The sequence below is a fragment of the Aythya ferina genome (genome assembly GCF_964211825.1).
Source record: "Aythya ferina genome assembly, chromosome: 26".
Taxonomy (NCBI): Eukaryota; Metazoa; Chordata; class Aves; order Anseriformes; family Anatidae; genus Aythya; species Aythya ferina.
Genome location: NC_140324.1, coordinates 758219 through 966592, shown reverse-complemented (window position 1 = coordinate 966592; position 208374 = coordinate 758219). Strand labels below are relative to the sequence as shown.

The following is a 208374-nucleotide window of genomic DNA, read 5'->3' as shown; positions in this document are numbered from 1 at the left end:
ATTGTTAATAAAGGGAATATGCTGTAAGGTTAACCAGGGCAGTCTTTGTTCCTCAGGACGTATGATTCCCCATAATGCGCAACTGCTTACCAGCGAGGGGCAGTTGTGTGCGCGGCTCCGCTTCTCTCAGCTTGAGCTTCTCTCCAGCTCCGGTGCGCCCATTTCCAGTGACTTTCTGTACGAGCTTCTTTGGGTGGTTTGCTGAGTTTGGCCGAACCTATCTTCGTGAGGAGATCAATGTGCCTGTTCCCGTCCTGGTCTCCGTTCTGCTAGCCGGTCCCTATTCATTCTTTTTTCCTGCTTCTTTATTGATGACATGACTTCATTACATCGTGTTGCCTTTTTCATCTTGAGGGCAGGCTCCCCTCTTATACCCTTCTCCCCACAGCAGTCCTTTTCAAAAACAGCTCTTCATTGGTCAAACAACTTTGCATATAACAGCAACAGGAAACACCCAGAAACTTCCATGCCTTAATGGCTGGAGAACAGCAACTGGAGACTGCATGGCGTCTCCTGAATCACCCTTCTTTGTTCCCTCTAAACTCTTTACAGTCCTGATGGCCTCATCGTTAAGAGTCTGATGTTATCACCAACCATGGTGCTTGCCGACCCCTGTGGCCACGGTCCCACATCTCCCCCTACTTTATTAATATCAACCATCTTCTTGACAAAAATTATTACTCCATACATCACAGATAGAAGGAAGAAATTCTTCCCTCTGAGGGCAGTGAGGCCCTGGCCGAGTCTGCCCCGAGTTGCTATGGGTGCCCCATCCCTGGCAGTGCCCAAGGCCAGGCAGGCCTTGGGGGCAGCCTGGGCTGCTGGGGAGGTCGTGCCCATGGCAGGGGTGGGAAAGGGTGGGCTTTGAGGTCCCTTCCAACCCAAACCATTCCATGTTTCTATGCCCACCAGGCAGCCCTAAGGTTTTTGGAGCACAACATCCAAGCCCAAAGCATTTAGATGCCTCCCTCCAGCCTTACTCCAGGCACTGGGCTGAAGTGCCTGAAACAGTTGTTGTCTGGGGGCTCCCAAAGCTAGAAGGGAGAAGAGGGCACATCCAGAGTAAGATTCAGCCTGAGCTGGCTGTGACCTGAACACTGTGCCTCCAAAAGCAGGTAGGATTCATCCCCAGGCAGAGATAGAGGCGTGGGGCTGGCACTCCAGCCTATGCATAGTATTTCCCTGGTGTGAGATAAAGTCACAATTCTCTCATATTTGTAGCATTACTCTTTTATTGGTGATTCTCTTAATGGAGCTCCAGGGACATCAGCCTGTCTGCCCTAAGCTTTTTGCACAGCACGGGCCTTGAAAGCTTTGCAGTTCGTGCCTTGTCTGCCAATCCCTGAGTGTAAAAGAAAATCCAACCATTCTCTGTGGAAATTATTTGTCCTGCCCCGCAACTCCCAACAGAGGCTGTATCATTTGAAACACGCAGGTGGCAGTCACCTGCTGGTTCCTTCGGACTCTCTCCATACACTATTTTTTTATCACAGTCTGAGGGTTGCTCAGCCCAGGATGGTTTATTCTCTCTACTCTGCACTAATTAGCTTTGCCTTGCAGTAATTAGCTGTGGATACTGGCATCGTTATGCCAGTGTAACCATATAATATCACCCAGCTCCTATCTCAAAGCAGATCTGGAGGCACCTTGCCAACCACTGTTCAAACTTTCTGATAGGGAAGCTGAGCCCCATAGTGGGGAAGCTGTTTGTCCTCCACCACCCTGCAGGGATCCAGTGCCTTTCGGGCCAGCTTCTCCCAGCAGCTATGCTCAGCATCATTACCACCCCATCAGCGCCTGGAAACAGCTCAGCATCATTACCACCCCATCAGCGCCTGGAAACAGGTGGGAACGTGTTCCACTACAGCTGCAGGGAGAATGGGGAGAGGCAGCAGGGAAGTGCCTGGGGTGGGATTTGGGGAGATGGGGCTTTCTGCAGACCAGCTGCAGCACCCACCTCACCCTACACGTGCAGTTATCACCTCCATGCTGCCCTGGCGCTCCCGGGCTGTTTGCAATACTTGGCTTAAAAAAAAAGGTAACAGATAATTACTGTTTTTGCCAGCTCTGTAATGTCTCCCAGCTCAGCCTGACCAAACAGTAACAGCACTAGGAACTATCATTATAGCTATTACTGCTGTGTGCACCATAGGATTTTAGATCCCCTGTGAGGAGTCAACATCCAGGGAGACCACAGAGAAAACCTGTCCCAAGGAGCTTACAGAAAGCACGCAACACAGACAGGAAATAAACTTCAGGTGCCTCAGGCACTGAGATGCACCACTAATGCTGGGATTAAGTGTGACTGGGTCTGCTGGCACGGACACCTCAAGGACTGCCCTGTGAAACACCCCTTGTCCCCCAGGAGCTATGTTGGACACTTCAGCCCAGAAGACTTAGGACACATGCAAACAAACAGACACAAAGTCCACATATAGGATTCTCAAATGTCTCTGATCATTTCTTTGTATCTAAAAAATACAGTTGAAACAATACCCTTTGAAATATTACTAACACCCACTGCATCCCTGCCCCTGCACCATTTTCCTACTACCTGGGCTGTGCTTTGACTGCATTCAGACTCTGCCAGCTCGTGCCATTTCTGTGCAGTGTGGCCACTGATGTGTGAACCCTGGGGTCTTTCCAGCAGAAATCCCCTTCCCTGGGTCAGGCTTTACAGCCCTCACTATGCCTCGTCTCTGACACCACAAAAAGTCCTGCTTTCAGGCTTAAAAGCATCCTGCCCCTCCACCTATTTGGCTTGTCTGAATTTCAGGCCTCTACAGACAGTTAGGAAAAATCAGAACTTCTCCACTATCACAGCACAGCTCAGCCAAAGCTGCCTGTGCCCCAGATTTGCAGTTTGTGCTAATGTTCTTTTTATTCTCAGGAGCAACACCACAACAAGAGCATCTCCAGATGTGCTGGAGCTTGTCCTCATCACCTCCGCAAAGCCCCAAGCGTGATGGGGGCTGCTGTGTTCTGCACGTTGGCTGCCATGAGTTTTCAAGACATGCAAAGAGGATTTGGGAAACTCTGCTCATTGGGTAATAGTCCCACAGGTGCCACGGGGAGAGGTGGGATGGCTCCATCTCCCTGTTCTCATCGCAATGCCAAATCTCAGTGGGGCTGCGCTGCGGAGATAGGCAAGGACCTAGCCTGGGGGCTGGGTTCCCAGAGCAGCCTCCTCCGCTGTCACCTGGCATTGTGCAACCCTCACCCTCCCTGCAGAGGGTGTGTGCAGAAACCTGCTCATGTGGGTGCTGCTTGGGGTACAGCTGAGCTTAGGAAGCAGCCATGCACCAGTACCAGAGCTGCAGGACCCTGTGGGCTCCCTCCTTCACACCACTCTCTCCTTTGTGCCCCCCAGGTGCGGCTGCACGATGGGATGGTGTCAGATCCTCGTGCATGGATTTGGAGCCACCTCCAGTTATGCATCCATCTCGGTATTAAGGCCACCAAGAAGAAGGGCTACAAGAGACTGGAGTGGTCCTGATGTGAATGTGTTTTATTGTGCAGGCAGTTGCACTCAAACCACTGCCTGCACATGGGAACACAGGCAAAGGCTGTTATATAACTCACAGGAAGACACAGGCATTGCTTGTTATCCGTCAAGACTGAGTTGGAACCGCAAAGGATTCTCTCTGCTATGAGAGTAACTCATCTGCTTTAGGAAAGAAGAGGGCAGTTTGTGCCAGGCAGTGGTTGCAAGAAGATGGAGATGGTCTCCCTCATGGTCTCAGAGGCCAGGCAACAAACTGGGAATTACAAGAGCTGGACATAGCCCCTCCAGTACTCCCAGCAGATCTGCTCTGTGGGCACTGGTGGCACTTCCATGCCCTTCTCAAGCTTTGCTATTTAAGGTGACAAACTCTTCCAAGAGGTTTTTCCAGAAGTGCTGCCTTCTTCCTTATAGTCCTTTAAGAAGATGGATCCTGCCACCAACAGGGTCAGAGGCAAGCCTTTGATCTGCCTTCTTAGGGGCTTGTGGATTTTTAACAAAGGCACAAATTCTCCAGGCTTTACCTTGTCATTCTTCAGGTGCAGTGCGTGGGGAGGGGGTCCCTGGGAATTCTTTCTGCCTGAAATAGAGACAGCAGCTCCCACTTTCTGCCCAGTAGACAGTAAAGGGGCCGGGGGTCTCCCCTTGAGCCCTCAGAGATGGCCCTGGATGAGGAAGCCCCTGGTTCCCAAGGCCTGTTGCCAACTCTGCTATTCAGTCTCACAGGACCTGCACAGATCATCACTGTCTGCTCTTGCCAAAGCTTTGCACCATTCTGAGAAAGTATTGCAGCGTTGGATAAACACAACTACCTGGGTGCAAAGCCCTGCCAAGCTTCTGCCAGCTGTGATGTAAAGCTACAGGCTCAGCCTGAGCAAAAAGGAGTTTTCTCTTCATCTCTTTCCATTTTCAGGTCTCTTTAGAGTCGGGATTCCTCCAAGCAAGAAAGGATGAGAGGTTGTAGAACGCAGGGGCTTGATTTGGTGAGAGGCGCTGCCCTGCTCAGATTCTGCTAAATTTGAAACTTTCCAGGACTTGAGCAGCCCTTGCTGCTCTCATGTCCTGCAGCTGAGTGGGGAGAGCCCTGCTGGAGCTGTTAGTGTTGCTGAGAATAAGAGGATTTTCTCTCTCCTGATGTAGATAGACTGTACTTTCATCTACAAGAAGGGAAGAAAGAGAAAAGCCCCAGCTTAGCACCCACACACCCCACACCTCCCGCTGAGTTACGCAAGCTGAAGTCTGCAGCACATACATGGCTGCCCCGAGAGGTGCATGTGACAGATGACAGCACTGGGAGAACTTCCTTTAATTATTACTATTATTGCTGTTACTATTAGCAATTAAACCATTTGTTCTAAACCTGCCTGGATTTCAAAACAAGCACAGGGTGGTCAGCTTGTCAAAGACTATTGGGTTGACTGGTATGGCATCCTGCCTGGAGTGAAGATAATAGAGTGCCTTGGAGATTGCCCAATGATGATGGATTGGTGGGGAATTGCTCTTGGACCCTGAGAACAACCCTCTAGGGCCTGACAAGGCTTGTGCCCTGCTCCTCCAGAGACTGGCTTGCACAAGGACAGGACCACGATGTTGTAAAGAGCAGGTGTTGCAGACATTTGAGACTTGGAAGCCACACCTCACGTGGGGTGCGATTCATCTTTGCTGTCACTACTGATGCTTTTTGGTTGCCTGGAGCCCCTGCCCTGTGTGGTGAAGAAACACAGATATTTACAGCTCTGCAGATGTGAATAAGAGTGGGTACATTGCTCCCGCTAGGCTGTGCAGCAGCAATGGAGACAAATGCTTTCATTTGGCTGTGCAAACCTCATCCAGCTTTAGCATGTCTCCTGCTGCTGTTATTTCTTCCAGACCATGATTTGCTAAACAGCTTCCAAAACAAGCAGAAGCTGCAATTCCTGCCCCGTGGAGCTGTGGATGACAGGGATTATCTAATTGTTCAGCATTAGCAAGGCTCCCAGGTCACCTCCCTGTGTTTTTTGTACCCGACAGCAAGAAATTGCAGCCCTGGAGCTAAAGACATGTACTCAGAGCAAAGCAGCCGGCAGCAGGACGGAGCCTGTCTGGGCTGCTTCAGGCCCTTCCTGGACACAGGCAGAGTGATGGAGCAGGGTGCCAGGGAGCCAAAGTGCCTGGGTTCCCTTCCCGACTCACATGCTGCCTTGCTGTGAGAATTGGGCTAAGTTATTTTGTCTCCTTCCCCCCCAGGGCTCTGACTCACGCGTGCTGAGCAAACAGCAGCTGGGACAAGGGACGCCAGCACTCCCACCTCACCCTGCCGGCCCCTCTGCTGGCAGTCCCAGCCCCACACTGACCAGGGCAATGAAGGCAGGCATATGTCTGTGAGCCACAGGTTCTCCAGATGGGCTTTTTAAAGCCAAATTCCCCACCACCAGTAGTCCAGGTGGAAACCTTCACACAAGGGGCCATGGGACAAGGCAGGGGAGGGCCAGGCTCAATGAGCAGCCAGACACTGAGGTTGCAGGCTCAGATCCCACAGAAGTCCCAGCCACTTCCACTGCCAGCTCCCAGATGTCCTGGGGCTTCCCACATCACAGCAAGTCCTGCCCCACAAAGCCTGGGATGCTGCTGGGATGTGGGGTCCTGCACAATGGCATCAGTCCTGCGTAGCAGGGAGGGAACAGCTGAGGGGAGAGGGTGAGGAGCAAACCTCCCCTGTGAAGTTTCCCTGTGGATCTGGGGGCAGAAGCGGTGCATCTGAGCAGGACCACCCCCCTCCAGCTCACCTCCCAACCCCAGGCCCTGCTGGTCACAGGCGGGAAGCTGTAGCTATTAGGTGGAGTCAGACAGAAGACTCACCAGGAAATCAGTCTCTCTCCCTGTGACCTGAACGCTGCTTACTGATGAATCAGGGAAGATGCAGATTCCTGACATCCTCCCCGGTTACTTACTCGCTGTGTAGCACAGGACACATCAGTGATGCTCATGTGCGTTGGTCATGCCAAGGATGCCAGAGGTTTTGGGATGGGAAAACTCATTGTTTTCAAAGACATTTGCATGAGCCAGGCATCATGTATCTGGTGGTGTCCTGCCTCATTTCCAAATGCTCTCCTTGGTGGATACTGGCCCTTGGCTGCCTCCCCCCATGGTGTGAGGGATGAGCCAGCACTTGCTTCTTGCTGTGATCCCCTGGGAAACCGGGTGCCTTCCTTCAGCATGCACACCCATCCATCTCATACTCCCATGGTTCATTCAGGAGCTGGAATTGAATGAGAAGCAAATTTCCCCCTGAGCTCCTCCAGCACCGTGGTGCAGGCATCCAGGGCAGGGAGCAGCTTGCTGCTCTGAGCACCTGCATTGAGACGTGGCATCTGTCCTAGACAGACAGACAGCCTTGACTTAGTCGCATGTAATGGCGACTCAACCGTGTTGTAAAATAAGCTGTTTCAGAGGTTAATTACCCTCTCATTTCAAAATCTATGTGGATTTGTGAGGCTGTTGTAAGCCCTGACATCTCCCAGGTGAGTTCCTTTTATAGAAGTATAAAAATAAATGGCTAAGCTTCACAAAGAGCCAGGCCTCAGGGCAAATCCAGCCCAGGATGCCTGGAAATGTCACAGCAAAGGCAGCTGTGACCCTCAGTAAGCACACAGACAGGGATGGGGATGCCTTGGGTCTTGGTTGGACCCTGCCTGGTGATGCTGAGCCCGGTGTCTCCCCTGCTCCAACAGGAGGAACTGGCCAAATAATAAGCTTTTATATTTAAGAAAGCAACATGTTTCTTCTTCTCCCAACCCTATGTAGAAGAAAAAGATTTTGTTTTTTGGGATCGCTGCCAATTTTCATGATATCCTGAATGCGATTCCAGAGGAAAAGGTTTGCAAAGCAGTAACCCAAAGGTGTCCCATTCACCCAATTCTTTAACTAAATAACAAAATATACTAGCTAGAGGAAGTGTGATTTATTTTTGGGAACATACTGTATAGCAGCAGTTGGGGAAAAGTTGAAAAGCTGCTCAAATTTAATCCTTGGAAATAAGGCAGCATCAGCTCCTGAGTGTTTATTTCTGGGTGAAATTTGTTTTATTGTTTTTTAACCAGATCTTGGAGGAAGGCTGTACAGCTCGGTCCCTCCCTTGGGAGAAACAGGGTTAGGGTTGGGGTGTGTGCGCGTGCGCAGGTAACCTGCCTAGGGGCACGCTGATGATTTCAGACTGCATTTCTACCCGCTCTTCCAACCCTTCCAGCTCACGCTTCTCTGCCCTCCCTCTCTGCCCCTGCCCATTTGGGAGCACAGATATAAACCCTCCAGCCAATATGTTTCCTCTGGGGGACTGGAAGCTTTGCCTGGAGGGTGCTCATGGCTCTCGTCACATCCCAAAGCTGTCCCTAGAGTCAGAGAAAGGCTATTTCCTGGCGGCTGCTCCTGGTGAGCTCAAACCGTGGGTGCTCCTGCAGAGCTAGAGTGGCTGGGCAGGTTGTGGTTTCAGCTCTGCTGGAAACCTTGGAGCTCCTGACACTTCACCTCTCCGCGTGCTCCGTCCCAAGGGAACACAGGTAAGCTGGGCTGGGGTGAGAGGTGAGCAGTGAGCGAGCGGCCGCTGGGTGCTCTGGGCACTGCTTTTCCCTTCCCTTTTGCTGCCTCTGCCTCATGTCTACCCTGTCTCCTCACCACCTCTTGACTGAGGTCAGCTCAGCTGGGAGATGAGCTTTACTCTCTTGGGTCTGATTCCGTTCTTACCTGGTGCAACCACTTGCATTGCTGTAAGTACGTAACACAGAACACCAGGGATCAGGAGAGGGTCACTGTGGTGCAGATGAGCACACAGAAACATGGATCACAAAGAGTCAGACCTCAGCCCAATCTGCCTGCCATCTACTTCATGCTGCTTGGGGCTCAGCTGCTCTGGGGAACCCTCCAGCCTGGATCACTGAGGGGGCATTGCTAACTGGTAATTGGAAAAGAGCAATGGATGTTTATCCACAAGTCAGTTTATTTGGTAGAAGCAGGAGGCTGTAGATGAGCTTGTTTGTGTTAGTGCTACTCCTGGCTTTATCCCTTTGAAATTCTTCTTGCGAAGAGAGGCAGAGGAAGCTGCAGTTGCCTCACACCACTGCACACCTCCTGCCCCTGCTCAGCTCTGTGGTGTTACTCAGCCGGCACCGCTGCAAACAGGGACTTGTCTGTTTCTCTGTAAGAACACCACTAGCTGATGAGTGATTTTAAGATAAACTTCCCTTCCCTGTGCTAGATTCAATGCTGAAAGGGTTTCCAAAGAGCAGAAAGCTCTGCTTTCCAACCTGTGCCTTGGGAGCTCCAGGATGCTGTCAGCATTGTCGGTGTCACGCTGCTGCCTGCTCCCTCTGCGGAGCCTGCACTGTGCCCAGGGCTCCACCTGCTTCAGGGAATTCCTGTGGCTCTTGCATACTAAATACCCAGCCACTGGGGTTTGGACAGTGTTCCCAAACACTGCTAAGCTTGGCACCCATCTCTTTAGCTGTCCGTCAGCCTCTCCAACAGCTCTAAAGCCTCAAGAATTTGTAACAAAATGTGGCAAATGAGAAACTTGATGAAAATTTTACTTTTCCAGAGGAATTAAAGAGGGATGAGAAATGATGCGCACATTGAGAATGGGGAAGTCTTTAGCATGGGGAAGAAAAATTGAAAAAAAAAAGTCAGATTTTTTTCTAGAATCCTGCCTTTAAATGTAGCTTCTGCCTCTGCCAGAGGTCCTGGAGCTCCTGCAGTGTGGAGCCACCCAGAGCACAAAGCTCTGATGCCTTTCACCAAGCTGCAAGGATGGGGCTTGCACAGGAGGCACACGCAAAGGGAAATCACTGCTGGCAACGAGACATCCCTGGGCCTTTGCTCTGTGCCCCAGGACTCTGGAAACACCCAGGGACGGTACTGGCGCTCGCACCATGCAGGACGAGCTCCAGCCCTGGGGAGGATGCTAAGAAACAACTAACAAGGACAGAGCCAATGAGCAATAAACCCTGTGGAGCTCCACTCCCAAAAGGTAGCGCACAGCCCATGAGGTGTGGGGAAGTCCTCTTGGCAGCGAGATCTGAGTCATAAAGAAAGTGAAGTGGAGGGAGAAGGCAGGGTGACAAGTGCAGGGCTGAAATGGGGAAGCATGATGTGGCAGAGATGACCCCCGCCGAGGGATGTTAATGCCGTGGATGGGGCTGCAGCAACTGTTCCCAGGCTCAGAGTTCAAGACCATTTCCTAGGGTAATTTGTTACTCCTGATCGTGAGGAGAGAGCAGGAAATATCTGCAGTGTGATACGTGCTGGGAAGAGGATGAGTCTTTTGTAGCAGGGTAAGGATGCTGTGCAACATGAGCACACGTGTGTGCAAGGGGCAGGCAGGCAGAGCACATCTCCCCTTTCCCTTTGGGTGTGCAGTGCGCTCCTTCCCCAGCTGCATGACTAACCCGCTCCTCTTCCTTCTGCAAAGGCAGCCCAACGATGCCGAGCATATTCTCCTACCAGAGCGCCGAAGTCGACTGGTGTGAAGGCAACTTTGAGCACTCGACGGTCATTGCAGAGTACTACAACACCGTGAGTGCAGGCGTGTCCAAGGGGCAGGCGGGGGCGTGAAGGGGAACGGCTACGGGCACCCAGGAGATCTAGCTGGGAGATGAGACAGGACAGCCTTTTTTCCTCTCCTGCTGCTTGCTCCTCTGAATGTACCTGTGTTGGAGGGTGTTTCTGCAGGGAACATTTTCTGAGCTTCAGGTAAATCACGGGGCTTTCGTTGTGTACTACAGGCAGCTGCCCACCAAGCGGGCTGGGGCTGGGGATCCTTTGGGCACGCGTGGGGCTGAGTTCCCACTGAACAGTCTGGCATTGCTCCTTAGCCCAGATTTGTGAGATCCTGTTATACCAGTCCTGCAGCTCTCCTGCCAACTGGGGTAAATCCCACACAGGGCTCATATATTCCAGTTAAATATACAGGAGTGGCAAAACGAGAGACAGTGCTTGCATGAACCGTGTCGGGCAGGTTGGGAATCCGGAACTCCAGGCAGAGAAAAGCTGATGAGTGAGCCAGTTTCACCTCCTGTGATCCCCTTTGTAATCCAAGCTCCATCCAGCACCAGTCCCTCGAACACAGCCCCCTGGCTTAAGGGTGGCTGGATGCGCCCGCATTTGTCTGAAAAGGACTCAGTAGATAACTGCTGTCCACAAGCGTGTCCCTCTACCTTAGTACAATTATGGGCTGGCAGGGGTGTGAGGCATGTGGATTTACAACCTTCCAAAGGCCTTGTTTACAACCTTTAGCAGTTACTGTCTAATGCTAGAACTTCTTGTTTCTTGTGGAAATATCTTTTTCTTTTTTTCTCTCTCTCTCTTTTTTTTTTTTTTTTTTTTAAAAGCATTTCCTGCTTTTAATAAATTGCCTATAGTAATGATAATTCCTACACCTGAATCCCTCAGCTCCTGAGCTCTAATTGCCCTGCTGGGGTCTCAGAGGAGGGATGCTCACATTGTGTCTAGTCCCTGCTCTTTGAGACAGTTAAAAATAAAGATCTGCCGGTCCAGACCAAATCCTGCTCCCCTCCAGCATCCAGCTGAATGTGTTGTGCTGATACCTGTTCACTGGCACTTCATCCCTGCTGGATGGGTGCAGAGCTGCAGAGTGGGGGGTGGGGGGGCAGAAATCACTGCAGCATGTCAAATGTAGCCGGAAATGCCAAATGCCTCTGAGTTTTGGAGTCTTGGTGGCAACATTAGAGAGGGGCTGATTTCTGCAGGAAGTCTGAAAGTGAGACTTTTGAAATCAGAATTCATGCTGGGAGATATATTTGCCTAAGCTCCAAGTTTAGTACACAGGCAGCATTTTTCAAATGTGTCTTTGGAGCTGAGACCTCATTTTCACAAGGATCATGATTTACATCCAGCCTGTCCAAGTGGCTCAGAATCGTTAACACACCAAGAAGCATCTCAGGAGCTCACCAAAAGCACTCACGTGTTTGACTTCCCTGCAGCATACTGCTGGTCACCAGTCGGCGTGTCCAGATGCATAACTATTTTCTTGGGACTCAAAGTCCTTGAATTCCCATAAAACATTAACTCTGGGTTGCTCTGTGACAAAGGCTTCTAAATTGTGAGCTGCTCCTGAGAACCTTATCCCGGTGCCTAGTTCTGGACTGAGGTCCCTACTAGCTGCAGCCATCCTCTGTGCCTCCACACTATACCGGCATGGAGCCACAGGCTTGTCGGGATGAATTTCCATGTGCCAATACTCAGACACAGCTTCCCTCCAGGACAGGAAAACTTGTCCAACACACTTCTCTGCACAGGTGCAAAATAGAGCAATGATAAGCCATAGAGCGATGAGGGCAGAGCAAACCCTGCAGGATTTTTTCTGGTATTAAACTAGCCCTTGTTCCTCCCTGATCCTTCTCCCCAGCTGAGAAAGGGCTTCTTGTGTCCCTGTGCTGATCTCCTTCTTGCCAGCTTCACTTTTACCATCCCAAGGAGCTCAGCCAAGTGCCTGTGCAGTGGAGGATACCACTCCTGCAGTTTCTGGCTTAAGATTGTGATTCCTGTTTAGGGAAGCAGCAGAGATTGAGATGTGCCTTGCACCAGGGCTGGTGTGTGGTCTTCTCTCCAAGCAAAGGGAGAAAAAAAGAGCAACCCTTCACAAAAGTGCTGCTGTCTGAGCATCTGACAGCATCCCCCAAAGCTACACCATGCTCAGGGCCAGACCTGGTAACCAAAAGCAGGAAGGATAATCACCAAATGGGCATCACCCCTCAGTCCATGTACACTGGCTGGCATTGCCTGGCTCTCAGCCTTGCAGCAGCACTGGGGGAGCCCCCTCTGTGCTTCAGGCTCCCTCACACAGCCAGGCTCCTTGCAACGTGCCCTAACGAGGGGACTACAGAAATCAGACCAGGCTGAGATCTTCTGCAGGCCCTGCCAGCTGGCAGCATGCTGCAGACCCAGCATGGGCTCAGGACACTGTCTCAGATGCGATCCCAACTGCCCTGGTCTCTCTCCCTTCTCTCCTCCATTCATTTGGTACCCACGTTCAGATTGCTTCCTCCCTGCGGCAGGCTTTATGGGCCTTATCTCCCTGCTCTGCCTGGAGACAATTATCTCAATATCGACTTCAGCATCGGCTTGCCAGAGTTTTAGACGAGCTGGGAATCCAGCCAGCTCCTACCCAAGGCTCCTGCACCACTAAACCAACGGGGCTTCCTAATGGAGCATCCTCTGCAATGTCTTCTTCCCAATGCTGCCTGGGGCTCAAGTCGGGTAGCTTTGTGCCAGCAGTAGCAATGTGCTGCTGAGAATTGCTCTGTGCCAGCTGCACTCTCTCTCAGCCCTGCTTGGATTGGATGCTTTTCATTAGAAATAAGCACTGGGGGTATGAACAGAGAATGTAAACAATATCATTAAGTCCCTAATAATTAATACTTTGTGGCTCATGGTCATACTGCAGTTCAGCAACACAGTGCCAACTATTTATAGTGAATCAGTGACCCAGAAATTTATTGTCTTCTGGCTGTTTGTAGGAGAAAAGTATTGTGCTCCATGAGGGTCATCAGTCAGGGACCTGTCATTCTACCCTCCTTTCTTTCCTGAAATGACTGATGAGGATGCTGGTAACAACTTCTAGATCCTCAGCAGTTTCTGGCAAAGCAGCAGGAGCTCTGACACTGCTGCATATCCAGAGCTCCCGGACACTTCATCAATCAATGCAGATAAACCCGACTGCAGGTGCAAATTACCCAGATACGCCCAGAGAAGCACTCACTTTCAAGTGTGTCAGAGCTGTGCTGTATGCCCTGGCTCTCTGCATGGTCCTGTGGCGGCGTGGACACCTCCCGTGCTCGCCTGCCCAGCAGCTCCTGTGCAGAAGGGCAGCTCCTTGCCCCCCACGCTGCACGCTGTTCCTGCCCCAAAGCACTGGCGTGACACTGCAATGGCAGGGCAGACAGCCTCAGCTTTGCCACGCAGGGCTGGCTATTAGGAACTTGCTATACAGGTCTGGATAGCCTCTGAGATACTAGCTTCTGTCTTTGGCCCCATGGGCTTTTCTGTTAGCTAAAGCTGGTTTGTTGGCCTTTAAAAGTATGAGTGCGCTCCAATGAGGCTTTTAGAAATACCCTTTCACTGCAGAAAACCACAGGATCAGAGAAGCATGGAATGGTTTGGGTTGGAAGGGACCTGGAAGCCCACCCCATCCCACCCCTGCTATGGGCACAACCCCTCCAGCAGCCCAGGCTGCCCCCAGCCCCATCCACTGCACCCACAGCTCCTCGGGGCATCCTGCACCAGGGAGGGCCTCACTGCCCTCAGGGGGAAGACTTTCTTACTTCCATCTCATCTAAATCTCCCCTCTTTTCATTTCAGGCCACCCCCCCCCCCCCCCCGCCTTGTCCTATCCCTACACCCCCCTGACACAGAGTCCCTCCCCATCGCTCCTGCAGCCCCTTCAGGCACTGGAAGGCAGCTGTGAGTTCCCCCCAGAGCCTTCTCTCTCTGAACGCCCCCAGTTCCCAGCCCGTATTTGTAGCAGAGCTGCTCCTGCCTCTGGGTGTTATTGAGGTCCTCCTCTGGACCCAGGCTGCTATTGCCCCCTTGCCATGCTCACAGGGCACGTAGAGCTCTGCAAACCAGCTCCTGCTGTCCCAGTCCAGATCAGAGGCTCGTTCTCACCCTGCTGTGGATGGAAAAGCAGACAGGTTCTCTGCAGGTCTCTCCCTTCCCTTTTAAGGCTGCACAATGTGCATCACACAGACTTTGGGGCCTTTCCCATGATCCTGTTAATGCACCAGGATTAGACCCATGTCACTGATCCCAGTCTTGCTTTGCTCCTAGTGAAAGAAGCAAATGCCAGCATAGGCTTGGCTCAGGCACCTGGAACAATAACTCACACTCATTAGGAAGTGGGACACGGCTGTGCACTCACACAGTCGTTTTGCAGGGCTGAGTAGCTCTTGCATATCAGTTCATGCCTTGGCTCCGGCACCAATCTCTTGTCTCCCATCCAGGGCAGGTGGAGTGAACTGCTGCCTCCCGACCAGAGTGAGCCAGGTAGAAACAGAAGCTGTGCTGGGGTGCTAAGGGTGAGCAGAGAGTCTGGAAAAACTTCCCGGTGCTTGCACTGGGAGCAAATTCCTTCCAGACAGATTAGAGATGGAGCTTGCCACATCTTAAAGGGATGATAAAACACAGCATTTGCAAAATCAGGGCTAGGATTCGATGAGTGATAAAGACCCCATGTCACCCCCAAGCTGCGGTTTTCTAGCGGTTCTCCCCTAAGCTCTGAGCCTGGCTGCTCCATGAGGAATTACTGCAACCTCCACAGTTCTGCTGGCACAGTTCCCCTGGTTATCACTCCCTTCTGATATCTGATCTTGCGCTTCTCATACGGAGTTAATGAAGCGATAATGTTGCTATCATGTAATTAATGGCACTGTTGCAATGCCCACTGCAGCAGGGATTCAGACCTCCCTATATGCAATCTCAAATTCCTGCATTTCCTCACTTTGTTGTGCATGCTGGCACTTGCACTGTTGCCTCTTCTGCAAGCATTTGCTTTCTTTTTGCCATCCCCACTTGTTTTCCAAAAACATCTTTAACCATTTCACAGGGAAAAAAAAAAAAAAAAGTATTTGCAACACAGTTTTTACTTTAATATGCGGTTTGATTTCTTGATCATTTCCAAAATGTTTGACCTCAAGTGTGCAAGTGGGATCAGCACTTCGCATCTCATAGCTGGAAAAGACACAGGCCTGGATTTGGCTCTTAAGCACCTGTAGAAAACCAATACATTTGGCTTGAGAATTGCTATTAATAGGCACATCAACTCGTTTTGTGAAAACCACAGTGAAATTCAAGATTAATCTCTGTGTGTTAAAGGGAATAGAGGCCTTACATTAAGTGTGAAATGTGCTTCCCCCTGGAATATGAGAGGGTGTGTTTCATACGTATGACAACATCCCTGTGATTTGCAGCCCTCTTACCGTAAACTCAGATCCCACGGGACACCACAAGCCAAGCTTCAATTTTGCAATTTACCTGGAGCATGCCAGGGCTTCTGAGGGGTGATACTCCAGCTGTGGGGTCAGATTCCAGGCCTGGGGTCTGGGACAGCGTCTGGCTGGAAGATGAAAGGAAAAGGATTGGCAGGGCGAGATAAAAGTCATCCTGGTGGCTGGCCAAATGGTACCACGGCAGATGGCTCTGCCCTGCTCTTCCAAAGCCCCACAAAGCTGTCTGCAGGTAAAACGTGGTACCAGAGACCCAACCTTCCATGAGCAGTAAAGGTTTCCTCTGGGGAGCTCGAACTTCCCTGTGACATCCCCTTTACTGGGTTTGCACAATCAAGCGAAAGTGCCAAGCTAAGAACCCACAAAGGTAAGGGAACTTTCAAACTTCTTTCCCTCATTGCTGCAGGGTGGAGAGTGCCTGATCCAGCAAATGGGTCCAGGCTTTGGGCACTCCCTGCTCCTCCCCAGCTCCCACATTTTCCCCATCAGCGTTTGCTGTTCCCTGAAGCACTGGCACTGTCAGCAGCAGGCTGAGCCCCAGCACCATCCCCTCTGCCCCAGACAGACCAAAGCCTGTCAATGAAGCAGTTTTTCAGAGGTAGCAAACAGGGACGAATAATTCTGCTGCGTTCATTTGCAAAGTATGTTCAAAGGAGGTTTATGACTTCACGTAATTACTGGTGTCCGGAGTCCCTTCCCCTCCAGGCCACGTGGCTTTGCACCTGCAAAGAGGGTGGCACCCAGGTCCAGCTCCCACCTCTGATCTGCTGGTCCTGCGCCCACGCCTAGCACACGACGGTTCCCTGGCTGCGGCTGGCAGCGTGGCCCAGCGCCACGTGCCCACCAGCCCCTCGCAGTGGGGTGGCTGCTGGCCAAGGGGGGAAGCAGCCAGCTAGGGAGCTTCTGGCACACCCATGACACAGGAGATGGCTGCAAACAGAAGAGCCATGGCTTGAATACACTGGGCAGCCAAAGCTGAACCATCATCGGAAAGGGGCACAGCAGCTTCCCCTGGGCTTGCTGTCCTCAGAGGTACTTGCACAGAGGGCACAGCCCTCTGCATCCACCTGTCACAGCAATAGCTGCCCTTCCAGTTCCAGCCTTGCTTCTCGAGAAACACCTCTGCCCTACTCCTGTGCCAAGAGCAATACCTGCTTCTACGCGATGCTTTCCACGAGAGATCAGTATCCTCTTCTCATGGGGAGATATGGAGGCACAAGGTGGGATGGGACTTGCCCAAGATCATGCAATAAGCTCAATGTGTCTCTTGTTTTCCAGATCAGCAATGTAAGCTTCTTTGTCCTTTCGGCTGCCCTGCTCTACCTGAACCGGCAGTACTGCCAGCAGCGTGCTGTGCCGATGTACTTCGTCTCTGGTCTGCTCCTCTGTGTAGGTGAGTGCCAACATCATGAGATCAGGCAGGTGGACAGAGTACCTGACCATTTATCCATGATACCTTCAGCTTTGGAGACTGGTTTTTAGCGGCCAAAGCACAGGAACAAGCTGGGGTGGGAAACTGGACAGCCATTTCCATGTGAAGCCTGGCAGCTCATGGCTCCCACTAGCTGTGGGCACACAGCTTCCAGCCTGGTAAAATCCTGCAGTGCTCTGTGAACAGACTCATTCAAGCCTCCATCCATGCTGAGGTCCATGCTCTGCCCTTCAGGAATGGCGTGTCTTCAGGAATCGTCCCCAAGCACTTCCCAGGCCAGGCGGACTTCTGCTAGCACAGAGTTTTTCTGACACAAGCTGTCCTTGCTCCTTACAGGTGTCTTCTCCATGTACTTCCACATGACTCTGAGCTACGTGGGACAGCTCTTGGATGAGCTCTCCATCCTCTGGACGCTGGCTGTGGCATATTCCTTTTGGTACCCAAAGGTTTACTTCCCCAGGTGCATTAAGAGCAGGTATGACTCGTTGGGACACAGCTGCTGTCTTCATGAAGCTGTGCAGACTTTGCAGGAATGGTTTCAAAAGACAGAGATTTGGGCAAGCTGCTCCTTGCAGGTGGTGTGGCTGGAGTGGGCAAGCCTGGGGCTGGCTCTGTTAGGAACACGGGGATTGCTCCTGTTTGTGTAAATTTTTGGAGGGGAGCACAGAACCATCTGGGGACATGCAGGACCTGGGGGCTTTATACCAGCTAGGAAATGAATGTTCCTGAGCACTAACATTCAATTACCCACACTAACTAACTGTCACAGCATCCCCTGCCATCCACAGAGAGCTTTCCCTGACGGTAAATGGGGTTTCCTACAGGCCAAGCTGGTACAAGATAATACTCCATGGTTGCAGCAGGGCTGGCTGGGCTAGGGCAGCTCAGCAGGATGGATGGGGAGACCGGGCCAGCACAGATTGACAGAAAGAGGAGCTCAGCAGGGGTTTGCTAGGAGGATGCTCCCATCCTGGCAGGCTTGCTGGAGCCTTCTGAGCCAGCCCAGAAGCCTTGCAAAAGCCTGCTCCGAGTATGCTCCTCCCATGCCAGTGAGGAGGTCACCAGGAGTTCACTGTGGAGACATGGCTGGGGGAGCCAGGGAGAGGGAAAGGGACTTGGGAAGGGATTTGCATGTGAAAGCCCTCTCTGAGCCCCATTGTTGTTCAGTCAGCCCGAATCTGCATGTTTCCACTGCCGAAGCCCCACTTTGCAACCCTTCCCTGTGCAAAGCTCCATGCCTCTGCCTCCATGCCTGTCCCTGGCATCACCACAACAGGGCACAAGTCGCTTCCTGGGCTGCGTTCCCAGCTCTTCCCTGGACTAACCGGGGGACCTCTGGCAGAGCACTTTACTGATCATTTATGGAGAAAGAGGGAGCAGATACCCCAGCCTTCCTGCCAGGCCATGTGCAAACAGATTGGAGGTGCTGGAGAGTGGCTTCCTCTCTCAGGCAATGACCAGGACCTCTCCAATCCTTCACCTGCTGTACTGCACACCCTGGGGACACTGAAACTCACTCTCAACTCTGTCTACTCTGTCTACCCTTTAGGAAGCATTTCTTCTGGTTAAGTGGTGTCACCACTGTTGTCAGCACCTTGATGTCCTTCATCAAACCAGCCTTCAACGCCTATGCACTCAACTGCATCGCCTTCCACCTGCTGTACCTGACATGGTGTGAGCTGAAAAAGTAAGGAGGAGGTTGAGAGGTTCATCTGCAGGTCTGCTGCATGTTCCTAGCATGCTGCCACATGGCAGGGACTCTGCACAGCTCAGTGCACAACAGTGAGTGGGTTCTTCAGGCACATGTTGGACTATCAGCTCTACAAAGGATGAGGGCAGCCTGGGAGGGACCTGCAGCTTGTTCCCCTTTAGCCTGGGACTTGGGAACCAGTGTGGGGTTGGGGGGAACCCATCAGGATCCATGAAGAAAGGCAAAGGTGCATCAGCATCTCTGAGCATCATCCTCAACCACAGAAAGTCAGAAACCCTCTCTCCAAAGCCACACTTCTCCAGTTCTTGTGGTCTGATGAATAGTCTCCAGCAGAAACCCACTGAGTTCTGCACTGTTGCATTAGTACCTGCAGCAAGAACTTGCCAGCCCTCTTTCCTTCCAGCACTCACTTTCTCTCATTTTCCTTTCCTTCTCCCTCTGCTCTCACTGTGTCTTCCAGGTGCAATGACAAACGGGTTCACCGGATGGCTGCAGCCATGGTCGTGTGGTGGGCACTGGCCATCACCAGCTGGTTAAGTGACAGGTGGCTTTGCTGGCTCTGGCAGGCGATCAGCTTCCCCTACTTCCACAGCTTCTGGTAAGAGCTCCAGTGGAGAGGCAGGAAGCCTGGCTCAAGCATTTCAGGAGCTGAAGGGGCACAGAGGATGAGGAAGGGCAGGAGAGATATGATACTTGACTAAGAAGCAGCTGTATCTCTGCCCAGCCCTCTCCCCTTTCCTCTGTCACTATCAATGCTGCTCCTCACCCTGGCCTCAGCCCAAGGATTTGCTTTAATCACTGCTTAATATCCCTTACCTCCTCCACACCAGCCAAAAGGTGTTTTGCAAGTGAAATTGTTCCAAAACTGCTCTAGCTAAGCTTCTTGCTTTCAAAACACTGCATCTGCTCCCAGGTAGCAACGTCAAGTGCAATGTTCTTTACTTTAATATCCAAACTGAAAAACAGTTATTTGATTGAGCAAGATGTTTCAGCGCCTTACCAAGTGTTGCTGTAAGTGCCATGCCCAGTGTGCATTCTCAGATTCATTCTCACAGATCACTGGGATAAATGGGCTGGATACCCAGACTGAGCTAAGCTAGGCAAGGTGAAATGGGTGGTTTGGTCTGGAGTTTAAGTCCCATGTATCACACCATCCTCTCTGTGCAGGGAATTGCCCCAGCCCACAGAGCTCCTCTGGGATTTCCCCATAGGCACGAGCCCTGCAGGACCCGCATTCCCTGCATCTCTAATGTGCATAATGGGTCTGGGAACTTTGCTGGCCATTGCCATACCTCCTGGCTGTAGCCTCACAGTGACAGCACCAGCCATACACCATCACAAGGTGCATGAGGAGCAGGCAGAGTTACCCCATCCCACACATGTCTTTTGGGGTTTCTTGCCAGGCACGTGCTGATAGCTGTGTCCCTCCTCTACTGCTTCCCGCTGGTCATCTACTTTGACGTCAACTACGAGATGCCAACATTCAAACCAAAGCTGGGATATTGGCCGAGTGATTCCTGGCCTGTCGTGGTGCCTTACGTTGCCCTGGAGGAGCCCCACAAGCAGTGCTAGAGCCGGCTGCCTTCAGGCGTCCCACGGGCATGGGGTGCGTGATGTACACACATGCGTCTGCATGAGGAACACCTCGGCTGTGTGCCTGTTCCTCGGAAAAGGGCAAGGTGGCTAGTGGATGGGGCAGGGAGCAGCTGAGGCCTCGTGATGCTGGGCATGGAGGAGGGTGGGAGTCTTGGAAGTCTTGGAAGACTGCTCAGAGCAACTTCTGGGATCTCCTCCTCTGGCAGATACCCCTGAGAAGGGGAGGGAGACAGTGCTTCTTCTGTGTCTTCTGCATTAGTCAAGCCGTGGCACCCCTTGCTGACAAGGGCACAGCTGAGAAGACAGAAGCCAAACTGGTGACAGATGGGTTTGTTGGGGCTGCTCTAATTATTATTATTAATTTTATTTATTGATGGATGTGGTTTTGCTCAGGAGAGCTGTGCATTAAAGAAATGGACACTGACTTGCACTGAGTCCCTTCCTTTCCCCTGACTGCACCATATGCCCCTTTATCTGGCAGTCACTCAAGGCAGCTCATTCTGATCTGGAGAAATCCTCCTGAGTGACAGCCCAAGAGGCTCTGCTGGCCTCTTAAGATGCTCTACCCTAGGCTCTACCCCTTCTTCAGCCCCTCCAGCCCTTGTTCCTCCCCAACTATGACAGCTCCCACTGTGTAACTTGGACACTCCCCTGCTCACCAAAAATGCTGGCTGGTTGCAGAGGGTGAGGTGAGGAGCTAGAATATTAGATAAATGTGCCAGCACATTTGCAAGGACAGAGAGAAGATGTAAAGCCCCAGAGAAAGACCATTGCTCTGCCAAGGGTACAGAGCGATACTTTCCAGGTTCTCCACAGAACAAGATGGCAAAGAAGTTGCTCCTGTGGCTGTGGGATGTGCTCTTGCTCTCCGAGCCTTGCTGCATTACAGGGACAAGTTGAACCATGTCAGGGGCCTGGGTCCTTGCACAGTTGGTGGGGACTCTCTAGTGGGCACAAAGAGGCTGGCTGAGGTTGGCTCTCTGCAATACAGCCACAGCAAGGTAATGTCACTCTGGGGAACCACAGGCTTTTGGGGTAAAAGTAAAGCAAAAGCAGAAGTACGTTGGGCCTTGCCCCGAAGAAGATGGCGCTGCACAGCCCACTGCAACACAGGTTGCTCGGATGCCTCATGGGTCTGCAATGGTCCCCAGAGCCACTAGATGGCAAGTTTGGCCCATGAACCCCGGGCAATATTTCATTTTTCACCCTATGCAAGGGCTGAACCCCACAGGCCTGGTCCCCCTGCCATCCCTGTCCCCTGCGGTGGGCACAGCCACCAGCACAGCCACCACCAAGACACTGGGCCGGGGCACCCAGGGCCCGGCCTTTGTCTGCCCTCACCTCCCACTCCCTCGGTCAGCCTCTTTGTCTCTCCCGCCTGCTCTTGCCTCTCCCCCATCACCCTGTCTCCCTTTCACTCGCCCTCCCCGCTTCGCTCCCACTTCTCCCCCTGCCTCAGCCCTTTCCCCAGCCCATCACATTCTTCTGCAGCCTATTAATAACTTCTGGGCAATTGCACCGGGTCCCTGCTGGGCCCAGCCCCTCCGCTGCCGCAGTCCTGTGCAGCCACTGAGCGTGCCGGCAGCAAGTTCAAAAGTGCAGCGGGGCTTTCACAGCCCTGCTCCCCGTCAGGGGGTGGAGGAGGCCGCTCATGAAGAAAGGCCGCGTTGCCAGGGAGCCTGGCACAGGAAAAGGGGGTCACCTTTGCCTCCAAGGGGGACCAACAGAGATGGACGGGCGCCAGCAGCCTGGGGATGCTGAGAGCCACGCAGGGATGGAGGCTGAGGCACACGGGCAAGGAGGGCAAATTACCCCACCAGCAGAGTGGGTGAGATGCTCTGGGGAGAAACCCAGCGGCAAAATCCCCCCTCCCCGTGTGGTATGGTAATAAGGGAGGTGTCCCAGGCACGGCTGCCTCAAGAACAATGTTGCTGCAGTTGAGTGACTGTAACAGGCCCCGATGACAGCCGGGCCACGTTAAAAATGCCTATTCAAGCAGATCAAGACATTGAGAGGCCTCGTGGGGATCTGAAACCCTCAGGGATTTCTGGATGAAGCCAGAAGCTGAATCCCCAGCCCTGGGAACCTGGGAGGGGCGGGTGTGGAGGTGCAGGGGGAAGAGAGAGAGAGGAAAGAAAAGAAACCCACAAAACAGCTTTAGAAGGACTGCAGTGCCCAAGGCAGGGCCTCCTGCTCCAAGTGGGGCCACAGCCTGAGAGTGAAGCTGCCCTGACACCGGTATGTGACTGCGGTCCGCGCATGCCAGTGCTGCTCAGGGTTCTCTGAAGCTAGTCTCGCACCTCCAAAATGTCCCTGACCTGCAAGCGAACACCCTGCCCTTCCTGCCAGGGAGCTACAGCTCCCAGCTGCGAGTGCAGCTTGCACTGCAGAGCCGACAAACACCCCATAAAAATGAGTTGTGGTATTTCTGAGTGAAAAGGGGTCCCGCGGGAATGATCGGCATGATGGAGGAGTACGGCCGGGAGCCCTCAAAGGACTAAAGGCAACACTGGCCCCTTCTTGACCCCCCAAATCCCTGGGGAGCTCTGGGGGTGCCCCTGAGCCATGCCTTGCTGGATGCAAGCAGCCAGCACGCTCAGCAAAGCAAAGCAGGAAATTGGCAGGGCAGGAAGAGCTGCAAACCCACGCACTCAGGCTCTGAGTTAGGACTGGTCAAAATTAAACCCTTCCTCCCCTTATTTCTGCCAGATGAGCCTTAACCCGGATCATTTTCCTGCTTTGGTTTGCCATGTGGCTGCCTCAACCACAAGAAAAGAGGCAAGAAACGGAGCAGGAATGAGGAAGAGGACAGAGAGGCTGCTGCTTTCAACTCATTCCAGATTAAAGAGGTTGTGAAACAGCAGCATCAGTTGAGTCTATTTGGTGCAATTGCAACACAAATGAACTAATAATGTTGATAACACACCAGTCCTGCAGGATCAAGGATTAACATTTACCTGTTCTGCTGCACCAAATTGCCTCCTGCTGCTATAGATTTACACTGCAGGATTTGGCCTGCACACTGGAAACTTTTCAAGGCAGAGTGATTTATCTGTAAAGGACATTGCACATTCAGGGACCTACATAAATAATGCAAAATTATTTAATAATAACCTGGCCCCTGCTCTTCACAATGACAGGAGAAGAAATTGCTTCACTGGAGTGCCTCTTGTGCCATTTGCAAAAGATCTTTATTTGCTAACTGTCTCAAAGAGAAAGGAAAACAGTAGTTTTGAAACACGGAAAGGATGTCGCTAAGTTCTGGGATTTTATTGCAAGCCTGGCAATCTTTATGATTGACTTAAAGAACCCTTTTTCTGAAGTCATATTAAAATAACATTAACTCATCTTAAACTTTTTTTTTTCGGTTTTGATCTCCTAGGTCAGCAGTCAAAGTTTGAAAGCATGACTGCAAATGGCTGCGAAACTCAGGAAGGAAAGGGATAGGCTCTAAGAATTATTACCTCAAAAAGCCTTGTCCTTTCGATTCTAAGTGCTACTTTTGAGATTTGACTCATGATTTCCAACTCAGGGGCTGGCAATTCTGTCACGCCCACATCACAACTGCTAGGAAAAAAATGTCTAATTTTTTCACTGTTTTACCTATCCACTTTTTATATAAGACAAAACTAGCTGTAGGGCCATAATAAAATACCAGGATTTTCCATATTAGTGGTTATTCTGGACAGATGAAAGGTTGTGTCCTGATTAGGTGAAAGTCGTATTTCAATGAACATTTTGTACCTTTGTTTGCGGCAGTCAGGGTCTTGAGGTGCCCTGCCTATGCCTTTCTGTGTTAGCTCACACAGTGGCTGCACACATAATCAGGGCCAGTTTCAATCAGTGATCATAGAGGAGACGTGGGTAAATGTTGTTCCTTAGTAAGGAGAAGCATGGCTGTTACATGGTCAAATAAACCATTTGACAAAAATGATTTTTGATTAAAAGATTAAATGATCTTTTCAGCTATTTCTATAAAGCCTCATGATTTGGTTCCACTTAGAAACACATTTTTCACTGTTCTTTTCAGAAGAAAAGCAGTTCACATTTGTCTGATAAAGTGGTTTCACATAACTTCAATTCTCTAGTAACGGCTGCTATCAAAATACATAAAATGGAAGGATTAATTTTTCTGTGCCTTCATGTTATAGCTCAGAACATGGTGTCAGTTAGGGCCATTCTCCATTTTTTCTTGTTCACTTTCTATGAACATTCAGTCACTTGGGTTCCAATTCATCACCTCACTTAAGCATGTTTCTCTATAAATGTGTTTAAAACTAAAATAGAATCAGGTTGTTCTCTTGAAATGGTACACTTAGTTTCACTATCACGCATGTTTAACAAAAGGAAAAGATTTATCTCAAATTCTGAAGTATTTACCAAAAGCAACATCCAATTGTGCACCAGGTTATAAAATTCACAATCTGCATCTGATGCTGCATTGATTTAGACAGGCCTTCCATAAGAGACCAGATGTCTCAGTTCACTAAAATGCTTAAGCATATTTTTAATTTTAAGAATATGAATATTTCCATTGATATCAATGGCACTTGCTTACATTTAAGAATACGTTTTGCTGGGCTGAAGCCAGAAATAGTGCCAAGTAATGCCAATAAAGTGCAAACTGCAATATTTCTCTAAGTGCTTTCTGGGATCAATCTAAAAATGAATCAACGAAGAACTGTAATGTGAAAACGCAAAAAATTAATATATGTGAGATTTTGTTGTTTACTATCCTAATACTGCCAAGCACTAACATCCACCAGAATACTGCCAAGTGAAATCAAAACCAAATCTGTGAAATGGAACAAAAATGGCAACAAGTTGGATTTCTTATTCATCATGATTCATCCTATCAGACTTAAAGATTCACTAATGTAACACAATAACATTCGCCATCCTGACAGAAGATTACAGAAGAATACAGAGATTAAAGACAGGGTCTGACCCCATTTGAACCACCCTTAATGTGCACTAAGACTATTCAGCTTAGAGTATCTGTCCAGGCTGAAGTGGATGCTCGAAAGAAAGAACAGGATCTTCTCTGTAACATTTGGCACAGAGAAGAAGTGTGTTGAACAAGGGTAACATTTAATGATCAAAATATCATAAAAGGTCATTAAAAACACGATTTTGCTCTCTGGCTTATTGTGCCTTACCTTTCACAGGACTCTATGAATTGCCCTGTTATGAAAAACTGATGAAAATATCTAGACACCAAACACTTTAGTTATTTCTTTTTGTTCCCATAACTTTATTCATCATGAGCCCAACAGTACTGCTGTTGCCAGTGACCCATGTAGACCTGGGACATATCTCTTATTCCCCTATGATGGTATCATTATACAAACAGCTATATATCCATATGCAAATGATTGCTGTTTTCAAGCTGTTCACAAGCGACCTTATACACTGCCCATACGGTACAGTAATATGTTTTCCACATATGTCAGATGTTTCATGACACATTTCACGCATATATTTAAAATAGACTTCACAGCATATAAAAACGCACAGGCAGTGGAGGAAAATGGCCTACATCTGCAATGTTTACACAATGCATTTCAAAATTACATTAAATGTGTCCAAATTGATTGTATTCTTAATTTATCTAAAATATCGATAGCATATAAAATGTACATGTAATGGACTCACTCATAAACACGTATTACAATACTTTGCTCTGATGCCTGAGTAACAAATGGACAGAATTTGTTACAGCTCTGCCTTCACAGTGTAGCTACACAGACATTCCTCAATTTTCCCTGTGTTGGTTTAAAAAGTATTTGTTGCATGTCTATGTTGTTTCATATTCCAACCTGACTCTCTTGAAACCATGCTGGCTGGGCCTTTATGGAACAAAATCAAGCTTCAAGGCATTTGAGAAATGCTACACTGCCAAGATAGGACTTTGGTGAGATCAGGTGCGCTATTGTCTCACGGGTAGCAATATCAGTGATGATTAAGTTTCAGTGATACAAATTTCAGCATGGTATTGCCAGCCAAATTCTCTGAGTCACAGGCAAGTTTGTGTGTACTGCGGTGTAGGGGATTATCTCAACTGGTGTCCTACCTGGGCTAGCTAGATTACAGCTGGTTTGCATACATTTACATATGTGGCGACCCCACCTCCAGTTGCTGTGTAAATAGGTGAAAGCCACAAAAACAAGCTCATTTCATATAGTTCCAGCAAAACTGCCTATTTTTGGTGGAAACTGTCATGAGAGCAGCTGACCCAGAATCCACAAACATCAGAAATTCCCATTAATGTGAATGTTACAGATTGTGAAATGCCACTCTGGGATGTCTCACAGCCTGCTCTCAGTATTGAGAGGATCAAACTACCAGGATGGAAATGGCCAGTTGCTCTGAAAACTACCAAGCTGAGCAACTGGGCTGGAAAGAGAGGGAACACCAGTCCACAAGAGGAAAAGGCAGCACACTTTGCAAGCCATAGCTCAGGGTGCTCAGAAGCATGGCAAGCATGGGTATGCAGTCACCAGACTGTTGCAGTAGAGCCCTGGGAAACTCCAGACACTGGGAATACCTTGGCTGGAGAGAGGCTATGTATCAGACATGGTATTTGTCTGGAATAGTAATTCCTTCTCCCATTTTGGACTCTCTTTTCAGTCCAGAAAAGATTCAGAACAGTTTTTTTGTGTGTTTTTGTTTTTGTTTTTTTCTTTTTTCTTTTTCTTTTTCCTTTTTCATACTAGTCAGATCCTGCTGCTGATATTCTCCTGTCATGTCCTATTTTTCAAGCTATTTTTCCCTGGTATTTTTCAGTCATCTAAAGGCTATCACATCTAGGGTAACCATCACCACTCTGAAGGTGGCCCATCTCTGACCATGCAGATAATCATCTTTCAATGACTTTGGCATCAACTGCAAGAAGGCATGTGCAAAGCAGACATGTTTCAGCAATGAACCTCCCTCCCTCCTGTTGAACCACGCTTATGCTTGTTCCAACAGACACATAAGGTGCCTGGGCCCGTCTTCTCCAGGCTGACAGCTTGTATTCAGTGCTGGACAAATCCAGGCTGTGAAATGCTCTTCGTGGCGGGTCCAGCCGGCTGGTGGGATTGGCACGACACAGACCGTTACATCACCTGACCTCTGTCTGCAGAGTGCAAGGGAAAGGTATTGTCATCCAATGGCTGCTCAATAGCCAGGCAGAAGGAATTGATAGGTGTCCATTAAGCCTGCAGTGGACCAGTAGCTACATTATAATGCCAACCTCACCTTTGGTGTTAATGAGGCCCCTTCAATAACAGCCTCGATCAGAAGGGTCAGGGACTGAATAGAGACAGACTCCTTTCTCACCCAGAAAGCTGGTCCTTCTCATTCAGAATTGAAGCATGTTGGCAGAGCAGTTTGAGGACGTTTGTGCTGCCCATGTTGCATCTGCAAGGGACATGACGTATTTGTGACTATTCATCCGGCTCTTTTCACCAGCACTAAATACACAGAAAGCAAAAAATAAATTCTCATTGTGTTCCCGCTTACTAAGAAAATTTTCCCTCTTCCTTCTGGTTTGGAGGGTTATTGTATACTAAAAGCCTTTTGCATTTTTCAGTAGCTATAGTAAGCTATAATTTAGATTTTCCTCAGGCACAAAAGAGCTTAGTTAAGCTAAATAGTATTACAGTGTGTGTTTTTTTTTCTTTTTTTTTTTTTTTCTTTTTTTTTTTTTTTTTCTACCAAGTCCTTCATTAATAAGGGAGCTAAGAATTTCCAAGCTGTCTGTAATTTTTCCCAGATGTAGCTAGTAGTTGCTACTAGTATCTTTCTGGCAATCAGAGGTTTTGGCTATTAACAATCTGGACTTTCACTGTACTATCCTGGTGTTAAATATGTGCTGTGAATACCACAGTGCAGAGTGTGAATTGGAGAAGGAGGGGAAGGCAGAGAACACGCAAAGTGAAATCATTTTTAAAATAATAAATATTGCTACGATTAACAGCTGATTCAAATGAACATGCTTCCCTGCAGGGATCCAAATGCTGATTAGCAAACCAGGAGCCCTGCTACTTCAGAAGCAGCATTGCTGCAGAACTTACATCTTCTCACTCACAGGTTTCTCTCTTTTTCACTACCTGTTCTATTTCCTTCATGGCAGCCAACACAGACAAGTCCTACACTGAGCCTTTGGCATGAACTAAGGATGACAAAGGCCGCAAACAGCAGTAAACAAACCGAACCAACACTGAGCTCCCTCAGTGCTCAGAGAAACCAAATCCTCCCTTGAATCCAGGTTCAGGACTTTTTCTGAGGCTGTAAGTAAAGATATGACACTGTTGTTGGCAAACCCACGGTAAGTACCAGAAGAAAGATATGCAGCCCTTAATACTTAACACAACATTAGTTGTCTGTTTTGATTGCGGTTATGGTCATCTTGGAATACACCATGGAGTACTTGGCTCATCAGATACACTTCATGAAAGTAGGCAAGGACCACTGTAATCATTTTACAGCTGGTAAGTGACTTACATAGGTCCAGAAGAGGATTTAGGGGTCTTTCCACTCAGTAGTGTTGCATACAGACACAATGCTGAGGTGTGTATTTTCTCAGAGAAACTCTGCTCAAATGCAAGATCTCTGTCTTAATCTCGAAGTCCTTTGGACAACTACAAGGTCATTCTTTCTATGCTGTCTGACTCTGTGTGCTGGGGACAGCCTTCCTTGTTGGCTGGCTGGTGTCCAAGTCACTCAAAGTACAGACTGACCACAGAACTTGTGGTCTTCAGCTCAGAATGGAAAAGAGGAAGATGCAGCTAAAATAGTAAAGAGAAAATAATGATGAATGGCAATAAACAGTGAAACAAACTTCTTTCTCCAGGGATAGGAAGGGCAAGACAGGGTTAGACAAGAGGCTGGTTGCTGTGTATATATCATTTACGCAAAGACATACACACAGACATACATATCAGTAGATGATAGGGCCTTAGACCAGATTTGTCAGCCAGACATCCCAGTGAGAGATGCCAAACATACAGGAAAGAACTTTTGCTGCAGAATGAGAGCAGGCTGGCAGGTAAGCAATTTGGGTGTCTTGGGTTACAAGCTTGGGGGGGCTGCAAGAGGGGTGCTTGTGTGTGTTTGGGGTCAATGTTGCATTCCTGCAGAGAAAGGAGAAATGAGGAGGAGGGGAGCAGCATGGAAGGAAGAGGAGGCATCTCCAGAAACTGTTCTGATGTCTGTTGCCTGCTCCCCAGACAGAACCTCCAGAAAGCTGGAGCAGGATCTGCCAGAGGTCAGTGCTGGCTGGCCAGGAGGTGAGGGTTGAGTGAGGGCTATGCTGTCCCAGGTTGCACGTGATGTGACCTTCCCACTGAAGCACTAGGTCTAATTTCTTTCCAAACACCCCAATTGTTGCCTCCTTCACCGATGCTCCCCAAGAATGGTAAGGTTTGGCCTGTAGAACAGTCATGATGTGTACAGGCAGGAATGAGAAAGGATGCATTATACTTTTCCAGGACTGTAGATTAGTCTGTGCTGGGTGAAACACTGCACATTTTTTCCCAGTCCTGTTTATCTGGCCAAGGCAGAGACAGGTGCAGTGCAAAGTATTTTTTCCACTTTATTTTCCACTATCCCCAGCTCTCAGGGGACAGAACCAACCCTTGGCATACTGTGGGCCAAGCAGGATGAAACACAAACCTTTCAGCCCAAGACAAGGATCTCTGAAGCAAGGCTTTCAAAAGAAAAATAAAAAGCCCAAACAAAAATTAGGGAGAGCTGTCGTACTCGATTTGCATATTTGAATATGCAGATCGGATCTGTTTCTTATCCATTGGCACTGGCCCTACTGTAGATGGCAGCAACACAGCAGATCTCTGCCAGAATACAGTGCCACAAAGAAAGACGCTAATTGGATTTGCAGACGCTTATTGCAAAACCCAGAAGTTGCTGGAATAGATATAAAGAAACAGGAGCTCAGCCCACGGCTGCCTTGGGTGTGAAGGCACTCAGCTGGCAGCTCGTTAGTTTGAGATGTCCCTACAAAATTAGAAGTTTGTAGGAGCCTGGGTGGCTGCTGGCTACACCTTCCCCAGCACAACCAGCACCTGAAACTCCCAACACTCTCCTGTAGAGACTTGCAATTTTTTTTTACCCTTGGCTGCGGGGTGTTTTATTTATTTATTTATTTATTTATTTATTTATTTATTTATTTAGAGCTTCAAAAGAAAATTGGGGGTGAACTTGATCACTCATTGGGCTGGAAACTTCAGAACAGGAAAGTGCTGGTGCAGCTAATGCTGGTTATAGGAATTTCTCTCCTAGAGTGCTTTCACAGTTGCATGTAAAGAAGTATCCTGGCACACTTTAAGCTGATCCACTCACATGGCTCCAGGGGTGCTGTTTTGGAGCATGCATTGATATAATGACATGCCTTCTCTGAATGTGGCACCCCAGCTTCTTCAGTACAATGCAGTTTCATGGCCAGGTATTGGACCTCTCTAGGTGCTTTTCCCTCCTGAGGAAGTGGAAGCTGAGATGCCTAATGCAGGGTTTCCCATCCCTGACTTGGAAATGGCCCATCCTAGGCCACAGACAAGCTGGAGCAGTTACTTGCATCCTAGCCAGCAGACGTAAATATAGATAGGGAAGTGCAGTGCTAAAGTTGGAGGTCAGCCGGGGTCCTGCACCAGGAGAGCAACAATGAGCTGGGGAAAAACAAAGGCACCCAAAAATTGTCACCAATGGGAATCAAAATTAAAACAAAAACTAATGAAGTTGCACAGGATGTAACAGACAACTTTGTGGGAAAGAGACAAGTTCAGGGTCTTGTGTGTCTGAGCAACACTTCTTGCATTTGGACCAAATTCAACAGAATAAGAGTGTAGTCAAACTCTCCACTCGTGGAAGAGGGAGACATGTTCAGGAAAGATCCAGCCTCAGGAGCTGGTAACAAGTAAGGGCTGTGATGAGGCTGAGAATGAATAGTAAGGACTGGGAGTTAGGAAATAAAAGATTTAGCTCTAAGAGTCATGTGCATGGGAATAATGTCCACAATTAAAGGTATCAGTGAGAACCCCCAGAGAAAGAGGCCCTGTCTCAACAGAGAAGAAAAGAGACTGTCCGAGGAAATGTCTCTTGGGCCTGCATCAGACAGGAACATGGAAAATTAGAACTGGAGCGCTTAAAAGAAGAATCCAAATCAGGCTCTTTTTGTTGTTGTTGTTAACTGAAGCGATTAAGTATTTTGCTTTACTAATATCTTCTATCAAGCAGATGAGGTAAACTGGCTCTTTAGAATGATTTGGGAACTGACTAATCCTTGCCTGTGGCTATCAGTTAGCAACACACACAGCATTATTGGCTAACATGCATTTTTCTGCTGCCTTACAAAGATCAACAAACTATTTCAAGAAACCCGCATGAAGAAAAATTCTGCTTTCCTCCTAAGAGAAAATTTGCTCAGAAACAGCCACAAATTGCACTTGTAACGGCAGCCCTCCGTTAGTTTAAGGCTCACGAAATCGAGCGAAACAACTTATCATTGAGAGTCAGGAGAAAACGTAAACAAAACCCCACTTTTCAGATGCAAATGTCGCGCTCGAAGTCAGCGGCGGGGCTGAGAAAACCGCGTTTGCAGGCCGGGCGGCTGCTAACGATGCCTCGGCCGCAGCCAGCGGCTCCTTGCTCAGCCAGGACGGTGACCTCCGGGCTCGTCACACAGCTGAGCCCGCGGCTGATAACCGCCGCCTCTCTGAAGGAATCCCTCAGAGCATTTGCATTGCAAATCCGCTCGCTCCGGGCCAAAGCCGGGATATTGTTCGCCGCCGAGGGGCTCCGCGGCGAGCACCCCTCGCTTCTCCCCGGTCTCTACCGCGGCGAGCCCCGGCCAGGGCGACCCGCGGCGCCGGCCGCCTGGGGACGAGGGAGGCCGGGGGAGCCGGGGGGGTGGGGAAGCGGGAGAAATGGGGGGAGCCGGGGGGGGGAAACGAAGGTGCGTGAGGGAAGAAGGAGGAACAAAGAGGGGAAGAGGGGGAGATGGGGCGGGGGGAGCGGCCGAAGGCAACGGGGGACACCGAGGGAAAATGAAGGCGCGTGAGGGGGGGAGCGAGGGAGACCGAGAGGAGAATGAAGGAGAAAGGGGAGAAAATGAGTGCGATTGAGGGAAAATGGGGGACATTGAGGGAAAATGAGAGAAACTGAGGGGAAAACGGGGGATTGAGAAGTAATGTGAGGGTGTGTGAGGGGAAAATGAGGGAGATCAAGTGGAAAATGACAGGGAAAGGGAGAAAAATGAAAGATACTGAGGGAAAATAGGGGACGCTGAGGGGTGACGAGAGAAACTGAGGGGAAAATGAAAGGGAATGAGTGACAGCAAGTGAAAACAAGTGAGACTACGGGAAAAGGGGTACACTGAAAGAAAATGAGGGAGATAAGGGGGTAAAATTAGGGAGACTGAAAAATAGTGAGGAAGATTAATGATAATAAGAGGAGATGAGAGAGCAAGTGGGAAAATGAAGTAGAGCAAGGGAAAATGGAACTGCAAGAAAAATGGCAGACACTGAGGAGAAATGAGGGAGAGCAATGGGAAAAATAGGGAGATGTCAAACAAGGGAGCGTGAAGGAGGGAGAAATAGGGAAAATGGGGGACATGAAGGGAAAATGAAGGTCAGTAAGGAAAAAATGATGGAGACTGAGGGGGAACATGGGAGAATGAAGGAGATATAGAGAGAAATAATGGAGACAGAAAGAAACAACGGGGAGAGATGGAGGGAAAATGAGGAAGGAGACGAAGGGAGAATAAGGAAAACCAGCCGCTGAGGGAGCACGGTGCCGCTGGCTTCCTCCCCTGTATGGGCTTAGCCCTGCCCAGCCATTCCACACTGCAGTCCGCTGTACCGGGCCCAGCGGTTTCACTTGTTCTCAGCTCACTTGTGTAGGAAATTAATAAACGGGTAAGATCCGCAGCCGCCGGCGGCTGGGATGAATAGGACGACACAGGCAAAGGGGCAGCTTGGCGCAGCTGGGGCACGCAACAAGGCCTAAACACCGCACCTAACAGCGGTCAGCGTCCAAGCAGTGCCCTGCTAAGGGGTATTAAGGGACAGGGACGGGGGCGGGGAGCGGCTCCGGTAACGCCGCCGGGGCCCGGGCAGGACAGCGCCACAGCACCGCAACCGCCATGGGAGACAGGCGGGAGGGTGGGGGGAGGGTGAGCTGAGGGGGGCGGCGAAGCCCCGCCTCCCACTCCCCGCTTGACCCATCGGGAGCCCCGCCCTTTTCCCCTCCCTCTCAGCATTCTACCCGCCTTCCATTGGATGCTCCCCCCGCCCGTCAAGAGGAGGCGGGGGAGTCCGAGAGCTCCCGGGCGGAAGCCCCGCCCAGAGGCGGGAAGCGGCGCTGCCGTTGGCGGAGGGCGGTGTCCGTCTGGCGGCGGCGGTTTCCGCTTCCGCGGGGCGGGCGGCGGGGTGGGGGGGGGGCGGGTGGTGGCGGCGGGGCTGGTGCCTGTGAGTGACACACAATGAGGCGGGCGGCGGGGCCGTGAGGGGCTGCGGCCGAGGAGGAGGAGGAGAGGAATCAGCAGCGAGGCTGTGGGGAGGGGAGGGGAGGGGGGGTGGGGGGAGAAGACGAAGGAAAAAAAAGGGGGGGGATCCGAGGGCCCCCCCCGCAGACCGGCAGCCGAACCGCCGCGGCGGGCAGCGAGCGAGCGAGCGGGGCCCGCAGCGCTGCGCCCAGCCATGGACAATCAGGTGAGGGGGGCGGCGGGGCCGTGCTGCTTGGGGGGGGGAAAGGGGGGGGTCCTGGGCGCCTCCCCCACCAACAGACACACAGGGGGATGGGACCCCAGCACAGGGAGAGGAGGGGGCTGCATCGCCCCTGCAGGAGCTGGCAGCATCGTGCCCTCCCCCCTTTTCGGATAGCCCCCCTCCCCCCCTTTTCGGGTAAGCCCCCCCCTTTTTCGTCCCCTCCCCCCTATTTCGGGCATCCTCCCCTCTTTCTCCCCCCCCTCCCTTTTTGTCCCCCCACCTTTAGGGCACCTCCCCCTTTCCTTGCGTCCTCCCCCCATTCCGCCCCCCCCCTCCCTTTTCGGGACCCCCCCCCCCCCATTTCGGGCAGCCTCCCCCTCCCTTTGCCTCACCCCCTTCCACTCTTTTTTTTTTTTTTTTTTTTTTTGGGGGGGGTGGGGGGTTGCTGAGCCCTCGCCCCTTCATGGGTGGCCGCGCTGCAGCCTCACCCCGGCGGGGGGTGGCCCCGCGCTTCCCGCACGTTCCTGCCCCGGGTTCCTTCCCGGGGGGGTGGTGGCGGCGGGCAGCCCCCGGCAGCGCCGCTGCGGTGCCTCAGCAAGAGGAGGAGGAATGCTGGAAGTTCACCTGGGCTCGCCACGGCAGGCTGGTGCAGGCCTTTTGTGTGCGAAGCTGGCGTGCGGGCTGCTAGTAGGTCACCCCCGGGCTGGCGAGGTAAGGCCCGCTATCCCGTGAATAATAACCCGAAGGAGACCGAATGGAGACTGGTCATGGCTTTCAGGCAATTAGCGCATCAAACAAATACCAGAGCGCGCTACAGAGCGTTTATTAAGTTGAAAAGCAGCCTCCTTTGTATTATTACAAATCGTTTGACTAGGATCCTGGTTTCCCTTTGTTGAGAGACATGCTTGAGGGAAAGAAAAAGAAACACTCCATTTTCAGTGGAGCAACTTCAGATGTTTGTTATGTTGGGAGATCTTATTTTCAAATGTGTTTCAACTTCTGGCTTAATTCGTAGAGATTGTTAATTGGACCGATATGTGAGAAGTATAGCAAGTACAACTTTCACTCTCAGCTAAACAGTTCTTTTTTTTTTTTTTTTTAATGTTTAATTTTGTTCTCTTCCACATAGTCCCATCTGTTTCTCAGCTAAAATTTCTCAGCCGTTTCAACTAGAAAGGCAAATTCTGTAGAGTGACAGCCATTTGCACTTCTCCGGAGAGGGCTAGTAACTGGCAACAGTAGCAAAATTTAAAGGGTAATGATGTAATTGATAACGTGAGGCTGCAGAACAGACTGGATCAGCTGATGCAAATGCCTACCTGAGCAGTGGGATATTCCCAAAAAAAGCGTGCCCATGAGCACCCTCCAAGGTGAGCCCAGACTGCTGGCAGACTGTCTCTGCACTTACACCCTGGGAAAGATTGTGGCACTTTGAGCCAAACACCTTGCCTTTTCCTTAGTCCGTAACGTGGTATGGAAGAACAGGCGGCCATGCAGCGTTGGTTTTAGTGCAGGAGTGAGATGGAGCCAGTGTAGATGAACCCTAACGCACAAAAGAGGGAAAATGGCCTGCCACGAGGACTTGCAGAGGAAGGAAATCTAAAGGAATGTTTCACTAAAACAGGTGAAGCAATTGATTAGATGAGTTTGTCCCTAAGTGTTAGTGTTGATGTGTTGGACGGTGGCTGGGGCTATTTTACTGTAAAGATAATTGCTTGAAAGGCCGTGCTAAGGTTTATAGTTGAAATTAGCACTGGACGATAATTTGGGAGATCAGGCTTTGATGCCTGGTACTCTGTGATCCTTCTACCAAGAAAAAAGCATACAGCGATTAAGTGACTTGAGCTTTTTCAGAAAGTATTAACCATACTCTGAAAATCATACTCTGATAAAATGTCAGGCTGGACATGGAAAATGGTTTTTGAGCATTAATCATGGTTGTGTTTTCTCTTGCAGTTTCTCAGTGAGGAAATAAGGGTAATACTTTCCCTAAGCATTTGGCTGGAGCTTGGGAAGCTTTCGGTTTTTATTCATTGTTTAACGTCATGCCCTCAGGTTGGGTCTGCGTCCACTTGTGTTACGGATAATGACAAATAATGTTGCCTCTCCTAATTGGGAACTGCCAGAAAGAACAAGGCATTATTTTCAAGTCTGAGGTGAAGAAGGATGTAAGGATTAAAAACCAGCCCTCTCCACTCCCCCATTTTTAATAAACTTCCAATTACTGAAGCTGAATTTGGTTGTTTAGTTTGAGATGGCTGTGCTGCTGGTCTAGTTTGTATAATGTGTGTGCACAAAATTAACCCAGTAAGGAGTCAGATACGTTAGGTGTGATTCCATCATCTAGAAATCGTGCCCTAAGATTTGTTTGCTGTAACTTGTGTCTGAATCTTACTTGCTTTTTCCTCTGTTACATCTTTTTAATTCATTTGCTTTTTTCTGACTGTGAAGTCACCAAAAATGTGTGCATAATCACAATTTAATTTAATCTGTTTTTTAAGACATTTAATAGGATTTAAAAAAACAAAACAAAATTCTTAGACACTGAATACACCTTTCCTGCTTCTGTTCTTCTCTGATTAGAGTACGATTTGAGCCTGCAAATCAGAATTAGGTCATTTTAGTATCGGATATTGTGCAGACATAATATACATTGACTTTGTGAAAGTGTGTTAATAAAATGTATTTAGAAGAATGAAGGATTGTAGCTGTGTTCTACTGAATTACACATTCCTGACAATATCAAAAGCCACCAATTTGTGACTTGATTTTTCCTGTTTTAAGATTAGTTTTCTGTTAGCACTGTGAATTCTGTAAGCTGCGAACATCAAGTTCTCTCTCTGACACTTTCTAGGAATAAAAATTCTGCAATTAGACTTTGCCGACAATGTATTTGATAAGTGAGGTAGATAAACCTATTCCTCTTCTACAGCTGCTTTCTCTGCAGTGTTAATATTAGGGGATAAATAGGTATGAAGTGGTGCTAGGAACTATTTTTGGTACCTTTTCTGGTTGCCAACACCGGTCTTCAGAATGAGACTAATCTCTTGGTGGAGGCTGTTGTATTCTTCCCCTGTGCTTATCTAGTGTCTTCTCTCTGTGGGGCTCAGCATTAGCCATCCCACGTAATCTGTTCCATTTTGCTTATGGTCTTACCTCTGTCCTCAAACAGTGCACGGTTCAAGTCAAATTGGAGCTGGGGCACAGAGCCCAACTGCGGAAAAAGCCCACCACCGAAGGGTTCACTCATGACTGGATGGTGTTTGTCCGTGGCCCGGAGCAGTGTGACATCCAGCACTTTGTGGAAAGGGTGGTCTTCCGCCTACATGAGAGCTTCCCAAAACCCAAGCGAGGTGAGTCAAGGTTTGAAGATGGGTTATTGGGTCTTCTGTGTGAAACAGCACTGTGCAGTGTGGGTTGTCTTGTTCCATCAGGTTTTTGTAAAATCTCCTCTTGAAGAACAAAATGTACATTGTGTGCATTTGTCTTAACCTTTCCATCTTTGTTTGAGGAAGGGCAGGAAGAACGGGACCTTTCTTCTGATGAAAGGTTTGGAGGTGAGATGCTTTCTCTTCTGTAAGCATTAGTATATGCAGGTCCTCCAGACAGTGACAGGTGATTCATGGTATAAAAGACGAAGGGGGAGTGGTTTGTTAATACTGGCCAACAAAAGCTGGAAGAATACAATGGATGAGTGGCCTTCCTACAGGGCTAGTGTATTTACAGGGCTAGTGTATTAGAAGTAAGTAAACTTCTGCATCGGTCCCTAAGTAGCTGTGAGGTTTTCTGCAGGGTTCCGGCATGGGTATTTAAGGCAATGGAATTCACTGCAGCCAAAGGGGGGTCTCTGCCTCAGGACACTCCAGCTGCACGGGTGTGTGTGCACACTTTGTGCCCAGGGGAGGGCAACAAAGATGGTGAAGTGTCTGGAGGGGAAGATGTGTGAGGGGTAGCTGATGTCCCTTGGTTTGTTCAGCCCAGGGAAGAGGAGGCTGAGGGGAGGCCTCACGACAGACTGCAGCTTTCTCACGAGGGGAGTGGAGGAGTAGGCACTGAGCTCTGCTCTCTGGGGACAGTGACAGGACCCGAGGGAACGGCACGGAGCTGGGACGGGGGGGGGGTCAGGCTGGGTGTTAGGAAAAGGTTCTGCACCCAGAGGGTGGTTGGGCATTGGGACAGGCTGTCCAGGGCAGTGGGCATAGCACTGGGCTGTCAGAATTCAAGAAGCGTTTGGATACCTCTTGCAGACATGGTCTGATTTTGGGGTGGTCCTGTGTAGAGCCAGGAGTTGGACTTGATGAACCTTGGGGGTCCCTTCCAACTCAGGACGTTCTGTAATGTATTTGTGGTAAGTGCTGTGCAATCAGCAAGGCTGGGGGGCTGATCCAGCTGGGGAGAACATCAGAATTTTAATGTCTTTGTGCTGGATCAATTCTTTGCTCTTCCTGACTGTGCAGCACCGTGAACCTTATTGTTTGCTTGGGGCGGCTGGAACGTGTGGTTGAGGTGGAGGAGCAGGAATTGCCCTTCTTGGCAGCAGCAGGGACTTAAATCTATTTAAGATTGTGTTAACTGCATCTGCAGTGTTGTTACGTAGTGTTACCAGGAGTGCTGACTGCCTAGGAGTACCACTATAAATTACTTGGGAATGGGCGTTCTCTGAAGTACTTTTTTGGAAGACTGCTGGTTATGCAGGATGTCTTAGCACTACTTACTGTGTTGGTTATTTGTGAGAGTCCACGGTGGAAAACACCTGAGTGGTATTCAGCTCACAAGGATGTGAATCTGGTGTGGATGTTAATATCTTCTTCAAACTGATGCTGTAAAACTGATGTATGATAAGGCAGTGCCGTACTGAACTGGAAGCTTTCCTAGATTTTAAATGCTTTCTTAAGCTTTCTTATAAAGCTAGTATGCTTTTGACCAAATGGTGGATTGTACATAAATTGTGGGGCATATGCATACTATTTCTAGATCTGTTTGAAGGGCTTCTTCAAATGATTCTCTCTTACTTGAAGCAAAATCTACTGGTAGGCTTGTGCTGCTGGCTGGTTGCTTGTATAGTAATTTGAATTTGTTAGAAAAGGGCAGCAAAGGAACAAAGACTGCTTGGCAAATAAACTTAAGATTCCTGGTGCCATATTGGCACAGTTCTTGGGTTTTGTGCTTCCCCCCCCCGACTGTAGGGAGTTTATATGAAATTCAAATTAAAGCAAGTCTAGGGATTTTGATTATTTTCAGATCCACTCTTTTTTTCACAGTTGAATTTTCAGTGTGGCTTACTAGAACCTGTATGATGATAAAAGTGCTTAGAGCCAGGGTTAATATTAAAGAAAAATTAAGAGAACATTAACATTAAAGAAAAAGAATTTCTGTGTTTTTTAGGTTTAAGGTACTGTTTCTTAATCATATTGATTACTTGGAATTTTTTTGAGAAAGTAAAAACACTTGCACTGAATTCCCCTAACTGATTTATTGACTTCATTTACATACATTGTAGCACATGAATTGTATGCAAGTGCATCCGGTTCCTGAGAGGGAGAATATCTGTGCTGGTCTCGTGTTTCTCCTGGCAGCTGTTCTGTATATCTGTGCCACGGCCAAATGCTCTGAGAATCCTTTGAGCTGGCTATCACGGTGCTGAAACACAGTGATAGAGGACAGGAAGGATTCAGTAACACACCGATACAACAGGTAGTAGAACAGGAGGAACTGGGACAGGAAGCACATAGGTTAATTTCTTAGAAGTGATTAACTTTTGCAGTCGACATATCTGCAGCAGGCAGCACTGTGACCCTAGCGGCAAAGTGTTTCACCGTTCTCCGTTTACTTACATGTGAAGCAAATAGCTGCCTTTCCTTGCCCTTCAGGTTTGTTATGAGGTTTGGGTGAAGCAGCATATAGTATGGGTATTATGTAATTATGAAGATTAAGCATTGCAGGAGAACTTTTCAAGGGGGAAAAAAAAAACATGTGCTTGCACATTGTGGGGTTTTGATGAATAAATGTTGGCATCAAAGTCAGTTTTACCTCTGTACGCTGTGCAAGTTCTCCCCTTTTGAGTTCTTGCATTTTTTTGCAAGACAGCTTTAACTGGCATTGTTGTGGAACAGCACAGAACTCTAATTGTATCACCACAAAAAGGAGAGGGGGAAGAATCTCACAGAGACTCTGGCACAGAGTGTGTTTTATGTTTCCTTTCTATGGGAGGAGCTAAGAACAGATTTTCGTTTTCCTAACTAAGTCCATGACCACCATCTTGTTTTGCTTTTTTTTTTTTTTTTTTTCCTCATAAAGGTCAATGCTTTAAATGAGTCTTGAGTTGTCGGAGACACACTTCTCATCTTGCAACTCATTTTCAGCTCAGGTTAAATTGCATTATATTCAAAATTAACATTTGTATATTCTCTTTTCAGTGTGCAAGGAGCCCCCATACAAAGTGGAGGAGTCTGGCTACGCAGGGTTCATTATGCCTATTGAAGTGTACTTCAAAAATAAGGTAGAATCTGATTTCTGGTCTTCTAATTGTTTTGAGATGTGCCAGAGACTGAAACTGCCTGACAGAAAGACTCTAAATTATGTGACTGTTTTATGTGTGTGTTTTTTATTACTCTAATAAATAGAATTTAACTGGGAGTTGGAAGCTCTTGCCAGACTTCAAAAGAAAGCTTTTGGCAGAAATGGAATTGTATAGAAAGGTAATATCAGGACAACGCAATGGTCCTAGAGATTCTGAACAGAGATTGTACCACTTGTGGCAAGCTTCTCCAGCATAGATAACAGTAAAACAGTTTAAAGTGTTTCATGCAAATATGGAAGTAAATCAATGTAAAACGCTGATTTTATAAACACTTTTAAATGTTGTTGACTGGCAATATATTTAAAACTGGATTTTTTTTCTTTGCAATTTTTATTAAAATAACTGTACAGGTATAAAACTTATTGGCCCAAGACAACGATTTGCATATAGAGAAGAGTTATTTACAGCTCTGTTAAAAATATTGTTGTCCTGCTTCAGTACTCTTCCAAAAAAAAAGAAAACATTAAATATTTTAAATCTTATGATGTATTGCCAACACATGTTTGAAAGTTAAAATTTGGGATTTATTACTTGCTTTAAGTCTTACCACAGAGGTCACACGCTACATGACTTGAAGAAGGTTATGAAAACAGGGATTTGGCCACTTGCATTTGTATTAACTCAGTTTCAGTTAAATTGTTTTGTTAAGCATAGATACTTTATCTTCCTGGTTTTGATTACTACATTCCAAAAAAACAAAAACGACAACAAAAAAAAAACCTGTTCTGGTTATTATTCCTGCAAGGGAATCTCGATAAACTAAAATGTGAATATTAAGCCACCTTCCAGTGGCTTAATGTACTCCCATCCCCTCAACCCTCTAGAACAAGCCCTGGGTTATGCATACAGCAGATATTTATAATAATTCTATTTAGCTTCAGTATCTTTCCCAGTGTTACTCCTGCAGACGTTTCTATTATTTTCTTCTTGCCCTAATCTAGCACAGTACACTCTCTGGTGGTGTTATTTGTGAATAATCAAGAGGGTTTTTTTTAGTCTACTATGTTGCTTTTGCCCCACTTCGAGTCTGAGTTTGTAACAAGCTAAATGATGAGACTGAGCACCTACTACAAGAATCTTTTGCCTGCTACTTTCTTTTGGGTGGGTGGGGTAAGCCAAAAGGATGTGAAGAGAAATGGCAGTTAAAGGCATGGAAGGGGATGGAAGTTTTTGATAGAAGCAGCTTTTCTGGCAAGTACTGAAAACTGACGTGAATAAAAAAAAAAAAAAAAGCAAAAACAACAACAACAACAAAACCCACAGCAGAACAAGAAGAACAAAAACACATCTTGAAAGCTTAAAAGTAGTTTGTACATTGGCTCAATTCAGGTTCAAAAACTACCTTTCCATTCTTGACCAAAAACCATGAGCATTTCCGTGCTATTTGCAGTGGGAACCTCTAATGATTGCGATGGGTGAGATATGCTTTGTTTCTACTCTTACCTTTTTCCCCTTCCTTTTTTCACCCAGCCTTTTCTCACACTTGCCCTTTTCCTGTGGGTCTCCCGTGGCTTTGCCTTTCACATGTCCTCAGATCCTTCTCTCTCATTTCTGCCTCTCCTGCATCTTCCTGTAGGTGCACTTGTTTGTATTGACTGTCTGCATTTGTGTGCTTTTTTTCTCTCTGTTCCCTGTATTCATACACTCCTCATAGAATATGGAACTGGCAGCTTTTCTGAGTATAACTTGGTTTCACACATGCTGGGGTCATCACTTCTCATTGTTTCTATAAACACGTGATGGCATAGTTGTTCTTTCTAGCAATAGGGATATGGTGGCTTTTATAAATAAGGGAAATAGGTGGCCTCTGTTGTAGTGGAAACAATGGAAGCAGCAGTTAATTTGAGGGAAGGCAGTTTGCTTTTGGCATTTTGGTCTTCAGAAATGTGAAAAGTAGGTAGGAAAATAGTTTTAGTTGTAAATTTATCCTTGAAACTACAAATCTTTGCCCTATTTCTCACATGCAAGTATTGTGGAGAATTTATCTTCCGCTTTTAATTAATCAATCATCTAATTAATTTTGTCAGTAGTCCCAGTATTAGACAGGGGCAGGCAGTGGCTGAGGGAGAATGTGATAGCTTTGGTCTCCCAGCACATCGTTTGTCCAGAGAAATGTTTCTGGGTTCAGCCAGGAGGTTGAAATATGGAAGCTATACTGAAGTTACTTGAAGTTTGCTGTTACTTCTTTATAGTAATTTTTCCATCGCTATGTCAGCAAATGTTATATTCTCTGCCCATTTGGAAGTTAAGCTCAGTACTTGTAATTACTGGATGTTCAGAAGCTGCCCAATGTGAAGAATTGGTTTCATCCAACAGCTACTGCACAGTGCTGCTACTAACCTGAAATACAAAGAGTTGTGTGATTATTTTCATTGAGCGGGGTTGAAGGAAACTACGAGGTAAATACTGCTGCAAAGACTGGGATGAAGTAGAAATTAAAATGTTTGGGAAAGAGAAGGAGAAATGGCAAAGACTTGGAATACAGTTCATTTTCTCCTTCATTGAAGAAAGTGACATTAAAGCACCATATAAATAAGTACTTACTACTTAAAGGCCATATGTTCACTCTGATCTCTGTAAACCTGTTGATACTGGTGGGGATCAGCTGTTGTGTGGAGAGCATATATTGTTCTGAATTGATCACAGCATTTGGGACTTATCCTTGACTAAGTCTTTTCAAGTAGATATTATGGATTGGTTCTGGGATTAGATAGAAGATGCAGTGTTTTATCGGTGACCAGACAGGACGAGTCAGGTGGTTCTCACGGGCCATATGCTCCCTACATTCTAGCACGTTTTTGTTGATGAGTGAAGTGTGTCTTCTCAGCTGAAACAAGAGCTGTAAAGGTTTTGGGATTTGTTTATCAATGCACGTTTAGCTTTGTAAAGGTGAGAAGAAAAAGGATTTAAAGAGGGAATGAAGTAATCTTTGAAGGTTGATCTTTGTCATGGTTGGCTGAAACTTTTTTTCTGCAGTTTAAGCCGCCTTTCTTATCTGTTTCCTTTCACCATTCTAATTTGTTACTGGGATGATAAATAGTAATTGTCAGAGCCAGTGTACTCTTTGCTTTGGCTAAAGAAACAGGGGCATACTCACTGCTAAGAAACTTTTACTAAGATTGGATTAAGAATGTTTTTAGCGAACTTCATCAGGGATTTTCTTTAGGCAAGTTTGCATAAAATTGCCCATTAACTCTCCTCTGTGCTAGAATACTACTTTGCCTGTTAGGAGTAGGAGAGTCAGTGCTCTTGGCCCTGCTGGAGCTTTTTGATGCCTTTCTGTCAGACAGGGAAGTGTCAGCAGAGGATTAGAAAAGGTGCAAGAGCCTGTTCTCCTCCTGTACAAATATGGTTAGGCCGTGTTGATATGTGTTTGTCCTTTCTGTGCTGTATTTTAGTTCCTTATTAAGTAGGTGTTTTCTCAGTCTTGCCATCTGAATTGCAGAAAATACTTAAATATTGCTCTGAACCTTGAGTGTGTGTGTATTTGGCTCTTTTAGAGAGTCCCAGTTGCTTCTAGAGGCTGTCCAGTCTTCTATCTGCTCTGGTGTTGGTTGCCAGCTCGAGCCTCTGCAGCTCAACGTGGAAAATAAATGGCAGGACCGTAGCAGGTTAAATGTTATTTTTGAAAGCAGGGTTGACTAGTGATACTAGATCACTTGCGAATTTTTGGACTGAAATGTTAGTATGTTATTCCTATTTTTAAATCCGTGTGTTTCTTTGTGTAGTGAGGGCTGCTGTTAGTGGCTTCTGGTGCTTGAATCAATACAAGCTGGGTACAATAAACACGTTGCTGTTTTTCTGATACTCTTCTCCTTTTCTTTTCCCCACCCAATTTCAACGATCTTGAGATTTTTTTCACGGCGTTGTTGTCTCCAAATACATCTCTCATAGTAGTGTACATTCTAATCAGGAGGCTGTAGCATAGGCATGACTTTGGTACTCAGTCACTGTTACATTTTTGCATCCTAATTAAATTAGGTCTTCTCTGTGCTTTCATGTTGTTCTAATGTAAGGCAGACTATTCTAATGCAATGTGGATGAGATGTGTTAAAGCCTGTTACAGACTACCTTCCCATTGCAGGATGCTTCCAACATTTACCTAATGGAATACATGTAACTTAGGGTTTTTTTAGTAGTGAAAAGGGAGGCATGTGAGGACGGCAGAGAAATCTGTTTCTTCCAGTTTCATTCAGAATAAAAACATGTATGCTTCCCCCATTCTGCAATATTCAGAGAAGTGCTATGTAAAATGCACGTAAAATATGGAAGGGAAAAATTACTTGATTCTGTTTTTCAGAGTAGGAGCTCAGTGGAGATGTTGTGTATGAGCTCAGATATGGCCAGACAAATGAGGATCAGGGCTGTGCCATCAGAAAGGTGTTAGCTGGTCCGGTTCTCCTGAGGAAGGCTGCCGAAGTGGCTGTATTTAGGCAAAGTGCTTGATTTTCTTCAAATCCCTGTGTTATGGGGGCAGGGTCTGTGCAGGTTTGAGGAAAAGAGGAGTCAATTTCGCCTGTTGCTGTTTGTGATTGCTGTAAGTTGTGGAAGGAGTAAAACTGGTCACTGTCAGCGCTTTGAGCGCAAGCATTTGTTTGCTACCATCTTTTAGGTCCATATCACCTTACGTACCAAACCTGAAGCACTTCCTTCTGTGCAGCTGAGTGATGCATCTTTTTAAATATTCCATCCTAAAATGATGGGTGTTATCAGTTCATCCATTCTTCCACCCGTCCTGGTGAAAGCACCCGTGCTGTGTCTGTAGCCAGTGTTTGGCACATCGACATGGCTCTTCCTGCGCTGGAGAGGTTGTAGTGCCTGGCAAGGAGGCATTGTCAAACCCAGCAGCCTTCCTAGCTGTGCCAGCATCATATCTTGGATTTGTAAGAGCTGGTAGATTATTGAATACTTGTATTTGAGCAGTGAGTACATTTTCTGATTTTCAAAGAAAGCAATTGGCTTCGAATGGGGGACAGTTCCAAAAAGCTGACCTCTTATCTTTTGTGAGGTTTTACAGGGCTTAATAAAATAAGGATGGCCTTGCCAGCAGAGCGCAAGGTAAGGCTGGGGACTTGCTTTAAAAATGTATATTGCTCTATTCACTTTTAAATGTCCTGCCCTAAAGTGGGAGGGAAGACTAGTCAGACGGGTTGTGCAGGCTGGGGGTTCATTTATACAGACGTTATGAACTGGATACAGATAAATGACTCTGTCAGGCTGGATCTGTGGCAAAAGGGAAGTCCTGTTAGATGTTATGGTTATTGAATAACCATGAGGCTGCTTCCTTGGTGTGCTAGATTTTTGTAGATAATTTTGTTTTATGGCTTTCTAAAAGTGATTTATGAGCTTTATGTGCACGCTACCAGTGAAATTCTTTTGATTTGTGTGAAGTGGCAAAGGGCACACCCTGCCTTAAAAACAGGACAAGGAAATTTTAACAAAAGACTTTGAAAAATTCCTGCTCTTACAAAAAGTGCCAAAAGAACTTTAACCCTTTACTTCAGAACTCGGAAGAAAACTAAAGCTGCTCCAGTATTCATAACCGCACCGGCAGTCAGTGCAGACAGGAAGCTGGAAAACAGTAAAAATAAAGGACAATGTGCTCAGGTTTGGAGATCGGCGCTGCAGCAGGCGGAATTCAGTGGATGGAGGGAAACTTACAGCGGCTGCAAATATGGCTGGGCCCTCACTCAGCACTACACGCTTCTCTTTTCTTCCCTTGCATCTGAGATTTAACGAGCAGATATGGACTGAGGTTCAGGGTGTCCTTACTCAGACATTCCATGCCAGGTTAACCATTTGACAAAAATGACCATTGAATTTTAATCTGAAAGGCAGTAGTATCTGCTAATTATAAATTCACGTCCTTTCTAAAGCCTTTCTTGGAAGTAAGGCCCTTTAGAAAAGCTTATGGTCTCAGAAGGCAGCGAAATATCCACAGTAACTATGTTTCTCCTCTTCTTAGTTTTACTTAACAACAAGGATTGAACATGAGAATGTAGAATTGTGTAAGGGTAAAAAGCTTGGCTCTCCTATTCAGATAATGCTCAAGCAGGAGCATAGAAAGTGTTGCTGCAGCAGGAAAACAAACTGCCTGGAGTATGTGTGGATCCCAGCATCTTACTCAAAAAGATTTTGAAGTGTGACACTGCAGATTGATTGTGGCATTCTGTTTAGAGTTAGAGGATGTGTGGGCCCAAGTCAATTGAGGGATATTTTCTTTGGCTTTCTTCTTTTTCTTTTTTTTTTTTCCTCCTCCACTCTTAATGGTTGTTTAAAGGGGAGAACCTTTGAGGGAAGACCGGATGGGTTAAGCTTTGGAGTGCCTTGACCTGTAATCATTAGCAGTCAGCGAAGGCAGTAAAGAATGTTTATTTGCAGCTTCTAGCTTTGAGACTTTTGTACTTTTAGGAGTGCTGTAATCTTAACTATTCACTTGGATGGGGGGCTTCTGATGTCCTGAGACGGTACAAAGGATATTTTAATGATCATGGTACTTGGCTAGGGCTTGCTTCCCAGAAGGGTCGAGATCTCAGAGTTGGAGAAAGTCACATTTAAAAAGTGTCTTAATTTTGCAATAAGTGGAAATTCATCACAGAGGTCTGATATGTATTTGGGAAGTTCTCTGATACTTTAGAGCCTGTATAAAAAATGGAATACCTAAGACAAAAGGGGAATTAATCTTCTATTCCTATTGCTCTGAAAGCAAACAGGCAAATGACACAGTGGAGTTCTAATAATGTGCCATAACAGCCTTTGACTAAAGCCTGCTTTTGCTAATGTATCCAAGATCAATTCCATGTCGTAAACTAGGAACACGTTTTAGAAACAATTCTTAGGCAACATTTGAATTTCTAGTCATCCTTCATTTAAGTTTATTAGACTTTGAGGGACCCTCTACAGCTGCTGTTTTGACTCCAGTGTAAGCATGCACATGCAGAGCTCTCTAATGATTCAGTTAATGAGAACAGTCCTTGTAGCAAAGAAGAAAATGACAAGGCAATGTATTTGGCAAGTATATTTTCTTCTTCCCATTCATATGTTTTAGCAGACACTGAACACTTTCAAGTACAAGTGGATTCTTCAGGACTTTTCCAAGAGACATTCTGAAGACCCTTGTATTGGTAGCATGCTCTTATTTGTTAATATGAGACTTCTCTATTGTATGTGGCTGCTTAGATGTCTGCCTTCCCCTGTTTGGAAAGTTAGGATGCAAGACCTTAACTCCCAGGTGGGCTTATGGTACTGATTTTGATGTAAACCAGGTGTGCTTACAACACTTTATTATTAGGAGTATAGCTGGTACAAGCAATGGCTTATTTAGTGATGCTGGCATCCCCCAAGCAAACAGCAGGAATTGGTGTGGTCTGAAGCTGTTTGACGCTTCAACCTATTTTCAGCAAATCTAATGGCTTGGGCTGGAAGCCTGCGGCATCTGTTCCCATACAACAATGCAACTACACCAGGAAATCAAGCTGATGGATATGAATTGTGGAAAAGACTGCTGTGCAGCTGCTTGATGTTGCGCATTGAATGAGGCATATGGGATGCATTCATGTAAACACTGAAGGTACTGTAACAGGGGAGTCTGTTTTGCCACTTTGGAGTTTTCATACTGAAATGCAGAATGCAAGAAAGCACTAGGAAATTTAGTGTCAATATTTTGCAATACAGAAATATTATGAAATACTTGCAATTTGGGGGCAGTGGTGGGAAGGAAGGGATTTCCAGTCTTCTGTACAGCAAATGCTTAGTGTTTGCTGTGCTTCTGCAGCAGGTGGAACAGAACCAGTGAGGCGCGAACGATCCCCAACATGCATACAAACTCTGGATTTCTTCAGTGAAAGCGTCCTTGGAAAGTTCAAAAGCTTAGGATATCTTCCCATTCAACTCCTGCAATATGCATATTGAAAAGGATTTTACAAAATGAGTCATCCTTTTATAATTGTGGTTAATCTTTTCTCAGTACCCACAGAGATCCTGTGAGTTCAGAAGTTGTCCTCCCTAAATAAAGGATTTTGTTTTTCATAACATTGATTAGTTCAGTTGCTTCCCAGAGAAGATGAGATCTGAATTTTAGTGAAAGCAAAATAGTGGATAAAGATTGTGAATTTGCTTTCCAGGGATTATGTGAATGCTTTTAAACAGATAATTGTCAGTCAGTATTCTTCTCTGTGCATTTCTTTTGCAGTAAAAAGACATGCCTGAGTTTCTGGTGAGAGGTATGTTAACTGTGTGTGTTTTAGAGACAAATAGCTTATTTTCCAGCTTTGGAAAGCTCTTTGATCTCTTGATTAAAAACTGTGAATGCAACACTTATTTGGTGGTTTATTTGGGATTCTCAGGAGCGACTCTCTGCATTCTCTGACTTAGGGTGCTTGCCAAACTTCTTCCTTTTTCCCAAAGTCTGTCTTGTTTTTAGGAGGAGCCGAAAAAGGTTTGTTTCACATATGACCTGTTTTTGAATTTGGAGGGAAATCCACCAGTGAACCACCTTCGTTGTGAGAAGCTGACTTTCAACAACCCGACGAAGGAATTCAGACGCAAACTTATTAGGGCTGGAGGGGTAAGTGCCAGAGGAACTGGAGATCTGAAGACTTTCTGTTAAAAATTGTGTGATTTAGGTTTGTTCTGAGGTTTCTTTTTACCTGCAACCAAGTAAGCTATAGTTTTCTATGTTCACTTAAAGACCTCTACCAGGTTTTATTTCTGGTTATGGAGCAGCACTAGAAGCAGAATGAATCATTTGTGATTGGTGGTACTTTATTTTCAATTTGAATATCACTTCTAACATCCAAGCAGTAAAGCCACTCTGGAAATGGAGATCTATGGGTGTTAGATGATGTCCATCAGGCACTCAGTTATTGTTGACGTTCCTAGTGTCATGAGCTCTATCTGTGTAGAAAAGGGAGAGGCTTCCAGTGTATTCCTTACTAATCTTTGTCACAGGAAAGATCAGCAGATAGCATTTGTTGGTCAGTAAATGTCCTCTAAACCTGGGTTTGGATCCTTGTGGCCTAGCTAATTAAAAAGTAAGGAAAAGTGTTATAGAATTCAGAGTAAAAATGGGTGTGGGAGGAAAAAGCTGTATTCTTGAAGCCATGATAAGGTTATGGGTTACTACACATAGTTGTTGGATAAACTGTTACTTCTGGGAAATTAATACGCAGTGATAGACTAAAGAAATTATCCTTAAGTAACTACAAGATGTAGGTCAATTAGTAAGGGCCGTGTAGTGCATAAAGTTTTTAACCAGAGGTTGTCATGACTCTGAGACACCCCATATATAGTAATGCATAATTCTGTTTTCTTTAAGGACTTTATTCAAAATGGTCTTGACTGCTGGCAAAACTTTCTTCCGAAAAACATTTCTAACCTAAACAATTTATTAAAAAACAAACAAAAAAAAAAACAGTGAAGTTTGTCAATAATAAATCTCAAGTGTAGTAAGTATTCCAAGCAGATTTGTCCAGATTTTCCTCAGAATGCCAGTGCTTTTCTGTGTTGGGTATGAAGAAGGTGGTGCTTATTTTCAGCCATAGGATGGCTGGAAAATCATTTACACTCTAGGATTTTAATATCTCATTATTGTGTTCCTTAAGTATTAAATTGTTTCAATGGTGAATCACATTTGGTGGAACTTTTCCATAGGGTTACTCTGACAGAATATACGGGAGGTAAGAAGGAAAGCTGTTTCATAGAAATCAGCACTTCTTAAGATCTTGTCAAGGGAGATACCCAAGGTCTACTTTTTTCTTTTTTTTTTTTTTTTTCCTGAACAAGTGAAGTCTTGCTCATTCCTTCCAGATTTCCCTTGGTATCTGTTTGCAAAGTAAGAGCATTTGCAGCAGAACACGGGTTTTTGTCCAGAGCTCTGTTGCCTGCTTTTACTCAGAATATTGGAGGTCCCTTTAGGAAAGGTACTTAATGCTGCACATTCCTTTGAATTGTTGTGGTTTTCATGTTCAGTATTTCAGGAGTTGCCTTGAGACTGAGCATCTTAACTGGAATTGTCTAGACAATAATTTTTATGGCCTTTAAGGTGGGGAAAAAATAATCTAAAAGATGAATTAGTGTGTTAACTGGGCAAGTGACTTAGTATAATCATGTGTTAATAGTATGTTCACCTTTTCTCATACATAGTTTTTTCCCTCTCTGTTACTAGGTGATGGTAATGCCAGAAGGAGCAGAAACAGTTTCAAGGCCAAGTCCCGATTATCCTATGTTACCCACAATACCACTCTCTGCCTTCTCTGATCCTAAGAAGAACAAACCATCCCACGGGTCAAAGGTCAGTGTAACCTGCTTTTTCATCGTTTTGAGGTGAAGAAGTCTCTTACAACTCTATGAATAAGAGCTTGTTCTGGCTACTTCTAATTCTGAAAACTTTGTCCTTCTACTCTGTAGTTCAGTCTTTAGGAAGTCTACATTGGCCTCCTTTCCTGTGCCATTTTTTCCTAAGTAAGACTGTCCATTTCCTAGTAAATACAAGGAGGTGGAGTCATCAGAGACAGAAATTGTCATCCTGTTTAAGCTTGAAATAAGAATTGTCAGGGTAAGAATTAGTTGTTCTTTTTTTTTTTTTTTTCTTTTTAATCTTATTTTATACCAGAGTAATGCAGTGAAGACTGCTTTGGAAATATGTACCTAAATATGCACCCACAGTTCCAAACCAGCTAATGTTGTGGAACTTATAATGTTAACTGCATCAATAATTTACTTGCCCTCTAAATTTAGGAAGCATTTTCATGATTTGGTAAGCTTATCTACAAAGATCTTTTGAAAGAAAATTAAATGCCCAAGACTGAGAATTATTGGTGAACCGTATCTTCCTGCTGAACATGAAGATTTATCTGTATTAGCAGATAAAGTTGTATCGAGTCCTCTCTGATTGTTTTGACTTGTCCTTAATGCTGAAGATGAATTGTGTGGATCTTTCACTGTTATGTAAAGCTGTGCTCTAATTCCTGTGGGATTTCAGTTTCTTAGCAGCAAGGCTAAGTAGAGAGTCAGCACTTCCTCTGTCTTTAGGACTACTTGGCATAGTGGTGGAAAAAGCATAAAATATGCTGCATTTGGTCAAGCTAGTGATTTCAAGATTTGATGTTTGCCTCAGCAGTATCTAGTTCTTGAGACTTCAGAAGAAGCTTAAGTTTTCTTTTTTACTTGTGTAATAAAGCTACTTTTCTGTAATTTTACATAGGAGAAGCAATCCATGGGCAATGCGCTTTGAAGCAGATTACATATTCTTTATCAGTCTGAACAGTCACAAATATTAATAGCGATACATTTTATGGTGTAATACAATTCCAATACTCATTTTCTTCAAGGCTCTAAACACTTCAGGCACTTCAGTCATGTCTTCTGATGTTGACATGAAACGGAATAAGGATGCCATAACTATTAGTGGCTGATTTAATTTTGGTCAGGAATTAAGCATTAGAAAACAGAAGACAAAAGAGGAATAAAGGGCTCTGACACAAGCTCTGGTGAAAATTGCTGGTAGCTAAAGAGACAGTAAGTCACCTGCATCTCGTCCCCCAGATTGCCCTCAGAGGTGTGTGTGTGTTTGCATCTCAGCATGTCCAGTTCATACTCCAGTGTCTGCTGTTTAAATCTGTGATTAAAGTTGATGAAATGCCTGCAAGTATCAGAGGCTCTGGCTCTCCTGCAGTTGTGGGGGGATTGAGTATTTTTAAGTTGCCGTGTAATTGACGTGGTGAGTTTAAAGTTAGGCTGTGACCATAGCTTGTATTTGCTGTGGATGTGTTTAATGTAAAAAAGATATCAAAGAAATTTGACTGTTTTTTCCTTAAACTTGGTGTGAAGTATGACTTTGTATAACAAACACTACATGAATGGGTTTCCTCTTATCTGGCTTCAGATGTTAACCCTGCAGATTTAATCTGAATTAAATACGTAGCCTCCCTTTATAAGCCATGGGAAGGAACAGGTGTTTGTGAAATGTGTTTCTTCCTGTCCTATGGTAGATGTTGAAGTGCATACTGTCAATTTCTGTCCATCAACTGTAGGGAAATCTAGATGTCTGCCTTGGAGGTAGATGAGTACATTTTGCAATGGTGGATGTAAGTCTACAAGAAACAAGGTGCTTCAGTGTGATATGAGTTTTTTTTTTTCTCAATTCTGTGTAGAGTTTCAATTTCATACCTAGCTCGCATGTTTCTGTTACTAATACTTAGGATGCAAACAAAGAAAGCAGCAAGGCATCCAAGCCACACAAAGTAACCAAGGAGCACAGAGAGAGGCCAAGAAAAGACTCTGAGAGCAAAAACTCCTCCAAAGACCTTGAAAGAGAACAAAACAAGCCTTTGAAGGACTCCTCCAGAAAACCCACTGAGAACAAACTGCCTAAGGAGGAGAAAGCACCTCCAAAAGCTGCTTTCAAGGAACCAAAACTGGCCGTGAAGGAGACCAAACTGGAGAATACTTCTCCAAAGGGTGGGCCGCAGCCGGAATTAAAGTCTTCCAGCAAAAGGCCCTCCAATGTGGAGTCACCAAAGCCTAGTGCCAAAAAACAAAAAAAGAGTAGCTCCAAAGGGGTAAAAAATATTCTGGGGACATCTCCCAGAACCTCATCTTCCTCATATCCAGAGAAGAAACCAACTAAGGAGAAGATGAATGCCAAAGTGGAAAAGGTAAAATCTGAGAGTGAGGCCAAGGAGATCAAAAAGCCTGTGGAAATGGAGGAGTCAAATTCAGAAGACGAAACTTCTTTCAAGTCAGAGGTGAGTAGGGATTGGTCCTTTACCAGATTTTTAAAATCACGATGCTTAAATCCTTGCATGAAAAGACAGTCAGAATTATTCCCTCAGACAAGACCAAGAATCAGATTGGCACACGCTTGTCTGGGCTGTATCTCAGACAAACTACTGTTTGAAAATTTGGTCATTATTAATCACTGCAGCTGCCTGGCTTACCTGGTTCAGATATGCAGTGCTGTGCAGGTTTATCTGCAAGCACGGTTATCTAAATGTTGGAGTTTAAGGTTACGGTATCTCATTCATTCCCTACAACAACATTGATAGAGCAAGAGTATAGTAAGTATATACAGACTTTCTACCTACTTATAATATAATGTTTTTGAACCTGGTCTTAATTCAGAAATTGAGTGAATAACTTTAGGGATTTTTTTTTTCAGAAATATATAAATGTAAATAACTCTATGCCTGACAGCCTGTGAGAAATGTTATTGGCTAAGGCTCAAAATACAACCACGTGCCATTAAATCTAAATTGTGTTGTAAAACAAACCAAATTGTTATTCTACTACTATTTTTAAAAGCTGTCTAAATATCTTTTTCCTCTTTACAAGTAAGAACATTTCTCACCCTCTATCTTCTGAAAATTGTTTACCCAAAGAAGGCAAAAAAAGGAGTTGAAAGGCACAACCCAACCCAAACTGACTACTTTTCTTGCATATTTTGTTTACTCTAAAGAAGCTATATGTCTTCTAATAGGTTTCACAGGATAAGGTCACATGAGTTTTTTGAACTGCGTACTACTGTCTGCTTTTAGAATGATTTGTTTTACTAGAGTGAATTTCCTAGGGACAGCGATTTAATCAGCACCACAATACAGTAAGTATTGATGTGTTTATTTCAGAAAGGGCTTTTGCAGAAGATTCCTAATAGAAGAGTTTATTAGGGAGATGCTAATTTAAGTTACTCTGCAAAGATTTTTCCAGACTGATTGAGCGTGAAGCTTGTAGATTAAAAAGAACCAGCTCCTCTCCACTTTAAACCTTGTACCTGAAGTGCATCAGCCCCTCATCTCTGTACACCTCGCTACAAGCTTCTCTTTTCTGCTGCTCTCTAAGGCCTGAATGGCTTGTAGCTCCTTATTTCTTAGGTGTCTGTCCCTTGGGACTTGCCATGCAGCTGTAAGCTGATAGCATTGTTAAGACTGTGCTGTGAAACCACCAACTGTGGTTGTGGTTCCACGGTGTCTGCTGCAGGCCTGTCTTGCCCCCACCAAGCTTTGTATGCTTCTGTGTCCTCTCTTGCACCAGCTCTGGTGTCTGTTGGATGCCTTACAGAGCTATTTGAGTGCCTGCCCAGGAGGAGGATGGGAATACTCAGTGTGACGGAGGGGGAACTGTGGCAGCTTTCTGTCAGCTCAGCTTAGGTTTCTGTGGAATTTGAAGCTTAGGGATATAACTGCATAATGCATTGGCGTCAGCAGAGAAGACCGAGTTCCTTTTCCATCCTGGGAGGGTCTTTCTGCTCCCAACACTGCAGTTTGCTACTCCATCGTTTGTATTGGTACAGCTGTTTGTGGCTCTCTGTGGTAAGCCACATCACTAAAGTGAATGAGCAGCTGGAGGTGGACCGGGGCCCGGAAACTCTTAAATCAGCTTTCCTGCTGAAGCCAACGTATTGTGCAACATGCTCTGAGGCTGCAGCGCCACGATTGCTTTGAGTTGACATCTTTGCAGGCTGCTGTTGAAAGGAACGGTCTTGCTCTCATTTGTGCTGCTGGCATGAGAGCTCGTGTGACTTTGCAGTGGGCTGGAGGAGTTCCTCCTTCCATTTCAGCTCCTGCTGAAAGTTAGTTGTTCCTTTTTGTGTATTCTTTTTTCCATCAAGACCAGTTCCCTGATCTGGCCTCATGCTTGGCTGCCTAAATGCTAGTGCTGACAAAAGGGAGAGGCTGAGATGTGAGGGTTGGATCTCTTTTTTCCTTTGTTAGCGTATGCCTTTGTCATATCACGGTGACAGTAACGGCAGCCCAAGCATGCGGAGCCCGTCTAGCGGGATGCCTGCTAGCTGGTTGAAATAGCCAATACAGTCAATGACAAAAAGAGAAGAGGGGGGGACTTTACAACTTCTGGCTTCTGCTTCTCAAGCCCTGTTAATTTTTTTTAGGGAACACCTGCTAGATTATCAGGAATGAATGATGGTAAGATGGAATCTGAGAAAGAAACAGGAGCTGTGCTCTCTCATCTTGAAAACATTGCCCTTTACTTTGCTGTAATTTTACTAGACAAACACATATGCTGCAGAGTGCAGCACATGGATATTGGCGTTGCTAAATTATTCTGCTTTGCTACTGAATAATTTGCAAGGGTAATAATACCTATTTTTGACATCCTGCGTCCACCCCTTTTCCTTTTGTAGGAGTTGAATAAATGCAACTCTAATCTTTAGTGATAAACTATAGGGGAGGAGGGCAGTATTGAGATGAAAATCCTACAGCTTTCACCAATTAATGCCCAAAGCTGCAGACATGCCTCTTTACCTGTTGACAGTATTGCTCTTGCAGTATTAACATCTTCTGTAACAAAGCTTGTTGATCAGTGGCAATGTGAGGTGTTTTTTTTTGTTTTCTAACATCAGGATTCGATAGCAGAAATAGTAGGTGCATTCTCAGGAGTGGAATTGAAATGCTACATTTCCAGGGAATTACTTAAAAACAAGCAAACAAAACTGTGCTGTTACAGTACATCAAGAATCTTTAAACTAGGTTCCACTGAGAGAGTAAAAACCTGGGAGATGATTGTAAGTCACTCCTGCTGTCAGGGAGGAAATAGTTGATTTGCTTTCACTGCCACCTCGTGGCAGTGCGCTAAAGCATGCCAAAGCTGTGCAACAGCTGATCCTGTGCTCAAAAACTTACAGAGCACTAAATCTTGGCTTCTGGATGTCATTAGGAGCAGTAGTTTCTAACTTTTTTTTTTTTTTTTAATCAAACATTTACTGCACACTACTGCCAGTGGAGCTGGTTTCACAAGAGTTTAGCTGGTTTTTGTTAGGTTTTCAGAAGAAACTGGAAACAGTCCAGTGGATCACTAACATCACAGTAGAAATAACTGTTTTGAGGGCATACTCAAAAGTTGGGATATCTTTAAGTTTCGGAGTTAGATGAGTTCAGTAGGACAGGTATCTTTTCCACATCTAATGATGAGTAAGAAATGATCAGAGAATGTCGGTGGGTTAAAATATGTACAGGTCTGGAAAAAGCTAACTTTTTTAAAAGAAAGCATTGACAATTGTGCTGGGTTGCATGCCAGTCATCTTTTGCATCTCACAGTAAGGTGTTTTTTTTTCACTTTGGCATTTTTCAGGTGCTGTTTTTTTTGTCACTGAGATTATTTGAAACTACTGGCATGAAGGATTTTGTTGGGACCTTTTGATGCTGCTACCCAAGTGTGCTGGGCTACGGTGCACTGAAGTTTTCACAAATGTTTTTATTTACCTTGCCTTTGTGTATTTGATGCAACTCTGAGAATTGCATTCAGTGATGTATGGTGTTTTAGAGTGCTCAAATGTTTCTGTCTTGCTGTGCTTTGTGCTCTGTGCTGATTCTCCGGATTAGAAGGGTTAAGATTTTTTCTTTTTTTTTTTTTTTTTCCCTTTTATGGGGGGTTAAGTCTGTGCAGTCCAGCCCTTCCAACTCCAGCTCCAGCTCCGACTCCAGCTCTGACTCTGATTTCGAGCCATCTCAGAACCACAGTCAAGGTGTGTTGCGAGAAATAAAATTTGTTAAAGTCTTCCTTGCATAATATTAAAAGGCTCATGAGAATTAGATCTGTTTCCGCAGTGCCATATACAAGGCTAATACACTTTCTTTTATGGAACTGTGTGTTGAAGCTGTGATGTTTCAGCAAGAAAAGGCAACAATGTCATAGTGTAGTTATGACCAAGTACGTTTCTGGTTTGGGCAATTAGTTTATGACTAGGGTATCTCTCTGGATTTGGATTTCTCCCTGTTGACTTTGGTTTCTATCGCAGCTTATAAATGTGTGTTGCTGCCTGATCTTATAGCATCATCAGAATTTTTCCTCCAATGCCATATATGTTTTACTAAAAATTAGAAATGTGGCATTCATCATTTGGCTAGTACATAACAGGTTGTCTTTCTCTGATTTCTCCACTGATAATCCAAAGAGAGATACTGTAGCAATAATAAGTGTTCTAACCCTAACAAGTGCAGTATTACTACAGATACGGTCTATTGAGTGACATTTAAAATAGTCCCCAAATACATGAAGAACATGTCCTTTTTTTTTCATTGCAGAAGAGTAGGAGGGTTATGGTGGAACAGAGTGCTTTACAGAAATAGGGATGTTTGTCAATTCTGCTTGAGTTTTGAGATTAGAACGTGTTCTTTTGGCAACTTCTCTGTGCAAAGCAAAAATACCAGGGTATTCTTCCCAAGAAATCTTGATTGATCTTAAGGATAACTAATCCAGTGTAGATCAGGGAGTTCAGATGGAGTTCTGCCATGTGTCCTAGACCAGTACTGATCTGCTTTCTCCCCTCTGATCCTAGGCCCGCTGCGCTCCATGGTGGAAGATCTGCAGTCAGAGGAGTCGGATGATGATGACAGCTCCTCTGGAGAAGAGGCAGCAGTCAAAGCAAACCCAGTCAGCCGGGATTCCAGGTGGTACCAAATCACGAAGAAAGATGTTTGCTGTCTCTTTGCCCTCCATGTTTGGTATTTTTGCATGCCCTCTGTTTGGAGGAATCAAAGTAACAGGGCTGTGCATGAGAGGAAGGCGGGAGAGAAGAAGCGAATGAGCAGATGTGTCAATGAAAGCAGCAGGGTGAGAACAGAATTGGATAAGGAGAAATCACTGGAGCTGAAAGAGAGGGAGCTACTGGAAAGTGGTGTGTGTTGAGCTTGCAGGTGTTGGTGACTGAACCCCTTAAAATAATCACCTAATTGTCATCTTTAGATCTCTGGTGGGCTGAATGGTGTGTGACAGCTTTGATCTGCAGAGATTAGAGATGCGTTGTGGAAGCTGTCGGCATGTGTGCTCTTCTTGCTGTGTCTTCACTGATGGTGCATGCAGGCAGTTGGTTACTTGACTCCTATGGGACTTGGTTAACAGCTGTTTCCTGCTTTAGTCAATGGAAATAGTTGAATTTCATCCTTCTCCCCTCAGGAAACACTGATGCAGCCAAAATCTGGAGTCTTAGGCTGAGTATTTGAAACCAAATGCTTGGCCTAGATAGCAGCTGCAAATTTTACGTAGTGCTTGTGTTCACCAAAAAAATCTGTTGCACTCTGTCATTATCAGCTAAACAGGAACTGAGAGATTTTAAAGAGTAATTTTATTTATTTTTTTTAACCTTTAAGGGGATAGGTAATAAATATTTTTTTCAAACTCATCAAAAGTAGGATACTTTCATCTGTATGGCATGAGAATAAAGAGGAAATCTAGGTGATCTACGTAATGCTCTAGGTGATCCTACTCGGCAGGGGGGTTGGTCTAGATAGTCTTGAGAGGTCCCTTCCAGCCTCAGCTGTTCTGCGATTCTTTGAAATCTCAAATGTCACGACATAGCAGAAACACTAAATAGATACGTTTTTTGTTGCTTGGGTGCTCCATGGAGATGTTAACAAGCCTCTCTTGAGCAAATACTCTGTTTTGAATGTTTTTGAACCCACAAAATGCAGTTGCCATTTGGAAAAATCAGGTGGTACTTGGTTATTCAAAGGGAATGTGAGTATGGGAGAGCTGAACTGCTAGCTGTAACGTGTAAACTAAAGCTGTCTCTTTTGCCTGCCTGGGAAATGGAAAATGGCAAAGGTGATGTCAGGTGTGGAAAAAGAAAATTCTTGGGAATTACAGATAGACTTTGTCTCACAGACAATTTGGTAGACTGTAATAAAGAACAGAAAGAGCGGGCATCATTTCTGCTTCACTTAGCTGTCAACCGAACCGTACACAGTTAGATACTTTTCCCATTGCTTGTTGACGCTAATTCTGTGCTCCTTGTTTTCCAGACTGAGCCTTAGTGACAGCGACAGTGATAACAGTGCGGACTCTTGCCTGCCAAGTCGAGAGCCGCCTCCTGGTCAGAAACTGCCTGCAGCAAATAATAAGGTATTGAATCCTATGTGCCCGTGCAAAATTGCTTTCCACCAGTGCTGGTTCCTGCATCATGTTCAATCCATGATGCTAGTTCTGGCTTGCACTGATGCTTCTCTATTTCACTTTCTTCATCAGAGAGGTAATTTCTCCTGATTCAGTGCTGTGTATCCAAATCATTAAGCCATCATTTTGTCTGAACTACTTTTGGTCCCTGATGTTGATTCGTTTTACCCTCAGGCATCTGGAAGAAAAAGCCCAGAGTCTTGTAACAAGCCAGAAAAGATCCTGAAGAAGGGAACGTACGACAAGGTATGTTTGAGAATTTGCATATCATGGAACTGTTGGATGTTCACTAACATTTCTGTGTATAAAATAATTTGAGCCAGCCTAGCATGTTCAGATTATTCTGCCTTGGCAGGTTAATGGCTTGAGTATAATGAAAAACAGATGCTGAAAGGATAGACTTTGGAGAGTAACGCTAAAGAAATTGTGTATATTAGATAGACCCCCAGGTCTTTTCCATGTGCAAAATATTAAAATTGTTTTATGCTTGCCCTTTGAACCATTGATGTGGCCACTGCTGCAGTGGTGAGTGCTTCTTCATTAAAAGGCAGTTTTAATGTGTCTTTGATCTTACAAATTAAGGATTTTTTCAAGGCTCTATTTTGCCTATAGTTGAAACCTTTGTTCAGTGAAACTCCCTTCTTTTCTTGCCTCCAGGGAGAGTCAAGCAGCGTATGTTCTCCTAAAGAATGTCTGACTTGCAAGCAAATAGTCAAATCCCAAGTTGTCCAGAAAGTTTCCCCCCCTTTGATTTTTCTCATCAAGCAATTAAGTGGGAGCTTAATACTTCTTTCTAATCACAGAATCAATCTGTAGCTCTCATCCTTTCCTGTTTTAAGACATTTTCAACAGGATAACAGATCACAGGTTAATTGCTTAATGTTAGGTTTAAGTGTGATCTTGGAGATACTTGCATCTGAGTTTCCTGCTGGCTACAAAATTTTCTGCCACTGAATACTGTTAAACATAGCTGAGATGGCTTATCTGAGAAGAGGTTTGTAGGAAATGGTACCTTTTATTAGACTTCTTAATACAGATAGAATGGGACACTTGAGAGCCATTGAAGAGAGAGAATGCCTGAAATTATCACCAGTTTTTACAACTGTCAGTGTTTTTATAAAAGATATTAGCTTTGCCAGAATGTATAGCATTCAATACTATTTAGGTGTTTGGGGAAAAATGCTTTTTTCTGTGTGCTAAGGAGGAGTATGTTTCGCTATATTTTTTTTGCCTTGGTACAATTACATAAATGAGTTCAGCTTTGCTTATACAAACATGAACAACTCTGGGACAGCTTTAGAGATTAAGAGTCTATCCCCTGTGAGCAATAGTGTGCCAGGAACTTGCCTTGTTGGCTGCTTAAATTAAAAAACAAAACCACTGACACAAAAACAACCAAACAACCCCGTGTATATGAACAATTAAAATGATACTGAGCTTGTAAATAATCCTGCATTTCCCACTGTGGGGTGTGTGTGTAAAACTAACTGGGAACAGAGCGCTCTCAAATAATTTTTTTTTTTTTACCTAAACACAAATAGGTGCTCAGATTGCTAGGGTGTTGATCACGGAGCATTGGTGCAGGTGTCTTCAGGTAATGGGTAGTTATTAGTACAGCCTGCTGATGAAGAACTTGCTCTGAAGTTGACCTAGCTGAAGGATTTCACCTTGTTGAGGTCCTCTAAGCTCAAAGTTTTTGGCAGTGTCTTAAAGCTGGTTACAGGTGAGCTCAAAGGTTCTGATCATGTCTTAAAGCTGGAGGCAGATGCTTATTTATTGGTGTCATTTAATAGCCTAGTTGTTGGTATTCAGGCCATCTGTATTTCCATGAAGTCTGTAGTCTCCCAATACTTGAGAGAGGAGGCAATAAAATAAAAAAAAGGTGGGGGGGAGGTAAAATTGAGAATAAGAACATCTGTGAAAGGGCCTTGTGTTCCTCTGATCCTTGCTAGGAAAGTCACTGGCAGCCATACAAACATGCCATGTATGTCACTGTTTCTGTTCATGCCTCCCTTACAGGCCTACACTGATGAATTAGTGGAGCTTCACAGGCGACTAATGGCACTACGAGAGCGCAATGTGCTACAGCAGGTAGAGATCATTTGTCAGCTTTCTGGCAGGCCGTTGGACTCTGGTAAACTTGGTGTCCAAGGGTCTCAGGCAGACCCCTGTGACCTTTCACTTGCCTCTCCTCATGAGAGGGTCTGGTTTACTTCGAAAGCAGATACATAGAAAAAAATCAGGTGTGCATGCAATGTTTTTATTGGAAAAGGTACAGAAGAGTCCATCTTTTCCTCTTGTCATCCTGCTAGCTGTCTCAAAGCTGGGCAATCTCAGTGTAATTGAAAAGGAAGCATGTTCCCAGGTCACCTTCCAGACGGAGCTAGTCAGGAGTGCAGGAGGAGCTGGTTTGCTTTTCTGGGAGATTTTCTTCTTGCAAGAGAGACATGTCCCTGAGGCTTTTCTAAAGGGATAAGAGAAGGACTGGATGGGTTGCTTTGTATCTGCTGGCCCTTCCAGTGTACTTAATCTGATGGGCTCTCTCTCTATGTCGTTGCTTGTCTCCTTTCTGTACAGATTGTAAATCTTATTGAGGAAACCGGGCATTTTAATGTTACCAACACAACCTTTGACTTTGACCTCTTCTCCTTGGATGAGACAACCGTCCGTAAGCTGCAGAGCTACTTGGAAGCAGTAGCAACATGACGCTTGGCCTTAGAAGCAGGCTGCTTTTGAAACCAGAAATCCCGTTTATTGGTACCAGGAAACGAACCCATGGAACTAGGCCTTCTTATTCTCTTGATTCACCCGAAGCACTGCCTTAGAGAACAGCCATGCTCTATGAATGCACAGCCAGCTGCACTTTCTTGTAGGCTTCAAACAAGCACCCATATTGCTGAGTCTGTCCTCCATAGCTTCATAAGTCCACTTGGGCACAGGTCCTGAGTAGAGCAAAAGACACGCTGCACCTAGCTGCAGCGCAACACTTCTGGTTTTACTTCAAGAAACTGTGTTTTAAGAACAGATTTTCAGGCGTCTCTGAGAGCTTAAGAAGTGTGGATGATGTTTTCTTCACTAAATCTTGGGACCAGCCTGCCTGCGGAGCTCTAGCAAGTCCGATTTCCTCCAGCTCTGTGATGAAGCATTCATGATGTGTAAGCAGGATTGGCTTTTACAAAGCTAACCGAGAGGCTGATGGCGGAGGAGGCTTCCTAGGGGTATTGTTGGTCTGTTGTGGGGAAAAGTGGACAGATTCCAGCTTTGATCACTTGCAAGTTCTGCTGCAGTTTGGTACAGAGCACTGCTGTAATTTGGTTCCCAGCTCCTGCAGGGCATCGCTCCACACACAGGACCTTACTCTGTTTCAGCTTCCTGGAGAGACTGTTTGTGCTCTTTGAAGAGGCCTCTTGAATCTGCTGTCTCCCGCTGAGGTTTTGAGACATCTTGTTTGTTGATCTGAGCTCCTAAACAAAGTCTCACTCCTTTCAGTCTGCTTTAACTCTAATAGGACTACAAAACTGTAAGCTGTATATTTTATATATATATTATATATATGTATGTACTGTATGTATAAGAAGGGCCTAGTTGGGTCTTACGATTTTAAGGGTGTGTTTTTCTGTTATGTTTTTTAATGGCTATGGCAGGGGAAGGGCGCTTAATAAGATTTGACTTGTTTGTTAAAATGCCTCTTGTGGACAATTTTTAGTGTATGAAAGCTGAACAGCGATCTTCAAAGCATTTTGTGCTCTGGAAGGGACTCACCTGTTGTCTTTTTCATTTGTCAGTGTTTAATAACTTTGCCAAAATATGTGATTGGTTTTGTTCTATGTTCTCAAAGAGGAATCTCCTACAGTGGCCCCTATAGTAGTGGCTGTACTTTGGGAAAACCAAAACAAGGGAGAATTTTATTTTGGGACGCACCTGGAAAACACTGATGTAACAACCAAGTGAAATCAGGTTTGTTTCCTCCTCCCTCTCCCCCCACCTCGCACCTGCTCAAGAAATGGCAGGAAACAGTAAACACTAATCCAGAATCTTTCATCAATTTCTAGTCAAACTAGCATGGGCTTCAGGTGTTGTCTGTATGCTGGTTGGGTGTGGGGAAAGTCATGTAGCTCTTATCAAAACGGTATTACACTCCTGTTCCCTAAATCCAGTATTTTTTATTTTTGAAGAATTGCTTCTTTCTTCCAATCAGTGTGTAAGCTTTTGCCAAATGTTAAGTGGCTGCTGGCAGTGAGGAGGAGAGCAGCAGTTCTGAGGAGCCCTCTGCTCATGAACGCATCTCCTGTGTCTGTAAAAGCCCTGTGTAGGAACTGGGGAGTTGCATTGTTCCCGGGTTTGCTGTCCCTTCTCCATCATGAAATTGCAATCCCTTGTTTTGGGTTACCCCTTTCTTTATCATGGAAATGTTGCAACTAATCAACTTAAGTGGCAATATGATGATAAGCTTGTTTGAGTTGGGTCATGTTGACCCGATTCCCATTAATTTTCTTTGTACCATCTTTCATGTGTCTCGTGTGTGTGTGTGTATATACATATATATGCATATATATATGTGTGTGTGTGTATATATATATATATAAATAATCAAGCTCATGCCAGGTGCGTGCCCTGTCACAACAGTGATCTCAGCTGTTTTTTTCCTGATGAACAATGCCAAGCCTGGATAGAAACCCTGTGTACAAACGTACATTGAGAAGGTGGAGGATGGCAGGAAGAGGAGGAGCTGTGATGGCGTTGGTTGGCATCGAATGCCGTGTGCAGGAGGACAGCAGCTGCAGTCCATGAGCATTCATGGATTCGCCTGTTTGTGGTGCCAGGTGTGGTGGGTATGCGTGAACTGCTCGTGGTCCCTGCTGGGTCTGTGGCATGGAGGAAGTGAGTCTTGCTCAGCTGCCACAGCCCCACGCTGGGCTCCCTAGGCACGTGGCAAAGCCCCTGGCACGTGGTGCATCCTGCCGCAAAGGGTTGGTGACACTCCCTGTCTCCGAAGCTGCATAACAGTGCTGGTGGCTAGCCCAAGCATGAGATCTCCCTAGGTCTTTGGTCCTCTCTTCACTGGGGTAATTAACTCCCACAGCTGTTGTGTCCGTGTTGCCCACCCTGGCAGCTTTTCTCCTGGGACTATCAGTAGCCTCCAGAGTAACCACAAGGGACTGGAGGTGCCACCACCCTTCTGCCCCCTTCACATGTTAAAATCTGAGTCGTCACCGCTGCCAGCTAGTCCAAGAACACACGTGGGCAAGTGTTCCTGAACTTGGCTGGAAGCGCATGGGGCTCCTGCCCAAGGCTGTGGCATCGTCCTGTCCTGGAACCGACTTTATTCGTGAAGTCTAATGAGCATTGATGGGAATTTTGTTTTTATAAGAAGTATTTTACACATGGATTTTTTTAGACTGTTTATAATCTCCTTGAAAACCCGAAATAGGATTGTTCCCCAGCAATAGTTCTCCATTGTGTGCACATGCTGATTTGTTACTAAAAGGTTTCTTGCAAGTACATAGTTGTTCTACAGAGTTGTTGTTTTTTGGGGTGTGTGGTAGCATTGGGGACCACAGGAGGAATGACTGCAAACCAAGATTTGTCAAATTTGGGCCTCATCTTGTGTCCCCTTCTAGTTACATATGAACGAGTTTCCTGTGTAGATTCTCTATAGGCTGGCTGAATGCTGTTCTGAACATGCCGTGTACAGGTATTTGTGGATAAAGTGTTTGTTCTTGTGTCACTCTTGAGAGCATGGATGGATTATTGTACAATAGGAAGGAGGGGGCAGTGCTGCTGTCAGCATTGCTTCAGGTCTTCGAGGATGTGTAGTAGCTTGCATTATTTAAAAAAGGAAAAAAAAAAAATCCAAAATTGACTTCTAGCCACAATGATTTTTCCAAGGAAAATGGGCAGAACTCTGTTACTTTTCTGTGTCCTTCATCTTGTTACTGAAGGCATGAACAAGTGCTGACTAGTCTGAAGGCTTTCAGAGTTGTTCAGAGTTGCTTTGAATTGAATCGTGTTGGAGGTAAGATCAGGACGCAGCTTTTCCTTTGTCCTTGGCCTTTGTATTAAAGGGCAAAAGAGGGGTCAGGAGTGTTTTTCTGTTGTCTTGGTCTGGTATGTATTAAGCCTTGAGGCTTTGATTACTGACATTTAGTATTAAGATGAGGAAAAAAAAAAAAAGGATAGTAAGGCTGGCTGGCTCCCAGAACACCAGCTAAGGAATATTGGATATGTTGGTGATGAGACTGGCTATGCTGTGGTCAGGCTGAATACATGGAAGTGCAATGATTTTTGCCACCAGTTCTTATACTGCTGTGTGTGGTGGAAGCATCAGAACTAGCAAAGAAATTGATGCAACAATCCAGAAACAAGTTTTTGTCAGATCTTGAGAGTATTTGATGGTGAGAGGTTTAAACGTCCCCTCTGGAGCTTGCCCCATCCCATTCCCTGTGAGCAGAGACCCAAGTCACTCAGGTTCTGCAAGCCTCAGCTGTCACATTCTCGAATGCACTAGAGCACGGTCAGTGTACTTGGACTGTCTCTGCACTAGCCCAGCTGCCTGCCACACGCTGCTTGGCATGCTGATACTAGAGACAGCCCTTGTACACCTGGTATGAGTATTACTTCTAAAAAGATGAGAAATGATTGGTGTTGCTTACATGGGGGCATGAAATAGCCATCAAAAACTGAAGAGATGAGTTTGCACTCCTAAAGAAAATATAAGTACTTCAACTTCTAGATAATTTTTAATTGTATTTCTGCCTAGAATCAAGGTATTAAATACCTTGTCACTTGAGGATTTTAAAAGTTGTGTTGGGAAATGAATTCTTCACTTGGCTGTAAGAAATTCAGCTGGCCCAAGACTAACTTCAAGATTAAAAAAAAAAAATCATGTTTGTAATACATTACAGGATTGTTTGTCCTGAATTTTAAACCTTTTTGTTAAATTTGTGGAACTATGGAGGAATTTTCTAGAAAAAGTGAAATAAAGTAAGATGGAAAAGTAAAACTTCATTTTTTTTGTTGTTTTATTCATTGTTTTGCTTCTCTGTGGACAGAAGGCTTCCCCTTAGCATCTTATTACCTAAATGTTGTCTGTCAAAACAGAAGCTGTTCTTGCTGGGGGCTGAAAGCAGCAGTGCAGGCATGGGGCCCTCCTGGGCACAAACGAGGGCTGTGCAGTGTGGAGGCTCTGCTGCAGGGCAGCAGCTCCTGGGTGCAGCGGGCAACTGTACACCTTGATGTCATCCCCCACCTGGCAGCAGCCAGAGCGCTGTGGTGCCTTCAGTCTGTCACAAACAGCTCAGCGAGGCAGAGTTCCAGCTTGGACCTTCCTCTGCTGTCTTGCTGTGACAAATTCCCCTTCTGCAGCCTCTGTATTTTTTTGCTCTCCTCTCTCTCCTGCTGAGGGCAGTGTCTTTGAGCTCAGTACTTACAGAGAAGGGTTCTTATAAAGCCAGCTGTGATAAGCGAGAGTTGCCTTTTGTTGCTCCCCCCCCCCCGACACCATAGACCTTGATCTCTGAGCATTGTTTTGCAAAAAACACTGAAGCATTGAGACACAAACTGCAGCGTTTATTTATTAGGCATTTCTCTGAAAGTCAAGACATTGCAGACTCACACAGCTGAGACTACAGTTGCACAAGAGGGACTGTAGGGCCAATTGTGCACTTGCATGGAGGTATGGGCTCAATGCACAAGTTCACTGAGCTGCTTGCTGGGGTAGCGATTCCAGATCAAGCCCTAAAAAATCTCCCTGCTCTGCCATCTGTTACTGCCCCCCACAGCAAGGTTTTGATACCGGTGCTGCAGGTACAGAGCCAGGGCCTTGCAGCTTGCTTGAGCTGTTTGCATTATTTAATAGTGTAGTTGCTTCTCCCCTGCATGCCACTTCCAATCAAAGCACCTGACATCTCTGGCTAGTCCTTTGTCCAGGGAAACAATATCCAGAACCAGAGTACAACTGTTCCACTTGTAATGATTTCTAGTTTGAAATAAGCGATTTTACAAGCTATCCTCCATTTGCTAAGGTGACTGAAGTCCATCCAGGCAGGGGGTAGACAGCAATACGCTTTGCAGAACCACCCATGGCCTTCAGGAGCTATTGTTAATGTATGCTTCTGCACAGCTTTGATGGAGGCTTCTAATGACCTCGCTGTGGTGGGCCGTTACAGTGGCTGGAATGGCAGATCCGTCTGGAGGACTGATCAGCCCTCTAGCAATTCAGCGCCCTCTGCAGGCTCCACTCCACATGTGTACAGATCCTGCTTCTGCAACCCAGCCTGACAGCTCTGGAGTTGCGTATGTTTCGGGATGCGCTAAACAACATCTCTATGATTGTAAGCTTACAGTTAGGTTACACACACACACAGCTTTTCAAATAATCCCTTTGTGGAATGCTTTCAGAATACAGTCCATGTATACTACTCTTGCATTATAATTTATGGTTTCATAATAACTCAAGACACTGAAACATTCAAAATATTGCACAGACAAACCCAGTAAATCCCAGGTTCCACATACAGACTTAGCCAGGGTGTGTAGTCACACAGAATTTGCCTTGTTTGACAGAAGATAGTTTGTTGGTAAAGAGATTTAAAATAATTCAGATGTCACCAGCATGCAATTAAACATGCATCAAGGGAAAAAAAGAAGTATATCACTATAAAAAGAATTTGCCTTCCCCACGTAGCTGGAAAAATGCAGTTCCTGATTGTTTTACATTCAGCTCAGGAAAAGAAAACTTTGGTTAAGACAACACACTATGAACTTATAAGGTAAATGCACTGCCCTTATAAAAAAAGGAAAAGACAAATGCAAAGCAGATATTCAAGAATATCTCAGCATTTGAATATACACATAGGAAACTGGGCACAATCATACTTACTGCAGTAAGGAGGCCAAAAAATGTACAGCTAAGCAATTTAGGGAGTCTGCATGATAGCCAAACCTCATTTATTTCAAGTGAACCCACTGATTCCTTCATGGGAAGCCCAGGCTGACAGCACACTCGCACAACAGGGAAAGTTTCTACCACGTCACAAAGCTGCCATGTTACCGCCTAAGATCGTTCTCTGTTGTGGTCGGTGTATCCATATAAAACTGATCGATTTGGTCTTTATACTTCTGTGCCACCACTGGTCTCTTCAGTTTCATTGTTGGGCCTGTGGAAAAGACACAACATGGGGCTGCAATGGTGGCAGTGCTACAGCAGGCGTCATTTTGAGCATAAATCGATATTAGATTGAAGCAAGCCTGGAGGAGGATTCAGAGCATGTGCACACACATTAACTCCTAAATTGCTCTTTGTGATTAAAAACACCTCCCTTTCCCCCATGAACAGAAACAGCACAACCACCCTGCAACCGGCAATACAATCCCAAGAGTAAGGACTGCTGAGCTAAGTACCACCAGGCAGGGTCAGGAAGTCCCGAATAACCCATTCTACCTTCCCTGGCACTCCGATGTGTTCCAGCCACAGCAAGCAAGGGCTGGAGGTTCACAGGGTAAGCCCCAGTGCCCTGCACACTACTCACCAAGCTCTCCACCAAAGAGAGAGAAGTCCTTCTCCAGAATGACCCACTTCTGGACTTTCTGAGCATTTGAGACAGCTCTCTCGTTGACTGCTGAAATTCCCTTCTGGATAGCTGCATAGATAGCCTTGTCTTTGCTGCTTATGATTTCAGAGACTTTTGTAGCCTTGCTGCCCAGTTTTTGGCAGAATTCAATAGCTTCTGGAGTGAGGTCATCTCCTGGCTCCCCACTTTCTACATCTATGTTGCACTGCAAGAGAGGTCATTTTATATTACTAAACACTTGATTCCCTTCGCAGTACTAAACCTTATGGCCATAGGAAGCTGCCATGTCACTTTCCCCACCCACATCCAGTACCAGCTGTCCAATTAGATCAACCACTTCTTACATGCTTTATGCAAACCACTGCTTCAAATGAAAACTTAAGGCAATGTGCAGATGAAACACCTCCAGAGCTCCACATACTCAATAGCCACATCAATATCAAAGTGCAAGCAGGGTATAGAACTCCTCATCCAAATTCTTCCTGTGCTCTCCCAAATTAGGAGAGGATATGGCAGGATCCTGCCTCTGAGGCCAGAGCTTTACTTCTCTACACTCCACAGCAGCACCACTGGCTGCTGGAAGATGACAGAGGCAGCACCTGATTCATGCAGCACCAGCTCCAGAGCCTGTCACAGCATTTCGTGCACAAAGGCAAGGAGGGTGGCTGTCAGAGTCTCACTAATGAGCAATTACCACTGACCTGAGAAGCCACTGGCCTGCAAGGGCTCTCTGGTCCTAGGCAGAAGAGTCAGTAAAGGCCAACATGTGTCACTGTGGGGTTTAAAGCCAGCATCTTAAAAAGAAGTCATGGACACCTCATTACTGTCCAGACATCTCTGGGAGATACTGAAATATGGGTAAGAAAAGCAGAAGGTTTCTTGTTTCAGTCTGACTTCTGTGTCTTTTAGTACCATTTCTTTCTGCTTTCTGTCCGATACCATACAGAGATAAGCAGTTGCTCCAAACAACAGAACCTTACTATCTGATCAGATGGCAAGTGCTCATTTTTTTGTACAGTTACAAGTGGTGTTTGCAGCTCAGCTACAAGTCATGCTGCAAGATGCCTCTAGGCTCCAGCAATCATCGTAGAACACATAACAATCATCTTCCTCACGGTATTAGATGCATGCAAAATAGTCTCTATGTCTTCTCAGCCCCAACCCTGGTAGATGCCCACCCTTTTGTCCATTAAATAGGCAGAATCAAACCCACCTTTAGTGTTAGAAGCATAGCGAGGAATTTTGCTTTGTCTCCAACCAACATTGCATTGCTAATGATGGGAATGGCCTCTTTTACAGCATCCTCAATTGGAACGGGAGGAATGTTCTCACCTCCTGCTGTGATGATGAGCTCTGGAAAAGAGTCAAATCTTGATTAATGCTTACAGCTCCCCCCTTCCTTCCTTCACAATCTGAAATGATTTTATAGCACCTTTGTGGCTACACAGATCAAATAATGAGTCTGTATCCCAATATCCAGGGAAGAAAGCAAACCAGAAAGACTCCAGCCAGGTGAGGAGAGATGAAACTAAGGTGTGCAAGTACACAGCATTACAAAAGTTGCTTTAATCCTCCACAAATGTTTGCAGATGGAGAATATGGGGTTTGGAGTATGAGCACCTCAGTACCATACCACAGCCATCTTAGGCTCTAGGGAATTCAAGTTGTTAACCACATTGTTCAGAAATTTGAGTTAAAAATTTGCTGAGGCAAAGCAGAGTTTTTAAAGCCACACACAGCATGTTATAGAGTAGAGATAAGCTGAAATCTTACAGATTTCTTAAAGCAGCCCCTTTGCATGACCATTTATCTCTTTTTAATGATTGGAGTCTTGCATGAAATTAGATTTGTTTGGTGTTGGTCAGAGCAGTGTCCCAAGAGCTGCGTTGCTGCAAGCCATTTTCACAACAGCAATAAGCTATTGTTTTCCCATACAGGTTAACTAGCAAAGCTAGCTGAAACCAGAGGGAGCTGGTAGTACACACAGCTGGACCCAGGCAGGTCCAGCACAAGTCAACGAAGCACTAACTACTGCCTCTGAAATCAGAGGATTTCTTCCTCACTCTGCAAACACACACTGGTTTCAGTGGTCAGCCGCCTTCTCCCATCACGTGCCTTGTCACATGCTTAGTGGCAGCACACATTGTAGCCATATTCATATGAAAAACTTCAGAAGTAGTATCTAGAAGTAGTATCTTCTGTGCAAGCCAAAACCACACAACTACCAAGGTCTGACGTATCATATCCTAGTACTGTGCAACCTCAAAATAAGCAAGCGATAGGCTGCATTACCTTTAATTCTGCCAGTGATGTAAAGGAATCCATCTTTATCACACTTGCCAAGGTCACCTGAATGCAGCCACCCATCTTCATCAATTGCCTCTTTGGTTTTCTCTTCCATGTTCAAGTAGCCCATGAAGATGTGCCTTCCTGAGAAGCAGATCTCCCCATTGCCATCTTCATCTGGCTTATGGATCAGTGTCCGGCAGCCTGTCATTTCCTTTCCACAGCTTAAACAAAGACAACACAAACCCAAGGTATTTTTTAAAATTATTTTTGCTGCTCAGGTACTGAATTTAAGAGTGAGATTGTAGCAATACACACTCAATCTGAAGTGTCTGAACCAAGCCAGGCAGGCTTTCATTACAACTGCTTCAGCAGGGAACTTTAAAACTTAAGACATCTGCTTACATGTAAGAAACTACAGGAAATTGTTACTGCAGAAATCAGTGTTCACACCCATGCTTTCCATCTATTGCTCTCAAGCTCCTGAGCTTTGAGTTAGAAGATTTATGTTCTTGGTAGCTAACTTTTACTGATGGTAGTATTCACCTTGAATACTGATGAAGACTGAACAAGCTGTTCAAAGTAACAGAGTAGTCTTAATGTCAAATGAATAAATGCAGTAAGGTAAACTCTAACCTACATTAGTTACTGATTATTTCTTCCCATAAATGGAAAGAGGAGGCTGAGGGGGGACCCCATCGCAGTCTACAACTTTCTCGTGAGGGGAAGTGGAGAGATAGGTGACCTATTCTCTGTAAACACCAGTGATAGGACCCACAGGAATGGTGTTAAGCTGAGGCAGAGCAAGTTTAGGCTGGACATCAGGAAGAGGTTCTTCACTGAGAGGTAGTTGCACACTGGAACAGTCTCCCCAGGGACGTAGTCACTGCACCAAGCCTGTCTGAATTTAAGAAGTGATTGGACTGTGCACTTAGTCATGTGGTCCAAACTTTTGGGCAGACCTGTGCGGTGCCAGGAGTTGGACTTGATGATCCTTATGGGTCCCTTCCAACTCGGGATATTCTATGATTCTATGATAAATCCCTTGTTTCCTCCTCTGTTCATAGAGAATCCAGGCCAAGTTAAATTTAAGTAACACTGCTGGTGCCCTTGGCAGATCTCATCATCTGCAATACTTGGGCCAGAGGAACTGGCTCCCTAGCAACTTCTTACTGGCTGCAAGACTGGGGCTGAGTTGCATCAGGTAAGCCAAGCAAGCCAGATGCACCTGAAACCTTAAAGCAACTCTGTTCCTCCCAGTCAGCTGTGCTCCACTCACAGATAATTATTTACCTGGTAAACTTGAACGCGTGAGGTAGAGAGACTGTGTGAGGCCCAGAGCTTTCGCTCATGCCATACAGTTCATACACAGGAATGTTCAGACTTAAAAAGAATTCCAGCGTCTCTCTGGTAATTGGAGCGGCTCCTGAGTAGCACTTTGTGCAGCGATCCAGCCCAATGGCCTTTCGAACCTTCTTGTATACCAGGTGCCTGGCTAAGCGGAAGTTCACTGGGACTTCAGAATACCTGTGGAAGAAACGTTGTTACAAGACCTCAGTCAGAAAGTAAAACTCCTTCCCATCCTCTTTCATCCATCTCCTATTTTGGCTTATTCAGCAAAATTGATAAATACAAATGACTCCTGCCTCCAGCCCTTGCTGCCCATCCTCTGGCCCCAGCACTACTTTTGGCTTTTAATGTCCACGAGTCAGGACTTTCATGTGCAATATAATTACTGATCCAATGCTAAAGCTCTAACATTCATAACACCCCTTAAGTGTAGCTTTTAATTACCCATTCATCCACTTCAGGTTTGTCTGTAACCCAACTTCCTTGGCCCATGATGCCACTTTTCTTTTGAGCATTGATGATTTTGCACCAACAGATTTCATTCTTTCTTCCATTTTTTCCCAGACGCGAGGAACTCCCAAAAACGCAGTTGGCCTCACCTCCCGCAGGGTGTCTACTAAGGTGCCCTGCGTGGAACAGAATTTTATAAGGCATTCAAAAGAGATTTTGTACAGATACCAGGTCAGCACTGGTCACTAGCTAAGACCTACAACTGCTCTTAATTTTGAGGAATTGCTCATTTTCAACTGAAGTGTTGCTGCTGCTGAGTGCAAACAAAGCAGCACTGGGCAATACCAGTTTTCTTCCTGCCATGTTCCACAAGAAAAAAGAGCCCCAGAAGCATTCACGCTCAACAGTGGTTTTGACAAGACAGCAAGGGTCGATACTCTCAGTGTCCATGCTGACACAGCATCAGGACGAGTCATTCTCTTTCCAGGACACAGACTTAATGGTGGTGGCATTTTGCAATATGGACAGAGCAAATACAAAGCTGTTGCTCAACCAAGCTATCAGGGCAGAGAACTGGTGTCAGGTGAGTCACCAAGAAGCTCCTAGTTGTGCAGTGCTTGGTCAGCTCATCATCCTGGCTTGTAACACAGAGTCAAAAGGCAAAGGTCAGACTGGCCACATTCTTCAAGCCAACAGACCCTTAAATAGAAGTCTGTCACTGGACAAATAAACTAAGTTATCTCATGATTCTGAAGGCTGTGTTAAGTCAGCAAGGTTTGTTTTAAAGTGCACACCCCTAGCCACAAGCAGGTGGACAAGCATAAGTTTTTTATTGTCTTATGTTTTTACCTTTAATGCATCTGGCTGAGCAAAGAAAACTTGTGCTCCAAACGTAATTGATAACCAAATATCCGTCATCTGCGCAGCAACATGACTGAGAGGCAGATAGCTGACCACCAGTTCTTGCTTTTCTGTAGCTTCTGCCAGCTTTATGGAACGTCCTGCTGCTAATGATGTCCACGTCAACTGTTAACAAGAACACAGCTCTGTATTAAGTGGCAGCCCTTCTGAGCAGATACAACACAGAACGTGCAGCTCATGAAAAGAGCCAACAGCTTCCTGTGATCTTCAGATCAGGCATGTTCTTCAGCTGATCTCTGCAGTCCCTCAGCACCTACCTAAGGTCACAGTTCTTGGAATGGGCATCTACACAAAGAGATACTTACGTTGTCATGACTGAGCATTACTCCCTTTGGCTGTCCAGTTGTCCCTGAGGTATATATTAGCGTACAGCACTGGTTAGGCTTCAGTGAGTCAATGATTTCATGGAGCTGAGCGTCTGAAACATCTTTGCCAAGGTCCATGAACTCTCTCCACTGTATAAAAAAGAGAAGAACTTGACCACTTTACACACCATTGGTGACAAATTAAATTAAACCCTTCACTATACATGAAGAGAAGGGAACTGTTTTCAATGTCCAAACCTGCAACAGAAACTGACAGTCCCACCGTATTTTCTGTCTGTCACAAAAGGCACGGCAAGGAACAGAAAAGGAGACAGATCTACCTTGAAGAAGCTTCCCAGCTCTGTAGGCGACCCTGGCATTCACTGGGAGTGCCAAGCAGGAGTAACTATGGGACCTGAAGCTGCCTAAGAGAGGTCAGCATGCTAGCACCCTTCCCTTACAATATGGATTTATCAAGGTTTGAACAACAGTGTACACCTACCACTTCAGATAGGAAAGTGTTCCTTCACTGTAATCAACATAAACTTGCGCTATTTATGACAGTCGTGTAGAAGGTGATGGTTGCTTGAAGCCATCAGCTAAACACAGCTGTTATTCATAAAGCCAGTAAGATGCCCATTACTTACAGAATACAGATTTGGTCTCTTCTCTCTTAGTTCTTCCCCATATTGGACAATAGCTTTCAAATGAGGTAGTTTATGCTGAACCTGTGTTAAGAAGAGAGATCCATGAGAAGGAGCAAATCCCACATTTTCTTTTTAAGCCTAAATTACCCACCACTTAACATGCAACTGCTACTTGCCATTTGAAGTAAAGCTAAGAGAATTTCATCTGGCTTACTGAAAGAGAAGAGGGAAGCCTCAAAAGAGACAGTAATCATTTGGACTGGGATGTTGCCTGCTGACCTAGGGGATTATTATTTTTTCATTTTGGCTTGTCATACTTCAAGCTCAAGGCTTTGCTACTCTGCGGAACCACCTTTCAACTTTAATGAGATTTAGCACAAGTGATCACTCATTGGGTTTGAACAGCAAACACACCAAGCAGGCTCGATCGGTTCACCTCTGCTTTCAGATCCAGCATTTCCCTCAGGTAGCTTTACCCTCCCGTATCTATCAACAGGACACAAAGCTTCCAGTCATTTAACAAGTGTATTTACTTCTAAGATTTTCTGCATCTGTTTATGGTTTTCCACAACCACAATGTTAGCACTGCTGTTCTCTGCTACATAATGACAGGCCTCGGGAGAGTTTGTAGTGTAGATACCAACGGCAAGACCACTACAAAAGAAGAAAACAAAAAGAAAAACACAGAATTAGCTGCTGGCAGGAAAAAAAGTCATACCATTGCAAACTTTAACAGAGGAAAAACCATAGGCAGAACATCCCATAAAGCAACAACAGTAAGTGGAAAGCTTAGTTCCAAGAGCAAAGGCTCATTTCTGGTCATAGGTAATGTCAGAACAGTGTAACGGGCCAAAGTGGGTCAGATGGAAGACAGCTATCACAGCACTGGATTTTGATACTCTAACCTTTTCCAACATAATATTTTAACCAAAATGCAAATAAGCATGTTTTTGGTTTAACCTGCTGTTCATTTTAAGAGAGAATGTGCTTTTTCTAGCTATGTTTTTTTTGTCTTATTCATTATTAAGTAAAGAGAGTTTAGGTTCTAGCTACCGTCATTACATTCAAATATAAGCAGCACTTGTTTTGTTTTAAACCAAAAACACCCTCTCACATGAATAATGAAATTACTATCTGAAGGCTAGAGCAAAATGCATGTCAAGAGACAACACTCTTACCCTGCAAAGATAGCTCCAATATCAGCAATAAACCACTCTGGAGAATTAAATCCCAAGAGGCACACTCCATGGAAACGCTCTAGTCCCAGCTGTAAACAAGACATGAGATTACAGCAATCTTGTTTGTCCTTTGAAGAATGCTTAGAGTTAACTTAGAGTTAACAGAGGCTATGAAAATCCAGCTGCTGAAGTCCAAGCCTTTCAATCTGCTTCAGCTGTTCTCTGGTTTTGCACCAGAGACAATGGAAGTATGTATACTGGAAGATCCCACAGTATGAGTGGAAGGGAAAAACAAACAAAAGAGTGTCCTTAACTATAGGAAATAAGATGATAATCTAATTCTGATGATAACAGGAAGAACACGTAATGTTTTCTTTCTCTCAATCCGTCTTAACACCCAGCTGTACAAGTACATGGCTCAGCCAGTTTGGTCATTTAAGTTGGATTCATAAGCGTTCTTTTGAGGTTTTTCCTGGAAAGATGAAAATTTACAAGCCTTATGAGGGGTTTTGTCCAGGTTTGCCATGTCTCAAATACACCTCCTTAAAGGTTTTCCTAAATATTTTTTGTTTACTTGAATGTGGAAGCAATTTGTATGAAATTCAAACAAAAATACTGTAGTAATTAACAAGATGTTCATGGCATGTTCAAGTAATTCACAGAATCACAGAATATTAGGGATTGGAACGGACCTTGAAAGATCATTTAGTCCAATCCCCTTGCCGGAGCAGGAACACCTGGATCAGGTCACACAGGAACGCATCCAGGTGGGTTTTGAAAGTCTCTGGAGAAAGAGACTCCACAACCCCCCTGGGCAGCCTGTTCCAGTGCTCTGTCACCCTCACCATGAAAAAGTTGTCTCATGTCTCTGCTTAAATTAAGCAGAACCTCCTATGTTTCAGCTTGCACCCGTTCCCCCCTTGTTCTACCATTGGATGTCACTGAGAAGAGCCTGGCTCCATCCTCCTGACAATCGCCCTTTACGTATTTATAAACATTAATAAGGTCACCCCTCAGTCTCCTCTTCTCCAAGCTAAAGAGCCCCAGCTCCCTCAGCCTTTCTCCATAAGGGAGATGCTCCACTCCCTTCATCATCCTCATGGCTTTGTGTTGGACTCTCTCAAGCAGTTCCCTGTCCTTCTGGATCTGAGGGACCCAGAACTGGACACAATATTCTAGATGTGGTCTCACCAGGGCAGAGTAGAGGGAAAGGAGAACCTCTCTTGACCTACTAACCACCCCCCTTCTGATACACCCCAGGATGCCATCGGCTTTCTTGGCCACAAGGGCATAGTGCTGGCTCATGGTCATCCAGCTGTCCACCATGACCCTCAGGTGCCTCTCCCCTTCACTGCTCTCCAGCAGGGCAGTGCCCAACTTATCCTGGCGTTTGGGGTTGCAGGACTCTACACTTGCCCTCATTATACATCATTAAGTTCCTCCCCGCCCAATTCTCCAGCCTGTCGAGGTCCCACTGGATGGCAGTGCAGCGTTCTGGTGGGTTAGCCACTTTCCCTGACACTTTACGACTCATCAACATATCATTTGTAAGTATAAGATACAGCTGACTCCAGCCATTTCAGCAGTTAAACTGCTGACCATGAACATGTAGTATAATTCAACAAAAGCTCACCTTCAGAAAGCTTTTGGCTGCTTTACAGCACTCATCATAGTACATATTGTAAGTTAGCTTTATCCACTGGCCACCTTTCTTGGATGCAAGAGCATAATAGTCACCATATTTACTAGTAGCTTCCTGGAATAGATCATGAACAGTCTTTGGTGCCTCGCTGCCTATGCCCTGCTCATCCATCCTCAGTCTGACTTCTCCATCTCGTTGTGTTGTCCACACACTCAAGGGAGGAGGTGAAGAGGCTAGATTGAAAGAAAAATATTCAACATCTCATGTTTAGAAATTGCTTTCTGCCATAACAGAAATATAAATACAAGTATTGAAGTAAAAGCAAGTGCCAACAGCTCCCTCCCCACCCTTTTCCCCCACTATTTTAGAACAAGACTAAGAGATGAAGCCTCTAAAGCACATTCAAAGTTTTCGTTAATGTTTTCTGTTTACCTCCCCTTCTGACCTAAATCTTCCTGCCACTTATTTATTTATTATTAAAATAAGTAGTACATGATTACCTGGTAGATATGCATTAATCAGTGATACTAACTATTTTACTCCTTGGAGCACACCAGTGCTTTAAAGCCTATGTTCTAGAGACTTCTGGACAGACTACCCTGCCATTTGAATTCCCTCTTCCAATGTTATGGTTTTGTAAATTACTCTCATTTAAATAATAGTTTTATGCACATAACAGTAACTAAACATTCTCTCTACTTACATTTGAAACCAAGCTTGTCCATCTGAGATCCCTCTGTCTTAGTATCTTCAACTGTCTCAGTGTTGTAGACCTCAACAACTCTGCAAGGCAGAAGTAATTAGCACTGGATAGACTTTAGCACACTGGATGAAGAATGTCTTAGCCATACTCACCCCATCACTTAATTACATTAAGCCTTGCAAGTCAAGCAAAGATGAGTGGTTTCTGATGTTTACTAGCCGGCTTTATTAATTTTACTAGCTCAGACACCAATGAAACACGCCCACCTTGGCAAGTGTGTGGTCTTTGCCTGCACTGCTTTTGAACATGTGTACGTCGCTCTAACTGTAAGACTAGCTGCAGAAAAATCTATGAACATAACATCCACGATGCAGTGATAATTTAATGCCACAGGTCTGCTCTGCGTGCCTGAAACAGACTACAGCAGTCAGAGAGGTGGGGACAGATAGGGGCACGCAGATCTGGTGCTTTTCTCTGATCTGTGCTGTGCGAGCCTAAGAAAGGCGGCAACGCCCCAAGGCCGTGTTCCCGTGCAGCACAGGCATCACCACAGTGACCCTGGGGAAAAACCCATAGAGATTTCCTGCAGAAAGCAAGGCCAACTAAGAGCAGGAAATTGATTTAACAGGAAATCCTGTTTTTAGGTATTCCTAATGAAGTTAGTACATCAGGCTTGCGCCAGATGTTTGTGCAGAAATTGAACAGGCACTCTTCAGACACATCCCTCTATCTACCTCAGCTGTGCTCCTCACAAGGAGTTTGCACTGTGGTATCTGTGGTTGCCCTTTTTACTTTCAGTCTTGCAAGAGCCATTAAAACACTTCCCGCCTGCATTTGTAGAACAGTGCTCTTCCTCTGTCCTTTTCCAAAACAGACTTTCTCAAAGCCATAAGTGATGAGGATATGGAATAATTAAGTCACACATCCCACTTCAGGCCATGAGTTGGAAGCCAGACCTTGTGAGATTTCGTATTCGAGTCTCTGTGCTCTGCCCACAGAATGACGTATCATACCTCCATGCTACAAGCAGACATTTGTTCCTCCACCCTGGGCAAACTGCACTTGTACCATCATCTTAGCACCACGGCCCAAGCATTACGCTACCCAAGATCATACTCCAGAGAAACTAAAGCTCCATCTTGCCTTGCCAAACAGCCCTGAGATGGGTCCTCTGCTCAAGGCCGTCATGGAAGCATTTGTTTCTTCATGTCAGCACTAGGTATTCACTCTTCCTTCACTGCAGCTTCTGGTGTGAAGTTTCTTCCAAGGTCTGATTCCTCAGTGGTCTTCTAGAAGGGGCTGCGTGCCCGTGACATCACAGACATCATGGACTGGGTGGCCAAGTCCTGTCTAATGGTGCAGCTCCCTCACAGAAAGATGGCCTGCCAACTCTGCTGTCACTAAGCAGGACCCACCTGGTCCCACACAAACCCTTCAGCCTATCGCCGGCATAGTGCCACCCAAGCCTCATACTTTCTTCCCATTCTACTGGATCAAAGGCAAGACACACAGCACCTTGTGAATTTCTGTCTAAGAGGTAAGTTGCTTCCCTCCCTTTTACATTTCCTCTGAACTGCTTAGGGGGTAATCAACTCATGGCTTTGCACATAGGATAGGATTTAAGGCAGGGAGCTTTGACTTGGCTACTCCTGTGTACTGTCCAAAAGCAGAATCACTTCTATCTAACCTGCAAACTACAAACCAGAGGTATGTAAATCAGCTTTCTTCTTTTCTCCAAAAAGGATTACAAGATCTTCTCTACTATGTATTTCCTCACTGTTACTGAGAGCATTTTCCAACACAAATTAACCCCCAGTTGCAGTAGTTCTGCATCATTTCTCCAACTGCTTTTGTGGACAAAGTGTGGAAGTGACTCAGTAATATGAGCAAAAACCCATGCAGCTATTTCCGTTACAGGGAATCGAGTCATATTTTTTTTCTTCTTCTTACTACATATAATTCCAACTTAGCCCCCAAAAATTAGGTAAAGAGTGTCTTGGAAGTCTGACAGCTATATCCCATTACACTGTGGTGAGATTTAGACCCTTAGCTACCAACCTACTATTTATTATGAGGTTATTTAGATTTACAGCCAATCGGGTTGCCTAGATTGATAAAAATCAGCACAGGTACTGCACACAAGCAGTCCCCTAATGAGGCACACCTCCTGTTTACAGTGCAGTGATGCTTCCCAACACATGTAGTACTTGCTAGGTATTTCACATATTTGATCAGTGAGATTATAGATTCAGCTTTTGGATTTTGGAATTAGAAAAAAAAATGTTCAAAATTTCTTCTAAAAATCTTAATGTCCCAGTTAATCTAAGTAAACATGCTAGAATATGAGCTATATCCTATGTATGCAGGTCACCACAGAAAAAAATAAAATCTTAAATTAGACAAACCTAGCTGAAGAGTTGACCGGTGCATCATCCAATGACACCTTGCAGTTTTCTTGAGCATCCACATTAAGATAAGCTGTGGGGACAGGTTCTGTAAGTGCCATACGTACATCTGATTCACACAGCATTGTCCCTGTAAAGACAGTTTAAAATTAAAATAGAATCAAATACTACAGTGAAATCAGCTTTCATTGATGCAGCTATCTGACAAAGACAATTCCAAAGCAGATATAACTCAAGACTGATGTATTTGTGTGAAATACAGTAAATTCTGTAAGTGGATGAAGTACCCTTCACATTAAGCTTGGCTTGTATGAAAAGCCTGATCAGAATTAAGATTATTCATCCATTCTCACACCTGAAAATGCGCTTGACAATTACAGTTTTGAAAAAGCACCACAAGATTAACGTTTATATTTGCACTCTTTTGCCCCAAACGTTAAGGCTTAGCTTTCAGACCTCCCCCGAACCACCCACCGCAGGGCTCCGGTGTAGCCTTACAATGCATTGCCTCGCCTTTGTGCAGCCTCTCCTCCCGCAGCCTCTCCGGACGAGCAACGACGTGTAATATCCTTTATTTTTAAACTAGCGCCCACGAGGCAGATCTGGAGCATCTTATGTCATGTGCTCTCTGCCTCGCAATTGGAAGCAGCCAGTCACCCCACACTGCCGCCTAATGCGGAAGCTCTTTCTCTGCGCCTGCCTGCCATGCTCGGCTCTTGGGGTGCGGGAGCATTGGGGTTCCTTTGGCTCTCCACGGCATCCCCAGAGCAGCTGTTGGGGTACAGCCCCCGCTGCACGCCCACTCCCTGGGGACCTAAAAAACTGTTCTGGTAAAAATCAGCACTCGGCAGCCGCTGTGCTCTCAGCAGCTCCTACGCTGCTTTCAGCGGGGGTTTCTGCACTTTGTTGCTACAGGGTTTCGTCACCCAAACGAAGCATTTTCTAATCCTGAAAGCAACGCTGATTTTATGTAAGGTTTATATTCAACAGCCTTTGATGCTCGTCACTTGATAGGCAGAGCTTTAATTGCTTCAAGGAATTTCTAACTGACTGGAGATGAATCCTATTATCCTTCATCTTTTTAAAAAGAGGGTTTTAGCACACTATTTCATACCGACGTTAGACAGAGCAATTTAAAGCAGGCAATGTGAGAAGCACATCTGGCTGAATGATGACAGATATTAACAAAAGGAAAGAGCCCTTTATCTGATGAATCTGACATTAGCTAAGCTGGGGCTGGAGGAGGATGTGCCTGTGCAGCGTCCTGCCCCCGACAGCAGTGGGTGAAGGCATGGCCAGCCACAATTCCCAGCACACAAGCCTCCTTCTATCCCAAAAAAGCACATCCCCTCCTCCCGATTCCTCATCTATGCAAGGACGCGATGGTGCTCGATTTGTGTTCTGCTTGCTACAGGCTACGATTCAGAATGCAAAAATAGTTCAATTCACACGCAGCTGAGAGAAGCACATCTTCAAAACCCATCTCTAAATCTCTGAGGTTCGTGGCAGACGTTGCCCAATGCCCCCATACTAGACTACAACACCAGAGCAGTTAATTTTGTTCTTTTGATAAGACAGCCACGAGAAAAGGTGCATTATCTGCATTATCTATAGGGAGTAGCCTACTGCTAGCAGCAGTCACCTAGGCCATGGTAGAGTGGGTTTTGTCCCCTCCCTAGCCTGGAGGAGCTCAAACCCACATCTAGAAGAGCATGTCGTTTTGCAGATGGTGTGGAGCCAGCCAGTGGCAGCATCACCACCCCTCCATCTCTTGGGGAGTCCTGAGAGGAGAAAGACCTTACTGGAACCAGCAGCCACGGGGCCTGACCCCACTGCAGTGCACATCCCAGGGGTGACCCCAAGGACAGGGTGTCCCTGCTGGATCCACAAGCAAGCTGGATATGGCACACACAGTACAGACATGAGGCTGCACAGCCAGCAGGTCCTGGGAGATGCACGAGGGTATCATTGCCTCCACCATGCCCAGCAGACGGGGTTTTTCAAGGAGAATCCACATGTCAGTGACATGTGGCCCCCGACACTGAGAGAACAGTTGCACCAGCACGTACAAGCAGTAGCGGAATTTTTGGACACTTGTCCCAAGGACACTTGTGCCATGAAACATAAGAACACAAAGCAGAAAGCTGAAGTCCAACCTAGCTGTGCAAGTTTTCTTTGTGAACGCAGGTCACAGGGATCCCAAGACAGCAGTTCATTTTCTGTAACAAATTTCGGTTAGAAACAAACCAATTGCCACTACATAGACTCTGATCAGCTCTGTTAAGCAATGTAGCAACAGCCCTTCATCTCGCAATGCTTTGTCACCTCCCCAGATGCATTACACAAGCTGCTGGAAGACAGGGAAGACACACAGGTGCTCACAAGAGCCTGACTTGACTTTCATGGTAGCTCGATAGGCGGGTGAGTGGGATCAGGAACGATCCTCTCTTGCCACACGCTATTCCTAAGGGAAATAGCGCCCTAACATGCCACAGTTGGTAGAAACATGAGGAACACACACCCAAACAAAAGCCTGGTGAAAGAAACCGCCCTTGTAATTACAGCTGTGTGAAAGCTTAAGTCGTCTGACTGCAAACCACCTTCTGCTTGGAGGGCGAGCTGTATCCTACAAGGGCTGGAAGGATATGAACTATCTAAGGATATGAAAGCGCTGCAGAGCTGGACTGCAGGCACACTTGTGACAGCCAAAGCTACAGAGGTGAACATTTTGTTTATAACAGTCTGAACGTGCCTTCACTCAAAACACACACAGAGCCTCAAAACCAGCAGTTCAAGTTAAGATTGCCCAGTACATGCATGTGTTCATCAGTCACCCTAACATTTGCTAGCACAGGCCCCCTTTGCTCCCGGTTACTGTTTTATTTTCCTTGTGCTCATACTGGCAGCACTTCTGATCCTGTCCAGTTTTTGTTGCGCAGATCAGCTTGAGGAGACAGCTGCATTATCTCCCTCCCTCTCCAGATTTCCACCCAAACTGAAACTTGAACTTTTTGTTTTCCCTGAAGATTTATTAAGTGAGGAAATAGCAGCTGAGCTACCTGCTTTTCCTCTCCTAGATAAATTTTGTTTTTAAAAAGGCTGCATTATAAACTTCTAAGCACAGTAAGTTTTCTCCAGGACAACCCTGCTGACCACAGGCCAGCGTGGTGAAGTGCTGCAAGAAGAACACAGGGGAAATAAACCCCAGCCCCTGCAGGGTGAGCACACAATGCAGACTCTCAACGACTCTACTGCAGTGCCTTCAGAGAGCTGAATTTCAGGTTAATAAAGCTGTCCATAGCAAGACCTTCAGTAAATAGGTTTAGCTATGGAAAATCCTTCTGGCAGCTGGACCCAAGGCTTTCCTGCCCGCAGAAGAGGGCCGGCATGTGCCAGCACCACATGGCCAGAGGGCTCGGCGCAGGGCAGAGCCCAGGGCGCATGAACCATCTGCCACATGAGCCAGCACATAACTGGTGGCTCTGAGTTTTACGCAGCTTGCTCCTCCAGAATGCCGGGTTATTATCGGTGAATTCCCCAGTGTGACTCACCAGAGGGCCGCTTTCTGAGTTCCTCTTTCCTAAACTGCTATTAATTTTCCTGCGTGATCTGCACGCAGCAGGCTGTGAAGGGAAATTCCCTCACACACACACAAGAAGCATAAAAATGAGGCACAGGAACGCGTTCAGAGACGCGGCAGGCGCGCCCCTGCCAGCCCCCACCACATCCAGGGCTTTATTTCACTGCTGTTCAGGGCCAGCCAGACCCGGACCTGACGGCACCGCTGCTACCGACACGGCACCAGGTCACGGCTGAGGCTGGAGGAACCTCTGGAGACGGAGCCAGCCCCCGCGGCCAGCAGGGGCACCCATGCGGGCTCTGGGCGTCTCCACAGCGAGAGCCCCCAGAGCCTCCTCAAGAGCCCCCTGGTGGCAGCCGCCCGCCCCTCCCCCACCCCCCGCTCCCCTCACGCACGCCGCGCGCGCTCCCCCGGCCCGCCCCGCGCACGCGCCGTTACCTCAGGAGCGGGAGCGCGCGCGCGAGACTCCCCCCGCCACGGCTTCCGCGCGCCGCCACGCGGGGCCCTTTAAGGGCGCGCATGACTGGAGGGGGCGTGGCCAAGAGCGACGAGGCCACGCCCCCTTCCTCCCGGGTCACCTGCGGTCATCGAGCCCCCGGGGCTCAGAGCCGGGGGGCGGGTGAAAAACGAGGGGGGGGGGGGGGAGCACCCAGGGCTCCGTGCCCCCCGGAGCTGGAAAAGGAGAGTGGGGCGAAGCGGGGGCTCCCTCCCGGGCCCAGCTTTGTATCCTTTTTTTTTTTTTTTTGGTCACTAAAAAATCAGCGGCCGGGTCGTTTGGCAGATGCTAACGCCCGGAGTTTCATTGCGGCCGGGCTGCACCCCCGCGTTAATCGCTGCTGCTGCTGGCCTGCGGAGCCCCAAATTCCTCTAAACTGCCTTTTTTTTTTCCCCCTACCCCCTTTCCTTCCCTGCAAAGCCATTCCCACTACTACAGGGTGGGGAGGATGCGGCTGGGCTCCTGCCAGCAGAGCAGGGACACAGCTGGGGCTGCAACCAGGGAGTGGTGCTGCTGCTGCCAAGCCAGGCCTGGAGCCCCACATCACAAGGCCCAGGGGCTGTTCCTCTCCCTGTCCCTGCAAACTCATCTGCTCCACGCGTGGCCTGGCCAAGCCCTCACATGGCCGTGTTTCAGTCCACACGTGGATTTACTCTGGAAAGCAAGGACACAGATGGTATCTGGGGAGTTGGCATGATCAGTGAGCTGAGAGGACCGCTAACCCTCCCACCCCAGTCATGTCCCAGTCATTAGGTAGCACCTTCTGTGCCCACGAGGGGCAGATTGTTCTCAAAGACCCAAAAAAAGATTCAGTGGCACAGCCCAAAGGTTAACTGATGGGGCAGGAGCAGCCAGTTCTATTTTTGGTAATGTCCTGAGCCAACAAGTGACCTTAGGCAAGTGGTTTTTTTTTTTTTTTTTTTTTTTTTTTTTTTTTTTTGCTTGTTTATCAGAGCAAGGTTGCAACACTACCGAGGTAGATGTCAGTGTGTCTGCAAAACCCTCATCAGTCCCAGGGCCAAAGGGGACCACGCTGCTTGCTGGCAAAGGACCAGGGGAGAGCAAAGCACATGATGCAGAAACACAGGTGGTGCTCACGCATCTGTCATGAGGAGGAGAGTGACCATCCTGGCTGCTTGTTGAGGGTCAGCTCCTCCCTTGTACACAGGATCAAGCTCTTGTGTACACGAACTGTTAGTGCTGACTGCCCTAGCCTTTTCTAAATAAAGATGAAGTAGTTGAGCTTGAACTCCTGGGGTAGTGAACTCACCAGAGCAACTGCACCCTTTGTCAAGTATCACCTTTGCTGGCTCTCTATATACAATTCATTAACTCAAGCAAGTCCCAGGGTTCTCATTTTCCCAGGCAACCAAAGCAGGTTGGCCCAAGGAATGCTGGAAGGAAGCCTGAGCAGTGCAGAATCACTCACCCAAGGCGAACTTCTGCACTGGCTGGCTAGGCCAGGCTGGAAGCTTTTTGCAGGCAGCACTTCATTAGATCACCAGCACAAGCCTGATCTCACTGAGTTTTCACGCCATGAAAATTCAGGATGAATTGTATATGAATTATAAGTAAAGCAGACCTAACAATTTAAATTAATTGTTTAAATGATCTGTCCACATTAGAGCATATACAGATTTTTCCAAATTAACGAAGCTGTGAAATGCTAGCAAGGAGTTCTAATTTTAGTTTGACACAGATTGAAGAAGTATCACATCTGGTGTCCTGCCCAAAACAGATCCCAAAGCATGAGAGATCATGAGGGAAAGAGGAGGAGTTCTTGGCTGCAGTCTGACTGTGGAACAAGCTTCTAGAAGACACCAGGTAAATACAGGGTATTCAAGAAATATTAAAAAAAAAAAAAAAAATAATAATAATAATAAAAAAACAAACACAACACAGCAAACTGTTTCCCTTTGAACTAGCCTTTCCATTACTGTATTGCTCTTAAAAGTGACACCAGAAGATTGTGGGAGGAGAGGAGATGGCTGCAAGTTAAGAAGCCTCAAGTTCTGTTAATAATACAGGATCAACTAAGATGGAGTGTGATGCCAACAAGGACAGAGGTGTCTCTCACAAGATGAGAGAGGTAAGATAAAAGCCTTAACGAAGTCCAGGATAAACGCAGACCAGGCCACTGGTACTTCACGTTCGTGCATGTCAGGTCACCCAGCTTTGGTTACAAACCTGTTTCCTGTGACCTACAGAAAGTCATTCTGCTTCCTGGAAGAATGCAATAAATTCAGTTTGCAGATTCTTTCCGATTCTAACCAAAGAAACATCTCTTAATACAGCTGTAAACACAGAGAGAGAGGGTAGAAATAAGCTCCTTACTTAGCTAAATCATTCCCCATAAGGAATAAGTCGTATCTGCCCACTTACATGACCTAAGACAGTTTACACAACTTATCATTTTCATCACCCTCCCAGTTCATCCCTGGCATTGGATCTGTAAACTATTCTGGGCTAGCATTCCTCCAATAAAGTTCAGTAATTTCCAACTCCAGGGTAACTTGTAGCAAGTGACTTAACCCAAAGTCTAGTTGCACCTCAGGTTAATGACTTCAAAGATAACACGGGGGATGGGGGGGGAGTGGTGAGCAGCCAATGCACCATTTCATCAGTTTCCACAAGAAGGGCGACGTGGGAAAAATGAATGCACTGAGAAAATAAGGCAGTAAATAAGCAGTCACAAGGAAGTGAGGGAGCCAGAAGAGTTTGTTTATAGCACCAGCATTTCTGAACTCAACAACTCATGTCATCTTTCCCACCAACGACTTGTAGCATCTTCCTGGTCATTTGAAAAGGGTCTACAGCAAATAGACGTAGGCCTCTCTGGAGGAAAAAATAAAATAAAACTCACTAAAATCCCAAAATAAGGTGTGGATCCATACCCAAAACTGTCACCAATCAACATAGCTTCAACAGAGTCACAGAGTCTTCAGCAGGACACCAGGTGATATGTCCTTTCTTTAGCTGATTCAGTAAAGCCAGTCTGCAAGGTGACCCTTCTACAGTTCTGTTCTCATAAATAAAACTGTAGCAAACAGTATACCTCAAATACCTTTTTGTTATTTAATACTAATTAAAACCCTCACTCTAGTGGGCCTATGAAGCAATACGGTATAGGTTAAAGCTGTCCACTGTTTTATACAACACATAAACAATAGCATATTGCATACACATTTATGAAGTGTGAAAGGCAGCGCAAGATTAGAATTTCTAGCCTATATAGTCATTTCATTTGATGCTTGACATCACTTCTCTCTAGAAATCTATGTCCACTGAACACTCAAAATTAATATTAGGATGTTATTTGTGCCCACCACTGGTGATTCCACTTTTTCAAGAGGATTTAATGCAAAAGTAAATGCATCAGAAGTTAAGTGCAGAAGAGTGGAGATGTTTCCAGCATTTCAGGGGAGTGAAAAATAAATAAATAAATAAATAAAAAGCAGCTGCGTTTCAGGAACTTCAGTAAAGAATTACATCTTCTTTCTCACTACTGTAGGATAAAAACAGCAGGCTTGCTTCATGATTACCCAGTCAAGGGACTTTGTTGCAATGGTATCACAATGTTTACCAGGCATGTCTAGTCCAAAGCAGAACAAGGCTGCACCTCATCTGTCGTTACCATTTAAACAGTGTTGTAACCAAGAAAAAGGATTAAAGCGTGATTACTGTAAGACACAGAAACACGCTCTCTCACTTGATTACAGCAGAGACCAGATATCATACTGTGTGCTTTGAGGCAACATGAACAAGAAAAACTGCTGATGATGAATTGACCTTACTTGGAGTATAATGCAAGACCTATGCCTCTATAATAGTCTTAAATGTTAATAATCCATAGGGCTACTTAGTAATTTTTTAATTTTATTTTTTAAAAAACAAACTCCCTCTAGTAAAACAAACAAACAAAAAACCCTAACTTACCCATATAAACAAGTTGAATCTTTCTGGTTAATATTTAGTTTCTAAATTTCAACTTTTTCACAACTCAGGAGGGAAGAAGTGACCCGAAATATTCACAGGATAAGCAGATGGGAAACAGTTGTCCTACCATGGCTTGGTTTTCAGAATAATTCAACCCCAACAAGCAAGTTACACTACATCAAGTGAGAACAGCCTTTCATTCTCTGCCCTAATGTTGGTCCTCCTTAAAGGGTAGCTAGCTGGGCCTAAAAAGCTACAGCAGCACAATTCCCAACAACATTTTTTTTTTTTTTTTAATTGAAGAAAACTCCCCCTCAGTGGTCTAATCCACGAAATCATGCTATAGCAGCTGGAACAGTTCTTACTTCTCATTGCCCCCTTTTACCTGAGGTGCTGCAGTTCACAGCATCATAGCTCAGACTCACTTTGCTGCCAGTCTGGGCTACAAATCCAGGCTGCACATGGAGTAGCAGTGCAAAAAAGCAGCCATACCTTTCTATTGGCACTGCTGCACAGATGAGAGCTTTTGGAGAGGTGGAATAGAAAAATGAGGAGGATGGATACAACAAAGTTCACTACAGCTTGTTTGCCAAAGCCTTAAAGAGTCAGCTACACCTGATTTATGTACAACTGAAGTCACTTGCTGCTATCCTTTCAGCAGGCCACCACCACAGAAACTCAACAACCCTTCCCACTTACACGAGAGCAGATCACACCTCTTTGGGACCCATCAGGTCAAGGAGCAAAGAGCTCAGACCAGGCCACTACCCACTGTTGCACAGCTGCTGGCTCTTAGTCCTGTTGATTTGCTGGTGCATAAATGTTTGTTATATCATTCCAGACAAAAGCAACTGATATGGTTTAAATAGTTTAACTAGCTTGTCTAAATTAAGGCAGCTGATTTTGTCTGATAATAGTTTTGGTGATCATTTCTCAACTTCACAACTGGTAACATTCATCTCCAAAATACATGAGAAGGCAATGCAAATTTATGGCAGTAATCTTTCCAGCAGCGCATCTGTTTCGGGAAAGCATATAAACTTAGTGTAAAACACAGAAGGAGGTGGTTTGGATTAATGACTGGTTTTGCACAGCTGTAGACTGGGCAGCAATCACACGTTATTCTGCCAGGAGAGAGGTGGGAAAAATAACCCTGCCTGTTAGGATACAACAAACTGATGCAGGTATAACATCTTCAACCAGAAGTTGTCCATTACTAATATTAAGCTAGGAAAAAAAAAAAAGAAAAAAAAAAAGTTAAAAAAAAAGAAAAAAGTAAAAGCCCAGACATTTATTATTATTATTATTATTAATTATTTTGCCAGCATAGCTGCATTAAAGCAAGGCATTTTTAGAAACAACAGTAGTAACAGCTTGGGGGTAGGAATTTTTCTGTTTTGTTCTTGGGGTTTCTTTTTCTACAGTCACAGTGAACACTGCTGCACTGACTAAACACGGAAATATAAACTATATCCTCATAGGCCTCAGCCTCTAACAGAGCACTTTTCCTTGTTGATTCCTCTGTCTCCTGGGTGAGGAAGTTGTCAACACACTCCAGAAACTACCTGGACTGCTTATGCCCTGCTTCCCAGCCTATCCCTCCTTCAAAGCCTGTAGCTCTCCATTGCACCACTGCAGCCATGGGAGCCATCCCACACACCTCTGTGATCCCAGCAAGGCTGTGGCCTTGCAACCACACACATCTCTAACTCACCTCAATTATTTCCCATGTTTCCTGCATTTCTGTACAGGCACCCCAGCATGTTGACTTTCTAGAAGGAATTTGGGGAATTTCTCTATGTAAGTGCCTTTTAGGCACTTCCTTCCTTACCTGCAGGTACTGGAGGTAACCGTACCTATGCCCTGTTTTGTTGATTTTATGTTCCATCCCTGTCATATCACCCCATGCCCTTTGCTCAGCGACCCTGTACGCCATTCCTTCCCAGGGCTGCTGGTTTCTCCCTCCTGACCTGCCTGTGATTATGTGAGAAGCAGGGAGAGTAATTTAAACTCAATGCAACAGAAAGGAATTTCTGTATTTTACAGAAGGGAACTTCTCTGTTCCATTGAAATCTTGTGCCAGGACTGCTCAGGCATTGAGTTATTACACAAACATTGCCTCCATAGAGAAGCTGTGTTGACACAAGCTATATTGATTTACTTATATCAATATGACAGTCTTTGGTAACATCGAAGTTGTGGACACATCCTCTCCTAGTTCCTGCAAGCCGAGGAGGCGCTGCTCCCTGCTGGATGTTGCACATACACCCACATTTGCCATGGCTGTATGCGCTGCTTTTTCCATGACAGTACACAGTGGTTTTTTTCCCCAAAAATTTCTAGACAGCTATGGCCAAACCAAGCAGATAAAACCCCAGATAAAACTAAGCAGATAAACCCTGGATAAATGCTTAGTCCTTTAATTGTACAAAAAGGAAATTTATGTAGTCAGAGAGCACTTGGTTTTCTAGCTGTGCTGAAAAAAAGCAACTATTAGGGTGAAGACACAAAGTTGAGACTAGTAACCTACTCAAAGAGTACAGCCCAAGTCCACAGGCTCAAGCAGTGAGACATGAAGCCTGCATTTCTTGAGGCTTGCAGTCATTCAGAACGACGTCCTCACTCCAAGAAGATCACAATGCGAACAGGTATACCAGGCACTTCGCACTGCCTCCTGCTTTGCTGCACTCTGCATTTTGCTGCAGGCTGTTGTGACACTTGCTGCCACCCAAAGGAGACGCAAGAAGGGCAAGAGAAGGGCTGAATGCCCTTTGTTTCATCTCCAGGACTTGCCTGTTCTCTCTAAATTTAGATGAGGCTGAAAGGAAAGCAGCAATGCTCTGCTGTGCTTACATGACGGGACTGTGCCTGTAACGTTAGAATAATTGCAGCCCTGAATTCATTTTACTGCTGCAGAAATGTGAAGGCAGAGTGTGTTAGCAGAAGAGGACGTACTCTATGGTGCCATTGGGAAATTCCAGTATGGCCTTGGAACAGCAACGGTCAACAGATTGCTCCTTTTAAATCCAGCCAAAGGCACTGAAGAAAGTTGTGATCAGACCAGCAGCACATTTAGAAATGTATGAGGTAGAAGACAACATTCCTAGGGCTATGATTTTAGCGGGCACTCATCCAATGTGCTGCAGTGCTTGACAGATGTGGCAGCTCCGTGCAGGAAAAGCCACTGTTTCAGTTTGCTGTTAGTTGTTACAAGGGGTTTTCTTGGGAGTAGCTGGTATACAGATATACTCTGTTCTCAAGTGTCCCTTCTGAGCAGCAACCTGCCTACAAAAATAGAACATATCCCATCTGCATAACAATTGAAAATCATTGTTAGTTTAAATTTTATCACTAAATCACTAATGTATTAAAAAAAAATAAATAAATCTATTATCTCTGTTCAGACAGTCCCCAGGGAAGTAGTCACTGCACCAAGCCTGTCTGAATTTAAGAAGTGTTTGGACTGTGCACTTAAGTCATGTGGTCTAAAGTTTTGGGTAGACCTGTGCAGTGTCAGGAGTTGGACTCGATGATCCTTATGGGTCCCTTCCAACTTGGGATATTCTATGATTCTTAGTTTGCATTGGATGATGCTGTTTATGCTTTGATAAAACGGACAGAAGGAGCCACCAGTTCAAGACACCTTGTATTTAACATCAGATGCACTGAGATCACTCAGCAGTAAAATCTGACATTGACAGGGGTGAACTTGACACAGAAAGCTTTCAGACAGTAAGGTGCTGTGTGGGTTGGTGCCTATATAAAAACAAGGATTCTCTTCATGAGAACCGGCTGAACACAGGCAAACATTTTTTAAGGGGAAAAAAAAAAAAAGGCAAAAAAAATTTTTTTGCTTTGTTTTTAGTCTTCTGAGAAAGTTTTCATTTTATCGGCAAAACAATTCAAGGCAATAATTTAATTTAAAGTTTCATTATCAGCCACCAAAACTACATTTTTTTCACATATAAGCATGAAATTTCAAAGGATCCCATTCCCCTTGCAGGTAAGTCTATTTTTTTGTTAAACTTTCTTTTTAGTCAAATCAATTCAGACAGGTCCTCTGAGCAGTGATTATGAAACGGGATTTAACTGTGTTACAGCTGCCCTCCTGTGGGTAGGAGCTATTATAACTGCAGCAAGCACAGCACCTCGCAAACCGGCCTCATTTTTTTTGCTTTCTTTCCCAACAGCTTCCTTAAAAGCAGACTGCTTCTACCAGATCCACCCTGGTGCTACACAGGCTGAACTGAAAGCTTGGAGATTTGGCTTATGCAGCAGGTGCAAGAAATGAGGAAAAATTAATTCCAGTGACCAGCTCGACACAACAAAGGACAGACAGGTCCTAATTAAAAATAACAACCCTGTGATTACCACCCAGGTTCCCAGATGGGAGCTGGATGACTTCCAGGGTTTCAGGTACTTTATCAAAGGTTGTAGTCTGGACATTAGAAAGCATTTCAGGATATTTCTGGCAGGAGTTCATATAATAATTGACACTTCTAAAACCGTAAGAGTATTTCAGAACATGGTTTACGTTTGTTTTGCGGAGGCACAGATGCCACGCAAGAGGCAAAGCAGAGAACAATCCTGCCCTAAAACTAAAGCAATAACAGATCAGTGACACCATGTTGCAGGCAGTGCTGGACTGTGAAGGACTGTGTGCGCTTGTGAAGGATTTCATTAAGCTCTTAATAAATTTGAGCAATGATCTGAAATAAGCCTGATTCAATTCAACACGACCAAATGCATAGCACTGTGCTTATGCTGGAATAAGTGACCACACAACTGCAGGATGAAAAACATCTACTTACATAGCACTTCTGTAGGAGAGAGCTGGATTTTTCTTACAGAAAATATATATATATATTTTTTAATTTAGAAAACAAGAGATTTGGGGGAGAAAAGAGAGCAATCTTCAGACACATTGGAAGGTGCTATAAAGAAAAAGATATAAATGGTTCCCATTTCCAGTGTGAACAGAACAATGGGGAGGAACTTGAACTACAACAAGTGAGATTTAGACTAGAGATGGGGAGGGGAACCTGCCCAGCTGTAAAGACAGTTAAAGTTTAAATACCATGGCTAAGGAAAGATTGGGCTCACCACCATTAAGAAACCTTAAGAGTAGGTAAGGTTAAAAAACCTGTCAGGTAAAACAAGAGTAAAGTATGTCCTGCCTTTGGTGATGTTTATGTGTATTAAATGACTTCTCATAAACTATTCCCATCTCTATTTTCTATTTCACTGTTATTAACCAATGACACCTTCATGTGAACTTTTCTATTTTTAAATAACCTTGGCTTAAGGACTACAATCCATTAAAAGACTAATTTTTCTTTGGAATTTCTGAACATTTTATCCAGCATGTCTCTGGAGCTCACACATACGACTCAGTTCTGGGAATTTTTCCTGTATAACTCATGGCAACCTCCTCAAAACTAACCCCAAATCTGTGGACAGATCAAATTTTAATCAGCAAGCCTTCCTCGTTCCTCCAATATCTAGTCTCTGATTTACATTACCTCACTCTCTCTTTCTCTCTCACCCTTTTCCAGTAACCCTTTTCCTGGTAAGTTAGGTAAGAAAACAAATAATCCTGTGGGTTTGAAGCTGACTGTGTTATTGGAATCTCCATGGGTACAAATTCCACACACTTCCTTGGCTTAGGTTGTGACATACTTTTCAAAAAACGTTACAGCAAACTTCTTCATAAAACCTCTTTGTTCCATGTCAATATGGTGATTCTCTTCATTCCTGTTGAAATACCTGCTGGGGATTTTTCTAAGCCATTGAAAAATGCATTGAAAATGAGATTCTGCTGGGTTTTGCTAAGGAAAAAAAAAAACAAAAAAAAAAAAAACACACAAACGTTTTCCATAAAGCTTTATTAAAAATGCTGCTTTCCTTGGCAGCACCTGCTTTCCAGAACCATTCAGAGAACAGAGACTGACCAACTTTACACATATCACTTTTCATTATGCAGGACTTACTGCCAGAATTAAAATAAACAGGATAGGAAGTGGGGAGCAGAGTGCCTCCCTCTCCTCTTAAAAGCTCCTGTGAATAAAATAAGACTTATGGCCACCTCAGGTCTGTACCAGACCCCTTGGACTTTTAGACTGGAAAAAGTGCCTGGGATGCAGAACTGAGTGAACGCTGTGTGGACCGGGCCAGCTCTGAAGCAGTTAGGTTGACGTGTGCTCCAGCTGCAGTTACCTTCAACAAGTGGCAGGAAACATCCCTACTTCTTTTTAAATCTCTGCCTTCGTTAATAATTTATTATTTAGGAGCAAAACTATACTTAACAACAAAGTCATAGCCAGTATCATCATCCTCATCATCCTCCTTTTGTTGCCAAGAGAAACCTTTTAGGTTTTGAAAAATGGAACCATTTAAATTTTCAAATACAATTAAAGTTGTTGCTTATTACAATGCAAGGTGACAATGATTAAAAGCTTCACATTAGTAGTGATATCAGTGTTTCCTTCGACCTCTTTCTCAGGGACAGACACAAAACTCAGCCTGCATGAAATGACAGAAAACCAGAGAATTTGGCTCTCTTTGCAAATTGACTGGGACGAGATGGGTTAGTGGGAGCTGGGGTTCTTACAACTAGTCAATATTTGTTTCCTAGGGAGTTGGTTTAACTACCTGGAAAAGTTTGCACACAATGATTAGCTTTTATAGAAATCTGTATCCAGAGGACCACTACCACCCAGGAGGGACAGAATTTGTGATGTGCACTACCAAACAGTCTTTTTCCTCCCCCAAGATGAAGGAATAAAGCTCACCATCATGGACAGATTTTAGTCTATGCATTCAGGACACCTGCCACTGTGCCAGAGGCAAGAACTTCATGTCAAGATTAAAATATAAGCCTAAGGCTACACATACCCTTCTTCATATAGCAAACTCTTTTGAGTCTCTCTCATTTTTCTCCTCTGTGCTTCACGCTAGGAAGGGATTTTATCAAAACCCCACCTGATAAATTCTGCTGCATTTCCAGGCTGAATTGTTTCCAGGAATACAAAGCGGTTATTCTTGCTGATAACACCTATTAATGTAGAGGAGACATTCATTCATCGGAAGATAGAGTAGAAGTGAGGTAGCTGCGGCTTTTGCAATTCTCTGCATCCACAGACTGTAGTTAAGGTTTTGTTTCCCTCACCACCAACAATGTAAAAATATCAGTTTCATCTTCCAACCTTGCACAGCTACTGGTGTGGTAGGTGTTTTCCCCTAGTGTAGTATCCCAAAGCCCTGCAATGCCAGTCACATGCAAATATATATCCAAGCACTCAGGATTCTATAAATTTACCTACTCAACACAGACCCAATTAGCTGTTCCTCAGTTCACTTCAGCCAGTAGATGTCTCCTCAATACCCTCTCTGGCTCCATGCGCTGACTTGGCTCACCAGAAAATTCCTGCTACAGCAGGAAAGAGTTAGAGCCAAGCATTTTGTAGACTGTTTCTTAGCTGGTTCCCTAAAACCAGTGACTAACACTCCATCAAGAAACATTTGTCGTTAAATCAGATAACTCAGTGTTGTGTGACAATTTATACTGCTCCTACTCTTATCCACTACATCCCCCAAGCGTAAGTTCAAACACTCCGTCTGTTATTCCACCCTCAGCAGAAGTGCAGCCGGTTCTGGAGTGAGAAGTGGAAGCTGTGTTACTGCATGCAGTGATGCTGCACAACAATTTGCTTTTATTCATAAAGAATTTGCATTAAAACAGGATTCCTGATCCCTGTCTACATCAGCTGCCTGTACACCACTCCAGTCTCTAATCCTCTGTTTGTTGTTTGTGACTTCATGATCGGTCTCTATGGGAACGGTTTTGATGTCATGGAGAATTATTAGTTGGAGAAACAAGCAGCAGAAGCTAACGAACTCTTCGGAAACAAAGAACCTGTTTACATGCAAATGTCGCTGGGTGGAAAGGGGCAAGGAAACAGAAATGCAGCTAGTAGAGGAGTCTGCTTCCAGAGATTTTTGCCAGTTACCCATGAGCCAACAGGAACTTTTTAATATTTAATATAGGAAAAATAACTTTGTTGTTGTTGTTATTTAATAAAGAATGTGGAGCTCACAGGCTCACTGATTTGTGTGAGGCGTCCAGACACAACCACGATTCAAACCATGAGCTATCCGTACTTCATGCCACACAAGTCCTCATGCTGTCCTCGCCACTCACCTTCCTCACATGTCCCCACGGCCATGCATGAGGCAGAGGACCTTTGCTACTGCCCTGACATGACAGAGACGGGCCTGTGCCCACCCCCAGACCCTCTTCAACAGACCCCTTCCTCCAGAAGAGCCCTTCACTGCCCACTGCCTCCAACCTGAGCTCTCACCTCCTCTTGTGCCCACTGGTCCCTGTCACACCTCACCCCTGCTCCACCAGCCCCTCTCAGGGTCCCTTTCCTCCCCCTGCACCTCCCTTCTCCATCACCCACCTCTCACCGTCCCCATCCAAGGCGTCCTCGCTGCCCTCAGCCCCTCGCTGCCTCATCCCACCTCCTCTGTCCTCAGTCACCTCAGTGCCCTATGTGTCCCCACCACCTTGCCCCCATCTTGTCCCTGCCACCTCAGTCCTGTCACTCCACTGGCCTCTCTTAGCCCTGGTTAGGACAACCAGTCACCTCAGCCCCATCTTGTCCCTGTCACCCACCAACCTCCTTCACAACCACTGTCCGCAATCACTTCAGTGCCCATCTTGCCTATCACCTCAGCCTCATTTTGTCCCCGTCACGTCAGTGTCCCCTCTTTGTCTCCACTCTTCTCCCCACCATCTCAATCCATTTGCCCCCACTCGCCTTAAACTCACATCATCCTCACTACCTCCTCCTCCAGCTTGTCCCCATTGCCTCATTCCCATCTTGTCCCCACCACCCCAATGCCCCCAACTTCTCCCTGTCACCCCCGCGCACCTCCTTCTCCCTGCCACCTCAGCCCTGTCACTCCACTGGCATCTCTTCGCACCAGTTGTCCTCAGTCACCTGTGTCCCCCCTTTTGTCCACTCTCACCCACTTGCCTCAACCCTGCACAAGCCTCACTCCTCCCCCCATCTCGTCCCCAGCACCCCCATCTCGTCCCCAGCACCCCCATCTCGTCCCCAGCACCCCACTGCCCTCATCCTGTCCCCAGTACCCCCATCTCGTCCCCAGTGCCCCCACTTTGTCTCCATCACCCCAGCACCCCCATCTCGTCCTCCCCTGTCCTCCCCTCCCCCCCGCAGACCTAAAGCGCGCGCCAACTCTCTACCCCTCCCCCTCCCCCTTCCCATTGGCCAATCCCCATAAAATCCCCGCCTTTCCTTTGACCGACAGGCCTCTCCGCCAACCAATGGGCGGTACCGTTCTGTGTACCCCTCCCTGCCCCCCCCTCCCTCCGCGGGCGGGGTTGGGCTGTGACGTGCTGGGGGGGGGGGGGGGGAGGAGGGTAGCAACAGTTGCCTCGAGACCCGGCGCGAGGCGCCATAGTGACCGTAGCCCTGGCGACTGTTCCCTGCCAACGGCAGCGCCGCGCAGCCCCGGCGGCCCGAGGGCGGCGGAGCCCGGCGGGGAGGGCACGAGGTGAGCGGGGCCGCGGGGAGGACCGGGCCGGACAGGCCCCGAGTGGGGGTGTCCCGCCGGTAAGGGGGGAGCGGAGCGGGTTAGGGTGTGATGGGGGGGGGTGGGGGGCTAGGGCATCGCTGCGGGGGCTGGGGGGCGGCTGTGGGGATCCCCGGTCCGCACGCTGGCAGCGACCCGCGGGGCCGCGGGGGTCGGTCCCCAGAGGGTCCCCAGGGAGGAGCAGGGAACAGGCAGGGCGGCTCGGGGAAGTTCCGGGAGGAGGCCCCGCTGTGGCTCCCGGTGCCTCCCCAGCACACCCCGGTGCCCCCCGGTCTCCCCACGGTGCTCCCCGGTTCCCTCCGGTCTCTCCCCGGGCTCCCCCCTGTTCCCTCCGGTGCTCTCCGGTCTCCCCCCGGTCTCCCCCCGGTGCTCCCCCCCCGGTGTCCCGCTGTCTCTCCCCGGTCCCGGCTGCCTCGGAGGAGTCGGCGCGGAGCCTTCGCTGCGCTCGGGCGGTCCCAACTCGCAGCCGTTTCACCGCTTTTCTTCCCCCCAAAAAATCCCCCTGGTGCCAGCCCCGGTGTTCGGCCGGGAGAGAACCGAGCCCGACCTCCGGCTCCTGCCCTCCTCCGGACGCGGGGCCTCGGTTCCCGGGAGACAAGCACGCTGCCACCCCGGCCGCTTCCCCTGTTGCGCTGGGCTGGTGCCTGTCTCAAGCAAGGAGTTCCTGCAGTTTGACCAAATCTTTCCAAAACTAATCCTTTTTTTTTTTTTTTTTTTTTTTGGAGGGGGGTTGCTTTTGAACCAGTTTCAGAGATGTTAGTCAAGGCTTTTCTCATCTGTTTCTGCCCAAGCTTTCCAACTTTCTATCTGCTACAAATCATTTGAGAATTCGCAATCCCTGGTCTGGGAGGGGAAACAACTTCAGCCAAAACATAAAACTTTGTCTCCTCTGAAACTGGGGTTCATTCTGTGCCTCCACTCAGACTTTCTGATGGGCTTTGCTTCAGTTGGTTTAAGTTGAATTTGCTCCGGTCTTGGGTTTTCAAGAACTATTTTCAAGTTCTTTGCCTAGTGAAAGGCTGCTGGTGTGTGGGGGAGGCATCTCAGAAGGCTTTTCTCATGGTTGTCTGCTTGAAGATGGCTTGGGTTGGCCAAGACCAAGGCACCTGTCCCTCTCTTTGAGGAAGCCTAGGATAGGCAAAGTGAGATGTCTGACCTCCAGATGGCCAAAGGCAGGTGAGGAAAAACCGTGCTCATGGGACCAAATTGTGGTGGTGGATGCCTGACAGCAGGGCTGGCGTGTGGTGGATCCCACAGTGGTACCCCCTATTTCATTTTGGAAATCGTATCTAAAAAGAAGAAAAAGAAAAAGCTGGTTCTTGCCATCTCGGTATTGCTGTACCAAGGGACCTGAGATTTGTTTGAATTCTGTGGGGGCATTTTGCGTTTGCCTTTTGGTGTATAATGTTGTGGGTGTGCTCTGTTTTTTGGTTTAAGTCTTTAGAGCTCAGGTTCTCAAAGCTGTACCTGTAGCAGCAGTGTTTAAAAATGCTCATCTTTTCAAAGGGAAGCTGGAATTCTCGTGTATTTGCAAGATCTTGGCCTGACGGCTGAAAACACGCAAAAGCAAGTGAGGGTTGACAGCTGGAATTTCTTTGTCCCTACTTGCTTTCTGCAAAATGGGAACAATACCAATGAATTCAGAGGTGGTGATAAAGAGCATCCAGTGCTACAGAGGAATGCAAGAGCCAGGTCTGTCAAATTTCATATGGGACTCCCACAGGCAGTCCCTGCTTTGCATTTCCCTGCTGTGCCATTTGCATCTCATGAATTCCTCTCATAGTACCATGTCCCTGTGCTGGGGCCCTGCCTTCCAGCTCTGTTCCCTGTGGAAAGGCCCAATATGGAGCGCAAAATCCCAAGGCTGGGCTGCAGCCTTACCCCGTGATCTGCCTTCTCAAAGAGTATTTTGTGTGTTTGTCACTTAAATTTGTATGTCAGGTGTGTAGATTGAGGCTTATCGTTGTGAGGTGGCTTGGCACAACATGCCCTGTTGAGTCGCCTGCAGAGGGGAAGGAAGGGAAAGGGGCTCCTGTGCCAAGGCCTGAGGCTTAGCAAGGTCCTCAGAGTCAGTATTAAATCACGTGTTACATGTGTATCTGTGCGTACATCTGAAATACACTTACTCTATCCTTTTGCCTGTGTAAATAGGAAATTGTAATTTTGGGCTGTAATTCATGAAGACATGAACAGGTATTGCCTCCAATGACGTCAACAGCTGTTGTGTATCCTTTGTCTCTGTTGGTAAATTAGGAATGACAGAATGGTTGGAAGGGACCTCAAAGCCCACCCTGTCCCACCCCTGCCATGGACATGACCTCCCCAGCAGCCCACGCTGCCCCCAGCCCCATCCAGCCTGGCCTTGGGCACTGCCAGGGATGGGGCACCCACAGCTCATCGGGGCAGCCTCAGCCAGGGCCTCACCGCCCTCAGGGGGAAGAATTTCTTCCTTCTATCTCATCTAAATCTCCCCTCTTTTCATTTCAAGGCACCCTCCCTTGTTCTATCCCTATACCCCATGACACAGAGTCCCTCCCCATCTCTCCTGCAGCCCCTTTAGGTGCTGGCAGGCTGCTGTGAGGTCTCCCCCAGAGCCTTCTCTCTTCATCCTGTCCTCACAGCAGGGGTGATCCAGCCCCTAAGCATCCCCACGGCCTCCTCTGGACCTGCTCCAACAGGTCCAGCTCTTATGCTTTTTCAGTTAAGTGTATTCATTGCCACTAAAAGTTACTTCTGCACTTGTTATTTCTCTACCTTCTTGTGACAAAAATGTCTTCAGAGATGACATCAATTTAGAGCTTCAGTCAACGGTTAATAAGCGTTGCTTTTCCTAGCTCTGTCAAAGTAAAATAGATGGCGCCAGTCATTGTCTTTAAATAGTCTCGTACTTGTAACACCTCGGAGCATAGACAGCTGTTAAGTTTAATCAGAACATGGTTTTGCTTTTAATATGAGCCTATAACCAAAGCCCATGTATTGCATCCTTGCCTGTTTCCCTTGTTCGGTTTTAGCACTTGAAATTGAAGCGCATTCGTGGTGTGCAGAGTCACAGAACGGGGAGGGCAGTGCTGATTCAACAGGCTTATCTTAACACCCACCTTCTGGGCCAGAGCTTCTATTTAAACCATCATCTGTCCCCCCCCCCCCCCCCCAGTCTATCCCATGCAACAAACACCAGCACGGTTATGGCTGGGCCGGCAGCCAGCTGGAGCAACGCCGCGTCCTGACTGTGTGCCCTGGGAGAAGAGCACAGGCATGCAGCCCCCAACTCCGGGGCTGTGCTGCTGGGACTTGGAGCACACATGGGGCTTCTTCCTGTGAGCTGTGCCCTGAGAGGAGGTGCCTTGGTTTGTTTGTGCTGGCTGATCTCTATCCCTGCGTTCAAATGTTCACAAACCCGCCTTATCTAAGAATGTGCTGGCTTCCTTCTGTCAGGCCATCTCTGCCTAACTAGCATGTGAATTATGCCAACTATATGCAAATGGACAACAAGAACAATCTTCAGCACAAGCCACGTACTTCTTAATACACTGAACAAAGGGGAATCCTCTTGTACAGGGCACTACCTGCAGTTAATCACTTTTTGCATTGCAGAAAGCATAGAGGCAGTTACTCAATGCACATTGTACACAAACCACTTCCAGTCAGGGAATCAAGGGAGAAGAACCGACACCTTCAGCTTTGGGTCATCTTTTTATGAAAGATTGCTGTCTTTGTGATTCACCCAGCTAAAGCAAGGACTAGAAAAGTTAAAATTTGCATATTTCAGCCAACTTTTTAGAATAACATTTGGCTGCGTGTAGACATGTGGTTTCATGTCAATGACTGAAAGTCTTCTTCTTCCAATAACCTTCGTGCTTGCTTATGACCCAAGGGGTACGGCAGCTTCTGTCCAGCACTACGTTTACAAGAATTCTGAAGTGCAAGAGGAGCGAGCCTCTTCCCAAACTTTATGACTGGTTTTGTTTTTGTTAATCTGGTGTTCTACAGGATTTAAGAGCTGTAGAAGTGCCAAATGAAGGCATTTCAAAAGTAATTTAAAGGCAATTGCTGATTATATTTTTTCAAAATGAGATTTCTACTAAGAAATTAAGAATTTCTTTTTCTGAGTTTAACAAATGGCTTAGAAGTCTCAGCATAGTATGAAAGTGTCATAGTGACAGGGCTTTGAATGAGATTAGCAACTGAAGGTTGCAGTTGCTTTCAAAGAAACAGGTGTTACAGGATGCTGTGCCAGCGAGGACTTTATATAAGCAAATACAAAAAAGAATCAGCTTATTTCTTTCCTTGTCCCAAATCAATACTTTGCTGAAGGAAATCCTCAGCATGGGAGGAAAAATTGTACCAACTGGCCATACCCTGCACCAACATGTCGTTTTGGTGGTTGGTGTTGTAAGTGTCCAGTCTCCACGAATCGTTCCTTCTGTTCGAGGTGGTTCTTCTCTTCCTTCGTATGCAGGGCTGCTGGCCTGCATGAGGACAAATGACAGCACGCCATGAAGATCAGTATGTCCCTGCCTTCTGTGGCTCAGCGATAACTTAGCCCAACTTCTTTGGGCTACCTGTTCTTTACAAAGCTTCTAGTCCTTACACAGAAAATACTGGAAGACAGGTAGGAATCATCAGAGGGGAGGAAGGGCCAATGCCTGACACCTTCCCCATGCTTTCAGGGGAAGCGGAGAGACTCCCTGCCAGTCATGAGCAGAAGCAAAGCAAAACCAGGAGACAGGGATGCTTCTGTAGGCGCCCCTGCCCAGGGGCTGACCTGCTGGCCCGGCTGCTGCACAGCTTTCTGTTGCTTGCTGCATCCATGCTGAGAGTTTTTTTTTTTTTTTTTTTTTTTTTTCCATCTTCTGCGAGGCAACAGCAGCGGTGGCTCCTGGCGTCACAAACAGCGGTGTTTGCTGAGGGAAACTGTATTTTCCTCTTCTCTTTTAGAGATTCACGGTTACAGTTTCTCCTGTGCACCTTTGGAGTGAGTGTTTTTCCCTTTCTGTTGGAGCTGAACATGTGTCTGTGCAGTGGCAGGCGTGCTGCAAATCCATGTCTCCTCGGCTGGCTCTCCAGAGCTGTGTTTTTTTAAGTGCCCAGCTTGTCTGGAAGTGCTAGGGTGAAATCAACACCAATCCTATGTGGTGATGCATCCGTTGTTCAGGAGTATTGCCTGTGAAGCACTCGGATCATGTGGCTGGTGGGTCTTCGAGGTTAATGCAAGTGGAGGCCTCCTGTGAACTGAGCACGTAATTAAGGGTGCTCCTTCTTTTGGAGATGTCATTAACGAAGACTGACAATAAACATCCAGAAAAGAGGGGAAAAAGGAAAAAGTGCAGGTGGAATGATTATAAGCAAGCAACCAAAGAGTAACGAGCGATTTCCTCCATATTCCCTCTGGTTAGTCATTTTTAGGTTGTTCTTTAGTATTAGCTTAAGATCCCATTGCTGCCATGACAACTCTGCAATTATTCAGCATAGTTTCTGACTAAACACATACAGCTGGTCAAGCATCCAACTTGTTTGAGGAATTGCATTAGTTATTTTATTTCTTCTAATCCCTTTTGGAGGGTATCTTGGATGCTGGGAGTGCAACATGCTTTAGAAAAAGGAACCTCATGGAGACAGGTAATAGCCCAACTGTAAAAGAGAAGGCAAGAGTTTAGTAACATTCTGAGTGTAACCTCCCTGCTCTGTGCTAGGATATCTTTCTTCTTTCTCTTCTTTTCTCTCCCACCCTGAGTGGTCTGGAAGGTACAGCCAAAACTCAATATGAAATACAGCTTTGGGATGTGAAACACTGGGGCAGATGTGGGTAAGTGCAAATGGACCAGTTCCCTCTAATTTATCTTCAGTCTTTGCATTTAAACAAAATATTTTATGTGATGTTTAACCTTCTGCCCTCATCCCCCAGAAGAACATGAAATGTGGATCTTTTCAAATAGTCATGACCTTAAATGACCAATCATGGGAAGAAATCTGTCTTTCATAATACAGATCATAAGGGAAATATTGGCTTCTGGTCACCCAGTTGATCTTCAGAGCTTACCTCTTCCTAGCAAGTATTTATTCCTTTTAATGTGGTAGATGCTTGGCATTGTTCAGAAGACTTGCACTCACCAGAGAAGTGAAATCTTTCACCCAGGCCTTAAAACTCTTGAAGAAAGAGTGACCTGTCCTCCATGGTTGTTTGAACTCAGAATGCAGCTTTCTCTCTATTAATAACCTTCCATAAAACTGTAAGTGCAAAATTTGCCCTCCATGTTCTAGGCGCCACTTCTGTTACCTTCACTTGCTGAGGCTAACAACTTGCAGCACCATGACTGCAGCTGGGCATCGTATAAGTAGAGGTTGTTCCTGCTTGTGGCTTAGCCCAGAGGTCTTTTGGAGTAATGTTCCTCCTCGAGGGAAAACATCTCCTGTATCTTCCATGAGATTGCGCCCAACACCTTGACCAGATAACATTTATCAGATAGGAGCCGCTGGGTGGTCGGGGCTTCTGCTTGCAGCACTGACACACGCGCATTGACATTTTGGAGTATTGTCTGGTATGCTGCAAACACGAGACAATTGTGTAAGGTAAGGAGTTCAAAGACAGATAATTTCTCTTTCAAGTTATACAGGGGCACCAAAAGTGCTTTTTGATTATTGCCACTGCTGGTTTTGACATTTTCATTCTTCCCAATCTAGCTGTTGCATAGAACTTAAAGAAAACACTTTTTTTTTTTTTCTAAATAATAATAAAAAAGTGGATTCAACATTTCTGTAGCGTCTAATAAACTGTGTTCTCAGAATTTCAGTATCCAGGTAAACCTCAGAGTTGGCCTACAACGTAATCTGGCTCAAGGTAGAGGCACTAAAGAAATGTAGCTTCTTTCAGATTTCTTCTCTAATATCAATTAAAAATCATTAGTGTTTGAGCTGCTATAGTGCCAGGAACCCCAGTATAAACTGCGAATACATTGTCTGGAGTGCTGCAAGAGGTGCAGCGGGGTTGGTCTCTGCTCCTAAGTGCTGATACAAGCAGAAGAATGATTGTTTTATGAAAAGATGGGGGTTAAGGATTTTGTGCTGGCAGCATGCTCTGGTCGCAGCAACCTCCTGCTGCAGCCCCTGTCCAAGACATTCCAGTGCTGTGCCTCATCTGCTGCCTGCTGCGTAATCCTTCTGCTTGTTGGGGGAACGGCTGTAGCCATAGCTTTTGGTTACCAGGGAAAAGCCCAATGTGTCTTCAAGTGCTGGCCTGCAGAATGTGGAGGATCTTTAGGGTCGCTGAGACACAGAACCCTGCCAGATATCTGCTCCGCCAAGAGCAAATGCCCTCCCTTACCCATGGGGTGGAAACACAGACAAAGGAGCTGTGGTGTCGGTGCTTAATAAACTGCAGACCCTGGTTTTGGAGTTGATTTTTTGGGAGCCGGTATTTCTGGTTCTTAATGCTCCCCTGGGGACACTAGAGTGAGGGCCAGGCAATGCCCTTCTGCTCGTTCCATCGTCTGCTGCCCCAGGTTACAGGGCAGTGGGGCAAGTCTCTCAAATGCAAGCTGAGGACCCGTTAGTTCTCTGCATGTTTCCTGGCTGCAAACACCTGGAAAAACACTCTGTACCTTACTATAATGTTTAGGAGTTTTTAAATCCGCTACTGTTGCCCTGCAGGGAAGTGTGCTTTGACTTTAGTTCCACAGGTCTTCATAGCTCGTGTGTAAAAAGTGCTCATCGTCTCTACCTTAATGAGGACTGAAAGGAAACACTTTAATATCAAACTGAGGGCATGTCTGTTAACAAAATCTCTCCATGTGTTCATTCAGACACTGGAGCGAGCTATATTTGTATGTCTATGTGTGGAGATCTATTTAAAAATATGTATACAAACATGTATAAATTATAATATAGCATAGCTCCAAAATAAGCTACACTGAAGGGTGCTGCTTCCATGTTTCTGATGCATCTCCTTGCCTCGAGACTTGGTCCTCGATGGCTTTCCACGGGAGCCCTGTGCCCCCTGGGGCTTCCTGTGCTGTGGGGCATGAATTTCATCTCTGATCAAGCAGCTCCCGGCTGCTGCTACCAGCTCTTCATCTACTGCGGCTGCTGAGTCTGTGTGGGAAAGTCTGCTTCAATTGCTCTGCTTTCATTTCCATTTTGCATTAGGGAAAAAATTCAACACCTGTGTTTTTCTGGGAGCCAGAAAGTTGAGATGAATTGTCTTGGAAGAATTAATATTTATTTGTTGAGTGCTTTGAAATCCTCAAATGATAGCTGCTTTAGTTGCTGATCAAAATCAAACAAACATGCATTGTTTCGATGGTGCCATTATTGCTTTGCTTCATGCCCTTTCAGGATATTTTGTGCAGAAACCCTTGCCTTTGCCATGAGGACACTGAGAACAGAGGAGTGACCTCACCCGGCTGTGGCTGCTCCGTGTCCTCCTTCGAGAAGTGCTTGGTGCCATTGCTGCCTTTTTGTCTCCCCTTGTCTGCATGGGAGCTGCTGTCCACAAGAAGCACCTGCTTGGAAGCTGCAACTCCCCACTTTGTTCTTCCCTTGTCAGAGGGCTGGAGATGTTGCAGGGTTCTATCTGGTAAAGATGCTGAAACCACACTTAGAGCCATGTTTCAGTCTTGAAAACTCAGAGGGCAGGACAGGAGAGAACTTAGAAATTCCTTAATTTGAGAGGTGTTTCTGGAGAGCAGAGTGATTGGGCAAGTTTTTCCTCAAGTGACTCTAGTATTATGATTCTCCAGTTTGTTTTATAATCCAAGTGAGCATATTTTGTAGAGTGCATTCAAAAAGTAAACTTATAGACAGAAATATTTGTGAGCATGATCTACAGAAAAGCTAAAACTCTGGTATATGCTGCTCAGTTTGCAGTATCTGATGCGAAACATGAGAGTTTCTGTGAAACTCCCTCTCTTTGCACATTTCAAGAGATGATTTATGTTGGGGATTGAATTTTTACAGCTGTACTCTAACCTTTTGTCCTTAAAACTCAAGCTCTTTTCCTAAGTACCACGAAATAACTAAATCAATACATCATACATTGCAATTCTTATTCATGTTCCCTGAAGAATTACCTAATGCTTTGGTGATGAGTCTCTTATTAGTCTATTATTAAGGAATTTTTGTCATAGCTTTAATTTTGGCAGCTACTTGGTGAACTTACATTCTGATGTTGGATGACAAAATGTTTTGTGGTGTGAATGCATCTTCCCAGTTTCTAACTGTTTTCTTCATATATGAGGATTGAATTGTGTGATTAGCCTGAACGTTACGTGATGCTTCTGCTGGAGAAAAGTAAATTGTGTATGGATGTATTTCTACTTTACACTACTGGCTTGTAGCCATCCTAGGCTCATAGTGAATTGAGAGATGGTAATAACTGGTAGCCTGTTGCCTTTATGAAATAATTTTCATACCTTTTTTCTTAGGTCTATTAAAATTAGTAGCTTGTACCAGAAAATTCAGAAAAGAGTTGAGCCTACTGTCTTTTCCTGGAAGCATCATCTTCTCCCAAATCAGCAGTAGCATGTGCTGATGAATGGAAAATTCAGGATCAGTTACAGAAGGTACGCAGTAATAGGTGGGTCTAACAACGTAATAACAAAGGATTTTAGTTTAAAGTCTGCCCTACTTTCTGCCCCGCAGAAATCTTAGTCGGCTGGGTACAATGCACTGACTGTGCTATTCCTCTGAGAAAACAGTGTGTTGAAAACCTCCTTTGGAAATTGAACTAATCTCTGTGTTGGTGCCTTTTCATGAGTTTGCAACAACAGTGAGTGTTTTCTTACTGCAGAAGCACAAACAAAGCTCTTGCTGGGACACATGTGTCTGTGCTCTCGCAGAACTGGAGATCAAGGCTGCAGACATGATTTTGTTGTTCTTTGCAAATGGCTTCAAGCATCATTGCTGCAATTGTATCTAAGACAGACACAACAACGTCTTTTGTGAACTTCAGACAAACTGCTTGTGGTATTCTTTTGAGTTATTTGAATTGTGCCTTTGAAAGAGCCCTCAAAAGCTTCATGTCAATGTTGGCCGTTCAGTTAGCTAACTTATTTGGTGTGTAGCTATTGTTGGAGGAAAAAAAGTAAATCAATGTGCATTACAGTTTGCATTAGTTCTACTGGAGTGCTTTTTGCTTCAGCAGTTTAAGTGCAGATGTAGAGAGACATTGGTGTCTTTTTTTCCCTCCAGCTACAGTAAGTAGAACTCCACAAAGAAAATCGTCATACTTGATTTAAATATATATATATGCTGTTAATATCTTTATTGGATGTATTTCTCTGACCTATAGCACTGAACTAATAAATCCATTCAGTTCTGATTTAATCATGCTAAACAAGAACAGAAGCTGGGCTTCCTGTTTCAGAAGGCTGAACCTGGAAATTCAGAATTAACAAAATCTACTTTTTTTTTTTTTTGCCTTTGAAATAGGCAGATGGGATCATGTAACATAACACTTACTAAAGTTTATTTTGACTGAAGTCTGATGTCAAGTAGTATCCCGAGCAAATATTTCAGAATAAAATACCATATTGCTGACTTACAACTCTGTTGCTGTTAGTTTAAACTAACTATGGGTATAAAATCCCTCGTATTGGCATGGATTCTGTTAGCAGAACAGTAATTGTTTGTGTATGGTATCTGAAACCAGTGGTGTTTTCTGCTATTGCATTAATGGAAAGCATGTTTTGACATCTTCCCCTTAGCTCACTGACTAAACTGTCTAGATTTGGAATTCCATCTGGCTGCAGCAAAGAAACTCTTCCCTCTCTTCACCACCCGAATCTCTTCTCAATAAATAAATGAACCACAACAGGTTAATTGCCTTTTTAAGGGCGCAAATCATCCTGCTTTTGAAATTGGCAGTGCAATGGTCCTTACTGGCTACCTGCCTCACCGAGGCTCTCCAAGAGGTATTGCAAGCTTTTTGAAAATGTTTCAAGTTGTTTGAAGCACGTTTGTCTTGTAAATACCGTGGTATCATAGCTCATGAGAGACCTACGAGTCAGGGAGTATGAAAGGGTCAAGTATGGATGTTGTAGAAACCCCAGCCCCATGCTTTGAGTAACAGAATAAATTAGTTTCATCTGTCAGTGCTAAAAACCATCCACAGTTAATGCTCCTCAACCTGTCCTCTCTGCCTTTTCTAAGTGTTTCTAAGTGTGTTTTTTTTTCTTTCTTTTTTTTTTTTTTTTTCCATCTTTGTCTTGTTGGGGATGAAAGCTGCAAATAGGAAGAATATGGGGAGATTAGTGTTATCACATACCTTCTGGTTTGCTTTTTTAAAGACTGGTTTTATGCAATTCAGTTAATGATAGAAAAAATGGTGGAGAGCAGTAATGGGTCAATAGCTAAACGATTCATAATTTAAAAAGAAAAAAAGTAAATGCTCAATACCACTGGAAGATGTGAATGCTGACTGATCCCTCTGATGCTTTTTAAGCTGCACAGCTTAGACAGGAGAATCAGTCTGAGGTGATTTAATCAAGCCACCTGTGCAATCTCTCCTACTGAAAAAATCCATTGAAAGCTTACCAGCCCCCACAGAGGAGCAGGATCTTGACTCCTAATGTCTCAAACTGATCTCCTTCTCCATTTAATGACAAATCTTCATTGTTCCTTGCAGTAGAACAGGGGGAGATTTGCCACTGAGTACTCAGAGCAATTCACTATTTTCTGCCACTATTTTTTTTTTTTTTTTTTAAAGAAAAAAACAAGAGCAAAAACAGCATGGGTCACTCACTTCAGGCAGCTCTGGAAGATGCTTCAGACCTCACTGTTCAGCTTGTGCTTCTGTAGGCTTTGGTTTCCAGGTGCTACAGCTCAGACAGCATCTTTGCACCTCCCGTATTGTTTCAGGAGGAAAGGAGCTACTCCTGCTTTATCAAGTTTTGATACACAAGTCTCCTAAACTGTGATGTCTGCAAGGGAGGATGACCTTGCTTACAACAATAACAAGTTTCATTAATCCTTGAACTGTTAACTAGGCTCTTTGTGTGAATTTGTAAACATCTGGCTAGCTGAGGGAGCTCCACCTTCCTTCAGGAGCCCTGATTCCTCCCCCACAATGGCCATCTCATTCCTTTGTTTTACGAATAAAAATTTGGGGGGCTTCCTGACAGGGGACCAAGAACATTCTGGCGCTTGGTTAGGTGGCTGCTGGTGAGGTGCACGTGGACGTTTGGTGGCACAGGAGGGACCCTCAGCCAACTCTGGGCATCTCTCACCACTTAAACTGAGCCTGAGCAAACAAGCACAGCAGGCTGTCACCATTTGAAACATCCATTAAATAAGAACAAGGAGATGTCCCAACCACTGTGTCTTGCGGGCAGTAACTTGCCTTTGTCAGGTCGATCAACGCACCATGCATTCTTCCAGGAGAAGATGGTGATGCTTATGGTATTGTTTCTCACTCTGCTTTTTTACCTTTTTTTTTTTTTTTTTTTTTTTTTTCTCCTTTGTACAGTGCTGTTAGTATTTTTGACTGAAAAAGTATTCCTAGAAAACTTTTTTTTTTTTTTTTTTTTTTTTTTTGCTATGCTGATTCTTTGGCCTTAGGAGGGTAGTTACTCTGCTCTCAGAGCTGACAGCTTTCCTTTCTAGAGGAGATAGATGTGTTTTTCCACCCTTGCCTAATTTAGATGCTATTGATAGTTTAAAGAATATTATTTTGCAGAGTAATTAGTTACTTGCATTAGACTCCAAATGAATAAACTATTCCATGCTTCCATCTGCAAATTGCAAAACTGTTACATGAAGTTTACTGTTACAGAGCTATAGGGACTCCAATTTAATTTTCATTTAATCAGTTCATTTTATGGAGGAAAATTTATATCAAATCTGGCAGCCCTTTTAATAGGTATGTTTCAGAAATGAAATAATGGCTGCTTGTGGTTCCAAATGTGCTGTGACATTAGAATTTTTTTCTTTAAAAAAAGCCATTATTGCGTCTCTTAATTGTGAAATGGGCAGTCATTGTATGTAAAGAAATTTGTTTTAGCTTTAAAAGGTTTTGTCATCCTCTGCTGCAGGCCACTGTTGTTGCTTACAAGTGCCACCCCAGCCCTGAAAATGTCTCATAATTTGAAAAACAAACATTTTCTGTCTGGCTTCTATTAAAACATCTAGCCTGAAAACCTGAATGAGGCTAGTGACATAAATCGGTAGGATGCTCTCGGTTAAGGCAGATCCTACTTTCTTGGTTTTGTTATATATGGAGTGGTAATTTGTGTCGAGAAGATGGTTGATATTAATAAAGAAGGGTGAGATGTTGGACTGTGGCCATGGGGGTCGGCAAGCCCCGTGGTTGATAATAACATCATACTCTTAACGATGAGGCCATCAGGACTGTAAAGAGTTTAGAGGGAACAAAGAAGGGTGATTCAGGAGACACCATGCAGTCTCCAGTTGCTGTTCTCCAGCCATTAAGGCATGGATGTTTCTGGGTGTTTGCTGTTGTTACATTCAAAGTTGTTTGACCAATTAAAAGTTGTTTTGAAAAGAACTGCTGTGGAGAGAAGGGTATAAGAGGGGAGCCTGCCCTCAAGATTAAAAAAAAAAAAAAAAAAAAAAAAAAAAAAAAAAAAAAAAGGCAACACGATGTGATGAAGTCATGTCATCAATAAAGAAGCAGGAATGAATGAAAGCAGGAATGAAAAAGGAATGAATAGGGACCGGCTAGCAGAACGGAGACCAGGACGGGAACAGGCACATTGATCTCCTCATGAAGATAGGTTCGGCCAAACTCAGCAAACCACCCAAAGAAGCTCGTACAGAAAGTCACTGGAAATGGGCGCACCGGAGCTGGAGAGAAGCTCAAGCTGAGAGAAGCAGAGCCGCGCACACAACTGCCCCTCGCTGGTAAGCAGTTGCGCATTATGGGGAATCATACGTCCTGAGGAACAAAGACTGCCCTGGTTAACCTTACAGCATATTCCCTTTATTAACAATCAGTTTATGATCCTGAAATATGGGACCAAACGGAGGTCAAGGTGTGGGATTCTGCTACTAAAAACGACAAGTTTGCGGTGGGATTGTTCGGCACCTGGCAAGCAATATCTGAGGCCTTAAAGAGCCATGTGGGACCACAGTCAGACACGTGTGGCTTGCCAGGTAGTGAGGGAGCTGCGGGCTCCTTTACTGATCCGACTGCTACGCCATGGGCCCCTCTGCTGCTACAGCCATCGAAGGCTTTTGCTGTTTCGCCCCCTGTTGGCCTGAACATGCCTTTTGACCAAGGCCTCATTGGCCTTGAAAAGGAGATGGATGTGTTTTCCTTCGATCCAGGAAGAATAGGATACGTAAGGCCCGAAGACCGAGTTGCTTTACAACTTAAAGCGAGACATATTGTTCAAAAGGAATGGAAAATGGAGACTTTTAAGTCATGGAACTTAAAGGATTGTTTGTTACCTTTCCTGATTGTACGTATGTATAGGCATACGCGGGTTTAGTATGTAAAAGCAATGTTCTATATGTTTAGAATGTTTGATGTTCATGTGTGCGTGTTTGTTGGTGGAGTGTAGACTCTCCACACACCCAGCGCTGTTTACTTGCCTTTTACAGCTTTTATACTTTTTATAAATATTCTTTTATATTACTAAATTCAAAGTGAGTTGAGACTTCATTTATAACAGTTTGGAATGAGGAAATGTGAAGTAGGAGATGGGGTGGTACCCATGTGGGAAGGAGAGCAAGGATGTAAAGCTCAGCACACCTGATGCCCTCCTCGCCTTGCTCACCTCTGGTGTTGTGGCTGCAGTGGGGCCTTTGCGCACCCAGGGAGCAGGGTGGAGAGCAGACCCTGCGCCCAGGATCCTTCCTCCGCTCTGGAGGTGCTGGAGGTGTGCATGGGCTCCTCACCGTCCCTGCGTGGGCTCTGCTCCATCCGGCTGCTGCCCAGTTCGTAAACTCGGGCATTCCTAGCATTCCTCCCAGTTTGTATCGCAGCTACACAACATCTAATTACACTTCCCTGCAAATCTAGCCAGCAAATTAACATCATAATAGATCTTAAGGTTTGGTAATCACTCAGAAATGTCACTGAGCTTGAAGAGTGCTCTGGTTCCAGGGCAGCAGCAGCAGTGTGCAGGCTGCTCCTTGCCATGCCCTCGCCTTGCAGGTGAAAATTTGTTGGCATTCACTCTTCCTGAGATGTCGTTGTCCTTAGCAGCACCTTCCTCTGCTATGACGGGTTGTTCTGGCAACTGCTCCTGATCCAGGAGCATCGCTAAATTTGGGACTGAGCTCTCAGAAGCAGGATGTGTTGATCTTGGCGTTGCGTGGTGGGGGGCAGCCCCCCCAGAGGGGTACAATTCCTCGGCAGAGTGTATGCCGAGGCTCTCTTCAAATGCCAGCCTTCTAGATCCTCTTACTGCACTGCTGATCAAGCTGGACATACACACAGAGCACTTAAAATATTTACCACAGCTGGGGAAAACTCAGTGAAAGTAACACTGCTGTTGGTTCAGGAGCTGCAGTTCCCTGGTTTCTAGCAGCCCTGTTTCTCCTGCGTGCACATGCATGTGTGCTTTGGGGAAGGAAGGGAGGAACTGGGCTAGTTATTGATAGAGGCATGGTCTTGTGATTCTGTTTGGACTTGGAAGGTATCCTAGTAGAGAGGGATGAAAGAAACTTAGACAAGACTTTTTATCTTACTACTGCTTGGTTTTTGATGGCTTACTTATTGGCATAAAATATTCTTGCCCTAAGACTGTTCACACTTTTTTGCTCTTCAGATACAAGATGCTTAAATCCAAATTGCCAGGTAATTTGGAGAGTGCCTCTCATGTTATCGTGTCCTCCAGGAGCTGGTACCCTATTTTTGTTATATCGATGCTTTCTGTTCACTGTGAAGCTGTGTGGGTGGTGGTGAGGCACTGGAACAGGTTGCCCAGAGAGGTTGTGGATGTCCCATCCCTGGAGGTGTTCAAGGCCAGGTTAGATGGGGCCCTGGGCAACCAGATCTTGTGGTTAGTATCCCTGGGGGGGGTTAGAACTGAGTGATGAATGAGGTCCCTTCCAACCCAAGCCGTGCTATGATGACAAGCTGTATGGTTGACTTTGAGCAGTAGGCCTCCCAAGCTTTTTGCTGACCTGAAGCATCTTCCCCTGCCACTTCTGAACACAGGCAACTGCTACCTACCTTCTTTTGTCCTGTCACAGTTTTGATTTTTTTTTTTTTTTCCAAGCAAAATACCTACTGAAGTCTCCAGAAGAGTTGCCTTTTGTGGAGGTGGAGATGAGATGATGCTTGCCAAATGGTAGCAGAACTGGTTCAGGGTCAGGTCTCCTTGTTGTCTGTCAAGTTCTACCGTAGCCTTCACTTGGACAGGGCAACTGCATTGCTTCTGCCTCCCCTGCTTTACAGCCTTGTCTTGGTACAATGAGGGCTTTTTCATCACATGGAAAGCTACGAGCCCTGAAGGATGGACATCTTTCCATGTTTTAACATGAATCTCTTCTTTCACAGCACTTCTGTGCAGCAGGAGCAGCAGGGATGTTTGCCCCCCTTCACTCTGGGCACAAAACTGAAACAAGTGTTCGGGAGTCCCTGCACGGAGAGGCCATTACCCCCAGAGGGTAGCTGCATATTCTGGCACACCAAAAACGAGGGCATTCAGGGTAGGGGGCTAGTGCTGGGTGCTGGAAACCCCGTGAAGCCCAAAGCTCCTGCATCGAGAGCGTCCTGTGGGGCTGAGTAACCTGGGTGTCCTCAACCCCCCCATGGCTCTGCCTCAGTTTCCAGCTGAGCTCAGCCAGCGTCGGCTTCGGGGTGAGAACGGTCTGCTGTGAACTGAGGTTGCTGCCTTTTTGTAGGAAAAGCGGGAAGGAGTGAAATAATAGTTAATACTTAATGCATATGAGCAGCACTGCTGCGCAGGTTGCCTAGCAGCCGCCAAGACAAGCAGGAGAATCAAAAGACTTCTCTGGGTGAGGGTGGCTGGAGCTGGGTTCTCAGCTCGCTGGTGGAATCCGACCCGTGCACTGGGGTTTTTGGAGGGGGAGGAGGTGGTGGAATTTACCACTAATGGATATTTTAGCTCTGTCAGATCATCACTGGCTGCTCCCCCACCCCCATCTGTTTTTCCTTTTCAGTTTTTCAAGTGTTACTTGGAAAGCGTTAGCTAAAGGGGAGGTGTTAAAGTTTTGTATGGTTTCTGGAGATGGAATGGGCAAAAACCTCTCAAAGCGACTTTTTCCTTCTATTTAAGACTGTATCTCCAGCAGTCTGTAGATTGTTAGAATTTCGTAGTCTCCTCAATATACTGCTCAGCACAGGCAGTAAATGCTCTATAGACTGGAAATAGCATCTGCAGTCACACTTTACTCTTCCAGCATCACAAGAAGTGGATGTGGGTTGTATTTGCTGGAAAGCAAAAGTAGGATACTTTGGGGGATAGGAAAGGAAGTTCAGCTAGTACATGGTTGTGAATAACCCCCCCTCCTACACAAGGCCAGAAATCTCCAGGACTATAAGGCTGTATTAAAAACCACTAGGAGATAAAAATTAGGAAGGCTGACTGTTTAAGTAGTGAAATTGGGTTCTTTGTGATGTTTTAAGTAAAAGTTAGAAAGCCTGAAGCTTCTTCCTGGCAGGTACAGCTCAGTGGGAGTAACAGGACTCCCGAAACTGAAGCTGTAACACCCCCCACTCACGATAAGAGAGGTGTCAGCTTTCAATGTTAATGTATTTTCCTCATCCCAGAGTAACTTTTTAGCATATTAAAGGCAAGAACAGGGGCACTTAGCAGAAATGAGTGGAAAGAGGAAAGTCTTGGACTTAGTTTGCTCATCTTAATAAGGAGTAAGAACAGTGGTTCTTTCATGGCAGCGAACCTCTTGCGCTCTGATTTGATAGGACCTGGGCTAACGCCAGCCAAGAGCTCGTTCTGGTAATTTTGGTGGAAAGACCGAGGGGCAGCAGGGTCTAGACAGCGGATTCTGGCATGCCTCACTGGCATTTCAATGGGACTGGAGGAATCAGGAGGTTGGTTGTGGTCATCTCTGCTTGCCCTAATGTGGCAGAGATGTTCCTCTTAGCCAGAATCATCCATGGAAGTCCTTTACTTGGCCAAAGGTCACAACATTAAGGCATGTTTTAACCATATCTCATGCAGTTTGGAGACTGAAGTCTACCATAAGGCAATAGATAAGGAAGAGGATAGTGTCAAGGAGTTTGAATTTTCTTTCTGTAATGAGTGTAAATGCTACCATTTCACCTCAAATCGCTGCAAATGATGTGCATTCTGTTGCTTTGCTGGGGAGATGCTTCAAGTACTGATGTTTCTTAGTTTTCAGTTGTCATTTTTAAGGTGCCAAGCTGTGCTCAGCTCCTGGCTCTTGCATGAGCTGCTGCTCTCTGTTGAATGCCACTCTGAGCATCATGAGCACAAGATCACCACCCTGCTCCAAAATGCTCCAAAATGTTCCAGGACCTTCCCTTCTGGAGAGCGGGAGGCCTGTGACTGCGTCTGAGAAGGAGATAAATGATAAATGCAGTCACCTGCTAGAAGACTGAGGAGTGCTTTGGCGGCTGAGATCAGCCATTGTTTGAAAATCAAGTCCTGCAATAAAGAACAGAATTTCCAGAAGACCTTATAAAAAAGTCCTCAGTACTAGAACACTTACTAAATCCAATGGACGGGTGATTTCTGCTTTTCGTGCCATCAGCCTCTGAGAAGTGAGTGGGCCTGCTGCAGTGCCCTGGACTGTGCTGGTAGGAGATAAAGACCAGAGAAATTGGCACAAGTGACACTGACAGCACCCTGCACTTACTGCAGTGATATGGTTTAGCACTAATTACTGTGAAGGTGAGCTGATGGGATGCCCGTGCCCAGGCTTAAATTTAAAAGTAGGAGGGACAAATTCTGCCTCAATTCTGTTCCTATTGAATTTGGGAGACTATGACAGCAGCGCATGTCCTTAATGGTGATTAGCAAGCACAGCAGAACTTTTGTGTTTTAGATCATACCACTGTGCTCAGGACAATGACTCGTTTCCACCAGCCCAACAAAAGTCTCTATTTCTATAGGGTGCAAGCTCTCCCTTAAAATCATGTGGTTTTGAATTTTTGCTTGTGATTAGTTGCCTCAAATTGTAATTTAAAAAATGGGAAGTAATTAATTTAAATTAGTTCCCCATGCTCATGGAATGAGAAGAAAAATCTTTCAGGTGAGTTTCTATTTTCCATCAAACCAGAGCTGACTCCCAGTGCTGACATCCTAGGGAGCTCAGGACCCCCAGGTACCACAAGAAAGAGCAAACCTGCCCTAAGCCAGCTGCATCCCCCTTGAAAGGGATCACCAGTTCTCCTGGGAAATTTTTAGTACTCTACAAATAAGTGGAGGAAAAAAAAAAAAAAAAGCCAGAGAACTGCTGGGGTTTGTCTGTCTGGGTAGCTGTGTCCATGGGGTGCCTGTGCCGGGCTTCCCTGGGCAGCGAGCCCCGGGGAGGGCTGCTTGTTACCCTTTCTAAAAGAGGTTAATAACATTTGGAAAAGATGTTATTTGAAAAAAATAAAATTAAGAAAAATATATTTGTTATTTGGAAGAAATAAAATTTTAAAAAGTTCCTTTCAGTTCCTTTCCTGGATGTTTGTTTTAAACAGCTCTAAATCCGTTTACTTTGGAAAAAAAATAATAATAAAAAAATAATAAAAAAAAAACAACAAAACAATCGAGCACCTAATGCACACGAGGCCCCCGAGCCCCCCCTTCCACACTCAGTTACTATAGCAAAGAGCATTATTTGTCGATCCTCCCCAGGCTTCTGAAAATACCCGCTGACATATTTAGTGCGCTTTCGCCCTGGCGTTGCGCGCTGGGGACCTGTGGGCCTGGCATTGTTTGGTTTGGGAAGTGTTCCCCGCGTTGCTCAGCAACGCACCCTGGACGCGGGAGCGGGCTCCGTCTCCTCTAGCAACCCTTGTTGCTCCCCAAACATCGCAGCCGCGCGCGCCAGAGCGCCTGGCCCCGCTTCGTCACCCAACATCTGCAGGCGCCTTCCGCCCGGCCGCGGGCCCCTTTGCTTGCCGGCCCACGCCGTTGGGCCTGCTGATACTCGCACAGAGCCTGGATGAGGCCACGTTTTCCCCCACGTAGCACCTGAAAGTGCTCAGAATTAGGGCTAAAGCTGACTGTCTTGCTTCCCACCCCTCTCTGCCACCCGGTGGTTACGGGATTTGAAACGACTCCAGTCGTCCCACTCGGCTTGATAGACTTGGCACGATCTTGGGCTGTCAGTGCAGCGCTGAGGACGTGCATTTAGAGCCGAGCTTCATGCTGCTGCTCGGAGGATGGGAGAAACGGAGCGGGGCCATCTGTGTCTGCCCCTCTGCTGGCCAGAGCAGAGCCTGAAGGCTCCGTGGGCTGAGGTGGCTGTCGGAAAGCCACCCGCTCTCCTCTCCTGGCCAAAAGCACTGTCTCCAGGAATTCCTTATCCCGAGAGGAGTTATAAATCCGTTCATTCTTGTTCGGTAACAGTTCTTTTTCTATCTGGACACAACTGCTGCAAAGCGTGAGCTGTCAGACTGGCGCATGTTTGAAGCCTTTATCTTCTCCCATCCATCTAGAATGCATCTGTCCTATTCCTGTCCGCACCAAAAATACAGCTGTGCCTTTCTCCAAGTGCACAGTGTTCAAATGCATGTTCCCAAGCTGCTTTTCTAGGGAATCTGAAGCAGCCTTCCCATTTCTTAGCCTTTCCAGGAATAATTGTGTGGCTTTTAGACACTTTGTGACTTTTGTCTGGGGTCACGTTCAGTCTGCAGTACCAGTTACCAATAGCTGTGTGAACATTAAACCTTCACAGAAGAAAACACAGCTCATTTCCTGGTTCCACTGGCAGCAGTACACTGCTCTGGAAGGCTGCCTCTTCTGTCCCAGCGCTTGCTGCAGCACGCACCTAGCAGTGCAGGGACAGAGCTGGCAGCTGCAGCTTGCAACCCGTCGCCAGCCTGTGACCCCTGGATGAGCACACTTGCGAACACACACAGGCAATGTGAATTTTTTTTACTCTATGTTCAAAAGGAGTACCATAGTACCATTGGCAAGCAAATCCCAAACTCATGAGAAAAGCTGGCCCCAGAGACTCTTTGACAGCCTTGTGTCCTTTTTGCCCCATGGGAGGTTTTGCTGTGGCATGAGCCACTGCACAGAGGGCAAGACCCCCTTGAGATCCCTAGAGTGCTGTGGTGTTCCTGCACCAGTAGCACCAGTCACCAGTCCCCGAGCAGGTGGCACAGCCTGGAGGAGCATCTCAGGCATAGCTGGAAGGATGGTGCAGACAGGGCTTGTGCAGGCATTTGAGCAAAACACTGGAACACTTCTTGTTCCGTTCCTTGCCCCGACTCCTTTCTAGCTTCTCAAACCACCAGGTACAAACCTGCAGCAGTTGTAATGCTCCTGACTGCTCCTTTCCCTGCCTCGCACTGTATTTTCATGCACCTCGTGATGAAGTCTTTCCCCTGCGATTAGCTGCTGCTTTAAAATCTGATTTGAAGTTGTCTTGTTTCTGAATGGCCAGCCACAGTTTATGTTTGTGGCTTGTTCTGCTTAACTGTTAACCACCACAACACTTGGAAATGGTGCTATATAAATAAATAACAGCACGTGGAGCTGCACTGGCAGTGGTTACTTCTGCATTTGCCGTTTACCAGATGGGCATGGTGGAAACAGCTGCTGCCACCGTCCCACATCTAAAAGAAATTCTGCAGCAACTTGCCTGCTTCACATGGGAATTGTCAAAAGGGCAGCTAGCCTTGAGACCATTGAAAGGATTGGCTAGTCTAAACAAGTAAAAAATGAGGCCTGATGAACATACGGCTTTAGATTCTGCTGTTCCCTAGGAGTTAATGTAAAATAAGGGACATTCCATATTCCAGTCTCCTGCCATGGGACAGGCTGTGCAAGTGGGCCTTGCCAAAGCACCATTGAGCGTCCAGCGTCATGGCGCAGCCCCTTATCCCACTGGGGAAGGCTGAGGTGTGTTCGGGTACCTGGGGTAGTGCTGGGGGCTGCAGCCTGCTGGGGCCGTGCTGCCAGGTGCTCTGGTTCAGTGCATGACTGCACCTCGAGGGTTTGTCCTGGTAAGGAAGCTCTCAAGTGCTTTTGTGCCAGGGTTTTGCCTAACACATCGCATTTCCCCTGTTGAATCACAGTGCTGGGAAACCCTACAGTGTATGCGTAAAAATATGGGAAGATGATTCATTTGAGCTCAGAACCAGGGCTTGCTTTCACCACATAGCGCCAATGTGTGTGGTGCCCGAAAGGCCTGCAAGTGGAACAGAGTGTAGTGTATGACTGTTTTTTCCTCTTTCTAGATGTGAAAGCATCCTGACTGCTCAGCACATCTCTAGAAGTTGTTTCCTGGGCAGCGTTATTTGCCATGGCTGTAACAAAACTTTTCTGAAGTCAATTAGCTAGCTAATAGGATGCAAACAAGGATTTTCAAGCACTTGTTGACCCGGCTGTGCCAGTCTAAAAATCTGGAAGCTGTTGAACTTTTTCTTGACACCAAACCACTGGGGCTCTTGTAGGTAAGGCTATCAGGATGCCACGGGTGCAAAGCAGCACAGCAGTAAACGGGCAGTGTGCTGGTCCTTGTATTACCACACGCCAGAAGGGATGTGTTCAGGTCTGAAGGAATCAAGTCCTGCTTTTGGCGCTTGGAGAGTGTTTGAATTGTTAAGCTAAAAAGAAAACGAGGCTGGTTTGTGTATGGGAGGGAGGTTCACGAAGTTACTGTGCCCATGTTCAGGTCTGCAATCTGCACACATGGGATTTGTCGTCACGCTGCTGCCAGCTATGTTAAACCATTGCAGCTTCTGCTGTTCGGCCTCAGATGGCTCCGATTAGACAGCCAGCACAGATACATTCCTAGCTCTCTCCTGCCTCCATGAAAGTTACTTTTAAAGAAACAGCAAAGATTACTGAGCTGCTGTTACACACAAGTTACATATGTATGTGTGCATATATATATATTACATGACTTGATTCCATTAAATCCAGTTAAAGACTGAGTGTATATTTGTATTTCAGTATATTATTAACTACTGCTAATAAAAGCTGTTTCCAAATTTGTGTTTTTCCATGAGGACCATGTTTCTGAAAAAAACAGCTATACTGCCTGCTGCCCTCGAAACCCGTGTTTTGGGTTTATCTGTGTTTCCAGGTAACTTAAAGCTCTTAGACAAGCAGTGTTTGCTTCTGTTTTAAATTAATTTAACCTAATCACTGGAAGGCTCTGGTGCCTTCTCTGTTTATATCATTTTGAAGCAATTTAATAAGCAGTCTCTCCAGAATCAGCTTATTATCAAGTTCCTTGTCATATTTGCTTCCCCCCTTCTATCCCCTCCACTTACCACTGCTTATTAAAAGGCTAAAGGTTATGACGTGGTTCAGGACACCCTTTAGATGAGCTTGCTCAGGTGCCAGCTCCTGTCTGTCTGGCGTATCATGGTTGCCAGATATATAACATTTTGGATAAGGATTAGGTTCAGGTGCTAAGCAGCCATACGTACCTGATATGTGCGACGCCCCTGATACATGGCAGAAGCTTTGCTCTCCAAGACTCCACTGTATTGTCTGAAGGACACTGTAACTGTAATCCTGAACGTGGGTGCTGCTAGAGCAGGTTCCCTGGTTCAGCTACCTGAAGGTCATGAGTTTCTTCTGGTTTCACCGATGGGTGCGCTGAAATCCTCTTTTCCCAAGGTGGGATACAGGGCGCAGACGTGGGAGCATGCTTGGCCTTTGTCTCAGCTCAGAGCTGTATGGCAGCAGCCTTCTGTTTCTGCATATGGGCCCCTCTGACTTCTGGGTTTTATGGGCAATGGGAAAAAAAAACAACTATTTTACTGATAGGAATTTCAGGGAAACACCTGTTATTTCTTGGAGGTATCATGCTTTGGAGACAGGCACAGCAGGAATTAAAGATGCATGTGGAGGCAGGAAGTAAGCTGGTTTTAATACAAATATTTGTTCCGTGGTGGTATAATTCATGCGAATGCATTTTTATTCACATAATATAAAAAAACTTTTTTCCAAATACAGACACTTCCTTTCTGTGCTGCAGCTAAAACACAATTAATCCTTTTCAGGGCAAATTATTAAATAGAGTCTATGCCAAAATGTTGAATGAAATGGAAAATACTAAAGAAAACCTTCTTGAATAAAATAGATGTGGCATAGAGAGTGGTGGATAAAGTCAATGGATTGCGTGCATCTGTTAGAAAAGAAAGTAAAAATCTGCTGTTCCTCTCATTCCTTTTATTATTTTTGATCACTTTTGAGAGTATTGAGGGTTCTGAGTAGTCAATATATTAAATGTAGAAACCCTAGTTCCTTTTTCTAAACTTGACTAAGTTTGTCAATACACAAGGGACAAAATACCATTTAGAGCTTGTATAGCACATGGTGGTTAAATAGCACTTTTATTTAGTCTGAATTCCATTATTGTCATTCTGCTTTTCCTATTTATTTAAGCTCCAAGCTGGCTTCAAAAAGGTTCCAGAAACCAAATAACTATTTTAAATTGTAAACTTTCCTTTCAAATATGCAAAAAATGTACAAAACCAAGCAAACAGAAAACAAACAAACAAACAAACAAAAAAACTTGGATTTGAATTTAGCTCCAGCAAGTCTCAGTGTTATGGATGAGAAATAGTTCATTTTTTCAGATTAAACTACAACCTTCCTATTACCACTTTTTTCAAAAGACTGGGGTTCTTGGTAAAATAGCAAGTATCATGAGATCTCTTTACAAAACTCAGAGCTGTATCATGACCTTGTATACAGAAATGTGACTGTATGTGATTCCCTGATTATTTTACCACCTGGTCAGCCTGAAGTCCCCTGAATAAAAAGGAACCTCGGAGCACAAACTGTGCACAGTTGAGCCTCCTGGCTGTTGGGTGTACCGGATCTCATTAACTTGTGGTAATGTTAAAGAGACACAACGGTTACCTACTGCATTAATTTAGGGTGAAGTTTACTATAAAATGCCGGTAGCAATCACAGACAGCTCTTTTTTTTTCCTGCAGTTCTGGTACATTCATCCGTACCATCTTTGTATCCATGCAGCTCGATGGGACCAAGCTCCTCTCTTTCCCCACAGCCGCATGTATTCTAGCCTCAGTTTTTATATGCTATAGGATGTGTCTGACAACGTGTGCAGGTAATGATTAAAAGTTCAGGATGCCTCATTTTAGCTGGAGAGCTAATTGTATTGGCATTTGCTTCCTGTTTAAAGAATAGACACCATCAGAAATAAAAAAGGAAGGCATAATTATAGCAGGTTTACCTGGAAAAATAAACATTTCCCACCTTTCTATCTTAATTTGAAATGAAAGGCATGAAGTACTTTCTTCAGTCTTCAAATGTTTGGTTTATCATTGATTCCTGGACTTCAGCGCAGTTATTTTCCTGATGTATTTTTGTGCCCCACATTTAAATTCCAGAAATCCCCTTTGAGAGCTGTTGAGCCCATTTCCAAATGGCAAATAGAGGGTCAGTGGAATTGCCCAGCAGAGGTAATATCCACCAAGGTTTACTGTAAAGCTTAAAAATAAATGGCTGAGAAACCTTGTCCTGGAGGTAGAATTATCAACTATTTTTATTAAAAACAACAACAAACTCATCCAAGATATTTTCCTTTTCCTTAGTAATTCCCAGTATTGCTTTCTGTTTCAAAAATTCTGTCAAAAAAAAAAAAAAAAGATGGAATAAAGGAATTTAAAAAGTTTAAATGAGATCAAAGGATGATAAAATATGCTTTGAAAAGCAAATTCAATTTTTCCCTACCAAAAAATAGTTCATGATATGTTTTTTTACCTTCAAATGAGCAAGTAATTTGGTGAAACAGAAGCAGTTCTAGTGTTTTGAAAGCAACACTAGTATGATTGAACAATTATTCTGGATTCAAAAAAGGCATTCACTGTTTGCTGGTGTAGGCTATCTCATGTGTTTTACATTTTCACTTTAAAAATTTCAGAATATGTAAATACAAGACCTAAATACCATACATGAATCTTCTCACAAACTGTTTTCAGCCGTGAGAATCAAAGCAGTGTGCCAGTCCCACCCCCAGGAACTTCCTGCCTTATGTAAGGCTGCTCTTACGAAAAATGAAATGAAATGAAATGAAATGAAATGAAATGAAATGAAATAAAATAAAATAAAATAAAATAAAATAAAATAAAATAAAATAAAATAAAATAAAATAAAATAAAATAAAATAAAATAAAATAAAGGGGGTCGATGCACTTCAAATGGTGACATTTGCTTCTAGACTGAGACGCTGAGCACAAAGGCTGGCCCAGGCCAGCATGGACTTGCATCATTTCTTTTTTTAAGTCTCCAAGTGCCTGGGAGGGCTACGATAGCCGTGGGTTTGTGGGTCCGGCTGAATGCGGACCAGAGCACAACAGAAAAATAAACCACATACTTTCTCTGAGGCAGACTCCCTGCACTGGCTCTAATCAGCAGCAGTTAGTAGGCATTTGAGGTCCCAGCATTTAGCGCTGAAATTCTTTTGTTTGAGCATTCAGGAGCCGCTAGTTTATATTAAAGTGTTCCGTGGAAAAATACTTGCAGTTCCTCTGAATCACTGCGTTTTGCCAAGCCCTGGCTCGTGGAGCTCATGGGCTGTGAGTGCCCTGCGGACGCTGCTGTGGGCTCTGCTGCTTGGCCCCTATCCTGCAGCTTTTTTTTTGGGAGTGTGGCTTCCCCACCAGGGCCCTGCCGACCTGCAGGAGGAAGGCATGTGGCAGCCTTTGGATGCTCCCCGCTTCTCAGTGTAAGCTAGAATATGGAACACATTTTGAAATGCTCCCCTTATCTCTATTTTTCCAGTGTTTTGGAGCTGGTTTAGGCAGGATAGATTAAAAAAGGCAAGGTTATTTACATGAAGGTGGCGAGATTTATGAATGAAACAGTAACAATTGGAGCTTTATCAACCCTCAAGCCTTGCAGCATTACTACTTGTCTTTCTCAAATGTGTTCAGACTTTGACAGCTCTCTGAGACCAGTGCTTGACAAATACCTTACGTAGGGGAGTAGGATCACTTTTTTAGGAGTGGGAAAATTGAAGCATAGGAAAGGGGAAGCATCCTGTTCAAGGTCACAGAGCAAGTTGGTGGCAGACCCAGAAATAGCACCCAGAAGTTATTAGCTTTTTCTGTATTTCCTTTCCTGTCGCTGCTGTTTGCTTGGATACCAAGATAGCTATGTGTAAACAAAAGGTTTCCAGAGCACAGCAGCCTTGCTATCGGCCTGATTCATGCAGTGATGATGCAAGCTGGAATTCAGATGTCTGCAGTGCCTTCCGCAGCAGTGCACTTGGTGCTGCACGTGACATCACAAGCAGGTTGAGCAACTGGAGTTTTGAACTTGTCTGTACCTGAAATGCAAGCATCTGAATAAGGCCCCGATCCCTGCAGTTGTATTTTTTATGCCAGGTCAGATCCCTTCTGCTGTGTCCCCTAGTAAAAATTACTGAGTTGTCTTCTTGCTCCCTGTGAGGAGCCCTGATGCTAAGAAAGTTGGCTGGGGATGCTCCTCCTCTCTGTGACCCACTGGTGGCTTTGTTTAGTACCGATTTGTTCCTCCATTTGTGCAAACTCACTGGTACCGAGGGGGCTGACAAGCTGTTATGCTGTCAACGGCTATCAGAAGCCATGAGACACCTTTAGTATCCCGGTTGAGCCCTGCAGCTGGGAGAGATATGGCACCCTCCAGCCAGGAGCAGGACACATGCAGTGCTGGACTGAGCCCCTGGGGCTGCTGCTTTGGGGAAGGGATGAGGCTTGCTTCTGAGCCACTGAGTCTCTTCCAGAACACTGTAAAACTTCCTCTCCTGTGGGAGGTGAAAAACAAGGTGGAAGGCCCCAGACTTCCTCCTTGAAAGCTGATGCTGAGCTTGAGTCATGCTCAGCAATACTGGCTGGTGTGCTGGCTCACTTGGTACTGCACGCCCGGGACACAGGTACAGTTGTGTAGCCATGGTTTCTCAGTGCAGGAATCCTGTTTATGTTACCAGTGATTCAGAAGCACAAATTAGTGCTAGCAGATCACATACACGTTTCTGTCCCTCCAGCTCTCAGGATGCACAAGATGGCTTAGTGGGAAATGAATTATTCTCTATCCAGGATATTCTACTAATAAGCAAAATAATAAGAAGTCTTGTACGTGTGCTTCAGGGGGCCCGGTACTTTGGTGTCTGTCTACCTTGTCTGGAAGTACCAGCTGCAGGTTTCATTGGGTTCTTTGTGTCTAGCTTTGTTGTCAGCAGTAACAGAGCCTGTCTTTTGTAATTAATCTGACAATAACGTTGGTGATTTATTTTTGCAGCAGACCATTCATATTCTACCCTTTCTGCCTCTCTCTGCTCTCTTTTGATCATGGAGGGAAACCAGAAGACTAAGTTTATCAGCAGAGATGGGTGGGTGGTAATTTCACAATATCAGGAAAGGACACTTGGAAGGGATGCTTACAGCTACACTTTAAGAGACCTTTCTGCAGACCTGAACTGCCAAGATCTGACTCTGTCAGAGCCACTCTCAAATAGGCCATTAAAATATACCTGGCAACTTACCCAGTGTTCTTTTATATCTTCACCATGCTATATTCAAAAACTCGCTATGCTATAGTTTCCATTCACTAAAAACTTAGACCACTGTCTAGTGGAGCCCTGAGTATGAATGATAAAACACAGAGATAAAACACCCTTGCGAATTTATGAGAACAAGCATTACGCTAACCGTTAGCCTCTGGTCTGCTGTGGCTTTATAAACTCGCCTCCAATGGCTCAGCACTGGCCAGTGGCAAATAATTTTAGTAGGCTGCAACAGGCGGGAGGCTATTTCTTTAATTTATGGGAAGGACTATTATTTTTGTGATCCCATGGTGCTATTGCAACTGGGGTCTTTGCATATGAGGCTATTATTTCAAACCCCTGCCCGGTTGGTGATGCGAAGAAGCAGACACTGATGTTCTGATTGCACGAAGCAGACAAGCAAGTCCCTGAAGGACAGCTTATGTATGGGGCCTGGGGCTTGGCAGGGCTGTGAGCAGGGGCTGCATTTCCTCCCCTTGTTTCTGGGCTGTGGAGTTAATCTGGTGGCTGTACCTGGAGCACTCAAGCTCCTTATCTGCCCTTTCTCCTGGATGTAGAAAGATGTGGAAGAGAAAATTGCTTGCAAGCTGTGGGCTTGGGGTGAAGTCAGGGAAGTAATTGCTTTAATTTCTAATGTGCAGCATGGGAATATGGGGTCATCACTAATTGGAAAAAAATCTTAAAAACTCTTTTGTGAAGAATCTGATTTTTTTCTTTCAATGGCTGAAGGAGAGTAAATGTGTAATGTTTTTGTACCTTCACCTCCCCTCTCCGTTCAATTGCACCACAAAGAGCTATCAGGTAAGCACTGTCCAGAGCATCCCACAGTTTCTCATTTTCTCTTTTGCCTCTTAATTGCACAAAGTTGAGGGAGAAGTTTAAATACTGGAAGGAGGGGGAAAATAAAACTGAAAGGACTTCGCACTGTTGCTGTGAGGCTGTGTTGCACACAGCAACAGGTCTGAGAAAGGAGAAATGACACTGCTCAAAATCTGGGTATTTCAGAATCTTATAGTTCGGAAGTGACAGCAGAAACATTCTTGAAATAGTTTTAAACAGCAACTTTCCCAAGAAATTGTGCAAAAAGACTTTTCCACCTTTCCATATCATATCAAAAACCCAAACCAAAGCACCCATGGCTGCCCTTGGGACGCGGCCCCATGGGGGCTCAGCCCCTCTCTGTGCCTGCAGGGTCCCCCTGTCCCCAGGATGGGGCAGCCGAGTGGCACTGGGATGGGGTAACCGGAGGGTTGGCACCTTAATGGGAGCTGGGGAGGGCGTGGGTGTTTCTTCGTGGGGGTGGTTTGGCGCTTTCAAATGGCACTCTGCCACTGTTCTTTCTATTCATGTTTGATTGCTGGTTGCAATTATACCGCTGAACCCGCCACCCCACTTTCAAACCAAAAGCATTAGCTAAGCCCCAGGCATGTACTTAGTTTCAATAAAAATTCTGCAGTAGTTAAACATGATAAAGCAGAGGGGGAGAATAAATGTTTTTTAAAATATGTTCTTACTCTTAGAGATTTGTACTTATCCCTTACTATGACACAATATTTTTCCAATGCTACTTTTTTGTTATATTTAGAAGAGCATTTTCTGTTCCTTCCGTCCCCTTTCTGTGGAACAATTGTGCAACTTTCTTTTTTCTTAATATAATAATGCAATAAAATTAGATCCAATACTAAAAAGAGCCCTCTGAGTAGGAAGGTAGCTACCTTCCTTCCTAGCGTTTCCCCTGGATCTTCCACTGGGATTTTGCTCCTTTTAGACACAGGTTCCTTGGGTTCCCGGCGGCGTTGGGCGAGCGGAGCTGTGCTTTCCCTGGCTGATGTTCCTTCTTCTCTCTCCAGCAGTGAGCATGCAGAGTTCAGAGGGTGGATCAGACCCAGCAGCTTCTGTGGCGCTTCACACTTCTGCATCAGCCCAAGCTCCAGTTGTGCAGCCGGTGCCAGCCTCGCAGCAGGTAACGTATGCACAGCTGGTAGCGCTGTTTCCATGGAGAAGAGCCCTGCTATACTGGTAGAAGTATATGAATCAAAGGCTTTATTTGGGAGGAGGGGATTGATAATCCGCTTGTTGAGGCAGTGGTGAGAAAGAGCCTGGAGATTGTGTTGATCGAGGCCATAGGTATTTACCTGGGTTAGCCCTACAAACACGCAAGCTTTAAAACATGAGATTTGTGTTTTCAAATTATCTACCTAAGGAAATGTCTTTGTGCCAGCTTGGTGGTTGCTTCAGTGTAATATCCTGCTGTCCTTATTTGTTGTGTCAGTAAAAGCAGCAGAAAATAAAACTGTCCTTAAAGGCATCTCTAACAAAAAGGCATCAAGCTCAACAGAAGAGAGCGGGGGGGAGTGCTGGGGCAAGAGTGGGTGGAGGAGCTTCATGCTAGCCTCTTCCTTTGATAGGTGGATCCTGACATTTTAAATTCAAGAGAGGGGGAAAATTCATGATTCATTTACATGAATACAATGCTCTTGGAAGGTCTCCTGGTAGGAGAGAAATGATAGCTTCAACTGATGAATGAAAACTACCTAATGCAAAACAGGAAGTGTTAAGCATAACTGGTTCCCTTTTATGGCATTTGGGGAACTATCAAAAGAACTTTCTGTGGCAGTTAAGGAAGCTGGAAGGATAAAAGGATGGGTGGGTGTAGCCCAGCTACACCCTTCTCCAACTCCCAAGTGAGCAGAAGTAGCTGTCATTGGATCCCGATGGAAGACAACAACTTAAACTTGTGAATTGGTAGGAGCCTTTGGTCCACTGGGACATGGACATCCACATCGTGCCACTCAGCATGTGTTTGGCCAGCCTGCTATCATCTTTAAAGCAGCCTTCCCAGCGTTGATTTCCCTGGGTGTTGTTTCCTGTTTATATTGTAGTGATGATATGTAGCATAAAGTATCTTAGGGATTGTCAGTCTTAGTGTGAATTTGACTGTGACAATGATCAAGAAGGTAAGAAAACCCTTCAGCTTTGGATTATGAAGTTCCCGAAGTTCTGTCCAGCCTTTCCTGGTGCTGTTGTTATGACACAGCGTCCCACATGGAACTCTGTGGATTAAGGAAGATCCAGAGGATCTTGGAGGAGAGCTGAAGAGGAGGAACATCTAGAGAACCTTCCATTCCACCAGCAGAACAAAGAAAATACTAGGAATGAGCTACAGGCAGCGTGACTGGTGCGAGGCTGAAGCCTTTGGTGTTGTTGATCACTGGTCCACCTTTCAGTGTGAGAGAAGGCTGTATGAACAGGATGGCCTCATCTTACAGGTTGGGGATGATTTTTTTTTTTTCTGATTAGAAGCTAGTAGGAGTAACTAGGCAGGTGGTGATGAATTACAAAAGTAGCTGAGCTGGGCAGCTGTGCCAAAGGAGAGAGATGTGTCGTTTGGTAAAAGCAATGACAGAGAAAGGATGAAAAGTAGGAGAAAGGAATAATTTTCACTGAGACTTTGATGCAGTTGGCATTGTCAAGACCTGACTTGAAAAAGGGCTTTTAATGCCTCTTTTGGGAAGAAAATAGGCAAAGTGATGGCTGGCATAACTGTATGCGTCCTTAGCACTAGCTCAGCTACAGGATCTCAAAAGTATACAGACTTTCTGAAAGTGAGCCTGGGGACCGTGATTTAGGAGCTGCCTAAAAATCTGGGCAATTGTCATAATCTTGTAATTCTGCTAGAACAGAACTTCTGTCTTGTTACAAAGGACATGTTGGGAGGCTGTCAGAGGTCTAAAAATCATCAGTATATATATGGTAGCCACTAATTGTCAAGGTCTCTTCTAGGATTCATGTGGGATTGTTTTGCAGCTGTTTGTTCTGTTGGCCCAGTCTGCTGGATATTTTTAAAGTTTCAAGCCACAGAGGATGACTGTTTCCTTGGAGAAGGTTCTCATCAGTTTAAAGTGCCCTACAGATACTTGGCTTGAATGTTTCCTTTCTTACTTTCATGCCAGTATCCTAGGCTCTGTTCCCACGGGCCTCACTGAATCATTTATTTCCATCCACTATGTCTCCACATTTGTTTTACTGGATCTGCAAGGTGCTTTGCACTCTTCAAGACTTGTGTGCAGCCTCAAACAGAAAGTCAGGTGTAAGGCAAGGATAGCACAAAGCACGTCTGTGCCCTTGGTGGCACTAAAGGGAGATGCAGAACCCCCCAGGCTTCGGTGCTGGTGAAAACCGTAACGGCCGTGGCACCTTGGAGAGTGATTTCATATCACGGGAGACAGACTGTGCTTTGGTATAGCAGGAACAAAAGAAGCATCTTTGCAGCCATAGGAGGAAAATGTGAACGTGTGAGGAGTGGTTCTTTTCTGGCTGCGACTGAACCTCCTGTTGAACTCCTGTTGAATTCCCCCTGTTGAATGCCTCCTGTCAATCAGCTGTTTGCTGTTGCTCTATTATTTTCCATGGAGAAATTCAGAAAATGTGGATCCAGCTCTCTGCTTTTCCGCAGTTCAGGTATCTGAGTTCATGCTGGTGTTGATACAGGTTACGTTGGAGGGATAGGGGGCCATAGGGGCACTAAGGAAGGGGTTCTGCTGCCTTTGGAGTATCTGCAAGCTTTCCATGAAAGTTTGAAAGGGAATACCTGTGTTACAGACTAACTACAAACTGGAAGTAAGCGTGTGTTAATGTATTTTCTTCTTTCAGAGGGTTTTGGTCCAAGCAGCAGGCTCTGCTCCCAAAGGAGCGCAGATGCAGCAAATCTCTGTTCCCAGAGTTCAGCAGGTTCCACAACAGGTAATGTCTCCGCAGTGAGACACCACACAGCCACTCTGGGTCAGCAGGACTGGCTCTCCTTGTCTGCCATGTCCCACACTGAATTTGAAACTGTCAAATATCTCCTAAGAAAAATCCATACTGTTAATTAAACAGCTGTGTGCATCCAGAGACCTGGAGGTCACTGTGAGAGCAGATTTCTCCATCTCTCTCTCTCCTTCTCAGACTGATAATAAAAGAAACTCTCAAGATATTTAAGGTTTGGAAAGAACCTTTACTGTAGTAGGTGTCTTGCATATGTTTGAAGATTTGATGAATGCTTTTAATTGCCATTTAAAAAGCAATAATCCTCAATAAAAATTTTTTAGAGGCAAAGTGTTTGGGATTATTTTTTAATTACATAAGCAAATATACTACTTGACTACTTGTGGCTTTGTAGGAAGGTTGGGTTGCAGAGAGCCATGCAAGTGTTTTTATTTATCTGAACTTTGCCTTTTGCAGCCCTTGTTTCCTAAGAAACCAGGCATATGTGGTGCTGCCTCATGTGGACAGTGAGTCTAATTCTCTTGACTTTTTCCTCTAGCAATTTTTTATTTGGGTACTCAGTTTCAGAAAAACTTGACAAAGGGCAACCACATACCTCCCAGACCAAAAAGAAGGGGCTGGGATGCAGATGGACACTGCCAACTTCCTCTCTAAAGGAAAGGCTGCAGCATGATCTCACCCTGGTTAGTCAACAGAGAACCAGCCCTGAGACATGTGTGCAGAGGAAACCCAGCTCCATTGTTTCCACTGCTCATGGAGCAACTTCTTATTTATTTATTTATTTATTTATTTTAATTTGATCTTTTATGGGACATCCGTTGGGACATACATGTTTTATTTTTAAATTTGTTCATTGTTGGTTTTTTAATTTCTTTTTTTTTTTTTTAGAGACAGCCTAAGTGTCAAGGTAAGGTTCAAAGTTAAGGATGTAATATGTAATTTCTCCCCCTGTTCCATATCTGTAACTCAGGCTTATGATGCTTGTTTCAGGTGCAATCTGTGCAGCATGTATATCCATCCCAGGTCCAGTATGTGGAAGGAGGAGAAGCTGTCTATACCAACGGAACCATGTAAGAGTCTTTTGTTCTCTGTTCTGAGCCCATTTCCCCTCCCTGCTGGGTCTGAGCAGTTTGGTCCTTCCTGGCTTCTTCCCCTCCAACACTGCTGCTGGCACTGGCTGCCATTAAAAGGAGGAAGAGAAGGAACTGTTTTATGTGCTGAATTGGGTGTGTGGGTGCCAGACTCTAGCCTTGGTGGAAGTGATGTCCTCATGGAAGAGGTGTTTCAGGGAATTCTGCTCTCCCTAATATGAAACGGTCCTGTGCTTTCCTCTCCCCATCCCACTGTGTGGTGCAGCCTTAAGAACCAAAGCAGAATTTCTATGGGAAGAAAGGGGCTTTGTAAGGCATCCTTTCACCCCCCTTTGTGTCCCTGGTTGGGTCCTGCTGCCTCTGCTGCCTGCTGGGAGGCTCTCAGCCTCTGCATTTAGGTCGAGTGAGATGGCTGCAAAATGACTCCAGGGCTCTGCATGCACTTACACTGCTGGGACAGGCTGTGGCTGCGGGTCTTTGCTTCAGGGCTGTCACAGGATCGACTAATGTCAGAATTGACTTTTATGGCAGAGTTCAATTTCAGTGGTGCAAATTCCACTGACAGCGGAGTCGAGGCCTTTTTTAAAATGTGGTCCAGATTGCAGAAGCCATTGTCCGTTAGATTAGATCTGTAAGCTCCTCGCCATCAGCTTGTGCTCCACATCCTAACTCTGTTGTTCCGTTGATAGACGAGCTGCCTACTCCTACAACACCGAAGCTCAGATTTACGCCCCCAGCAGTGCAGCTTCCTATTTCGAACCACAGGGAGGTGGAGCTCAGGTGACTACAGCGGCATCCTCTCCTACAGCCATTCCCTCTCACAACATGGTGGGCATCACCATGGACATTGGGGGAAGTCCGATCCTCTCCAGCTCGGGAGCCTATCTCATTCATGGGGGGATGGAAAACACTAGACATTCTCTGTCACATACTTCACGCTCCTCTCCAGCAACGGTATGTAGCTCTGCAGATGTCACAGCTCGGGGCCCGGAATTGTTCCAAGGGAACTGAAAAGCCTTCAGAAAATAAAATCTCCAATCATTAGCACTGTGTATATGTCTGTATAACATGTTATGCAAGTGCAAGCAAGAGAATAGACACTGGTGTACTACAGATGTTTTTCAGGAGGAATTTGGGATGTCTCTTACCAGTGGGCAGAGGCTTGTCAAACTTTCTGAGCAGATCATTCACATGCTGCAATTATGCAGCATGGAGATAACATTTTAACATGGTGATTTTGCTTTTCTTTCCAAGCAGAATGTTTTGGCTTTCCAATTCAAGAGAATTGTCAATATTTACATTTTCTAATACGTATAACATCTGAACATGAAGCTTGGCTTATCCAAAGCAAAGAAATATATAAAAAGATTCTTCATTATGAAGAGACCTGAAAAGTCCATTATTAACCCAGTGAATAATTACTATAGACATGTCAAGCTGATCATTCCAAATGCACAGTGACTGAAAAGCCTTTATATATCACCTACACCATTGTGTATTCTGTCTTTGCCATATATTATAAAAAATGTATTTTATGGATAATACTTATCAAACAGAAATGTTTTAAAGCTCTTATTTTTTTAATCATGTCCTTCTGACTATCAGTCAAGGTGCTGGGTTTAGAAGCACAACTGTATGGGACTCAGAAGGGTAAAAATATTAACCTAAAATAGCCTTTTTGCAGTTAGAAACAATCAGGGCTTCTGTCTGAGAATCTACAATCTGAGTAGCAACTGCTGCCAAGAATGGGTTGGAACTTGTGTTCTTCTGGGACAGTGTTCACTTTCCTTTCCAGACTGACCTGTGTGTGTATATGCTTGTATACAATATAGGTGTGACTGAGTGTATGCGGCTAGATTTTAAAACAGGAACAGCACTACTTAGGGAGAAAAATAGGGGCTGTTTGCTACTGACTACTCCTGAAAATCTGGCCAATAAGGCTTACTTTGTTGTCCCATGGAGTTTTAAAGTACAGACTTTAAAGTTTTTGAATCTTTGTGTCTGGAAAGGTTGTCTTTGATCCTGCAGTGAATGTGTTCTGCCTTAGGAAGAAGTAGCTATCTATGGGTAAAGCCCTTAGCTCTGGGTGAAAGAGGAAATGTGTGGCGGGAGCTATAGGAATAAATGTCAGATTCATTTGGATTAGCAGGAGCTCATTTCTTGTGTGAGAATTGTGTGTGTTTTAATTATTCATAGTTAAAAACTAGCATTGGACCTTCCTCTGATTGTGCTCATGCTTGTTATTTTGAAGGAAGTAGCTGCTGATCTTCTCACCTGCGTGGGACTACATCTTGCAAAGCTGCACAACATAACTTTTTTATTATTATTTCCATGGTGACAGGCACGATGTAAAAAGCCCAAGTAGAATATGTGTCAGTAGAAATGTCCCATGAACAGATTTATTTTGTAGCTGTCTATCACATAAAATAAGCCATTCGAGAAAAAAAGAATGTAGGAACTGACTTTTAAGAAAATGCGTCTGAAATAAATTCACTCTGTTGCATGTAGGAATGAACTTTACAAATGACAGTAGCTCTTGTGGAGGGGCTTAAGAGGGTTAAGTAGTGCATGGATGCTTGTCTGGAAGACAGTACAGGGATGTGTCTATCTGTGACTTTCAGTTCTTTCAGCACAGACCAGAGTTGACAGGAGACAGAGCAGAGCTATCAGGAACATTCAGAACCATGATAGCTACTTTGAATTTCACATAATAATGGGTGGACCGGTAGTGGAAAGTGAGGATTATATCAAGTCAATGGGTAGGAACATTATTTTTATTTGCAGTGCCTTGCTTAAACAGAGAATAGGAAAACTTGGTATTGAAGAGGCCAGAGAGGCTACAGTCAAGGCAAAATGTATTTGGGGCAGGATTATGAACTTTAGCAGTGGAGAGAAAGAAGATTACAGCTCATGCAGATGTAAACAAGGAAGAACTGTTTGCATGTGGCCTCAGTCATGTCATGTTGGGGTTGGATATCAAAGTGACCAGCAATGTGAGAGCAGTGATGGAGATGCTGCAAGGAATGGGGAAGCAAGAGGTCTTGGAGGGTGCTGAGCACTTGTGACAGAGCCAACACTGAGACCTCAAAGGGGAGAGCAAGGAATGTTTCTTCAGAGGAGAGTGGGAGCAAGGCAGCACTTCAGAATTAGCAATGGGGTAAGAGCTAGAGCTTCCTCAGGAGGCTGGGGGATGTTTGGTAAAGACTGTATACACACTAAAATAAATCTTAAAAAAAAACAAAAAACAGCACAACAGCATCGTCCATATCTGCTGGAATAACGATGTTCTGCTCCATCAAATAGGCTGGAACAGGACATCATGCAGCTCCATTCAGGGTCTGTGCTAACAGACCAGTATTAATCTTCATTTAAACTAAGCTTAAGCTAGGCCAAGAGAGGAAATCCTTGAGAACTCCCATAAGTAGGTACTTAGAACTGTCTTCCTTCTGGTCCTTTTGACTCTCAGTAACTTGATCTCTAGCCCAGTGCACTCCAGTTCTTTTCTTGGACAGTTTGTTTGTTTGTTTGTTTGTTCAGCAGATAGTGAGCAGTAGCTGAGAGTTGTTGCCAATGTGTCCAGCTGTGGCTGGAAAATGAATGAACAAGCTTTAAGTCATCTTGTCTTACGCCTTCTGGATCCCTCTAGGCAGACTCACAACTTCAGTCTGTCCCTGTGTCCTAGGATGGTAGGAAGAGAACAGAGCAGCTCTCCTTTACTGAGTGTTGCTGGACAACATTTCAACAGTGAAATGTTGTCAGTGATTTTGGCTGATACATACCTCAGGAACTTCACAGTCAAGAAATTTAGCACTCTTTCTAGTCAGGCAGCTATTGAAATATTCCTTTGTCAAAAAGCTCAGCTTCATGCAGGACAGCTTATGAATTTCCAGTCTTTCCCCTCTAATATTTGTTCCTGCACGTGTAAGGTGTCCATTTGTATTGGACAATAGCAAAATGCCAAAAACACAAGTATTGTTTCTGTGCTTGCATAAGAGGCATTGCTCAATGGGCACTGTGCTGCTCAGCTGTCTCTGCCCCTTCAGAAGAGGAAGGAAGTGGTGTCTCCCTCTGACACCTTGACTCATTTCCTGAAGGCTGCATCAGCAATCAGGCTGTGCTGATGACTTTTGGTTCCTCATGGTACATCATGGTATGCTGAACAGTTTTCTCAAAACCCACTGAAACATAGTCCTGGACTGACCCTTTTTTAGACTCACTGATAAATTCCTGATAGGTGCCACAATGATGCCACTTTGGGGCAGAACCAAGGGATTTCACAGAATCACAGAATATTAGCAATTGGAAGGGACCTTGAAAGATCATCTAGTCCAATTCCCCTGCTGGAGCAGGAACACTTAGATCATGTCACACAGGAACACATCCAGGAAGGTTTTGAATGTCTCCAGAGAAGGAGACCCCACAACCCCTTGGGCAGCCTGTTCCAGTGCTCCATCACCCTCAGCATAAAAAAGTTTTGTCTCATTTTTTTTATGCTGGAGGTGCTTGGGCAGGGTGTTGCCTTCAGACATGGATATTGCAAAAACTGTGTTGGGTTGTTCAATGTTGCTTCAGAAGTTAGATCCAATTTTTTCTGTTCTCTCACTTCTCTGATAGAGCTTGGTTTTGTAAAAGGCTGTTTTTTTCTCTGTCTTTGTCTTTGCCAAGCTGTAAGTCAGTGCAAACTGGAGTATAGGGAGCTAGCTTGTATGTGAAAGAGGGCATACACTGACAGATGATCATGCAGATGTGATGTTTTGTGCATGCACCTATAGATACGTGCACAACAATGCATGTTAAATGATGACAGATAGTAAACTTGATAGAGATAGCTACTGATTGCAAGTTTTACAGCATGCCACCTTGTCCTGCCTACGCTAACAGGTCACAGGTAATGCAGTTTTGAGAACATACACTGGAAGCAGCAAGAACTTGCAAGAAACTGCCAGTCTTCTATGCCATAGTTTGCCAGAGATTGCTGAGGGAGGCCCAGGAATAGACAGGACAAGCCAAGAAGGGTCTAAGAGAGGGTCTGAACACAGGGCAGCAGCAAGAGCTGTGTTAGAAGCTAAGTGAGGTTGGAGGAAAGCAAGAGGGCTCTTCAGAGGTCAGAATGCCTCGCTGTTATTCCAGCTGCAGAAGCTCTGAGATCAGTGGAAATGAGCCCAATAGCAGTTCTGCTTGGTAGCAAAGATCTATCCATTCCAGCTTACACATTCCTGGTGTAAACCCTCATGGTGCCTCTGTTTTATTTAGTTGCCTTCAGTTCTTTGCCAAATTTTTAAGAAGTAATAAGAACCAAAGTTAATTCATCCCAGTGTTCCGTAAAAGATCTGGGTAAAATGCACCTCCTCTGCAGCAAGTCTGCTTTGACCTGCTGCAACATGTCTGTATGGTGGTGTTTTGGTCCAGGCATGAAGGGGAGAGGAAATGGAAAACTGCTTCTTGTTTATAATGGGCAACACACATAGTGGAAGATCAAAAGTCCCCTAGTCTCACCCTTTCACCCTAACAGGGATTGTTGCTGTGTTGTTAGTTTGCATGCTGTACAATAACGCCTTTTCAGCTTCATCCCATAAGGACTGTGCCTCATCTACTTGCCTCTTTTTCACAAGCCTGTTGATATAAAGCATTAATCATTCAAATATTAATAAAGATAAAATCTTGGCTGTTGCTAACTATCTGATTTCCTTTCTTTTTCTTTTTTCCTTTTTTTTTTTTGTTTTTTTCCCCTGTGCATATTTTCTTTAGCTTGAAATGGCGATTGAAAACCTACAAAAAAATGAAGGGATTACATCACACAAAAGCAGTTTGCTCAACAGCCATGTAAGTTGCAAACAGAATTTACAACCTCTTTCCTGCTTTGGTAGGAGCATTATTTCTAGCCGTTTGGTGTATTCAATAGCAAGAGTCACTCAAAAAAACCTACGATTCAGCTGTGCTGCCCGAAGCAGCCCATTCCCAAAAAAACAAGAATTTGCAAAAACTGCCATGATGTTAATGTTTATGAGATGCTCTGGATTGTGTTAACTGCCTCTACCCTATGTTTATTTGTTTCTTCTGCCTTGCAATGGAAATTGCTGGCAATTAGATCAACACATCTGAGGAAGTTCTTTCCTTTCAGTGGAATTTAAAGATGGCTGGAAAATAACTTGCAATTCTACAGCAATAACTTGGAGTGAATCATGACAAATATCCCCTAAATACTGTATACCAAACAGTGAATGCCTTTATTGCCTCTTTCTGTGCCTCAGGAAGACCATTACTGTTACAATGCTATTTGCTAGACCTTTCTAAACCCATTTGCTAGACCTCTCTTTTCTTACTATGCCAACAATTTCCCTGCTTTGTGTGAAGTTGCCACTATTCTACTGGGCCTAATCAGGGACTTCTGCATCGTGGTTTATGGCTCCCACGCAGTAATGCTTAACGGTGAGCACATGCTTGTGTCAGATTTAAAGGGTCTAATTCAAATCCTATTGAAGTCATTGGATTTGCCTTTTCTTCATTGTGTTTTGGATTAGGCTGAAGCATGTTCTGCTCCGATAACTCACAATGCACAAAGTGGTACTTCCTTATTCTAACAAATTTCCTTATGCTATATATCCTTATGATAACAATTATGTTATCGTTCTTGGGTATGTTTGTCCTAGAGAAATAACCCTAGAGAAATAACCTGAGAAAATTAAAGGAACATTGAACCTAATGGTCTGATTATCTTAAGCTGATGCCAAACTTCAGGCCTGGGCTCCTGGATGAGTTTGATCCTTATTTCCAAGTTCTGGAAATCAAAGGTTTCTCATTGTAGCTGGGGAAATATAAAACTGCAGCACCAGGCTTTTAGTTCCTGTTCTGAGCATACATGCGCATACTTCCCTTCCTAGGCTGTGGCTGTGCTCATGCACCTGTGCTGTGCCCCTGAGTGCCACACAGATTTGGCTACAGGTAGCATCGTTTTGCAGATTTTTCTTGTTCATCACATTGCAGAGAAGGGCAGAGCAGAACAGGACGGGGCAGGTAGCGGTATGGTATTGAGGGAGGTTTAAAAAAAAGGAAAAGGACAAAGGAAAGAAAATGAAGACAGAAAACAGATTTTGTCTGACCACAGGCTAGGCAGGCTGGAGTTGGGGCCAGATCCAGCCTCCTATCAGATCTACACCACCTTTGTCCTGCAGGGTAGAAGTAAAGAACATAAGGTCTCTCTGCCCAGGTCACTGCTTAGAGTTTGGTGTAAGGCCTAAGTGCCCTTACAAATTCTAAAGCAAAGAAGCTACTTCACAGGTGTGTGGCTATGGAGCAGAATTTTCCATGAAGTGTTCTGCCCTTCATTTTAAACTTCACATTTTGTTAATCTGTGAATTCTTAGCATAATAGTTTATTTTGTTGCCATCAGCAGATGTTTCATGTCAGGAATCTTAGTTTAAAAAAATTAAAAAGGGAAAGTAAAGGTATTTCAGTCAAAAGTGATTTTTTTTACATAACACTGTTATACAAAGTCCATGGTAAAAGGAGCCACTCTTAATAATTTAGCCTCAAAAACTCTGAGAGGTTATTTAAATGCACTTAAATATCAGATTTAGAAGCCAAAGCCATTGTTAATACCCTAGTGACACATGATGTTTTTAATGAAATTATGTCAATCTATTACTGTTACTGAAAAAGCTCTACTTACAAGTGTACTCCAGAGGCGCTGGGTCAGAGGATTGGTTCTTCACCAATTATGAGCTTGCAGATGATGCAAAGAAATTGAAGGAAGGTGACTGCAGTTTTCACAGGAGTGCCTAAACTAGGCACATAGAGAAGTGAGTGGATGCACTGGAGTACCTGCTTGGGGCCCTGGGTATCCTTAGCATTCACAGGAGGAGGAGGAAAATGATTTTTTTCCACACTGCTTGTGAAAATAATAAATGAATGAACACATCTTTGGGCTCTTAGGCAGGAAGGGGCAAGTACTACCAATGCAGTTTCTCCCCTGACTTTAGTGAGGCAAGGATATTATCCCCAAATGGCGTCTAGGTGGAAACACCTGAAAGGAGACTGGACAGCAGAGGAGGAAGAGCCTGCAGAGGGAATGATTGTCCCTCGGCAGGGGGAGGAAGGAGGTGAGCATGGCAGCTCCAGCTCACCTGCCAGGGTGGCTTGGGCTCGGCGCTCAGCGACCTGTTCAAAAGGCAGTGACCGGTGGTGGTGGGTCTAGAAAAGAGACATTTCAGACAAATGATTGGTTTTGAGGAACTTCAGTTGCAGAAGGGGGAGAGGGAGCAAAAAGGAGGTGTGGGTCAGGGTCCAGACCAAGCCAGATGGCAGGGGGACTTCCCAGCCCCAGATGAAGCCCCCCGCACATGCACCACAAGCGTGTGTCTTCATTGCTATGTTGGGTGTCACAGAAGTATCTGTAACAAAACCTCTCAAAACCTGGGCCTTCTTCCTTTCTCCGGCAGCCCTCTGTATCCCTTCTTCCACCCTTCAAGAGCCCTCCTCGGATCAAGGTTTTTTTTTAAAGATTTGTTTTTTTAAATCAAAACAGACACTCAGTAGAAATAAAGACTAAGTAAAAATAAAATGGAAATGTTCCCCTGCAGTGCTTATAACACAAACAAAGCAGCATACAGCTGCATAGTGATTTTATTGGAACCTGATCGTAATATAAACAGAAACTTTCAAGTATCTTGTCATTGTCACAACCAAGCAAAATTCAAAAAGTAAACAGAACAAGGAATACAAATGGGAAGAATATTTAATGTTCTCATTTTAAGTGCCCAGTATGTTATTATTAATGCAGGAAGAGCAAAAATCATGTTTTGAAAATTATTTATATTCTGACAGATTTCTTTTTTAATTCCTTTTGTGCATTTCAAAATAAAATTCCAATTCAATAGCAAGAGTTGGTATTGTCAAGCTCTGTAATGTTTAAAGGAATTTTAAAAGACACTTGCAGAAAAAAAGAATGCTGGAAGATGAAGGGAATATTCTAGGATTAGAGTAAAAATGTCCAGGATCAAATTTAAATGAGAGGGCTTAATCTATATCTGAATTTCCCATAGTAACATGCAATATATTTTTAAGGCTTGGAATTAGAACAGGTTTAGAAGAGTAGAAATAACTGTTTCACATTCATTATCTTCCATAGGAAAGTAAAACAAATGGTTAAAAACAATGAACCTTCTTAATCATTAATTTTTTAAACACAGGAGATGGGCCAAAACAAGCATGGATGTAGACTAATTAAAAACAGAGCTCCTGCTGGTCTTTTATGTAATGAACACTGGGGTTTGCTTTTGTTAGAGGCAGCTTAATGGATGGGTCCATTGGAGCCCCAGGGTGGAGCTCCGGAGTGACCTTTCAGGGGCACTCAGCAATGCCTCTTCCTGCAGACAGGAGCATGAAGGGACACCATACGAGCAAACGCCATCTCTTAGAGATATGGCCTTTGGATTTCAGAAAGCTATCCGGCTGTGAATTGCAGCCCCTAGGGGATGTGTGACTGGAGGAAGGTGGGAAGGGGATGTGCAGCTCGGTGAGAAGCAGGACGGGGGCAGCAACCAAGAGGTTTTTCTTCCTCCAGCTCTGGGGGCTCCAGGGCCCGCCACAAATGATGGACATGGTCATTGCAACTGCAGCACACTTTGCATCAAAGCCAAACCATGAACAAAATAGTTTTAACTGTATGTCTTTGAATTCAGCTCCTTTGACATAGCAGAAGTTTAAATTTGAGTATGTGAATGACAAATACACAGAACGTCTGTCCGTGGGTGCTGATAGCTTAGAGCTCAAAAGGATTTGTATGAGAGCAAAGTTGGATGTGAACTACAGAAACTGAAAATAACTCATCTGAGTGAGGTGTCAGAGATGCCATTGCATGTTACGGGTTGTATTTTCACAGATTTATTGATATAAAACTCAAGGTATATAGTGGTGAATTGGGACCCTAAAGTTTCACCAAGGGAAAATTAATAGAACAAAGCCAGATATTGCAGTATGAGTGGGAAGGATTTAAGCACAGGCCAACTTTTACATCCATGTATATTGTTAAATGCCACTGATTTCTAGACCAATTTCTGAGTTTATGCTTAACTACAATATATGCTTGAATTATTTGTTGAAAGGAGATGATGCAGACAATATTTTGACATCCATAATCTGACTTTATCTTGCCACTAATCTGGTGTGAATATGGCTGCATCCGTTGGAGCTACACCTCCTGTACATGCACGCATGTGTAGAGGTCTGCATGTAGAGAGGTCTTAAAAATGTTAATCCCAAACATCCTTGACAGTGAAAGGACTCCTACCAAAGCTATTGATTTTAATCCATTTGTAAATCTAATTCCTTCAAAAATTCACTTAATATTAACACTTGTGTTATTGATACTGAAAGTGTTGTTTAGCCAATTAAAGGAGATTGGGTTTTTGTCTTTTTGTATTTTAATTCCTGTGCTGCCATTTTGTGCCTGACCTGCTCACTCAGATTGTCTGGATATAAATAATTTATATCTAATTGCAAACTTTAATCAACAGAAATGTCAGAGGAAGTTCAGACCATAATTCTGTTAAAAATAATAAGTAGGATCCCCTCAGATTGTCAAATTTCGTTTGTTAACCATTTATTGGTAGAGGAACAGCTGCAAATATGCCAATCTTCAAATTAATAAAACCTTTGCAGCATATTTGTTTCTCCTAAAATTTATTCATCCTAGGTAGTATTTTAAAATCTTCATTCCTGGAAAACATGAGTTCTTACAGATTTATTTTTGCCCCACATGAGTTAATCCAAGTGCAAGATGGACACTGTGATGGAAGGCAGATTTTTGTGCTAGTGCAAAATCTGATAATATTTCGTTTGGGTTATTAGCTTTGGTCAGTGTCCTTTTACTCTTTTAAAAATGTAGCTGGCATAAATATCACTGATATGAATGAACTACAGTGTTAAGTTCTCTTGAACTCCTGATGTCAGATACGTGCTCCTGACATTAAGCATCCATGTTGTTTTATGTAGCCTGTTCTGGCCCTCTTTAGACTTTCTCATATTCTTTCTTTCTTTATGTCTTCCATGCCTAAAGCTCCAGTGGTTGTTGGACAACTATGAGACAGCGGAAGGCGTTAGCCTTCCCAGGAGCTCTCTGTACAACCACTACCTGCGGCACTGCCAGGAGCACAAACTGGACCCGGTGAATGCCGCTTCCTTTGGAAAACTCATCCGGTCGGTGTTCATGGGGCTGAGGACTCGCCGCCTGGGAACCAGGTTGGTATGGAGTGGTGAACAGGGAAGCAGCTTTCTTCCCCTTTCCTGCTGCTTGTGCCATTACTTCTGAAAGAGCTGGGAAGCTCCAGGGACCCCAGTCAAGTCCATTGTTATCTTGCAGTGTTTTAAACGCTGTCCTGCAGGCAGTGGATGAGCTGGAGATATTCTCAATGTGCTTCTGGTAGCAAGGTGCAAGCAGGCAAGGGATGCTGGCTGGGTTGTCAGAAGTGAGGAGTGGCAAGCTCCTGAACTCAGCTGCACCTTGCCTTCCCCTACCGTGTATGTGGCTGCCAGAGCACTGTACTGCTCCCTGTAGAAGGGGTTAATTAAAAGCATACATTTAATACAGCTGCTAATTTCAGGAGCTGTGGTTTGCTTTCAATAACAGAACCTGTGGCCTCACATTTTGCAGAAAAAAAATCATTGCACTGATCTTGCATAATCTGCAATTTCTCTCATATCCACTGAAAATCTACCAAGCGTAATTTCACAGGCACAGGTCTTTCTTCTGAGATGTATAGAAATTACCAAGCGTTGTGTTGTGGAAAAAAAAAAAAAAAAAAAAAAAAAGCTATTCTAAAGCACAGAAGTAATTTCTGTGTCCTGTGAAGCAAAGCTACTTTCTGAATGTGAATCAGCAGCATGAGAAGTTTGACAATAAAGTTAATTTCAGACATGTTCTGGGGCTCTGGTGACAACACATTGTCCAGTCACACATCTGAATTTGATCTAACCCCATTTCCAAAGGAGTCTAAGAATATTTTATTTGAACCCAGGCTGCTTCTCATTCCATTACTGTCTCACAAAGATGAAGTCCCTCTTGATCATGATTGCAACTGTCAGCTGCAGAGCCCAGTGTTCTGCTGCAGGGCAGCGGTTCCTCCCAGGAAAGTTCTCTGTCACAAGTGGGAAGAGAACCTGTGTCCAAAACCATGATGCAGACAAAGTGTGCAGTCATCCCAGCACAGATTTAGATAGCTTATTTCTGAAATTCACAAAGCAGCAGGCTGAATCTTGTGACAACTGTTGGTTTTAAACATCAAAGTTCCATATAGCGTTACAAAAAAAGGAAAACTTAAGAAAGTATACTTGCTGCAAAGGCATGTGTCCTTCAAGGGAACATCCAAAGTATATGCACAGCCCGTACAGCTGACTCTGCATTTTATCCCAGCTTCTAATTTTACAAAGTAGCTAATACACTAGAGAAACAGTGATTGCTCTGATTGTATAACTTTTTATAATAAAATTCAAGCCTGAATGACTAGGCTTTCAGGAGGAGAACAAAACCAGATGTGTCTGGAGCATTCCACAGCTTGAATGGGGAGGTAACAGTCATGGGAAGAGCAGGGGAAACTTTGAATTTCTGTAGATGGGTTCAAGTATAAGAGCTCTGAAGTAATTTCTTCAGAGGAGTAAAATTCTTTAGACCTATCAAGGAAGGAAAAATTAAAAGTCCCAACAGCTGCCCTAGAATCCTGCAACTTCTGTTTTGTGACCTAAAAGATTATTGAACTTGGAAACAAAAATAGTCAGAAAGTGGAGTTTCTGACCAGCAGCATTCTGGTATTTCAGAATTTATTTCACTGAAAGATAGAATAAAAGATTGGAATGAAAAACACTCTGTGGAAATTGCAGGGCGTTTTAGTTCAGCTTATGATAATGCTGCTTACTTTAGTATCATTCTATATTGTTATAAATTATCTAGTAGTGCCTATTTTGTTTTGTTTTTGTAAGGCAACTGATGGCCAGTTCTTAGAATTTTAAACTTATTTTTATATCTATCTCCTGTGGCATAAATATTAGGCGTTTATTATATTTTACTCTTTTTGTAAAATTTTGGACCATGGCATCCCGAAGTCCATCACTAAATGGTTTTGGTTAACCTTGAAAAGTTGTTGATAAACAACAACAACAAAAACACTTAAAATTCAAAATGTGGATGCTTGAAAAGGTACGATACACCTCCATAAATATGGAAACAGCTGTCCACCATTGTGGACTTGAAAAATTCTATTTTGTTGGGAAACTTTGATTTGACACATCTGTCTGATGTGATGGACGGAAAGAATTTCTCCCGAGGAATGCAGCTTTAAGGACCAGCAATGGAAAAAGAAGTGTAGCCACTTTCGCTTACAAAAAGCTTCCAGTTTTTTACAAAACTGCAAAAATGAGCAACTCTCAAGACAAAAGCAGATCAAAGCTTCTTGCCATTGCTGCAAAAGTGCATGCAACAGAGAGATGGCTTTCCTATTATAGTTGACCATTCGGTCAGGCTTGTTTTTCATCCAAGTCTAGATAAGATGGAAGTTTTGTTTTTATATGAAAGCAAGTTCTTAAACTCTAATCAAAGGGCAAAGTGTCCCTTGAGGTCTCTGTCATTCTGTTTAATAATACTTTGTATTGTAACACTTGTCAGTCCTTCTCTAGTTACCATTGGTTACTTGGAACAAACTTTGCCAGATTTTAAGTGTGGATGTCACTGAACTTTGCGACATGTTCTTCTAAATTTCATGGGGTGATGGCATTCATTAGTTCAGCCATTGAAGCAACGCTTGGCAGCAAACAAACGTGCACTGTAAGAAGTGTGTGTATTGTCAAAACAAGCCCAAGAGTAACTTGCAGGGCTGTGGTGTTGCTCCCATTGACCTGCTGGCACTGAGCAATTTCAACGCTGATACTTGCAGGGGAAACTCCAAATATCATTATTATGGGATCCGTCTGAAGCCAGAGTCTCCACTGAACCGCTTGCAGGAGGACACACAGTACATGGCCATGAGGCAGCAGCCCATCCACCAGAAGCAGAGGTAGGAGCTCCTGGCCCCTTGGGGCTGGGTGTGCTTGGTGTTAGAGGGAGCACATTGGGATGGGGAAAATCCGAGTGCTGCTGAAGTGCCAGAGCCCATAGCTGAGTTGTTAAAAAGGTACTGGCCAGTCTGAGTACTGGAAGGGTCAAAGGGAAATTCTGGCTTGCCAAACTGCATTTATCTGCCTGTTCTATTTGCCAGTGGCTTGAATTCAGCCTGCTGCTGCAGAGACTACTATGGTATGTACTGCTTTTCACTGCATCCCCGTGACTCAGTAGTTTAAGACTTCAGCTCTGGAGTTATTTGTTCCTCATCAGAGGAAAGGACATGTGGCTTGTGTTGGTTTATTTTATTTTATCTTATTTTATCTTATTTTATCTTATTTTATCTTATTTTATTTTATTTTATTTTATTTTATTTTATTTTATTTTATTTTATTTTATTTTATTTTATTTTATTTTATTTTATTTTATTTTATTTTATTTTATTATTTTTTGGTGTAGCAGTGCAAGTTAGACAGGTAGTCTTGTGTCTGAGCAACCTTGAATAAAAACACAACGTGCGAAGGAATTTGGAACCGTCTCCTGGAAGTGCTGACACTTCTGGTTCTTGCTGAAGTGAAGAAGGAGCAGAAGAATTCATTTCTTCAGTTCCTAAACAGAAAGCAAATCTAAAATCAGCTCCAGAGTGTGTACTCTGGCACCCACTCCAGCTCTGCTTCTCATTTTCTTTTTTTCTTTTTTTTTTTCTTTTTTTTTTTTTTCTGTCACCTTGGGTAAACTTCTTAACCCTTTTAATCCTCTCCCAGGGAGAACTTTGCAAAAGGAGGTTCTCATTCTCAGTCTTGAGCTGGTAATATAAATGATCTGCCCTCAAAATGTTGGCCTTGACTGTAACCTCATGTATTACATGATAAGTGCATATAACTTCTTAAATATGCACTCTACAGCATCATGACTTTGTAGGTGTCCCTGTCTTTCACAGTATGACTGTGAAAGTAGCGTGTATGTGTTTGCTTGTGCCTGTGTAAATACAAAGGCATGCTCTAAATGTAGGTACAGACCAGTGCAGAAGATGGATGGCATGGCAGAAACTGGATCCAACAGCAACCTGCACACTACGCCGGAACAGTCGGTTGCTGCTCAAAGTCAGCATCATCAGCAGTTCATAGGTGAGGAGACTGCTTTGCTGGATTCAGTGTCTCATGTCTGGGGTTATAATCCTAAAAGGAAGGAAGGCCTTTCCCAGGACCCCCTGGCTGCCCTGTGTTTCTTCTTTTTCTAAAAAATCTACAGTAGTCTAATATGCTCTTATAATGTCATGTTTGCTGTGTTTGTTTGCTAACTCCTGTACCCACAGGAAGCCTTCTTCCTTGAGCCATCGGGTCTGTCAGTTCCTTCCAAAAATGTATTCAGAGCAATTTTAAATAAATTAGATGGAAGGAGTAGAGATATCTAAGCCATGAGTCCTGAAGAGCTTTGTTAAAGCAGGCAGGTAGGGAAAGCAGAACGATTCTGTTGATCTCCCCACCAGGAGAGCAGGCTGCAATGTTCATTTGACTACAGAAGATCCATACCAAGCCTCTGCTTGGAAAACAGGTTCTGCTTGTGGTTTTGCTGGTCATGGATCTACATGTTTCCATAATCTCCAGTAGAGATACAAAATCTCCAGTTCTAAGCGTTATCTGAAATAAAAGCACTCCTGATATATCAGCTGTCCAGTTGTATTGTCCATTGTACTCCCAAATTTCCAAAGAATCTTTTTCAGGCTTTGGAGAAAATATAATGGGAAGCACATTAGATTAGGACAATGTATTCTTGTTTCTTTTATTACAAAGAGAAAGAAACCATTCTCCTTTCCACGCTGAATATATGGACTGCAGTTGTTTACTTTTTGCCCATTGTAATGGTATGAACCAGTGAAGTACTAGAATATCAGTCTCATTTCACCAGTTTCATCAGCAGATGAAACATGAAAGACAGCCACCAGTGACAGCAGTATCTTGTACTTGACTGTAGTCCTGCGTAACTGAGTGCACTTCATTTTGGACATCTTTCCCATCTTTTTCCCCAGATGTAACCCATGTCTTTCCTGAGTTCCCAGCCCCTGATCTAGGCAACGTCCTCTTACAAGAAGGGGTCACCATGAATGATGTGAAGACTCTGCAGCTTCTTTACAGGCGCCACTGCGAGGTGATTACTTTGAATATTTTTAATTGATTTATTAAATTATATGGGACATTATTCATGTGCTCTTCTCACATCCTGCTGTCAGAAAAAGCTCGAACATCACAAGGAATGTGTGATTTGTTAGGTATTGCAACTCAGATATTGCACTTAATGTTGTTTCTTCATTCTGTGACCTGTTTTGTGTTACGTTGATTATTAAAACAATGCACTTCCAGTTGTTTTTCTTGTAAATTATTTAATCTAAATGGCAGCACATGAAATTTATGCTGACACTATGTGACAAGATGCTAACAGAACAGCTAATGAGATGTGTTCTTTGTTGTTAGGCAACTTTGGATGTTGTAATGAACCTTCAGTTTCATTACATTGAGAAACTGTGGCAATCCTTCTGGAGTCCTAAAACACCATCTAGTGATAGCTCTACTGCCCTGCCATCCAGGTACTTTGATTATTTCTGAATGATGCACTTTTTGTGATATTTTATCTTTTAAAAATGCATGAAGTGTTTTCAGCTTCACTAGACATTTTGAATGCGTTGTAGGATTTGAAAATATTTTCTTCCTTGCAGAATCATTATAAAGAGTGTCAGAAGTTTAACATTGTGGTGTCCATACAAAGTGAAGACCTCAGAGGAAAGCATCTGCTGTGTTGATGTACATCTATGACATTCCTTATGCCTCCTGTAACAAATGCTGATCCAAAATAGAGGGAGAATTTAGATGAATGAGAATGGGATACTGCTTTTGTAAATGTTCAACAGGAACAGAAAGTTATAATTCTGTGCCATTAAATATCTGTGTAGCATGACATCTCAGACACTGAGGTTTTAGTGAAAACTAGGCTGGCTTGCTTGTTTGGGTGGCTGTCCAAATCTTTAAGTGTCTCATGTCTTGAGGAAGATAATGACAAACTGAGCTACTCTGATCCTGGCTTTGTATTTTTGTCTGGCTCACTGTTACTGCCTTCTTCTTCCTTTATGCTTTGGTAGTCTGCTGCCAAGAGATGTGAAGGGAAATAAGTGGAAGTAGAATTGAAAAGGTGAAGATTTCTTGTTAAAATGTGTATTGAAAAATTATGTTTTCCACTTACACTAATTATACAAAGATTTCAGATACTGATGTTTTATATTCAGAAGAAAAATGGTAAAAGTTTGAATATTAAGGCAATACCCCATAATAATCTCTAGAATATGGCCCTGTTGCTCTCAATAGATGTTATCTGATGGGTATTTTGGTGCATCGGATGCTATCTGTTTGATGGTTTCAAAAACCTTTTTACTTAAGGGTATATCTGCAAGGCATATGGCAACACAGCAGAGAGCTGTGCTAGGTACGAGTAGATTCACGTGGATACTGGAGGCAGTGTTTCTTCAGAGCTCTGTCTAAACTAGCATGTCTTGGTAGGGCAGTGTGCTTTAGTAGCTCTGCATGCCAGTAATAATCAAGATAGGTAAAGAAAGCATTCTGTCCCCCATTTTATATATATACAAACATAAAAATGAAGTATTATCAAAGTGCCAAGCTGAGTATGATAAAATGCAGTACCTGGTTCCACTTAACAGAAAGTTCAGGTGCTTGGTGGCTGTGAGTGTTCTAGGAATATGCCTGTTTAGTTCATTTACTAAAACTGCTCAGACAGAGGATATAAGTACCTCCTTATAGCATGTCAAAGGATGGCTTTAATTTTTTTGATGTCATGCATGGGAAAAGTTCCCTGCAAGTTCCCAGTTCCCAGTGTTGTGTCTTAATAGCTCCAGCAGCTCTTGGTGCTCTGGCAGTGCATTAAGGATTCAGTTTCCTCTGCTTGTTGTTTAACCAAGTATCTTCTGCCTTAATCATGCATAAAAAGTTTCTGTACATCTATAAAGTGAAATTAATGCTGACTCGATTGACTTCATTCAGCTGGAGACAATTTGCTCAGTTCTCATCACAACCCCAACTATTTTTCCTTATGAAAGCATTCTGCATTTAGAGGTGCCAAACACCTTGAAGCTGTTCGTAGTGTCTATCAACAATGGCTAATCTGCTCAAACAGCACTGGCTGCAAACATTTGTCACCCTTGCCACAGAGCAGTTTAGAGCAGAGGGAAGAGGAGAAAGGTGTGAAGGGTTTGCAAATAGCTGCAGCTATTGCTAAGGAAGCTGTGCTGAAGGACAGTTGCCAGAAACACATCAACATGCGTGTGCTGTGAAAGGCAAGTGAGACTGAAGATGGAGGAAGCAAAGGGAGGCCAAGCACAAGGAGATACATATTTGAGGTAAAACTGCAGTCAGAGGTCTGAATGCATAGACAGAGAGGTCCTTGCAGAGTCAAAGATCAGTCCGACATCTTCTTTTGAAAGAAATGTGATTTTTTTTTCCTGCTGAAAACTGACATTAGAAATCCAGGTGAAGTGTGAACACATGGAGAACCGCCTTCTGATGTTGCCTCCTTTTTTCATGCAGTGAAGAAGAACACGAAGGAACCCTCCCAAAAGATAAGCTGATCACTCTGTGTAAATATGAACATATCCTCAAGTGGATGAGAAGCTGCGATCACATCTTGTACCAGGCCCTGGTGGAAATTCTCATCCCAGATGTGCTCCGACCAGTGCCCAGTGAGTATCTGCAGTGAGACTGGGAGGACATGGGTAGTCCTGCCTCCTGCTCAGCTCTGGCTCCTTGCTGGATTGTTCCTGAGTCACCGGATGTCTGGAGAACAGCAGTCCATGACTCATGCTAGCTGGCTACCACTTGCCACAAAGATTTCCATTGTAGAAGCTAATTTAGACTTTTTTGTTTTGAATACAAGCTAATGTTTTTTTGGCTAAAGCATTATACCTTCTGCAGCATTGCTCTGTATAGCCAGTATTTTGTGGCCCCTGGAAATTCCTAGGTTCATTTGGTTCATTGCATATCACATCTCCTGCTTTGGCTATGAGTCAAGGTAAAATCAAAGACTTAATGCACCACAAGCTGTTGTAAGCGTGGCTAATCCTTGTGAGATGTTTCCTTGGAGACAGTATTTTTGTTTACATAGGACCATGTTGTCCCCTACTGCACCTCCTGGAAACTTGGGGTCATCTTTCATTTGGGAGATTAGTGGTGGGGTATGGAGGGTTTTCCATCTGATTTGGCTGCTCACTGAGGAGTGTGCGTCAGCCTCCCCAAGACCACAGCTTGGCCACAGGCTGGGCTGGGCAGTTCTGTAGAACCATGTCCCTCTGAGCTGCTGCAGTCAGTCTGCATGCTGGGGCACATGTGTGTCTTTAAAGAGCATGTCTCAACATTTGGAAACTGCTCAGCTGAGCCACAAATAAGAAAAGGAACTGTATGACTGCATTTTGGGACCTGGCTGATTTCCAGGATGCTGGATTGAGATTGCAGCTACCAAATCAGTGGCTGTGCTTTCCACAGCAGTCCTGAGCTAGAAAAGCGGTTTATAAAAGACAATGTGGAACAGCCTTTGTAACTCTGCAGACTTCTTTGCAGGCACACTTACACAGGCGATCCGTAATTTTGCCAAGAGTTTGGAAGGGTGGCTGATGAATGCAATGAGTGAATTCCCCCCCAAGATTGTCCAGACAAAGGTAAGCAGAAGGAGCATGTTGCAGGTCAGGGAGATGAACTGAGTGTGTGTGCATGTTGAGCTTTCCCACAGTGATTGGAAATCACTACTGGGGTTTGGCTACGTGTACTCCAAACTAACACAGTGTAATGAATAATTCTGAACCAGGAGCGGGAGAGAGGTGGGGCAATTCTTTTGTAACAGAGGCCAATGATGCTCTGTCTATTGAGCCATCCCCATGCCCTGAAATTGCAGACAAGGCTTTCTGGAAGAAAATCTTTGCACTGGAATGATAATCTCCTACTAGAAAGTGCAGGACACCTCACAGACTGAATGGCATTGCAGAGATTGAATATAAGGCTCCTACTCCCTCTCTCATAACACCATGGATTCTGGTAGCCTGTCCCTAGCTTACCAATGTGGGACGCAGAATGTGAAATCTTCTAGTTTTAAAGAAAAAGAAATGCAGAGGCTGTTTTTCAAGATGCAGTAGACACTGCAAAAGTGCTGTTGGGGAGTGCGTGTCTGCATGTTAGACAGCAGGGTGGGTGAGACTGTGCAGGTTATGCCAGCTGATGTGTGCTGCATGCTTGAGCTCAGTGTTGAGAAAAGTTTGTCCCTGAGAACCACAGCATCCTGGTCATGGTGTCCTGTGTGCTCTGCTCTGCTGCAGGTTGGGGTAGTTAGTGCCTTTGCACAGACGTTACGGAGATACACATCCCTGAACCACCTGGCTCAGGCTGCTCGTGCGGTGCTGCAGAACACTTCCCAGATAAACCAGATGCTCAGTGATCTCAATCGGGTTGACTTTGCCAATGTGCAGGTAACTTACAGTATCTTTTCCCAGGCCATGCTTCCAAGAACTGGGACTCTCTAATGAGGCCATTTGCTACTAAACAGCATCTTATTTCCAATATGAAAAAAGCAATTAGGTAAACAATTTAACATAAGGTTTTGCTGTTACTTGTCCAGGTAAGTCTGCCATCTCATTGCAGACAGTGCAGAAAGTACTAAGAAACTTCTGTAATAAGTGTTACTACCAACAATAATATAGTTCTAATAATAATATTGTACTGTGGTCAGGTGTGGAGGTTTTAGTTGGGTGGGCAGCCGAGTTCCACGATGGCCATTCTCTCACTCCCCCTCCTCAAAGGGAAAGGGAATTAAATACCACACAAAGGGTTCAAGCGTTGAGATAAGGATGGGGAGATCACACAACAATTATCGTGATGGGCAAAACAGACTCAGAGTAGGGAGATAGTAAGATTTATTGTCTATTACTAACAAGCTAGAGAAGTGAGAAACAACGGAAAGAAAACAAAAACACCTTGTCCCCCTCCGCCCTTTTTCACCTTCTCCCCTTGAGCAACATGGGGGAATGGGGGGGAATGGGAGCTGTGGTCAGTCTACAGCACTTCGTCTCCACTGCTCCTTCTTGGTCACTCTTCCCCTGCACTGTGGGGTCCCTCCCACAGAATGCTGTCTTTCTCGAACTGATCCTGCAGGGGCTTCCCACAGGCTGCAGCTCTTCAAGAACTGGTCTAGATATAGGTCCATACCACGGGGTCCATCTGTCAGGAGAAAACTGCTCCAACCTGGGTCCCCCACGGGCAGCAGCTCACCCCAAACCCCTGCTCTTGCGTGGGCTCCTCTCCACAGGCTGCAGTTCTGGCCTGGAATCTGTTCCTGCCAGGGGTCCTCCACAGGCTGCAGCCTCTGTCTGTGCAGGGCCACCTGCTCCACTATGGTCTCCTCCATGGGTTACAGCGTGGAACCCCGCTTCACTGTGGTACTCCATGGGCTGCAGGGGGACAACCTGCTTCACCGTGGTCCTCACCACAGGATGCAAGGGACTTCTGCTCTGGTACCTGGAACACCTCTCTCCTTCCTTCCTCACTGACCTTGGTGCCTGCAAGGCTGTTCATCACTCCTCTCTCTCTCCCAGCTGCTGTTCCCCAGCAGTTGTTTTTTTTTTTCCCTCCTTTTCTTAAATATGCTCTCACAGAGGTGCAAACAACATCACTTATTGGCCTGGCTCTGGTCAGCAGCAGGGCCCTTATCTAACATGGGGCAGCTTCTGGATTCTTCTCACAGCAGCCACCCCTATGGCCCCCTGCTACCAAAATCTTGCCACGTAAACCCACTACATCAGGACAGGTTGGAGGAGATGCGTTTTAGAGCTGGTTTGGAGTCCTTGCCTACTAGAAATGAAGTTAAATTCCTGGGCTGGGAAGTACCAAAAACTGTAGAATAGAAGTCTTTGCATGAGTGACTGTCAGCCCTTCTTCCCGAGCAGGAGCAAGCCTCATGGGTATGCCAGTGCGAGGAAGGCATGGTACAGAAGCTGGAGCAGGATTTCAAGCTCACTCTGCAGCAGCAGAGCTCCCTGGACCAGTGGGCTAGTTGGTTGGATAATGTCGTTACTCAAGTCCTGAAGCATCATGAGGGCAGTCCCAGCTTCCCAAAGGCAGCCAGGCAGTTCCTGTTGAAATGGTCTTTCTATAGGTACATTTTCTTTCTCATTTTGGGGATATTTCTGTGGCACTAGGGCATATTTACATGCCTAGAGCATGTAAATATGTTTCTTGAAAAGCCAAAGCCAAGTTCTTTACACCCATGAAACTCTGGTTGACTGTTGCTCTGCCCTGGTGCAGACAGGAGTGTTGTCACCTGTATCCTTTTGGGATGGGGATAGGATGCTCCATCAACTTATTTCTTAAAGTGCTTTTGATACTCTTTAGAAATAGAGCACCATGTCCCATAGTACCCTCAGGGTCAAAAACTTCACATCAGCCACGATGCAAGTGTAAAGCACATCCCAAATATTTTGTTTCCTGTCCATTCTCCAGCTCCATGGTGATCCGTGACCTCACCTTGCGCAGTGCTGCCAGCTTTGGTTCCTTCCACCTGATTCGCCTGCTCTATGATGAATACATGTTTTATCTGGTAGAGCATCGTGTTGCCCAGGCAACAGGGGAGACGCCAATTGCCGTAATGGGAGAGGTGAGAATTGTTTATTCCCTAGTAACAAACCCAAACTAAGCAGTGCATAAAGGGGCATAACTGGTTCACAAACAGCACTGTGCCCTGAACATGTTTTATAACCATCTTTGCTGAAGGATTTACTGAGGTATTTTGAGTGCTTGGCAGAAGGATCCAGCTACCTGAGCATCTTTTCTCATGGATTGGTAAAACCTGAGCTGATGCTTTTTGGGGCAGATGAGCATCAGCTGGGATTCAGAGGCCTGGAGGAGGGAGGAAATTGACCTACCCACTTCTCTCTGTAATCTTTGGGTACCAACCCTGATTTTAGGGGTCCTGCCATAGCTAAGTCGCATCAAACACAAAACCTAACCAAAAGCAAAATGTCCAAAATTTGCCTTCCCTACAATTTTCATTGGCTCTGTGCATGTAACTTCTTCAGACCTCTCTGCAAACCCCAGAGCTACATGCACAGTCAGCCACTCTCTCAATTTTTGATGTGAAGAAGAGGAATAAATGATAGGTGTTTGGCTTTTCAGTTTTTTATTTTTATTTCTATTTTTTTCGTTACAAGTCAGACAGTAAGCATGGTGTCTGGTTTGCAAACAGGTCCTGTCCTGCCTAGCTGCTTTCAACTTTTCATTCTGAAATGCCCAGATTTAAAAGGTCAACCCGTGAAAGCAATAAAGAAACTACTGTTAGATTAAAACTGATCTCATTTGCTCCTTGAAGCTCATCCTGTTTTCCTCTTTCCATGGAAAGAAGAAATGAATGTGAATGTGAATTCCCACTATCCCTGCTGTTCCCACTATTCCCTGCAAAACCTCTGTCTTCATTGATATTAAAGAAACATGAAAACAAGAGAGTAGCTTCCAGCAAGACCTAGCTGTGGGAGGCTTTCATCCCTTAGGTTTTGCTTCTCCTTCATTAAACATTTGCAGTATTTCTGTTCTCCAGGAGGAGGCTGATTCTTCCTAGCAAAAGACACTGAATTGCATTCTTCCATTTCCATTGCTCACAAAATTCCTGCTGTCTTCAGTTCCTTCTGCTGCTCAACGCTGCATGACTTTCCAGCATTATTGTTACAGTACTTTAGTTTCAGACCTTACCACAGAGGGAGACAACACATCTCCAGAACCAAATATGTCACCAGCTCTCTGGTATCACTTGGTACCGTGGCCTTGCAAGCCAAAGCACTTTCCTGGCATGAATGAAAGGACTTTGCATAGAGCTGTGTGGAGTTGGAGTGCTGGTAGAATCCAGGACGGGTGAAAACTGGCACATCTGAGCAGCTGCCTGATGTGCAGAGAGCTGGAGAAGTGGCAACATCCTTGTGCAGTGCCCTGGCCAGGGGTTTGTGGCAGCACTTGATCATGACGTGGGAGACAGAACACTTTCTCCTTATGCCCTTTTCCAAGAACTTGACCCTGTCCTGGATTTTTGTGTTGTATATTTGCCCAGAGGTTTAAATGAGAGCGGCAGACTTATCCCCAAAATAAGTGGTTGTTTTTGTTTCTGCTTTTTGCCACTGGCACTGCTTGTGGTTTCTCCTGAGTGCTTAAATTGTTTGTTAGAATTGCTTGGAAACAGATGCCAGCAGGTGCCTTGGGTGTCCATAATCCTCACTTAACTTGTAACACCTTTCTCTTTCAGTTCAGTGACCTCACATCCATGTCCCCAACACTGCTGGACAAAGGTACCTCCTCTCCCTTGAGGGAAGTCCTGTGGGGCCGGGGTTGAGTCACTGTGGGAGGGGGAACCTTGTGCTTGCTCTTCCACCCCACTCCATTGGGAAAAAGGACCTCTTGTCCCTAGGGACCGCTCTGAATCTGAGCCCTGTCCTTTGCAGATGACATCAGTGATCTGGGCAGTGAGGTGGACACGGATTCCCGGAGCATGGGGGAGCCACTTGTGAAGCGAGAACGCAGCGACACTGGCCACTCGCTACAGGAGATCTAACACGGGGACTTGGCTTTTCTCTGGCTGGACGAGGTTTGATCTGCAAGCCTGAGTCTCCCCGGGTCTGCGCTACTAGTGCCTCTTAGTTTCTCTATATGTTTACTGCTGTTTGAGGAAGGGCTGTGGGTGGTGAGCCGGGGTGGGCGGTGGGAGGGGGCTGTGCTTCATCCGTGTGCGAAGAGTGCATGGGATGGACGCCTGCCTGCCCCCTGCTCTCTGCCAGCAGCAGCAGTAGCATGGCTGCTGAGTGGAGAGTGAAGGTAAAAGTCTGCTAAAGAGAGTGGAAAGCCTACATGGTTCATGATGAATTGGATGTGCCTGGTGAGGAGAGGCTGTGCCCAGCCAAACGGGGGGATGATGGAGGGGCACATGAGGCTTTCTCTTTCAGGGAAGGTGGTTTGGGTTCCTTCCCCACTTCTCAGACTTCACTGTGATACAAAATTGAACCAATCAGTGCCCAAGACGAAGGAAAAATGCCTAACCCTTCTCCTACAGACTTTCAAGACATGCTGTCCTGGCTCTGACTTTGCCAAATCGTTTGTGCTGGGCACACACATACTGTGCATCTCATGAACCCACCCGTGGGACTCCAGGCTGTGCCGTGACCTGGTCCCTGCTGAGCAGTGCACGACATGCTCTGGACTATGGGACTATGGGACGAGCACTCCCCACTGCACCTGTGTCTTGCCAGCTGTGTGTTCCATCTGTGAATGATCCTGGGACACTGTCAGGCCAACTCAAGATACCAAAGAACTCTGAGGACGCAGCAGCTGGCCACAAAGCTGGTTCTGATGCCCATGACCATGAGATGGGGGTATCCCCATCCTCACCAGGGTACCCATGCAGAAGGGATGATCCCACACCCTGAGCTCCCAGCAGGTTCTGTACAATTCTTGCTTGAAGTCTTGCAAAAATAGTGGGCCTGTGTCCAGGGAGTGGGCGAGGGGTGTGCGACCGCAGTGCCTTAGGGCAGGCAGTGTGCCTGCTTCCTGCAGTGCTCAGCCCTGGCCCTGCAGCAGCAAGGGGCTCTCTGTGGGCCCTGGCCAGCACCATGCTCAGCACCACAGTGGCGTTTCCCTTGCTGCTTCGCTTCTCCTGCTCCCACGCTGTTGCTGCACTGGCTCCTGCAGGGCTGAGGCAGGGCTCTAATTCCATGAGGTCCATGTGGTCGCTAATGGTGGGGCTGGTGGGGGGGCTGTCATCAAGCCAAACTGCAAAAACAAAGCCCCAGGGCAAACCTGTCTGAATAAAGGCTGTGTCATAAATAGCTTTTATTATAATTATTTGTAATGATGTTTTATACAGCATTTGATGTAAGCTTTTCCAGGGGCCTCGTGTACATTTGCATATCAGAGTATATTCTATCCAAATATAATATTTACTCATTCAAAGTGGTACTAAGGTACTTGTGACACTTTAAAAAAAATGCTAATGGAAAGTAAAAAGAAAGCGTGTACAGTGGCACATCTTTCCCTCTTACTGTCCTGTGCTGTTGTCTGTCAGGGTGATGTCTGTCTGTAAATGTCTCATATCAAAGTAGCAGGAGACAAATGAGAAAGCTGGATATATTTGTAAATAATGACAATGAATACTCCCTGGGTCAGTGTCTGCACTTCAGATCCTGCCGATGAGATCAAATGGTCAAAAAAAACAACTGAGCAACCAAGTCTTATACTCCCCTGCTCCCACAGAGTGTGAAAACTCCAGCTGGTGCATTGGCTCTTCTTTGCAGCCCCTACCGACTGAAGCCAGCCACCTCCTGCTCACCACGGACATGCAAGCAAGATGCTCTGGAACAGTGCCGCACCGTGCAAGGAGTCTGGATAACCACCTAAACTCCACGTGCACAAAATTCCCAACTAAACCTGAATAGCAATAAACATATATGAAATGCTCAGGCCTGTACAATAGTTGTGGTGGTCCCATTTCTTCTTTAATCACTGAAAGGAGGTGGGGAACAGGGATGCGATTAAGGACGGGATCATTCCTGCTCTAATGCCTCAGGAAGGGGAAGGCTCCCTGCATTCTTCTCGCTCCCTTCCCTCTCCCTCTGGACAGATGGGCTAAGGTGCAGCTGGATCAGGCCCCATCAAGAGGTGGGCAGCCCTTATCAAAGGCGTAAGCCATAGGGATGAGTTTCATCCCCAGCCTCCTTCCCCACCTCTTACTGAAGCCGTGGGCCATCCTACCCCAAGGTGTCACTCCTCCTGGGGATTGCATGGCCCAGGCTTCAACCCTTTTTAGGGGATTTTCTGCTTCCTCTCATTGGCATGGGGTAAAAGGCAGAAGACCTTTGTCTGTCACCCTGGCAGCACTAGGAGCTTGAGCACTGCCCAGGGCTGAACCCTCCTTGTGCGTGTTTGTTACTGTCCCTGCACAAGACAGGGAAACTGAGGCTGGAGCTGAGATGCCTCTTGCAGTGGGGTCCTGCCTGCCCCTCTTCTGCCTCCCCATCCCAGCACCTGCAGAGCTCATGGGGCTCAGCTGGAGCTGCTTAACCCTCAGATATGCTTCAGCTGGCACTTCGTGGGGCTCAGCCAGTCATGGTCCTGACTGCTGGGCCCCTTCTGGTCAGTTGCTTTTATAAACCAGCAGCCTGAGAACCCCCCAGGGGTTTTTCTTTCTCTTTTTTCTTTTCTTCTCCCTCCTCCTCCTCTGTCTTTTAGGAGCCTTAGTTTGGAGGTGGGAGGGCTGGGGGTCTGCTGCCTGCAGCTCTCTAGGATGTAGTGCCAGGACTTCCCACTCTTCCCCTCTACTGTGTCAAGCGGGTAAGGGCACGGCACAGGGCTGCCCCCTCTCCCCCATCCCTTGGCTGGGTCTGCCGCCCAGGGGCTGTGCTCTGCCCTGGGGCTGCCTGTGACCAGAAACCACCCCAGCACCACCCTTCTGTGTGGTGTCCCAGATGAAGGACCATGTCATCGCGTAGTTCTGTGGTGGCCCTGGGGCTCGGTTCCCAGCCTGGCTGCAGCACCACTCTGCCAGCGCAAAGAAATTCCTTCCCTGGGCTGCATCTCCTTCCATCTCGGAGCCGCTCACTCGCCCTGCTCGGCCAGGATGACTTCTTCAAGAGCTTCAGTGGGTGTGTGGCCATGGGGATGTGTGTGTGTGTGGGGGTGAGCCCTAGTCTTGCTTTGTGCTTATCCCAAGACCCTTATCTGGGATGGGTTTAGGTTTGTGGCTCCCAGGCCGATGGGCCTAGGCCTTCCTGGCACCTTTGCCACCTGTGCTGTTGCTGCTGGGACAGGGCGGTGCCGTGCATCCTGAAGGCCACCAATTCACACCCGTGTCCCTGTTGCTCCCCCAGGAGCTTCTGTGATGTGAGCAATGCTTTGGGTGCTGACCTGTTCGACTGCAGCTACTCTGTCCCTGACCCACAGCTGGTCCGGAGGATTGTGTCCCAGGTAGAGTTCTACCTCTCTGACGAGAACCTCGCCAAGGATGCCTTCCTCCTGAAGCACGTCCAGAAGAACAAGATGGGCTTTGTCAGCATCAAGTTGCTCACGTCCTTCAAGAAGGTAGGCTGGTTATGGCAGGAGGCAGCCTCCACGTGGAGGCCTTAGTTGGATGAGAGCACTGTGAGGAAGCACTGGTGGCATGGAGTACAGGGGAGCTGTGGCTTATTACTGGGGTCCTTGGGAATCTTCTCTAATCCCCAGCAGTAGTTGGGTGAAGGGCGACATTGCCCTGCTGTGACTTTGGGGTGAGGGGGCTGCAGCCTGCCTGGACTGCCAGGGAATGCAGCAGCCTCCTTTTCACCACAGGTGAAGTACCTGACACGCGACTGGCGGCTCACACTTTACGCCCTACAGTTCTCGGAGCTGCTGGAAGTGAATGAGGAGGGCACCAAAGTGAGGCGGCGGGTCCCCCTCCCAGAGTCCCTGCTGAGCATCCCCCCCAGCAAATTGCTTCTGGCTTGGGACCCGCTGCCTCAGGAGCTGGGTATGCTGCTGCCACTCCAGAAGAACTTCATCGAGACCATCACGAGGATGTTCAGCCCCTTTGGTGCAATCGCCTCCATCCGCATCCTGCGGCCGGGCAGGAAGCTGCCCTCAGATGTACGGAAATACACAGTGCGCTTCCCCGAGCTGCTGAGTCGCTGCTGTGCACTGGTGGAGTACGAGAGCTTGGAGAGTGCCCGCAGGGCCTTTGAGGACCTGAGCCGCCCTGGCTCCGCAAGCATACGGGTGGTACGGCTCTCAGGGAAGGGCTCAAAGAAAAGTGTGACTGAGAGGGAGGCAGTGGCAGTGGAGGAGACGCTGGGATGGAAGGCACAGGCAGCGGCGGCTGAGATGTTCCCTTACAGCCTTGAGGACTCCTTGCTATGCAGCTCCCTGGAGTCAGACACGGCCCAGGCCTCGTTGCCTCTCCTCCTCTCAACGCCCTCCAGGCCTGATGGCCACAGTGGCTTCAAGCCTGGCTCCTTTGGCAGCACCTTTGCCAGATCGCTCCTCGCCAGCAAGGTCTTTCCTCCACTAACCACAGAGCTGAGCACTGGTGGCTGCTTTGGCCTTGGCTCCAGCCCTGAGAGCTCCCAGGGCCTCGATTTTGGCTGGGGGAGCGGGGTAGGTGCGTGGACGCCCTGGGGTGGCAGCACAACCCCTGGCCCCTCTCTGGATGCCAAATCACCTCCTGGCAATCCCCTGGCTGTGAAGCAGGTATCAGAGTCCCTCGGCCTCTGTGCTGGTGTGCTTCGCCTGCCACATGGGCCTGATGGCACCAAGGGCTTCTACAAAAGCATTGGGAGAGGAAAACTTGTCCTCAAGCACTAAGACTCCTTTGTGTTGTGGTTTGGGGATTATTTTTGGTTTTGTTTTTCCTTATTGTGTCAAGAAGAATAACTTTGTGGCCCAGAGAGCTGTGGGCGGTGGCAGTGCAGCTGTTTTGGGGGTGAGGATGCTCAGGGCAGAGCAGGGTGTGAGCTGAGACACTGAGCACCAGAAGAACCCAGTGCCATGCTCAGGCCAGCAGCCACCACTCCTGCCAGGGCCCAGGCCAGCTCTGGGTGATGCTGCCGGGATTCTGTCATGTTGGGTCCCCCCATGTCCCTGGGGCCAGTGACAATGGGGACACTGAGAGCTCCTGCATGAGCATGGCAGGACAGTGCTGCCTCCTGAAGGTGCTGTTGCATGCATTGGTGTAAGGTTGTGGAGCTCGGATGTGAAATGTTCAATAAAGTGAGATGAAGTTTCCAGGCAATTTCTGGTTGTGGCAGTGATTTATTTAGGATGTTTTTTCCTTGATGTCTTTTTCCTTACTTTCCTGGTGTTGTGGCTGTCCAAGGTGCAGCCAGACAAGGGAAGAAGGGAGTTGCCTGCCAGCAACTCCATCCCTTGCCATTCTTTGGGTCATTTGGGGTTATTTTCCTGCAGCAGTGAGGATGAGCCAGGCTCTGGAGCTGAGTCTGGTGGGACCCAAGAATGGGAATTACCTTGAGGTCTATAAGGGCTTTGTATTGACCCTTGCCCCTACAAGAGAGGATACTGGCTGTGCTCAATGTGAAGGCAGTACAGCATTTATTTATTTATTTTTTCCCCTGTTCTCATTCCAGGGGCTCAGTGCGGCACTGGGGATGCTACTTCCAATGTGGGGCTGTGTTTGTGAGTCCTGCATGTACCTGTCTGTCCTGGCCTGTCCCACCAAAGAGGTCCCCCCTCCCAAAGGGACTGGGAGGTCCACCTTCTACATTTGTCTGCCTTGGTGGTTATGGCTTCATCCTGGGGATGGTTTGGTGGCTCTCATTTGGGGCTCAGTGTTGATTTTGTACCTCTGCCATTTCCTGCTGTCTCTGCATTTCCTCCACCCCCACAGGCATGGAGTCCTATGAAGTTCTGAATAATTAACTTTTTTTTTGGGGGGGGAGAGACAAAAGCTACCCTACTACATCCTTATCCCCTTCCTCCTTATCCCAGTCCCTCCCACCCCTACAATGGCTTTAGTGCTGCCCTCCCACCCCAGCACTGGCTGTGGAGGCTTTGGGCTTGCTGCCTTTTTTTGGCAATGATCTGTTCTGCCGCTTTTTCCCTCGCTTTTCCAGCTTGGTGTTGGGACGAAATGCGTTGTCCTGTGGTGACAGCAGTAGTGGCAGGTCCCACTGTGGCTCTTCCAGGTTCAGCCTGATCTCCTCAAGGTGCTCCATGCTCAGGATGGCATTGGAGGCCTCGGGGATGCTGTAGTCAGAGGAGAGCATCTCCTCGGGCAGCCAGAGCGAGCTGATATCATAGCAGGGGTTGGAGCTGTTGGTGTCACTGGGGTCCTCAGGTACAGGGACACTGCTGGGACTGTCCTGGCTGCACTCCCCTGCCCCCAGAGAACAGTCAAAGAGCCTCATGGCCTCCTCCAGCAGCACCTCTTCAGGCAGCGACATGGGGCTCTCTGGGGCATGTCCCATTGCTTGGGTATGAGGAATGATGGAGTTGCCCAGGGCTGCGTCACCATCAGCAGGGTTGTCACCATTCAGGGGGATGCTGCTGTCCTCAGGGTCATTGCTACCCAGGGGGGTGCCCCCACCCATGGATGCCTCCATGGGGACAGCTGTGCTGGAGAGTTTCATCTGCTGGAGCTGACCCTCCAGGTGCTGGAAGCTGGGGAAGGATGGTGGCATCACTGGGGGAGCAGGGACCGCCACCTTTCCCTGAGGGTCATAGGGCATGAAGAGCTGCAGGGGGGGAACCCAGGCTGGGGATGCCTCGCAGCTCTGGGGACCCCGTGGGGCAGTGCTGGGCAGCGAAGCGGAGCCAACGAGCGTGAAGGTTGCTGGTGAGGGGAGGTTGGTGGTGGTCCACTCTATGTGGAAGACGCGGGGGTCGAAGAAGCAGCCGCATGGAGCCATCTGGAGACCTGCGGGGTCAGGTGGGAGCTGTAGGAGCTTGGGGAATGGGGGGGGATGCTCCTTGGACATCCCCCTCTCCTCCCTCCCCAGGCTGCCCTGGGCTTGCTGAGCCCATACACTGTTGGAGACACGGGGACACCAAACCTGGAGGGGGGGCCCGGGGCATACTGGGTGCCACCATAGCTGGGGGTGCCTGGAAGGGGTGCTCCAGTCTGGGGTTAGGCAAGCCTGGAAGAGAGAGAGACAAGGAACCACCATCAGTCACCTCCCGAACCAGGGTGGGGGCAAGAGGAGGAGGGCAGGATGCGATGGAGGAAGGGATGCAAAGTTTGCCATCGGGCATCTGTGGGCTGCAGGGCCGGACCCTACCTGCAGGGTAGAAGTTTTGGGTGAGGATGAATGGCTGAAGGGGCCAGGGTGCCTGGGGGCGCTGGTGGCCGCGGCGTGGGTGCCATGGGGCTGGCAGCGCCATGGCTGGTTACGACTCAGGGTCTGGCTGCTTCTGTTTGTGGGTCTCCTAGGAAGGACTGTGAGGGCTTGCCGTGTTCCAACCCCACCCCCCAACTTCCCCAAGGAGAGAAAGGGTTAATCGGGGCCGTGGTGCCCCCACACCTGCAGGCAGTTGTAGGGTGCTAATAGGGCAGAGCCTGGGGCTTGTTGCCCTCATGAAATACAGCCCGGAGCAACCTGTGAGTCTCCTTTGGGGTCTGCAGCGGGATGCGTGGGGACAGCGCGGGGCTGCTGGGGACAGGAACAGCCTGGTAAGGTCCGGGGCGTGGGGACGGAGCGGGGGAGAGGGCACCCATGGCCCGGCAGAGCTCAACCTGGGGACACTCCCAGCGGGTGCAGGCGCGGCGCGGCCGGGAGATGGAGCGCTCGCACTGTCTGCAGCTGCTGGAATGCTGGTGAAGTCCCCAGCAGCAGCGCCCTGCAGCCGCTGTGTCCTCTCCCTGCATTTGCCATTTGCTGCTGATTTTTGTGCAGCGGCGGCCCGGCTGCGGTGCCGAGAGCTTTGGTCCTCCCCTGCCTGGGTGTGCTGGAGGGGGTTGTTGCCCTGTGCGAACCCACGGGTGCTCAAGATTGTTGGTAAACTGGCTGTGAAATGGAAACCACTCTCTTTCTTTTGGAAGATATTTCTGAAGATGCTGTTTATTCCCTCTTCGCGTGCTGCCTTTTTTTTTTTTTTTCCTTCCTCACTTTTTTTCTTTTCAATGTGCTTGTGAACCCGTGTGCCCCAGATGAAGCCCCTATCGAGTAGCAAAAGTTTTGCTGCAGAACTAAGACAAACGAAGGTGTTGTCACAGCCTTTGTGCCAGGGGCTGTGGGCTGCTGAGGGTGAGCCAGGCAGCGCTGGGGACACGTCCGAGAGGGTCCCGCAGGTGCTGCACCCACTGCAGGGCTGTGCGTGTCTGGGGCTGTGTGTGGAGCCCCATCTAGGGTTCCAGGATGTTGTGGAGCTGGTGGGGATGTTTGCTGCCTGGCACAGAGCGACATTGGGTTAAGAAGTCTGTTGTTGCCACTTTGCCCAGCCTCCACCCTCCAGTGTGCCCAGAGCCTCCACCAGGCACATGGGTGCACAGGTTTCCCATGTAGGCTGGGACAGGGATGTCATTAATTTAATGACTTTTGGTGCGAGCCTTGGCATCAGTGTGTGAGTGTCAGCTGAGCAAGAGTTGCCTTGGAAAGCTGCCCAGGAGCACTGGGCTCTGCCACAGGCCACCTGTCCTCCCACCCTGTCTCTGCCCTTGAACCCACTGCCCCTAAATGTGTCTGCTCCCCATGTGCTCCCAGCTCAAGGCACCTTGTGAGGATTGCCTGGCTTAAATTTTGCAGCTGTGGCTTTTCAAAAGACATTTTTTGGAGGTCCCATTCTGTTTCCTTCTGTCCAGTGAGGCTGTACCCACCCATGGGGAAGCTAATGGGGTCTGTATGCTCCTTCCCACCTGCTCCGCTGCCCTGTGAGCCCTGAACCTCAGCTCTGCCAGAGCTCCTTGGTGGCAGAACGATGCCAGGCAGCATGTGAACATTGCTCATCACCACCAGGAAAACCACTCAGCACTGCTTGCTCAGGAAGCTCATTCAAACAGCTATGTTCTTTGAGCATGAAAGAAATACCCACTGTTGTGGTGCATGGCTCTACCTTGCATGAGCTGCAGGCTTTTTAGGAGGAAAAGGAACAAGCTGCTTCAGCTGAGCTGTCATGGACATGTGCTGTCTGGCTTGTGGCTGCCCCTCATTGACACGCTGCATCCATGGAGTGAGTCCTCATGCCACAGAGTGAGTACATTTGTGGCTGTTTTCTGTTACTTGGCAGCCTTCACATGCTGTGTTCATTCAAGTGATCCAAACCTAGAGAAAGACCTTGAGGGAGCTAGGGAAGGTCATGTATGCGGTGTCACTCACCCTGCTTTCATTCATCCTTTGTACAAAAAGGATGAAATGTTTTTGACGAAAAAACAGCAGCTCTGCATCCCCCTCCCCCAGCAAAGCCCTTGGAGGCGCCATGCTTCCCCATGGCACTTGACATCCAAGAAATGGCAAGTGCCTGTGCCTGCTCCCAGGAAGGGACAGAACTCTGCACAATATCAGATGCTGGGACACTGGGTCTGTTTGTTATCTACAGGACCCCTAGGGATTGTGTCAGTACAACCCTTCCCCCTACAAGGATTTGGCACTACCAAGGATATCCTGGTAGGAACAGAGGCCTCTTGCTCCCACAATGTGAAGAGCATGTGGAGTGGGGTGATTGGGACAACTCCCACTGTGAACTGGAGGCTGAAGATCTCTTCTGGCCTGTATCCTGTTAATTAAACAGATTGCTCTGTCAGTGAGGCACCTCTGGCTGCAAGACTACACAAGTGCAAGGCCATCTGCTGTGCAACTTGTGGCAGGCAATGATGCTCAGGGCAAGAAAGCCACCACACTTCTAAAAACATAAAACTTTATTTCATTTCTTTGCGTAGCTGAGCAACCTGCTCTGCAAACACCCACCATATTAATGCTTTCCCTTGACTTGATGCCATAGGAAACAGCCTCATCAGTCCTATCTGTAGGAATTTGCCTTGTGTTTAGGCAGGAAGGTAAAGTTGGTAGGAACAGGTCCCAGAAGCAGCTCACTGAAGGAAAAAAAAAAAAGTAATGTTAGTACAGCAGAGCCACTGCTACCCACCTGCATGGCCCCCTGGCTCTACAGCAATGGTTACTACAGCCACACGTATCCAAATCAAGCTTTTACCTTCCTGAAAATGTGAAGTGTTGCTGCATGCAACTGCCCTAGCACTGAGCTTTAACCTGAACCACAGCACGGGAGGGATGCAAGCTCCATGTATTGGCAATGCCCTTGCTGCTGGGGAGTCACTGAGAGTCAATGCCAAACTGGGTTTCTAAGTTTGGTGATCCAAATGCCAGCCTCACTGCTGGCAACCACATGCCTAGAATCAACACAAGCCTCTGAAAGCTCCTCCCCACCTCTTGCTGTGCTTGTGCAGAGCCAAAACTCTGTTAGTGCCAAAAAGCATTAAGGTTGGATCCTAAAATGATGTAAGCCAGTGCTATTGTGAGTTATAGCTTAGGGATATGGTTTAGTGGAGGGCTGTTAGCGTTAGGTTGGAGGTTGGACTCGATGACCTTGAGGTCTCTTCCAACCTAGAAAATTCTGTGATCCTAGCTTAAGACTTCAACTATTTCACACTTTGGAACCCACATTATGTTTTCAGTGCAGAGTAATTTTCTGTATAGTCAAGGAGGCTTAATGTATTTCCTGGATGCTCATTCAACATAGCATCACTAAAACTTTCCATAAGACATGTCGGCAGAGAGTATCCCAGCATGGCATATAATTGCATAGAGAGAAGCTGTGAGTCTACAGCTCAAAAGAGGACTTGGAGAACTCCTGATTTGGGTTAGAATCTCCTTAGCAGCTCCTAAGCGAGCTTTAACAAATAAACCTAATCTGATCCAAAATTGTGAGTTCTTATGGCTGTGTTTATTACATGGCCCTGCAAAGAGCACAGGTTACAAAGTTTTGCACAGCCTAGTGTGGGCAGGTTCTGCTTGAAAAATGGCATTTTAAAATTCTGATTAAAACTCAATGTAATTTGCATTTAGGCAGCTGTTCCCAATACTAACAAAATGGATGAGGATTAGCAAAAAATAGAGAAGCTTGTAGCTATGCTCTATTTTTGTTAATCTGTTTCCATGACATGGGAAATAGCAGCTGGCTGTGCTGCCTGAGCTCTCATTTTAGCTGGCTGTGAGTTTATTAAGTCACTTCCCAGCCAGTACCTGAGGTCTCATAGATGTGGGGAAAAGCAGTTGCCTGCATTCTGTTGCATAAACTCAGAAATTAGATGCTGAAAAATGGGGGATATGCTCTGTTCTTCTGAACTGGGGATTGGGGCTGCTTTCCTGTTTGGCATCTGTGCAGCCTGGCCAAGTGGGACTGTCTGCACAAAGTGCAGAGAGACAGAGCTGAAAGCCTGACCATCCCATCACTGCACTCTCCTTTGTTGGTTCCTACGATTGTCCCAGGATGAACAGTGTGTCATGAGAGAGGTCAGCTGTTCTAGATTTGCAGCAGGTACTGAATGCTGCTGAGGCAGACACAGGGATTGAAAGCTCTTTATGGCAACTCCAAGCTTGCTTAAAACCTCCAATTAAAGCACCAGTTAACCCTTGCTGATTTCTTATAGCCTCTTGAGCTTGTGGGAAGGAGTCATCACTGCTCTTTGGCAGATGCATGCAGACACAGGGACTTTGTGGAGCTCTGCTATGTCACAACCTAGCAATTTAAGTGAAATGCATTGCTTTGTTACCTGATCTTAATCCAATCATCCACATTTTGGCTTGCCATCAGCGTCTCCAGATAGTCTCTCCCAATGTAGTAAGGTGGCCGCTCATTGATTTTCTGAGGTAGGTGTTCTAATAATCCAACTGGAATATACCTACAATGAAATATAAATGCTAATGACACTGTGTGCTGCTGTTCAAAGGGTGTGGCCTTGCTGTGGAAAAGATTCTCCCAGCTGGGCACAATTACCTGCACAGAAATGAGAGCCATTCCAGCAGGAACTTCCTGGTCTTTTCAACACCCTGAGTATCTGATCCCCAGTGCTCAAGGCCATAGTTGGTGAAGTCTTTAAGGATATCAAATCTCTCACTGGAGGAAATATCCCAGTGTCTCTGTTCCTTAATTTCAGTAAAAAGCCATGGTTTGATGAGCGCTCCTCTGTAGCAAAATTAAATGTGCATCGTTATTCCTGTGACTGATGCTTCTGAAGACGCCAACCAACTTAAAAGATTTTCCAGCTCTTATTTGCCAGCCAGTGCTACTTTAAAGCTTTCAATTTCAACAGGAAGCTGCTATGAGTTCCCACAGATACACTGACTGTACCAAGTTTCAAAGAGTAATTACACAAAGAGGAAACTTTTCTCGTGTTTTGTGTTAGTTTAGATATTTTTTAATTGATTTCTTACTCCTGCATCAACAGGGCCCAGAAGCAAAGGGGAAGAAGTACAGCCACTTGCCTTGCAATCATAATTCCTGAAACACCCATCTGCATGGCTTGATTAGCATCTTCAAAAGACAAAATATCACCGTTTCCTGTGCAGAAGGGAGAGAGAAGCCAGAGGTCAAAGCGATGCACCAGGGCAAGTCAAGATGAGATAATCCAGACATGGGATAAAATTCAGAACGGACACTGTGTCCAGGAGCCACACTGTCCAAAGAGGCTCCAAGACTCATGTTTAGAGACTTGCAGGAATGTTTCTGATTAATGTTCCCATTACGAGGAACAGAGCCTTCTCCTCTCTTCTTCTTCATTCCTGACTCCTACCCTCCAGGACTCTCTGTGCCACGGTGCCCACAGGAGAAAGCACCTGCTAAAAAGTTGTTTTGTGTCCTGCCTGTCCCTTCCACTCCTGCTTTGCTCAGTCCTCACCACTTCTGGCCCCAAGCACATCCGCAAAACTGAAACGCACAAGACTCACACACTTCATTCCCTCTGTGGAGTCATGGGCAGTGGTAGGGACACTCCAACCTTTCCCCCTGGCTGAATGTCCTTGGGGGCCTGTGTTTTGTTGTGCGTGTTTTTAAAATAATATGTTTCAAACCAGATATTGCAGCACATCTCAGACCCAATAAACCAGCAACACTTACCAAAAAGAGGCATGGGGCTTGCTATTTTAGCACATTCTGCTATGTAGTCCCAGTCAGCAACCCTTGTGTACCGCTGTTCCCTGGACCGGCCATGAAGCTGGGGAAAGAAGTTATAGAGACCTCACCAAAAGCCACAAAGGAAGTATAGTAGGACGCGAACACTGGAGGAATATGCTTCAACAAAAGCAACACCAACAGGATGGGGTAAAGGATTCTTCTAGGTGTACAGTCCAGCCAGCTGCTAACAGACTGGGCTACAGAAGTGGTTAGCAGGGCTGAGAAAGCGCTGGAAGCTTTCTGAGTAGTGACTGGGCTATTTGCAAGCCAGAGCAAGAAGTGACAATTTGCAGTGAAACGGAATATTCACTGTGGGTAGGAACTACTCATCCCCATGCAAGCGAGTCCCCAGCCCTGCCACAATGTAGCTTAGTTGAATGAAGTTTCTGTTTCAAAGCACTGCAGCAGCCATCTCCTTTTGTAATAGATACAAGGTTCAAGACAATCGAGGACAATGTCCTAGATATATGAGCATTTGAATTTGTCTTACTAGAAGAAATCACTAAAAGGTAGTACACAGATGATCAAAGGTATTTGGAAGAGCTAGTCAGCTGTGGGGAAGAGGTAAGGTCACCCCCACATTGTGCTCTAGGCTGATATGCAAGCAGAGCTTCCCAGACACCAGCCAACAATCTTTATGTCACAGCAAGTAACCCCATACCGTCACCATGGATGCTCCCCACTCCCGGAGCTTGGGGATTATTTTATGAGCCACATTAATCTTTTCTTGTACCCCTGTCCGTATCTTCACGGTCAGTGGGACATCCAGCACCTGCAGAGAGGGCAGAGTGAGGCCAGGCTGGGGCAGGAGGTTGCTTTACCAGCTTTTCTCCTGCTGATAGCAGGTGCTCTGACTCACCAAGTTCATCCCTCGGACAATCTGTTCAAACTTGTTGGTCCGAGTCATCAGAGCACAGCCTCCTCCCTGGAGAAAGAAAGGTGGCACTGTGAAGACTTTGCACCAGAGTCTCCTTGCACAAAGAAGCAGCCCTCCACTTAGGAAATGTAACTAAAACTTGTAACTTCTCCAGACTCAGATGAAGGGGATGCTTCAACAACAAAGACACCTTTTTCCCTCCTGGCTTCTGCCTGCTGCCAGACAGAAGAGACAGCCAATCTTCCTCTGCTCTTTGAACAGCTTATGGGCCTCCTCACTGGAGTCCATAAGTGAATTGGAAGGTCTGGATCAAACTGGCAGGAGCAGATAAGGTAGCAGGTGATGAGGCAAAAGACAAGTATCTATTGACAGAAACAGGACGTGCTGCAGGACATCTTACCTTCTTGTAGACCAGGTCAATGGGACACCCAACATTGATGTCCACAAAGTCCACATCAATTGTCTGGTTGAGGAGCTCTGCACATTTGGTCATTGTGTCTGGAAACGCTCCCTCCAGCTACCAAAGGGGGACAGTTTGTATGAGTTCAAGCAGCAACTTTTCTCCTCAGAACTGAAATATCATCTGTCAGGCTATCAAGATGACAGCAGTTACCTGCACCCCAAAAACGTCTTCAGTGTGGTGCCGTTTCAGGAGAGCCCACTCAGAGGACTGGCCCTGAAGCAGGTTTGTGCACACAGCCATCTCTCCACAGGTGATGTCTGCCCCAAAGCGTTTGCATATCCTTCGGAAAGGGAGGTTACCACACTGAAAGAGACAGGTTAATCAGGAGATTTGCTCTGTTCCAAATGTGGTGAAGTCGAATTTTGACTTAGTTACCTACCGTAGTCAATGGAGCCAAGTAGAGCTTGCCTTGGATTTCCAACTGGAAAATAACCAGGGATGGAGGAGCATGTTAACAGAGCTGAACCAGCAGTGGTTAAACCAGAGGAGATTCCAATCAGTGATTTTATCACCTGCCTTGAAAAAAACTCAGTGGAAACCCAGAAAATCACTGTTTTTGTTCAAGAACCTCAACTGTTCCCTGACGTTTCAGTAGAAGAACCAGAAACTTTAACTGCTCAATTGTTTTCACTGCTCAGCTTGGAGAAAACTCAAAGCAGTTCGAGATTTAGCAGGATGCTAGACTGGCTAACAGACACCATGACAGAGGTGAGGGGAAGGAGGTGATACTGGGCCGGAGAGCACCATGAAGTACACGCAGATCTACCAGCCCCAGCTTTCCCTGCAGATCATTTCCACCCTCACTGAGCTCAGCTCCTACTCTCCTTCACGTTCAAGGGGCTGAATCTCATCTCAGTTCTCACCCTTCCAATAACATTGCCATGGTCCCAACAGCTCACCTGCCCACTCCTTTCCCCTCTCATGACATTAACATGGGGACAGCAGCTCTGTCCTCTGCCTGCCTCTCACCCAGCTGTCTCTTCTGTCTTCCTAAGGACAATCTCAACCACTAGACAGGGATATGAGAGACAGCAGCCCTTGACCAAACTCTCACTGCTCACCTTCTTCTTCTCACATGGCCGCAGCTTTACAATATCTTCATCTGTCACCAAGCCAGCTGTTTTGATGGGACATTCCCCCTCACCTTCTATGGGGATGGGACTCTGCAAGGCAGCTTGTTTGGGATCTCCTCCCTCCTCTGGTAGCACCAGACATTCTGGGGTGTCTCCCAGGCCTTCCTGGGGCATTGTGCAGTTGGACGCCTCCAGATGCTCTGCAGAGCACCCCAGGGCTTTGCCTCCCTTCCCACCGTTTTTGTGGGGCTTGGCCAGACTGCGGAGGTACTCATCAGCCTTCTTGAAGCTAAATTTCTTCTTGCGCAGCTGGTGCTGGAGGTCCTTGGAGAGGTTGTTTCTCACCAGTGATTTCCCCTCCCACTGCTTGGTCAGGTCTGTGTTGATGATGTTTTGGTAGCCATCCCCGAGGTGGGCCTTGGCAAAGCGGCAGGTGATGCCATAAATGCACTTGCCAAAGGTTTCAAAGAGCACGCAGCTGTGCCCTAGGTCAGCCGGCTTCGTGGCCATGTATTCACTGATGTCATGAAGGAAGCGACACCGTGGACCAAAGTAGCACTTATCTGCACAGCCCTGAAAATAGTAAAAGGGGAGATTAAAACCTCTGCCCTCCACCTGCACACATGCATGCCTGTACCTTCTACCACCACTGACGTGAGCCTGGGTCCACCCCAGGCTGGAGAGGGGACAAAACTGCAGTGAACATCTGTCAGGCCGTGGATGATGTTGGGAATGCCATGAACTGCTCTCCGGAACATGCTGGGGCATACTGAGTACTTGAGGAGATGTTTTAGCTTTATGGCCTTGGAAAAGCTGCCTTGTCCTGTTCAGCCTCACCCTGTTACACGTTCTCCCAACAAGTCAACTGAAGCAGTTCTGCCTCAGCGCCTTCCTGCTGGGAGTTTGCTTCAATCTCTGCCTTCAATCCTCCAGAATGCATTCTCCAAGACCCAAAAATAAACAAACCCCCATGGGCAAAGCTGAGCAGGACCCCACTTCGTACCTGTGTTACTGATGGGCACAGCCTGCTCTTCTCGTAGTGGTTCGGCTTCATGCACGGCCTGCTCTTGTTCTGCCCCCGGGCTCGCTTCCTCTCCGCAGGCACATTCTCCCCTTCCCCAACACCCTCTTGGCTCTCTGCACCCAGGCCATGCTCGCTCAGCCTCCCTCGTTTCGCAGGGGGTTCACTCTGCTCACTGCCAGCCTCTTCCTCTTCCTCCTCCTCCTCCTCAGCCTCTTCGTCGTCTCTATGCTCGCCGCTGGCCCTCAGGTAGGCGTGGAACCGCTCCCTGGAGGCAACGAACCTGCAGCCCCAGACAGCCCGTGAGGAGCCTGAACCGTCCCCGGTCCCGCTCCCACACTCCATAAAACAGCACCAGAGGTGGGAAGCCCTGATGACCCCTCGGGCCGCAGCCCGCTCCCAACCCGCCCCACCGAGAGGACCCCAGGGCCCGAGCCGGGCCCTCACAGAGTCCCGGGGCCGCTGCCCCCAGCCCTGCACCCACCGCGCCTGCACCGCAGCCACCCCTGCCGCCGCCGCCATCTTGTTGCCGCACGCGGCGATGACGTACGTCACGTGACCGGGTGTCGGTATAAAAGGCCGGGCTGGGGCCGGGTGCCTTTATTGTGGTGGGCTGGGCGGGTTGCTGCGGGGTGGCACGCTGCGGCTCTCTGCGAGGGGCTAGGTTTGGGCTGGTGGGAGGCTCTGGGCTTGCTGGGGCTTCTGTGCCTGCCTTGTAGGTTGGCGCCGTGCTGGCCCCTTGGGTGTTGAGAGGGCCTCTGCACTCGCTCTGTCTCTTCCAGCTCTGCTGTGGATTTCTCTGTTCTGCATCCCAGCCCCCGAGTAAGACCTTGCTGCTGTGGCCTGAGGGATGGGGCTGGTGATGGCAACGGAGCAGGAGCAGGAGGTGCCCCTGGTCTCGTCGTGTCTTGGGGCTGGCACAGGGGAGGTGCTGGGTGTGCTGCCTGTGGGTGGCTGTCAGAGGGAAGAGGTGAAAAATACTGCACCAGTTGGGCTGTGCAAATGACAGTGGAATGTGAGACAAGGCCACTTTGTCCCTGGGGATTTGGGTTGTCTTCCACCATGGGCTGGAGCCACCGTAAAACAGCACAGGCCTGTGGTGCTGCTCTGTGCTCCTGGTACTTGTGCTGAGGAGGCTGTCCCTAACTGTGTGCATGGCTGGTGCTCCAGAGACTGGCTGGAGTACGGATTCTGCCCTTGTGTTTGGTCTGGGGGTGGAAGTTGGGGCTTTAAAAATAAACCATTGTGTAAAGCCTCTGTTCAGTGAGAGACTTACATGCATATGATGTCTCCCTCCTGTGTTGCTGCTGTATCTTTCCATGTGTTTGCAGCACTTGTTACAGCCTTTCTTGGTCTGTGTTCCTTGCATGCAAGAAGCATCTGCAATCCTCCAGATGTGTACATGGTACCCCTGGGTTTTGAATAAGAAATACTTTGTAGTGTGGGGCTTGATGCTTCATGGGAGCTCTCCTGCAGGAGGCTTTGCTTCCCTTCCTTTCCAGCTCAGGTTCCCATCCCTTTCTTGCAGCTGTAATGTGTTATCCATGCAGCCTTCTCAATTGATTTGTGCTTAGCCCTGGCTGCCAAAAGGGAGAGAAATATCTGTGAAATCTAGATGAAGACAGGAACATCTCCATTTTCTTTTCTTTCCCCTGCACTGGCCCAAGGGCCTTGCTGGACCCTTTTGTCAGAATAAGAAATTGCCTTTTCCTTGCTGTGAGCCCAGGAGAGCTGGCAGGAGCATGGTTTGTTTTCTGCTGGAGCACAGGTACCAACCAGAGGAGGGAGAAGGTACCTTGTGGTTCTGCCTTCAGGGGCTGCTAGAAGTTGGTGACAAACAGCTGTTCTTGTGGTGTTGGAGGATTACTGCAGTGTGTTTATGGGCATGCAAGGGTTGTGTATGCACATAGGACAGGGGTAGAATTGCACGTGGGGCTTTAATTTGGGTGTTTTCCTGCTTTCTGTTGCCTTAATGCAGTTATCTCCAGATGTTCCATCAGAAACGTCTTTTGGGGGGATCTGGGAACCTGGTAGGGTGCTTCTGCTGAGGCTGTTGCTGGGGGTGAGCAGGTTGCAGGACTGAGACAAGCTGCTGTGAGAGGGACTTTTAGCTGATTGGATATTAATTAGTTTTGGAGAGAAATATGAGGAATGTAGAATACTATTTTAAGCTTCAACTTGGCTGAGGGAAGGAAGGAAGGAAATGAGGCCCTGGGGATTAATGAAGTGATTTCACTGATGTTTTCTTGGGGCAGCAAGCCTGAAGTCAGAGTGCTTTTGACTTGCAGTACTCCGCTGAGGTCAGACTTTCATATCTCATCTCCTCTCAGGGTACTGGTGCAGTGGCTTTATGAGACTAAGCCTCAGGCAAGCTTTCTGTCAGACCCTGGTAGAGGCTGTGAGAGGAGCACAAAGCCCCTGGCATGGCCAGCGCTGCCGCAGCCTGTGGGGCATCCAGTTGGAGCCAGCCGCACGTGCATTGTGCTGTATGCCGTGCTGCAACACAATTACTTGTGTGTGGTGCCATGAGGGCTTGGCTGCATGTAGCTGAGCATCTTGAGGTGGAAGAAGTCAGGATCTCTGCTAAATACAGGGATGTGCTTTGCTTGTTGGCTGCTTCAGCTCTTTCACCCCTTGCTGTGTCCTGGTGGTGATGAGGCTGTCAGCAGGCAGGGAAACAAATGGCCACTTCTGTGGGCAAGCAAGTGCTTTGGTTGCCAGAGCTGGGCTTAACATCCAGCAGCAGCACTAGAGCAGCTTTGGAGCAAACCAATACCCAATAGCATAAAGGAAAAGGCCAAGTCAGGGGAAAAAGGAAAGGTTGATTACAGGGAAGTGTGATATATATACAAGAGTAGCCAAGTCAGAAAAAGTTCAGCTACTTCAACGTCCAAGTCAAACAAGATGCCTGTATTAACAAAAATACACCTTCCATGGGCTCCCACACAAAAATCGGATGTGTCAAGCCCTTGGTTCTGGCTACTACACCCAGGCATTAGCTGAAAAACAAGGTTCTGCAGCAGCCCTGAGATGTTACCTCTACAGCTGCAGTGGGTGAGAGTGGGGATAGAAATTTGGCCTGGTGACATTTGTTTGGATGCCTTTCATAGCAGTGCAGTAATGTTCTGACAACCTTTGCTGGTTAATTGTGTACATGGGCAAATGTCACGGAAGGCAGGTGTGAGATGTTTTTGGGTTATGTATGAGCAGAGCAGCCAGAGCTGGAAGCAATCCACTGGGTCCTATCCATCTTTTGGTAAAAGCAAAATCCATTCCTCATGTCTATTGCTTCCTCTCTTATTCAGTCTTGTTTTTAAAGCCCCATGCAACAGAGCTTCTAGCCTTTTGCAAAGGGACTATTCCTGATGCTCATAAATCTACTATCAGGAAGCTGTTTCCAAGATTAAAGCTTAAATGTTTCCCAGCTCTGGTTTCATCCCCAGCTCCCAGTTTGCTCTTTGCTGTAATCACCAGATCTTGGTCTCCTCCCAGTACCTGGCAGTTTCTGAGGATGCACCTGGGGGGTCTCTGTACCCCATGGCACAGTGCCTCAAGAAGACCTGTGTGGGATGCTGTGGAATAGGGTGTGCTCCTCAAACGGTTGTAAATGGTGTGGCCAAGCTTCAGGCAGGCAGTTGTGTGATGGTGTTGAGAAAAATATCTCTTCCTGTAGTTCTCTCTTGGCTTTTTTACGAGCTACTTGGAGCGCTGACTTAGTGTTTGGCCCATGGATAGGATAGTTAAAGGTCATTATCTGGGCAAGGCCTGTGTGGTTTTGGGACAGGCTGTCAATCCCCCGGAAGGGGATTGGAGTTCAAGGTCCATTGGGGATGTATTGTCTGTGATAAGGGCAAGAGGAGTGGTAGTTCCTGGGAGGAACTACGATAATGTGCCATGGTGGGCAGTCTTGGGTTGGCACCATCAAGCCTGGTGCATGGGCAGGGACTTCCAAGGTAAATGTGCAAGTGACTGGGGCTGACTTGGGTGTGGTGGGAGCCCGAGTCCCCTGGAGATGGCGATCAGCCCTTCATTAGTAAAGTTTGGAGAAGGCCCCAGATATTTTCATCAGACCCTTAAAGTAGCGAGGGGCTGAGGCAACGGCCACAGGAGAGGCTGAGCACTTGGCAGAGGCTGCTCTGCATGATGGAGGAGATGGGGTATGGTGGGCATGGCAGCGGGTAAGGACCCAGCACTCTCTCCTGGGAGCCTGGGGATTTGAGCAGCCTTCAGTCACCTTTCTGGTGGCCCTTTAGACCCCCAGCCTCACCATGCTCAACCCTACTCTTCCGAGGGCCATTTTGGGGCAGCTCCATAGGCTGGTGAAGTTGAGGCTCCTGTCCTCTGACCTGTCCCCTGTGGTTGCCTTGGCTAGCCCCAAAGGGCTCAGTGCTCTCTTGTGGTTTCAAGGTGGGGTGAGGGTCTGGGCAGGCAAGGTGTGTGCCTTTATCTGGCCTCTTCAAATGCCCTCTGCCACCAGATGAAATCTTTTTGTACTTTGCTTTTTCATGTAAAAATAAAAATTAACACTGATATTTCCTTCTGACATTTAACTAAGTCAATAAGTGACAAATCGAATAAACATTCCTGTTTCACTGGGACAAAAGCTCCAAGATCCTGCTGCAACTAAAATGTTTCATCATTTCCGAAGTCAAATATTTCAGTTAGAGGGGAAAAAAAAAAAAGAACTAAAAATGATGCATTTCAATGTTTTTCTAATTATTTCCCCCATTTTGGCTGAAACTATTAGACAAATTTGGCCCCAATTTGCAAATAGTTTTGGAAGCTTCCAAAACTTCTATTTTGGTGACTTTTCCCATCATTGATGAATAATAGCTTGATCTCTGCCCTGCTCACCAGCTGAGATCTCATTCACCCCCCTGTTCTCATCCTTCCAGGTTTGCTGCTTGGTCCTGCCCAGGTGGCTGGGGCCGTGTCTATGCTGCATGGCCTTGTTGCTACTCACACCAGGACACCGCAAGGGGTGTCCCTGCCTTTTCCCATGCTGGGTGTAAGCTGAAAGGCATATGCGTGTGTATTGGGTGCTCCTGCATGCACAGGCTGTGAGACTTGTGTTCTTCTGTGTCCTTCTCAGTTTGGATGAAGCCTTGGTGCTACACAGTGGTGGTGCAGGATCTTCTCCAGAAGGCCCAGCAGTTCCACCAATGGCAAACCCAAGTTAATGCTCCCTGCTGGTCCCTCGTGGTCCCCAGCATGTGGTGTTTGCTGGATCCCAGGTGAGTGATGAAGCAGCTGGGTTTGGAAGAGGAAAACGAGCATCTTGCCCCCACAAAATGAGCTGGAGAATCTGCAGATGGGCTGGGGTCTTCTTTGTTGACTTTGTTCCCATGCCTGTTCTTTCTGCATGAGTCAGGCGAACATCATGTGTTGAATTTTTAGGGTCACAGATGGTTTTGTTTAGTTTGTTAATCACACTTAGCGTGGCCTGTGACTGCAGCAGGGTTGCTCCCAGTGGTGGGTACTGAGGAGAGAGAACTGCTGGCTTAAGCATGTCCTTCTGCTTGTCAGTGTGGACATTCCTGAGCTTTGAATGTGGTTTTCTTCTTGCAGTGGCCCTGGGAACTGCCCTGCCTGGGGACAGATGTTACCCTGGGGACAGTAGTGAGGCAGCAGAACCCCATCCCTCTGCTTGTGCATTGCCAGCGCAGGAAGGGCTGAGAATCTCAGTGCTGGTTAAAGCCCTTCTAGCCTCTGGCTCTTTGAGTCTGTACTTTTTCCTCCTCTTCCGAAATAGGTGATAAGACTCATCTGTTTTAGGGGATCTGTTTCATTTTTGTGCCCCTCCAGACTGCCCAGTGGTGCCTTAGAGTGATCTGTGCCCATGTGGTGACTGTAGCCTTCCTGCACCTTCAGCTCGGCCACAGAGCATGTGCTTGGCTGGCATTGGTGCGACTTACAGGCTAGCTTGGCCCTTCTGCAAAAAAAAAGAGGAGCCATTCTCTCAAGTGAGCGGGGAAAGGCACATGAGATGGAAGTATTATCTGCAGAAAGTTTTTTTTTTTTTTTTGAGATGGAAGGTTGTTGCTCTTCCCTCCCACAGCAAAAGGCTTTGGTTTAGCAGTTGTAATGAATATCGTGAGCTTTAGGATGCTTACACAGGACAAACCACCCCTCTTGGCTCTCTGTTGTGCTTGAGCAGCTGCTGGCAGATCTGCTCGGGCAGTTGGAGGGTGAAGGACTTAGTGGTGCTGAGAGCAGCTGCTAGCTTCTTCCACATTGACCTTAGCAAGCCCTAGGGTGTGAAAAGTCCAGAAGAAAGCAAATGGACTTTAGCTGGGGTCTTGGAGCCTGAACGTGAGCTGAGCTCCCAGAACTCACTGTACTGCTAGGGAGTGAGGAGGCTGCAGTGTATGCTATGAGAGCCCTGATGTTCTCCTTCCTGGACTGGAAGGCTCTGCAGCCTTCCAATATCCAATGGCTTCCCTGCCACCCCCTGTCCTCCCCAGCAGGGACAAGCTCTGCAGGCTGGCTCAGCTCTGCCCTGCCTGCACTACTGGCTCAGAGCATGCGTTCCCCAAATTGCAAAAAGTCAAAGCCCTTGGCTAATTACAGCAGCTTTTGGCCAAGGGGAGATATGTACCGAGTACCAAATTCCTGTGAGTCCCTGGAGGTGGGTGGCTTGGTTTAGGACCCACATTTTCCCCCCTCTCCGGGAGGTCTCCTGCCCATCAGTGAGCTCAGTGCGAGCACTGTGGCAGTGTGCTGCAGTGTTTATGGAGATGGGGGCAGGTGTGGGGCGATGTGGGGCCCTGCAGGGAGGAGCAGGGGTATGGAAGGTGTGTACACACTTAAGGGGCTATTACAGGTCAGTGCACAAGGGCTTCTCCCATTCCCAGCACAGCTTCTGCTCAGCAGAGCAACAGAGGGACAGGTTCCATGTCAAAAGGAGTAAGCAGCTTATGAAAGCACTAAGAATATAACCTTGCTTTAAGTAAATCCTTGAAAGCTACCCTAAAGTGAGTCAGGAGCAGGCAGACAGCCTGTTCATGCAGTTTTTGACCTACAAGGCAGATTGCTAACACAGGCACTCGAACAATGCACGCCCGTCCAGCTGTAAAACAGCTATGCCACAGAGTCATTCAGTTTTAAGAATAGGTGAAGGTTTTCCCAAAGCTTTAATTCAAGGAATAGCATTCCCTTTCCTGGGTGAAGGTAGGGTCATGGTCCCTGAAGTGCTGTTGCAAAGCTCACTCCCCTGTGGTTGCCCCTGCCCCAGGAGGCTCTGGCTGTCTACCTGTAGCTGCTGCATCCTACAAAATACTGATACCCCTCTGCTTCAGTGGCAGAGCCTCTGAAGTGCCCTTGGAATCCAGAGGCACTGGATTCTAGTGCTGGAAACGCCTTTCCTGTGTGGGGTTGGGGTGCAGTGGGCTGTGTGCTTGCCATGAAAAGGGGTTATGAGCATGCTAGAGGAGTGGGTGCTGCAGGGCAGGGTGCAGCAATGCTGGGCTGTGAGGGGCAATCCTGCTCTGGTACCAGCTAGCCCCACTGTGTGCCCCAGTTTTGGGGCTGGGCTGTGGTGATGGGCTGCTGAAGGCACGTTTATCTCACCCCGCAGTCCTTGCTGCAGCTCCATTGCTGTGAAGGATAGGATGACAGCAGATTAAGATGCCACATGGCCAGATAAGCACTGATGGATTGCTAAGTGGAATGGTGTTTAGCAGGAGTAGTGGCACCTGGCACAAGTTAAGCAGTGAGACAGACACTTGTCAAAGTCTCTGCCCTCAGGGGCTTGCTTCCAGATGACCTGATGTGGGAGAGCTAAAGCAAAAGGCGATTTTCCTGACTGCAGTCTGGCGGAGGAGTGCTTTGCATGCCTTCCCTTCTCCTCCAGTCTGGTTAACCATCACTTTCCTTAAATGCATTTTCCCATGAGCTGCCTCCGTGGCCTCATGTTGCTTTTCTCTCCTTTGCATTGGTGCAACTGTTGGTGTGATTGTAGAGAACTGGTCTGAGGCACTGTTCTGGCTGTTCCTATTTGTGTTTCTCCTTTCCTGGGGCAGGAGCATTTACTTAGCAGGTGTTTCTGGAGCAGGCTGTGTTCTGTGGTCTGAGCTAAGCTGCCTGCAGCCTACAGAACTGAAACAGAGTGCAAGTGATAAATAACCCTGGCTCATTCTGTTGCATCTCCTTCCTCCGCTGTATTATAAAAGCCCTAATTCCTCCTGCTAGGTAATCTCCAAACTGTTGAGGTTGATACATGTAGAGAAGAGCTTAGAGAGTTGTTTGCAGCTCAAATACTATGTGGGAGTTGAGAGGCTTGGGTTTTATTCAGAGCTCTGTTGCTTTCTTCCACAGTTTTGCAGCCTTAACCACATGCAAAGAATAAAATGCCTGAGCAGGAGCCTGGACTGTTGATATCCTCCTGGGTGGTATATTCTTTCCCAGTCTCAGAGAAGGTGGGACAACTTTGAAAATGACATGAACCGGGAAACCCCCTGCTTTCCCTGAGGGGGAATACTTCACTTCCATGGACTTAAAATTTTAGACTCGGTTCTTGTGATTTCCTTTGACCTATGCCAGCTATGTGCCATTGTGAGTCCAAGGATTTTTCAGCCAGCAAACTGCCTCACATTCATTGCTGCTGTAGAGCTTAGGTTGCTTCTGACAATGTTTTACTCTGTGGCCCTGCAGCTCCTGCCACAGGAAGGCCCCACTCTTGTTTTGAGTGTCAGGACACTAATGCGATGTAACCAGAAGCCCCCAAATTTGCCCTCCCCACCCTGCAGCCTCTTGCTGGGGAGCAGTGGAGGCTTGGGCTGGTTGCACGCTGTGCAGCCGCAGTGGTTGCAGCTGAGTTCTTCTGCGTGGTGTGCTGTACGGTGTCTGCTGCACAGTGATGAGTAATAGTTGCCAGTTCCTATCCATCAAGCATAATTAGTTCTATTTTCTAATGAGCCTTCAGACTGCTCAAGTGGGAGCTGAGAGGAAGACTGAGCACCTTGTCAATGGGCACTTCTTCCAGGAAGGAGGAGAACCATGAGCCTTTTCCATAATGCCTGCTTGCAGAACTGGGACTGTCTCCAGGGCGGGTGGCAGCATCCCAGGGCCTGGAGCAGCAAGCATCAGGAGCCCAAACGCCTGCTCAAAAAGGAAAAAAGCCTCAGGTGGGTGGTGAAAACTATAGGGGCCAGGATGAAATCAGGTAATCGCTGATGCTTTGTGCTCTTCTGTGCCAGTGTGTTTGGTGCTGTGGTCCTGCCTGGTGACCTAGGTTCCTGCCTATGCCTCTCATAAACAGTGGCATCATGGGCAGATCTTATCGTGTTTTTCCCTGAAGTGGCTGTGGTTTATTTTTCCTGAGAAAGGATTTGTTTTTTAGAAGATATCAATTAAAATCTGAAGCTGTTCCAGAGAGAGTGTTGGTTGGATTTTAATAGTTGGTTGGTGTATTTTAATAGTTTTTGTTGGTTTTGACATTGTTGACACATCCATTAGGCAATGTACCAAGGAAAATGGGGAGGGGTTAGACTAAAGCAACTTTGTCTTTTGAAATGTCCATTAATCTCCTTTTATATAAGGACACTTTTTTCCAGAGGTTGCAATTAAGGCATGTTCCCGTTGACCTGGTAAGTTGCCCCTCCCCCCCTTCCCTCCCCGGTCTCTGATTTAGTGCTTTGACAAAATGTTCTGAATTTGGCTTTTCCTGTGATTTGGAGTTTGGTGAGCTGTTTTTTTTAAGAGAGCTTGAAACATCTTGCCGGGTGAGAATTGTCCCTTCACTGCTGGACACATAGTGGCTCAGTTCTGTAAGGGGCCCTGCACATACTCAATGTGTGCTTCTGATCCTGTGTCTTTTGGCTCTTGTTCCTCACCAGCCCTTGGCCAAGGCTTGTACCCTGATGCACATACTGTGGTAGCATGGAGCAGCTCCATGTAGGCTCTGCAGAATTTACTCTTCTTCCCATAAAGTTCCTGCTGCCAAAGAAAAACTGGCAGAAAAAACTCACTTCAGCTTCTATCTTGCCTGGGAATCAGCACTGTTGCTGCTCAGGTTGGAGCACCCATCTTCGACCTGTGTGCCCAAACTCAACAAATCAGTGCCCTTGCATGGATTAAAAACCAATGAGTCCTGATCCTCCAGGTGTTGCTTTTTCTCAGGACAAGTTTTGAGTGAGGGTGACTTTACTGTCTTACTTTGCTGTCTTGAGGCTCTGGCTGGCAAGCATAATTAACATGGACTGGGGTTTGTAATTTCTGGCACAGAAACAGCATTAATGGATTTGTTCAGTTCCCTTTTATCAGCCTTCCCAGCCTGCCTTTTATCTCAACACTTTGGGGGAGGGCTGAGATGGGATTAAAAGAATGTGAAGGCCTGATAAGTGAAGATCAAAACCTGAGAGCTGGAGCAGATCGATGCAATTCTTTACGATGGACCTACAGAGAGCTTGTAGGGCTGACTGAGTGGACTGCAGCCCTGGGGAATGAGGCTGCTGTGGGATGGTGCGGGAGCTCAGGGACCCCAGAGGAATACATCGTGAAACCTGTTGGGTTGGGTGAAAGTGGAGACCATGTCAAGGCCTCTGGCCTTTTGCTTCCTGCAAATCCGTCTTATGCTTCTGTTTTCCTGACTCAACAGATTGCAGTAGCGCTGATTAGTATCTTGTCTGGATGAAACTTTCCCAGGCTTTGCAGCACTTCAAATTGTTGCTGGTGCATCCTGAATCTAAAGAAGCCACTTATGTTATCTGTGTTCTTCTGCTCCCAGAGGTGGACCCTGGTATGTGGAATATCAACCTCTGCCCCTGGAGGAGCTGTGGATGGAGCTGGGATCTGGAGGAAAGAGAAGGCAATGGACCACATGGCTATTTGGTGTGGGGAGAAGGATGCAGCAGAGCTTGGAAACTCGTCCAAACCACCTATCACACCTGAGAATGTCAAGGGAGTAGAAAACAGGTCTTATGGGAGGAGGTTTCTCTGCACTTGGAGCAACATCATGAGGGTGACCATTATCCTGCATGCTGGGCAAGCTGGTGTCTCTGTATGGACCCTTATCCTCATGGACTTAAGGGTAATGTGTGCTCACAATAGGATTTGCAGGCAGCTTCATTGCCTTCCTGCCTCAGAGGCAAGGACCAAAGCTCCAAGCTCAGCGTGGGGACACTCATCAGTACATGTTGTGGCTTTGTGAATTTTGCTTCTGTGGCCTGGTTCCAGTAAGGCCACTGACACTGGAGCTGGCTTGTCCAAAAACCCAGCCAGGAGCCAAGACCCTACTTCTCAAACTGTCTCCTGAATCAGAGGTTATGTTTCTGTCTTCCTGCACACCAGCTCTTTCACCTCTGCTTGGAAGCTCTGAAAAGCTTCCCGGGATTTTCTTGGGTCCCCTCTTTTGTTGCCAGCCCTGCCCTCACTTGTTCCTTTTTCCGCACCCTTTTTCAGGCTTCTGTTTCCCATGCACCTCTGCAAAAATCAGAGAAGAGCTTTCTCTTCACCTGACACTGGCTGCTCATCTTTGCTCAGACTCTTTCCCCCACGGTTGCCTTTTCCTTCCCCAAATTCCCTCCTTTAATTTGCTTTTGCTTATTTTGAATACAAAGCTCTTCCATCACAGTGTTTATAGTTGGCAAAGCCTTGGACCTATTGCTTAATTCTCCTTCCTACATCCCTACTTAACTGCCAGGGCTCCCTGTGCTCTTTCCCTGCTTCCAGAGCACCCAATGCCTGTCCCCAGCTGTCTGCTGTGTGGTTCCCATATCCTGGCAGCCCAGTTCCCAAGCACTGCCCTGTCACGCTCACCAACTCCTCTTTCTCATCTCTGGAAACCTGCTTTTTTTTTTTTTTTTTTTTTTTTTTTTTTTTTTTTTTTCTGGAGCTGGCAGCAGATGTCTTTGCCTATCTTTTTACTAGCTGTCCTTTCTTCTCTTCAGCCCCAGAGCAGCTTTGAGCATGATCTGTCTTCCCCAGTGCCCAGCAAGGGGTGGTGAAGGGTGCAGGTATCCCCTGCTCAGTGCACTGCCACACTCTGGCACCGCTGCTCTCTGGCACCAGCCTCATCCTGACACCAAGTAAATGTCAACAGCTTGCCTCGTGTCTGCTTCTCCATATCAGATTTGCTCATGGCTTCCCCTTGTCTCTCCCCAGAATAGGCTGTGCTGCTCTAAAGCGTGGCTGCCCAGTTCCCATCTTTGCAAGGACGTGGTGAGGAATGAGTGCTGGCTGCATCCCAGCTCTCTTTCCCTCTGAGAGCTCCTGGTCCAGGGGAGGCATTTGGTGAACTGAGTCACGGAGCCACAGCCTGTGTCCAGGCAAGCGGAGCGATGCTGACGTGTCAGGGATTTGCATGCCAGTGGAGACTGAGGCCAGTGAAGTGTGAGCATGCACTGAGCAGTAGACAAGTGGGATGTGGGCAGCAGATCCCTGAGACATGAGGTCGGGCTTGTCCCAGGCCCATCAGAACAGGAACCGGCCAGGCCAGCCCAAAATAGACTCCTTGTCAGAGTTTCCACCAGGCCTCAGGGGCTCCTTATCTCCTCACTGCTGCTCCTGCACAGGATGAACTGTGGACAAGAGGCCTCAAAGAGCAATGTTGCCCTTTTCACCAGAGCTTCCTGTTGCGTGGGGCCCTCATCCCATGAAATAATGGCCTCTCATTAGCAGGACTAATTAGGTGGGAGCAAAACCTGCCTAGGATTATGGGATTGGGGGTGTGTGTGTGCGTGAAGGAGACTGGGTTTCACCGCTGCTTTCAACAGTGCCTAATTGACAGGGGCAGCCCAAGCACCCCTGAGGTCTGTGGTCCTCCTTCTCTGTAAAAGTGTGTAAGGCTGTTGACTCAGTCTGCCACAACATCCTTTTCTCTGAATTAGAGAGGGATGGCTTTGAAGGGTGGACTTCTTCAGTAGGTAAGGAATTGGCCCTGGCAGTGCCCAAGGCCAGGCTGGATGGGGCTGGGGACAGCCTGGGCTGCTGGAGGGGTCGTGCCCATAGCAGGTGTGGAGGAGGCAATCTTTAATGTCACTTCCAACCCTAACCATGCTGTGATTCTTGCTGGGAAGCAACCCGAGCCACTATTGCACCTGGTGGGGAGGGCGGCCATCTCACCACGCTCCCCCTGAGCCCCACAGAGCCTGGCCCTGCCCCGGCATCACCGCGCTGTAGCCTGGGGATCTCTGGCAGTGTGACCTCCTGGTGCTTCCACGAGTGCTCTCTTGGCCCTGCAGGATTTCCTGACGGCCTTAACAAGCCCCCCAAGGGCAATTAGTTCTCTGCTTTATTACATGCCTGGCTTTTCTCAACAAAGGTGCCGTGTTGGGGCGGTGCTGGCTGTGCAGCCACCTCCCAGGAGAAGGGAGGTGGTGGGGCAGGAGGGACTGTGTGAGCTCTGCACCCACCCTGCTTCCTCCTGCCATGTTCTTGCATGAGCTGTGATGTGCAGTGGTAGGGATCGGCCCTGCAGCACCCATCCTGGTGCTCCCCCTGCGAGTCCTGAGCTTGAGGTTGAGCCTGCTTCCCACCCCCAGTATCCTGAAGTCCTGGAGTAAGAGATTACAGAGAGGATCAGATATAAACCTTTGCTGCTGCAGTAAATCGTGGTTTTCAGTGCTGCCAACTCTACCAAAAGGAGAGACAGCATAGACCGGCATTTCCCAAGAACTGTAGCAACATTGCTGACCCCAATTATTTCAACATGATAAATCACTGCCTCTCCCCAGTCCGTCATAAACTGCCTGGTTGTATTAAAAACCAAGCAGGTTAGAGAGGAAATAATGAGCATCCTTTTTTTGTTGACATTAGTTCTAAGGCTTTTGGGGTGATAATTCTGGGGTTCTCTCTATGACCCCAAGTGTTCATAAATGTCACCTAGAGGTGTGGGATCACTCTGGAAACTGAAGCTTTCAGATTGACTCTAAAAACCTCAACACCTTTGCACATTTGTGAGGGCTTCGGTCAATGGCATGAATTGCTTGAAGTGGGCTCAAAACGAGTTGTGATTTTTATTTTACAGAAGGGGAAATTGAGATGCAGAAGGGTTGTTTCTTACTGCAGGAAGCAAGGATCCCTGGGGCTCTGTGGGGGCTCCTTGCCTGCTGCCTGTGCTAGAGTGGATGCCACAGGTTCCCGATGCAGGTGCTGGGTCTGCAGCAAAGGTAATCCCATCCTCTGTGCCAGGGAGAACCAAAAGGAGAAGCTGATGCTGCACAGCTACTTAACTGAGATTGTTGAATAAATAAAACTTGTTGTTTTATACAGGTTCTGATATCTATCCCTTTAATAGACCAGTCCATGTGCAGTCCTGCAGAAAACACTCTAAGTGTTACAGAAATCTACATGGAGGAAAAGATTATTGAGCAGCTCCACTGGGAATGACAGGGCTTTTTTTTGTTTTTTCTTTTCCCCTTGTAGTTCATACAATCTGCTAATGGTTTTTGCTGACAGATATTTATCAACCTGAACATGCTTTCCCTGGGCTTGGAAAAATATAAGTCCTTACTTCTGACCCCAATAAAAAAAAATCAGCCCAATATCCCTGAACAAGCTAGTATGAATATCAATCCTTCTCTTGGCATCTTAGCTCTGGGAGTCGTTAAGAGTAAAATGGCAAAAGCAGAAAGCAAAGCCACCCAAGGTTAGAAACAGGCCTGACTTTTATTATTATTTTCATTTAGAAATTTCATACATTTAATGAGCTGAGGGCATAGTGTGCTAATGGTGTCCCAAGGGCTGGGTGCAGAGCTCTGGTGTGTGTGGGGGGGATTTGGGGACAGGTACCAGATCCCATGCTGTGGCAGCATCACTGCCTGGTCCCTGTGAGTCATGCTTAGGACCCAGCTCAGCATTCTCTGCTCTGTTGCCCATCCAAAGGAATTTCACTGAAGGAAAGGAGACTCAGCAGCCTGTTGGTGGCTGATCCACGTGCATCCCTCCCTGCCTGGCAGCCAGTCCTTCCATCACACCCTGCTTGCAACCCTCTGGGTTTGATTTGCTCCTCTCCTGCGCCAGCTTAGGGTGTTGAAAGCTGTGAGATGCTGCTCTCCATCAGGAGTGCAGTTGGACATTCTTTCCAGTGCTAATGAGAATGAAGATTGATGAACTCTCCTGTCCTCCCCAGCAGTGCCAGCAGACACAGGGCTCGTCCCATTCCAGTTCTGTGAGCGCTTTATGGTTCTGAGAATTACTGCATTGAAATTTTACAACGAGGGCCTGCTGGTTTGTGAGTTTTGTACATCTAGGGAGTCCAAACAGGTTTGTAAAAGCTCTCCCTCACTCTCTCTATATATGAATACACATATACATATTTATATATTACATATATATGCATGTGTGTGTATATGGACTAAAAGGAAATCAGCCCCTATTCTGTTGCTCAAGGCTGGGATCTGCGCATTCTCTTTTGAGCATTTCATGCCAGATATTAGGTGTGAATTATATTTGGAACAAAAATTCTCATTAAATTAGTGTTCACGAGCTGCTGGGGATCTTTGGCCACTGTCTTGCTCAGGAAATAAAATTATCTCATGAGAATTGCTGGGTGAAGGAAGCCAGCTCTCACCCCTGTTGGGTAGTGAGAAATACGTGGAAGAATGTGGGGTTGCTGATGAAGAGGGAGGTTTGGCTGGTTTAGCCAGGATAGGTAGCTTCAAAGCTTCCTTGGGCTGTTTTTAAGTGGGAATTGAAGGCACAAGGCTCCAAGACGCCTCCAGCCTGCTGAGGGATCTGGACCTTGCTCTGGTGGCTCAGCTGATGGGCTGGGGATGCCTCCTGCACAACCCCAGCACAGCTGCAGGACCCTTTCCATGGCTAAGAAAATCCAAATGGTAATGAATCCAATGGAGGGTGAGAGCTGTGTTTTTGGCCAATTCAGAGGCATTGGCCTAGGTGCTGGGCTGAGTCTGGCCACTGAAGCGTCTTGTAAACTGTGCTCTGCCTGCCAGCCCTCTGCTTCCCTGCGTGCTCTCTCATTGCCGTTCTTGTTTCTCAACGTCACACACTTCATTTGTTTCTGTCCAGGCGCAAGCTTTCAGGATGCAAGAAGATTTTAAGAGAGATTTATCCCTGCAAACTGGTTTTCCAGTCCCAGGTCTCCCTGCTGTTACAGGAGCAGTCCATGGTGGGGTAAATCAGAAAATCAGTCCCTAGATGAGCTCCAGCAGCAGACACATGCTGCGGAGCTCTGCAGGCAGCCTGGGGAGGGGAGGAAAGAGGTGCAGCTGCTTCTAACCCTGCTCTGCAAACACAACTGGGTTCAGCAGCACCTCTGCTCACCTGTGCGTCTCTGCATGCTTTGCATAGGCTCAGGAGTGACAGGGACTGGGGAATCATTAGCGATGTATTATTTGAAACACACTGGCTTTCACTGCGAAGTTTCAATTGTGGTTTGTAGGGCTGGGCTGAGCTTATTGAATTTAAATTCAAGGCAGATTTCATCCGCTCGTGTGGAATGAAGGCTAGATCATTGCCTCCCTGCTCGGAAATGAGCCCTGGCTGTGCAGAGCTGCATCAAGGCCCTGGCCCCAGCTCACTGGGCTGCTCTGGTAACAGATCTGCCTCTTGGCTGGGTGCCAGATGGCTGGGACGTCAGTGTGTTTTGTGTTTGCAGTAGCTTCTGGATGTGGGAAAGAACAAAAGGCTGGTGAGGGAACCTGGAGCTGAGCAGGGCTTTGTCCTCTGCGCCTCAGATTTTGGCCGGGTGGTAAAGGTCCAACCCTTGACCACCACGAAGTCTGCTCCGTGTTCCTGAGGGCAGCCGTGACTCACTCGAGGCTCTCATGGGTAAATGCTGGGACTCAAAGCCCACCACACGGCCATATCCTGACCTTGCTTTATTGTGAAACTGCTGCAGCCATGGTATGCAGTTGAGCTTGAGCAAACCTCAGGTCTTGTTTCAACTGAATTGGGAACCTCTGCAGATGGTCCCAGCTGGGTTGAAATCCAAGTGGATAAGAGCAGTGTAAAATCTGTTCTGTAGATGTGGCCTCAGAGTCTCCTAATGGGAACAAGGGAACCTCAGTGCTGGAATTGCTTGACATCAGAGTGGACAAGCTTCTGGGGAGCTTGTGGAGCAAAGCCTTGCTGCCTGGGCTTTGGTTTGACAGCAGCGGGTGAGGCTTTCCCTGATGCTTGGCAGTTGTCAGGGCAGCAGGTTTTTGCTCTGGACTTCAACAGACCAGCAAGACTGCTCTGTCTTGATCCTTGTCTTTTCTTCCAAGAGAAGAGGAACCCACCTAGCACTGGAGGTGTGCAGTGTGCATGCTGTTGTGCCAGCAAAGGAAAGCAAGCACGGGAGAGTCCTGGGGCAGGATTTCTTGCTGCTGCAGATAAAGAAGAAGCAGGAAATCTGCCCAGAGGGGAGGGATGGGGGCTGCTGTCTGGGGATTGCAGAAGTTACTGTTCTGTGCCTGCAGGACAGGGCCATGCTGGGCTTGGCGTGAAGCCCCATGACCCAGGGCTTCAGGGCAAGGCCAGCAGGTTGGAGGTATCAGCACTGACACCTGCTCCCGGTGCATCCTGCTCTTTCTTCACCAGTGGGTCTGGAAGCCTTGGTTGGTGTCATCCAGGACAGCGGTTAGCACAGCTCTGAGCTGCAGGCATTGGATGGGCCCCTTGCCTGCAAGCCTCAGTGGTGGTTTCTGCTCCGGTTTCTATTAAACCTCTGTGGTTACGTGTTCATGCTATGCAGCGAGGGGTGGAGACTACAAAGCCAAGATAAATAGTCTTGGGGTCTGGCCGGGGCTCTAGGAAAACAGAGCATGCAACAAGAAATTTGCTTAATGAGTTATCCGTTATCCAGCAGCACTGCCTGTGAGCGGGGCTCAGCCACGGTGTGAGGGCTGGCTGGGCACCAGCAGGGCCACCTTCCCTGTCCCCATCCTGCAGCCTCAGACACTGGCAGCTGGTGCATGGGGTGGGGGGTCTGGGACCACGGGTTTCCCTGGATCGCCTTCACCCCATTTGCTCCTGACTGACGGTAGTGGGTCTGGATGAGGCTCGTTCAGTGACCTGGGCTCTGCTTCTTGCTGGGTGTTGTTCCCCCACTGTGCCGTCGATGCTATTCCTTCCCCACCTGGTCCTTGGCTGTGCCGCAGTGAATTTCCACTGTGCCACCGGTGCAGGTGTGGGTGTGAGCAGGGTCTGCAGTGAGGAACCCCCGGCCTTTGCTTGGACAAAAGCCAGGTGGCGCCTGTGCCCCAGCGTCGCAGTGCATGAATGTGCACTAGAGACTGATCTCTGCGTCCTTGTGCCCAAGCAAGTTTGTGTCTTTTAGCACAGGTATGAGGGCAGCAGCTATGTCAGTCCTTGCAGATAGAGCTGGTGATGAGCAAAAAAGCCGGATAATCTGCCATCACCTTGAGTAGCAGCTTTGAGGTGCTCGGCTCCCTTGATCCTCTCCTTTTGGCCAAGGAGAGGGAATAATCCCAGAAACAGCCAGCACCTCTGAGAATACAAACTACAGTCCATCTGTTGGCGCACCCCTTTGTTATTTATTCATTCTTCTTCCATTAGCAAACGTCTTCAGTAGCACAAGAACTGGAGGGAAGCCTCCGTGGCAGAAGAGCCTCCTGCCTTCAGCCTCATTCCTCCATGCAGGCAGCCAGTGCCTGTGGGCACTGGCCCCTTTGACTCCAATTGAGTCAAGAGTGGCCCCTTTGACTCCAATTCCATAAGAACTGGCCAGCCCATGCGAGGAAGCAGCTGCAGCTCGTGGCCAGTGCAGCTTGCCCTCCAGGCATCAGGAGGGATCAACTCTGATCCTTCTGGCCTTCGGCATCATCACTTCCATGGCCATAAGCAGCTCCAAAATTTCTATCCTGACCTGCATGGTTACCTTTAGCAAGGCTTAAGGTCCACCAGGGATGCCTTTCACTCATGGACCACATGTGGGGGCTTGCTGTGTGTCAGGGGCTAGGGGGGCACGGCACAGTACGGCACCCAGCTTCTAGTCACACTGCGGGAAGTCTCCAACTGGGAAAATACAAACTCGCTGCTGAATGTTTTAGGTCCAGTTCTCTGGCTAGCATGAGCAAACAAGCATCTGATCATTTTAATCCCCATCTGTATGGAGCAAGGATGTTGCTGTTCATTGTCCAAACAGAGTTTTTGTAAAGGAAGGAAAGTAAAAATCAAGATAAATGTGTTACTAATGGCGAGTCCTTTGAGAAAGCCAAACTCCATTAAAGGAGCTGCAGTGGCAGGAACCTGGTGGTGTCTGCATGGCCCAGAAGCACCCTCAGCTCCAACTTCAGCACATCCTGAGCTGGCCAAATGCTGCAGAGCACTAGTAGTTCCCCTGCCCTGTCACCTCCCAGCCACTGCACTCCCCAGTGGCTACCGAGAGGGACAGAGAGCAGAAGCAGGAAGGTAGGCTGGCCGTGGGTTGCTGCAAGCAAGCTCTCTGTGGGGATGAACCCAGCTGCTGCTCTGGGGATCAGCTGGAGAGCTGTGCTGAAGATAAGGGCAGTTCTGCCTGCTCCTAATGGGGAGCTTTCCACACCAGCCCTTCTCTGTTGGCCTCTCTGAGGAGCGGGCAGACCTATTCTTCTGCTGCTGTTCCACACAGGGAGGGATTAAACATTTTGGGAGCCTCCTGCACTGATTTAGGAGCCTAAAGGAAATCTGTGCAGGGTGTTAGGAGCAGTGTGGTACCACAGGAGGCTATTGTGCCGTTCACCCCATCCCCTGGCCTCAGGTGGGCAGGGCGGTTTACACCAGGAGAAGCCAGGCATGGCTCCCTTGCACCTCCTCTCCCCTCCAGAATAACCTGCTGCATTTACCGTTGGCCTGGAGAGCTCAGCCCAGGGCTGTGGGGGCTCTTCCAGCTGTGGGGTGCAGCAAAGCCCCAGCTAAACGGAGCTGCCTCTAGCTGCCTGCAGCTCCTGGTCCGCGGTCACTCTGCGGCCACACAGTAGCTGCAGAGGAGCAATCTGCGGATTAAGTTTCCTGGAACTGGCGGGGCCCAGCTCAGTGCTGAGCCACCAATTCACCCGATTAAAAATAAACACACAATTACGGGCGGGCTACGCTCAGTCACAGCTGATTTTTATCGACCCCGCTGGGTGCTGGGGTGGAAAGAGAGCTGGGCTGGAGTTGCTCTCTTTCCATTCCCAACCCGTGCTGCCTCAGGAGGATTTGGGAAGCAGAAAGTTCGAGTCGGAGCCTCTGTGAAATTCTGGCTGCTTCCAGATTTTCCCACCCGTTCATCAGACATACAGCTCATTCAAGTTTATTTCCAGAGGTTATGAGGGCTGAAAGGCTCATTGTATCTATGTGGCACAATGCGAAGTTTCTGTCAGAGCTTCAACCTGTAGTGCACAAAGTGGGCAAGCACAGGCACCGTGTCACTGCAGGGGCTACAGGTGGGCACAGGGCTCTGCCACGTTCCCATTTTCTGTCCCAAGGTAGAAGCTGGAGGAGTCAGCAAAAAGCCCTGGATGCGCCACAGAGGAGGGAGAATGTCTGCCCTGTGCTGTGCCTGGGAGCTACTGCCCCAACAGATACCTTTTGGTTGAGGTGTCCAGTTCCTGTCCCTGTCATAGAGCAACTTTTAGGTGAGAATGGTTCGATTCATGCACTTTGCCCTGCTCTGCCTCTTGGAAGCAGCATGAGCAGTGGGTATGAGAGCCCATTGGAGCTGTGTGACGCTGCCCCAGATAGTGCTGGCAGCTCTTGGGGGCCAGGGCCACAACTTGGTCCTCACCAGAGTGAGCAGTGCAGCTGGAAACTGTGTGGGTTATCGAAATGGGGTGGCTCCTCTCTAAGATGGAAATTTCTGCTCTGGCCAGAGGCAGTGATCTTGGCGTGCATCCCTGCTCCTCGTCGCTGAGCCTCGCCACCTTCCAGGGTTCACTTTGTTCACAAAGAGCCTCAGATAAGCTTCTTGGCAGGGGTGTTCTGTTCTGCCATGGCATTAGATCAGCTCAAGACAGTCTTTTTAAATATTAACCTTTTGTATCCCTTAGCAGATACATCTCAGACATAGACCCCAGGGCTGAGACAGCATCAGTGGGAAGCATCAGTGTCACTGCCAGGGCCAGTGTTCTCTGACTGCCACTGTGGACTGAAGGGATGTCGACCTCCCTGGGCAAGCGACGTGGAGGCAGGGGCAGCACTCCCACTTGGGCTGAGCCATGTAGAAACCCAGCCTCAGCCCTATGCTGTGAGCACCCAGCGAAACCCAGTGAACAAGAGACAGCTCCTGCTTGCTGAGCCCAGGTATTGAATCCAAAAGGGTGTTGGGCCATCTAAAGTATCTCATAAAGCACCTCCCAGGATGCTGTTGTCCTGTTGTCCCCAGGCAAACGTGTGGCCCCGGAGCCCTTAAGTGTGCCCTGAATCATGGAGGGCTGGCTGGCAGCTGCCGTACTGTCCTCCCCTGCCACTCAGCCTTGTTTATCTTCATTTCTTGGGCTGTTTACGCAAGCAGGAGTTGGCCAGCAGCACCCGGCACTGCTGCGTGCCAAGGGAGGAAGCAGGCACCAGCACAAGCTCTTGTGGCTGGCACCCAGTTGCCCACACGCTCCGTTGTTGAGAACAAAAGGCCAGGATGCAGCCTCCATGGCCCAGGGCTTGGGACAGGCCTGGCCCCGGTGTGGCTGGTGATGGAGGTCCTGGTGAGGGGTGCAAGGGGCACCTTGGGGATCCTTCTCCCCGCTCTGTGCTGGTGTACCATGGGCACCCTGTAGGCAGAGGTGCTTGGGCTCCTTCACCTGGAGTTGCTGTAAGCAGAGCTCCAAAATCCCTTTGCTCCCAAGACTTAGAGTCTGCTCCTTAGGTTCATTCCTTGCTTCATCCCTTATGCTGCAGGAGCTGGGGCAGAGCTCGTGGTTGAATGCAGATGGCTTATCGTGGTGCCTGCACCACAGCATCCCCTTGTCACTGAGCTGGCCATGGCCTCAGGAGCCTTCCTGCTTTGCTTCTCATGTTCCAGCAGCTCTGAGAAGCCACAGCTCTCCCCACAACCCTGCTGCAGCATCCCTGGGGCTGGGGGTGTGTGGCTCCCCCAGGAAGCTGAGCCAGGGAAGAGCAGGGGTGAGCTCCTGAGGCTGGGTTTCTGAGTCCAGGCTTTGAGTGCAGATGGGTGCCAAGCTGCTGACAGCAGCTGCTGCTGAAGAGAGACTACACATGGTTTTCCAGAGCTTTTGACAGCGTTTCAGCATAAGAAAAATGCATTTTTCCTGCTCCAGCAAACATCACTTGATGTAAAATTGCCTGCGGAAAAAACACTTGTTGCCTCCCTGAAGAAAGGAATGAGGAGGATGGTGCAGGGACAAGTGTCATCTCCAAAGCTCCCCTAACCCAGCAGTGGGAAGAGAAGCCCAGAGCTGGCAGAGGCCCTCTGACTGCTCCCCTGAGGCCATGGAGCCCCTCCTGCAGCTCCCCAGTGGTGGCTGTGCCAGCATGGCCGTGCCAGTGCATCTGGTGCCAGGCAGATGCTTGGGACAGAGCCTGCTTTGTGCTGTGCTGCCTGGGCATGCCTGGCTCTGACCCATGCCTCGGTGGCTGCTCTGGCTCCATAGTCACATCCTGGTCTACTGAAGGGATCCCCAAAATGACAGATGGCCAGGAGGAGTGCAGATTGCTCATGTGGCACTGGGCTCTGCTGTGCATGTGAGCGGCTCTGTGCCCCAAGAGGGTGACACAGCACAGGCATGGCCTGGTTCCTTTGGTCCCCGGAGGTCCTTCAGCTGTTTTATTTCACTCCATCTGCCTGTGCTTGGACAGTGCTCCTGTCCTGTTCCATGGCATGTTGGTGCCACAAGGTGCTTTGCTCCAGGCTCCCTGCAAACGTTGCGAGAGCACCCACAGAGTCACTCGGGGACAAGGACCTTTCTCACACCTACTTTCCAGGTGACAGGAAACAAAAGAACCCAAGATATTTAAAAGCAGGAAGCCAGATTCTGTAAACTGTCTAAAAATGTATCCTCCGGAGACGAGGTTTCAGTCTGGCTCTAAGCCCGCAGGAGCAATCAGTGCTAATGAATGCAAGCGGACGGCAGGGCGGGCGCAGCTGTCCTGCCACAGCGTCCTCACGGCACCCCAGGCTGGGACAGGCATGGGGGGTCTTTGGAGTGAAATGTGTCTGGAGATGAAGCTGCTGTGGGTCAGGATGAAATCTCTTTAACTTGTTAACCCTATGCAGTTTTGGCTTGCAGCCCAAGGAGCTGTGGAAAAGCAGCAAAGTCCCAGAGGAGAAGCAGCTCCCCGCTGCTGTAATGTTGTTGGTGGCACCTGGGGCATCAAAACCCCACCGTGTCTGGGTGCTCCAGGGTTTTTGTGGCAGGCGTCCTTGCTTTCCAGCCTTGCTTTGCTCCAACCCTTTCCCAAACCAGCTGCTTTGCTTATTGACTGAACTTGGTAGCTGGGAAATGCAGCAGTGATGAGCTTTGTTGTTTTTATTTCCCGTACGTCATTTCCTTGAGACTGACACAATCAATTAAACCAATGAAATCAATGAAAACTTTGCAGCCGCTCATCCTGCGTGGCTGCTGTCTGTGTCTCTGTAGGCACCTTGGTCGCCCTCTGAGCTGGCCTCACCTGTGCACCAGCTGCCTGGGAATGATTTGTGACATCTCTGCAATGTAAACAGCTTGTGAAAATTATTAGGCCCTGGATGAGCTCTGCCAGCTATTCAGCAGCTCCTTTGTTGGGCTTGAAGCCACCTGACTAGTGCTGGCCCTGCTCTGGAGGTGGGCCCAGCAGCTCAGTAATGCTTGGGCTCAGGATCTCCCACATCAAGGTGTTGGAGAGGAAGGAGAAGGCGCTTGAGCTGAGTGTGATTTGGTAGCATCTCTTAAAACACAAATGAGGTTTGCCCAGCAAACCATCCCCAGCTTCCATGGCTGGCTCAAGGCCATCTCCCTGTAGCAAGATCCCTCTGCACGAGGAAAAGTGAGGAGAGGCTTATCGTCATCGGACAGGAAACAAATCTCAGGGAGCAGGGGCTGAGCGCCGGGAAGCCCAGACAAGTGCTCTCCAGGGGCAGACAGGCAGGGACATCCTCTCCCTTGTGACTAGACTCTTCCTGCCTTCCTGATCCTATTTAAATCTAAAAAAGCCATGGGAAAAAATAAGTAAGTAAGTAAATAAATAAATAAAGTCCCCCCCATCTGCCCAGTCAGTCCCCATGCCCAGCTGGCCATGGTGCAGTGGGGCAAGCAAGGGGGGCTTGGCAGGAGGGGATGGGAACAAGCCCCAGATGATTTTATTTTATCCAGCATAACCCTGGCACGCATGGGGCTGTATCTCATGTGAGCTGTCCAGAAAGGCAGCCAAGGCAGAGGCTGAGGCTGCTAGAGCCCCTGCTCTGTCAGTACACTGCTGCTCCACCTGTGGCACCAGTGGGTGGTTGCTCGACACCGGTGCCCCCCAACCCCTGCTCCCTCGTCTTGCCCTGGAACCAGGGAGCTGCTCCCTTTAGGCTTCTTGCACCAACAAGTCCCTGCTTCCATAGATCTGCCAAAAAAGCTTGGATTAGTGTTTTAGCTGGAGAGGTGAGGGCAAGAATTTACAGGGATGATGTGTGGCAGCAGTGAAAATCCTCCTGTTTAGAGTTGCTTTTCAACAGCGGCTCTCCAAGTGCTTACTGAAGCACCTGATTCAAAAAACAACATTTTTAGCTACCAGCTTCATCCTCACCTATTGAATTTTGGAAGAGGTCAATCAACCTGTGTTTTTTTTTTTTTTTTCTCTTAAAAAAAAAGCAAACTGTTTTTCTAAATGAAAATGCTTCTTTTTTATTTCAAGCAAGCCATGAAAGCACAGGAAGAAAATATAAGTATTTTCATCTGCAGGTTTTGTGGATGAGAAGGCTTTTTGAAGCTGTTTTCAGCAGCCCTGCAACAAGCTCACACAAAACCCTGGGCTTTATTTAAAAGCTGAGGCAGGGACAGTCCTGAAAAACAGCCTCATGCTCACAGACTTTTCTTTGGTTTCTCAGGAGCCAAGTCAGCCTGCTGCACGGAACGAAGAGAACTCAGGACAAGCTTCTGTCTCTGGACACCTTTTAACCTGTCAGTAGCTGATGGCCTCAAGATCTGCACACACTCAAAAAGGTGAGTTTTGACCCCTGCCCAATGCTTGGTCCAACAAATCCATGCTTGTTTTTGCAGGTGACGAGGAGCAAGCATGCCAGCAATGTTCCCACTGGTCTGTACAAGCACGGGAATTGATGGGCTGGAGCTGGCTGGCTGTTAATTCATGAGCAGGAGGTGCAACGCAGCCGTGCAGCTCCCCAGGACAGCGGCTGTAAACACGGCCGTGCTCCCAGCTTTCCCAAGCAGCGTTTCTCCCAGGGTAATGTTGGCCAAGTCGAGTGGCTGAGTGGGAGTGGGGCTTTTGCCCTCACCCCCCACCCACCCAGTGCCCTTGAGCCCTGTGTCACATTTCTTTTTTTTTTTTTTTTTGTGCAGAAACAAAATGAACTGGCAGTGTTGGACTCATAAGGTTTGTCTTGGCACGTGGCTGGGAGAGCAGGGGGGCCAAGAAAAGTGATTCTTCATGGAAATGTGTGCTGATTATAATTACGCTGCTATAATTACTGCTAAACAAATAAACACTGAAGGGCAGCAGCATCCCAAGGGCACGTGGAGCTCATGCAACCTCTGCAAAACCCCAGGAGCGGTTGTGTGCCTCACCCCAGGCCTGTCAGTGGGAATAAACACTTAATTCCATGCCACTGTAGTGTGCACACAATGGTTCCCTCCCCAGAGACACCCACAAGGATTTTGAGGTCCCCAGCGTGGTGGAGATGGGGAGATGGAATCAGGCAGAGCTATAAGGGAGTCGAACGGGCTGGTGACAGGGAGAGCACCTTGAGCCATCCATGGGTGCAGCTGCCCGGGATGTTGTGGGGCATGCCAGGGGTGCTGCTGCTGCTCCACCTTCCCCAACCTGTATCTCAATGGCTGGGTCCCAGCTCCACCACACCAGCCTCTGCCAGCCCGCCTGCTCCCTTGGCACATGCGAGCACAGCGCCAGCCCGGCATGTGCCAGTGGCGTGGGGGCCATCCAGCTGTCCCGTGACACCTCCTGGTGCTCTGAGTCACTGCTCTGCCTCCATTCACTGCCTGCCACTGTTGCTTCCAGCCTTGGAAGCAACACTCCAACACAGCTGTCTGTCTGGTGGAAAATATTTTACCCGCTGGACTCTTGTGAATGTGCCACATCATAATTAAAAGCTGGTGAATTGAAGGTACTAGAATTAGCGCTGGTGTTTGCAGCCTGGAGAGCTGCTCGCTGGCTGTGTGTGGAGCGCTGCATGGTATCTGCTTTGTTTCACACAGGTTTCTGTAATAAAACCAGACTATCAGTGTTAGTGAGCAATCTGCTGCTTCCCAAATGACTGTTGGGGCATAAACACCCTGTTTTGCACTCTGCAAAGCCCTTGCTGCTGTCTTGGGCAGTTTAGCCGTGGAGTTTGATGCCTTCAGCTCTGAAGCTAGATGATTTTGCTTTTGCAAGAGGTCACTGGAGCCATTTGGGCAAATGTTCCCTCCCTTGCTGCAGCCCTCTGTGTCACCACCAAATGGAGATGTTTTGCATTAAATGAAATTTAACTTCTCTTTGTTTTGCCTTTGATGGGCTATAAGCTGAGCCTGATGAAGGATGGGGAAGGGACACTGCAGAATGGGCTGCACTTGCTGAACACAGTCATGCCAGGGTGGGGACCCAGTTCTGCCCTCCTGCACTCCAGCCCTGGCTCAGCACCCAAAGGGAGAGGTGCAGGTGGCAGGATTGGGCCCCAGGAGGGAAAGCACTGCAGGGAGGAAATGTTCCCACCCTTTCTCAGCAGCCTCATTGCTGCTGCTCCTCCCCAGGGTCCCCGTGTGGTGCTGCTGAGGAGCTGCCTCCCAGTGCCAGCGGTGAGTGGATTAATTAATCAGCCTGCCAGCCCTTGGCAGCAAGAGGCTCTGCCATGCCAGCTCTTATTAAACCGAACAAAACCTGCCTTTATCTCCGAACGTTGCTGCAGGCTGGGATAAGGCGGGAGGCTGCCAGGAGGTGCAGTGGGGCAGCTCCATTGCCTCCATGCACCCAGCTCCAGCCCCTTGCCAGGTGCGGTGCTGGGGCACTGTGCACCATAGTGGCCATACCAGGAGGGGACAAGGCACATGTGGCACACATCACAGGGCACTGGTGGTGCAGGGTGAGATTATTACCGTGTAATGCTTGCAGTGGTTGAAAAACAGCATCTGCTCCCTGCAGCACAGCCACGGGATTGCCTTGAATTTCTGTTTGTCCTGGTGAGGGATGGCTGATCTTACTGGGCTGGGGAGGGCTGATAAGAGCATTAGCTGGAGGTAGGGCCAGGATGAAGCTGTGGTTTGCCAGGCAGCAGCCTTCTCCTGCTTCCCTAATGGAAGGGAAAGGCAAGGTTAAGCCAGGGTGGATGTTACCACAGGCAGTGATGTACAAATCCATGTACATGGGGGCCTTCAGGTGGCGTTGTACCTGAGTGAGCATCATTCACAACATGAGCCGGTGGTCCTGTCCTTCTAGTGATTTTTTTTTTTTTTTTTTTTCCAGCTACACAGGTCAGGAATCTTTCTTTAATTGATCTATGATTAAGTGACTTTTAATTTTCCTCTTGTCAAGTGTAATCCAATTTACTCCTTCTTCCTTTCCTTCTTTTCATTTCTTTCTTCTCCTTTCCCCCTTCTGGAAATTAAATTAACATTCCATCTAATTACCCAGACACTTTTCTAATTGCCAAAGGGGCTGTGGTTGTTTTGCTCATTTAATTAATTGAGACCTGCAGTGTTTAATGAGGAGAAGGATTTATTGGCTGTGGAGTGGGCAGTGGAGAAAGGGGGGTGTAAGTGCTACATATCTTGATAGCATCCCAGAGGGCTGAGAAAGGCTGGCTCTGAAATCAATTTTTTGTATTTTTATTTTTTTGCTATGCATTATGAAGATGAAACAGAGTGCTTTCCTACTGGTGCAGTCACCTTTCCGTGTGCATCCTTTGTCAGCAGAGAAATGTGTTTTCAAACATGTCACGTCCAGAGGCCTTCCTACAGTCAGCAGCGATATGTCCTCTGCCGGCGGTGCTGTGGACGTTTGTCTTTTCTGGTGATGCCACTGGTCCCTGGCTGCTGACCACGTTCCTGCAGCGGTGGTGATGGCTCCAGCATGGGGGGGGGTTGGGCCCTGGGGGGCACAGAGCCTGTCCGTGTGTCCTGGGGCAGAGCGCTTGGCTGTGTGGAGTGGGCATCTCTGGCGGTTTTAGCAAATCCACCCTGCTCTATGCTGCTGTCGAGCAAGTGTGCAGCTGGCTCCATTGCTTGGCTTGGGAAGGTGATGTGGCTCAGCAACATGTTAATGCCTCAGGTTTTTGGAAACTTCTCCTGCTCCATCTGGGTGTACAAAGTCCTTCTTCCCCTGGCTGCTTTGCATCTCTTTGGGCAAAGTCTGTCTACATACAGTGCAGGGCCCTGCTGTGAGCTAGTGTTTAATTTTAGAGAATCATAGAAGCATTCAGTTTGGAAAAGACCTCTAAGATCATGTAGTCCAACCTTTAACCTAGTACTGCCAAGTCCACCACTAAACCATGCTACTAAGTTCTACATCTCCATGTTTCTTGAAGACCTCAGGGGATGGTGGCTCAACCACTTCCCTGGGCGGCCTGTTCCAGTGCTGTACAACCCTACCGGTAATGACATTTCCCCTTATATCCAAGCTAAGCCCCCCCAATGCAACTTGAGGCCATTTCCCCTCATCTTACCACTCAGTGCTTGGGAGAAGAGCCCAGTCCCCACTTCTCTACAACCTCCTTTGAGGTAGTTGTAAAGTGCAATAAGGTCTCCCCTGAGCCTTCTCTTCTCTGAGCTAAACACCCCCAGCTTATCAGCTGCTTCTCACAAGACTTACTCTCCAGACCCTTCACCCTTTGTTGCTCTTCTTTGGACACACTCCAGCACCTTGATGTCCTTCTTGTAGTGAGGAGCCCTAATATCAAGACAAAAATCAAATAAACACTGACAAAAGCAGCCAACTGATCTGAGTGGTATATTTGCAGACCTGCCAGGCACCTGAAAATTCATGGCCACCCCATTTCTGTGGCAGGGGATCCTACAGGAGGTGGCTTTGAAGTTATCCCAAGTAATCCCTTTGAAGTTATCTCCTTCAGGGCCAAAATCAAAACTCTTCCCCCAGCGACACTGCAGCAGGGCGTGGCTGTGGCTTTGTGGGCAGGACTGAGCCTTGAGGACCCATGGCGAGCGTGCAGGCAGCTTCTGGGCCTTTTCATGCAGGCAGCTGCCAGCCTGAGCTCCTCAAATTCCCTGTGGGGCTTCTTCTTCTTCTGTCACCACTGGCACCAATCCTCTTGCAGAGCCAATTCTGGTTGGTGTTTTTTTACTGGCAGCCCCCAAGCCCGTGGCTACAAAGTGGCTGAGATCAGCTCTGGAAGCTCATCAGGGCCATCCAGCAGGATGCAGAGCTTCCTGGTGACCTGAGGGGTGCAGGGAGCCTGCCTGTACCCAAGGGATTTCTTGCAGCATTGCAGGGGCTTGGCCTCCCCAGGGTGTAGCAATTTGACAATTGAGCTGCCGGTGTCCTTGCTCTGCCAGGTGGAGGATGAAGTGTGTTGCTGTGGTGCCCAGGCTGCCTGTGCTCATCCAGAGCTGGGTACCTCTGGCTGCCCACAACTATTTTGGAAGAGACCTCAGGAAGGTGAGCACTGCTGTGTCCCAGGGACCAGAGACTGCTCATAGCATCGCTGCTTCAGCATCAGCATTCATCCCCTTCCCTGCAAGGGAGCGTTCCCAGGCACCTGAAGAATGAATTTCCCTTCCCTGTGGATTTGACTGCAGGGCTTAAATCCAGTTTAAAATGCACTAGGACCTGACTGCTGACAGAGACCATCTGGTCTGTGACCTTTGTGCATGAGGAGGTGTGAAACAGCCCTTCGGAGATAGCCACAGCAGACAGGATCCTTCTCGGTGGCTCATTACCGTGTGGCAGCACAGCCCTGGGCACAACCCAGCAGACCTCCAGCCCCTGGGGATGGCTGGGGCCAGAGGAAAGCAGTGGATGTGGGAGAAAGCTCTGTGCTGTGGCTGCACTCCTGCCAGCCTGGTGCTGCCTGCCTGCCCAAGGGGTTGTGGGGACAGCTTGCAGCGTGCAGCTTGATCTGGCAATAGTCTGACCTGTCACTCCATGAAGGACATGGATAAGGAAAAAGGCAAGACAGCCACTCTTCTGCTGCACAGCATGTGCTCAAAGCTCAGCCCATGTGGGAGGAAAAGGGGCTCATAAAAATATGATTAGTTTTACTCTGCCTCATTTCAACCCAGAGCACGCTCATAATTCACCGTTACAGACAGGGGTTCACAGGCAGAGACCCCACTGATAGACATTTTGGTAACTACTTTCAATTAGAAATTTCTTGGCAGGTTCCCAACTTTGTGTCAACCCCTTCTGGGCTGCGTTTTGGCCGGGTTGGCTTCATATGTGTAATTGAGTCCCTGCTGAGTGACCCAGCAGGAGGAGCTGCCTTGCTCATGGCGAAGGTGCAGAGCTATCCGTGACAGCCTGCAAAGGAGGAACGTTTCACACGCATCTGAGAAAACTGCCTTCTAGCTGAATTTTTCCATTAATTTTCATTTATTTATTTATTTATTTATTTATTTATTTATTTTTGACACCACTAGGTTTGTTTAAAGGAAAACCGTTTTTCAAGATGTATGCCAAACAAAAGCCAGGATTAATCTGAGGTGTCCCTCTCCCATCCCTAGGTTGGGCAGGGACTGGCACTACCTCCTTCCCTGCCAGCTGGCCCATCCCATGTCTGGCTGGGAGGTGGTGGAGCCAGAGCAAGCCCTTGTCTCAGCTCTGCTTCAGCCACTGCTGAAAAATTTTAAAGCCTGTTTTATAGCAGGCAGGTCTGGCCTGAGGCCTTTCTGCCTCCCCGGAGTCTTCATGAGAAAGTCATTATTTTGCTGATTTTGTTGACACTTTGTGTAAGAGTTGCCATGGCTCTCGCCCGGCACACCTCTCCTGGCCAGGGAGGGCGCCGGCACTGCTGCTGCCAGCGATGGCCAGGGTGGGGATGCAACTGCTGTGGGGACCTGCTGGGGTGGAGGCAACCCCGCTGCCCTGGCTCTGCACTGTGGGCGAGACCATGCCCAGGCTCCTGCCTGATCCTTCTCTTGCTCCAAAAATGCATTTTGCCATTTCTGGAATGGTTCCACGTTTTGCCACAAGCCTCGTGTTTTTTTTTTTTTTTTTTTTTTTTTTTTTTTTTTTCTGCGACTTTTCCCAGACAGGAATGCGGGTATCCTGAACATCCCAAAGTTTCAGGGCCCATTAGGACATGGGAGCAATGTCCTCATCTTTGCAGCATGGTGTGAACCAGGAGCGGCACAGAGGTGTGCTGCAGCCTCTGGTGAGGCTGGGGTCACTTGGGACATGGTTGCAAGTGCAGGCAGGGGAGGACAAGGGGGGCACCATGCTGGGCTTGCTGCCAAGGGAAGATGTTTGCTGTGCTTGGAGGGATGGTCTCCTTTGTATGTGCCTGCGCTGCCATGGAGTGCAGAGGCAGCCCCTAAACTCCCCTCTGCCCCTGGCACTGCTCAGCACCCTCCTTAAGTAATTTTGCAGACTAAACAGCCATTTCTGATGAAAAACATCCCACAGAAAGCCCATGAACAGTCACGGAGTAAAACTGTGGCCTCTCTTAATGGTATTTTCTTTGTGGTTTTGGTTTGGAATATCTTCCTCTTAATTGAAGAATTAAACCCTCTTGGGTTGAAGCAATTTGCCGTTATCCCTTCATTTTTCTTGCAGCCCTCAGTGCTTGGCACCAGGATCCAGAGCTCCAGGAGGTTTCAGTGGGCAGCAGCAGGGCCAGATGCTGACCTCCTCACCTGCCGCAGGACCTGCTTCCCTCCCTCCTCCACCTGCACTATGCGTTCTTGGTGCTGCCACCCCCACATCCTCAGCTCAACCCTCCCCAGGATGCGTGCAGCCAGGGAGCGATGCCGGCAGCTGCTGGGGCTCTCCACTGTGGGGCCTCGTCCCCTTGCCACAGCTGGGACACAGGCATGTTCTCCAGGGAAGGTGTTTTCTCCAGCAAGATACGTAACAGACGACCTAAGGCATGCTCCCTCCGAGGACTGTTCCAGCTCTTTCCAGTGTGGTTGTATTTTATCTGTGGAGCTCTGTAAGGATTTTGTTCCGTCATCCAGGAATTTTTATGACTCCTTTGTGTGTATATAATGTGATTGCCCTGGAACAGAGAGAAATTAATCATTGTTCCTTTGTTAGTTTTCAGGAATTTTTAATGTCTATGTTTTTGTTCATCTGTCATGTCCAAATGTGGGGTCCATGAGCTATTTGACACTGAAAATGACTTAATTGCTTAGATTTTCCCCCTCAGTGTTTACGGACACTTGTTCATGGTAGATTTTGAGTGTGACATTATGTACCATGTACTTCCTGGCTGTTCCCAATTTTTCACTCCATTCCAGTGGTTCACAGCATCTCCTCTCCCTCCAGCCATCAAGCCTGAACTTGGTAATCTCCTAGAGGGCTGGTGGGAAAGTGAGGCTGTGAGAGGGAGCCCAGGGGAACAGTAACCTGAGGTGGGAACCCAGAGATTCTTGTGGTTCTGCAGAGATATCTGCACAGGGAAGATGTCTTAGACATCATTGCGCATGGTACCTTGCACCAGGGCTCTGGCCAGGGCTACAGCTGACACCATTGGGTTGCACACTGAGTTCACCAGGCTCCATCATGTTGAGCAGGGAGGAAGCAAGAGCCCAGCATGCTCCATTTCTTCTTCAGCTCCTGGTACTGGACAGTCTCAGTCTGCCTGGGCTGGGGAGCATCAAATGGAGGAGGTGAGCACACAAGTGAAGCCTGGATGTGCCTCCCCAGAGACAGCACGAGGCAAGGGCACATCCCAATTGCTCATATCTGGAGTGGCAGCAGCTCATACAAGCCTCCAGCCTTGGCAGGGCGCTGCTCCTGGCCTCCCCACCTCTGGCATGAGCAACCACATGATCACGCTGCCAGGAGCATCCTGGGGCTGCATAGGGAAGGTGCACAGCATGGGGCAGGTGCAGCCCTTGGTGTGCCAGGCTGCCCATATTTGCCTGGGTGGCTGCAGATGGGCTGCTTTCCCTGCCAGCCCCACATCTCTGCAGGGCCAGTGTGCCTGTTGGGCTCCACCACACAGCCTTTCCAGGCTCCTTGTGCAAACGACAACCAGGAAGCACTCCAGGAGCAGAGGGAACTCTCTGGGCTCTGCTCCCAGACTGCTGTTATCCTGCAAGGCATCAGCTTGGGGCTGGTTTAAACCCAAGTGGAGCAAGGATAGCTTGGCTGGTCAAGAGGAGACAGCCAAGCCAAATAGTAGCAGCTCCCAAACCTCCTCCTAAAGCCAGAGCCCACTAGGTTACTCTCTGGACTTCTGGCTCTTTAGATGGAAGGGGCTGGTACCAGCCCTGCCAGACACAGCCTGCAAAGGACAAGGTGTGGGGACGGGCACTCACTGGCTGCAGAACTGACATTTGGGCTCTTTGCAGACTCCCCAGGGTAGATGGAAACTACATATCACTAAACATACTACACACGTCATTAGGAAAATTTTAGTTAAAATAAAAGATGCAAATTGTCCCAGGCTGTGTTTCCTGATCACTCAGCAAAGCCTTTGCAACATCATGTGCTTTTGCTGTGGCTCTGTAATGTCTTCGACGCTTTCTCGGGCACGTTTACTCCTGCTCCATTGAAGCTGTTTTGCATTAAGTTGTTTGTTTAGCAGCTACTGGGGTTTTGGCAGGACAGCTGTTGCCTTCTGCTGGTTGCAGACCATGAGAGTGTCATGTGATGCTGCTTGCAGAGCATCTGGCCATGTCAAGGTGGAGCCTCCTCATTTCGGAGAGAAGAGCAACACTTGTGTCCAGACCCACAAGGCTCCCAGGGGTCTGCATGGCATGGCAACTGTGGCAGGGCTGAGGGTGCCAGCTGGGCAGCATCACTGGCCCCACAGCACCCATCACCACCACTCGTCACAGGGCCCTGGGGATCCATGGTGACCGTGGGCCAGCCTCCGTAGACCACTCTGGGGAGGTCACCGAGATCCCAGACCCCCAGTGAAACCCTCTGGACCCCACGTGCACTAAAGAAAACAGTCCCAGTGTATTAATACTTGCAAAAACAAATAGGAGGAAGACAGGAGAAAGAATGAGCTAGCCATTAGGGGAGTGTTAAGTTTCTCCCCTCTAGACATCCAATCCCTAAATTT

The 208374-nt window shown here is 46.8% G+C and overlaps 7 protein-coding genes and 3 long non-coding RNA genes across 28 annotated transcripts; 7 read left to right on the top strand and 3 right to left on the bottom strand.

Annotated features, from left to right (window-relative positions):
* Window positions 1-9952: 9952 nt before the first annotated feature.
* On the top strand, window positions 9953-20635 carry ACER1 (alkaline ceramidase 1; the record flags this gene model as incomplete). Its single annotated transcript, XM_084498600.1, has 6 exons — window positions 9953-10045; window positions 16771-16885; window positions 17261-17399; window positions 18474-18611; window positions 19096-19233; window positions 20039-20635. The coding sequence occupies 6 exons, from the start codon at window positions 9953-9955 to the stop codon at window positions 20205-20207; spliced, it is 792 nt and encodes a 263-aa protein (XP_084354726.1). The 3' UTR covers window positions 20208-20635.
* A 13165-nt stretch (window positions 20636-33800) lies between these two features.
* MLLT1 (MLLT1 super elongation complex subunit) lies at window positions 33801-66423 on the top strand. Its single transcript, XM_084498498.1, has 12 exons — window positions 33801-33940; window positions 37110-37290; window positions 40354-40436; window positions 48940-49083; window positions 50683-50808; window positions 52718-53263; window positions 56907-56994; window positions 57808-57919; window positions 59270-59369; window positions 59595-59666; window positions 61440-61511; window positions 61998-66423. Exons 1-12 carry the CDS (start codon window positions 33929-33931, stop codon window positions 62124-62126), a joined length of 1665 nt encoding a protein of 554 aa, XP_084354624.1. The 5' UTR covers window positions 33801-33928; the 3' UTR covers window positions 62127-66423.
* Window positions 40443-48548, top strand: LOC311423918. Its single transcript, XR_014685939.1, has 3 exons — window positions 40443-47748; window positions 47918-48087; window positions 48292-48548. It is a non-coding gene; the product is annotated as an uncharacterized lncRNA (long non-coding RNA).
* ACSBG2 (acyl-CoA synthetase bubblegum family member 2) lies at window positions 65496-89944 on the bottom strand. 6 transcript variants are annotated; one of them, XM_084498497.1, is made up of 15 exons: window positions 89591-89944; window positions 80880-81009; window positions 78475-78554; window positions 77763-78004; window positions 76130-76218; window positions 75485-75605; window positions 74952-75032; window positions 74305-74454; window positions 73928-74104; window positions 73073-73254; window positions 72572-72805; window positions 71285-71502; window positions 70206-70345; window positions 68951-69197; window positions 65496-68578 (listed from the first exon to the last, which is right to left on the bottom strand). In XM_084498497.1, exons 2-15 carry the CDS (start codon window positions 81002-81004, stop codon window positions 68469-68471), a joined length of 2196 nt encoding a protein of 731 aa, XP_084354623.1. In that variant the 5' UTR covers window positions 81005-81009; window positions 89591-89944; the 3' UTR covers window positions 65496-68468. The 6 variants fall into 6 exon arrangements, with proteins under 6 accessions (XP_084354623.1, XP_084354622.1, XP_084354621.1 ...); XM_084498496.1 differs by having other exon boundaries at window positions 89384-89609; XM_084498495.1 differs by lacking the exon at window positions 89591-89944 and adding an exon at window positions 84898-84985.
* Window positions 89945-98343: 8399 nt separating this feature from the next.
* RFX2 (regulatory factor X2) lies at window positions 98344-159601 on the top strand. 7 transcript variants are annotated; one of them, XM_084498483.1, is made up of 20 exons: window positions 98361-98473; window positions 106844-107084; window positions 107932-108069; window positions 128968-129080; window positions 131771-131860; window positions 132875-132954; window positions 133665-133929; window positions 138724-138798; window positions 144032-144213; window positions 146898-147017; window positions 148073-148188; window positions 149091-149209; window positions 149533-149645; window positions 151651-151802; window positions 152677-152774; window positions 153426-153575; window positions 155049-155257; window positions 155602-155755; window positions 157388-157430; window positions 157584-159601. In XM_084498483.1, exons 3-20 carry the CDS (start codon window positions 108042-108044, stop codon window positions 157691-157693), a joined length of 2217 nt encoding a protein of 738 aa, XP_084354609.1. In that variant the 5' UTR covers window positions 98361-98473; window positions 106844-107084; window positions 107932-108041; the 3' UTR covers window positions 157694-159601. The 7 variants fall into 7 exon arrangements, with proteins under 7 accessions (XP_084354615.1, XP_084354609.1, XP_084354611.1 ...); XM_084498489.1 differs by lacking the exons at window positions 106844-107084; window positions 107932-108069 and having other exon boundaries at window positions 98344-98473; XM_084498485.1 differs by lacking the exons at window positions 106844-107084; window positions 107932-108069 and having other exon boundaries at window positions 98407-98473; window positions 128971-129080.
* Window positions 159602-160223: 622 nt separating this feature from the next.
* On the top strand, window positions 160224-162889 carry LOC311423915 (la-related protein 6-like). Of its 2 annotated transcripts, XM_084498491.1 has the most exons (4): window positions 160224-160461; window positions 160596-160772; window positions 160998-161208; window positions 161455-162889. In XM_084498491.1, exons 2-4 carry the CDS (start codon window positions 160606-160608, stop codon window positions 162460-162462), a joined length of 1386 nt encoding a protein of 461 aa, XP_084354617.1. In that variant the 5' UTR covers window positions 160224-160461; window positions 160596-160605; the 3' UTR covers window positions 162463-162889. The 2 variants fall into 2 exon arrangements, with proteins under 2 accessions (XP_084354617.1, XP_084354616.1); XM_084498490.1 differs by having other exon boundaries at window positions 160229-160772.
* A 736-nt stretch (window positions 162890-163625) lies between these two features.
* On the bottom strand, window positions 163626-166681 carry PRR22 (proline rich 22; the record flags this gene model as incomplete). The annotated part of the gene is made up of 3 exons (XM_084499137.1): window positions 166663-166681; window positions 164667-164750; window positions 163626-164530 (listed from the first exon to the last, which is right to left on the bottom strand). Exons 1-3 carry the CDS (start codon window positions 166667-166669, stop codon window positions 163626-163628), a joined length of 996 nt encoding a protein of 331 aa, XP_084355263.1. The 5' UTR covers window positions 166670-166681.
* A 765-nt stretch (window positions 166682-167446) lies between these two features.
* Window positions 167447-174741, bottom strand: DUS3L (dihydrouridine synthase 3 like). 4 transcript variants are annotated; one of them, XR_014685930.1, is made up of 13 exons: window positions 174655-174741; window positions 174153-174453; window positions 173138-173722; window positions 172456-172497; window positions 172227-172379; window positions 172014-172130; window positions 171596-171661; window positions 171398-171508; window positions 170680-170776; window positions 170049-170124; window positions 169561-169749; window positions 169337-169484; window positions 167447-167638 (listed from the first exon to the last, which is right to left on the bottom strand). XR_014685930.1 is itself a non-coding variant. In XM_084498480.1 (13 exons), exons 1-13 carry the CDS (start codon window positions 174690-174692, stop codon window positions 167566-167568), a joined length of 1977 nt encoding a protein of 658 aa, XP_084354606.1. In that variant the 5' UTR covers window positions 174693-174741; the 3' UTR covers window positions 167447-167565. The 4 variants fall into 4 exon arrangements, 2 of the variants coding, with proteins under 2 accessions (XP_084354606.1, XP_084354605.1); XM_084498480.1 differs by having other exon boundaries at window positions 169337-169465; XR_014685931.1 differs by lacking the exon at window positions 174655-174741 and having other exon boundaries at window positions 174153-174585.
* Window positions 174742-174805: 64 nt separating this feature from the next.
* On the top strand, window positions 174806-185951 carry LOC311423911. 4 transcript variants are annotated; one of them, XR_014685933.1, is made up of 4 exons: window positions 174806-174992; window positions 179263-179404; window positions 182487-183295; window positions 184897-185951. It is a non-coding gene; the product is annotated as an uncharacterized lncRNA (long non-coding RNA). The 4 variants fall into 4 exon arrangements; XR_014685934.1 differs by having other exon boundaries at window positions 174806-175056; XR_014685935.1 differs by lacking the exon at window positions 174806-174992 and adding an exon at window positions 176068-178348 and having other exon boundaries at window positions 179066-179404.
* A 9124-nt stretch (window positions 185952-195075) lies between these two features.
* LOC311423912 lies at window positions 195076-200447 on the top strand. Its single transcript, XR_014685937.1, has 3 exons — window positions 195076-195338; window positions 199063-199418; window positions 199535-200447. It is a non-coding gene; the product is annotated as an uncharacterized lncRNA (long non-coding RNA).
* Window positions 200448-208374: the final 7927 nt, after the last annotated feature.

Coding starts and splice junctions, on each gene's coding strand:
- MLLT1 (XM_084498498.1), top strand. Junction 40,437..48,939: donor AAGTGTACTTCAAAAATAAG/GTAGAATCTGAT, acceptor TCTTGTTTTTAG/GAGGAGCCGAAAAAGGTTTG. Junction 57,920..59,269: donor CCAGTCAGCCGGGATTCCAG/GTGGTACCAAAT, acceptor CTTGTTTTCCAG/ACTGAGCCTTAGTGACAGCG.
- ACSBG2 (XM_084498493.1), bottom strand. Junction 75,033..75,484: donor AGATGCAGAAAATCTTAGAA/GTAAATACACTT, acceptor TTCTTAACACAG/GTTCAGCATAAACTACCTCA. Junction 71,503..72,571: donor CACGCGTTCAAGTTTACCAG/GTAAATAATTAT, acceptor TCTTTGTTTAAG/CTGTGGAAAGGAAATGACAG.
- RFX2 (XM_084498483.1), top strand. CDS start 108,042: ATGGAAAATTCAGGATCAGTTACAGAAG. Junction 147,018..148,072: donor CCCATCCACCAGAAGCAGAG/GTAGGAGCTCCT, acceptor CTCTAAATGTAG/GTACAGACCAGTGCAGAAGA. Junction 151,803..152,676: donor TGTGCTCCGACCAGTGCCCA/GTGAGTATCTGC, acceptor ACTTCTTTGCAG/GCACACTTACACAGGCGATC.
- LOC311423915 (XM_084498491.1), top strand. CDS start 160,606: ATGTCATCGCGTAGTTCTGTGGTGGCCCTGGGGCTCGGTTCCCAGCCT. Junction 160,773..160,997: donor TTCTTCAAGAGCTTCAGTGG/GTGTGTGGCCAT, acceptor TTGCTCCCCCAG/GAGCTTCTGTGATGTGAGCA. Junction 161,209..161,454: donor TGCTCACGTCCTTCAAGAAG/GTAGGCTGGTTA, acceptor TTTTCACCACAG/GTGAAGTACCTGACACGCGA.
- DUS3L (XM_084498479.1), bottom strand. CDS start 174,515: ATGGAGTGTGGGAGCGGGACCGGGGACGGTTCAGGCTCCTCACGGGCT. Junction 172,498..173,137: donor GGCCATGTGAGAAGAAGAAG/GTGAGCAGTGAG, acceptor GTTATTTTCCAG/TTGGAAATCCAAGGCAAGCT. Junction 170,125..170,679: donor AAGCCCCATGCCTCTTTTTG/GTAAGTGTTGCT, acceptor CCTTCTGCACAG/GAAACGGTGATATTTTGTCT.